The sequence below is a fragment of the Pituophis catenifer genome, unplaced genomic scaffold (genome assembly GCF_029215685.1).
Source record: "Pituophis catenifer annectens isolate HBS135680 unplaced genomic scaffold, rPitCat1.0.hap2 SCAF_12, whole genome shotgun sequence".
In the NCBI taxonomy this organism is placed as follows: Eukaryota; Metazoa; Chordata; class Lepidosauria; order Squamata; family Colubridae; genus Pituophis; species Pituophis catenifer.
In genome coordinates this window covers 16,107,313-16,395,670 of record NW_027256892.1, presented here as the reverse complement: position 1 = coordinate 16,395,670, position 288,358 = coordinate 16,107,313, and the positions used below count along the sequence as shown (strand labels likewise).

Sequence of the window (288,358 nt, the reverse complement as noted above, 5' to 3'; positions counted from 1 at the left end):
TTGGAATGAGGGGGGGAATTGCCTGGTTGTCGAGACATCATTTTTCCTGATATAAATCCTCACTGTTAAAAGCTTTTTCCAATTGCAACCTTGGTTGTAGGCTGCCAGGTAGAACCAAAGTGGAATAGCATACTTGAGTCTGAGAGAGTTTGGTCTTCTCCTCTTCTCTTGTTACAAGCAGAGGAAAATCAAACCAGGCAGATTTTTTTTTTTAAAAAAAAACAGGGAGTATGAAACTGACTCGAAGGATTAAGAACTGCTGATAATATTGCCTGTAAAAGCTGCTAAAAAAACCAACAACTCTTGAGCTGAACCCGTGGAGGATGGGCTAAGACAAGAATTCCAGCCAATGGGAATACAGCTTAAACCCAAACCCTGCAGAGCATCTGAATCACAAATCGCAGAATTGAGGGTTTTTTTCCCCCCTCATTTGAATTGCAGTTGAGCTAAGATGAAATGAAATCAGCTGGGCTGCCCAAGGGAGACACAACATCATAGATACTAGACAGCGTAGTGCCAGCGCTGGATTGGCAGAATTGTAATGTGTGTTGGAACAGTCAGATAATGTCTATAAAGGGTTACCGCATTGAAAAGAGGTAGCCATGGAGGAGAACTTCTGCTTTGCTTCCAGAAGATCTCTAATTCTATCCTTGGATTTTCCATCTTTCCAAAGATCTCAATTGGAGGGATAATGCTGTCCAACTGAGATGTCAAAAATTTCTTGTATCCATTTCTTGATTGTATATGCACAATACTGGAAAAATCCAGAAACCCCTATAGATGACATTATAATAATAATTAAAAAAAATCTGGAATGTGCAGAAATAGGTTAACCCTAAAAATCAAAGGAAAAGAAGACTCGGAATATTTTATAACATGGGAACTATTCTATAAATAAGTGACAGTTACTGAGGTTAGAGGAGTGGATTTATGTGAAATATGGATTATATGAGAAAGAAAAACTGATGAGTAAATATTTGGATGGTTATATAATCAATACTATAATGGAGGATAGTATATTTTTCAATAACGATTGATATTATTGCATATATGTTTAAATAAAATAAATAAATAAATAAATAAATAATTTTATTTCTATACCGCCTTTCTCCCAAAGGACTCAGGGCGGTGTACAGCCGATTAAAAACACAAAGACAAACATCAGTTAAAAAATAATTAAAATTATTACATAATTTTGGCTCAGATTTAAAACCCCAAAATTTAAAACCCAATTTAAAAATCATTACATTGATAGCCCGGCCTGGCGGAACAGCAGGTCTTGAGGGCACAGCGAAATACACGGAGGTCGGAGATCTTACGCATTTCCGGGGGCAGTTCATTCCACAGGGCAGGGGCTCCCACAGAGAAGGCCCTCCCCCTGGGCGTCGCCAGCCGACATAACTTGGCTGATGGCAAGTTATTTATATATGATTATAATGATTATTTATTTATTTATTATTTATTTATTTATTTATTTATTTATTTATTTATTTATTTATTTATTTAATTGGATTTTTATACCGCCCTACTCCCAAAGGACTCAGGACGGTGAACAGCCACAGAATAAAACACATCATTATGATGATGATGTTTATATGTTAACATTTTGGACAACTAGAAATGGAATATGTGATATAAAACAATAAAAAATATTTAACAATAAAAAAAACCTCTTGCTGGTCAAATGGAAACACTTCTTGGGCAAGAGAGATCCATCAACTCTCAACTGAAGGCCCCACAGCAGGGGTGAAATCCAGTAGGTTCTGACAGGTTCTGGAGAACTGGTAGCGGAAAATTTGAGTAGTTCGGAGAACTGGCAAATACCACCTCTGGCTTGCCCCAGAGTGGGGTGGGAAGGGAGATTTTGCAGTATCCTTCCCCTGGAGTGGGGAGGGAATGGAGATTTTGCAGTATCCTTCCCCTGCAATGCCCAAAAGTTTTGAATTTCACCACTGCCCCAAAGTGCTTTTTCAAGAGGCAACTGGACTTTTTTTTTTTTTAAATTTGATTTATATGCCGCCCTTCTCCGGAGACTCAGGGCGGCTTACAATGCGTTAAGCAATAGCCTTCATCCTTTTTGTATATTTTATACAAAGTCAGCTTATTGCCCTCACAGCTGGGTCCTCAATTTACCTACCTTAGAAAGGATGGAAGGCTGAGTCGACCTTGAGCCTTGGCGAGATTCGAACCTGCAGTAATTGCAGGCAGCTGTTCTTAATAATAGGGTGCTTTAGACCACTGTACTACCAAGGCACTTTCTTGGTTTTTCCTTTCACTTCTCATTCAAGAAGCTTCTTCAATTCTGACTGAATGGTGGAGAATGGAAAGATTTATATTATATTAGATCAGATGACTGCAAGGTATATACATTCCTCCATCCTCCATCAATCAGCCAGAACTGAAAAAGATTCTTGGATGAGAAGTGAAATGTCTTCAAGGAAAATCCAATAAAGCCCAGTTGCCTCTTGAAAAAGCACCTTTGGGACAACCATGACCTGGATGACTAGTGAATCTCCATAGGCTTTCAACTGAAGCTTTATATGAGCCAATAGCAGAAATAAATTGGGCTACCCATTAAAAGATGCAGGATTACAAACGGAATGGGGGACATGGCAAAGCAATGCACGTTGGGTTAGCATGCAAGCAGATCAGAATCCAGAAACAATAGAAGCTAAACATTATAGCCTCAAACAACAGTTGCAGTAAACAAATGCCAACTTGCATTGTTTTGTCATGGCCTCATCCAATTTGTAATTCCCTAGCTTGTGGTCCTGACCTCCCGTGCCGGACTCTATTTCCTGTCCCTGACTGCTATAGCTTCATTTATCTGGATTGGCCACCCATGACCTCTTGGGGAAATAGAGGCAACCTCAAGCATCATTCCCTCCGGCAGGAGGGCAGGAGAACAAAGTGGACTGGAGATAAAATCATTCTTTTAATCCTAGAACCATTTCCCCCCAACTCAGCCCAACTCCTTCCCACTGCCGTTTATCCACCCAGATCACAAACATTTGGGTAATGATGTGATGCCTCCTCAAAGTCATTGAGGTTGGCATTGTTTAGGATCCTGTCCCATTAGGCATTCTTCTTTCTTCATGTATGGAATTGAATGCCAGATTTGGGAGATTTAACCTATCCAATCAAGCTGGAGAAAAATGTCCCAAAAGGTGCTTTCTTTGTTTTCCCTTGAAGACGTTTCACTTCTGATCCAAGAACTTTCTTCCGTTCTGACTGAATGGTGGAAGATGAAAAGGATTTATATTCCTTGCAGTCATCTGGTCTAAAATAATATACAGTAAATCCTTCCATCCTCCACCATTCAGTCAGAGCTGACAAAAGTTCTCGGATGAGAAGCAAAACACCTTCAAGGAAAAACAAAGAAACTTCAGTTGCCTTTTGAACAAGCACTTTTGGGACAACCATGACCTGGATGACTGAGGATCTCCATAGACCAGGGATCAGCAACCTGCAGCTCTGGAGCCGCATGTGGCTCTTTCACCCCCTCTGCTGTGGCTCCCTATCACTCAAAATATGCATTACAACCACCAATGTGCGACACCCACCAGCACACGATTTATTAAGCTTTTCAACCCCCAGTAGGCCAACCATGGATAAACCCAAGAAAAGTTTCAGAAGAAAACAGAACTTTTAATTAATTAATTATTAATTAGCATAATTAACTAGCATAATTAATATGCTAGTTTTGTGGCTGCTCAAAAAATAATAACCAGGCACGGGAAGGGTTTTGTGGCTCCCGGTGTTTTCTTTTCTGTGGGAAATGGGTCCAAATGGCTCTTTGAGTGTTTAAGGTTGCAGACCCCTGCCATAGACACTGGGGAAAATGGGTTGGAATATACAGAAGAGACAGAACAACAGAGAGCAAAAGCAGATCTACACTCTCTGAGTATAGATAGATACTTGGGTTCCATCCTGCGACCTCTAAACAAGTTTTAAGGTCAGTTTTGGGGAATTCAGGTGTTATTGGCCTCAATATTTGATGGAGTTCTTTCCACCTGGATTTCTTTCTCCATGGCCTAATGCAGTGATGGCGAACCTTTTCGGGACCGAGTGCCCAAACCAAAACGTGCATATATGTGCAGGCACTGGAGCACCAGAAATCCCAAGATCAACTGGCTGACACGTGCATGCCTGTTTTTTCACCATTTTCAGGCCATTTTCTGGGCCGTTTTTGGGCCGTTTTTGGGCCGTTTTCCAGGCCATTTTCAGGCTGGTTTTCAGGCTGTTTTGGGGCCATTTTCTGGGTCATTTTCAGACTGGTTTTCCAGCTGTTTTTGGGTCGTTTTTTGGGGCCAAAAAGTGGCCTGAAAACAGCCCGGAAAAGGCCCAGAAAGGACCTGAAAAACAGCCTCATTTTTGGTCATTTTAAGGCCGTTTTCTGAACTGCCCACGAAGACCAGCTAGCCAGCTCACACATGCATGCTGTAAATGTGGGAGGTCTCACAAAGATCGATGGTTCATTGAGGGCGCTTCCAAGAAAAGGTAGCACGCAAGGATGCAATCAAGTTAAATCTTTATTTAGAAATAAAGTAGATAAAATGAGTTCCCTGGCATGGAGGCATCCATGCCTGGATTGAGCCCATGGATCAGTCTCGTAAGAAGCTAGAACAAGAGCCAAAGAGCAGCCCCTGTGCAGGGGTTCTTATAGGGGCCCTTGGCCCCTCCCTTACCAAGGTGTGTGAGGGGGCCTGAGGGCCATTAACTCTCCCCAATGGGGCTGCAGGGACCGGAGCCCCTTGACCCACCAGTGGAATCAAAGGTGCCTCTTTGCTCCCATCTGGTGGCCTTTTAAGAAACTGCCATGGCTGGCACAAAACACCTAACAGTAAACCAGAAGAGCAGGTGGAAATGGCATGCATGCCATAGATTCGCCATCACGGGCCTAATGCATCTTAAAAACCTGTTCTTCCTGATTCTGAACTCATGATAGAAACCCTTTTGGTGATGGCTAGTCCGCATTTATGAAACATCCTCTCTAGGAAATTCTTACGTCGCCAGTGCTGCTTTCTGTCCATTTGTGTTCTCCAAATATACCTTTCCACACTGAGTGGCCATACACCAGTAGTGGGTTTCACTTACCTTCGGTATCGGTTCGGAACTGCGAGTGCGTGTGCGTTCGGTGCTTCTGCACATGCGCAGAGCGTCCATGATGACGTCTGGACAGGTGGGCAGAGCTCCTGCTGCCGCTGCTACGGGTTCGCCCAAACTGGGGAGAACCGGTAAAAGCCCACCACTGCCATGCACGTGTCCAGTTATTTGAGAGGAGATGTGATGCTTTCATTAAAACAACATTCCTTCTATTTTCGAAGGGAAGATGGGAATAAGTATGCCAAGGCTGCGCTGGAGCCTTATTCAAGAAAGATAGACAACAAAATTCACAAGGCTACAAGTTCTCAACTCTTCTTTTGTCAGTCAATGGATGACACCTCTGTGTAACTTGGAAAAAAAAAATCACAAAGTTCATATACCTCTGCAAGTTTATGTGTCTGCTTGTGCACATGTGGGAAAGGGGATGAGGCTAAATATTTCCAGATTCTGGAAATGAAATACCGTGCACCAGGGAGAAAAGAAAATGCAATAAGAATCCTTTGGAGATTCTCTCTCTCTCCCTCCCTCTCTCCCTCCCTCTCTCTGTCTCTCTCTCTGTCCTGCTCTCTCCCACCCTCCCTCCCCCTTGCTCCCTCCCTCCTTCCCCCTTCTGTCTCTCGCCCTTGCTCTGTCTCGCTCTCTCCCACCCTCCCTCCTTCCCCCTCTCTCATTCTCCCTCCCTCCCTCCCTCCCTCCGTCTGTCTCTCTCTTTCTCTCTCTCTCTCTCACGCACACCTTGTGGCATCATTGGGCAGCTGCTGTAGTCACACAACATGCTTTATCTATTTCTTAACATAATTGATGGCCCAGTTTTCCATAGTAAGAGTCTCACCACCATTTAAATGTTCCTCTATGCCTTTGGAAGGATCTAACTCAGGGGTGAAATTCAGCAGGTTCTGACAGGTTCTGGAGAGCCGGAAGCGGAAATTTTGAGTAGTTTGGAGAACCGGCAAATGCCACCTCTGGCTGGCCCCAGAGTGGGGTGGGAATGGAGATTTTGCAATATCTTTCCCTCAGGAGTGGGGAGGGAATGGGGATTTTGCAGTATCCTTCCCCTGGAGTGTGGTGGGAATGGAGATTTTGCAATATCCTTCCCTCAGGAGTGGGGAGGGAATGGAGATTTTGCAGTATCCTTCCCTCAGGAGTGGGGAGAGAATGGAGATTTTTCAGTATCCTTCCCTCAGGAGTGGGGAGAGAATGGAGATTTTTCAGTATCCTTCCCCTGCCATGCCCACCAAGCCACACCACGCCCACCAAACCACACCCACAGAACCAGTAGTAAAAAAATTTGGATTTCACCACTGATCTAACTAAAATATTGTAGAGTAATAAAATTAGAAGCTGCCTTGTACATAGCCAGACTATGTAATTGTCTACATCAAGGATACCACCATTGATCTATGGGTTTACATCATGATTGGGCAAGCTTTCATCGGCCAGATATCATACATTAACCTTGACAGTAAAGATTCTGGTATGTGGATCTAAGATCTTCCAGTTCCCCAAATTTAGAGTTTGCTTTTCTTTTGATTCGCTTTAGAATGTGCTAGCCTATTTTACGCCAAAGTTTCTTACTTCACAGTAGCAGGAAATGACAACACCAATTTTTAGTCTATACAATCCTGTCCAGAGAATAAACGACACAATTTGCCAATCTTAGAGAAAAAGATTAGAGAATTATGGCTATGTTTTGCCTATTTATATCCTTTTATTTGTGCCAAATTTTTTTTCATGTGTCCATGTCTTTGTCTATACTGTTACTTGTTTCCTTGTACTTTTTTTTAAAAAGATATTTTATTAGTTTTAAAAGTAAAACAATGGGCATTGCTCAACATCTCTGGTTTCTAACATTTGCGTCAAATTCAAGTTAATAAGTAATATATTCCTTAATCTATATACAAATTTACATATCTCCTATTTCATTATATATCAGGTATACAGTATTTTACTTCCTAAACAGCTATACATATATTTAATAAACCTATACACAAATTCAATATACCTTGGCATATTGACATACATTGATATATACATTTCCAGACATTCGTTATCCCTTGTTTTTGGCATTCTTCCTCTTATCTAACCAATTATAAAATTTATTCCAGACTTCGTAGTATTTTGATTCACTCTTTTGTTTCCTTGTACTTGTTGACAAATAAATAAATATAAAATAAAATAAAATAAAAATTAGTGCAATATGTGAATCAGGTCATTGCAAGGCCTTTCACTAGGTTTTAGGATCATAATTTTTCAGTTCTTTAAGAGGACCGTGCGAGTTGGGAACATAAAGCGTCTTGAAAGTTACGGCTGTGTCCTTGATAAATCCTTCAAGGCTTCCCTAGCAATTCAGATTTGATTTTAATTGGTCTGGCTGCATATTATAAACATCTGGAGGCAGAGTCCAATGTTCATATCATTCTGTAGCACCAGAGCCATGGAGATGAGGGAAGGAGGGGGGGGGGGAAGGAACTCTTTTTATAGCACTTTTTTTTTATCCAAAGAATCCAGATGTAGCAGAATCCTTCCTGCTCAACAGCTGCCGTCTGATAGGTCTTGTGGCCAACAGCTTGGAGAGCTGAGCTGTGTGGCTTTGCTTCGTCTGTCTGGGAAACATCAAAGCTAATGCAAGAGAGCAAATCATGATTACATATGAAGCAGTAGCATCTTGAAAGAGGTTGGAAGGACTCAAGACTATAATGGATTCTTGCTTTGGCTGGTTGTTACTGATAAGTCCATATTGCAAAGGAGACCCATAGATAAGTGGCAGAGAACTCGCTTTTTTGGGAAGGATGCTATAGGTTGAAGCCCTAACATTGAATTTAAAACAACAACAACAACAACAACAAATATCTGAAAACTTGCAGAGCTATTAGCACTCCCTTAGATGCACCAGATTGTCCTAAACGGATAATGTTTGGTAAGTCAACTCCTTAAAATGCTTTGGAAACATTGCTTATTTAGAAAGCTAACGTGAATAGAAGGAGCCATAGCTTGCTTCACACCCTCACCAAAAAGATTATCTGTATACAGGACACAGACTTGAGTAAAAAAAAAAAATAAATCCAGACTTTCGATAATACCAGGGCTACATTAAACCGCAGGAAAGGAAATGTGGCAAGGAATCTTTTCAAAGGGTTAAGAAGATGGATTATGATTGTGGAGTCATGAATCAAACACCTTCAACCCAATGTCCCAGAAGATTGGGAGTTCTAGTTCTGTCTTAGGCATGAAAGCCCAACGCACCATCTCCTGGTGATTGGCCCAAACCCACCCAGCCAAGTTTCATGTCTAAGATGGGACTAGAACTCACAGTCTCCTGGTGATTGGCCCAAAGTCATTCAACAGGCTTTCATGTCTAAGGCGGGACTAGCACTCACAGTCTCCTAGTGATTGGCCCAAAGTCATTCAGCTGGTTTTCATGCCTAAGGCAGGGCTAGAACTCACAGTCCCCTGGTGATTGGCCCAAAGTCATTCAGTTGGCTTTCATACCTAAGACAGGACTAGAACTCACAGTCTCCTGGTGATTGGCCCAAAGTCACTCAGCAGGCTTTCATACCTAAGACAGGACTAGAACTCACAGTCCCCTGATGATTGGCCCAAAGTTACTCAGCAGGCTTTCATACCTAAGACAGGACTAGAACTCACAGTCTCCTGGTGATTGGCCCAAAGTCACTCAGCAGGCTTTCATGCCTAAAACAGGACTAGAACTCACCCTCTCCCAGTTTCTAGCCTTTTGTCTTCACCAGTAGACCAAACTGACTCTCTACTTCGAAAAACACACATAACACCATACATTAGACATAATTTTAAAAAGTATCTATGTATTTACACTGAAAAGATTAATGGCTGCTAGAGGTTATTGAGTAAGCCAAGATCTGTTTTAATTTGGTGAGCTGGCTCAAATCTGTGATCCACTGGGAGGGATTGCTTTGTAGTTGTGTGCACGCCTAGGTAAAAACAACCCCTCCCCCAAAAAAACACCTCTGAATCAACATGAAGGCCCTCCATTGAAGTCGATGCCTCAAACTGATTGAATGATTCAGTTCAAAGGGAAGATTTGATCAAATAAAGTTCACTTGGTTGGGTTAACTCAACACGTCAAAAGAAAACAAATCACATTGTTAGCACAATGTGTAAATTGCTTAATCCTTCTAATAGAAAAGTAACACTTGTTTGCTGTTTTAGATCTGGCTCAGCTATGTCTCATGAGGCAGCTTCATGCAGCAGGACAAGCCCTAATATGTTTATTTTGGGCTTAGCCTACTTGAAGAACTCCGGTTTGTTGTGGTTTATTCAGAAAAGTATGGCTTAAGGTAAAAGTAAGGGTTCCCCTTGCACATACGTGCTGGTCGTTCCCGACTCTAGGGGGTGGTGCTCATCTCCGTTTGAAAGCCGAAGAGCCAGAGCTGTCTGAAGACATCTCCGTGGTCATGTGGTCGGCATGACTAAATGCCAAAGGCGCACGGAACGCTGTTACCTTCCCACCAAAGGTGGTCCCTATTTTTCTACTTGCATTTTTTACGTCCTTTTGAACTGCTAGGTTGGCACAAGCTGGGACAAGTAATGGGAGCTCACCCCGTTACGCAGCACTAGGGATTCGAACCGCTGAACTGCCAACCTTTTGCATCTTAGCCACTGAGCCACCGTGTCCCTAGCAAGTATGGCTTAAACATGCACAATACGTTGACAATTGTAAGGAAGAATGATGGATTATGTCCCTATATTTTAGATAGCTTATCAAACTCATCTGGCTTCATCAAGTGAATGCAGTACTAACAAGGCTTTCTTAGTTTGTATTCTGGTCTTCTAGCTTTATGGTTAGAAAGGTGATAAAAATATACTGAAAAATAACCAAAATTGTCTTTTTCCTGCAGGCATTTTTTTTTATCATTAAAAAGAACACACACCAGAACCTATGTTCTACTTTTTAAGGTGTCTTCACTCTGAGAGGTCCTTGGTGCTCTCTGAGCTTGGTTGTTTTCCTGCAAACATTTCATTACCAAATTGGGTAACATCATCAGTGGGAGGAGGAGGAAGGGGTCCTCAGTGCTCTCTGAGTTTGGTTGTTTTCTTGCAGCTGTTTCATTATCCAAACTAGCACTGGTGATATTACCTAGCTTGGTAATGAAACTTCTGCAGGAAAGCACCCAGGGCCCCTCGTTTCAAGCCTGAGCTGCAAATATTCTCCTTTATTGGCATTCCTCACTCTTTATGCATAAAACTACAGTGACTAATAAACTGTGCATTGCACTTGTACTGTATATAAAGAAAATTACTCTAGCAGAAAACACATTTTCCATTATCCAAAATTACATATCAAGGTTCCCTTTATTTCATGAAGAAATCATTTTAATGTGTAAATCCAGAAAACACCAATTCATTTTTGCCATTTTCAACAACAACAAATCCATAAAAGGACGCCTGTCAAATGTCTTATTTGTCAATAGCCCAAATCCACCAGTCAAAAGGCAAGGTGCACAAAATGTACTGAGGCTACCTTACCACAGAAACCACACAATACTAAAATTTGATTTGGATAATTGGCTGTGTGAAGTCAGCCACACTTGACCGGATAAAACACAAGAGTTTTGCGTGGCATAGAGCAATGATTTAATTAATTATGGTTAATTGAACAGACCACAGTGGGTTGTTGACCCAATATCCTAATTGATAAATCATGGGTGTAAAACACAGCGGTTAGCTTCACACAACACACAAATAAATCCAGAGCAGGGGTTAGAATGCAGTACTACAGGCTACTTCTGCTGACTGCCTGCAATTTGGCAGTTCGAAGCTCACCAGGCTCAAGGTTGACTCAGCCTTCCATTCTTCCGAGGTGGGTAAAAACCCAGATTGTTGGGGGCAATAGGCTGACTCTGTAAACCACTTAGAGAGGGCTGTAAAAGCACTGTGAAGCGGTATATAAGTCTAAGTGTTATTGCTATTCAAATGCACCTGATCCTGGCTGAGTAAACTAAGTGAACCAGAGCTTGGAATGAAAAAAAAAACAAGCCTGAGATTTTTTTTTCATTATTAGAATTCAATACTTAAACATTTCATCCAAGTCACTAGATCACACAACACACTAAATCCTGGTTTATTTTTTTTTAATCATTATGCTATTAAATGATAGCTCTCTATTTACAACGGACTGAACTATTAAATTCGATGCACAGCCACAATTGCTGGATACACACAAATCAAAGCAAGTTGTTACAATTTAATCACGTGCAAAGCCAATAACTCTGTTTTTTTTTTTTCCTGCTGTCAGGGGTGGAAATTAGAAACTGCGTGGATCTACTGCAAATAATCCAGAAAGTTGGTGATGGATCTTAATTTACATCTTCCCTGTATGGAGAAGCTCCCTCTCCCAAATCATTAAATCTAGTCATGTAAACGCATTTCTTTGAACTCTGGTGCTGGAGAAGACTCCTGCGAAGATTCCTGCCAGCCCCTTGGACTGCAAAGCGATCAAACCGGTCAGTCCTAGAGGAGCTCAACCCTGACTGCTGTTTAGAAGGCCAGATCCTGAAGATGAAACTCAAATACTTTGGCCACCTTATGAGAAGGAAGGACTCACTGGAGAAGAGCCTAATGCTGGGAAAGATGGAGGACAAAAGAAGAAGGGGACATCAGAGAACGAGGTGGCTGGATGGAGTCCCTGAAGCAGTAGGCGTGAGCTTCAATGGACTCCAGAGGATGGTGGAGGACAGGAAGGCCTGGAGGAATGTTGTCCATGGGGTTGTGATGGGTTGGACACGACTTCGCAACTAACAACAACAAATGCATTTGCTTTGTTTCATTCAGTTCAATGGGATTATTATTATTTTTTTAAGACTAAACAAAACTTCAAATTGCTGGCTTGGCTTTTGGACAGCCCTACAAAGTCTGAAAAATCTCTTAACTGAAATTATTTTGACAAAACCCTGCAATTCAGGCCTGGATTCCGACTCCCAATATCTTTTTTTCCCCCTCGCTGTCAACAAAGGCAACCAACGATTAGGAAAAAAACTGCTGAAGCTTGCATTTGGCTTTTTCATTCGCCACAAGGGTGAAAAATGAGCTACTTAGAGAAATAGGCATTTGCAAAGGTATCGCTTTCTCACCCAATTTTCAATTCATCAGACTATTTGCCGAGTTTCCCCAAGAAAGGTTTTCAGAAACACCGCCACCTCGTGGCCCTTGAGGAACGCTGTGAAGGCATTGAGGAGAGTTGCAGCATTAATCTGTTGATCTTGGGAAAATGAAAAATTGCAAATTTTGTGGTGGCACCGTGAAAAGCTCTGGCAACAAACCATAAAAAAAGAAATATGTGGATGAATAGAAGAAAAGCCAGCTGATAGACAAAATGGCATCTTCGACGCAATCCTATTGTTTGGAGTGCTCCTATTCAGGACTCCAGCGATCCTGGGTTCAAAATGTGAGCAAGTTGGATTTGGTTAGATGTAGAGAACAAGCTTTGGAAACTCTACGGTCCAGATTACCTGTTGTTCTCTTTTCCAATCATTTTAATGAATCTGGATGAAAGGTGATACATTTCACTGCATCGTATTCAATGCACTGAATCAAATTTTATATCCTTCACCAGTAGAGACAAAAGTTAGTCCTTAAATTTATAAAGCATATAGCAATAGCAATAGCACTTATATACCGCTTCACTGTGTTTTTACAGCCCTCTCTAAGCTGTTTTATAGAGTCAGCCTTTTGCCCCCAACAATCTGGGTCCTCATTTTACTGACCTTGGAAGGATGGAAAGCTGAGTCAACCTTGAGCCCAGTGAGATTTGAACTGCCAAATTGCAGGCAGCCGGCAGTCAGCAGAAGTAGCCTGCAGTACTACATACTAACCACTGCGCCACCGTGGCTCCTATGTCAGTTAAAGCTTAGCTGTTGTCTGGGCTAGTCTCTGAAGTTTTCTTCACAATATTTCAGGAATAGTTTGCCATTGTCTCCATCCTAGGGCCAAGAGAGAAGTACTGGCCCAAAGTCACCCAGCTGGCTTTGTGCCTAAGGCAAGACTAGAACTCACAGTCTCCCACATTCTTGCTTGATGTCTTAAATCACTACACCAGACTGGGTCTCCACCTTTTCAATTAAAAGAACAATTTGAAATATTGTGAATTTTGAAAGTACTCGAGGGTACAGTGTTTGCTCTCCTACCCATTAAACGCAAACTCATAGTCCATTATGCAGCAATTACACAGTCAAGGATAAAGGCTCTGTTTCATGTACCCGCAAACCTAGCCTCACCAGTGACGGACTTTCTAATAAGACATTTGATGACAATCTTAAGTTGCAAGGAGTGCAGGTATCAGTAAAGCCAACAGATTGCATCACACTCACGTTCTTTCAAGATGACAATCTTGAAATCAAGACTGAAATCAGTCTTGAAATCAAGACCTAAAATGGACACCTAACATTAAAAACGTCATCAAAAAAGCTCAACAAAGAATGTTCTTTCTGTGCCAACTCAGGAAGCTCAAACTGCCCAGGGAGCTGCTGATACAGTTCTACAGAGGAATTATTGAGTCTGTCATGTGCACCTCTATAATGTCTGGTTTGGTTCTGCAACCCAACAAGACAGAGACAGACTTCAGAGGATAATTAGAATTGCAGAAAAAACAATTGCTACCAACCTGCCTTCCATGGAGGACCTGTATACTGCACGAGTCAAAAAGAGGGCTGTGAAAATATTTACAGACCCCTCACATCCTGGACATAAATTGTTTCAACTTCTATCCTCAAAATGCTATAGAGCACTGCACATCAGAACAACTAGACACAAGGACAGTTTTCTCCTGAATGCCATCACTCTGCTGAACAAATAATTCCCTCAACACTGTCAAACTATTCACTAAGTCTGCATTATTATTACTATTAATCTTCTTATCGTTCCTATCACCCATCTCCTCCCACTTATGACTGCATGACTGTAACTTTGTTGCTTGTATCCTTACGATTTATATTGATTGCTTCCTAGTAAGATTCGATTGCTTATTTGTACCCTATGACTATCATTAAGTGTTGTACCTTATGATTCTTGACGAAGGTATCTTTTCTTTTTATGTACACTGAGGGCATATGCACCAAAGACAAATTCCTTGGGTGTCCAATCACACTTGGCCAATAAAGAATTCTATTCTATTCATCTTCCTTCAAAGCCAACCAACTGATCTGAGCATGGTTGAGCCAGTCCCTGGCATTCGTTTTCTTTCTTGGTTATGGCAGCTCCACGTGATGCATGGCATTGCATGTACAAAGAACAGCCTCCTGAGCACCAATGGGGAGAGCCTGGTCATTCATCAGAGACAGCCCTCTTTCTCCAAAAACACTGTCTGGTTGCCGTATTGCCTGTTTCTCATCTGCCAGCTGGAGTTCATCCAAGATCCTATCTCCTTCAGACGCTAAGTAAGGAAAATGATTTAGGTGGAAGGAAAATGTAAAGGGAGTTGGGTGTCCACACGCTCTGCTCGCTGACAGTGACTGACTCCATCTGCCCAGGTTCACAACTCCAGCGTCTGTTCTAGAGGGCTTCCCAGATGTGTGGATATAATAAGTAAGGTTGTGTTTGACCTGCACTCGCTGGGAAAGTTATTCCACGGTTAATGGTGAGTAAGCCTAGCAAACAATCTGAGGCAAACTACTGTGAACAGCTTGGGGATGAAGGAAAGTTACTCTTCGCATGGCTAAAAGATATCCCTCTGACGCCATTTCCTGCCACAGAATTTAGAAGTTATATTGAATTTTTTTTTAAAAAAAAAAGAAATGTATATATCGATCAATTATATTTATATAGCTACCCATCTCACAAAGCACGACTCCAGGAAACTTAACAAAGCATTGATACATAATGAAAAGGCTAGGAGAGAGGTCTAGTGATTAAGGCATCAGTTGAAAACCAGGAGATGGTGAGTTCTAGTGCTGCCTAAGGCATGAAAGCTGCCTGAATGACTTTGGACCAATAGCCAAGGAGACAGTGAGTTCTAGTCCAGTCTAGGCATGAAAGCTGGCTGGGTGATCTTGTCCAGTCACTCTTTCACGCCTAAGGTGGGGCTAGAATACACAGGCTCCTGGTGATTGGCTCAAAATCACCCAGCTGGCTTTAAGGCCTAAGATGAAACTAAAACTCACTGTCTCCTGGTTTCTAGCCTGGTGCCTTAACCACTAGACAAAAACTGGCTCTCTGTGGATTAATGTGGAATTTATTTCTAGGTAAAGCGATGAGTAAATAAATGGCCAACATTGTTTACAAATTGTGTTTTAGTCACGCACGAGTGTACGACCATCCATATGACAAGGCATTAAGTTAAAACTGCAAGGCAACTGATCCACAGACACTTAAAAGCACAGAGTCCCCACATAGACGCTGAAAATGCTTAAAAACCACAAACGCTGCTCCACAATATACCCACAAGCACACAACTGTACGGTGGGGTTGCCATGCAGTGAGAAATGTTTGGCTGATAGAAAGACGAAAAGCCAGAGTGGATGAAGCAGGATCCTCTCTTTGGGGTTATACCTTTTCACAGACAGATCAGAAAACGCTAAGCCCTGCGAACAAATTTTGCTGCAGGTTTCCTGTTTGTGCCAGTAATCCATATTAATTAAACTGTCTTTGTGACGGCCACCCGTTTCCCCACCCCACACAGCCTGAAAAGAGAGTTGTAGGGGTGAGCGGTTTCCTCCAGGGGGCACCGTTGTGCTTCCTTAGATGCATGTCTCCAAATAAAGCAGCATTGGAAACCAACTGACAGCTAAATGCAACCTCAACATGTTTCTCTTGTCAGTAAAACGAAAGTCTTTAAAAAAAAAAAACAGCTTCTCTAAAGAAGATTTTGTTCCTAGGAAGTTCTTGTTTGCTACAGTTAAAAAAACCAAACAAAACCAACCAAAACAACAACAACAACAAAGAAAACTGCCATCTTCCCAGGTGCACTTGGAAAAAGTGCAAAGAAGAGCAACTCAGATGATCAAACGCCTGGAGACTAAACCATATGAAGAACAGCTGCAGGATTTGGGTTTGGCTAGTCTAGAGAAAAGAAGGTCTAGGAGGGACATGAGAGCAGTCTTCCAGTATTTGCGGGGCTGCCACAAAGAGGAAGGAGGCCCTCAGAGGTTGTGGGAGCTTCATCACTGGAAGCTTTGAAGAAGAGACTGGACTGCCATCTGTCAGAAATGGTGTAGGATCTACTGCTTGGGCAGGGGGTTGGACTAGATGACCTCTTCTAGAAGATCCCTTCCAACTCTGTTAATCTGAGACAATTTATTTTCCAAAGCACCTGAAGGCAAGACAAGAAACAATGGATGGAAACTGATCAAAGAGAGAAGCAACCTGGAGTTAAAGAGAAACTTCCTAACAGTGAGGACAATTAACCAGTGGAACAGAAGTTGCCTTCAGACGTTGTGGGTGCTCCATCACTGGAGGTTTTTAAGAAGAGACTGGACAGTCACTTGTCTGAAATGGTGTAGGACAGTGATGATGAACCTTTTAGACACTGAGTGCCCAAACTGCGCATGCACGCATGCCCAAACTGAACCCAGACATGTGCAGACATGTATGATTATGAATACAGGATAAGGATATGGATAAATGGGGACAGTAGGACAGGGATGATAGGCACGCTGATTGCGCTTATGCACGCCCCTTACAGACCACTTAGGAATGGGATGAGGTCAACAGTAGACAGTCTAAGGTTAAAGTTTTGGGGGTTTGGGGAAGAAACCACAGAGTCAGGTAGTGCATTCCAGGCATTGACCACTCTGTTGCTGAAGTCACATTTTCTGCAATCGAGTTTGGAGCGGTTTACCTTAGGTTTGTATCTATTGTGTGCTTGTGTATTATTGTGGTTGAAGCTGAAGTAGTTATTGACAGGTAGGATGTTGTAGCAGATAATTTTGTGTACTATGCTTAGGTCAGACCGAAGGCAGTGTAGTTCTAGATTGTCTAATCCCAAAATTTCAAGCCTGGTGGCATAAGGTATTCTGTTGTGAGCAGAAGAGTGGAGGACTCTTCTTGTGAAATACCTCTGGACTCTCTCAATTGTATTAATGTCTGATATACAGTGTGGGTTCCAGGCAGATTAGCTGTATTCGAGAACTGGTCTAGCAAAGGTTTTGTATGCCCTAGTTTTCAGTACAATATTACCGGAGAAGAAGCTTTGCAAGATTAGGTTAACAACTCTTAATGCCTTTTTGGCAATGCTGTTACAGTGAGCTCTGGTGCTTAGATCATTTCTCCCATAATTTCTGATGGCCACTCAGCAGTTGGGGGGAAGGTGAAGGAAACTGAAAAAGGGAGGAGTGATGGGGGGGTGGGCTGGAGAAGAAGAAAGAGGGCATAGCTGAAATTAAAACAAATAATTGCAGATGACTGTTATTGCAGCTTGGCTGGACAACTGTTCAGAGCTGCATCCGCTAGAGAGGAGGACTGGCAGCAAACCGTGTGGCCTCCATACAACAATTAATGGCACCTAAATTGCTCTTTCCTTTGTCTTTTATTTAGCAACTGGGCTCTGCCCAGGAAACCTTGGCTTCCAGTCTTGGAGTGTTTTGACTTTCAGATTGTAAACTCAGTGATTTCTTGGACAAACACAGTCCCATTTGCGTTCCCCCCTCCCTTTTCTGGGAGTACAATGGATGTTTTGAATGTGAGCGAGAGTCCAGGGTTATGTGAAAAATGTCCCTTGAGAACTTCCTCTTAAAGGAGATGCAGCAGAAGCTCAGTGCACATTAACAAAGGATATAAGAACTCCTTCAAATTGTACTTCGTTCCTTTGGTATTCGTGGACTTGTCTAGGTATCTGGGGGAGATTCTGTCATCCAGCTCACAGTTGTCCCAAAGGTGCTTTTGTTTTCAAGAGGCAACTGGACTTTCTGGTTTCTCTTTGAAGACCTTTCGCTTCTCATCCAAGAAGCTTCTTCAACTCTGACTGGATGGTGGGGAGTGGAAGGATTTATATTCCTTGCAGACAGCTGATCATTTGCAATTTTTTTTAGCAGGTCATGGAGGCCACTTGGAGGTTTTTCTGTGTCCTCAGGGTCACCTGAGTAGTGCAAACAGGTATGGAGTCTTCTTGGAACTGTTGAAAGGACTGTGTTGTAGACTGGAGATAGATGATGTCATATCCCTCCCTCTCTGTTGAGAGAGGGCTGTTCAATTTTGACATTGATGGCCTCTTTGACCTCTCTTTCAAACCAATGGCCCTCTCTATCCAAAATGTGGACTTTTACTATCTTCAGAAGAGTGGCCTTTGTCTTTTAAATGCAGATGGACTGCTGAATGTGTCCTGTTTTTCTTTTCTCTCTAGAAGAATGCAAATGACCAGCTGTCTTCAAGGAGTATAAATCCTTCCATTCCCCACCATCCAGTCAGAGCTGAAGAAGCTTCTTGGATGAGAAGTGAAATGTCTTCAAAGAGAAACCAGAAAATCCAGTTGCCACTTGAAATAAAAAACCCTCTTTGGGACTTGTCTATGTAATTTTGTTGGTAGAAATCAAGAACTTCTTTTCAGTCCAGCTCGCAGTTCTAGAGTCCCCTGGAGACATCTTAACCAAGGAGTAACCCACAAAATGCCCCTAACTTTGTAGTCAAGGCTAGGAAAACCATGTTAGATCACCCTCAAATTCATGATGGAACCATGTTCAAAAGTCTACATTCACCAGGGGTCTTCTTATATGACATATGTGTTGCAGGGGTGATGATGGGATCTCTAATTCAGCATGATATTAGTTTGGAAAAGGTTGACACGGGTTTGATACCTAGGGATATGTCAAGCAAATGCAATTCTTTATGACTTTTTATAAGAAACAGTCCTTGCTTTTTGATCCTAAGTCATTCAATCATGAAAGCTACAACTAACTCAGTCTTGATAAGATAAAGGTAAAGGTTCCCCTCACACATGTGTGCTAGTCGTTCCCGACTCTAGGGGGCGGTGCTCATCTCTGTTTCAAAGCCGAAGAGCCAGCGCTGTCCGAAGACGTCTCCGTGGTCATGTGGCCGGCATGACTAAAGGCGCACGGAATGCTGTTACCTTCCCACCAAAGGTGGTCCATATTTTTCTACTTACATTTTTTACATGCTTTCGAACTGCTAGGTTGGCAGAAGCTGGGACAAGTAACGGGAGTTCACCCCATTACGATGCACTAGGGACTCGAACTGCTGAACTGCCAACCTTTGGATCGACAAGCTCAGCATCTTAGCCACTGAGCCACCACATCCCTTGATAGCTAGTCTTGATAGTTAAGCCATAATTGGTTGGCTTCTTTTACAATAGAAAGTCTTAAATTATGATTTACAAATTACAGGCTGGATTCACACAATCTGTTAAGCAAAAACCAAACAGGCCACCTACAGAGTAGTATGAAATGTGAAAGTCACGTTGAGTCTTTGCAGACCAGATAAGATGGCTTGGATGCATACACTGAACTAAGCTTTTGGCTGTAGTCACAGGAACTGTTAAGCCACAGAGCAATCTGGGTTTTTGTTTTGTTTTGGCTTAGCAGGATACATGAACCCTAACTTTTACACTGTAATTTGTAAACCATGATTTATGGCTTTGCGTCATGTAACATGAAGCCAGTCAGAGATGATTGGCAAGTGGGTGGCAACATAAATGGAATGGGTGGATGGGTAAATTCTAACTTAGTCAACTAATCTGTTTAAATAAACCATGGTTTAATGGACATGACGTTATTTTGTTTGGTTGGTCGGACTTTTCAATCAGTCAGAATAGTCAAATGTGAATGGGTAGATAGATGATAGATAGCTAGTTAGATAGATAGATCACACAAATGGTTTTTAACCCATGCTAGTTCAGAGACTTTGATTCCTTTCCAAGTATGTCCCACTGCAAGCCTTCTACTTCCTAAATTTAGCTGAGTCTCACACAATAGCTGTATTCCCATCCCATCCTAATAAATCAGACAATGGCATAATACGATGACGTGCTTCACACAATCGCTAGGAAATGATTGTGTTTCCAACAAAAGATTAAACCATAAGTGTCTTCAGAGTCACTTATGTATGAGTGAGTGAGTCACTGATATTCTGTGAGTGGTGGTGGAGTAAACGATCATGATTGAAACCCTGTGATTGTTCCAGGACACAAGTATGAAAAATGGGGCGTTTGACACTGTGACATGCGTGTCACTATATTTTTTTCACCATTGTGGTTTCTGCCAAACTGCCTATGAACAGAACCACAAACTACTCAATCCTATTTTAACTTAGTTTATAGTCTGGTGTAAACCCACAGATACATTTAATAGAAAAAAAAACACATTATAAACCTGAGTTGGTTAGATGGATAACAAAAAGGCAGAGCCTTCTCAAGCCACTTGTCCTCCTGTTACAGGAGGAGGAGGGTAAGTCACAAGTTGTTTGAGGATAGCATGAACAGATAAAGTCTCCCTTTCAGCTGGATAAACTTGATGGGCCTCCGGAAGAGAAAGCTTCCGGTGTAATGTGCTTGAAGGAGAAACCAGCCAAAAGGCTGTGGGGTAGAGAGGAGCTGGTGATTAAGGAGCTAGATAGGGTGAAGAAAAAAGGTAAGAACTCTTAGATAACACTCCCCCCGTCCCGAAGGCCTGACTTTCATTGATAAAAACCTTCATGAGGTAAAACACGAAGCACAGCCTCCTGCTTCCTCACAATGTCATGACTTGGAGATATTAATGCTTCTATCTTTGGAATGGCCAGACTGCTGAAAAACATATCAGGGAGAGAAAGAATGGGGAAGGATATTAAAACAGCAGTGAGCGTGAGTTGACAACTTTAGGAGAAACACAGGATGAGAAAGCAGGTGTTCTCCTACAGATCCCAGACTTAGCCATCTTCTAAGGATACGTGTTCAGGGAAGGATTTGTTGAGTCTATAAACTGACTTTCCATTTTCTACTCTAAAAGACACAAGGATGATCTTGCTGCAATTGATCTTCAGGTCTCCTTCCCAGTATTTCTGCTCCCTTGACTTTTAGCTATGCCTATTTTTTTTTTAAATGGACAGTAGAATGCCAACGATATGGTATAAAACTCTATAATACACACAGAAAGAAAGAAAAACAGTGTTGTCTATTGTGCATTGTTGTGTTTTATATATAGCCTATAGCAGGGGTCTCCAACCTTGGCAACTTTAAGACTTGTGGACTTCAACTCCCAGAGTTCCTCAGCCAGCTTTGCTCTGGGAGTTGAAGTCCACAAGTCTTAAAGTTGCCAAGGTTATTACCCCTGGCCTATAGAGTAACTCTTCTATTTTGGAATTTGTGTTACTTACAGAAGCAATGCAATGAATGTTTGACACTGATCTGTAATTGAAATACCGTAACTGCAATCAAGTTTGTGGATTGATTAGAAATAGATAACATATTTTTTTTTTAAAAAAAAGCCAACTTGGGAAATATTTTTAATAGGCACGTTAAAGGCTTATTTAAATTAAAGGTAAGTTTCTGAGTTTTGAAATGCTATGTGCCCAAGAGGAGTAACAACATCAGAAGGGAGGAAAACAAAACAGTTGAAAAGGTGCAGGTGGTAAGATTGGCCCCAGATCAAAAGAAGCAATGGGTGGAAACTAATCAAGGAGAGAAGCAACTTAGAACTAAGGAGAAATTTCCTGATAGTTAGAACAATTAATCAGTGGAACAACTTGCCTGCAGAAATTGTGAATGCTCCAACACTGGAAGTTTTTAAGAAGAGGTTGGATAACCATTTGTCTGAAGTGGTGTAGGGTTTCCTGCCTAGGCAGGGGGTTGGACTAGAAGACCTCCTAGGTCCCTTCCAACTCTGTTATTCTATTCTATTCTATTCTATTCTATTCTGTTCTGTTCTGTTCTGTTCTGTTCTATTCTATTCTATTCTATTCTATTCTATTCTATTCTATTCTATTCTATTCTATTCTATTCTATTCTATTCTATTCTATTCTATTCTAAGATGGAAAAACTGTTTTGGTTCCCACCAACCCACCATCATACCCTTTACAGATGACTGGATCATCATAGTTATCACAGACTACTTACATGGGTTGTTTAATTGCATGTAGTCTTCAGGTTCTTCTCTGTTTTTAAGGTTAAAGTTGGATCAAAAACACACCTGTGGCTTTTTCCACTTGCATACTGTAGATCAAAGGTCTCCAACCTTGGCAACTTTAAGATTTGTGGACTTCATCCAGCTTTGCTGGATGAGGAATTCTGGGAGTTGAAGTCCACAAGTCTTAAAGTTGCCAAGGTTGGAGACCCCTGCTGTAGATACAAGGAAAATAGCACAGGTGAAATTTTTACCCACCTGTAGATCAAAAAGTAAAATTGTTTCTGCCTTCTGCTACTCAGTGTAGGCCACTGAGAGAACTGGTAAGCAACTGATAAGCAAATAAGTTACTGTTAAATGTATTACTTTAATACAACCAAATATCTAGGTTTGTTCTATTGTCACTAGTTCCAAAATGAATTCCCTTCTCTATTTAGGAAGTCAAGTCTCAGCTTTCTGAGATACACTTTCCGTCATCCTACACTATTGCCGCTGATGGCTAGGCTGATGGGGACCAAAATTAAACAATATAGGAAGGGTCATGTCTGGGTTAGGAGAATGCTTAATGTTGTTCTTTCATGTTCGTGTTCTTAATATTGCTCTTTCATGGATCTGAGCATCTTCATTTATTTTCTTAAAGAACCCATCTTGAAGAAAAAAGTAGCCCTAAAATACACAAACGATGACTCATCAAATCCTGCCACAACGTTTCCTAGACATCTCGATCAAGGCTTAAACTGATTTACTTTCATCAGTTCAGAACTCTTCTGTCTCACCAAGACAGAAAATAAAAATCTCTCCACGGTTATCCAGTGTCTTTGAGCATCCTCTGAACGCCTACCGATATTTTGGCACAGACTATAGGTCAGAATAAAGCTTTTAAAAAAATCTCTGGATTCCAAGAGGTCAACAGGTTTGGGCTAAATGCAATCCTCCTGATGACGAACAGGAAATGAGATTAAATCAGTTTCCATCACAAACCCTGAGGCTGAACGTGCTTGATAAATATCCCAGGGACAGAAGCTGGTGTTTCATCCACTGAGCCATTTATAGTATTCGCTCAGTAGACAATCTTTGATTGGGTTTTCCGAGTTTGAAGTCTTCCCAGCCAGACTGTCACTGCATCCTATGACTTGGCAGGAAATCACAATGTGGAGGGTACTTGTTTCAAGTAGCCAAAAAGGTGTGACCAAAGAATAATCTTTGGAAAAAGGAAGAATGATCCAAGATGGAAAACGTCCCACTGCCCCAAGCATAGACTGGAGCAAACAAAAAGATTGTGCCAATTTTAAAGCAAATGCCTTATTGTTTCCCTTCAGATATTGGCAGAAAGTTAATAAGCTACCCCACTCTTGAATGTCAATGCATTGGAGCTAAGAACAATGCCAGAATATCATTTTTTATTTCTGGAACATTACAGATGAGAACAGGTCCAGTTTTCTCAAGCCAACATTGAGTTCTTTCTCATGACTTGCAATATATATATATGTCTGCTCAAGGTTCTTGGGAATGTAGGGTGTGTTTCACATCAAAATTCACAACAACAGTTATCCTAACGATGTAGATGTGTGGATTTGCCCTCACAGACTGAGACATACAAATTTGCATGTTCTCAAGTCCAATGCTTTTCAGTAGAGTCTCCTTCCATCTACTTTGTCTTAAACTGATGTGATGTAATGACAACAGTACCCATATTTCCCATCCAGCATGTCTGTGATACAATCCAATGTTACTTTCATTTATTATGTAATGGAAAACAAGGAGAAGGCGTTGTGTCTGCTTAAGGAATGGACCTTCATTTATTAATTGGGTTTTGGTCTTCTGTTCTGCTTCTGGTGAGCATTAAACTAGCAAATTATAAAAGTAAAACCTCATGTAAAAAATCAAAACTAACAACTCAATTTAGAAGCAGAATGAATATTAAAATCATCTTAACAATTAAAAGCTTGGTGAAGAGATTTCCAAATCCGTGAGTGAGAACCTTCCTTCCCAAGGGAGCCTGGGAACTTTGAATAAGGAGGTCTTCTCCTATGTGACAGAAATTTAAGACATCTTTAAGAAGGCATGTCCTGCCATTCTTAACAACAGGAAAGCTTTGTAATGGGAGATATAATTCCTTAGACCAGGGGTCAGCAACCTGCGGCTCTGGAGCCATATGTGGCTCTTTCACCCCTCTGCTGCGGCTCCCTGTCACTCAAAATATGCATCACAACTGCCAATGTGCGACACCCGCCGGCATGCGATTTATTGAGCTTTTCAACCCCTGGTAGGCCAACAATGGATAATTCCAAGCAAAGAAAAGTTTCAGAAGAAAACAGAATGTTTAATTCAACTACATAGGCTAGTTTTGTGGCCGCTCAAGAAATAGTCAGGCACGGGAAGGGTTTTGTGGCTCCCGGTGTTTTCTTTTCTGTGGGAAATGGGTCCAAATGGCTCTTTAAGTGTTTAAGGTTGCAGACCCCTGCCTTAGACAGTCAACCCCTAAGTTGTTTATTGCTTTACAGTTCAGTGTCAATCAACACCTTAACCTCTTCCCAATATGTAATTAACAATCTACAAATCTCTTACAGGATCAACGTCATAAGACCCTTCTAAAATGTGATAATGCCAGAATAACACAGTTGGATGGGACCTTGGAGGTTGCTCAAGCAGGAGACACTATACTATTTCAGATAAGTGGTTATCCAACATCTTCTTAAAAACTTCTAGTATTGGAGCACCCACAACTTCTGGAGGCAAGTCATTCCACTGATTAATTGTTCTCATTGCCAGGAAATTTCTCCTTATTTCTAGCCTGGTTCTCTCCTTGAGTAGTTTCTATCCATTGATTCCATCCATATCCATATCCATATCCATATCCATATCCATATCCATATCCATATCCATATCCATATCCATATCCATATCCATATCCATCCATTACTACTGTAATGCTCTCTACATGGGGCTCCCCTTGAGGAGCACCCGGAGGCTCCAACTGGTCCAGAATGCGGCCACGCGGGTGGTTATGGGAGCGACATGGCGCTCCCATGTAACACTTCTCCTGCGCGAGCTGCACTGGCTCCCGGTGGTCTTTCGGGTGCGCTTCAAGGTATTGGTTACCACCTTTAGAGCACTCCATGGCTTAGGACCTGGGTACCTACGAGACCGCCTTCTGCCACCAGTAGCCTCTCACCAGCCAGTACGCTCCCACAGAGAGGGGCTCCTCAGGGTGCTGTCGGTCAAACAGTGTCAACTGGTGGCCCCAAGGGGGAGAGCCTTCTCTGTGGGGGCACCTGCCCTTTGGAACGAGCTCCTCCCGTAGATACGGAGGATCCCGGATTTACACACTTTCCGCCATGCCCTCAAGACTTTTTTATTCCAACAAGCTCGGCTGGCCTAATCTCTTTTTAATTGATTAATTTTAATTTGCTTTTTTAATTTGCTTTTTGTTTTAATTAGTATGGGCCAAATTTGTTTAATATGTTTTAAATTGTTTTTTTTTAAACTTTATATTGTATTTGTTTTATCTTTGGCTGTTCACTGCCCTGAGTCCTTCGGGAGAAGGGCGGTATATAAATCCAAACAAACAAACAAACAAACAAACAAACAAACAAACAAACAAACAAACATCCATAGCAGTTTAGCAGATCAATTTTGCAGCAGCTGCAACTCTTGGACCCTATAGGGTGGATCCCTATTGAGCAAACTGTAGTAGTGAAGTCATCCAGTGGCCAAGCCTTCCAAAGGCATTTATTAATTACATCAGAGACGTTTAGCTTTGGATGACATGACTGAGGCTACCTCCAAAACTATATGGAGCCAAGATAGAACAGTTCCATTACTAGAGTAAGTCTAGTAGATACAATGACTTTTGCCTTCAACTATGTTGAAAATGGCAGTGTAGGAAGGAGGGGAAGGATGAACAAGGTTTTGGATGCCCTGGGCCTTCAAATAAGGTATTTTTCTTTGTGGGTTCAGTTGTACCCCCATGGAATACAATTTATGAAGTGTCCTTGTGTTGCAGGGCATCTAAGGGTAAGTCTGCTTATGTCTGCCCTCTTAGTCTTTGTAACCCTGAACTTAGTCCTTTGAAGTAGCACCATTATTTTAATACATTTATGCCTGCAGGAACCTTTTGAGGATGGCTGCATTATCCCAGTGGTGAAATCCAAACTTTTTTACTACCGGTTCTGTGGGTGTGGCTTGGTGAGCGTGGTGTGGCTTGATTGGCGTGGCTTTGTTAGCATGGCAGGGGAAGGATACCGCAAAATCTCCATTCCCACCCCACTCCAGGGGAAGGATACTGTAAAATCCCCATTCCCACCCCACTCCTGGGGGAAGGATATTGCAAAATCCCCATTCCCACCCCACTCCAGGGGAAGAATACTGCAAAATCCCCATTCCCACCCCACTCCTAGGGGAAGGATATTGCAAAATCCCCATTCCCACCCCACTCCTGGGGGAAGGATATTGCAAAATCCCCATTCCCTCCCCACTCCTGGGGGAAGGATATTGCAAATTCTCACCCCATTTTGGGGCCAGCCAGAGGTGGTATTTGCTGGTTCTCTGAACTGCTCAAAATTTCCGCTACCGGTTCTCCAGAACCTGTCAGAACCTGCTGGATTTCACCCCTGCATTATCCCCACTGCAAAATAATAACATATATTTTTTTTTTTTAAAAAAAAATGGAAACTGAAATAGCACAATTGGCTGGAATGCCCAGATTAAATTTACAGCGGAGGCTTTGTGCTCAAAACGTATCTTCCATGCTATTTGCCTCGCTATTGTCTTTCTATTCTCAAAGGAAAGTCTATTTAATATTGTAACCCACCCCCCACCCCCTTCCACATACTCACACACTTCTAAAATGGGCCATTGTTTGTGCTTTGCTTTGATTTAATGTTTTTTTTTTTCTTTTTTTAAAAAAAGACTTATAGGAAACTGTTCAGCAGATGTTTTACAGTATGAAGTTTCTGGGAGAGAAAAAGTGTCTGGATATTTTTTTTTTTCCATCAGAAAGATCTATATTTAGCCCAGAACTTCCTCTGATTGAAGGCTTCGCGACGGCAAAAGAAATGACAAGGGAATTCGGTGTTTTAATTGTCATCATTATTTATTTATTTTTTGGGGTAATCGTTTAATTGCCATTGTTTTGTTGCTACATGCGTGCGAACACACAAACGCAAGTTGCAAATCCATTCAGAATTCTGGCTGCCTGAGTTAATGAGGCTTATTCCTATGGGAGGAACTGGAAACGGTTGACATGTCATTAAACAGCAATGGCTGGGTTTCGTGGATGCTGAGAACGGGGAGGGGTGAGTTTTAAAGGGTTGTCTTTGCCATTGTTTTGGGGGGGAATTTGGATCAGGCCTCGTTTGCCCACTGACGCATGGCATTGCTAAATAAAAGCCCATGGAGGAAAAATATAAAGTGAACACACACAGAATACATATGCTTCCTTGATATTGTTTCCCCCTAGCTCATTTGAGGGAAAAAAAAAAACAACTTTCTGAATCTAACAGAATTTGAGCCTCTAAAGCATTACAAGAATACAAGGTAAGCATGTCTTTAATTCCCTTATGGGCATACATTGTGTGGCTTACCATAAAGGTGAGCTTAGTAACCTAGACACAACTTGACTGGGAAAAGCATCATTCTCTGAGATATAAACTCCGTGACATTCTTTTTTTAAAAAATAAAATAAAATAAAGTATTTTATATATACAATAAGAAATTACAAACTATTCTAAAAATACGAGTTCCAGGTATATTAGTAAAGAAAGAAGCAGACGTACTGCGAACTCCGGAACGTAAAATTTTAATATTTTAAAAGAATTAAAATTTATTTTCCTAAGCTTTCATCAGCCATCTGCTGACATCGTCAGAGTATTAAACTACCATTACAGAGATTTCTTCCTTTATATGCCATTAATCATTTTGGCCCTTGCGCCACTGGAAAGGCCTATTACACGTGCAAGGGCCAAATTGATTAATGGCATATAAAGGCAGAGATCTCTGTAATGGTAGTTTAATACTCTGATGATGTCAGCAGATGGCTGACGAAAGCTTAGGAAAATAAAATTTTAATTCTTTTAAAATTTTAAGTTCCGGAGTTCGCAGTATGTCTGCTTCTTTCTTTACAATAAGAAATGTATTAAAAGCAATGGTGAGCCAGAGGTGGCATTTGCCGGTTCTCTGAACTACTCAAACTTTCCGCTACCGGTTCTCCAGAACCTGTCAGAACCTGCTGGATTTCACCCCTGATTTAAAGGAAAGATATATATAATAAAGTAAATGTGAAAAGGGAAAAAGAAAGGAAAGGAAAAGAAGAAAAGGAAAAAGGGGACAGAAAAAGGAAAAATAAAGTAAAAGGACAGAAACTATAATCTCTCTCTCTCTCTCTCATTTCCTCTATCTGCCTAGTTACCTATCTCATCTCTTTCTCTCTTCTGATCTTCCTCTCTGCAATTATACAATATATACAGTCAAACCCCTTTTTCTAAGAACACATCATAATTCTCTTGTTTCTATAATCCATTCTGATTCATCATCAGAGTCATGTTCCAAAATTGTTTTCATTTTGATGCAAAGAAGCCCATAAGGAGTTTCCAGTCATTGATGAATCTCATAACGACCCTTCTTCTCATTAAAGAAAGTCAGCAGAAAGACTTATACGAAACTGTGGAAACCAAGAATGGAAAATGCGAATCCACTGCTGAGGTAGATGTCTAGAGACTCAACAATTTTATAAAAGCATCTCTTCTTTTTTGAGAGGTTTCTATCTCTCCAGGGGTGGGCTTCAAAAATTTTAGCAAGGGGTTCTCTGCCTGGTTGCTGGGTGGGTGTGGCCATAGTGGGCATGGCCTAGTCAGCCTTCTGCACCACGGTGGGGGTGGGGGTGGCGTTTTTGCCCTCCCCGGGCTCTGGAGGCTTTCCTTGAGTCTCCAGGACGCCAAAAACAGAAATGGCCCTGTTTCCGGCCTTCCCAAACTTCCGGTAAGCCTGTTTTTCACCTTCCCCGAGGCTCCGCCCACACCCTGCACTTACCTACATCCAAAAAGGGCCATGTGGGGACTCCTGGGATGGGTGTGGCAGGGTGGGCGGGGCAGGGCCAGCCAGGAGTGGGATTTGGGGGTTCTCTGAACTGCATAGAATCTTAGCTAGAGGTCCTCCTGAACCCCTGCGAAACCCCAGTAGCCCATCCCTGTTTCTATCTGTTCAGGTAGTTTTAATTCAGATAAATGCAGAGTTATATCTATGCAGTTCCCATTATTGTGCTTCAGCTATAGACAGCTTTAAGTTTCACCAACCAATCCACGGTGGTGGATCCACAACATTCTTCCAGGTTTCCCTTAATCAGCTTTTCCTGGAAGCTGATCAGCCTAATGGCTCCCATCTACTCTTAATAGGCTTTTTCTTGGTGATCTTTTCAAGACCTTGTTCACCCACGCAGATTCGTGCATTAATGATTGCCGTCCTGCAAATTTATTGGGTTTACAAATAGGATCATCACAAATTTATAGTTCAGGTACATAAACCGAGCTGCCACGAGTGGAACTGGGTGCGAGGAAACTGGCCAGCGATAGACATAAAGTGAACCCCAGCCACAAATGCTGGGTGATGAAGGAAAAAAGGCAATTAGGGTTTATACGTACAGTATGTATGAATTAGCCTTTGCTCTAAGTAGATTCCAACTAACACGACTATACAATTCCCCAAATGATTGTAATTAATCATATCAATGGATAGCTTTTGACTGGCCTTAAATGTACCACTTGGCATCATTAGGAAAATTCTCCACTTTGTTTCCAGAGATGAAATAAAAGCTTTGCATTGCCTCCCCAACCCCCAGCTATTAATGGCTTGTTTCGTTGTCCGAAGACCAAGCAGGAGATGATAGGGGAAAAAAAAACAGGATTTGTGCAATTCCACTCAAAGATTCTCCTCTTTTTAATTGCTTTCTTTAACCAGTCTGAGCTTTTCATTTCAGGGTCAACTAATGGGCCCTTTCTCAAATCTCCTAGGGTGCACATACAGAATAAAAGAGCTGGTTAATAAAAATATGGATAAGGACTTCATTTGGGCACTGTGATGCAGGACACCCAGTTCTTGCTTCGTATGTCCTAACCAGGGGTGAAATCCAGGAGGTTCTGACAGGTTCTGGAGAATCGGTAGTGGAAATTTTGAGCAGTTCAGAGAACCGGCAAATACCACCTCTGGCTGGCCCCAGAGTAGGGTGGGAATGGAGATTTTGCAATATCCTTCCCCCAGGAGTGGGGAGGGAATGGGGCTTTTGCAGTATCCTTCCCCTGCCACGCCCACAAAGCCACGCCCACAGAACCGTTAGTTAAAAAAAATGAATTCCGCCACTAGTCCTAACCAAATTGGACTCTGGATTCTTCTCCTGTATATGATTCCTGATCCTTGCCTGAGAAATTAGTAGTCCCCTCCAGATTCCCCTGATTTTGAGGATGTAAGAGCATTTTAATATTTAATTAGGATGGTAGTTCTCAACTTGTGGTCCGTGGACCCCTGGGGGGCTGTGATGTCATCACAGGTAGGTGGGTGGGTGACTGCAAAGGCTTGAAGAAATGTTATGATTTAAATCTTGAATTAACTCTTGGGCATCCGTGGCCACAAAAGTATTTAAAGAGGGTTTGGGTGAAGACAAGGATAAGAACCACTGAAATAGGAGTTAGCCATGCATTTGGTGAAGCACTACAAAAGAAAAACCAAGGTGTTTGATGATGTGTCAGAAATGCTTAATTTCATGCAGGTAGAAAATGTAGCCGGAGGAAAATCATCATGGTTCGTAGTTTAGGAATCTGATGGCCAAAGGAAATCTTTAAAAATGTATTTATGGCACTTGTTTAACATTTTTTGGGATAAGATCTTTAGTGGTGATAATCCTGTAGGAAACATCTCCACGCTTATTATTAGAATAGAATAACAGAGTTGGAAGGGACCTTGGAGGTCTTCTAGTCCAACCCCCTGCTTAGGCAGGAAACCCTACACCACTTCAGACAAATGGTTGTCTAATCTCTTCTTTAAAACTTCCAGTAGCATTTACAACTTCTGGAGGCAAGTTGTTCCACTGGTTAATTGTTCTCACTGTCAGGAAATTTCTCCTTAGTTCTAAGTTGCTTCTCTCCTTGATTAGTTTCCATCCATTACTTCTTGTCCTGCCTTCAGGTGCTTTGGAGAATAGGTTGACTCCAGAGGTGGGTTGCAGCAGGTTCTGACCAGTTCTGGAGAATCGGTAGCGGAAACTTTGAGTAGTTCAGAGAACTGGTAGTAAAAATTCTGACTGGCCCTGCCCCCATCTATTCTCTGCCTCTCGAGTCCCAGCTGATTGGAAGGAAATGGGGATTTTGCAATAACCTTCCCTTGGATTGGGGAGGGAATGGAGATTTTACAGTATCTTTCCCATGCCACGCTCACCAAGCCACGCCCACCAAGCCATGATATGCCCACCAGGTCCAGTCCCCTAATCATCTTTGTGGCTCTTCTCTGCACTCTTTCTAGAGTTTCCACATCTTTTTTACATTTTGGCGACCAAAACTGAATGCAGGTTTTGATTGAATGGGTTTAAACACCAATGTTTTGTTTTATTTACAGGATTAAAACTAGATTTCATATATTGTACCTGATTTGACTGTGTTGTTGCTGCCATGGAGGTTCAGGCAGTTTTTTTTATTTTAATGGGTTTTTATTAGAGGTGGATTTTTAAAATGTTGTATACTGCCTGGAGTCACCTATATGCCTATATACACCTATATGCATTTGTGTAATAACTATTAATAAATAAGGATCACAGTATCATATGTTCCTGAATTAGATCCTGTCTCAGTAGCTTCCAAGGAATCTGGCCAGCTGCTGGTAGGCTTAACCACCACAGAATGGCAACACAACACACTGTGGAATTCAGGGAAGAGAATTGTGTTATTGCACAGCTAGGCTTTCTGTAAGAAGCAGATGTTACCTGTAAACCAGGGGTGTCAAACTCGATTTCAATTGAGGGCCACATCAGGGTTGTGTTTGACCTTGGAGGGCCAGGTGGGTGTGGCCAGGGTGGGCATGGACGTCACTCATGTCAGGAGCACCTATGGTGGCCTCAGCGCTCTGCCAGCGAAAACGGAGCTTGGCCAAGCTTCATTTTCACTGGCAGAGGACTGCAGGAGGCCGTCACAGCTGAAAACGGAACTTGGGAGAGCCGCAGGAAGCTTTCCCAAACTCCATTTTCACTGGCAGAGGCACCATAGGCTGGTCCTTCACTGTTTCCAGGGTGACCCCACGGTCCAGGTCTAAGCACCCCGCGGGCCAGATCTGGCCCACGGGCCTTGAGTTTGACACCCCTGCTCTAAACTAATTGGTGCCAATTGAGGTGGGTAGGATCAGTCTCCCAAAGTTTAAGTGAACTCAAATGATCAAGTGGGTTATTTAAAAAAAATGTTGAAAAGGTCTGATCTTATTGACCACTGAAATACTAAATGGAATCCCTGAAGCGCTTAATGACCACAATGCTTTGCCTGTTTTCCTAAAGTCTTGGACAAGTACCATGGATTATGACTACTTGACGATTCCTCCTTTGTTGATACTTTCATATCTCAATGACGTTGCTTGTCTGACAACTCTAACCTGGTTCTCGTGAGATAGACCAACTCTTCTTAAATTAGATGCAATACTAACAGCACGGATGTTCCGGTTTATTTTCTGCTTTAGATCTTCTATCCTCATAGGGTATGGAGAACTTGAGGATCATCTGGGCATTCCTAAGGTTGAGCCTAAGTGCCCTTTAGCTGAATAATGCATGGCATTCCAGTGTGAAGATGAAGCTAAGTGACCACAGGGAGCAGATGTCTCAGATGACATGGTATTATCAGGATGGCTCTCTTTAATGCAGACCTTTTTGAGATGGGATTATGACAGCTGCACTTCCACATTCTCTCCGAGCAGTGATTGGTTTCCTCAGCTCACCCAGACAATTTAATTTTCTACTGGAGGTCCACAGCCTTCATATTAATAATGCAAGCCATCATCAACGCATCTCCGTTATGATCAGCTATTACATGGCTCCAGCAGATCATTGAGTTTCCAGGAAGTTTCTCCCCCGCTTCTCTCTCCCCCCACCCTTGGACTGGATTGGAAATACTGCTTTATTGAGAGGTATCCCCAGAGAGTATCATGGATTGTATAAAGTCCTCCCTATGATAAGTAATATCCATCCTTGTGGAATACATGGATGTAGGTTTCCCCATAATTTCATTGAAACAGTTCCGTCAGTCAGGTTGGGCTGAGAGAGATGAGTCCATCTGCATTTGGCATATTTTAGGGCTAAATTGGACAATTCCAGGGGTGAAATGCTCCCGGTTCAGACCAGATCGCCTGATTCGGTAGCGATGGCAGCGGATGGTTTGGAGAACCGGTAGCAAAATTCCCTGCCCCCCCTCCATGCCCAGCTGAGCCGCGCAATCATCAGAGGCTTTTTTTTTTTTTACTTTTAAAAGCATTTCTTCTACAACCTCTTCAGCCGAAGAGGTTGGAAAAAAATGCTTTTAAAAGGCTCTGACGATCCCAGCTGAGTTCCCTGATCGTCAGAGGCTTTTTTTTAAAGCAAATATATATATATAATTAAAAAAATGCTTTTAAAAGTAAAAAAAAAAAGTTGGCCATGCCCACCCAGTCACATTACCTTCACCAAGCCATGCCCACAGATCCAGTAGTAACAAATTTTACATTTCACCACTGGACAATTCTCTCAACTTTAATCAAATATTTGCTACTAGCTCTCATAGGTATGAGAAAACTCATAGGTATTAAGTCAGTGGTGGGATTCAAATTTTTTTACTACCGGTTCTGTGTGCGTGGCTTGGTGGGCGTGACAGGGGAAGGAGACTGTAAAATCTCCATTCCCTCCCCACTCCAGGGGAAGGATACTGCAAAATCCCCATTTCTTCCGGATCAGCTGGGACTCAGGAGGCAGAGAAGAGATGGGGGTGGGGCCAGAACTACTCAAAATTTCTGCTACCGGTTCTCCAGAACTGGTCAGAACCTGCTGAATACCACCTCTGTATTAAGTTCTAGAATTGCCTTCATAGGGTAGATTAGATTTTAATTTTAATTTCAATATGTTTACTTTTTTCTAGGTTCATTGGACTTGGCGCACTGTTTCTAATAAGCCATGATCACTCACTCACTCACATACATACATAGATACATACATATATGCATGCATACATACATACATATTCATATAATTATGATTTCTCTGGGAATAAATGAGTTAGGGTCATGAGTTCAGTAAGTTGAGGTTGTGGCTGTAACAATAGCAAACCAAAACACAGAGATTCTTAAAAGCTCTTATTAAAAGCAATCAGAGGCATTTTGAAACTAGCTGTTGATGAAATTGTCTTCCAGAAATGGTGGCATGGTGTCCAGATTATATACCAAATGTTGGACAAGTAAAAGTCCATTCTTATGTTACTCAGACGCATCAAAGAACAGTTATAGAAGCTTTTGACTTATTTCCTGGATGAAAATAATCTCAAGGGGTGGTGAACATTTTTTTGGTCTGTGGGCATAGCTGGCAAAGGACATCATTTGCTCTATATGGATAAAATATAGCAGTTTTCAGACTTATGGAAGGGAAGCAAGCCCCTTAGCTCAAAATTCTGGATCTAAATGGTGGCACATAGGCAGACAGGTTCATTAAAAGTCCTTATTTCTTTGTTACATCAAGTCTACTGAAAAATTCAGGTCTTCACAAGGTGGGCCATAAGTTTATGAAGGATCACAAAAATCTTCAGTATCACACTTCTGATATGCCGGATGTGTTCGGATAATGTCATTATCAACAATGGTGCAATGATCTTTGACAAGCATTTATATCTACTTGTGCTTCCGGTCACCAAATACCCCCTCTGCGTATGAGAACTTCACTTCAGCTCTCTTATCTTAAAGAAAAGTTTCAGAAGCAACTTTAGGCTGGGTCTATGACTAAATTTGATATGATTTGATTTAAAAGCCATGTAGGATAGTCTAATGCCCAACATTGAATGCTGCAATCCAATTACATGGGGAAAAGTTCTCCATTCCTTTGGTTGTGTTCATGTTATAGGATGCTCTGTATGCCAAATTTATTACTTTATTACTTTATAAGGAACTCAAAGCAGGGAACGTAATGCTCCTTCCTCTTCCTATTTTTCCTACAACACCACCACCAGTGGGATGAGTTGGGCTGAGAGAGCACCTGGCACAAAAATCACCCAGACAGCTGTCATGCTTAAGATGGAACTAGAACTCATGGTCTCCTGATGATTGGCCCTAAGTCATCCTGACAGCTTTCATGCCTGAGGCAGGACTAGAACTCAAAGTCTCCTGGTTGATTGGCCCAAAATCACCTAGCCAGCTTTCATGCCTGAGGTGGAAGTCATAGTATCCTGGTTACCTTTGTGGATATTGAAATGCATGCAGGCTTGTCCTTCCATACATGGAAGAAAGGAGTCCTTTCTAGCTGATATTCAGATGTGCTAAACTTTGAATGTGTCTTTACTTCTTAGGTGTTCCCCAATTTTAATGAGGCCAAAGCAGCAGCTGCTGGGATTCCCAACATATCACCCACCTGAAATATCCAATGATCTCTCTCTCTCTCTCTCTCTCCCTCTTTCTCTGTCTCTCTCTCTCCTTCCCTCCTTTCTTTCTGTCTCTCTCTCTCTCTCCCTCGCTTTCTCTTTCTCTGTCTCTCTCTCCCCCTTCCTCCCTCTTTCTCTCTCTCTCCCCTTCCTCCCTCTTTCTCTCTCTCTTTCTCTCCCTCCCTCCCTCTTTCTTTTTCTGTCTCTCTCTCTCCCCCCTCCCTCTCTCTTTCTCTCTCTCTCCCCCTCCCTCCCTCCTTCTTTCTCTTGCTGTCTCTCTCTCTCCCCCTCCCTCCCTCTTTCTGTCTCTCTCTCTCTCTCTCTCCTCCTCCCTCCCTCTTTCTCTCTCTCTCTCTCTGTCTCTCTCTCTGTGTACTGTATACGTGTGTATATACGTGTGTGTGTGTGTGTCTATATGTGTGGCTGTGGCTGTGTGTGTGAGTGAGAGAGAGAGAGAGAGACAGACAGACAGACAGACAGGCAGACAGACAAACAGACAGTCTACAGCTCTTAATTGCCATTACAAAGATGTCCACCTTTTCTGCATCCTTAACTCTTTAAAAACTTTTAGCCGTCTTCAAAACCACAATTCTGATCCATTTCACCCTCAAGGCATAACTCTCTGTGAAGGCAAACTATTAAAAAGAATTTTGAGCTGGTAGTGATCCTGCAAACAAATGGAAACAAAACAAAACAAAACAAACACCCCCCCACCCCAAGGATGTTGTATTGGAAAGAAGAATTCATTTGGATCAGCTTTTAGCTCATATAGTTGAATTTTGCAAATGGCACGTGGCCAAATTTCCTTGCTGGGCTACTGCTGGGCTGGTGTGCTCTGTCGGAAGGGGGAAGAGGCGGCTTTTTCCAGCTGCCCTTTGACGTTTGTAATGACCACACCCCTCTGGTGATTTGAAGAGCCGCCACTATTAGGAACATTATGGTATTTCCATCCTCTTTAGATTCAGTAAAGAGGAACCCACCAGGTATTTGAAGTGAGTCTTTAGCCAAGCGTGGAAAGAACAGCTTGTGGACAGCGGGATAACTCTTGCATTCTTCTTCCAACTTGTATTTCAGGCAAGTCAACAATTCTTCCTTTTCTAGGACCGTTTTACTGTTGGGCAAATCTTCTTCTTTCATTTGCAGAGGTGGGTAGTAGATAATCTGTACAACTCATGACTTGCTGCTCGCCTTGTTAATTAGTTTCCTTAGCACTGGGAGGAAAACGAAAGACAGATAACTGTAGATCATACCGATGCAGCAGATCACAGGGCTCTGTTTTAATCAGAAGTAATGCAACTTTTAGACTCATATTGGTGATACTTTGTAGGTTGGAAAACAAACAAACAAACAGAAGGGATAGAAGTTAGACACTCGGTGGCATTGTCTAAATATAAATAGCATACTTCCAATATTAGAACAAGAGATTGGCAATGGGTCTTTTTCTGGCAGATGTCTAGAGTTAAGGATTGCCTGTATGTATATTTATTTATTTATTTATTTATTTATTTATTTATTTATTTTTTGCAAAGCTTTAAGATACAGAACTTTAGGATTTGGGATAAAAAGACCGGCTTATGAACAGTAAGAAACTTTTAGGTTTTGTAGCAAGTATTTAGAGGATGTAATTCCTCCCCATTTTCTTTTGCTTCTTCATTGCTTACCATTGCTTCCCTACTGGAAGAATTTACTTTACAGAATTTTCGTTTCCGAACAACAAAAATGAGCAAAGAACAGCAAGAATTTCAAAACCCAAACGGGGAGGGGATGCTTGCCAATGTTGCATGACTCTGAATATAAAGAATAATGTGTGAGGAAGGCCTAAAAATGACATGCGGTATTCGGCGTCCCTTGTAGAAATGACAGGAAATTATTTTTAATTAAATGAAAGCGATATTGATGAGAACTTGTTTTCCTCCTATTGTTATTTGCGAGAAAGGGTTGGGACATTCATTAATGCATGGAGAGCTGTGTCTTTTGTGTAACTTGTAACTAATTCTTCTGGGAAGCCCTGATATCAGTGGGAAATTTCGTTAGGGGCTTTTAGCTTTTTGTAGTATTGTGTAATAGAATAGACGGCATGTGGCTAGTCCTCAAATTCTCAGATGTTAGTTGTCAAAGGGATCTGTGAGATAGTGATACTGATATTAGCTACTAATCAAGGGAGAGAAGCAACCTGGAATTAAGGAGAAACTTCCTAATCCTGAGGATAATCAACCAGTGGAACAACATGCCACCAGAAGCTGTGGGTGCTTCATCAGTGGAGGTTTTAAAGAGATCAGACAACCATTTTTCTAGGAATAGTATAGGGACTCCTGCTTGACTAGAAGACCCCAAGGTCCCTGAGAGACCTTGGAGGGAGACCAAGGGACTCGAGGCTAAAACATATGAAGAACAGTTGTAGGAACTGGGTATGTCTAGTCTGATGAAAAGAAGGACTAGGGGAGACATGGTAGCAGTCTTCCAATATCTTAGGGCTGCCCCAAAGAAGAGGGAGTCAAGCTATTCTCCAAAGCACATAAGGGCAGAACAAGAAGCAATGGGTGGAAACTAATCAAGGAGAGAAGCAACTTAGAACTAAGGAGAAATTTCCTGACAGTGAGAACAATTCAACAGTGGAACAACTTGTCTCCAGAAGTCATAAATGTTCCAATATTGGAAGTTTTTAAGAAGATGTTGGATAACCATTTGTCTTAAGCGGTGTAGGGTTTCCTGCCTAAGCAGGGGGTTGGACTAGAAGACCTCCAAGGTCCCTTCCAACTCTGTTACTCTAGTCTATTCCCTTCCAGCTGTATTCTGAATTGCATTGATATGTTTAGAACCCTAGTTCTGCGTTTGTGAGTCAAATCGCCCTGTACTGCTGAAGTAGGAAATACAGAGCCCATAATATTTGATCCTTCCAGCATGAAAAGAGCAGGGGATAATGGGATCTCTGCTATCAAATTGACACATATGCCTGGGCTGAGAGATGCCTGGTTTTTGAAAGCTTTCACTAGCTTAATGAGTTCCTCACTGAAGTATTGTGTCGTCGGCCCACCCAGGTTTTAAAAACATCTGGAAATCTGGGCTACACCAATGTCTTGAATTGCTTGGAGTATCCCTACGAGAAGAGATATTTCCTGGTTTAAAAGATCCTAAAGCCTTTAGGCTCCGAACAGTGTCACCCTCCTTTCCTAGGTGTGTTACACACAGATTGCTTACGGGTAATTAAGCTTAGAATGATGGCAATCTTATTCACCATTAACAGTGTTAACTCTCTCTTGACTTTTGGGGAAGGCCTGGCACTGTAGATTTGAATTCTGCAGAACCAAAATCAAAATTTCCAAGTCTTTGTGCTGCCTGAATAGCAAAGCCTTAGTAATAGAATAGAATAGAATAGAATAGAATAGAATAGAATAGAATAGAATAGAATAGAATAGAATAGAATAGAATAGAATAGAATAGAATAGGGAAGGGAAGGGAAGGGAAGGGAAGGGAAGGGAAGGGAAGGGAAGGGAAGGGAAGGGAAGGGAAGGGAAGAGAAGAGACCTTGGAGGTCTTCTAGTCCAACCCCCTGCTTAGGCAGGAAACCCTTACACCACCTCAGACAAATGAAGTGTAAATTATCTGATTAGTGCTGTGCCTGTCCTCTGAAGGCTTCCTTGGCCGAGGCTGGTAGTTTAGCTCAGAATGATTGAGTGCGGGCAATCACTTAATGAGCCTCATGGTGTTTTGCAAGATGACTGAAGTCCAAAACCCAAACGTTAGCTTTTCTCCAACCTGCTGAAGTTCCAGAGGTGTTGAACTATACCTTCCACCATCATCCTCAGCCAATGTGTCACTTAATTCCTCGGGAGGGTTGCAGATTAAAGGATGGCTCCATTAACTATTCTACCACAGCTGCTTCTCTTTAATTTCCTTTCCGTCTCAATCATCTTAAGTTGTCCTCTCTGGGCTTGTTCCCTCTCCCCCACCACCACTCTCCAAGCACAACACATAATATGAAGTGGGGATCAGAGGAAGAACGTCAGGATGTCGTCATGCCATGTGCTTGCATTGCAACAGGAGAAGGAAAAGGTGAGATGGAAAAGAAGGCTGTTCAGTTGCCTTCCATTGAACCTTTTTCCTTCTGCCTTGCAATGAGTAAATCTCCCTTCACTCAGTTGCTTGTATCAATTTAATGGACACAATCAAAAATTTTAAATTTCCAACCACGAGTTGATGAATGTCTAATTTCATTCAAAAGACTCATTTTTTTTGACACTTCTGCTTTTGACTGTAGCTTCAGAAATATAGACTAGTTAAAGATTGACTTTTTTTATCTCTCTCTTTGGGTCTCTCTCTTTCTCCTTGAGTCTTCTGTGTAATCAAATGCAATAACATTAATGAGTTTGTTCACATTTTCATATACACCAGATTGAGACTGGACTTGTCTTCTGCAACTTTAAGACTCATCAGGATCTAACAGCCCAGTCAACTTAGCAATATGGTTGCCCTTAGGTTGACCTCACCTCTTGACAGTTTACCAACTGTCCCTACCCTACTGCTGATTGTGATGTTATCCATATCTAATTATGCCTTCGTGAGCCTTGCATCTCCTGTTATCAAAGACAGGATGTGAGATTTTATAGACAGAAACGGACCGTTACTTCTCTTTGAAGAGAATCAGGCCTTCTTTTATAGTGCAGGCAATTCATGCTTGTTATCTGGTGTCCAAACTGAAGGTTGAGATCTTTAAAAACCCACACTCCAAATTAATGGGGCTGGAAAAACTGGATGAATCACGAGAGATATTGAACATAGAACACAAAGTATACAATTGTAGGGAAGAGAAAACAAATTTGTAGGATGTTAAGAGGGAACTGGTGTGAGAACCAAGAAATTGCTGGTTCCTTTTTTTCCCTTGGTGCTTTGAGCACCAGTTATCTGAAAATAATTTTCTTTGGTATTCCTATCTGTAAAAATAAGATAATACAGTAGTGGCCAAAATTGTGGAAACCTTTTGGGAAAAGTGTATTTTCTAAAACTAGCTAATAACACCACTTTTTTTTAGTAGTACCATAAAATTATATATCAATGGAAAGATAATTTAATCAAGAATGTAATACAATAACTTTTATGAAGGATTTGCTATTAGAATAGCAGTTACAGTATAAAGAAGAAAAGTGAAACACGTAGAAAAAACGAGATATACAAAAATTATCCATAGAAACCATAGAACCATAGAAAAAAATAAGATATACAAAAATGATCACCATGTCAGTTAATACTTAGTTGGGTAACCTTTAGCATGAATTACAGCCTTACAACGTCTTCCCATGGAGTGAACCAAGTCTTTTAGTTCTGCAGCTGTTCTAATGTGAAACCAAGATTGAATGATGGCTTCTATTAACTGGGTTTTATTGCTGGGTGGCTTCTGACTAACAAGTTTCTTTAGTCGGCTCCATAGATTTTTTAATTCTGGGCTATTCCCAGGCCATTCCAGCAGTGTAATATGATTTTCTTGAAATGCCAAAAAAAAAAAAAAAAAAAGTGGTGTTATTAGCCATCAAACCTCAAAAATACACTTTTCCCAAAAGGTTTCCACAATTTTGGCCACTACTTTATCTTGGGATTAAAATCACTGTTCTATCTTACTAAAACTCTTTAAAACTAAATGGTGAAAGTAGGCATGCACTGTCCTATGTGTAGGGATTTGCAAAATTATTTTGGCGCAGTTAAAAGTGGGGGCGGGGGGTTATAAAAAAAAATCATGATTTGCTCCTCAGCTATGGTTACTTTTGCAAAGCTACCGGGATTTGCTCGGTGAAACAATTTTGATTGCCCATTCATTTATTCCTTGCTAGATTTTATCCCAAAAATTTCTCCTGGAGCTCATGTGGCATTATATGACATTCCTGTATCTAAGCTTAACTTATGAAATAGTGTCAGTTTTGTTAGGGAGACCAAACCAGGAAGTCAATGCCACAGAAAGACTAAAACAAGTTTTTACTGAGATTGGCTACAATAACAGTATGTTTCAAGCCTGATAGTGCTGTAGTTTCTCCAAACTCTGATACTCCAGGAATCAGGAAGCTACTTCTGAATGCTACCTCATTGTTCGGGACTTTAAAATGTTTCAGCCCTTTTGCCTAGGTGAAGGTTCCTGCATTTCTCTGCAGGTAGGAACAACAGAGAGAGTTAACTTCTATGACTCATGGTGGGCTTAAACGTTGATTGCTCTGTTTTTAATTGAGTACCCTGAATGAGGGGTATCCAACAGGGGTGCTATTCAGCAGGTTCTGACCAGTTCTGGAGAACCAGTAGAGGAAATTTTGAGTAGTTCAGAGAACCGGTAAATAATACCTCTGACTGGCCCCACCCCCATCTATTCTCTGCCTCCCGAGTCCCAGCTGATCAGGAAGAAATGGGGATTTTGCAGTATCTTTCCCCTGGAATGGGGAGGGAATGGAGATTTTTCAGTATCCTTCCCCTGGAGTGGGGAGGGAATGGAGATTTTACAGTAACCTTCCCTTGGATTAGGGAGTGAATGGAGATTTTACAGTATCCTTCCCCTGGAATGGAGATTTTACAGTATCCTTCCCCTGGAATGAAGAGGGAATGAAGATTTTATAGTATCCTTCCCCTGGAATGGGGTGGGAATGGAGATTTTACAGTATCCTTCCCCTGCCACGCCCACCAAGCCACACCCACAGAACCGGTAGTAAAAATTTTTGAAACCCACCACTGGTATCCAACCTTGGCAAGTTTAAGACTTGTGAACTTCAATTCCCAGAATTCTGCAGCCAGTTGGCTAGGGAATTCTGGGAGTTTGAAGTCCATAAGTCTTAAACTTGCCAAGGTTGAGTTTTGCCCTAAATCAATATGATACCGTAATTGCAAATAATGCTGTGTGATTCTTAGAAATAACAACAATAATAAAACCCTGCAGAGGATATTTACTAAAATGGTTGATAGTGCTTTAGAATTCAGTTTTTCAATGGAATTCAGAATTCAGTTTCAATTCAGTTTCAATGGAAAGTGTGAAAGAGCCATGCAAATAACAATTTTAGAGAGGGAATACTCAGAAGGAGGCATTTGCCAATGGGCCACAAATTGTGTTTAGATATCTCGCTATGATTCACCATGTCTACCAATTAGAAATGGTGGTAATGCATCCAGTTTGGCTATGCTTGTCTCCTGTCTTCCTGACAATCAACGAAGGTTTCAGAATGAGCAGATCTTCCGAATCTGACACTTTTGTGTTGTGGTGTGGTGTGTTGTGGTGTGGTGTGGTGTGGTGTGTCAAGCTCAAGCTGTAAAGGGTATATGGCTCTTACATGCCAGGTGTGAATTAGACTCTTGCTGTGAGTCAAACAGGGAACCTTCTTTGCGGGGGCTACAGACTGGATTTCCCAAACAAAACCATCCATTATTTCAGAAAGTACATCAACACAGCAGACCTGTTATTCATAATTTAGTCCATCTATTATTTGTAATGGAATCCATTTTGCAGAGACTTCAGATATTCTCCCTCCAGTTTGGGATTTTGACAAGTTTCTAAACCCCATTGATGCTCATGACATTATTATTGAGAGCCGTGGTAGTGCAGCGATTAGAAGGCAGTATTGCAGGACCAAAAGAATGGTTATAAGTCAAGGACTATCTTATGCCTGAGGGACGTGGTGGCTCAGTGGCTAAGATGCTGAGCTTGTCAATCAAAAGGTCGGCAGTTCAGTGGTTCGAATCCCTAGTGCCACGTAGCAGGATGAGCTCCCGTTACTTGTCCCAGCTTCTGCCAACCTAGCAGTTCGAAAGCAGAAGCTGGGTGGGAAGGTAACAGCGTTCCGTGCGCCTTTGTCCTTGAGTCATGCCAGCCACATGACCACGGAGACATCTTCGGACAGCACTGGCTCTTTGGCTTTGAAACGGAATTGAGCACCGCCCCCTAGAGTTGGGAACGACTAGCACATATGTGCGAGGGGAACCTTTACCTTTTTACCTTATGCCTGCTCTTGAACTTGAAGCCATGGAGAGATATATAAATGTATGAATTAAAGATATTGTGTGGGCCAAGTGACAAAATACTACAGCTAAAATATCTGAGCCTTGCAATCTGTGATTTCCATTTCGTGGCCTACTGTTCCACATTTTCATGGTTGCTTTAATCCAGATGAGAAGTCGCAGATCCTTAATTTAGATGACCATTCCCCCCACCCCACTTTTCCTAGCGGAAGAAATATTGCTTCCAATTTCTTTTAAGGGATGCTGGCACTTGCTCTCCTGCCAGCTGCTTCATATCCCAAGCAACTGAAAGAATTTCTGTAAACATTTGCAATAATGATAATAAATTACTCTCAGCTTCACCCTTGAGCTTCTGCCTTCTTTTCATGGTTTCAGTTTTCAAGACAAATGTACCACTCTACCCCACTCCTGTTTTCTCCCAAGTAAAGCATTTTAGATATGGTATATAGGTGGAAATTATGAAAATAAATTCATATATTCATAAAGACTGCCCAGTAGGTCACTGTCAGGATATTTGTGGTCACCAGTTCCAAGCTCAGTTTAAGCTTGTAGAACCATCTGCAGCTCTATTCAAAACTGCTATCTGTAGCATGATTTAGCCAGGTTGAAATTATCAGAGGCCCAAATAGCTACAAGGATCGAACTTTGCAAACATTTTCCTGCCTTCATTATGACCTTGATGAGCCTGGTTATATTATTAATAAAAAACAACAACAACAATGCTCAACTCTGTAGATCAATCAGATATTCATTTTGAATTTATTTCCATAACAGAAGATTAGGAAAAGCCCCTTTCCCTCCATAATTTATTCGTTAAATTTATATACCACTTATCTCATTTTTGGAGGCAATAGACAACTTAATAATGGTTCCAATGTTATGGAGTTTGAGAAATAGTAGATTCAATGAATAGCTTACAAATTGATTGTCTGAATATATGAGCTAATCTAGTCCTGTTTTAGGTGAGAAAGAGATGGAGGATGGACAAATATAACAATATTACTTTATTTGTTCACTCTGTTTAAAGGATGCCTTACAACCAAAGTTGTCTAGATAGTGTATCAGTGAAAAGAATATATGAATTAATCCAAGCGGTTAAAGGAACGGATCAGATCATAAAAACAAATAAAACCATCAGCCACCCCTAATAAAAAACAAAAGCAACAACCTCAATAAAGATTAAAACGGGGAAGATCTAAATGAGTAGAGTAGAGTAGATAGAGTAGGGTAGAGTAGAGTAGAGTAGAGTAGAATAGAATAGAATAGAATAGAATAGAATAGAATAGAATAGAATAGAATAACAGAGTTGGAAGGGACCTTGGAGGTCTTCTAGTCCAACCCCCTGATTAGGCAGGAAACCTTACACCACTTCAGACAAATGGTTATCCAACATCTTAAAAACTTCCAGTGTTAGAGCATTTACAACTTCTGGAGGCGAGTTGTTCCACTGATTAATTGTTCTGCCAGGAAATTTCTCCTTAGTTCTAAGTTGCTTCTCTCCTTGATGAGTTTCTATCCATTGCTTCTTGACTCCCTCTTCTTTGTGGCAGCCCCGAGATATTGGAACACTGCTATCATGTCTCCCCTAGTCCTTCTTTTCATTAAACTTGACATACCCAGTTCCTGCAACCGTTCTTCATATGTTTTAGTCTCCAATCATTCCCTAATCATCTTTGTTGCTCTTCTCTGCACTCTTTCTAGAGTCTCAACATCTTTTTTACATCGTGGCAACCAAAACTGGATGTAAAAAAGATGTTGAGAATTTGTTGTTACAAAAATGGCTAGTTTCTATTAACATCTCCCTCTTCAAGTTTCTAAATTTCTTGGAAATTAGGGAAAAATGTGACGTATGTATGTATGTATGTATGTATGTATGTATGTATGTAGGTATGTAGGTATGTATGTATGTGTATATAAGTGTGTGTGTGTGTGTGTGTGTGTGTGTGTGTGTGTGTGTGTGTATTCATAAAGTATATACTAGCACATGTTTCTGGAAAGATAGTTGCAGGATTCCTGGAAGCGATATCTGAAGAATGGGAATACCCGTCTTGATTCTCCATGCAGATTCAAGAACTGATTCACACATTCATGGGCATCTGTGCATCAGTTTCTCCAGCGGCTTTTGCAAATTCGGTTCAAAGGGATAAAGATAACACAAAGCACAAAATAGTCCACAAGCTCTTCCACATGTCATTGTTCATTTTCTGTAATTTTTTCAACAAAAACTGAAGACAACCTTCAAATGTCTTACTTTCTATTAGGTATTAGGAAGTGTTGTGTGAGGTTGCTGAGAATGCCATGAATTTTCTTTCCTAAACCTTGTGCATTGTGTGTCTTTGAGAGGCAGCGTAAGATTGGCACTTCTTTTTTTTTTTCATCTGCGGTGGCAATGCCTAATGAGCTAAAAACTTTGGTTAAAGATTTTTGACGACATGGAGAAAGTTGCTCACAAATCTTTAAAATGCAACTCGCAGTACATTAGAAGTGTAATGTAAACAAAAAAAATATTCCATTTGTATTGAAGATGAAGGCATCGGATAGTATTGGATGCTTTATTCTTCTGTTTAATTGTGTTTGATTCTTGAAAACTGCCTGGACAAGTTCCTGCAGTTTTCTTGGCAAGGTTTTCAGAAGTCTCCTTTGGCTGAGACAAAGTGACAGGCTCAAAGTCACCCAGCTGTCATGCCCAGGGTGGGATTAGAACTCACACTCTCCTAGTTTCTAGCCTGATGCCTTAACCACTACACCAAACTCACTTCAAGTTCAGATAACATGAAAAATTGAACTGCAGAATTAACTTGGCAACAAAAATACTCGAGATGTTCTACAATTAAGAATACACACCATTTATTAGTTGTATCAATACAGGTTTTTTTCCTGATAGCTCCCATTTCCAAGATCCTGGAATTTACAGGGACAGAGAGTTCCAGCTGGCTGCAGTGAGAATAGAATAGAATAGAATAAGGACCAGGATTAGGATTAGGATTAGGATTAGGATTAGGATTAGAACAGAACAAAGAATGAATAGAATAGAAATTAGGAAAGAATGAATAGAATATGGAATATGGAATAACAGAGTTGAAAGGGACCTTGGAGGTTTGATTAGATTAGATTAATAGAGTTGGAAGGGACCTTGGAGGTCTTCTAGTCCAACCCCCTGCTCAGGCAGGAAGCCCTATATCATTTCAGACAAATAATTGTCCAATCTCTTCTTAAAAATTTCCAGTGTTGGAGCATTCACAACTTCTGGGGTCAAGTCATTCCACTGATTAATTATTCTAACTGTCAGGAAATTTCTTCTTAGTTCTAGGTTGCTTTCCTTTTTGTCCCATTGTCCCATTCCCACTTGAGTAGACCCTATTTCTAATCTGGCATGCCTCAAAGGTCTGACAATGGGAAATCCATCCATCCAGATGGAAGTTTTTGCTTCTATGGCTTCAAGTAGATCCTCTAGGTAACAATTTAACAAGCTCCTTTTCTCCATTTCTGCAGGCACCCTGGAAACCATGAGTTACTACATGGATACAACTATTGCGAATCAGTCTCATTATCCCCTGCCTCGTCCTCTGATGATGGTAAGGAAATTGTTAGAAATAGCTAGTATACACTAAGTATGCAAAATAAGGTGAGGATGCAATGGCTCAGAGGTTAAAGATACTGAGTTTGTCAGCTGGAGAGCTGAAAAGCCTGGGTTTGAGACCCGAACTCTGTGCATTGGGGTGAGCTCCTGTTACTTGTTCAAGCTCCTGCCCATCTAGTAGTTCAAAAGCATGCAAATGCGAATATATCAATAGGTACCATTTTGGTGTGAAGGTAACGGCATTCCGTATGCCTTTGGTGCCGTAGTGGGTTTCAAATTCCGGCGCTACCAATTCGCTATCAGTAGCACGCAGGCATGTGCATTCACTTTGTGAGTATGTAGTGCTTTTGCGTATGTGCAGAGCATTTTTGATGATGTCTGGGTGGGTGGGCGGAGCCTCCCGCTGCCACCACTACTGGTTCTCCCGAACCGGGGCAAACCAGGAGCAACCCACCACTGTTTTGATGCATAGCAATGCTGGTCACATGACCACAGAAGTGTCTTTGGACAATGCTGGCTCCCTCCCCCGAGAAACAGATGAGCAGTGCCCCCTAGAAATGTACATGAATGACAGGGAAACTTTTACCTTTTTTAATGCAAAAAGTTGAGGCTGCAATGTTATCGTCTTTATTTTATTGCATTGAAAAGAGCTGGAAGCTAATGTCCCCCCCCCTTTTTTTTCCCCCTTTACCCTAAACTTCTCTTTTCACCTTTCCTGCTTTCCCAGTATCTTTATTTTCCCTTCTGTTTTATATTTTGATGCGTTTAGTAAAATTATATATATGAAAATAAAGCCATCAGGAGCTTGCTCAAACGAGTTTGAGAATAGGAGGTTGACCAGCTATGGAGCAGTGGCAAGAAGGAAACAGTTGTGCCTGGGAGGAGCAAGTGCATAAATGGAGCCAGGCCGTCAGAAAGCAGAGGGGAAGGGAAGGAAGTTCCCCTTCCTGTTATCCCAAAGTATTAGCAGGCTCAGCAGATACGCTGTCAGTGAGATATGTTCCCTCCTGTCTAAGCAATGAACCTTTGTCACAAAAGAAACATCTCTGCTGGCATTGCATTTCCTCTGAACGCAGTTAATTTGGGGAGGGTTTCTTAGTAAAGCAGGGTCTGTTCAGGCTGCTGTCAGAGAAGGTAGCAGCCATTGGCATCGGACTCCCCAAAGGTGCTTTTTCAAAAGGCAACTGGGCTTTGGATGTCCTTGAAGATGTCCTTCACTGGACAAAAATACATACGTGGTTGGAGAAGATGCTAGAACAACACCTTGACCTGAAACCTGAAATATTTCTGTTGGGGATTTTACCAGAAACTTATCGTAAAGAATATATATATTTGATTATCCACGTAATAACTGCAGCTAGGATTGTATTTGCACAAAACTGGAAAAGTGAAGAGATTCCTACAGATGAGAATGTGATTAGGAAAATATTAGAATTGTGCAGAAATGAATAGGTTAACACTTGCAAGTAAAGAGAGGGAACAAACTGAATATTATAATGTATTGGAACTATTTTACCGATGGCTAGAGAATAAATATGAAAGTTGGAAATAAAAGTAGATTAGTGGAATATAGAAATAAGTTAAGAAGAGAATGGTTACATTATTAGACATGCAAGGTATATCAATATTACCGTAAGTTTAGATAAACAATGAATATGGCTGTAAATTTTAATTGTTATTGCACACAGCATTTGTACCCAGATGACACACTGTTTAATGGAAGATGGATTGTTTGTATTAAAATAAAATAAATTTAAAAAAAAAACAAGAAGATTTCGCTTCTCATCCAAGAAGCTTCTTCAGTTCTGACAGAATGATGGAGAATGGAAAGGGTGGGGAGATGTTATATTCCTTGCAGTCATCTGGTTGTTAGCACTCTCTCTGAGAGTTGTTGAGGCCGCTTGGAGATTTATCGATGCCCTCAGGCTCACCTGAATAGTGCAAGTGAGTGTGGAAACTTCTTGGAACTGCTTGTGTTTTAAACAGGAGATAGGTGGTGTCATAATGGTCTCCCTCTGTTGAAAGAGTGCTGTTCAGTTTTAATATAGATCAGAAGTCTCCAACCTTGGCAACTTTAAGCCTGGCGGACTTCAACTCCCAGAATTCCACAGCCAGCTTTCTGGGAATTGAAGTCTGCCAGGCTTAAAGTTGCCAAGGTTGGAGACCCCTGATATAGATGGTGTCAGGTTTCGATGTCATCTCAAATAAAATAAATTGCATTTCCAAACAAATAGTCTTTGAAGAAAACTTTCATTTTATTAAGCACGACAACCTGTCCCCGATTGTGGCGTAGCCAACAATGACTTCCTGACCCCAAACCTTCCCTTTCCGTTCCCCAATTCTCTGCGTCTCATTGGCCCTCTTCCAACTCACTCTCCCCATATCTACTACTTCAGCTCCCAGGAATGTCCTCCCTCCCATCTCATCTCCTAGGGGATATTATCTTCAGGGAAAATAAGTAGGTGAGAAGTCAAGCCTCCTCTTGCCAGCTGCCCCCTCTTCTCCTTCTTATGTCAGCACTAGAGTAAATGCAGGTTGAAGGGCTGACAGATGGCCTCTTTGACCCCTCTTTCAAATCAGCAGTCCTCTCTGTCCAGAATGTAGTCTGAGAATCTCCATAGACATTGGCATGGGGCATTTCATAGGAAGTTAATTTATTATTGACTATGATTCATGCATCTCACTGAGACATCCTGTTGCTTAATTTCATTTAGTTTAGGATAAAAACACAGCCATTGCCACCTTGTAAAGCAAGGGGAATTCATAACGAAGTAAATCGAATCAATGGTGCCTCATTGAATAAACCAAAGAAATTTCAGTTTAGGATTACCATGTTTTCCCAAAAATAAGACCCTGTCTTATATTTTTTTGAACCCCAAAATAAGCACTTGGCCTTATTTTTGGGGAGGTCTTATTATTTTGGGGCCCATGGAGCAAGATGGGGCTCCTCTTGCCGTCTTACCTGATTTCCAGCTCTGTGTTTAAATATTTTTGGGGAGGGCTTATTTTCAGGGGGGAGGCTTATTTTAGCGCATGCGCTCAAAAGCCCAATTGGGCTTATTATCAGGGGATGTCTTATTTTCAGGGAAACAGGGTATGTCTGTGCCCAGTCAGTCTTTGAAATGGTTGCAATCCTGAATCAGGTTTTTGGCAGACCCAGGGATTCCTTATTAAATAATATCACATTCAAACTCACAATACCGTAAGCCAGCCGACATGTTCAAATGAGACACACCATCTTCTCTGAAATGACGGTTGTGTGAAGCAAATCTTCAGAGATGCCCCTCTGACAGGGGTCGGTTCTACTTAACTTTACTACCGGTTCGCAACGGGATCGCACATTTGCAGATCGCCGATGATGACATCCAGGGCGGTGGACGGAGCCTCCAGCCGGTTTTACTACCGGTTCTTGCGAACCTGTCCAAACCGGGGGCAACCCACCACTGCCCCTCTGATGCAGTTTTTCTCAATCTTGGCAATGTTAAAATATGTGGACTTCAATTCTCAGAATTCCCCAATCAGTTGTGTGTGTGTGTGGAGGGAGGGGTTGTCTTATTAAAGCTGTTAATGTAATTTCTTAGTATCTTGAGGGGGTCACCCCTCACCCCAGAGTAATTTTATATTATTTAATGGTGCATTTTAGGCTAAATAATTTTAGACTAAAGTAATGGTGCATTTCTGACAGAGCAGGGAATGGGTGTTTTTTTTTAAAGAAAAAAAATGGACATTATTAAAAGTTTCTGCTTCATTTGTGGGATTTCCTGCTTCTTCTGTTGGCTTCAAGGTTTCTGCTTTAAAAATCCTTCCCTGATGGTTCCACTGCCCCAAAACATCTTAAAGTTCTACTGTTTCCTTTAATAAACGTCAAATTTGGGCTGCTTGAAATCAAAATGGCAGGTGCAATCCTATACACAGCCCAGATTGTCACAAAGATGCAGCCTCAGACATAGGGTGAGGTAGCCTAGAGGTTAAGATGCTGGTCTTGTTGCCTGGAAGGTTGGAAGTTCGAGACCCAAGTGTGACAGAGCAAACTCCCGTTGCTTATCCGAGCTCCTGCTCACCTAGCCATTTGAAAGCATGCAAATGCAAATAGATAAATAGGGTACCACTTGGGTGGGAAAGTAACAGCATTCCATGGACCTCTGCATGGAGTCATGCTGGCCGCATGACCATGATGTGTCTCAAGACAACACTGGTTCTCTCAGCGAAGAAACAGAGATGAGCACCCTAGAGTCAAATACAACCAGACAGGGGAAATTTTGACCTTGCTGTCTCAGGCAACCCTTCTGAGACATCCATGTTTTTATGGGACCTATTGGTGGCCTCTGAAGCCTCCTGATCAGTGGTGAAATCCAAATTTATTTTACTACCGGTTCTGTGGGCGTGGTTTGGTGGGCGTGGTGTGGTGTGGCTTGGTGGGCATGGCTTGGTGGGCATGGCAGGGAAAGGATACTGCAAAATCTCCATTCCCATCCCATTCTGGGGCCAGCCAGAGGAGGTATTTGCTGGTTCTCCGAACTGCTCAAAATTTCCGTTACTGGTTCTCCAGAACCTGTCAGAAGCTGCTGGATTTCACCCCTGCTCTGATCCTTCACCTTTCCGAAGATACAAACTATGACATTCTTCTTGCATTGTCCCTGTATGAAATTGCATGGATTGGATCATAATAATTTACAAACAGGTTCACTTCTACAGGTTGTACTTGCATCGGGCTAACTGGATATAATAATCTGTTGGATAGAAGGAGTTTTCATTTCAGCATGGGTTAATTATAGCTAAGCTTAATAAAAGGTCTGGCAATTTTTTGCTTAGAGGTTCTGAAGACCTGGAGACCTATAGATGGTCAGCATTCCTTTACCCTGGGAATTATGGTAATTGATCCAGAGAAGATAGAAGTTCATAGCTTGTAGCTACTGGGTTTGATCTTAATAACTTCTGAAATCAAAGGAAGATAAGCCTGCATGGACATACTTTTGTAATCATTATCCAGAGTTGAAGTAATAACTTTTGGCATTCTGAACCATGCATTCCTTTGCAGCATCTTTCTTGGGCCATCACTGAGAGAAATTGCTTGATTTTCAGTCACCCATCATGAAAAGTCTGTCTGTCTCTGTCTGTCTGTCTATCTTCATTCTAAAATGAAAAAGAGAAATACAGGGAGTCGTTGACAAAAGAATAGGAATAGGAAAGGAAAGAGTATAGTAGAATAGAGAATAGAGTAGAGAATAGAATAATAGGAGGAATAGGAATAGGAGAGTAGAGAGTAGAGTAGAGAGTAGAGAATAGAGTAGAGAATAGAATAATAGGAGGAATAGGCATAGGAAAGGAAAGCGTAGAGTAGAGAATAGAGTAGAGAATAGAATAGAATAATAGGAGGAATGAGAATAGGAATAGGAAAGAAAAGAGTAGAGTAGAGTAGAGTAGAGTAGAGTAGAGTAGAGTAGAGAGAAGAGAATAGAAGAGAATAATAGGAACAGGAAAGGAAAGGAAAGAGTAGAGAGTAGAGTAGAGAATAGAGTAGAGTAGAGAATAAAGTAGAGAATAGAATAATAGGAGGAATAGGAATAGGAAAGGAAAGAGTAGAGTAGAGAGTAGAGTAGAGAGTAGAGAGCAGAGAGTAGAGTAGACAGTAGAGAGTAAAGTAGAGAACAGAATAATAGGAAGAATAGGAATAGAATTGAATTCTTTATTGACCAAGTATGATTAGACACATGAGGAATTTGTCTCCATTGCATAAGGTGTCACTGTACATACAAGCTATACGTGATAAATCATGATCATGATCATAAAATTCATTCATCATAAATCATAAGATGACAACTGAACCCAACATTTCTGTTGCTAAGCGAAACACTGTTTAAGTGCGTTTTGTCCCATTTTATGACCTTTCTTGGCACAGTTGTTAAGTCAAAATCACTGCACTTCTTAACTGAGTAACACGGTTGTGAAGAGAATCTGTCTTGCCCATCAGAAGGTGGCAAAGGGTGATCACATGACCCTAGGACAGGGGTGGGCAATTGTGGCTCTTTTATAACCTGTAGACTTCAACTCCCAGAATTCCTGAGACCGCCAACCTAGGAGGTGAAATCCACAGGTTGTAAAAGAGCCACAATTGCCCACCCCTGCCCTAGGACACTGCAACTGTCATAAATAGGAACCATTTGTCAAGCATCCGAATTTTTATCATGTGAGCCCAGGGCTGCTGCCACAATTGTAGTTGTGAAAAATGGCCCTAAGTCGCTGTTTGTAACTTTGAATGGTCACTGAATGTGAAGTTGTGACTTGAGGACTACCTGCATGCAGAAAAAAAATGTGCATTTTAGGGAGAAACGCAAAACTGTCAGGAATGAGGGTGACTTGCGCATGGAAAATATGGACATTTAAACTAATAAGTAGAGAATTAATCAGTGGAACAACTTGCCTCCAGAAGTTATAAGTGCTCCAACGCTGGAAGTTTTTAAGAAGAGATTGGACAACCATTGGTCTGAAGTGGTGTAGGGTCTCCTGAATGGAGCAGGGAGTTGGACTAGAACAGGGGTCTCCAACCTTGACAACTTCAAGACTTGTGGACTTCAAGTCATAAAGCATGCGCTGGCTGAGGAATTCTGGGAGTTGAAGTCCACAAGTCATAAAGTTGCCAAGGTTGGAGACCCCGGACGATTTATTTATTTATTTATTTATTTATTTATTTATTTATTTATTTATTTATTTATTTATTTATTTATTTATTTATTTATTGGTTCGATTTATATGCCGCCCTTCTCCGGAGACTCAGGGCGGCTTACAATGCGTTAAGCAATAGCCTTCATACTTTTTTTTTATTATTAAAAAGTTTTACAGAAGGTTTACATGTTTATTGCCCCCCTTCCCTACCACCCCTCCCCCCTCCTCTCCCTTACCCCCCCACCCCTCCCCCCACCCCTTCCCCTTCCCATCTGCCCACCTCCCCCACTCTTCCCAGAACAAATTACAGGGTATATCATTCAACAATCATAATCCATCCTAATCTAAATAATTATAACATTCAGCATCTCCTATTCCTTCAATTCCCTAATTACCCTGCTAACTTAATTACCTAAAAACACGCCAAATATTTACATATTTATTCATAACCTATCTGCAACTTCTTATCCCGGTATTTACTTTGAATATAATCTATCCATTTTCTCCAGTCCCTTAAATATCTTTCATTTGAATGTTCCTTCAAGTACACCGAAATTTTTGCCATCTCCGCTAGGTTTGTTACTTTCAATACTTTTTTTATATACCTGCTTAGTAGGACTTTTGCACCCCCCCAAGCGGTGTTCTTTTTTATACAAAGTCAGCTTCTTGCCCCCACAATCCGGGTCCTCATTTTACCTACCTCGGAAGGATGGAAGGCTGAGTCAACCTTGAGCTAGAAGACCTCCAAGGTCCCTTCTAACTCTGACATTGTGTTATTCCCTACCTGTCTGACTGGGTGGACAGGCTGATACAATGAGGAGAAGATTGTATTAAATGCGTTTGCGTCAGAATTCATCAGACCTTCTAATTTTAATATTCTCCTTTATTAGACCTTCTAATTTTTACTCAGAGTTGTTCAAAGGAGACCGACACTTAGAGGAGACACTGTTCTGTGCCATATTGTGACCAAGTGCCCAGTCACAATTACTCATTCGTGTTTGCATTTCATAGCTTGCAATTAACAAATGTCTTTGTTCGGTAGATGTATTTTAAAGTGACCAGGTCTCTCCGGAGACCTGAAGTGGGTGACTGTAGCTATTGTACCACTCAGTCCTCAATCACACTGAGATTGTTCTACGTGCGGGAATAGGAAGTCTCACATCAAAGCCCTTCCAGTCTATCTGCTTTGTCAATTCCGGTTGGTTGATCTCACACATGATTGACCAAAACTATTATAGGATGAAAGTAGCTGATACTCGGCCCGCAGTTCACTTCCAACCACTATTTTTTTGTGCCTTAAAGTTCATTTTTTATTCCCAAACTTCAAGGATTCCTGTAGGAATTCAACACTGAGACTTTTTAAAATAAACAGCCCATATAAATCTCTGGTCCCTAAGGTAAGAAAGGCAAAACTCTTTGCCATACTTCAGAGGAATTTCAATAAAATAGATACAGATGCTTGGGTTTTTTAATTTAGTATATACCTTGGTGGCGCAGCAGACTAAAGTGCTGTTAAATAGCACCAGCTGCCTGCAATTACTGCAAATTCAAATCTCACCAGGCTGAAGGTTGACTCAGCCTTCCATCCTTTCAAGGTAGATAAAATGAGGACCCGGATTGTGGGGGCAATAAGCTGACTTTGTATAAAAAAGAACACTGTTGGGGGGGGGGGGGCGAAAGCCCTACTAAGCAGGTATATACAAAAGTATGAAGGCTATTGCTTAACGCATTGGAAGCCGCCCTGAGTCTCCGGAGAAGGGCGGCATATAAATCAAACCAATAAATAAATAAATATCCAGACTCAAATCTTATTTGAAGATCAGTGGTGGAATTCAATTTTTTTTACTACTGGTTCTGTGGGCGTGGCTTGGTGGGCGTGGTGTGGCTTGGTGGGTGTGGCTTGGTGGGCGTGGCAGGGGAAGGGTACTGCAAAATCTCCATTCCCACCCTACTCTAGGGCCAACCAGAGGTGATATTTGCCAGTTCTCGGAACTACTCAAAATTTCCGTTACCGGTTCTCCAGAACCTGTCAGAACCTGCTGAATTTCATCCCTGGTGCAGATGGTGTATTTTAGCACTTAGCAATAGCACTTATATACCACTTCACAGTGCTTTACAGCAGTTTACAAAGTCAGCATATTGCCCCCAACAATTTGGGTCCTCATTTTACCCACCTCGGAAGAATGGAAGGCTGAGTCAACCTTGAGCCTGGTGAGATTTGAACTGCCAAATTGCAGGCAGCCGGCAGTCGACAGAAGTAGCCTCCAGTACTGCACTCTAACCACTGTGCCACCATGGCTCATTTTAGGACTCATTCAGCTTTTTGTGATCCTAATGTTGTGCCGGGCGATGCAATTAATCTTGGACAGAAGTTGGAAAGGGTGCGGTCTTCCTTCCTTCACCCATCACGATAGCGTTGATTTGGAGATATTCAGAAAACACACCCCGTAATTAGTCATAATAAAGAATCCGTGTTTTATAAATGAACAGAAGTCGTAACTGCAGCTGTCCCTGCTGTCGGCAAATTAAACAATCCTTCCTCTCCCAAAGTGGACTTCTCCTTCTTAACTCCGTGTTTTACTTTTTGCACAGAGACCTGGAGATGTCGGTTCCTACGAAGACCCCTGGATGAGCTGCGGGTTCCAGTCCAATTGCTACCAGCAGAGGGCGATCTATTCCCTTTGGGATGAGACGGCAATCCAGGAAGTGCCCACCGGTTTAGACTATCACAGCACAGGTAGAAGATAATCCTGTCCGTCTCTTTTTCCCTTTGCTGGCTGGAAAATGTTTCTTTTATGTCCTTCCCTTCTTGCTATGGTATAATGTAATGAGTTACAAATCAGGAAATTTCTGCTACTTCTTGCCTTTACCAGGAACTTGCCAGGAAATGTTAAGCAAGCCACTTTCTCCCAATCTTTCGGTGATATTGAGTAGACAACAATATTGTCCTCCTGTAAAGAGCCATGACTTGTGTTGTACGTCTCAAGAGATGTAAAAATGCACACCGAAGGAGCTACATAAAAGTGCCTTGCATCTACTTGGTTTAATCTATTTATAGCATGTGTATGTGTTTGTTTATTGTTCAAAGCTATTAATAGGTAAAAAAGCCTAACAATAAAAGGTAACAATAAAGGTGGTGCAGCGGACTAAACTGCTGTTAAGTGCTAGCTGCCAGCTGCCTACAATTAGTGCAAGTTCGACTCTCACCAGGCTCAAGGTTGACTCAGCCTTCCCATCTTTCGAGGTAGGTAAATTGAGGACCCGGATTGTGGGGGCAATAAGCCAGCTTTGTATAGAACAACACCGCTTAGGGGGGCCCAAAAGCCCTAATAAGCAGGTATATACAAAAAAGTATGCAGGCTATTGCTATAATGCATTGTAAGCCGCCCTGAGTCTACGGAGAAGGGTGGCATATAAATTGGACAATAAATAAATAAATAAATAAATAAATAAATAAATAAATAAATAAATAAATAAATAAATAAATAAATAAATAAACATACCGAACATATCATCTCTAATACCTAAGTTAGACTTTAGTACATCAGCATGCATTTTATTTTATTTTATTTTATTTTATTATTTTATTTTATTTCATTATTTCTTTTCTTTTCTTTTATATTCTTTTATTTTATTTTATTATTTTATTTTATTTTATTATTTTATTATTTTATTTTATTTTATTATTTATTTTATTTTATTTTATTTTATTTATTTTATTTTATTTTATTATTTTATTTTATTTTATTTTATTTTATTTTATTTATTTTATTTTATTTTATTATTTTATTTTATTTTATTTTATTTTATTTTATTTTATTTTATTTTATTTTATTTTATTATTTTATTTTATTTTATTTTATTTTATTTTATTTTATTTTATCTTACCTGGTCTGCTTCTGCTTGGCTGGAAGACTACCATGGCTTTATTTTTAATTTTTGTTTACTTATTATTAGCCTTCAGTCAATGCCGCCCATCATGGTTGTGAACTAGATGATGAAATTGAAACCAACGGGAAGAAGGCACCTACTTTCATAGTAGTTTTGGGAAAATTGCATGGAAGGGCCCACAGAATCACCATCGATCACGGTGGATGCAAGGGTCTTCTCTAAGTGAAAACGTCAAATATTCGGGGGGGGGGAGGAGGGAAAAATTGGGGCACTGCTTGTTTTGGCCGAGCAATGTTGGCCTTTGATTCCCACAGCCAGATTATTTACATGCAGATAAGATTACGAAGTGCTTTGGTAGGAAGAAAGCGTGACTTAGAACTTCACTGTGCCATAAAACCCAGGCTTTGGATCTCTTTGAAAGAAAGATTGTTTAGATGCAAAGAATTTTGCCTCGGAATCTTATCTCTGTCCTGGAGTTCCAAAGATACTTCTAAAGAGGTATGGTAAGTTCTTCTTCTTGCGGTCAGCCGTGGAATGAAGGAAGAGATGGTCCTTGCATTAAAAACATGCACAAAGATTCTTATTTCTAAATCCTTTGGGACTCCAGCTTTACTAAAAGAAGAGGGTGTGTGGGTATTTATTGCCCCGTTTTGAACTGCTCAGGAACAGCCAAGGAGAACCAGCTGAGATTGAAGAAGCAATGGATAAACTCAGCATATTCACTGCAGGGGTGGGCTCTACTTACCTTTACTACCGGTTCGCGATGGGATCACACGTGCATGCTCGCTTCGCTTGTGCGCGTGCCAAGCTTCTGTGCATGCGCAGATTGTCTATGATGACATCCGGGGCTGTGGGCGGAGCCTCCTGCCAGTTTTACTACCAGTTCTTGCGAACCGGTATGAACTGGGGGCAACCCACCACTGATCCACTGCCTCCTAAGCAAAATCTTGTGGAAATCTTGTGCGTTTGTACAACATCTCTCAACTTATCTCAGTGTTATTATGGAAATTCCATTCCTGGAGGTCTCCATATATGTCCCAAGAGAAAAATAATGCAATGTAATGCAATCATTCAAGAAGTCACTTGCAAAAAAAGACTAAAAGATGTTTTGGAGAGCTTTCCGTAATTGTGTCTCTGGGAAGTAGCTTCCTATATTTCTTAGAATAGAATAACAGGGTTGGAAGGGACCTTGGAGGTCATCTAGTCCAACCCCCTGCTTAGGCAGGAAACCCTACACCACTTCAGACAAATGGTTGTCCAATCTCTTCTTAAAAACTTCCAGTGTTGGAGCATTTACAACTTCTGGAGGCAAGTTGTTCCACTGATTAATTGTTCTAACCTTCAGGAAATTTCTCCTTGATTAGTTTCCACCCATTGCTTCTTGTTCTACCCTCAGGTGCTGTGGAGAATAGTTTGACTCCCTCTTCTTTGTGGCAACCCCTGAGATATTGGAACACTGCTGTCATGTCTCCCCTGGTCCTTCTTTTCATCAAACTAGACATACCCAGTTCCTGCAACTGTTCTTCATATGTTTTAGCTTCCAGTCCCCTAATCATCTTTGTTGTTCTTCTCTGCACTCTTTCTAGAGTCTCCACATCTTTTTTACATTGTGGCGACCAAAACTGGATGCAGTATTCCAAGTGTGGCTTTACCAAGGCATTATAAAGTGGCATTGACACTTCACATGATCGTATAATATATAATTCCTCTCTCTCTCTCTCTCTCTCCAACCAATCCATCCACCCATTCGCCCACCCACCCACCATCAAATCAATCCACAACAGGGAGATTTTCATTGCTGAGCTGAGCTCATTTTATGTGAAAGTCCCAAATTCTAAAAGCCTCAAGCTTTTATATATCCTTTGTACTTTAAGACAGGGGACCCCAACCTGTGGGCCATATGCTAATCACCACTGGGCCCTGTGAGTGGCCGCCTGGTGCATGCACCTCCATGTGCACCCTCGTGTCCCCACTCATGCAAGCGACACTGTAAATATCATGGGCAGTCACGCATGTGCATGTACACCAGTGGTGGGTTGCCCCCGGTTCGGACCGGTTCTATAGAACTGGTAGTAAAAGCAGAGGGAGGCTCCGCCCACTGATCCCGACATCATCAGAATGCTTCTGCGCAGATAACTTGCCTAATGAAAATAGAAGCTTTACGTTGGAGCAAACCGAGTACTGTAGCTTTAAGGGATGGCACCCACTCTGTGTTTTATACAGGGAGTATCTTAGTTTTATGCCCAGCATTTTCCACTTGGGTTGAAAAGCATCTGGGAAACCTCTGGAAGTTAATTTAGACCAGGTGTGTCTAACCTGTATCCCATAGGCCACATGTGGTCCTGCACTGCCCCACAAGATAATAAAAATATAAAAAAGGAGTTTGTTATTTATATACATTACTTATATCATATATTTTGTACGCAGCCCAAAAAAATTCCTCTTCAAACAATAAGTGGCCCAGGCAAGCCAAAAGCTTGGACACAAGGTTGGAATCCATATTGGTAGCCTCCCCATCGTATCTCAAGGATCAAGGCTCAGTGACCGGAAAGAATTGAATGGTTGTAAGTTGAGGATTACCTGTTGGTCATGGAGAAACATCTAGGGTAGGAAAGGGAAATGGATGCTCTTCTGTGCCTTGTTGGACTTGAGTGCCCTTCATGCTGTTCAGCGGGGCCTGTGGTCAAGAATGATGGGTAGTGCAGTCTAGGAGCCCCTGGGAGAACCCATATCAGCTGTTGAAACCAGCCTCTGTCCCTTTGGACAGCCACTTTCCTATTCTGAGTGAAACAAGGACGATCCTGTAGATTTGGAGCGAGATGGAATAAATTTCAAATGTATTGTTAGTGGAAGGTTCTAGGGCAGTGTTTCTCAACCTTGGTAGCTTGAAGATGGGTGGACTCCAACTCCCAGAATCCCCCAGCCAGCGCTGCTGGCTGAGGGATTCTGGGAGTTGAAGTCCACCCATCTTCAAGCTACCAAGGTTGAGTAACACTGTTCTAGGGCTTCTAGAGGTGACAGTGCCCCACTTCCAGGAGTGAGCTTCAAAAATTTTAGTAAGGGGTTCTCTGCTTGGTTGCTGGGTGGGCGTGGCCATGGTGGGCGTGGCCTAGTTGGCCTCCTGCACCACGGCGGGAGGGGGGAGTTTTTGCCCTCCCCAAGCTCTGGAGGCTTTCCTTGAGCCTCCAGGAGGATGAAAACAGCCTCCCCAGGCTCCGGAAACCCTCTGGAGCCGGAACCTCCGGTAGGCCCGTTTTTCACGCTCCCTGAACCTCCATGCACACCCTGCACTTACCTGCATTCAAAATGCGCTGTGTGGGGACTCCTGGGAGGGGACAGGTGGGGTGGGCAAGGCCAGCCAGGAGTGGGATTTGGGGGTTCTCCAAACTGCACAGAATCTTAGCTAGGGGTTCTCCCGAACCCCTGCGAACCCCCAGCAGCCCACCCCTGCCCTCTTCCCCCTTCTGTGACACCCTCTGCCCTCTCCACTTTTGGGACTCTTCTGCCCAGGCTATTTTCCCATTCATGCGCTCTCTCTCTCTCTCTCTCTCTCTCTCTCTCTCTCTCTCTCTCCCTCCCTCCCTCCCCCCCCTCTCTCTTTCTCTCTCCTCCCTAGAGGAAAGTTCTCTTTGTATGCAGTTTCTGGGCCCAATTCCAGATTCTTTCCTTGTAGGAAGGATGTGTCCCTCTTGTGTGTGCGTGTGTGTGCATCAGCGTGCATGTCTGTGTGTGTTTGCAAAGGCCAACATGGCTCAGCAGCCCCAATGGCTTCTCCAGCTGCAGTGCGCTTTCAAAGCCGGGCTTAAAAGAGAATGCTGTGCAATTTTTTTGGCATTCTTTTTATCCTATTTTTAACTGCAGCTTCTTTTTTCCTTTCTCAGCCCCTTCTGTCATCCCTCCCTCCCTCCCTGTCCGTTCCCCCCCACCCCTGCAGCCACCTCCCCCGCACTCTTTCGGAAGAGATGAATGGGACTCCTTTTCTCAAAGAAAGCACATCTGCTGGAGATGGGGAGGGGAGGCTCAGAGGTTTGGAAAAGGAAAACAGCAGGAGAAAGGGGCACAACTACATGGGCACCTCTCAGGCCTTCTCCGTTTCCCTACCAAGGGGCATCGGAAAGATTTACAGAGAGTTGCAGACGGAGGAGTCAAGGCTATGGATGAAATGCAAATTAGAGAGAGAAAGAGGGGGGAGAATGGAGGGAAAGAGGGAGGGAGGGAGAAAGAGAGAGGGAGGGAGGGAAAGGAGAGGTAGGAAGAAAGAGATGTGAGAAGGAGGGAGAAAGAGAAAGGGGAGAGAGAAAGAGCAAGACAGAGAAAGAAGAGAGAGAGGAAGAGTGAGAGAAAAGAGAGAGGAAGAGAAAGAGGGGGAGGGAGGGAGGGAAAGAGGGAGGGAAGGAAAAAGAGAGAGGGTGGGAGAAAGTGGGAGATGGAGAAAGAGATGGAAGGAGAGAGAGAGAGAAAGGAGAGGTAAGAAGAAAGAGATGTGAGAAGGAGGGAGAAAGAGAGAGGGGGAGAGAAAGAGCAAGACAGAGAAAGAGGAGAGAGGAAGAGTGAGAGAAAAGAGAGGAAGAGAAAGAGTGAGAGAAAAAAGAGGGGGAGGGAGGGAGGGAGAAAGAGGGAGGGAGGGAGAAAGAGGGAGGGAGGGAGAAAGTGGCAGATGGAGAAAGAGAGGGAAGGAGAGAGACAAAGGAGAGGTAGTAAGAAAGAGATATGAGAAGGAGGGAGAAAGAGGGGGGAGAGAGAAAAAGAGCAAAACAGAGATAGAGGAGAGAGAGAAAGAATGAGAGAAAAGAGAGAGGAAGAGAGAGAGAGAGGGAGAAAGAGATGAAGCCATGGGAGGCAAGGAAAAACTACCCTTTGACTTGCACATGGCAGTCAAACGAAGTGCTAGGCAATAAAAACTCATTTGTACACTATGGATTATGCAGCTGCCTAGCTTCATTCATAGTCTCTCCCCCTCCCAAAATCTCTCTCTCTTTCTCTATCTGCCTTTTTTCCTGCCTACTGTCCTGTGCCCAAGACCAGCCCGGAGCCATTGGCAGCCGTTGGGTAGGATGCTGCCCAAGAATTCTGCATGAATGACTGAAGTCTTTCTCTCTTGGCTTCTCGTCCTCCCTTGGCTGGGGGGGGGTCTGTGAGTGGAAGGGGGCCTCCCTCACAAAAGCCCCTGTTCAGGCATCTGATTCAGCCTGGAGTCTCTGGCTGCTGCTGGTCTCCACACCCAGTTTCTACCATTGTGTGTGATTTCCCCGTTTGCCCATGTGAATTTACTTGGCCAGTGACCATTGGGGGATATTTCCACCTTCCTACAACCCTTTGAATAGCTCTTGCATTTTGAGATGAGCAAGGGGCGACTGATAAGTAGAAAACCTACTCCCTGCAGTCACTTCTTCCCTAGCAATGGGTTGCAAGAAATGAATGGGTTGCATGGTTTTTTTTTTTTTTTTAAACCGTTTATTTATACAGTAGTGGCCAAAATTGTGGAAACCTTTTGGGAAAAGTGTATTTTTGAGGTTTAATGGCTAATAACACCACTTTTTCTTTTCTTTTTTTTTTTTTTCTTTTCTTTTCTTTTCTTTTCTTTTCTTTTCTTCTTTCTTTTCTTTTTTTTTTTTTTTTGGAGTTTCAAGATAATCCTATTTCACTGCTAGAATGGCCTGGGAATAGCCCAGACCTTAACCCAATTGAAAATCTATGAAGCCGACTAAAGAAACTTGTTAGTCAGAAGCCACCCAGCAATAAAACCCAGTTAATAGAAGCCATCCTTCAATGTTGGTTTCACATTAGAACAGCTGCAGAACTAAAAGACTTGGTTCACTCCATGGGAAGACATTGTAAGGCCGTAATTCATGCTAAAGGTTACCCAACTAAATATTAACTGACATGGTGATAATTTTTGTATATCTCATTTTTTCTATGGTTCTATGGTTCTATGGTTTCTATGGATAATTTTTGTATATCTTGTTTTTTCTACGTGTTTCACTTTTCTTCTTTATACTGTAACTGCTATTCTAATAGCAAACCCTCATAAAAGTTATTGCATTACGTTCTTGATTAAATTATCTTTCCATTGATATATAATTTTATGGTACTATTTCAAAAAAAAGTGGTGTTATTAGCTAGTTTTAGAAAATACACTTTTCCCAAAAGGTTTCCACAATTTTGGCCACTGCTGTATATTTTCACATTACATACGTAAGTGCTTAATGAACAGCGTATTGTCTGGATCAATTTATTTATATATAATAATATTTTTCCACTCCCAATTTCTCCTATCCAACCATTTATAAAACAAGTCTCATGTTCGAAAATATTCTGTATCTTCTTTTTCTTTTATTTTTAGTGTCAATCTGTCTATTTCTGCACAATCTAATTTTTTTTTAAATTACATCATCCAGGTTGCATGGATTTCTTAAGGGGGCATCTCAGCCCCCCATTCCAAGATGTTTGGAAAAGCTCTTATTCACAGTAGGATGTAGGTAGTGCTCAATTTATGACCATTGTTGGGACCAAAAATTCCATTGCTAAGCAAAGCAGTTGTTAAGGGAGTTACAACCAATTTGACAAACTTTTGCCATTATTGCTCCATGAGTAATGGAGCAAATCTGGCATCCCAGGATTCCCATGTATTTTACCAGCCCATTTTGCTATACGAATTCATGGAGACCTAATCCTAAACCTAAGTGAATTTGCCCCCCAATGGGATTTTACCAAGAAACGTAGATAAGGCAGGCTCAAAAAGTCAGCACCCTCTTAAGCATACTTGTGCGCTTGAAATCCATTGGCAATGTCAATTTTGCTCTCTGAATTCACGGAGACCTAACCAAGGGTGAAATCCAGCAGGTTCTGACATGTTCTGGAGAACCGGTAGCGGAAATTTTGAGTAGTTTGGAGAACCAGTAGCGGAAATTTTGAGTAGTTCGGAGAATTGACAAATACGACCTCTGGCTGGCCCCAGAGTGAGGTGGGAATGGAGATTTTGCAGTATCCTTCCCCTGGAGTGGGGAGGGAATGGAGATTTTGCAGTATTCTTCCCCTGCCACTCCCATCAAGCCACGCCCACCAAGCCACACCACATCATGTCCACCAAGCCATGCCCACAGAACCTGCAGTAAAAAAAATTGGATTTCACCACTGGCCTAACCCTAAATGGATTTGCCTCCCCACAATGGGATTTTCCCATGTATTTTCCCAGGAAACATAGATAAGGAGCCTTGATAGTACAGTGGAGGAGCCTTGATAGTACAGTGGTCTAAGCACCCTGTTATTAACACAGCTGCCTGCAATTACTGCTGGTTCGAATCTCTCCAAGGCTCAAGGTTGACTCAGCCTTCCATCCTTTCTAAGGTAGGTGAAATGAGGACCCAGTTTGTGGGGGCAATAAGCTGACTTTGTATAAATATACAAAAGTATGAAGGCTATTGCTTAGCACATTGTAAGCCGCCCTGAGTCTCCGGAGAAGGGCAGCATATAAATCAAATAAAAATAAATAAATAAATAAAATAAGGCAGGCACGAAAAGTCGGTGGCGTCCTAAGCATAGCCATGCGCTCCGAATCCGTTGGCAATCTTCATTTTGCTCTCCAAATTCATGGAGACCTAACCCTAACCCTAAGTGGATTTTCCCCATAAAATGGGATATAACATAGCAGGACTGTGCAAAGATTCCATTTGAAACAAATTTAATTGAACCTTATTCCATAGGTCTTGTACACAGTGATAGATATGATTGGGGATGATATAATACTCTTTGAAGTTACACTTTTACATCATTCTTTCAAAAATATTGGATTTGGAGTAAGGATAGACCAAATAAAAATGGAGCAAGTCCAACTCTTGCCAGGCCTGGGATGAGTTAATCCCCCAAAAGTTACTCAGAGACAGTTGTCTGGAAGCAATAAGCACATTCATATCTTGCGCGCTGATTCAGCTTTTAAAAATGCATCTTTTTATTTAGCCTGCTATTTGGGATATGCGTGCAATGTGCTAAATTTTAGTTTGTGTCCATCGCGATCTGTACCTATTGACCGATAATTACTGTCCAATACATATCCTGCCAGTTGTCAGAATTTAACAATGGTTGTTGCATGCCGGCTGTGGATGAAGATATAAACCATGGTTTGTCTAAGCAAATTCAGCTGTAAGAAGCAGGCAGTAACTCCTGTATTGTGGGAATAACGTTGCTCATTCAAGCTTGCTTGTCCTTTTAGGAAAAAAAAAAAAACTTGGTAGGCCGAAAAAGGACTTCCTCTCGGGTTTTATCATGAATGGGAATGACTTGATCTGTGTGTTTGGTGCCAAACTAGTGGAAAATGTGTGTGTGTGAGAGAGAGAGGGGGGGGAAGAGAGAGAGAGAGAGAGAGAGAGAGAGAGAGAGAGAAGGGTGGGAATGTTGGAGGGGGCTGAAACCCTGAAAATAACTCAGGCTTTCCTCCCTGCACCCCCCCCCCCTCTACTTTTTTGGCAGCCTGGAACCATTCTCTTGCCAGATGTTCATTGTGTTTATAGCTGCTGGAGAGGAGACCAAACTTTCTCATTACTATTTCTCTCTGTCCTTCCCCCTTTCTCCCTCTCTTAACCTGAAGCCAGGGAGTTCAGCTTAGAGGATGCAGCTGGAGAAGGGCTGATTTGGGCAAAGGGGGAAAAAAAAGTGAATGAAACAGTTGGAGGGGAAAGACAGAGAGAGAGAGAGAGAGAGGCGGAGAGGGAGGGCTGTGCTTCCCCCCTCCCCCGCCATCCCATTCAGCTAATCCTTCCACCACACCCACTCTCAGCAAAGTCTTTCCAAATACACGTGTAAGGGATACGCACGCACACACGCAGAGGAGGGGAAGAAAAAAGGAAAAGAAAAACACAAGCAGATTTTTTTAAAAAAATTTCAGAAAGTAAACATTCAGGCCATGGGGGTCTGGAGGTTATGGGAAAGGAGGAAACTATCGACTAATCAGGCAGGCACACACTTCCCTTCCTGAAATAAACCAGAAAGCTTTGCTTTACACAGGAGTCCTCCGAGGTTAACCCTGGATTTGCCAACAAAGCTGCATGCGACGGCTGGGAGGAGAGAGAAGGCAGAAACTCCGATCTGCTGGTTGTCAGTTGTCATAACCAGTGGCCCTTTCCCCACACACAAGCCCTGCGCTCAAATGTCTTGATAGCAAGCAAGCTCTACTGCCTCATGACTTCCTACCTGGATTGCAGGTAGATGAAGTTTCTGGGACATTGAATACGAAAAGTGCAACAGTTGCTGGTAAATCAAGAAGGCTTGTGATAATTCTTGAGATCTTCATGGAGGATGGATGGATGGGGAGGAAGGAAATGAGGGAGCGAGGGAGAAGGAGGAAAGAAGGGAAGGAAGGAAGGAGGAAGGAAGGAAGGAAGGAAGGAAGGAAGGAAGGAAGGAAGGAAGGAAGGAAGGAAGGAAAGAAATTAGAGAGCGAGGGAGAAGAAGGAAGAAAAAAAGAAGGAAGGAAATGAGGGAGCAAGGGAGAAGGAGGAAGGAAGGAAGGAAGGAAGGAAGGAAGGAAGGAAGGAAGGAAGGAAGAGCTGAGGTGGTGCAGTGGTTAGAGTGCAGTACTGCAGCTACTTCAGCTGACTGCTAGTTCAGCAGATCAGCGGATCAAATCTCACCGGCTCAAGGTTGACTCAGCCTTCCATCCTGAGGTGGGTAAAATGAGGACCCAGATTGTTGGGGGCAATATGCTATTTAGTATGCTGTCTTTGGTGTAAGCCGCCCAGAGTCCTCGGAGAGTGGGCAGCATAGAAATATGACAAAGAAAGAAAGAAAGAAAGAAAGAAAGAAAGAAAGAAAGAAAGAAAGAAAGAAAGAAAGAAAGAAAGAAAGAAAGAAAGAAAGAAAGAAATTAGGGAGTGAGGGAGAAGAAGGAAGGAAGGAAGGAAGGAAGGAAGGGAATTTGGGAGTTTCTGTTCGTTGAGCAAGGCTCTGTACAATAACAAAATGCATATGTGAAAGTTTCTAACAGAATACCGTGTTTCCCTGAAAATAAGACCCTGTCTTATACTTTTTGAACACCGAAATAGGCGCTTGGCCTTATTTTCAGGGAGGTCTTATTATTTTGGGGCGCGTAGAGCAAGACGGGGCTCCCCTTGCCATCTTACCTGATTTCCAGATCTGTCTCCCTAACCCTAACTAGAGGAAATGGCGGGGACCAGTTGCGCATACGCTTAAATATTTTCAGGGAGGGCTTATTTTCGGGGAGGGGTTATTTTGGAGGGGTTATTTTAGTGCATGCGCTCAAAAGCCCGATTGGGCTTATTATCAGGGGATGTCTTATTTTCAGGGAAACATGGTAGCTTATGTCTTTGGTACAAATATATTTCCAATATTACAAAAGAGATACTGGTAAGAATCATTCCATTCTGCTTGATTCCTCTTTATCAGTGTTCATTTGTAGTGGTTTCAATCTCCTTTCTACCCTAATGCACATTTTTTTTTAAAGCACAACATCCCACATTTTTTAAACATTTCTTTTCACTGTGCATCACTTTTTAACGTTTGTTGCAACCAACCCTACATTTTTTTGTCTGCATCTTGCTTTAAAAAAAAAAAAAAGAATAACTTTTCAGCGTATCTTTGTCTGCAAATGAAATTGGGAGACTGGCAAATTAATCCTTTTGAGTTTTGTTTAAAAAAAACAAACTACAGTCGTAGAAAAATTTTCAGAGAGCCTCCTTACAGATCCACATCTTTCTTGTAGGATTTTTTTTTTTTTAAGAGTCTTTTTCAGGCTAGGTCAATTGTGATGAATTTCCCAAGGAATTAAGCAACATTTAGATCTTGCAGCTGCTACATCTGAGTTCGAAGGACATCCCACAATTGTGGTCAGGCTGAGAAAGTAGGGAAAAAGGTTTTCATTATTTGAAAGTGAATGAGGTGGGCCTTGGGTTGCTCTGCCATGGGACAGTCATAGGATGAATTTTATTACTGGAACCATTTATGCGAGCCTTCAAAAGACTTTTAAAACCATGTGGTTTTCTTCCTCTTTCAAAAAATTGTATTCTGGGGGATTTAAAAAAAATATGTTTGGAACAATTTCTGCATAAGCAGTCGAGAGTAAGGGACAAGCTTTTCTAAAAAGCATTCATTATTAATCCCATAACAAGGCAACTAACAGGGATTGGCCAGGGGTGAAATCCAAATTTTTTCCCTATCGGTTCTGTGGGCGTGGCTTGGTGGGCATGGCAGGGGAAGGATATTGCAAAATCTCAATTTCCTCCTCTCCTGGGGGAAGGATATTGCAAAATCTCCATTCCCACCCCACTCTGGGGCCAGCCACAGGTGGTATTTGCCGGTTCTCTAAACTATTCAAAATTTCCGCTACCGGTTCTCCAGAACCTGTTAGAACCTGCTGGATTTCACCCCTGGATTGGGTGCATCCTAGATTATGCTATAAAACGAAGTAATTCCATGCCAAATCTATATCAGAATCCTTTGGAATGGGCAAAAAAATTCCTTGGGAAATGCCCAGAAGCTCTTCAGAAAAGGAGTTGAAGGGAAAGCAATATTGTATCTCTATATAGCATAAAAAACGGATGCAATGGTTCAGTGGCTAAGATGCTGAGCTTGTTGATCAGAAAACTCAACAGTTCAGCGGTTCGAATCCCTAGTGCCGCGTAACGGGGTGAGCTCCCGTTACTTCTCCCAGCTTCTGTCAATTTAGCAGTTCGAAAGCATGTAAAAAATGCAAGTAGAAAAATAGGGACCACCTTTGGTGGGAAGGTAACAGCGTTCTGTGCGTCTTTGGCATTGAATCATGCTGGCCACATGACCACGGAGACGTCTTCGGACAGCGCTGGCTCTTCGGCTTTGAAACGGAGATGAGCACCGCCCCCTAGACTAGCACATAGCGAGGAGAACCTTTACTTTACCTTTTTATACAGCATAAATAAAAATATGCATGTTGATGACTACATCTATATCTTTATCTGGTCTAGTTAGCTAGTTATCTCTGCCCAGAAGCTTAGTTGGAACAGCTTTGGGTTTTGGGGGTGGTTTTTGCTTTCAGTGGATACTTCTTGGTTCAAATTCTAGCTGTAGGAAAAATTGGTAAGTATGTGTTTGTGTGTGTATTCTTGATGTACTTCACCAAATGATTAGATTGATTACATTAGATTAACAGAGTTGGAAGGGACCTTGTAGGTCATCTAGTCTACCCCCCACCCAAGCAGGAGATCCTACACCATTTCTGATAGATGGCAGTGCAGCCTCTTCTTGAAAGTCTCCAGGGATGAAGCTCCCACAACTTCTGAAGGAAACTTCTGTTCCATCGGTTGATTGCTCCCACTGTCAGAAAATGTTTCCTTATTTCCAGGTTGAATCTCTCCTTGATCAGTTTCCATCCATTATTTCTTTTCTGGCCTTCGGTGCCTTGAAAAATAGCTTGACCCCTTCCTCTCTGATGATCCCAGCTAAGTTGCCTGATCGGCAAAGGCTTTTTCTCTTTTAAATGCCTCTGACGATCCAAGCTGAGTTGCCTGATCGGCAGAGGCATTTAAAAGAAAAAAAGCCTCTGTCGATCAGGCAACTCAGCTGGAATCGTCAGAGCCTTTTAAAAGCATTTTTTACAACCTCTTCGCCAAAGAGGTTGTAGAAAAAATGGTTTTAACAGTAAATATTTTTTTTAAAAAAATTGGCCATGCCCACCCAGTCACATTACCCCCCCCCCCAAGCCACACCCACAGAACCGGTAGTAACAAATTTTAGATTTCACCACTACTCCAGTCCCCTAATCATCCTGGTTGCTTTTCTCGGCACTTTTTCTAGAGTCTCCACACCAGTGTAGTGACCAAAACTGGATGCAGTACTCTAGGTGTGGTCTTACTAAGGCTTTACAGAGTGGCGTTAGTACCTCCCTAGATCTTGATTGTATCCCTCTGTTAATGCAGTTTAGGATTGCATTGGCTTTTTTGGCTGCCTCTGCACACTGCTGGCTCATATTTAGCTGGTTGTCCACTAAGACACCAAGATCCCTCTCACAGTTACTGCTATTAAGCCTGGTTTCAAGCCTGGTAAAGAAGCTCTCCTATTTTCACTTCTTTTAAAGTTGAAAACAATATGGTGCTTTTTGCCAACATCCTACCCAGAAGTAGCATCCAGCCAGTTCAGACCAGTTCGCTTGAACTGGTAGCGGAAATTGTGGGTGGGCCCGCCTGGTTGGGCCTGCTTAACCACTCCAGCTCTATGCCATCCTATTTAGGCACATTTATGAGGCCGGGCGCTTGCGTGGAAGGCAGGCACACGCGCAAACCAGTAGTAACATAATCTGAAACCCACCGCTGAATTCCTACCTTCTTCCTATTGTATTATGACACAGTCCTTCCAGGAAAAACTGAAAGAGATACAACATGTTGTAAATAGCTCAGTGCTCTTGCGATTGCCACATTGTCAATGCATCAAGTAAGTTCAGCCTAAACTTATTTCGGAATCAAAAGCTCAGCAGTAGAAGATTCTTATTAAGTTGGAGCTGATTTTACCTGATCTTCATATCAATAGTTGCCTTGCAAGGCAGACCATAAGTAGTTTTTTCAAACTGGCCTTTCCAACTGGGAAGCGAATGTTTCCTCTCCCAGTTCCTCCTGCCTGTCACTTCATTAACGTTTCAGATGTTTATAAATAAGACGATCTGGTTAGCTTTTAGTCTAGGTCTCCTGGGAAGCCTCCCCATAAAACACTTAAGAAGTTTAGGAAAACGTTGCTCTGTAATAAATTCCACTATTCTTATTTTTTTTTTCTCTCCTGAGTTCTGTTAACCAGTTGATTATGGAATTTATAGAATTTGTTTCCATAACAATCTCAGGATAAATATTTGCAAATAACCCCAAGAAGAATGCAATGACTGCCCAACTCTCTTTGCTAACTCATACATTTGTGGGGAAAAAACCCAAAAACTTTATCCATCCAAGCTGAAGAAGCTGATTCTGAACTACAGACTGCCGTTGTAAGTATTTAGGTTGTGTATTACTATTTTTTCTCATCTGATTGCTTCTATGTAGAGGAATTGGAATATAGCTTTGGGGTAGGAGCAAGCGTAGGCTGCTGGGGTTCGTGAGAACCTCTAGCTAAGATTCTGTGCAGTTCGGAGAACCCCCAAATCCCACTCCTGGCTGGCCCCGCTCACCCACCCCTCCCTCCCCCTCCCAAGAGTCCCCACGCAGCCTGTTTTGGATGCAGGTAAGTGCAGAACGCACATGGAGGCTCAGGGAGGGTGAAAAACAGGCCTAACGGAAGTTCAGGAAGGCCTATTTCCAGCCTCCAGAGGGTCTCTGGAGCCTGGGGAAGCCATTTTCACCGTCCCGGAGGCTCGAGGAAAGCCTCCGGAGCCTGGGGAGGGCAAGAACACACCCCTGCCATGGTGCAGGAGGCCAACTAGGCCACACCCACCATGGCCACGCCCACCCAGCAACCAGGCAGAGAACCCCTTGCTAAAATTTTTGAAGCCTACCCCTGGGTAGGAGTTGACCTTGTGCGTGCTGATCGCAAAATTGCCAATCGTAGTTTAATTGGGAGTGTATAGTTAGTTGATGTGGTGGTATATATCATATGTTAAACTATATTGGAGGGGCCAGTCTTCACTCCTTCCCAATGTTTCCTTTCTTTCAATTGTAGGTCTAACCTTTATAACGGATACACCAGTGTCCAATTCCATACTCTGACCACTAGGGGCAGCATGATCTACTTGATCGAACAAGAGTTTAAGTCTTAATGTATTTTGACAAGGGTAAGCCTATTAGAGGTTTAGCAAATAAATCATATTAGCTTTATGACTGTAACTATGGACCTTTAGGATTTCTGCCTTGTCTGCAGGAAATCCTAGTTTTCTGTTGACTCTGGTGAAAACTCAATCTTTCTGCCACCTCTCACTTGGAGATCATCAAGTTGATGATGTTGTAAGGCAGTTAATTGCATGCAGAAACTGTGTCAAACTCCCTTTCTAATACATTGGCTGTTGTATTTCTACAAGTCAGATTTATCTATTTATAATTATTGGGTGCCTCTTTCTTCCTCCATCCTTTGACGTCCTCTGTGGAATAATTTTTGGATTATTTCTTCCGTGATAAGGTTTGTTGGTCAGCTCAAAATACCATTAAAAAAAAAAATAGAGAGAAGCAATTGTCAAAATGCATGGGGGTCATAGGCCAGAGCTGCAGAGAAAAGGCAGATTAAACTGTCAACAAGGCTGGCAATTGATGACTTTTGACCTGACTCCATGTCAGGCCTTCTATCACACACACACACTCACAGTTTCTTCACTGCACACACTGAAACTGAGCTGAAAAGGTATATTATAAATGAAGCTCAGAGTTACTTGATTGATGATAATGTGATATGTTCATCACCAATGGCTTAATCTGTTGCTCCAAAAGTCCACAATATCAGCAAGGCAGAGAGGAAAACACCTAGATTATTTATTTAGGAGGCCTGGTGGTGCAGTAATTAAAGTACAATTTTGAAGGCAAACTCTGCCCCAGCCATGAGTTTGATCCTGATGGGGCTTGCTCAGCCTTCCATCCTTCCAAGGTTGGTAAAAGGAGGATCCAGATTGTTGGGGGCAATGTGCAAATAATGCTTTCAATTGTAAACCATCCATTCGGCTGTAAAGTAGTAAGAGGCAGTTTGTAAGCCTAAAAGTTTGAGGAGCCTTGGTGGCGCAGCAGACTAAAGCACTGTTAAGTAGCACCATCTGCCTGCAATTACTGCAAGTTCAAATCTCACCAGGCTCAAGGTTGACTCAGCCTTCCATCCTTCCGAGGTAGGTAAAATGAGGACCCGGATTGTGGAGGCAATAAACTGACTTTGTATAAAAAAGACCACTTAGGGGGGGCTGAAAGCCCTACTAAGCAGGTATATACAAAAGTATGAAGGCTATTGCTTAACGCATTGTAAGCCGCCCTGAGTCTCCGGAGAAGACTCCGGAGCATATAAATCGAACCAATAAATAATAAATAAATAAAACACTATTGCTATTTATTTATTTCAATTTCTATGGCCACTCATGTCAACTTTGTTGTTTTGTTGTCCATTCACTAAGCAGTGAATGGACAACAAAACAACAAATAACAGGAACCATCATCATTTAACGACTCCATAATCCCTTGCAGAGTGGAGTCTGGGCAACTGAATGGAGTTGAGTGTTTACTGGCCAGATGCCCTTCCTGTCACCAATGCGGAGCTTTGTTCAGCGGATATATTCTCATTGTGCCCAGAGAGAGAAATATCTGCCTCTACCTAGGATCGAACTCACAGCCTCCTGATTGTGAGGCAAAACAAATAACAGGAATACCACAAGTAAAAACCATCATAGCAATCAACACAACCATCCATAGCTCCATTGTATTATTAATCTTTTGCCACCCATGTCCAGTGACATAACCAAGTCTTCAAAACCATCCCAAAGGTCACCAGGGTCAGGGCTGATCTAATCTAATCTCTCGAGAGATGATGTCCCCCCAAAAAGGGTGCCATAACAAAAAGGTTTCTCTTCCCGGGCCCTCCCAGATGGTACTCTTTTTAGGTACTCTGTCCTAGATTTTAATTCACAAATCCTATTTAAAAATGCTACAATAACCCCCAAACCTACCTACCCTTCTTTTCTAATCTCTTGAATTGTTTTGCTTGGATGTACATATCATTCCAAACTGTGCAATCAGATTAACCAAACACAATTGCTGTAGGCATGTAATATGCTACACCCAAGCAAATAACTTTTGTTGCTTAGTTCTCCCACCCAACGGTAGTGGGGTGGAAAAGGGTGAAACCTTGATGAAATGCCTTTTGGAACACCTTGTCTCTCATGATAAGAACTCCTCCCAATTGCTTTTAGAAGACCTTAAAATGTTCTTATTCTTCAGAACAAATGCTGATAGCACTGGGCTACCCTAACTAGCAAACTTAGACTGCTGATGGGTTTTCAGTGTTTCATTGTACTGCACTCTAAATTGTCTTGAGTCCTTTGAGGAATGGGCAATGTACAAATAATTTTAAAATAACAACATAATTATTAAAGCCAATTGTGATGGCCTAGTTCTTGCAACATGCTAAGATAACTGCTAGGTTTCCTATGTTGTGATCCAGGCTCAAGTAGTTAGTATTAAATACAAACCAGGGGTGAAATGCTCCCGGTTCGGACCGGATCGTCCGATCCGGTAGTAATGGCGGTGGGTGGTTCGGAGAACTGGTAGCAAACATCCCTGCCCCGCCCCCATGCCCAGCTGAGCTGCGCAATCATCAGAGGCTGTTTTTTTTACTTTTAAAAGCATTTTTTCTACAACCTCTTCGGCTGAAAAAATACTTTTAAAAGTTAAAAAAAAAAAGCCTCTGATGATTGTGCGGCTCAGTTGGGATCGTCAGAGGCTTTTAAAAGCATTTTTTCTACAACTTCTTTGGCCGAAGAGGTTGTAGAAAAAATGCTTTTAAAAGCCTCTGACAATCCCATCTGAGTTGCCTGATCGTCAGAGGCTTCTAAAAGCATTTTTTTCTGCAACCTTTTCAGCTGAAGAGGTTGTAGAAAAAATGCTTTTAAAAGTAAAAAAAAAAAAAAGTTGGCCACTCCCACCCAGTCACATTAAACCCCCCGAAGCCACGCCCATGGTAGTAACAAACTTTAGATTTCACCCCTTGATACAAACAGTTTGAAAACAAACAGACTTTATTAGAACAGCTGAGAATTAACTCATTCTCAGCGTAGTCCAAACTAAATTAAAGCAAATTCTTCAAAACACCATTCCTCAGTTTATCACCGACCTTGGGATAATTAGGCAAACTGCCAAAGGCTTTTCCTGGCAAAAGTTCAGAAGCAGAAGATGCCAACAAGAAATGAATACAGTGAAACAAGAACCAATTCTCTCAACATTGTTTTCCGGCAAAGAGGCCAAGAGCCATCATTGCTGGTCTTTTAAGCCTTATGGGAGAGGCCAATCATCTCTTGGCCCTACTCCTGAGTTGTCCTCTCTGCTTTATCTGCTCCTGCCTTCTGGCAGCTCTTCTCATACATGCACTAGGAACAGGCTCCTCCTGTTCCTCTGCCTCTCTACTGTCAGCCTCTGGAAGCTCCGAAGTCCGCACATCACTCCCCAATGGCCCTGGCCCCATCTCTGCCTCTGACGCAGAGTCCTCATCCGGGCCTTCCCCAGCCTCCAGGACTGGCCTATGTTCTTCCTCAGCCTCATCGCTGTCCGACTCCGCTGCCAGCTCCGCAGGCTGCTGGCAGACCACAACATCCTACAACATAATAAACCATCTTCAAACCTGAAATGAATGACATTTTGTTCCCAATTTATAATATCAAACATCTCACAGATGGTTTTAACTGGTTTTCCTGCATTTTGCAGAGAATCTGTATGGTCCTTACCAATTTTTCAGAATGAGGGGAGGTACTGCTCTCTATTTACTATTTCTTCTCTTTCATCATTTTTGCCCAACAAGATTTATTGAATGAATGAATGAATGAATGAATGAATGAATGAATGAGTGTAGGCAGGCAGCCAGGCATGAATGAATTAATGAATGGGTTTATTAATGGTTGTGAATAAGGAATGGGGAGGAAATTTGTTCCGTCTGAATTTTCACACAAATTTGCCCCATTGCTGAAAATTTCATATTTCTCTACCAAAATCTCTTTTTTCCCACAGACTGTCAGAATAGGGTGATGTATTTACAACCCAAGGCGTATGTTGGTGAATCAGAAAAATGTATATATCAAAGTTTGCAAAACAGGCACATTGGGGAAAGCTTCATAGACCTATTAAAATGCATTTATTTGAAAATAAAACCCCCAAACATTAATGTGTTAGTTGCCGTATGAGTATTTCTGGATGCTAGAATGAAAGAGGAAACAAGGTTGACTCAAATTTGTAGGTTGAGGAAGAAACGAGAAAGAATACATAAATGAAATTTATGAATAGGTAAAGGTAAAGGTTCCCCTCGCACATATGTGCTAGTCATTCCTGACCTAGGGGGCGATGCTCATCTCCATTTCAAAGCCAAAGAGCCAGCACTGTCCGAAGATGTCTCCATGGTCATGTGGCCAGCATGACTAAATGCCAAAGGTGCACGGAACGCTGTTCCCTTCCCACCAAAGGTGGTCCCTATTTTTCTACTTGCATTTTTTACGTGCTTTCAAACTACTAGGTTGGCAGAAGCTGGGACAACTAACGGGAGCTCACCCCGTTACGCAGCACTAAAGATTTGGACCACTGAACTGGTGACCTTTCAATCAACAAGCTCAGCATCTTAGCCACTGAGCCACCGTGTCCCTAAATTTATGCATGAAATACATAAATGAAATTTCAGAGGCTTGCTCATTACTCTTTGGAGGGATAAGCTCTGATGGGGAAACTGAAAGTATTGCTGCAATGGTAAATAAAAACTGAAAGCATAAAGCTTTGGATCCACATTCAGGAGACTCCAGAAGCTACATTTTGCAATTTGAAAACAACTGGCAATGAAAATAGAGGAACCATTGGTGTGATTCCATCTGGATTGAGATATTTTCCTGGGGGATGGAGAGAGAGAAAGAGAGAGAGAGAGTTAATCAGGCGATCAGCCTGGGGAGAGAAGCGTGTTATTTAATTAGTTTTACAATGCCTTGACTTGGAGGCACATGGTGCTTCTAATCGAAGTGGATAGATGTTCTCTTCGCTGGCTAATTGTTCAGAAATAGCAGGCCTTTTGTTCAACCTCCGCATGGGGTATGTGATCTTTCTCTGCCTACGGGCTGCCCCTGTGTTTATAATTTTAGATGGATCTATTCAGGCTTGCTCTCTTAGCATATATATATATATATAAAGCAGAACAAGAGCTGCATTGTTGGGTGGCCAAGATCACAATCCAAGAAAACCACCCCAAGAAACCCAAACACGTGTAGAGGCAGACTGCTCAGCTGTTAGTTCCCTTGGAGAGCAGATCTACCAAATTGAGGCCAGTGGAAATGGCAAATTTTCCAACACCAAATGCAGCAAAGGAGCTCATAGAACGAGGACTCGGAAGTGTAGCTCGTGAGAGTCACAACCCTCTCTCTCTCTCTCTCCCTCCCTCCCTCCCTCCCCCCTCCTCCCCCTCTTTCTCATTTTTAGTGCAGCGATGAAACACTTAGCATACAAAAAGTCCATGTTGAATTAAGGACAGCAAATATTACTGAACACTAGAATTCTAAAAGTCAGGTGACTCGGAGTTCTAGTCCTGTTTTAAGCATGAAAGCCAGTTGGGTAACTTTGGGCCAATCACTAGGCGGCTGTGAGTTCTTTACTTTACTTTACTTTTATTTGATTTATATACTGCCCTACTCCCGAAGGACTCAGGGCGGTGCACAGCCAACAATAAAACACATACATACAAAATTAATGTGCAGAATAAAATCAAATTAAATAGTTTTGGCCTAGACAGATTAAAACCCCAATCAATTTAAAACAAATTTAAACATTTGAATATATAAAATACTAAAAATATTAAAAATTAAAAATTTTTTAAAAAGAGGGAGCAAATTAGGCCAGGCCCGCCTGGTGAAATAAAAAGGTCTTTAGAGTGAGGCGGAAGGTGCGCAGATCCAGGATCTTCCGTATCTCCGGGGGGAGCTCGTTCCAGACAGTAGGTGCCCCCACAGAGAAGGCTCTCTCCCCCGGGGGCCGCCAGTTGACATTGTTTGGCCGACGGCACCCTGAGGAGCCCCTCTCTATGGGCTAGTTCTAGGCAAGAAAGCTGGCTGGGTGACTTTGGGCCAATCACCAGGAGATGGTGAATTCTAATCCTGCTTTAGGCATGAAAAGTTGGCTGGGTGACTTTGGGCCAATCACTCTCTCCCAGCCCAACTCAGCTCACAAGTGGGTAAAATAGCAGGAGGAAGGCATATTGCATATGTTCACTGCCTTGAATTATTTATAAAAATAATTTTTGTTGTTGTTAGTTGCAAAGTTGTGTCCGACCCATCGCAATCCCATGGACAACGTTCCTCCAGGCCTTCCTGTCCTCTACCATCCTCTGGAGTCCATTTAAGATCACGCTGATATAAGGCACAATATAAATAAAAAAATATTGTTCTGGGCTGCCAAAAACCTTATAGGGCTTCTGTGTGAAAATGAATCATTTTCCTGTTTCTTGGGTGATAGCTATAGAGTGCAAGTCTATATTCCCAGGGTCTCTTTTTTTTCTCTTTTGCCACTATGCAATCCCAGTTTTGCCAGTTATGGCTGAGTGGTTATTCTTTTTTTCTTTAGCTTCTGAGATCATTCTTGGTAGTTCCTACTGACTCTGGCAGGTTTTTTTTTTTTTTTTTCCTGCTGGAAGCAAAATTTTGACTGAGATTTGTGAAACTGTCCCGGTCACCTTGGATCAATGTCGTATTTTCCAAATTACGTTTCTATGGCACATTCCATTTCTGCATTACCTAGAAACATACATTTGCTGTGTATTTCTCCCGATATTTGAATTTGGTGTACACGTTATCTAGCTAAATTTGTTTTTGGAGAGCAGCTTCCTCTCTCCTACCAAGTTTTTGTGGATGCTTTCCCTGAATTTATGCATTTTTTCTTTTCTTTTCACTTTTTGTTAATATGCATATTTGGGATGGCTTGTTGGAGTTCACATTATGGAAAAGTTAGAATTCAGAACACCTTGACATTTGACAGGGAAGATTTGCATAACTGCTGAGATGGAACAAAATAATGTTCCCTCCTTAGTCTTAACTGAATTGAATTGAATTGCTCTCTGTTTGAGTTTTGGTGGGCAGAACAGAGCAACAAAGATGATTAGGGGACTGGAGGCTAAAACATATGAAGAACAGTTGCAGGAACTGGGTATATCTAGTTTGATGAAAAGGAGGACTAGGGAAGACATGATAGCAGTGTTCCAATATCTCAGGGGCTGCCACCAAGAGGAAGGGGTCAAGCTATTCTCCAAAGCATCTGAGGGCAAGACAAGAAGCAATAGGTGGAAACTAATCCAGGAGAGAAGCAACCTAGAACTAAGGAGAATTTCCTGACAGTTAGAACAATTAATTACTGGAACAACTCGCCTCCAGAAGTTGTAAATGCTCCAACAATGGAAGTTTTTAAGAAGATGTTGGATAACCATTTGTCTGAAGTGGTATAGGGTTTCCTGCCTAAGCAGGGGGTTGGACTAGAAGACCTCCAAGGTCCCTTCCAACTCTGTTATTCTATTCTATTCTATTCTATTCTATTCTATTCTATTCTATTCTATTCTATTCTATTCTATTCTATTCTATTCTATTCTATTCTATTCTATTCTATTCTATTCCATTCCACTCCTCTCCACTCCACTCTCCACTCCACTCTACTCTAATGAAAAGATGATTTCTGCCATTATTAAGGCAGATGTTGCCTATAAGATTTTGATGATTCTAATTACAAAACAGTTTTGATGTTTACCATGACTTATACTACAAAGGCATATATATATATATATATATATATATATATATATATATATATATATATATATATATGTATATATATATATATATATATATATATATATGTATATATATATATATATATATATATATATATATGTATATATATATATATATCTTTTTAAAGAAATGGAACATAATCAGAGACGTTCCATGTCATCTTGGAATTCACTGAGATGCTCAACTATAATTCAGAAACTCTTACCTTTGATCCCACAAGCTTTGGAACCAGATTTGGGTGTCTCTGAAATACTTTCACAGCTTTACAAAGATGGGGTAGGGTGAGGGCTGCAACTTCCAGAAAATTGTAGCTATTCTCCCCAGATTCCACACCTCTATGCTGCCTGCGATATTGAGTTAATCGTTGCTTTGTTTCTGCTTGGAGATGTGCATTTTGAAGCCAGCTTCCATAGCTGCAAAATTATGCTTTTCTAAAAAAAGAGAAAGTACTTCCTGAAGATGGAGGATCTTCCAGATTCAGTGAGATTGGAGAAGCATCCTACTTAATTCCTGAGCAGAGAACCTTCCAGAAATAAGTCATAGCTATTGAAGAGTCAGATATGATACTAGGGTACAACTTAATCCATGTAATTCAAACCAGGGTTATCACCAATCCGTGGCCATTCAGAAATTCAAGGAGGTCACATAATGTGGTAGCCTACAGAACACAAGAAACAGCCAGTTAGTTAGGTGATTGATAGCTAATTCATAGCTATCTATTTTGAGTGGTAGAACCTATTCAAGGTTTTAGGCAGGATATTTACTATACTTAAAGAGTTGTTTGGGACTTTTATCCCAGACAATGCAGGAACTCAGTCAGCATGTGAAAACCCATCTTTGAACTATATGAGACAATTATCCAGAGAGCTTTTGACTATTTTGTGTGTACATGTTTTACATTTAGGAATGGAGAACTTGAGTTTTCCAACAATGTTGGTTCAAAGAATTAATTCAAAGAGTAATAATCACTAATTTCAACTGAATCTTCCAATTGAGTCTCCAAATTGAGCCTGTGAATCAAATCAAACTGGGTGCTTCTAAATCAATTTGACAATTTAATGGATGTTTGTGCATACAAGAAGATTGTTTTCCAGATCAAATTGAAGGTTCAGTTGGGATCAAGGGTGTTTTGCACCCTTCTGATTTCCAGATGTTTCAACAGCTGAAGACTTAGTCAATATGGCCAGTGGTAGGAGATGATGAAGCTTGTGGCCAAATCAGACTTGGAGAACAACAAGGACCTCATTCTTGGGTTAAGCAGATCATTGTTAGTCTTTGTTGATGGAATCCACAAAACATATGGTAATTCCCACAGTAGTCTGTGAAACATTTATCTTAGTTATCAAGGGAATCAGACTTCTTAATGCCAACTGCATGTATTAATGCGTGGGAGAAATATAGAAGAATATTAATTGTTGGTTATGATTTGTTTTCCTGGTGGGTATGAATCAAATTTTAAGAAATATTTTTTTTAAAAAAAAAATCTTAATCCAAGTATGTTTAAACATTGAAATCTATAGTTAATGAATGTATCAAATTAATTAAAATAAAAGTGTGCAATTTTCTTTAGGATTGGACATCATTTGGACTTTGACAGTTTCTGGAACATTAAACATTTGTTGAGTATTATACATTTTTTTGTGCCTGGATGATACACACACATACAAATTATGCACGTTTGATGTAGTGAAGGTGAAGGTGAAGGTGCTGGCCTGGAAACCAGGAGACAGTGAGTTCTAGTCTTGTCTTCAGTGTGAAAACCAGCCAGGTGACTCACCAGGAGATGGTGAGTTCTAGTCCCGCCTTAGGCATGAAAGCTGGCTGGGTGACTTTGGACCAATCACCAGGAGATGGTGAGTTCTAGTCCCACCTTAGGCATGAAAGCTATCTGGGTAACTTTGGGCTAATCACGAGGAGATGGTGAATTCCAGTCCTGCCTTAGGCATGAAAGCTGGCTGGGTGACTTTGGGCCAGTCACTCTCTCTCTCAGCCCAATCCACCTCATAGTATTGTTGTTGTGAGGAAAATAGAAGGAGGAAGGAGTTTTAGGGACATTCATTATCTTGAGTTCCTTATAAAATAATAATAAAGGCAGGATAAAAATCTAAGATAGTCTCAACTTTCTACTCAGGCAGGCAGGCAGGCCTGAGGTAAAAGTGAAATAACTGCTCCATCTCATGAATAATCAGCCAAGAAATGGTGCCCTTTAGAAGGAAAACTAAACCCCATCCCTACTGTACAAAATGTACTGAGGAGCACATTAAGGAGAGGCTACCTGCATCCCAGGCTCCTGTTAAAGCTTCCAGCGTCTGGCTTGAGAAGAAGGCAAATGTTTAGTTCAGGTGCAGGGGCTCAGAAGCTGAACAAACAAAGCCAAAGCAAGAGTTTTGTCCAATTTGCCGGGTTTTGTCCGCTGAGAAAATCATGGAAACGTCACCTCCTCGGTGTTGATCTTTGCTCCATCCTATCCCTTCGGCTTCTCGTTTGCTTTCCCTTCGGGTTCGCTGCCTGTGCTTGTTGGACGTTATTTCCGTGGGAAACAGCTTCTGGGGAGTGGGGGGGGGGGACGGGACAACGACTGGGGCTGTCTGTTCAGCTGTTGGAGAGGCAGGGGGTTGGAAGCCTCGGTTCTCGGTTCTGTTCCAGGCGTTTGTGGTTTGCTGGGGAGGAAAATGTGCATCCTGGATGGCCTGTGTTACTGAGCACTGCAGCAAACCAGGGGGATGATCAGGTCTGTTTTTTTACACTCCAGGGACCAAAGCTGCATTTGGACAGCATTGTCATTACAGCATAAAGGCCGCAGGTGGCTACACAACTCCTCTCTCTCTCTCTCTCTCTCTCTCTCTCTCTCTCTCTCTCTCTCTCTCTCTCTCTCTCTGTATTGATCACAGAGCACATTCTCTGCTGTGGCTCTCTGGTCTGTGCAAATACTTGCTGAGGCCTTTGAAAGGCAAGATAATTGGCTTCTGAAAATTGAATCACATCTGTCTTTCTGAGCTTGCAACATGATCAGTCTTCCCTATGCACAGCTGCTTCTTTTACACTTATTTATTATAAAAGGCAAGAACTAGTGTTTGGGGCCTACTGTATGTACAGGAGTTAGAAGAGGGAAGGGAAGAGGAAGGGAAGGAAGGAAGGAGATGGGAATGAGAAGGAAGGAAGGAAGGAAGGAAGGAAGGAAGGAAGGAAGGAGATGGGAATGAGAAGGAGGGAGGCAGGGAAGGAAGGAAGGAAAGGAAGGAAGGAAGGAAGGGAGGGAGGGAGGGAGGGAGGGAGGAAAGACAGGCAGGGAAGGAAGGAAGGAAGGAAGGAAGGAAGGAAGGAAGGAAGGAAGGAAGGAAGGAAGGACAATTCGTGTGTTGAAGTAGTTAAACTGCAGGACTAAGAGCAGAGACCCAGGTTCTAATCCCCTTAGGCATAGAAGGTAGTTAAGTGACTTTGGTCTGGTCACTCCTTCACAGCCCAAGAGAAATGAGATCAAGGAATTGGACTTAAGGCAGAGACACCCAGGTTCTAGTCTTCACTTAGGCACATAATAGGCAGAGGGACTGTTCTAGTCACTCTTTCAAACCTAGACTGAAAAGTAACAAAAAAATAAAATGTATATGTATCAACCCATACTGGACTAACAAAGTAAATTAGAGTCTATTACCTTGAACAGAGAGGTCTTCTTCCTACAGTGAATTGAATCAGTCTATCATTGTCTGTCTGTCTGTCTGTCTGTCTATCTATATCATATCTATCCATCTACCTACCTACCTACCCACCCATCCATCCATCCATCCACCCATCCATCCATCTATATCATATCTATCTACCTATCTACCTACCTACCTATCCATCCATCTATATCATATCTACCTACCTACCTACCTACCTATCCATCCATCTATATCATATCTACCTACCTACCTACCTACCTATATCATATCTACCTACCTATCTACCTATCTACCTACCTACCTATCATCTATCTATCTATCTATCTATCTATCTATCTATCTATCTATCTATCTATCTTTCTGCCTACCTACTACCTATGCACACGCATACACATGTGCGTGGGTATAAGTTAACAATCTTGTACCCAGATTCCTTATTTTATTTATTTTCTCTATTTGTATGCTCTGCAATCCCAAAGACTTTGGTGGCTTACAAAAATAGAACAATAAGAGAAAAAAAACCTGAACCCATCAGTTGAAACCACAGTAAAACAGTGATTCATCTTGAGATGGTCCCAGAAAATAATGTTCCGTACGTATTTGAATCAGACTGCCCACTTTTCTTTCCCAAGAGCTTTATTCTTATGGGCAGAAGAGGTGAATCAGAAACCTGAAGGGAAGGAGAAGTTTGGGTTGGGGACTCGGGGGTTATCCCCTGATGTGCCCCCTCCCTCCAGAAATAGCAGGGGAGAATGTCACGTCTTATCACTGCAATATGAAACCACCTACTGTACATCTTTGTTGCATTAGTAGTTCCTAAATGAATCTCCATCCATCTTTCAAATATATTTGCATGCTGAACAAGCTCATAGTAACAGAAGGAGTTGGTAAATTTTATTCTGTAGTACCAGCCTGGAAAACATCACAGGTTGTACAACACAATGAAAATAATGGCCATCTAGAACAGGGGTCTCCAATCTTGGCAACTTTAAGACTTGTGGACTTCAACTCCCCTGTTGAGAGTTGAAGTCCACAAGTCTTAAAGTTGCCAAGGTTGGAGACCCCTGATCTAGAGATAAGGTCAACTTGATCACAGGCCCAGGATCAAATAATCTTACTTTTTCATAACAAAATCCCCCGATGATGATGATGTGTTTTCTTTTGTGTTGCAGTGATCTAATCCGAAGTTCATCTATTTATTTATTTGGCCAAAGAACAGATCATTTTCAACAAGGAGTTTCAATTAAACCAAGATTGAAGTGTAGCAGTCGCCTCTCTAGCAGATTTTTGTACCTGGGTGCAATATCATAAAGCTTGCTTAAAAATGGAGAGGATTTGTATGTGATGGTGAAATACTCTCTTCATCTCACACACAAATACCCTTGCAGACAGTGGTGGGTTTCAAAATTTTTTACTACCAGTTCTGTGGGTGTGGCTTGGTGGGCATGGCGTGGCTTGGTAGGCATGGCAGGGGAAGAATACTGTAAAATCTCCATTCCCTCCCCACTCCAGGGGAAGGTTACTGCAAAATCCCCATTTCCTCCCGATCAGCTGAGACTCAGGAGGCAGTGAATAGATGGGGGCAGGGCCAGTCAGAATTTTTACAACTGGTTCTTCAAACTACTCAAAATTTCTGCTACCGGTTCTCCAGAACTGGTCAGAACCTGCTGAAACCCACCTCTGGTGCCATTGTTGGAATTGATCAGGCATTATTGTGGCTGCTGTCGCTGATGCTTTTTGTTGTACATTTTCCATCCCTCTGAAACCACCCTGAGCTTTCCACCACTTTCCTTTCCTGGGAAAATTCCATGGCAGGAGTTTCGCTCTGATATTTTCCTTTAATAAAAGGGTGGAACCCCTGGATGGCTGCAGATGACCAGAAAAATGATGGGTGTAATAAAATAAAAATGTCCACACCTTTCCTTCATCTCGCACGACAATGTAGGAACTGATGAGTATGTCACCCAAATTACTTCCTTCTCCCAGCAAAGTTCGAAAGACAAATCCTTTTTCATCACAGAGAATGTTAACTGGTAGGAAAAAAGTAGAGGAGGATTGTTCTACCTCTCTAAAGTCCCATCTAACGGCATGTGCCTAAAACACATTTATGCATCGTTCTGTATGTTAAGGTGTACCCAGACTTAAGATTTTCATCCTGAGATGGTGGGTGAACATGGCATATAAACTTAGAACCAGAGTAAATTTGTCCTGTAAGGGTCAATGAGCATAGATTCTGCAGTTTGGCAGTCCGAATCTCACCAGGCTCAAGGTTGACTCAGCCTTTCATCCTTCTAAGGTGGACAAAATGAGGACCCAGATTGTTGGGGGCAATAGGCTGACTGTAATCTGCATAGAGAGGGCTGCAAAGCACTGTAAAGCAGTATGTAAGTCTAAGTGCTATTGCCAAGTGCTAAAGAAGGAAGGGATAAAGTGGAAAGGGAAGGAAGGAAGGAAGGAAGGAAGGAAGGAAGGAAGGGAGGGAGGGAGGGCCGTGGTGGTTCAGTGGTTAGAGGGCAGTACTGCAGGCTATGTCTGCTGACTGCTGGCTGACTGAAGTTTGGCAGTTCGAATCTCACCAGGCTCAAGGTTGCCTCAGCCTTCCATCCTTCCGAAGTGGGTAAAATGAGGATCCAGATTGCTGGGGCCATAGGCTGACTCTGTAAACCGCTTAGAGAGGGCTGGAAAGCCCTGTGAAGTGGTATATAAGTCTAAGTGCTATTGCCATTTTCCTCCCTCTCTCCCTCTCTTCCCAGTGGTTAGAATGCAGTATTGCAGACTAAATCTGCCCACTGCCAGGAGTTCGATCCTGACCAGCCTAAGGTTGACTCATCCTTCCATCCTTCCAAGATCAGTAAAATGAGGACCAGATCGTTTGGGGGCAATATGTTGACTCTGTAAACCACTTAAGAGAGGGCTGTAAAGCACTGCAAAGTGGTATATAAGTCTAAGGGCTATTGCTATTCTATATTTTTGTGTGGCATTAGTTGTGGTGTCCTACAGTTGAACCCCTGAAAGGACTCATTGAAAAACTCTACATTGACCTGATTTCCAATGATCACCTGAAATTTTGCTTAAAATTATCAGTCTGGGATTATTCATTCTTATACTGTTGCAGTCTAAAAAGGCTAAAGAGAAATTTGTGCGTAACAGGCCGCAGAATTCATTTTTTTAAAAAAAAAAACCCAAACTTTGCAGTGCAATGAACAATAGTGAGATGTTGTTGACAAGAGAACGACAGCTAGCAGATTGCTTAATGACATCCATGCTGCTTATTTTTTCTGTAAGAGGTGACAGTAAATGGGTGTCTGTGAGTCATACTCTCCTTTCTGTGAATTGCCGTTTGTGGTTTGGTACTTTAAAAAAGAAAACTTATCTAAGTGGCAATAAAATATTTACGTCTAAACCAAGGCTTTTTGGTTATAGAGCTATGCGTATTATGTGTTGCTATGATACAGATCTCACCACTGTTGTAACTTTGGTGTTAATGTTGGTGAACTGGGTAACATTGTGTAGGAAGGCTTCTCAGTTGTCAGCAGAAAATTTGATATACCAGGATAAGTGGTTATGGATAGATAGGAGAAAGCAGCAGTCATGATCTACAGCAGGGACGCCCAACCTTGATAGCTTTAAGATTAACAGATTAGCAGAGTAACAGTGTTGGAAGGGACCTTATAGGTCATCTAGTCCAACCCCCCACCCAAGTAGTAGACCCTACACCATTTCTGATAGATGGCAGTGCAGCCTCTTCTTGAAAGCCTCCAGGGATGAAGCTCCCACAACTTCCAAAGACAACTTCTGTTCCACTGGTTGATTGTTCTCACTGTCAGAAAATTTCTAGGTTGAATCTCTCCTTGATCAGTTTCCATCCATTATTCCTTTTCTGGCCTTCTGGTGCTTTGGAAAATAGCTTGACCCCCTCCTCTCTGGGGCAGCCCCTCAAATATTGGAAGACTGCTATCATGTCTCCTTCTCCTGGTCCTTCTCTTCACTAGACTAGCCATGCTGAGTTCTTGCAACTGTTCATTGTATGTTTTATAGCCTCCAGTCCCCTAATCAACTTGGATGATTAGATTTGTGGACTTCAACTCCCAGAGTTTCCCAGCTAGCCAGCCATTCTGGGAGCTAAAATGCACAAGTCTTAAAGTTGCCAAGGGTTGGACACTCCTAATCTAAAGGTTCAACTTTGGCTTGTCTTTTTAACAAAAATATTGATTTTGGATACAACCTCAAGCTTAAATAACCCAGAATAGGAAGATAGAAGGAGAACGTTACTCTGGGGAAATCAAACCATATTCATGTGCACCCTAAAATCCATCCATCTATTCATTCTGCCTACTGAATTGATTGTTGATTTTCCGGGTCATTTTACAAGGCACTTTCATGGGAGAAAGAACAAAAAAAAAATGCAATTATTGTTAACCGAAGATGTACAGATCTTACAACCCAGACTCCTTTCTAGGACACTGTCTATTTCTCCAAATCTCTTCATCAAGGAAAGTATATTAATAAAAGGGAGTAGGGGAAAGAAACAAGACATTCTCAATGTTAGGTCAAGATTTTTTTTTTTTAATTAGCCCAATGTCTCAGTAGATATCTGAATGAAAGATGTGGAACAAAGGACCTTCACCATTGCTAATTAGAAATGTTCTCCACCTATTCTTGAGTACCAACATGACATTTATTGTCCCTTTTGTCAAGGCTTTGATTGTTTCTGTTCCCAAGTCACCTGATTTCTTGCTCCACCCCAGTGACAAATCCAACCAGATGTTGGGGTTGACTTTCAACAATAAGAATAAGGGGAGGGAGATTTGCCATAGTGCAGCTAAAGATGACTTAAGTTTGTCTCACTCATGGGATGAATTTAAGATGAAGGCAATGGCAATGTCATGGTAGTACAGCAGCTAGTGGGGGGGGGGGGCTCATCATACTATGTTTAGGTACACGATGCTTCCTACAGCCAACTTTGGTGAGATGATAGCTAGCTAACTAGATAGACAGATAGACAAACAAAGTAGGGAAAGACCTAAAGGAGAGATTGTAGATTTGAATGAGTTGATCACTGATATATTTTATTTTTGGATAGAGAAGTATATGAAGCTTGGTTTACATGCTGAATAACATTCAATAGCTCTTTCTAACCCTTAGAAACCCTTCCTTTCCTTCCTTCCTTCCTTCCTTCCTTCTCCCTCCCTCCTTTCTTTTTCTTTCTTTCTTTCTTTTCTTTCTTTTCTTTCTTTTCTTTCTTTCTTTCTTTTTCTTTCTTTCTTTCTTCTCTCCCTTTCTTTTCTTTCTTTCCTTCCTTCTTTCTTTCTTTCCTTCCTTCTTTTCTTTCCCTTCCTTCCTTTCTTTCTCTCTCTTTCCTTCCTTCCTTCCTTCCTTTCCTTTCCCTTCCCTCTTTCTTCTTTCTTTCTTTTTTCTTTCTTTCTTTCTTTCTTTCTTTCTTTCTTTCTTTCTTTCTTTCTTTCTTTCTTTCTTTCCTTCCTTCCTCCCTCCCTCCCTCCCTCCCTCCCTCGCCCCCCTCTCTCTCTCTCTCTTTCTCTCTCCTTCTTCATGTATCAGAGCAGAAAAGCCAAAGGGCAGGGGTCCCCGCCTACACTTTTTCCCCTTTCATTGTTTTTCTGACCTAAATCTACTGAAAGGCTTGTTAATTTCGGGGGAGAGGGAAAATATGACTACACAGATAAAAAATGCAATCAGGCAGGTCTCAGGTTTTGCTCTTATGTCCTATCAATTACTTCCTGAAACTACCAGGACAGATATTAAAATGCCATTTTCACAAGAAAGGGTGTTTATGCTTACAGATGCTGCATCCTCATATATATATATATTTAATATTGGTGATAGGGTTTAAAGACTTAGACTTAAAGGTTGAACAACTGCCCCCTCCTTTCCAACTAAGCCATTTCTAAATCCCCACCAGTAGAGAAGTAGACAAGTCGAAGTAGAGAAGAAGACACCAGTAGACAAGCGTTTTGTCTTGGACTTCAAAAATTAGGACACTTGAGTAAATGCAAGCTGAGAATCTCCTCTCAGTTCACCATTCCCTGCCTTAATAACTCTTATGTACCTCAAAATGCCACACAAAGTAAAGAGAATATTCACTCACTTTACAAGAACTTGCTACTTTTTAAACCCTGTGATTAACATGGGAAAGTGGCTCTCAGAAAGACTGCCTAGCAGATGGTCCCTCCTATTTTTTTTCCCATGGCAACCTTATTAGATAGATTAGATTGAAAGGAACTGCCCAAGGACTAAAGCTGTGTTTTTTCACTCAACTCAGCTCTGATAGCACGTACACGCACAATAGCATTTCCCTCTCTCCATAACTCTTATAGTATTATATGCTTATAAGTAAGCATATTGCTTCTAATTGAGGTTACAGGCTTACTCTGTTGTGTGAACCCAAAGGGTCACCACTGTGGACTCTCATAAACTGTAATCACACTGTAATCTCAACTAAGTATAGGCTCAGTTTCAGCAGGGAGCAATTTTAGGTCTGTAGAACATGGTAAGTGTGTAAATTCAATTAGACTTATGCTTGCTAACGGGTAAAACTGTGGCTTTATTTACACTCGCTGGTCAAAATTTGAACCTGGAGCTTTGTAATTAGATTGACAGCTGTATTTAAATCATTCCAGCCCCATTCAAACAATCTAGTATCCAGCATCTTCAGATATGTCCCATCCAGTGGTGAAATGTAAAATTTGTTGCTACCGGTTCTGTGGGCATGGCTTGGTGGTGGAGGTGGAGTCATGTGACTGGGTGGGGTGTGGCCAACTTGTTTTTTTTTTTTTTTACTTTTTTAAAGCATTTTTTTACCATTGGTTCGGGAGAATAGGTAGTAAAAAAATGCTTTAAAAAAGTTAAAAAAAAAGTTCCGACGATCACAGCTGTGCCGCACGATCTTCGGAACCTGTGTTTTTACTTTTTTAAAGCATTGTTTTACTACTTATTTGCTGGAACTGGTAGTAAAAAAATGCTTTAAAAAAGTAAAAAAAAGTTCTGACGATTGCACGGCACAGCTGTGCTGCACAATCGCTGGAACCTTTTTTAAAACCTTTTTAAAGTATTTTTTTTTACTACCAATTGGCCCAAACTGGTAGACTTTATCACTACTGGTTTGCTCAAACTGGAGCGGACCAGTAGCATTTCACCCCTGGTCCCATCCCCCTTCTGATACACAATGAAACAACATTTTTTTTAAAAAAAAATCACATTTCACCCGCAGTAATATAATGACATGCATTGAAATAACTGTAAATGAAGAACTTTAATCACTAGATTTTGGAATGAATGTTTACTCTTGATTGAAGATGCTAACAATAAAAAATGGAGATCTTCCTATTGACCGACCAACAAAATTCCATATGAGATCATTATAATTGTTATACCAATTGTGATTGGGGCTCTCAGAGCAATACTTAAAGGCTTCCCCAATAACTGGAACTATTGAATTTATTAGGCCCCAAAACCCTAATTTTACAAACAAACAAACAAGAGCCTTGGTGGTGCAGTGGACTAAGTGCTGTTATATAGCACTTAGCAGCCAGCTGCCTGCAATTAGTGCAAGTTCAAATCTCCCCAGGCTCAAGGTTGACTCAGCCTTCCATCCTTCCGAGGTAGGTAAATTGAGGACCCGGATTGTGGGGGCAATAAGCTGACTTTGTAGAAACACCACTTATGGGGGGGGCGGGCAAAAGCCCTAATAGCAGGTATATACAAAAGAATGAAGGCTACTGCTATAAGTGCATTGTAAACCGCCCTGAGTCTTCGGAGAAGGGCGACATATAAATTGAACTAAATATATTTATTTAAATAAATAAATAATAAAAACCCCAACCCATCCTGCTTGGGACTGGTTACATTCTTAGATGCTATCATCATAATTCTTAGATCCTTGGTTTAGGGCTTGAATTATTATATTCAAGTCTTAAAAGTGTGAGAATCTAACTGTAGTTTAATCCCCCACGCTACTAATAATAGCAATGCAAAGGGACAATTTCAAAACTGCATAGAGCAACTATTCTTTTTAACTATTATTTTTCTATAAGTAGTAATAAGGGTTTCTTTTGTCTTTCTCATTGTGTCCTTCCAAGACAGGGATGCGGTGGCTCAGTGGCTAAGACACTGAGCTTGTCGATCAAAAGGTCGGCAGTTCAGCGGTTCGAATCCCTAATGCCGCGTAATGGGGTGAGCTCCCGTTACTTGTCCCTGCTTCTCTCAACCTAGCAGTTTGAAAGCACGTAAAAATGCAAGTAGAAAAATAGGGACCACATTTGGTGGGAAGGTAACAGCATTCCGTGTGCCTTTAGCATTGAGTCATGCCGGCTACATGACCACAGAGATGTCTTCGGACAGCGCTGGCTCTTTGGCTTTGAAATGGAGATGAGCACCGCCCCCTAGAGTTGGGAACAACTAGCACATATGTGCGAGGGGAACCTTTACCTTTACCTTTTCTTTCTCATTGCATCCTTCCAAGATATATTATACTTAAATAATTAGGCATATTATACCTGGCTTTCTAAGTGATCATGGCATACAGAAAATTCTTCGTTTCCTTATGTAAAGAGTGGATTTGCACACTCTAGAAATGGTACAGCAAGGTGACATTTAAAAACCCAGAAATCATGAGCACCTATTTTATCCCATTTTATTCACAAAACAGCCTCACCAAGATAAGCTAGAGATTAAGGCAGCCTCTAAAAAGATAATAAAATGCATTTTCCATCGTAAAATAAACTCTGAGGCTGATCAGTGTTTGGTCCACGAACCTGGTAAATGCTGCTTTAAATCCCATGATGGGATGGGGGGGGGGAAATAAAAAAAAATGGCTTGAAAAGGACCCAGTTTGTGGGGGCAATAAACTGACTTTGTATAAATATACAAAAGTATGAAGGTTATTGCTTAACACATTGTAAGCCGCCCTGAGTCTCTGGAGAAGGGCGGCATATAAATCAATTTTTTTTTAAAAAAAGTGTCTTAAATAGTAAAAGCGATCACAGATACATTGGCCTAAGGCAGAGAGGGGCAAATCCAGAATCCATAGCTTGGGAAAACTTTTTAATCCCAAAATAGCATGAAAGGGACGGGCAAGCTTCCAAGTTCTGCAGAACTCATCATCAAAAAGAGAAGACACAATAGAGGCAGGAGAATTTCAAATCCGGAGGCTGCAAATTCAGACCTACACTTGCTGCTGCTTTTCTCTCTCTTCCTTGCGGGGGATAATTTTTTTCAGTAGAGGGATAGTGATGGTGGCAGCATCCATGCCACCACGAAGAGCTCCAGGAGGTAGTTGATTTTTTATTTTGCATTTTGCTGGGTACCAATCAAGCCCCCCCCCCCTTCACAGCGATGGGTTTTAAATAAACCGAGTGGCTTAAAAGCCTCTCTTCAAAAACTTTTTGCGGTTTGTATAGTTAGCTGAGCTGCTCCGAGATCTGGGTGGAAAGTTGTCAGGAGACTAATTGCACTTCCTTGTGTGTTTGTGTGTGCGTGCAAAGGACAGTTGGACCTGGGAGGGGGGGGCGGCGGCAGGTTTTAGTAACAAGGGGGGCGAGCTTGTTTACCTGAGAAAGGGAAGCTGAACTCAACATTTCACAACCTTGGAAGATGAGCTAGCCAGCTCGGCTCCACCACCACTTTCACATGGTAATTTAGGAAAATTATACCTCCTCCAACTTTTTTTTTTTTAAAAAAAACCTAGGGAAAACGTAGGTGAAATCAATGGCACACACGGGGGTCGACCGGCCTTTGGGGGGTTCAAAAGAAGGGACTCCCCACATTTCTGAGAGACCCTAAAACGGGCAGAAGGAACCTCCGGAGGCTCATAATTCAGAACTCGATGTAACAGTAATAAGAGTTGGAAGGGGACCTTGGAGGTCATCTAGTCCACCCCCTCCTGCTCAACGCAGGAGACCCATACTAGGGATTCGAACCGCCGGCCTGAACTCGGTTTATTCCGTCCGTCCGTCCGGATGGCGATTAAAACTCTTCGCGGGATACAGATGTCGCCTTCAACATCTGGACCCGGGGTAGACTTTAACCCCGGATCGATGAAGACTTTGGAGCGTCCCAAAAGGTGAAGTCTTTTGTCTTAGGGTCCCAATGAATTGACACACACTCACACTCGCACCCAAGCACACTCGCTTTGGTCTTCCTCCCCACCCCTCCCCTCCCCTCCCCTCCCCACCCCTCTCCGGACCGAGGAGAAAACCAGGGGAAGAAAGGGCGCCACGTGGAGGAGCATCGCTGCGCCCTGTTTTCTAACCGGGGGGGGGGCGGGCGCGGGGAGGACGGAGAGCGGGACCCAGCGGCAGCTGGGTTGGTCCCAGCCAGCCGTTTGGGGCGGAGGAAGCCTTTCCCACCCAGCCTCCCCCCCTCCCCGGCCGCTGTCCCCGAGCGGAGGCCGCCTCCCTCCCTCCCTCTTTCGCCGCAGCCCAATTCCTCGCTACTGGGCGAGGAGGAGGAGGAGGAGGAGGAGAGGGGGGAGAAGAGACGCTCGAGGAGAGAAACGCCCTAGCAAGACGAAAGGGAACGCGGAAGGGAGCGAGAGCCGCGGCCGGAGCCCATCAGGGCCGCGCTGAAGAGCCCGGGCGAGCGAGCGAGCGAGCGAAGGAAAGCAAGCGGGTACCGCAAAAGAAAGTCAACCCAGCCGGCCAGCCAGTCTTCTCCGGCCGACTTGGCGCTCGGGAGAAGCGCCTCGCCGTCCAAGGAGGGGGGAGCCCAGGCTTTCCCTTCCTCCGCCGAGGTCCCACTGCCCCCTTTCCCCTCGCCCGGCTTCCAGGCTCCCCCCCTTTTTTTCCCACCATGAAGGCGGCGGGCGACCCGAAGCCCACCTTGACCATCATCAAAGCCGAGAAGGTGGAGGTGGATCTCTTTCCATCCCCCGGTGAGTCAAGTCAGCCGCTCGCATCGCCTGCCCGGGCTCTACCTTTCAAGCCGTGGCCAATTCTTTTTCTTTCTTTCTTTCTTTCTTTCTTTCTTTCTTTCTTTCTTTCTTTCTTTCTTTCTTTCTTTCTTTCTTTCTTTCTTTCTTTCTTTCTTTCCTTCTTCTTCTTCTTCTTCTTCTTCTTCTTCTTCTTCTTCTTCTTCTTCTTCTTCTTCTTCTTCTTCTTCTTCTCCTCCTCCTCCTCCTCCTCCTCCTCCTCCTCCTCCTCCTCTTTCTCTTCCTCCTCCTCCTCCTTTTCCTTCTCCTTCTTCCTCCTCTTCCTCTTCCTCCTTCTCCTCCTTCTTCTTCCTTTTTTTAAAAAAATTTGATTTATATGCCACCCTTCTCCGGAGACTCAGGGCGGCTTACAATGCGTTAAAGCAATAGCCTTCATACTTTTGTATATATTTATACAAAGTCAGTTTATTGCCCCCATAATCTGGGTCCTCATTTTACGTAGAAAGGATGGAAGGCTGAGTCAACCTTGAGCCTGGTGAGATTTGAACTTGCAGTAATTGCAGGCAGATGATGTTAATAACAGTGCTTTAGTCTGCTGCGCCACCAGGGCTCTTCTCCTTCTCTTTCTCCTTCTCCTTCTTCTTTCGTTTTTGCTACCTTTGGTTCAGAAACTCTCCTTTTCTTTCCTGACTATCAGCGGCTCTGGGAACCCCCCAATCCCCGCTCTCTCTCTCTCTCTCTCTCCCTTTCCTCCACTCCTTGGGGAGGATGCTTGCTTCAGTCCTGGATCCTTTTCGCTTCTTGACAAGGGAAAGGGTCCATCTTGGTCCTCAGCTTTGAACTGTATTTGTAAATTCATGGGGTTTGGGGGGAAGGAAAGGAGGAGAAGAAAAAGAAGGATGATGGAGAGAGATTGAAATGTCCTGCAGGCATCACCGCGGTTGTGTCAAATCTGCTTTCTGACGCTTCTCAACCCACCTCGGCTCCTTGCTACTAGGTCAAAGAGGAGGTGATGGGGGGGTCTCAATTGGGTGGGGTGTGGGTCGGGGGATCCAACGACCTCCTGCCTCCAGAAACCTGGAGTGTGTGTAAGATAATATCTGCGCCTCTTATTGACAATTGTACCCTATTCTCCAGACCTTGTGTTCTCTCTCTGGCCTCCATCATGATTGATTGATTGATCGATCGATTGATCTCTCCCTGTTTCCTCTCCTTCCCTCCCCCCATGTTTCTGTCTGTGCGGAGGTGTAATACAATTCAGGCATGTGGTTTGAAGAAACTTAATAGATCTGGCCCGGGGTGTTTGTGTGGGCTTAAAAGGAAGCTGATTTATACTGCAAAGAGATCTTTGCTGAAAAGTTGCCGATTGGACTTCCTCTACCATAAACTCAAGGTGCCAGGAGGAGCTCCTTTTCAAGGGGAAAACCAGGGGAAAACCAGGGGAAGGATGCAAGAAGATATCTCATTTTAATAACTGATTAGATTTAATAATTCAGAGGCTTTCGTTGAACTCTATTGTCCATTGAGTTGTGAGCATATTAAAAGAAGGTGAATCAGGATTTAGATTCTCATTAAAAAACCCCATGAATTGCATTGATACCATGTTTCCCTGAAAATAAGACCGGGTCTTATATTATTTTTTGCTCCAAAAGATGCATCCAAAAGATGCATTAAGACCTTATTTTGGGGGTCTTATTTTGGGGGAAATACGGTACTAAATGCAGCATGTGGCTGACAATCTTAACTGGAGCTTATTTTGTGGGGTAGGCCTTATATTACAAGCATCCTAAAAAAATCATGCTAGGACTTATTTTCCGGTGGGGTCTTATTTTCGGGGAAACAGGGTAGTGTATGGAGATTCTCAACCCTCCAGGTCATGGTTGTCCCAAAAGTGCTTTTCAAAAGACAACTGGGCTTTTTTTTTTCTTTGAGGAAGAGGTTTCCCTTTTCATCCAAGAAGCTTCTTCAGTTCTGATGTTTTTTCAGTTCAGAACTGAAGAAGCCTCTTGGATGAGAAGGGAAACGCTTTCAGAGAAAAAAAAACACATACACCAAAGTTCACTTGTCTTTTGAAAAACACCTTTGGGACATGGATAGTGTATAGAATGCAGGAGGAGTCTACTCAAAAGTAACTCATTTGAATCCAGTAGAACTGACTTCCTCCAGTTGGGTTGCAGCTTGGGCACCCTTAAGTCAGCGATTTCTTTTTGGCCCTTCTAAATAGGGCAAGCTCTTGTTTTTGCCAGAAAAAGATGAAGCTGTAATGCGTGAGGTATCTAGAGAATGTGGATCCTTCCAGAGATTTAAGGGAGATCTAGGGATGAGAAAATTCTGATTCAACTTTCTTGACCTTTTTCACGTAACATTTCTACATACGCCTCTAAAAAAAAAGAGCCTTCCTAAATTTACTCCCCTTTCTAAGTGGGCCTTTACCCAAGCCAAAAAAAAAAAATGTTTTGTTTGCCTTGGGAAGAAAATAAGTTAATGATTAGATCTTATTTGGGTAGTTTTCCCCCTTTAAGATATAAATGCTTAACACCCTTGGAGGGTTTCAGCCAGTTTTTCTTTTTTCTGTGGTCAAGTAAATATCTCTGCTATTCCCCCCCCCAATCATTATGGCAGAATACTGTTCCTAGATTGTTTGTAACTCCCACCCCCAGCCTCAAAGGCTGGGAAAACTATGATGAAAGAGAAGGGAGGGGAAGAGAGAGAGGAGAGAGTCCAGCCCTTGATGCTATCTTGTGGAGATGATTTCAGGAGCATGTTGCTATGCTACTGGGACCATCAATAACTTTAAAGGCTCACGTTAATGCTAAGCCCAATCTTGGTGCATTACTGGGAAGATCTGCATTCTTTTAACCTTAGGTGACTTTGCAAGCTCTGAAGGTTAAGGGCTCTGCTACTGTACTGGATTCCTAGAAAGAAAACAGTGTTTAGAGTTTCCTTGATCAAGGAAAAGGCTAAGCCCAGCTACATTCCCCTGGTGAGGAAAGGATTAAACCTCAGCATTCAAAGGTTGAATGTCTTCTTCTTCTTCTTCTTCTTCTTCTTCTTCTTCTTCTTCTTCTTCTTCTTCTTCTTCTTCTTCTTCTTCTTCTTCTTCTTCTTCTTCTTCTTCTTCTTCTTCTTCTTCTTCTTCTTCTTCTTCTTCTTCTTCTTCTTCTTCTCCTCCTCCTCCTCCTCCTCCTCCTCCTCCTCCTCCTTCTTCCTTCTTCTCCTCCTCCTCCTCCTCTCCTCCTCCTCCTCCTCATCCTCCTCCTCCTCCTCCTCCTCCTCCTCCTCTTCCCCTTCTCCTCCTCCTCCTCCTCCTCCTCCTCCTCCTCCTCCTCCTCCTCCTTCTTCTTCTTCTTCTTCTTCTTCCTCCTTTTCCTCTTCCTCTTCCTCCTTTTCCTCTTCTTCTTCTTCCTCCTTCTCCTCCTCTTCTTCTTCTTCTTCCTCTTCCTCCTTTTCCTCTTCTTCTTCTTCCTCCTTCTCCTCCTCTTCTTCTTCTTCTTCCTCTTCCTCTTCTTCCTCCCCCTCCCCTCCCCCTTCCTCTCTTGAATTTTAAAGCAACCACTGTTTAATGGACTGTTTAATGTCCTAGCAAATTGGGGGTGGATGGGTAGGGTGAAACAAGTGATAATTGGAAGTCATAACAGGATTTGTACCACCATTGGTTCATCAGAACTAATCCTTTCATACGCCCCACTATTCAGTCAGAACTGATGAAGCTTCTTGGATGAAAGGGGAAACCTCTTCATCCTCAAGGGGGGAAAAAACATTTCTTCCTCAAGAAAAAAAAATAAGTCCAATTGCCTTCTGGGAAAAAAAAACACAGCACATTTGAGGCTACCAAGACATTGCTTTCCAGTCAATGAATTTGCAACATAATTTTGCAAATGCGGATGCTTATAAGGCATTGTAAAAATAGATGTTCCTTAAAAAGAAAGGAACAGCACCACCAAATACACAAATGCAATTGTTACCTTGAATTGGAAGGTATTAAATATCTTGTGAATCTATAGAATGTTCTTAAATGAAGAATAGAAGAATGTTGAATTGTAAAAGGGCAACAACTGTTTTCCAAAGGAGACATTCTTTGGTTTTTTATATGTTGATTATAAGGTTATGGAGTATTAAAAACAGAAATAAACCAAAAGCTGCTTTTGCATAAGATTAACAGATAAATGAATTAGGAAGACTTCAGTTCAGACCTTGCCATCATCTAGTTAGCAATGTCTGAAAACTCTGACACAATATATACATCTTTAATAACTATTTAGTAATTATTAAACCCATCCTTGTAAATAAGTCTCCAGATTTTAGCATTTGCAAGGATCTTTACTAGCTTGCTTACCTACACGTAACTGTGTTAGTCATTTGTGGCATATTAACTGCTTGGAAAAGGTGAGTGAAGAAGAGGAAAATTCTAAAAAAAGAAAAAAGAAAAGATTATTTCAGTTTTCAAAAGCATACTGACTTCTTCACCTGAAAAGGATGAAATGCATCAGTCTGTTGGCAAACAGGGAATAGACCCCTTCAGTAGAATCTCTCTCTGAGTTCCTGGTAGTCTTGCCTTGATCAGAAGATTCAACTGAAGACAAATGGCTACGGAACAGTGATAAGTATGAGCGTTTTGCGTAGTAGGCCTAACTGTTGGGTTGTTAGTGAGTATCCTGTGAGCTAAGATAGTAGACTTTAATCAGATGAACCCAATATCTAGTCTTTTTTTAAAAAATATTTTTTTATTATTTTTTTCTTTAAAAGCAAAAACAAAAAAGAAAAGTTTCTATTTTACAACAGTTCCGTATCAGTGTATATCCACAGTTTATGTTCCCCCACCCCTACACATTCACATATTAATTTTTGTGGTTCCCTTATTCCTTATATATTGTATATACTACTCCTTACTTATTATACATACTATTATATCTATATATTACTTTACATCAGGGGTGAAATCCAGCAGGTTCTGACAGATTCTGGAGAACCAGTAGAAGAAATTTCGAGCAGTTCGGAGAACCGGCAAATACCACCTCTGACTGGCCCCAAAGTGGGGTGGGAATGGGGATTTTGCAATATCCTTCCCCTGGAGTGGGGTGGAAATGGAGATTTTGCAGTATCCTTCCCCTGCCACGCCCACCAAGCCACACCACGCCCATAGAACTGGTAGTAAAAAAAATTTGGATTTCACCACTGCTTTACATACATTGTATATTTAATCTCTAGTCTTAAAATGTCTCTTAGTGACCCTCTAAGTATTGTCACTGAAATATAACTTTTAACGGGAAAGAAGTGATTGAATGCACGGATAATTATATCCATTGGCATAGCAATACAAAGATTTCTTGGTTTGACTCTGATGACTCTCAGTTGTGACTCAACAGATATTAATACCTGTTGGACGCTAATATTAATATCTGTTGGGATAGCAATACAGAGATTCTCTTGGTTGTGGCTCTGATGTGGAATCCTGCAGATTCCCTTTTAAACAGGTCTGTCTAAATATATCGAACCTGTACAGGTTGCAATTCCCTAATTTAAAATTCAGCCCGGGCAGGGTTCAAAGCTTCCCCTCTCTTAGGTCTCCCATTTATAAGTGCAAAAAAATGAGAATAAATGGATGAGCTCTTAAACAAAAAAAGCACAATAAATAGTTAACAGGCTACATTCATCCGGATAGATTACCCATTGTGCCTGTATATTGTGTGACTTGCAAGTTGTTTAAAATGGGTGGGAAAAACATGCCTGGTTGCTTTTTTTAATTTATTTATTTGCACGGGCTTTGCGATTCAAGGCTTAGTTTCATCTCCTTTTCACGGATAAGTTTATAAAATATAAACTATATTTTATTGTTTGATACGATGCGATGCTTGCTGTCTGCTCTGCCTATATATTGTTCTGGGTGAGCAGTGGAGTCCTTGGTGCTCTCTGAGCTTGGTTGTTTGGCTACAAACTTTTGATTATCTACCTAGGTTCATCATCTGTGCTAGAAGGGAATGGAGTTTGGGGGGGGGGGAGAAGGAGTGGGGGGGAGGAGAACGATGGTGTCCTTGGTGCTTTCTGAGTTTGGTTATTTGCCTGCAGAAGTTTCATTACCCAACTAAGTAACATCATCAGTGTGAGTCTTTGTTAGCAGCCTAAGGTACAAGAAGGACAAAGTACAAACTCAATAAACAACAATACTTTCGGAGATTGTCCTCCAGCTAAGCTGGGTGTATGTATGTAAAGCACTTTCCAAATATGACCTTGGAATGTTCCAATGTATCTGCTCCCCCCTGATTGTCCCAAAGGCGCTTCATCAAAAGACAACTGGACTTCGTTTTTCCTTGAAAAAAGTGTTGCTTCTCATCCAAGAAGTTTCTTCAGTCAGAACTGAAGAAGCTTTTTGGATGAGAAGCGAAACGTCTTCAAGGAAAAACAAAGTTCAGTTGCCTTTTGATGAAGAAAGAGCCTGTAATACAGTGGACTTAAGCACTGTTATTAACATCTGCTGCTTGCAATTACTGCAAGTTCAAATCTGACCAGGCTCAAGGTTGCCTCAGCCTTCCATCCTTTCAAAGGTAGGTGAAATGAGGACCCAGATTGTGGGGGCAATAAGCTGACTTTGTATAAATATACAAAAGTATGAAGGCTATTGCTTAATGCATTGTAAGCCGCCCTGAGTCTCCGGAGAAGGGCAGCATATAAATTAAAGCAAAAAGCAAAAGCAAAAAGCACCTTTGGGACAGCCATGACCTAGATGTCTGAGAATCTCCACAGATAATGTCCCCCTGGGAATACCTGGGAATATCTGGGAATCATAATTCTTAACACTTAATTTTACACCCTTTTCTCACATTCATCTACTCATTTTCTCCCTGTCCGAGGCAGAGTACAGGCACCCCAAAACTAATTGTTTAGTGTGGTGCAGCCCTTCTCATTTCTTCTTGAAATTAACCAGAAACTCACCCTCGAGATCTTCATGTGTTTTTCCTAGGAACCTCCTGAGGGGGAAAAAAAAATAAAGATCTGTCTACATATAAAAACTAGGGAAGTTTCATATATTGTTGTGCCCATGGTAACTCAATTTGCGCACTCCTGACCTCAGCAGTCTTAATTTAAGAGAAGAAGAGCCGTTTCATTGTTCCAGTTAAGCAAGAGGGAACCAGGAGCTCTTTCTCCATCTATTGCCAGTGACCTGATGAACTCAAACTAGATCTCAATCTATTTTCTGCTTCCCTCCCCTCTGTAGCACAGCTCCTGGCTCTGAGAAGTTTTAAATTCCTGCTCATAAGGGAGTTGGTGGGTTGGTGCATCTTGCTGGCGAAGTCTTATGAACTGGAAGCAGAAGGCAACCTCTTGAAAAACCTGTGGGAATTAGATTTTTTGCTTTATCAGACCGTGCTATCTGTTTAAACTTTAACTTCTAACCTAGGCTGAATTATCAGTTTGGTGAGGGAAGAATTGGAAAACAATTACTTAAATAATGGGTTCTGGGAATCTCGGAATCCATATGTAAATGGGTAAAGGATTATTTCTCCTTCACGTTTCCATGTCTTTTGATTATTTGAGGAGCCCATTGCTCTTTCTTCCCTTAAAATCGGTTTCTTTCCAGCATGTTAACAAGCCAGTGGTGGGATTCAAGTAATTTAACAACTGGTTCTCTGCCCTAATGATTTCTTCCAACAACCAGTTTGCCAAACTGCTCAGAAAGTTAACAACCAATTCTCCCAAACTGGTGCAAACTGGCTGAATCCCACCACTGTAACAAGCCCATTAAAACCTAAATCTGATTTTTTCTGCCCGTTGGAAGATTCCAGGCATTTTCAAGTTGGCCCAAAGTTCCAATAATTGACTTCGTAAACTAAGGAAGGATTTCCTACTGACTTGAGTTTCAGTGACTTCTGTTTTGGGGACTGCAATCCTGGTGGGAGCCAAGGAGAGAGAGAGAAGGGTTGTTAATTAGCTAGCTTTCTTCCCTCCCCCGGTTCACTCACTTCAGAAAGAATGTTTTAATGAATGTCCCGATTACTGTTGAGCAGGCAAAGCTGGGGCAGGGCCATAACTCAGGGGCAGGGTGTAAATTTTGCATGCAGAAGTTCTCAAGTTCATTCCTGGACAGTTCACGCTGAGCCATGGGAAAGAAAAAAAAATACTTTTTGACCTATCATGGCGGGGAAAAAAAATAAGGTAGATGAGCCAATAGCACATACTTGCTGTACGTTGATTTCTTTAACCATGATTTGTTGAGTGCATCACAACTGGCTGGATCTTGCATATGAAGGCATATACCATGGCTTAGAAACCACAGTGGTTGGCCATATACAAAACATCAAAGCTATATCATTGTGGCTTGATCATGACTTACTCTTAAGCAGAGAAGTCCTCACCTAATGACCATTTGAAGTCAGGGTGGACTCTACAAAAGCTACTTATACCTGGTTCCATATTGCTGCAGGCACATACATACCATGGTTAAATGACTGCATTTCATGGTTGTGGAGTGGTTAAAATGCAGTATTGCAGACTAACACACTGCTGACTGACAGGAGTTCGATCCTGACCACCTCAAGGTTGACTCAGCCTTCCATCCTTCTGAGGTTGGTAAAATGAGGATCCAGATTGTTGGGGGCAAGACGCTGACTCTGTAAACCGCTTAGAGAGGGCTGTAAAACACTATGAAGTGCTATATAAGTCTTAAGTGCTATCGCTATTGCTATTCTGGGCACTTGGCAACTGGCTCACCTTGATGGCCAGTTGCAGAATTCTGCAGTCCCATAGTGATGATTTACAATGTTTTTGATGGTTTTTGACCTTTTTCATTGGTTTCCGACAAAAACCGCCCGTAGGAATACATTGATTGGCTTAACGATTATGGCTTTTACTCAATAACCGTTACATTCATTTAATGACCATGGCATCTACTGTTGCAAAAAAGTTGTAAAATCTGCTCTGGTCATGGGTGCCTTGACTTATGGCTGTTAGACTTATGACAGAAATTCCAGGCTCCATTACGGTCCTAAGTCGAAGACTATCTCTACTCTAAAGAGATAGAGTCCGTTTCCAAGGCAAAACCACTGATGTTTACTAAACACTGACATTATTTATGATGAGTTTGGCTTCTGAGAAATGGGTGTTTCAATACTGAACATGTCAGTCATTTTACAAAAATAACCATAATGCTAATTCAGTTTCCAAACTGTCCACTTTATCCTTATCTGAAAGTTCTCCCACATTTGGTCACTGGGGTTTTTGCACACAATCCTAGACCAGAAGGAAACTACTAATAGGTGTTATTTCTTTCAGCCTTACAAATGCCCTCCCCTTATATTCAACAATTTATGAAAACATTAGTGGTGAATTAGGACTATTTAAAGGCTCTGGAAGTTGTTGGCAAGGTTTAAAGTTGAGAAAAGACAACTGGTGATGTCTTTGAGCAGGTTTTCCTGGAGGTAGATATTTCATATGAGAAATGCCTTTATCAAATAAAAGCTACCGTTTGCAAAATGACAGTTCTGGTTTCATGGGTGGAAGATTGATGGCCTCGGTATCAATCAATAGAATAGTAGGTTAGCAAAATGTTGATTTCCATGCGACATGAAGAAAAGTTAGTAACTTGATCAGAGAATTGGAGAATGAGCTGTTTACTCCATTTAGATGAGCTTCCCTTTAAGAGACCCAATGCTACAAGCTATATCTTTTATGCAAAAATGTTCCATTTTTTTATATGTTATCGATTTCATCATGTCAGTATTGGGGAAACACCATTGCAAAGTTCCTACAGGATTTGGGGAATTGTCCCAGAGTGGATGAGTTCACATGTTTTGCTAAATTGTGGATTAATTTGACCATGGTTTGTTTAATCAGCCCTAGTCTCTTATGGCTAAGTCATAAATCAGGGATCTCCAAACTTGCCAACTTTAAGTCTTGTGGACTTCAACTCCCAGCATTCCTCAGCCAGCAAAACTCAACTAGCAAAGCTGGCTGAGAAATTCTGGGAGTTGAAGTCCACAAGTCTTAAAGTTGCCAAGTTTGGAGACCTTTGTCATAAATCATAATATACAAACCAGAAAGACGGTTTATATTCTTGCTGGTCTAAAACCAAGTCAACAGTTTTACAGTTGAATGAAATAATTCTTAAAGCATGGTTGAGCTCAAATGGCCTTCGCGTAATACTTCATATCTTGAAGTAAACCAGATCGACCACATTATGCATGAGCTAATACTAATAGTCATACCTCTTGCTACCCCAGGAGTTTTATCCACGGTGTGTTTGAAAAAGGCAGGGTGGCCCACACATCACATCCATCAAACTTAATATGGGTTAATTCACTGGCTGCATTTGCAAGAACCAAAAACTGGGTAGCCATATTTTAGCTTAAAATGTGTGAAAGCGGCCTGCAAAGCTAGTTGTATGAACATAGACAAATTAAATTAGTGATGCATGATCAACTTAACCACAAGTAAGCATATACGTACTGCAGAGGTGAGACGAGTTTTATTTCTTCGCTTTTTTTCTGGTCAAATTTGCAGCCCGGTTTGATTTTTCTCCCGAAAGTGATTATAATTTTTCCTTAAAAAAAAAAAGCTGTTAACCATAGTTTCTTCTGTTGGTGAAGAAGCAGCTTCTTTTTTTTTTAGTAGAAAGTAGCCAGAGAGATCTCCTAGAACTTAATCCTACTCTCCCTTAACCATACTTCCAAATTGGATTCCCAATTTAAAAACAACCACGATGGAAAAATACACATCCTTGCATGCCGGGACTAGTTTGGGTCTTGGAGAAATCAGATCAGGTTTACATTTCCTATTCTTGGAAGACCTCCACAAGAAGTCTTTCCCTGATCTGTAGAAGGTTAAAAAAGAGAAGCTTGGGTGCTAAAAGTTGCATTTACAGTAGAGCCGTCCTTTTGTTTAGGCAGCTCAAGGGATAACCTAGAGCAGGGGTATCAAACTCAAGGCCCATGGATGCTTAAATCTGTCCCATAAGGCCGCCCTGGAAACAGCAAAGGACCAGCCCATGGTGCCTCTGCTAATGAAAACAGAGCCCAGAAAGGAGGAAGGGAAAGAGGAAAGACAAAGAAAAAGAAGGAAAGTTGGGAAGAGAGCAAAGAAGGAAAAATAAGGAAAGAGGGGAAGGAAGAAAAAAGGAGAATGAAGAGGGAAGGAAAAAGAAGAAAGGAAGGAAGGAAATTATAATGAGAGGGAGGGAGGGTCTCAGAGAAGTCCTTCCTTACCACTTGGCCTTCACAGGTGCCCCCCAACACAAGTGACATCGAGCTGGTCATTCCCACCCTGGCCACCCCTACCCAGCCAATGCCCCCCCCAGCCCTCCCAAGGTCAAACACAACCCTCAGTGAAATTGAATTTGACACCCCTGGCCTAGAGCAGTGAAGTTGTATTCCTTGATGTGTCCAAAGTTAGGAAAATGCCTTATTTGACTCTGCTGGCATGTCACATCCTTCACAAATCAAATAGAAGCCATTCTCTATCTCCCCCATCATCTAGGCCAGGGTTCCACAACCCCTGGACCATAGACCGGTAGGGGTCTGGTGAGCAAGTGAGCAAAGCTTCATCTGCATGTGTGCGGAATCTAGATTGTGTACAAAACCATTTCCCCTCTGGTCTCGTGAAAGACAGTTTTTCTTCCAAAACCGGTCTACGCCACCATGAAGAGTGGCACTTGATGGCTGGGCCAAGGCTGAGCCTGAAATAAAGACCTGGGCCTTGATTTCAGGCCTAGTGCCACTGCTGCCACTCACAAAGGCCAGCTGGTGTCGTTCCCTAAGGCGCAAAACCCTTGAGGCATGGCGCAATTGCCCTCTTGGTCCAGCACTTCCCAGGATCTAGCACCGTGATAGAGAATCTATGGCCACAGATGGCACGCAGAGCCATATTGGTGGGCACCCGAGCTCATCTACGGCCAGCTGATTTTCAGGCCTTCCGGGCCCACCGGAAGTCAGGAAACACACTGTTTCTGGCCTCCGGAGGGCCTCTGGGGGGGGGGAAGGCCGTTTTTGCCCTCCCCAGGCACCTAGAAAGGCTCTGGAGCCTGGGGAGAGTGAAAAACGGGCCTACTGGGCCCACTGTGCCATCGTGTGCCAAAAGACGGGGGAGTGCAGGGGGTCATGCGTGCATGCGCGGGTGGCTGGGCACATAGAATTATGGGTGTGGACACGCGCATGCGCAACCCCCTCCCCATACACCCCGCTTTTGGCACACGATGGCAAAAAGGTTAGTCGTCACTGGTCTAGCATGTGCCACTTCCTTCTGGCAGTGTTGTCTTTCTAGTGACAGACCCCTGTGGCCTATTAGAATAGTTGTTCCTGAATATTGGCGCTGTGTCATCGCCTGCACCAACTGATCCCAGGATGACTTGTAAATCAAGGCTTGTAGCAATAGCATAGCCATAGCATTTAGACTTATATACCGCTTCACAGTGCTTTACAGCCCTCTCTAAGCAGAGAATCAGCACATGGCCCTCAACAATCTGGGCCCTCATTTTACCAAACCTCAGAAGGATGGAAGGCTGAGTCAACTTTGAGCCTAGTGAGATTCGAACTGCCAAATTGCAGTCAGCCGGCACTCAGCAGAAGTAGCCTGCAGTACAGTGGTGGTATTTAGCCGGTTCTATTCGGTTCGGGCAAACCGATAGCGGCGGCAGCGGGAGGCTCTGCCTATCCGCCCAGATGTCATCATGTCCCATTTTTGACACTCTGTGCATGCGTGGAAGGACCTGCGCATGCACGGAGGTGGCGTGTGCAAGTGAAGCACGCATGCTCACATTTGCGAACCGGTAGTGAAGGTAAGTGAATACCACCCCTGCTGTAGTACTGCACCCATCATTGTGCCATATATATTATATATTAATATATGAATCTTAATATATGAAGATATCTTCATATATGAATCTAGCCATGAGTGGCTTAGTCAGTAAGCTATAAATAATTTTGCTTGACTTCATCAATGAGTCTGCTCTCATGACCTATCTGGAATATTTACTTCCTTTAAACTTTGAGGCTTTTTTTTTAAAATGTAGATTTGATTCATAGGTTGCATTATTTGGTTTTGGTGCAGCACGATGTACGAACTCATCCAAGTGTAGCTTGTTCAATAAACCACAATTAGGTTAAACACTTGTGACCAGGGGTGGGTTCTAAAAATTTTTATTACCAATTCTGTGGGCGTGCCCAACTTTTTTTTTTTTTTACTTTTAAAAGCATTTTTTCTACAACCTTAAGAGGTTGCAGGAAAAAAAAATGTTTTTAAAAGCCTCCGATGATCCCAGCTGAGGTGCGTGATAATCAGAGGCTTTTTTTTTTACTTTTAAAAGCATTTTTTCAGCCGAAGAGGTTGTAGAAAAAATGCTTTTAAAAGTAAAAAAAAAAAAGCCTCTGATGAGGTGGGCGGGATAAGTGAGCGGCAACTGGGCTGGGGACCGGTTCAGGGGTGTGGCCAGCCAATATTATTACAGGTTCTCCGAATTACTACAAAATTTTATTACCGGTTCTTGCGAACCGGTGCGAACCGGGAGCAACCCAACACTGCTTGTGACCTCTCGACAAGCAAGCCAGCAGAATGTTAAGATGTGAACGGAGAGGACCTAATCTTAATAGTGCTCTCATTAAGTCAGCACGTTTTGGTCTTCAGGGACCTCAGGCCCAGGAAAAGGCATTAAAGAAGAAAAATACGTTCACAAACATTTTTAAAAAATTCCGTTAAAGAAGAAAGAACCAAGTTTGAGATTCAATCTTGCCAAGACCGTAAATAGCATCAGCTTAGCCGGCTTCCTTCTGATTTACTTGGCTAGTTTACTAGATAAAATCTAGGGTGGGGTGGGAGAAACAGCAGAAAAACCTTAATTTCTGCAAGGGCCACCGAAGGCCTCGTGATGACTTTTCCTGCCCTCAATGTTTGTGTTGCTCCGTTTTTAGATTTGCAACACGTTTTCCTGGAATCGTTGCTGAGTTTGCCATCTTGTAGGGTAATCAAGCTCTGATTCTCCTGGATAACAATTAGAAAGATGGAGAGGGGTGGGATTTTCTTGCTTTGCTAGCCAAGGAAAAGAAAGGTTGTTTTAGGAGAATGGGTTATTTGTTTTTAAACGTCATTAATTCCATGGCACTGCTTTTATTGCCCCCTTTCCATAACTTTCCCACCTGAAAATGGCCGGAAAACTATGAAGTTTCAGCAATTCCAAGGATTGTGTATGGATTGTTCATTTCCAATCTCAAAAAAGGGATGCCTGGCCATTGGGATCAGTTATGGAAGGAAATCTTATTCTCTATTTAAGATTTACAATTTAGCTTTATGAGCCATGGTGGTGCAGTGGTTAGAGTGCAGTACTGCAGGCTACTTCTGCTGCCTGCCAGCTGCCTGCAATTTGGCAGTTCAAATCTTGTCAGGCTCAAGGTTGACTTGGCCTTCCATCCTTCTGAGGTCAGTAAAATGAGGACCCAGATTGTTGGGGGCAATAGGCTGACTCTGTAAACCGCTTAGAGAGGGCTGGAAAGCGCTGTGAAGCGGTATATAAATCTAAGTGCTATTACTCTTTTCTCCTTCCTTCCTTCCTTCCCTCCCTCCCTCCCTCCCTCCCTCCCTCCATCCATCCATCCATTGTACATTGTGGTTAGAATGAAGTATTGCAAGCTAACTCTGCTGGCTGCCAGCAGTTCAATTCCGATCGGCTTAAGGTTGAACTCAGCCTTCCCTCCTTCTGAGGTGGGTAAAATGAGGACCCAGATTGTTGGGGGCAAATATGCTGACTCTGTAAACCGCTTAGAGAGGGCTGGAAAGCGCTGTGAAGCGGTATATAAGTCTTAAGTGCTATTGCTATTTATTCCTATATACAGTAGCAAACAAGGTGCTCAGGGTAAAAGAAGCACTTTGCATGTGTCTGAAGGTATAGGTAGTCCTTGACTACATTTAGTGATTGTTCAAAGTTACACACATTACAACTTCAACCCTAACACTCAGCATCCCCATGGTCACGGGATTAAAATTCAGACACTTGGCAACTAGTTCATATTTATGACGGTGCCAATGGGGAAGTCAGATTCAACACAAATTTTGGGCTCAGTTGTGGCCATAATTCAAAAGACTATATTTCTGATCCATTTGGGTTTTTTTTCAAAGGCTGGGGCTGTAGCATTACAAGGAATCATCCAAGTATTTCCCCCCCTCTCTATGCCAGTGGTACACAATGCTTTCTGTTTATTTAATTAGAACAGTAGGCATCACAAGGAAATTCCTGTTATTTTTTTTTTTTTAAAGCATTACAAGGGTTTCTCGGAATGAACTACAGTATATAGTTCTCCCGTTTTGTATACAGGAGAATCCTTTCCAACAAGATTGACATCATAGCGTAGATGGAAAACACTAGACATTGTTGTAAAGTAGCCTCAACAGTTATGGCAGCCTATCAAATAGATAGGGACGCACGCGGTGGCTCAGTGGCTAAGATGCTAAGCTTGTCGATCGAAAGGTCGGCAGTTCAGTTCGAATCCCTACCGCTGCATAACAGGGTGAGCTCCCGTTACTTGTCCCAGCTTCTGCCAACCTAGCAGTTCGAAAGCACGTAAAAAAGGCAAGTAGAAAAATAGGGACCACCTTTGGTGGGAAGGTAACAGCGTTCCGTGTGCCTTTGGTGTTGAGTCATGCCGGCCACATGACCACGGAGACGTCTTTGGACAGCGCTGGCTCTTCGGCTTAGAAACGGAGATGAGCACCGCCCCCTAGAGTCAGGAATGACTAGCACATATGTGCAAGGGGAACCTTTACCTTTACCTTTATCAAATAGAAGAATTCATCATGTTCCATTAGCTCAAGTAAATTGGAAAGGTTTAAACTGTGTTTTTTTTTTTAAGATCAACTCATCTGCTGGCTTTGACTCCATCTGATGATGGGGCCATGACACAGAAGGTCCTGTCCACCTGTTTGCCACTCTCAAAGAAAGAAAATCTGATTTATTTATTTTTTTCCTTTTTCTCTTCTAAATGAATCCCATTATTGACTATCCTCTAAGGGTTATGTCTATGGATATTCTTAGTCATCCAAGTCAAGGTTGTCCCAAAGGTGCTTTTTTCAAGAGGCAACTGGACTTTGTTTTTCCTTGAAGACATTTCGCTTCTCAGCCAAGAAGCTTCTTCCGTTCTGACTCTGAAGTGAAGTGAAACGTCTTCCAAGAAAAACAAAAGTCCAGTTGCCTTTTGAAAAAAGCACCTTTGGGACTTCAAGAGTTATGATCCTCTAACCCACTATGTCAGGGGTCTGCAACCTTAAATATTCAAAGAGCCATTTGGACCCGTTTCCCACAGAAAAGAAAACACCGGGAGCCACAAAACCTGGGTGGGCGTGGCCAACTCTATGTCACTCACTTCCACCAGTCACATGATGACCTAGCCACGCCTACCCAACCAGTCATTAGGGCAGAGAACTAGTTGTTAAAAAACACCGGGAACCACAAAATCCTTTTGACATCTCTCTCTCCTCCCCCTCCCTCTCTCTCTGTATCTCTCTATGTCTCTCTCTCTCTTCCTCTCTCTCTGTATGTCTCTGTCTCTGCCTTGGCTGCTTCTCCATCCCCCACCGTCGCCCTTACCTTCTCAGGCCAGGCGAGGAGTGACTGGGAGGGGAGGGCGAGGGGTGGGGCCAGGCAGTGGTGGGATCAACTGACAGGGAGACACAGCAGAGGGCCCAAAGAGCCACCTGCGGCTCCAGAGCCGCAGGTTGCTGACCCCTGCACTATGTCAATGGTGTCCTTTCTCCCCATTGGATCCTTGCAGAGGGGAAAAAAAGTTTCATTTTATGTGGCTCGGTGTGATGACAGAAGAAAGACAGCGAGCCATTTGGTCCCCAAAAGTGTCATTTTCCACGGGAAATGTCAGCATTATGATCTTTGTCAGACCTTTTCCTTTATTTCCATCTCCATCCTTCAGTGTGAAAAGCAGTCTAGAATCCCAGCCAAACTCTTTGAGGAAATTTGCAAATCAAGGCAAATCTCCCTGGAATCGCCGATCTGCCATTTGCTTATCAAAAGGACCATCCTTATCTGAGGAAGCATTGTCAGTCTTTTTGATCTTCAAACGCAGCAGCCAGCGGTACCTACAAGGAACTTTTAAGTGCAGCAGGATCATTAAAAATCTGCCTTGTTTTTTTCCTGCGAGGTACAGAATTTACAAGTTGAATGAAAATATATATATATATATATGGACGTTTCTGTAATTGCAACCCCCCCACTTGGAACAGCTACATTTTCTTGAACTGTTGAGAGAACATTGCTTGGATTGTGCTGGAAAATAATTTAAATATGTTGTGAAGATTCATATGGTGGCAGTTATCTTCTGACAAAATTATCCTGTACTTCTTCCATACTCAGAATATTGGTTTGTTTGATTTTAGCTTAATTTGTTTATTGGTTTTTTTTAAAAAAAAAATACCCCGCCCATCTACCTCACAGAAGGTAAATGCATTCTGTGGGCCTACCCATTGTGCTTTACAAATCATGGTTTATGGCTTAGATTGATCTATGAGCCCGCTTTATGTGGTTTATTCAACAGATCGTGGTTAAAACTATCTGACATAATTTGATTGATGAGCACAATCTCTGACAGTCAGGGGTGGGTTCTACTTACCTTTACTACCGGTTTGCAATGGGATCACACGCACGTGCTTGCTTCGCTCGCTCGCGTGCCGAGCTTCTGCGCATGTGCAAATCATCTATGATGACATCCGGGTGGATGGGCGGAGCTTCCCCCTGGTTTTACTACCAGTTCGCAAGAACCGCACTGAACCGGGGGGCAACCCACCACTGCTGACAGTGCTATATTACTGGGGAAAAATAAAAATTTTAACATCAGCATCATTCTCATCTATAAAGCTTCTTTGACTTTGGATTTCCTGCATGAGCTGGAGTTGGTCTAGATCAGGGGTCTCCAACCTTGGCAACTTTAAGACTTGTGGACTTCAACTCCCAGAATTCCTCAGCCAGCTTTGGAAAGCTGGCTGAGGAATTCTGGGAGTTGAAGTCCACAAGTCTTAAAGTTGCCAAGGTTGGAGACCCCTAGTCTAGATACCCTCTTGAGATCCATTCACACTGTATGATTTTTTTTTAAAGTGTGCTGAGAAGAAATGGTGGCACCAGCCAACCTACTTCTATTAAAGCCACAGCATTTCTGCTGAAATTGGAAGGTAGCGACCCGACGTGAGATTGAGTTTCTGTGGCTGCTAACATCTTGAGAAGATCTGCTTTCGTTTAAGAAGAAACATAAAAAAAAAAAAAGTTTATAACTGAACTTTTGGAACTGTATGGGCAACATCTGCTCTTGACTCAACACACTTTCAACAATAGAGGCAGTTTTGCATGCAAAACAGGTAGATATTTGAATCTGTGGTTTTATCTCCTGCAGCTTGCTCTACGGTACTTGAAGAAAGTTGTTAAATGCACAGGAGTTTCTGTTTCTATGCTCTGAGCCACTGTAACTTGTGGTCCGCTTGGGTGGATAATGTGATTTCTGCAAATCAAGTGGCTTATAAATAGATACAGATTAACAGAGTTGGAAGGGACCTTATAGATCAGTGATGGTTAACCTTTTCTGGACCGAGTGTCCAAAGCGCGCACGCCCAAACCCCCCAAATGCAATGCGCCTGCGGCCCCTGTGCATGTGCCCATCCCTGCGCATGCACCCGCAGCCCCGGCACATGCCCTAACTCCTGCGCATGCATGGCAGACACCCGACAACCAGCTGGCCGGCGGGAGGCATGCTCGCATGCATGGCAGACCTGAACTGGGGTGACGGCTCACCATCACGGTTATAGATCTTCTAGTCCAACCTTCTGCCCAGCAGACCCCACACCATTTTTGACAGATGGCATCCAATCTCTTCTTGAAATCTTCCAGTGATGAAGCTCCCACAACTTCTGAAGGCAACTTTTGTTCCATCGGTTGATTGTTCTCACTGTCAGAAAATTCCTCCTTATTTCCAGGTTGAATCTCTCCTTGATCAGTTTCCATCCATTATTCCTTGTCTGGCCTTCAGGTGCTTTGGAAAATAGGTTGGCCCCTTCCTCTTTGTGGCAGCCCCTCAAATATTGGACCCCTGCTCTCATGTCTCCCTTGGTCGTTCTGTGCAAGATTCAGCCAGGCCCTCTCTCTCACACCACCACAGGCTCGCCAATGTATTAATCCCTGTTCTGGTGACACGCCACCCTGGATTTCACTACCTTTCGGAGTTGTCTGATGAACTAAGTAGGAGACCTTATTAGATTAAGCCCATTGCAACTCATGCGTTAATTACATGTATTAAATTATGTGTATTTAATACACATGTGTATTAAATTATGTGTATTTAATACACACGTGTATTAAATTTCCCCAAATTTAACATGGACATAACTAGCAGGGAGGGATACTTTGATGTATGGGTTAATATATCAGGTTAACGGCAAGGTGGTTGTGAGTTCTAGACCCGTCTGATGCACAAAGTTAGCTGGATGACTTTGGGCCAGTCATGTTCTTTCAACTTCAGGAAGAAGGGGCCAGCAAGTTGTATTTGAAAATGTGGCCCTAAAAACTGAAAGGACTTTTCCAAGCATTTGCCAGGAGTCAAAACTGACTTGAAGGCGCAAATTTCCAAATGTATAACTAGTGGGATATTTGTGGTGGGTAGGACTCTTTTTGGACCCAGGGGATCCATTCTAACATCTGGGGAGTGCCACCTATGGCAGCTTGATCTACTCCAGTGGACATCTTTGAGATTTTAATGACAATCTATCTTCTCAGCTTCTGTCTGATATTTTTATTTGGAGACACCAAATAAATACTTGCAAAGGATTTCTCTGAGCAGTTGTTCTTCCTAAAGATTTCTAATCAAGCAGCACCTTTCATATTATAAGATAAAGTTGAACATATTGTATGTCCAAACTTTGCTCTCTGTATGAGTATGAAACACCTGGATCCAGAGGTTTCAGTGGAAGCATGTCTTTCTGATGATGCTCTTAGCAATTGACAATTGTCGCAAACTGCTCTGTAATGACTGTAATTGCTGGGTCTTGCAACTGACCATGGTTTCATTTGCTGTATGTTATCTAGGGCTTTCCAATGTAGTATTTGTTGACTTTTGTTTGAAGCGTTTGTAGCCTGCTATATAGATTAAAAAAAACAAAAAACTTCTGAACAATTAACACAAAGGTATTAAAAAAAACAAGATAGTCTTCTATTTGAAAGGTATAAAAGAAAAAAAAAAAAGACCAATGAAAGAAGAAAATAAACAGGCCACTATTCTTACCAAAGGAGGGCGTAGTGGCTCAGTGGCTAAGATGCTGAGCTTGTTGATTGAAAGGTCGGCAGTTCAGTGGTTCGAATCCATAGTACCGTGTAACGGGGTGAGCTCCCATTCCTTGTCCCAGCTTCTGCCAATCTAGCAGTTCGAAAGCACGTAAAAAAGGCAAGTAGAAAAATAGGGACCACCTTTGGTGGGAAGGTAACAGCGTTCCGTGCGCCTTTGGCGTTTAGTCATGCGGCCACATGACCACGGAGACATCTTTGGACAGTGCTGGCTCTTCGGCTTTGAAATGGAGATGAGCACTGCCCCCTAGAGTCAGGAATGATTAGTACATATGTGCGAGGGGAACCTTTACCTTTACCTATTTTTGGCAAAATAATTTTGAGAACCAACAAGTAGAATGGTAATAGAAACAAACCTTCAAAGAATAAATTGTTTCACTATTTTCCCAGAACTCAAAACCTACAAGATAAAATAATCAATAATATTGCTAGTTAAAAGACCGATATCTAGTTTGATTTGATAATAGCTTCAGGACTTGTGAAGGCTATATGCTGCAGTGTAGCCTTTTAGATTCACTAAATGCTTAGTAACTTCACTCTTGTTTGGAGACAGAAGAATTCAACCTGCAATTCCATTCTCATAGATTTTTGCATAAATAATTTCTGAGCAAACCTGTCGAAGATTGTGTGGTTAGGGAATATATATGTTTTATATATAAGAAACTAAACCATTCAATCCCTCCAGAGTTAGGCAGATATCCACGCAAAGTTTCGGCATCTTAGTAACATATGGGGCCATCATTAGTTCCTTAGTAGAAGAGAATCATGTTTAATCTTCGTTAGTTTGTTTTGTATTTTTTTTTAAACAAAGCTGATTCTTGCTTGGTTACTTTTTATCTTGTTTATTGTATCCTCTCTGAGCAGATATCAAGTTAAATTGGTCTGTCGTGCAAATCAAGTGATTTCTCCCAGCTTTGGCATTTGACCATGCTTGCATCCTTAGTCCAAATATTGTGAGCTAAATAATAAATATTTATGATGTTGTTTCCCAGATTTTTTCCAGGTGTGCCAAATACTTGGCAAGGGATGCAGTTAACCACATCAAGCTTAGTTAGGCTTGATTGCAGATAAAGGATGATATTGGGCCACCCTCTTTAAGTTTTTCCTATCCATGGTTAACAGTTTAGGTATGAATAAAGAAGATTAAGAAAGTTAATTTACTCTGGTCTAAGAGGGTTTTTGTTGTTGTTATTTTCAGTTATTTCTCCCTTCGAATAGAATTCTTTATTAGCCAAGTGTGATTGGACACACAAGGAATTTATCTCTGGTGTGTAAGCTCTCAGTGTACATTCAAGCAACAAGGGATGAATTGTGATCATAATCGCATTTTCTCCTTATTTATGCTTTTCCGGTTATGGTTGCCTACATTGTGTTAGTCCCTGCTCAGGTAGTTTTTCAAATAGCTTCAGGTTTGTTTGTTTTTTTGCCAATCAGATTCCTCATAAAACAAACCATCTAGATTTGTGTTTTGTATCTCATTGAGAATTTTGTTCTCAGCTGGGCCATGGACACGATGCTTCACAGATGCAAACCAAATTCAGAACTCTATCCCCTAAGTGTGCTGCCCCCAGATAAGCAATGAGACTCTTAATCTCATAAAATGGACGGCCTGTCAGTTCATTGTTAATCAGATATGTTTCATTAATATCATCCCATTCTCTAAACTTTTGGCAGTTCAAATGAAAGATAGCCAGTGTTCCTTTGTGCTGGAGTTTAAGCCTTCACATGATTTGAACAGTTCTTTTCTTCTGAAGACACACTTTTCCTTAACTTGGACTATGAGACAATATGATCAGTTGTAATCATGTTATCACTGTTATTTAACTTTTGTTATCTATGATCTATCTAACCAATCTGTGGTTTGTTTGACTTCGCATAATGTACCCTATTTTCCCCAAAATAAGACATCCCCTGATAATAAGCCCAATCGGGCTTTTGAGTGCATGGCAATAAGGCCAAGCGCTTATTTCAAGGTTCAAAAAAATATAAGACAGGGTCTTATTTTCAGGGAAACATGGTAAGCATCTTGATATATATGATCTGTAAATCTTGGCTTCTGACTTAGTGAGTTGGGTGAACCCTGGTTTAAAAAGAGTATTGAGTCCTATATACCGCTTCTACACTTATTTTCTGCCTAGAGGAAGTTCTTGACGTATGACTGGTTGCTTAGCAACCATTCGAAGTTATGACTGACTCAAAAAAGGGGATTTACAATCCAGATTTGAAGTTCTGATGGTCCCCTCTGTGTTCATGTGATTGAACTTGAGGTGCTCTGAAACATGGCTGCATTTAAGTCCGTATCCTACAGTCACATGACCACATTTTATAACGGTCTTGCAAAAAAACGGACCTTCCAGTTTTCCACAAAATCACATCCTTGGGAATTATTGGTCTGCTTAATGACTGTGGCATTGGCTATACAACCACTGCATTTCAGGGGTGAAATCCAGCAGGTTCTGACAGGTTCTGGAGAACCGGTAGTGGAAATTTTGAGTAGTTCAGAGAACTGGCAAATACCACCTCTGGCTGGTCCCACAGTGGGGTGGGAATGGAGATTTTGCAATATCCTTCTCCCAGGAGTGGGGAGGGAATGGGGATTTTGCAGTATTTATTTATTTATTTTATTTATTTAATTTGATTTATATGTATCCTTCCCCTGCCACGCCCACCAAGCCACGCCCACAGAACCGGTAGTAAAAAAATTTGGATTTCACCACTGCCGCATTTGCTTAGTAACTATTGAAAAACGTTTGTAAAATTGATGACACGACTAACCGATTTTTACGACCACTGTGACATATGATTACAATGGTCAGGCTCCATGACAGTCATACAACGAGGACTATGGTTGGGCTAGGCTAGTTTAACCATGGATTGGATATTACATTTTTCTCATATGAATCGGATCCAGATTTCATCCCAGTTGCTAACTTTAAGTGAGTTCTTATTTGGAAAAAACATTAGGCAGTATTGCTGCAACCCCTTTAACTAGAGAAGTGTATGCAAATACAGATGTAACATAGAGTGGTAGCGTGTATAATCAAAACTATTTTAGAAGTTGGTGGTCCCTCTGTGAACAATTATAATGAAAAACAGAAAGTGGAGGATTAAATCTGTTTTCTTTAAGTTACACTGATTTTTTTTTAAATGTATCTGCAGCGATTAACAGAATAAAAGTAAATCCTAGCCTTTAGAAACATGTTCGTTTCTAAACAATCCAGGTTTCTAAACAAATGAAATGAAAATGTAACAAATTACAGGATAGTGGCAGATAGGAAAGCTTTGATTAAAAGTTTGAAGCTGTTCAGAACCCTAAATTGGGGGTTTTTGTTTTTGTTTTTTTTGTTTTTGGTTTTTTTTTTTTTTTTAGAGAAATCTATAGATTACCATCCAAATCTCCAAACCGAATATTCAGATCAAAGTGGGAGACCCCAACGAAATGCATTCCACAATTCAGAATAATTTGTGTGTGTGCACAAGGCTACTTTCTCCCAAACCAATTCAGAAAACTGAATTGTTCTTGTGTTCAGACAGTGACCCAGCCTTGACTGATAATACAAATGAGATGTGAGCCAATTTGAAACTTCAAAAGACAGAAAGGTTCTTATTTCTGACTAGCCTATCACATAGGCAGATTGTGAGGACAAAGAGAAGAGTAAATTATGTATATAATTACTAAGACTGATGGAGAAAGGCTGTCAAATAACTAATAATAGTAGTAATTAAAATACTTGGCTCATATGGAGACACACAGTCAGAATTCGAAGTGGGAATGGAGTAAAAATCAAGAAAACTTTTATGTTTTCTCCCCCATAGCTTCTCCAGTTGTGGTGATTAAATTCCAGTCTTTGAAGCTAATCCTGGTCCTCTATTTGAATATTGAATTATATGCTTTGGGAGAGCATACATTTTCTGTCTCTCACACTGTTCATTTCTGTTTCATTTTTATGTCTGAAAAACTTTGTGTGTGTGTGTGCGGGGGGAGGAAAGATCTTGTTTAATTTTTTGGTGTCTACTGTGCAACACAAAACACAGAAGTTGATTCCGGTGTGATCTTCTTGCTCAGGAAGGAAAGATCGATCTGGTAGATTTATTTGGTGAGCTTGTAGAATATTCACTCCAGACTAGCATGTTCCTCGGTGAAGGAATTTGTGTATAACCAAAGATCTTCTCTAATGTTGTAAATTTGTAGTGACAACAATTAATCAATTGAACAGCTGGCTTCCCAAAGTTGTGGATGCTCCATTACTGGAGGTTTTTTTTTTTGTTAAAAAAACAAGATTGGACAACCATTTATTCGGGATGGTATAAGGACTCCTGTCTTAGTAGAGGTTTGGTCCCTTCAGCCTTTATTCTGAACCTTCTTAAGGTAAAAGTAAAGGTTTCCCTCGCACATATGTGCTAGTCATTCCTGACTCTAGGCTCATCTCCATTTCAAAGCTGAAGAGCCAGCACTGTCCGAAGACATCTCCGTGGTGATGTGGCCGGCATGACTAAACGCCAAAGGCGCACGGAACGCTGTTATCTTCCCACCAAAGGTGGTCCCTATTTTTCTACTTGCATTTTTTTTTTACGTGCTTTTGAACTGCTAGGTTGGCAGAAGCTGGGACAAGTAATGGGAGCTCACCCCATTACATGGCACTAGGGATTCGAACCGCTGAACTGCTGACCTTTCAATTGACAAGCTCAGTATCTTAGCTACTGAGCCACCATGTCCCTACTTCTTACCCTACTGTAATTTTCTCTAAACTGCTGCCTTTTAGATGTATTGATCTTTAGTTCTCCCCATAATGTCTCAAACGTGTTTTTCAAAAGGCAACTGAACTTTCTTTGTTTTTCCTTGAAGATGTTTTGCTTCTCATCCAAGAAGCTTCTTCAAAACTGAAGAAAAAACAAAGGAAGTTCAGTTGCCTTTTTAAAAAGCACCTTTGTGTCAACCATGACCTGGATGACTGAGAATCTCATAGACATTCTCCTTATAATCTCACAGCTAAAGACTCTGTTGGCGAAGATTATGGAACATGGCTCTTTAAGGCTACAGCTTCATCTTTCCTTAGAGATAGTGCGGTGGATTAGGCCCAGAAAAGATAAGGAATACCAATAAGCAAAAGAATTTAAGAGATTAGAGTAATAAAGCTTCCTGGAACAAAATTAGCATGGCAAAGGTGAACATTGCCTCACCAATCCTTTAAAGAGAGGGTCTCTTTTCTTTGAGAGTGTCATGGACGGAAATCGCCCTATCAGTTTTGTTTACTTGGATTTTCAAAAAGTCTTTGACAAAGTGCCTTATCGTGATTTTATGAATTACTATGTGGTTAAGAAAGAAGAAAGCATGGTATTAAAAATTAATGGGGATTTTTCTTTTAACCTAGAGAGGTCGGAGACTAAGAAGTGAAGTCCATCAAGGATCTGGGTTGGGATCAATGGTTTGAAACTTCTTCACAACTAGTCTTGATGTAAACTGACAATGAGCTGGCTGAATTTACAGATGATACCGAGTTATTCCAGATGATAAATACCCAAAATATTTCTAAAAGCCAATAAAGAAGAATATTTGTAGCTCAGGGCTGAAATGAGGGTTTTAACAGATTAACAGAGTTGGAAGGGACCTTATAGGTCCCCACCCAAGCAGGAAACCCTACACCATTTCTAACAAATGGCAGTCCAGTCTCTTCTTGAAAGTCTCAAGTGATGAAGCTCCCACAACTTCCGAAGGCAACTTCTCTTCCATTGGTTGATTGTTTTCACTGTCAGAAAAATTCTCATTTCTAGGTGGAATCTCTCCTTGTTCAGTTTCCATCCATTATTCCTTGTCTGGCCTTCGGGTGGTTTGGAAAATAGCTTGACCCCCCTCCTTTCTGTGGAAGCCCCTTAAATATTGGAACACTGCTATCATGTCTCCCCTGGTCCTTCTCTTCACTAGATTAGCCCTGCCCAGTTCTTGCAACCATTCATCGTATGTTTTACGATTAGTCCCCTAATCATCCTGGTTGTTCTCCTCTGCACTTTTTCTAGAGTCTCATTGGTACTCACTGAACCTGGTTGTTTTCTTGCAGACATATTGTTACCCAAACTATCATCATTAGTACTGATGATATAACCTAGTTTGGGTAATGAAATGTCTGGCTCAGAGGGTATCAAGGAACCCTTATTTCTGGAAGCTCTGTAAAGATCTCTAATTTGGGACAATTGTCAATCAAATGTTCGGGGTTGAGCAGTCATTAACTAACTACAAAAAAGACATGGGAATCATAGTGGGTAGGTCAATGAAGGTGTAACTTAATGATCAGCAGATCTGAAAAAGACAAATTCCATGCTAGGAAAGAGATCGGAAATCAAAATGCCAAAATAGTAACGTTCATGTACAAATCTTATTGCATGTCCCTATTGAAATTATATAAAACTAAAATGTTTGGAATACCTTATCTTGGGGCGGGGAAAAAGCCAATGGGAGTCATAATAAAGGAAAATAAAACCATGCCTAGCAGGGAGAAAATAAACGGAGAGAGTTGTTTCTGCCTGTTCTCAAAGCATTAGGACCCCTGGCTATCCAGTGAAAGGATTAGAAAGAGGTTTAGAAATTAGTTATTTGTGTAGTATAGAATCACTTGTGGAATCCATGACCAGAAGGCATGGGGATGGCCACTAACTTGGCTGGTTTTAAAAGTGGGGGTGTATGGATAAATATTAAATATTAACGGATAGGGTGTTCTTTCAGACAAAGAAATCCTGGGACTAAGCAATTTGGTGGGAAAAAGTAGTCTCAGCAGGAGCTTACATGGTCCAGTTCTCACAGGATGAACTGAACCTACAGAATTCCTATCCTAACTGGGAATTGTAGCAGCTGTAATCTGTACAAAGTTGGAGAACACCCACTTGGGAAAGAGAAAGCTAAATTATAGGACTGAATACACAAACGGCACCAAGCCACACATTATTAATTAAGTCCCGGTTGGCTGTGCTCGAATTTGTTTTGATGTTTATCTTGTAATGTGGAGTTTTATAATTGTTGTTTTTATCTTTCGTTTTATTGTTGTATGTTGCTCAGAATGGCTTTTATGTGTGTGAGATGGACAGCTGTACAATTTTTTAAATAATAATAATAATAATTTATTTATTTATTTATTAGTCATATTTCTATGCCGCCCACTCTCCGAGGACTCTGGGCGGCTTACACCAAAGACAGTATACTAAATAGCATATTGCCCCCAACAATCTGGGTCCTCATTTTACCCACCTCGGAAGGATGGAAGGCTGAGTCAACTTGAGCCGGTGAGATTTGATCTGCTGATCTGCTGAACTAGCAGTCAGCTGAAATAGCTGCAGTACTGCACTCTAACCACTGCGCCACCTCGGCTAATAATAATAATAATAATAATAATAATAATAATAATAATAATAATAATAATAACAACAACAACAACAACAACAACAATAACAATAGCAACAACAACAACAACAACAACTTTATTGTAATTGTACGTGTATACAAAGTATAAATCGCATAAATAAATAAATAAATAAATAAATAAATAAATAAATAAATAAATAAATAAATACCCATACAACGAAATTCACTTAACACCCAAAGACAGGTCCAACACACATAACAATCCCCAAACACCCCCCCACCCATCACAAATTCCCCACTCCTAAACCACCCAAGCATCCACATAGCAGACCAAGTAATGCTGTCCAACAACTCACTGATGGTGGCCCTTTAGTTCATTGCTGAGTGCAATTATAGCTCTGGAATAAAAACTATTCAGAAAATGTGTGGTCCGAGTTTTAATTGTAGAAGGCAAATTTGATTAATAAGTAAAGGAATGAATGAATCATCATCATCATCATCATCATCATCATCATCATCATCATTTAACAACCCCATAATCCCTTGCGGGGTAGAGTCTGGGCAACTGAATGGAGCTAGCAGTGCGTTTACTGGTCAGATGCCCTTCCTAACGCCAATGCAATGAATGAATGAATGAATGAATGAATGAATGAATGAATGAATGAGTGCAAAACCATTGACTGCCTCTCCCGAGTTACATCTACCAGGCCTGCAAGAGTGGGAAAGCAGGGTATGTTTTAGATCCCATCTATTAAGTAAATATATGTGATGGGACCAGGGGTGGGTTCTACTTAACTTTACTACTGGTTTGCTACAGGGCCGTGCGCGTGTGCTCACTTCGCTCGCTTGCGTGTGTGCTCTTCTGTGCATGCACAGAAGCATTCTGATGACGTCGGGGTCGGTGGGTGGAGCCTCCCGCCAGTTTTACTACCGGTTCTATAGAACCGGTGTTAACGGGGGCAACCCCCCACTGGATGGGATCTAGAAGAAAGCCCTGCTCTTCAGTGGTCCCTTTGAAACATCATTCTCCCATAAATAAGATTGGCTACTTTTCTGGGAGGTCCTGAAGATGTGGTTTTGTCAGGGAACCTGGAGACACCAGGTTAAATCAAAGGTGATATTTGATTTGCTTTTGTTTGTTTTTCTTTGTCGTTGCCTTGGGGGGGAGGGGATTTCTAAGGATTTTATAGTGTTGATTTTTTTAATGTGCAGCCCAGACTTAGCATATGTGAGTTGGGCGGTCATATAAATCTATAAATAATACATAAATAAATCAATGTGTGATCACTTAAAACCCAAGCCAAGGTATGGGTGGTTTGCAATCTGTGAACCTTATGTAGGAAACAGATTAAAGTCGAGAGAGGGAAGAACCAGTTTGGTACAGTGGTGAAGGTGCTGATTTAGGAAACCAGGAGATTGTGAGTTCTAGTCCTGCCTTAGGCACAAAAACTGGTTGGGTGACTTTCGGCCAATCACCAGGAGACTCGTGAGTTTTAGCCCCACCCTCAGCATGAAAGTTTGGACCAGTCACTGTCTTTTAGCCCAACCCACTTCCTGGATTGTTGTTGTGGGGGAAAAAGAGAAGGAAAGAACAATATGTATGTTCACCACTTTGAGTTAATAAAATAATATTAATAATGAAGTAATAAAAGGCAGGATAAAAATCAAATAACTAAATAAATAATAAACACACTATATCAGGTCAATCCCAAGACAGTTTACTTGATTGATTAGCCCTTGGGCCCTATCAAAGTGCAGAGTTCCAGACACAAATTATTACTAAAATCTGATAAAAACAATTTAAAATGGAATTGGATAAAATGCAATTTGAAATGAAATTGGAATAATGTACGAAATTGGAACGAAGTAATTATAAAAGGCGGGCTAAAAATCAAATAACTAAATAAATAATAAACACACTATATCAGGCTTAATATGAGTCAAGGTGGCACAGTGGTTAGAGTGCAGTACTGCAGGCTACTTCAGCTGACTGCTAGCTGCAATTCGGAAGTTCAAATCTCACCGGGCTCAAGGTTGACTCAGCCTTCCATCCTTCCAAGGTGGGTAAAATGAGGACCCAGATTGTTAGGAGCAATAGGCTGACTCTGTAAACCACTTAGAGTGGGCTGTTAAAACATATTAAAGCAATTTATAAATCCAAAACGCTATTGCTTCCGTCCATCCATCCATCCATTCATGATGCACAGTAGTTAGAATGGGGTGTTGCAGGCTAATTCTGCCAACTGCCAGCAGTTCAATTCTCACCCGCTCAAGGTTGACTCAGCCTTCCATCCTTCTGAGGTGGGTAAAATGCGGACCCAAATTGTTGGGGGGACAATAGGCTGACTCTGTAAACCGCTTAGAGAGGATTGTAAAGCACCGTAAAGCGGTATATAAATCTAAGTGCTATTGCTATTAATGGCTGTTTTAGTGGAAAAGCCTCAGCTTGGAAGCCTTTCCTTCCCACTCTTTGTCATAAGCATAATGATGGTGGTAGAGACGAGGGGGCCAATCTGTGTTCAATGGAGAAATGTAGGTTACAAGTTCACCAGAGTGCCTGCTTAAACAGCATGGGAAAGTTTGTAAAATTTAAGCTTTCTAAATATATTCATTTCACGCGGAATTTTAAAGACGCTGTCCTTATGGGATTCCAGAGGCATCTGACTTGGTCAGCAATGCTACGATCCTGGCAAGCCCCCCCTCTCTCTTCATGTCTGTGTCTTTTCCTGCCTTCCTTGCAATTCCTTTCTGGGGCCTGAGGCCCACTTGCTTAAAACCATTGCTCTCCATCTAGTCCAGGGGTCACCAACCTTTAGGACCTCAGGGACCACTAAATTCATAATTTTAAATCCTGCGGACCACTAATATGGTCTGCCTAATGACTGGCTGGGTGGGCGTGACTAGGTGGTCATGTGACTGGGTGGGCGTGGCCAACTCAATGTCACTCACATTGAGGGGTGCCTCGCCAGCCTCTAGTCACCCCTCCCTTCCCAGCTACTCCTTGCCTCCCCTCCCGGGCTCCTTAGGGCCCCAACAGGAAGCAGTTGTTGGAGCTAAGCAGCCACCACGAGAAAGAGTTGGCAAAACAGCTCAGTTCAAATTGGATCTGACCAAGAAGGAGGCTCAGCAGAAGCACCTCACTGAGGACTACGAGCATGGGCTTTCCAAGCAGAGGGAAGACCCATGGGAGTGCAAGGCCAGGTACCAGTGCCTGGAGGCTCACAGGGCTGAGATGGTCAGCCAGTTCCAGGCCATGATGTAGTCCCACTCCGGCTCTTTGCCACCAGTGGTGATTCCCCCCAGCCTTTGCCTAAAAGCCCTGTACCAGGAGGCTGGAGCAGACCCCAAGTCGGAATTTCTGCCCCATTCTGACCCACACAAAAAGACCCTGAAGGGGGAGACTCTGCAGCAACACAAATGTTCATTGCACATATCTGTCCCAGGGCCTGTAGTTTGAGGACCCCTGATTTAGTGCAGTATAAAAAATGCAAATAATTTTTCTGTGGACCACCAAAAATTTTCTCACGGCCCACCAGTGGTCCACGGCCCACCAGTTGCTGACCGCTGATCTAGTCTTCATCTTTTCGATGAAGCATCGGTGGGCTTGAGAATTCAAGCATCCCCTCCCCTTTTCGCACAGGTGTAGCTGCACGCCACATGTGGGCGAATGCATGTTTACTAGCCGGCTGACTCAGTCTGCGCGCATTTTGTCAAGCCGAGTCCAAGCCTTCTCCTGCTCTGACTGCATGCACAAGGCACGCAGGACTCATTGGAAGGCGCTCTCCGCCTGCCTTTCATCTCCTCCTTCCCTCCCTCCCCCCCCACTCTTCCTACTCCAGCTCCACTCCCCATGTCAGTTTACTTACTCATCTGGCGGGCTGGGCCCGCTGGCCTCTTGAATCAGTTTGCATCAGCCAGCAGGAGCCAGGCGGGGGAAATTCTAAGGAGGGAGGAAAAAAAATCTCATGACATCTCTTGGAAGGGAAAAAAAAAAAAAGACTGTTCTCAAAAGAGAGATTTTCCTTGCGGTCATGAAGACAGCCCCTCTCCCCTCCTCTCCTTTCCACCGTGTGTTTGCTTTCGTCAGACCTCTTTACGAGGTGCTTAGTTTCCCAACCGCTGGGAGACTGAAGCCAGCCAAGGCGGCTGGGAGAACTCCTAAGCCCAGACTTTCTCCTGTTTAGTAGAGTTTGCAAACTGTGGAACCGGTGACCCAAAGACTAACAGTGCAGATTGGCAGGGCCGGACGGGGAGTTGAGGTTTGTTTTCTTTCTCCTCTTCTCTGCTTTGAGGAGGAGGAGGGTGTGTGTGTGTGCAGAGGAGAATGAAAGGGAAACCCGTCTCCATCTCACACTGCATCCCAAAACAATGTGGGATTGCTCACAATCCACTGTGTAGTGACCACCTGGCTTGTTTGAGCACTGTTGAGAGGTAGCTTGGCGGGTGGGGGCTTGCAAAGATTTCCCCTCCCCCCAAAGTAGAACAAGAATAAAGTTTTTCCTCTGCATTCCCAGCAGTGCTTCTGGATCGATGGTCTGGCAACAGCCTAGGCAACTCAAGCAGAACAGCCCTTGGGTTAAAAAAAAATGTTTTTCCCGAATAAGTAATGCAACATCTGAAAAATTTGGGTGCCTATGTGTCTGTCTGTCTGTCTGTCTGTCTGTCTGTCTGTCTGTCTGTCTGTCTACCTCCATCCATCCATCCATCTATCTATCTACCTATCTATCATATATCATATCTATCAATCATATATATATCTATATCATATATCATTATCTATCATCTATCTATCTATCTATCTATCTATCTATCTATCTATCTATCTTTCACCCACCCATCCACCATCCATCCATCCATTTATCTATCTGTCTGTCTGTCTTTCTACCTACCTACCTCCATCCATCCATCCATCCATCTACCTATCATATATCATATCTATCTATCAATCATACCTATATCATATATCATCTGTCTATCTATCTATCTATCTATCTATCTATCTATCTATCTATCTATCATCCATCCACCCACCCATCCACCATCCATCCATCCATCCATCCATTTATCTATCTGTCTGTCTATCTGTCTGTCTTTCTACCTACCTACCTACCTCCATCCATCCATTTATTTATTTATTTATTTATTTATTTATTTATTTATTTATTTATTTATTTATTTATTTATTTATTTATTTATTTATTATTTCGATTTCAAAATCCATCCATCCATCTATCTACCTATCATATATCATATCTATCTATCAATCAATCATATATCTATATCTATATCATATATCATTATCTGTCTGTCTGTCTATCTATCTATCTATCTATCTATCTATCTATCTATCTATCTATCTATCTATCATCCACCCACCCACCTATCTATCTATCTATCTATCTATCTATCTATCTATCTATCCATCATTCTCTAATCTCAACTCTATTTCCATGGTCTGTTCAAGTAGCTTTCACCTTTCCTTCCTATGCCCCTTGTTTTCTCCTTGTTTTCTCTTCTGTTTCCCTTTTTGTTTTAAATGTTGGTTTATTTTCCCTTTCTCATTCCTTGCATATCCATTTTTTCTTTTAACTCGCTTGCAAGGAGAGAGGAAAGTGCCAGCTCCTCCCCTATGGACTTGGAAGTCATGAATCACATAGTCTGTAGAAGGGTTTTGCCCAGTCTGGTGCTTTCCAAGTCTGTAGGGACTGTGAATGTCAGAATTCCAGTCAAGCATCGATCATACAGATCAGCCGGGATGATTGGCCTTTAAACTGAATTAAAGGCTCCAGGTAATAAAAAAAAATACCACTTATTGTTGACAGTTCATTTTCAAATGGGGATTAGCTTCTGACATTTTTGGACTTAAATGTTCCCTGCAAAGCAGAAAGCTATGGGTGTTTTTAAATTAAGGTTGGAGCAACTCAGGTTTAGACTCCCACTCAGTTATGAAAGTTTTTGAGTACCTTGGAACAATCAGTTTATCTGGCTTGAAGTGACCTCAGAGAGCTGTTGTGAAAGAGTGGCAACTGCAGTTATGAAAGCTGCTTAAAAGTCCACCTAGGCCAGAGGTCTTCAAACTTGGCCGCTTTAAGACTTGTGGACTTCAACTCCCAGAATTCTTCAGCCAGCTGGCTGGAGAATTCTGGGAGTTGAAGTCCACAAGTCTTAAAGCGGCCAAATTTGGGGACCCCTGACCTAGGCATACAGTAGTGGCCAAAATTGTGGAAACCTTTTGGGAAAAGTGTATTTTCTAAAACTAGCTTTTTTTTGGAGCAGTACCATAAAATTATTTATCAATGGAAAGATAATTTAATCAAGAATGTAATGCAATAACTTTTATGAAGGCTTTGCTATTAGAATAACAGTTACAGTATAAAGAAAAAAAGTGAAACACGTAGAAAAACGAGATATACAAAAATTATCCATAGAAACCATAGAACCATAGAAAAAATTAGATATACAAAAATCATCACCATGTCAGTTAATACTTAGTTGGGTAACCTTTAGCATGAATTACGGCCTTACAACGTCTTCCCATGGAGTGAACCAAGTCTTTTAGTTCTGCAGCTGTTATAAAGTGAAACCAAGATTGAATGATGGCTTCTATTAACTGGATTTTATTGCTGGGTCACTTCAGACTAACAAGTTTCTTTAGTCAGCTCCATAGAATTTCAATTGGGTTAAGGTCTGGGCTATTCCTCAAAAATACACTTTTCCCAAAAGTTTTCCACAATTTTGGCCACAACTGTAGAATAATTTTCTTCACCCTATTCTTTCACTTTTCTACTCTCTGCTGAGATTCTTTCCATGATTGGAATAAATGCATGTATAGATGTGTAAGCAAATATCCTGGTTTTAATTGTGAATGAGCCTTCCTGGCAGTGCCTACTTATATTGTGCTCATAATCACATTCTCCTGGCTTCTAGACAGGGAAGAACCGATGGTGGTGACAACTAGATTCTTTCTCTGGGAGGGTAACTGCTGAATGTCCATGCCAAAGAATGCCTGTGATCCATGTCATCTTGTCCTAAGCATGAGAAAGCCTACTGCTTGCCATGTGGTTCCCATGTGTTTGGCAAAGGGCAACAGTGGACTTTGCTCAAGGCCAGTCACTTAAATAAGGGAGCAAAGAGAGATGGGAAGACCTTGGCTTCCAGTCAAACCAGTGCTAGGAATTTCCTCTTAGGACGGGTGAATGAATGATTTGAGAATTTGATAGCAAGAGGAGCAAGGACTTCATTTAGAAGTGGGTAGGTCCAATTTTCCTGGGCTCCAAGATCACCGCAGATGGGGACTACAGCCAAGAAATTAAAAGATGCTTGCTCCTGGGGATGAAAGCCATGGCAAAGCTAGACAGCATGCTAAAAAGCAGAGACATCACCCTGCCAACAAAAGTGTGCATAGTCAAGGCTATGGTTTTCCCAATTGCAATGTATGGCTGTGAAAGTTGGACCATAAAAAAAGGCTGAGTGCCAAAGAACCTTTGAACTCTGGTGCTGGAGGAGATTCCTGCGAGTCCCTTGGACTGCAAGGCGATCAAACCGGTCAGTCCTAGAGGAGATCAACCCTGACTGCTCTTTAGAAGGCCAGATCCTGAAGAGGAAACTCAAACCCTTTGGCCACCTAATAAGAAGGAAGGACTCACTGGAGAAGAGCCTAATGCTGGGAAAGATTGAGGGCAAAAGAAGAAGGGGACGGCAGAGAACGAGGTGGCTGGATGGAGTCACTGAAGCAGTAGCTTAAATGGACTCCAGAGCAGGGGTGAAATTTACTTCCCTACCGGTTCGCCAATATGTGTGTGCTGCGTGCACGCTCGCTCCACTTGTGCGCCCTGTCATCTGTGCATGTGCAAAGCCGCCTGCTCATGCGCAGAGGCTTAAAATGTCACAAAAAAGTGACGTCATGATGTCTGCACGGGTGGGCGGAACCTCCTGCAGCTGCCACTACCGTTTCACATGAACCGGAGAGAACCAGCTGGATTTCACCCCTACTCCAGAGGATGGTAGAGGACAGGAAGACCTGGAGGAAGGTTGTCCATGGCGTTGCGATTGGTTGGACACGATTTCGCAACTAACAACAGCAACAAGGTCCAATGTAGACTTCTGTCCCTTCTATTGTTAGTCAATAAAGGGCTTGGACACTGAGAACATCGGGAATTTTGAGAGCAGGTTGATGAAACGAATGCAATGGGAAGAGCTTTCCTATTCCCTGGAAGGTTGTTGCGAAATGTGTGACTGGTCACACTCATTAACCACAAACTGGGTGAGGTTCTTCCTTGTCATTCTCTCTAACCTTAACCATCCTCTCCTCCTTTTCATTTCATTCTTTATATATATGGTGGATTTTTAACTGGTAAGAATATCCAAAGAGTTACGTGGTACCTGGAGCTATAAATAAAAATGATGCTCGGGGCTGGCACTTTGTTTTGAATCTAAAAATCAAACAGATGGCATTATATCTTACTATATGTGAACCATCTCTATTAGTAAGGGAGAGAAATTCTGATTAGTGTAAAAAACACTTGAGTGGGTCAAAGTCAGTGGTGGGTTACTTCCGCTTTGGTCCGGTTCTTGCAAACTGGTAGTAACAATGTTGGAAGGCTCCACCCACCCGGCTGGATGTCATCACGGACAATCTGCGCATGCACGCGTGCGTGTACTCCCGTTGCGAACCAGTAGTGGAGATAAGTAGAACCCATCTCTGGTCAAACTGTATGAATATCTTCACCTAGTTTGTTAGTAATTTTGTCCATGGCTTAGTATCATACCTAAAATGACTCATTGAACTGAAATATGAATTGGTTTATCTTTCTTATCTTCTGGGTAAATGTATTGTGCAAGTTTGTTTGCACAATATATTTACCCACCAATACCTCTATTTTCCTTGTCAAATCCTTCCATTCTACTGTTAATTATGTAGGTATGTACACAGATATAGGTATAGCATATCTATAAGCTATATGTAGGTACTGTTAATGTAGGTATGTACATAGGTATGTTTATAGCATATCTATAAGCTATATGTAGGTACTGTTAATATAGATATATACATATGTATCGGGAAATGCTCCTGGTTCGGACCGGATCGCCAGATCCGGTAGCGATGGCGGCAGGTGGTTCGGAGAACTGGTAGCAAAAATCCCTGCGTGCCCCCCCCCCCACACCATGCCCAGCTGAGCCGCACGATCATCAGAGGTTTTTTTTTTACTTTTAAAAGCATTTTTTCTACAACCTCTTCCAACAAAAAAATGCTTTTAAAAGTACTCAGCTGGGATCGTCAGAGGCTTTTCAAAGTATTTTTTTCTGCAACCTCTTGGCCGAAGAGGTGGTAAAAAAAAATGCTTTGAAAAGTCTCTGACGATCCCAGCTGAGTTGCCTGAGCAGCAGAGAGGCTTTTCAAAGCATTTTTTAAAAAGCCTCTCTGACGATCCCAGCTGAGTTGCCTGATCGGCAGAGGCTTTTCAAAGCATTAGAAAAAATGCTTTGAAAAGTTAAAAAAAAAAAAGTTGGCCCCGCCCACCCAGTCACATTACACCCCCCCACCAAGCCACGCCCACAGAACTGGTAGTAACAAATTTTACATTTCACCCCAATATGTATGTTTATAGCATATCTATAAGCTATATATAGGCACTGTTAATGTAGATATATACATATGCATGTTTATAGCATATCTATAAATTATATGTATGTACTGTTAATGTAGGTATATGCATTTGAATGTTTATAGCATATTTTTAAATTTTATTTATTTATTTTTTTATTTTTATATGCCGCCCTTCTCTGGAGACTCAGGGCGGCTTACAATGCATTAAGCAATAGCCTTCATACTTTTGTATATTTTATACAAAGTCAGTTTATTGCCCCCACAAACTGGGTCCTCATTTTACCCACCTTAGAAAGGATGGAAGGCTGAGTCGACCTTGAGCCTGGTGAGAATTGAACTCGCAGTAATTGCAGGCAGCTGGATGTTAAATGCTGCCTTAGTAGGAGGCATTAGCCTCCTACGCCACTCAGGCTCCTATATCTATATGTTTGTTCTGTACATGTAGACTTTGGAGAGCAGGCAACATAATTCCATTTTTAATGTATGCCAGAGTCCCACAGGAAAAAAAAAATGACAATAAAGATTATCTTATCTTAATAAGAATGTGCAAGGGTATGTTTCAGCATTGGGAATATGACAGTATTCTAATTTAAGAATTAGGAACTAATCTACAATATGTTAACATCAAGTTTTGTACTGCTGGCTTCTTGATAACTAATTAAGAACCCGGTCTTTTTTTCTTTGTATCTCCTTTGGACATGCAAAGCTTGGCCTCTTCCATTTTTCTGTAACCACCAAGTGGTTACAGATGCCAGATGAGCTGGTGTTCTGGCAGAGATAAACCCTTTGGGTGGTTTCTGGCTACCACAGCACAAGTTGGAGAGCTGCAGTTCCCAAGCTGCTATGGACCTTCCTGTTAGTCTAACCATCTGGGAGGCCCCATTCCTGCAGTGGTTTCTCCAGTCGTTCCCCAGTGAAACAATTCAGCCTTAAAAAAAAAATAAAAAAAAATTAAAGGAATCATGGAATCACTTCTGGGATTTTCCCAAGAGACAATATTCATCTGACAGTTTGAAAGCCTTCTCTTCTAAAAAGACGGTTGGGTAATCTAACATGTCCTATTTCTTTCTTGAGTCCTGTTGACATTTATCCTTCTCCTTTCATTCTGCCCTTGGAATCTGTTAACAAGTTTAGCTGATCATTCCTTCTTCCTTTTCAGTTTATTCTTTGGAGGAAGGATTATAGCTATTTGGCAAAGTTTAGAGAGAGGATTAGAAGAAGTTATCTTATGGGAAGTCGGGTGGAGGTATAGCAGGGAGACAGTGGAAGTTTGAAGTTTATACCAAGAATTACTTGATACGTAAGTACCAGGAATTTCCAGAAAATCTGCCCACCCTTAAAACAGCTTGAAAAAGTAGCGACAGCTTTAAGTAAATTTGGCAAATGCCATTGACTGTGTTAGTGGTAAGAAAAGTCACAGATATTTAGCATTGATCCTCCTTAAACAATTACTACCAACCTGCCTTCCATTGAGGACCTGTATACTGCATGAGTCAAAAAGAGAGCTGTGAAAATATTTACAGACCCCTTGCATCCTGGACATAAACTGTTTCAACTCCTACCCTCAAAATGATGCTATAGAGCACTGCACACCAGAACAACTAGACACAAGGACAGTTTTTTCCCGAACGCCATCACTCTGCTAAACAAATAATTCCCTCAACACTATCAAACTAGTTACTAAGTTTGAATTACTATTAATCTTCTCATCGTTCCTATCACCCATCTCCTCCCACTTATGACTGTATGACTGTAACCTTGTTGCTGGTATCCTTAAGATTTATATTGACTTTTCTTAATATGATTTGATTGCTTATTTGTTTCCTATGACTATCATTAAGTGTTGTACCTTATGATTCTTGATGAATGTATCTTTTCTTTTTATGTATACCGAGAGCATAAGCACCAAGACAAATTCCTTGTGTGTCCAATCACACTTGGCCAATAAATAATTCTATTCTATTCTATTCTATTCTATTCTATTCTATTCTATTCTATTCTATTCTATTCTATTCTATTCTATTCTATTCTATTCTACTCCTTCCCACAGTTATGGTTTGATGCACAGGGTTTGCTACTGGCTTACTGAAACAAACAAAAAGCCTGGTTTACACTGACAAAATAAACCATCTTGTGATTTTTTTTTCAGTTTTGACTTTGGAGATATAAAGCCAGCCAGTGTGGTTTCAACCATGATTTAGGCTTCACAAGTGAAGCAGGCAATGTTGCCTTTCATATACTGTATCAAATCACAGATTGTTTAAGGGAAGGGAAGGCTGAATCCACTTGTCAACTGCAAAAATGTTAGGAGGATACCTTTCTGTTAGAAGAAAGGAAACATGTTTTTTTTTAATGCAAACTGCTTTGTACCTTAATAGATTAATCTGGAGCTCCTAAAGATGTTTACTTGAATATTATTGAGCCAATCTTCAGAGATAATGCTATTATTTATTTATTTAAAAAGAATCCTAATGTATAGTAGTGACCAAAATTGTGGATACCTTTTGGGAAAAGTGTATTTTCTAAAACTAGGTAATAACACCACTTTTTTGGGAGGAGAGTAGTACCACAAAATTATATATCAATGGAAAGATAATTTAGTCAAGAATGTAATGCAATAACTTTTATGAAGGATTTGCTATTGGAATAGCAGTTACGGTATAAAGAAGAAAAGTGAAACGAGATATACAAAAATGATCACCATGTCAGTTAACATTTAGTTGGGTAACCTTTAGCATGAATTACGGCCTTACAACGTCTTCCCAGGGAGTGAACCAAGTCTTTTAGTTCTACAGCTGTTCTAATGTGAAACCAAGATTGAAGGATTGCTTCTATTAACTGGGTTTTATTGCTGGGTCGCTTCTGACTAACAAGTTTCTTTAGTCGGCACCATAGATTTTCAATTGGGTTAAGGTCTGGACTATTCCCAGGCCATTCCAGCAGTGGAATAGGATTATCTTGAAACTCCCCCCAAAAAAGTGGTGTTATTAGCCATCAAACCTCAAAAATACAATTTTCCCAAAAGTTTTCCACAAGTTTGGCCACTACTGTATAGAGAATATGTATTTCAAAATGGAAGGAATGTTATTGCCTAGGGTTTGTTTTTCCTATCGTTCTTGTTATATGAGCATGGTTATAGAGAAGTGTTTAATCATGAGTGATACTATCCTTCTGTATTTTTCCACAGTGTTGTTTATTAATAATATTGTTGTTTATTATTAATATTATTTATTAATAATAGTGTTAGGATATTGGCTTAATTTTTTTCAATAGACACCCAGGTGAAAGACGCTAAGAGGAACATAAAGGCTTGATCATACTTCTGTTGAATTAATGGGCCATCGACACTAGTTTTCAAATCAATTAGCTGAAATCAGATCCCTGAACAGGGATCCTTATGCAGATAGATATATTCAAATTGCTTCCAAACAGCATGGAAATTGAAAGTGAAACACTGCCCAGATTCATCACTTGATTCAACCTCCCCCCAGAGATACGCACATTACCAGACCTCCGGACTTTTCATCGGTCCCTGAAAACGTATTTATTTCACCTAGCCAGGCTGGCTTGATCCCACTGTTTTGGTTAAATTGAATTGATTTTAATTGGGTTGTTTTAAATTGTGGTCAAAAATATTTAACTATTTTTAAACTGTTTTTAAATTTTGTATGTTCTGTTTTATTCTGGCTGTTCACCGCCCTGAGTCCTGCTGGAGAAGGGCGGTATACAAATTAAAACAAACAAACAAACAAACAAACAAACAAATAAATAAATAAATTTGCTGTTGCTAAACAATAATCTGTTTTTGTAGCTCTGGAGCAAAAACATGAATTCAAATCCCAAAGTTCCCCTCTGCTGCAGCGCAGGTGAAAAATGAGCTGCCCTTCGCTACTTTCCATAATGGTGGGTTTCTAAGTGCATGACTCATATTTTTAGAAGAACATCATGGCTGCAATAGGAACACCAAATGAACGAGGATGTTCATGCAGTGGTGGGATTCAAATAATTTAACAACCGGTTCTCTGCCCTAATGATTTCTTCCAACAACCAGTTCACCAAACTGCTCAGAAAGTTAACAACTGGCTCTCCCGAAGTGGTGCGAACTGGCTGAATCCCACCACTGCATTCATGGCAATTTACACATGTGAAATTGTAGTACAACTGTCAGTTATTAGATCTTACATTAAGCCATAAAGTACTTCATTCTGGTTTAGCATTTTGTGGAGAACCAGCCAGTGTGGCTTCTACACCAGGATGGTGTGCTGTGCAAACCCAGACACTTGTGGATTATTTATCACACCTTGCTGAAAGAAGCAATATCTTAGACAACCCAATGTGCCACAATGAAGCTACTTGTGAATAGCTTTAGCTACCCCTTCTCCTTTTCAGCTTAACCACAGGATTGTTTTGAACACTGAACGAAGAGAGTGAAATACAGGTTCATATAGAAAATAACACTTGGTTGAAACAATGGGGGTGATGTACTGGAGTAACCCAAAGCTGAGTAAATGAGTTATATGGGCCTAGCTGGGCACAATTAACTCTGTTTGCAATTGAAACAGATTGCAATGTTGTCTGGATATATATGCTCTATCACAAGAGGTTTCCAATAAAAGATTGGACAACCTTTTGTCCGGAAAGGAATAACAACTCCTCTCTTGGTTAGGGGGTTGGATTAGAAGACCTCCAATATCCCTTCCAACCAGGGGTGAAATCCAGCAGATTCTGACAGGTTCTGGAAAACCGGTAGTGGAAATTTTCAGCAGTTCGGAGAGCCGGCAAATACCACCTCTGACTGGCCCCAGGAATGGGGAGGGAATGGGGATTTTGCAGTATCCTTCCCCTGGAGTAGGGTGAGAATGGAGATTTTGTGGTATCCTTCCCCTGCCATGCCCACCAAGCCACGCCCACAGAACTGGTAGTAAAAAAAATTGGATTTCACTACTTCTTCCAACCATATTGTTACGATTCTATGAATGCTGTACATGGTTACATAAAATGTCACCTGTTGTGTGTATTTAAATGGCCACTCAAGGCGCGCAGAAGTGGATGTAGTAGGGAAAGGTAGCAAGCTTCAACCAGGGACAATCGAATGGCGCAAAGGCAACCCTTGACAGTTCTGTGGGGTATGTGCATAAATGCACCCATTTCTTTTCTTTTCTTTTTTAAATGAACATCTGGATGCTCCTCCACCTCCCTTACTCCCACCTCCCTCTTCTAACTGTGTGAATGCTGAGAGAGCCTTAATTGAAACAGGCCCATATTGGCTCTTGTTTCCTGCGTGGGAGTGAGAGTCAGGCCTTTGTGAAAACAGTTCAAAAGTGCAGACAAATTTCAGCGAATCCTGCCTAAATAAATGGGATGAGGGGCTCAGCTAGGTTGATTTGCTCAAATGTTTTCTCTCCCTCCTTACCATCTTCACCCCTAACCACAGATCTTAACGGATAATATTTTTCACCTGGACGATATTTTTCCGAGGTGAGGCAATATGCTTCTGGTTGGAGGCTTTCACTGTGGTAAATCCCCACAGAAGAGCTCTCTCTCTCCCTCTCTCCCTCTCTCTCTCTCTCTCTCTCCCTCCCTCCCTCCCTCCCTCCCTCTCTTTTTCTCTCTCTCTCTCTCATTTTGAATCAGCCCATGTCCCTCATGGAGGGATATAGAAGATGAGGGACCCTCAAGGTCAGGAGTATTCAACCTTGGCAACTCTAAGACTTGTGGACTTCAACTCCTAGTTGAAGCTTCATCCCTGGAAGTTTTCAAGAAGAGACTGGACTGCCATCTGTCAGAAATGGGGTAGGGTCTCCTGCTTGGGTGGACTAGATGACCTACAAGGTCCCTTCCAACTCTGTTAATCTGTAACCCTAGAATTCCGCTGACAGCATGCCAGTCTTCAGGATCAAATGGAAGGTCTGCTCTTAGAGACCCAAGCATTGTTTGCAATTGTTAGCCAGTCTCATATGCAGCTGATCTAGGCTAATTTAACTTCTCTCTAGGACAGTGTTTCCCAACCTTAGCTATTTTCAAATGTGTGGACTTCAACCATCCATATATTATTAATAATTCATGAAGTTATGAACCACAGTCTCTGGAACATGAAAAACCCAAACCAAGCAAAACCATTTTATGGCTTAACTTGATATGTGAATCTAACCATAGAGTTCTTTGCTTCAGTTCTCCATGCTATGTTGTATCAGGTCTTTTTCTGTGATGGCTTAAGAGTTAGTAGATATGGCTACAGGGAGCGAAGTGTTGGCAAGAGTGACATTTTGCTTCTCTTGAAGTCGATAGTAAGCTTGACCCCTGACCTTAGTGGTTATCCATCAGATCTTCAGACAGGAAGGGAAGCAGAAGAGGTGCCCAGGTCAGTCAACTCCTGTTGTGACCAGCCTCAACTGGACATCAATTTTGGACTTGCTACTGTGTAAGGTACTCCAGAGGAACAAAAGGGCACAATAGATTTTTTTCATGAGGAACAACTAGAATTGGGATTTGCATTTTATATAAGACAAGATGGAGAGGAATGTCTCCACTTATTACTGTCGCATGAGCTTTCGATGTTGCTTAAAATTGCCATGATTTGGGTTCTAATACTGTTGTAAAGCAGTGGGGATGAAAATACGATTCTCCACAACTGAACAGCAACTTAGCAATCATAGTCAAAATGGAACAGATATGAGGAATGCTCAGTCATAAACAATGTTGGAAATTTATCGTTGAGAGAGTTTTGAACTTGCCCAAACCACATGGAGAATAGCAGGGTCCCTGCCTCATTTTAAAATTGATGATGTTGCTGTTGGACTTTTTAATTTGCTTGTAATTTATTTGCATATGCAAACTGAACAGGGCTATTTTATTACCTTATTATTACCTATTCTAGGTACATAAAAATACCTATTTCACAAGGGAATTCTTAACATACAAGGATATTAAGTTGGTTAAAAAAAAGGAAAAGCAATGTTTTGTTTGACAAAAGAAAACTTTGAGAGCTTTTTCTGTTTTAATATGGTCTTCAAAACATAGGTCATAAGTTTGTAACAGATTTATGGAATATGCTCATACCTTATATTTATTGTGTGATTCTAATCATCATGGCTTTCAGGGCGCAGTCTGATTTACTTACTAACATAGGTGAATAAACTATAATCTTAGGACACTAATTGGATACTAATTGGTATATATATTATACCCTAATACCGTGATGGCGAACCTATGGCATACGTGCTGCAGGTGGCACGCGGAGCCATATCTGTGGGCACGCGAGCGTTGCCCTAGCTCAGCTCCAGCACGCATGTGCACGCATGCCAGCTGATTTTCAGGCCTTCTGGGCCCACCGGAAGTCAGGAAAGGCCATTTTTGCCCTCCCCAAGCTTCAAGAAAGCCTCTGGAGACTTGGGAGGGCGGGAAAACGAGCCTACCAGGCCCACTGTGCCATCGCGTGCCAAAAGCAAGGGGAGTGCGGGGAGTTGCGTGCGCATGCAGGGGGGGGCGTCGGGGTGGGGGGGCATTGAGTGTGGGCACGCATGCATGCGACACCCCCCCTCCCCGCTTTTGGCACGCAACAACAAAAAGGTTAGCCATCCCTGCCCTAGTATATTACACATTGTGTGAATCCAATCATTTTTATTTTATCCAAAACATGATGAAACAAATCATGATTTCATGTAATGAGATAACTATTTGATTCTTACGTTAATTATTTAAGGTTTCATTTGAGGTGTCTCTTATTATAATATCAGACTTGACTAAACCTATACTAAATTCTGGTAATTCTGTTAAATGTGGCCTAGAAATAGTTAGTTGTGTTTCTTCAGTTAAGCGAGCCTTCGTTTTCGTCTTTGAAGTCAAAATCCGTGGGGTTATGTGTGCTGGTTCTCCCTATTGCAAAATATCATTATAACTGCTAGCTCTGTTTTGTTGATCATGAGTGAAATTTGAACTGTTTGGACAGCAATCTGGGCTGGAGATAGTATCTGTTCAGGGAGACCTGGTGCTGGAATCTTGCTAAAGAGAGAGCAATTCATGTGTTACTGAACTTGGATTAGGACTGGGTGCTGCAAGATCTTGTCATCCTGAACAAAACAAGTATCAATTTAAAATGAACATTACTTCCATTTAGTTTGTCTGTCTGTCTAGTCCAGTCCAGTCCAGTTTAGTCTAGCCTAGCGAGAGCCAATTTGATCTAGTGTTTGAAGACAGTAGGCTAGAAATCAGGAGAATGTGACTTCTAGTCCTGCTTTAGGCATGAATGCCAACTGTGTGACTTTGGGCCAATCACCAGGAAAGGTTGAGTTCTAGTCCTGCCTTAGGCATGAAAGCCAGTTGGATGAATTTGTGGGGCCAGGCACTCGCTCTCAATCAACCTCATAGAATTATTGTTGTGGGGAAAATAAGAGGAGAAAAAGTATATTGGACATGTTCGTTTACAAAAACATTAAAGATGGACTAGTTGTCTGTCTGTCTGTCTTTCTGTCTGTGTATTTATCTACATACCTTATCTATCTATCTATCCATCCATCCATCCATCCATCCATCTATCTATATCTGTCGGTCAGTCGGTTGGTCAGTCAGTCAGTCAGTCAGCCTGTCTGTCTGTCTGTCTGTCTATCTGTCTAGCTATCAAACTATCAAGCTATCTCTATCTATCTATCTATCTATCTATCTATCTATCTATCTATCTATCTATCTATCTAGTCTGTCTGTGTATTTATCTACATACCTTATCTATCTATCTATCTATCTATCTATCTATCTATCTATCTATCCATCCATCCATCCATCCATCCATCCATCCATCCATCCATCCATCTATCTATCTATATCTGTCGGTCGGTCGGTCAGTCAGTCAGTCAGTCAGTCAGTCTGTCTCTGTCTGTCTCTGTCTGTCTATCTGTCTAGCTATCAAGCTATCTATATATCTTTATCTATCTATCTATCTATCTATCTATCTATCTATCTATCTATCTATCTATCTATCTATCTATCTAGTCTGTCTATCTATCTATCTATCTATCTATCTATCTATCTATCTATCTATCTATCTATCGATCTACCTATCCACACAAGTTTAAAGGAAGACACCAGTCCTGCCTCTTTAAGGCTGCAATCCCACTGAAATAAAGTTTATTTCTCAGTGAGCATAGCTAACGTTTTTAAGGCATTGTATGCCGTTACATGTTGACTTGCAGAATAGATTATGCAACTGAATCCAAGACATGTTTACTAGGACTGAACGTCACTTACCCTTACTTTGTTTGCAAATTCTCATCTTAATTGATTGCTTGATGTTCAGAAAGGCAGATCTCATTTTAGAAATTAAACATTTGGCAAGAATAGCTTTATTTCTTTTAATAGATGCTGGTTGGGCAAAGGAAATGTAAAAAAAAAAAAAAAGCTTCCTAGCACTTGAGCTGAAATAAGCTTGGAGAAAACATTTGAGAAGAGCGTAATTAAAATCCTGGAAGTAAAGAGAAACTCTTAGCAATGACAACTTGAAACAAAATGTTTATAAAGGTTAGAAAAATATTTAACAAAATTATTTTAGGAAAATATATAGCCTTTTTTTTTTTTTATGTGAGACACATCATACTGAACCAGAGACTTTATAATAGATATCAAGGAAAGAGATAGGAATAATTAGGAAGACTGACATTTTATATTGAATTTACAGTATAGATATCCAATGTCCTTTGTAGTATAATAACATACGTGTTTATCCCTGATCCAAATACTATGCTAAGTCAAAATGTGGTTTGGATGGTTTAGATTTATGTAACGCAGTCAATTATGGTTTACTCACAAATCCTCAATTAAGCCATAACTTAGCTTCCAGCCAGTCAGGAAGTTACACTGTAACTGTGTGTAGCAAGCAAATTTTGCAGTATCGAACAAATTAGATATCGCGGCTTAGCGCAATGTATGAAGTAGGCCATTGTGTGCAAAGCCAACGATTGGTGGTTTGTAAACTATGGCTTATGGCTTTGGTAGTATGCATGAACTACAGCATTTATGCTTGCGTAACTCATGGTAACCCAGCCAAGTTCATCTATGCCAGTGGTGGGATTAAATTTTTTTTACTACCAGTTCTGTGGGCGTGGCATGGCTAGGTGGGCGTGGCAGGGGAAGGAAACTGTAAAATCTCCATTCCCTCCCCACTCCAGGGGAAGGTTACTGCAAAATCCCCATTTCCTCCCAATCAGCTAGGACTCGGGAGGCAGAGAATAAATGGGAGCGGGGCCAGTCAGAGGTGGTATTTACCTCCGAACTACTCAAAATTTCCGCTACCGGTTCTCCAGAATTGGTCAGAACCTGCTGAATACCACCTCTGATCTATGCCATTTGAATGTTGTTTGTCAGTGCTGCTATCCAAGTGATGCTCTGTGAAGAGTAACTGAATGGGCCTTGGTTTAAAGGAATGTGAAACACACTGCCCTGCAGGCCTGCTCCTGGTGTGTTTCTCAAGGTCTGCTGTGCACATGTGCTTCTTTTTGTATTTGAAGTTGGCCAACAGCAAAACAAGTGTCAGGACTGGCTTCTCCCATCTCTCAAAGCTGTGCCTGAATCACTCTCCCATAGCCAGAGAACAGCCCAGCTGCCCTCTGACCAAGCTGCAAAGGTGATTGAGCTGTTGCTGGGTGGTCGGTTTTTTTGGGTTTTTTTTTGTAACCCACCAAGCATGCTAAACCCATCATTAAAACACAACAAGCTGCTTAAAAATAGGGGGAGAGTGTGCAGGACACTTTCCCTTGGTGTTATCTCTTGAGCAGAAGATGGATGGCAGAGTTGGCTCAGCAGTGTGTTTATTTCTCCAGAGCTTTGCTAATAAAATCCTCTAAATATCCCAATGACATTTTTAAACAGTGTTTGGAATCTGTTGCTCGTTGTCCAATAGCTTGGCTTATAGTTTCCCATTGCATTTGCTCCTAAATATCCCACCAGAAACGGCCCTTGTGAGTTCTGCAGAAAGATAACAAGCAAAACTGTGTATCTTAGTAGACTATCAAACAAAATATCATAAACATTGATAGGGAAAAAAATCCCTTCCTATCTACGTGATACTCTCGGTCCCCATCCTACCCCCTTACTTTAAATAAGGATTTAATTGCTGTAAAAATGTGTAGACATATACACTAGTTGGGTGAACTTATTGTGATAAATGGAGTTTGCCTTATCATAATTCCCAGGGTATACAGTAGTGGCCAAAATGTGGAAACCTTTTGGGAAAATTGTATTTTTGAGGTTTGATGGTTAATAACACCACTTTTTCTTTTCTTTTCTTTTCTTTTCTTTTCTTTTCTTTTCTTTTCTTTTCTTTTCTTTTCTTTTCTTTTCTTTTCTTTTCTTTTCTTTTCTTTCTTTTTTTTTTTTTGGAGTTTCAAGATAATCCTATTCCACTGCTGGAATGGCCTGGGAATAGCCCAGACCTTAACCCAATTGAAAATCTATGAAGCCGGCTAAAGAAACTTGTTAGTCAGAAGTGACCCAGCAATAAAACCCAGTTAATAGAAGTAATCATTCAATCTTGGTTTCACATGATAACAGCTGCAGAACTAAAAGACTTGGTTCACTCCATGGGAAGACCTTGTAAAGCCGTAATTTATGCTAAAGGTTACCCAACTAAGTATTAACTGACGTGGTGATATTTTTTTGTATATCTCATTCTTTCTACCTTTTTCACTTTTCTTTATACTGTAGCAAATCCTTCATAAAAGTTATTGCATTACATTCTTGATTAAATTATCTCCATTGATAAATAATCTTATGGTACTACTACTCCAAAAGAAAGTGGTGTTATTAGCTGGTTTTAGAAAATACACTTTTTCCAAAAGGTTGCCACAATTTTGGCCACTACTGTATTTTTTATTGTGCAAGTGGACTGTTTTAATTTGGCAAGATTTCTTTCTATAGGTAGGCAACCATAAAGAAAACTGCTTAGAAGAATCTCAATCTGTCTGTCTTGGTTTTGGTGCTTGACAAAGGGAGACTTAATACCTACTATTCAATTCTATATATCTTTACAAAATCAAATCCAGAGAGCAGCAACTCAAAAACGGTCTCATACAATCCACTTCCATTGGCTGTTCATAGAATATTATTTTCTTGTTTGCTGGTGAACTTAGATTGACCCATTGAGTAGTATTCTAGCCAGGAAGAAGATAGTGGACATCTATTGACATCGGTCCTATGATTTCAGTTCCCTTGATCCTTCCACCATCCATATCATTGGTATCCACTGATGTCCCCGTTTCTCATCTTTGTCTTCTAGATATGGAATGTGCAGATGTGCCTTTGTTAACTCCAAGCAGCAAAGAAATGATGTCTCAGGCATTAAAAGCCACATTCAGTGGTTTCACAAAAGAGCAGCAACGACTGGGAATACCCAAAGGTAGGTCACAAGTGCTGATTGGTGCCAACGTGCTACAAGATTGTGTGGTTTCAAAACAGGTGCAAGTTGAATGGGCTTGTGGAATGTATTCTGGAGCCCCTCCTATGTCATTCAGCTTTCATTTAGTATATAGAAAGCAATTTGAACATTGCACAGCATTTGGGACATAAGAGTAACAGTTCTATCATATGTGGATATGTTGCAGTTCCCAGGGCATAGAGTTCCTCAGGTGTTTATTTATTTATTTATTTATTGGTTCGATTTATATGCCGCCCTTCTCCAGAGACTCAGGGCGGCTTACAATGCGTTAAGCAATAGCCTTCATACTTTTTTGTATATACCTGCTTAGTAGGGCTTTCGGGGGGCCCTTTTTTATACAAAGTCAGCTTATTGCGCCCACAAACCGGGTCCTCATTTTACCTACCTCGAAAGGATGGAAGGCTGAGTCAACCTTGAGCCTGGTGAGATTCGAACTTGCAGTAATTGCAGGCAGCTGGTGCTAATTAACAGCACTTTAGTCTGCTGCGCCACCAAGGCTCTGTTGTCTCCGTAGTCTTCCACAATCTTGAGACTCACATGTCTACGGAGATTCTCAGTCATCCAGGTCATGGTTGTCCCAAAGGTGCTTTTTCAAGAGGCAACTGGACTTACTTGTTTTTCTTTGAAGACATTTTGCTTCTCATCCAAGAGAGCTGAAGGAGCTTCTTGAATGAGAAGCGAAACATCTTCAAAGAAAAACTTGAGATTCATAGTTTCTTTGCTCTGATACTTAAATAAGTGACATTCACCTTGATGGTGGAAACAGCTGACAGCCTTTTTCTTATATGTTACTATATTTTTTAAAGGGCGGTTGGTATATTATTAAGAAGGGAGTACTGTTTGATACTGAGAAGCTGACATAGGCAGTTCTCAATTTACAACCATAATGGAGTCTGCCACATCAAGGTCATAACTTGTCATCCTTTAGGCCACCCATGTGACTGACCCAATTTTACAACTTGTTTTGAAGTGGTGATTGAGCAACCTTGTGGAATGACCACCACGGTCATTAAGCAAACATCCTGGTTGTTAAATAATCTAATGGTTCACAATAGGTTGATCTTGCAAAAAAAAAAAAAAAATGAAGTAAATACTAGTTTTCAGCAAAACCATCCCAAAACCCAGTCATGCAACTGTGGGACACTGCAAAGGGCAGTAAATGTGGGCTGGTTGCCAAGTGCCTAACATGTGGTCACATGACTGCAGGGGGAGCAGCTATTGTAACTTTGGAACTGGGTTGTAAGTATCCATGGGGAGGTCTGTTGTACCTTTTTTTACAGATTTATCGATTAACAGTGTTGGAAGGGACCTTATAGGTCATCTAGTCCAACCCCCCACTCAAGCAGGAGACCTTACACCATTTCTGACAAATGGCAGTCCAATCTTTTCTTGAAAGTCTCAAGTGATGAAGCTCCCACCACTTCCAAAGGCAACTTCTGTTCCATGGGTTGATTGCTCTCACTGTCAGAAAATTTCTCCTCATTTCTAGGTTGAATCTCTCCTTGATCAGTTTCCATCCATTATTCCTTGTCTGGCCCTCAGGTGCTTTGGAAAACAGCTTAACCTCCTCCTCTCTGTGGCAGCCTCTCAAATATTGGAAGACGGCTATCATGTCTCCCCTTCTCTTCACTAGCCATCCCCAGTTCCTGCAACCATTCTTCATATGTTTTAGCCTCCGGTCCCCTAATCATCGTGGTTGCTCTCCTCTGCACTTTTTCTAGAGTCTCAACATCTTTTTTATAGTGTGGTGACCAAAACTGGATGCAGTACTCTAGGTGTGGTCTTACTAAGTGATAGAGTGGTATTAGTACTTCACTTGATCTTGATTGTATGCCTCTGTTAATGCAATTTAGTATTGCATTGGCTTTTTTGGCTGCCGCTGCACAGTGCTGAATCATTTTTAGCTGGTTGTCCACTAAGACTCCAAGATTCCTCTCACAGTCACTGATATTAAGCCTGGTTCCCCCAGTTTATGTGTGTTCTGATATGCTAAGCAACCAGTTATAAGTTGCTTAGCATACCTGTAAACTGAGCAAAATCGCAATTAATATGTCATGGCGATGGTTTCCAATATCTAATCATCTAAAGAACTTCTGAATAATATCCAGCTTTTTGCCAACTTGGATAAAAACTACTGGAGAACACTTATCAAACCAGAAGAGGTCTCTTGGCCAGTTCTGCCAGCGTCTTGGGAAAGGCTTACATCTCACTGGATTATCAACAGTGGAGAGAGTACAGTATGATTTTTCACTGAGAGAGATACAAGGACCAATAATTCAGGCTAGCAGAGGTCTTACAGACTTCCCCAATAGAATGCTGTAAACCCAGAGGTGAAATCCAGCAGATTCTGACAGGTTCTGGAGAACCAGTAGCGGAAGTTTTGAGTAGAACCAGCAAATACCACCTCTGGCTGGCCCCAGAGTGTTGTGGGAATGGAGATTTTGCAATATCCTTCCCCTGGAGTGGTGTGGGAATGGAGATTTTGCAATATCCTTCCCCTGGAGTGGGGAGGGAATGGGGATTTTGCAGTATCCTTCCCCTGCCGCACCCACCAAGCCACGCCCACAGAACCGGTAGTAAAAAAAAATGGATTTCACCACTGTGTAAACCGCATCAAAAAGCCGCTCCCGGTAACTTTCTATCTGTGATTTCTTCATGCAGATCCTCACCAATGGACAGAAACTCATGTACGGGACTGGATTATGTGGGCCATGAATGAATTCAGTCTGAAGGATGTGGACTTCCAGAAGTTCTGCATGAACGGAGCTGCCCTGTGTGCTCTAGGCAAGGACTGCTTCCTTGAATTAGCACCAGACTTTGTAGGAGACATTCTTTGGGAACATCTGGAGATGTTGCAGAAAGGTAATATATGATGATCACCAATAACGAGTTGGGTTGCTTTGATCAGGACTGTACAGGAAGACTACACAAGTTCATGGGAGTTCCTGAATATCCCCCTGCAAAAATCAATGTTTCTGGCTCTGCATGACTTTAATTTATTGTACGAATGAAGGCAAATACATGTGTTTAATTTTATCATGTTTAGTTGTTCCTCAGAGATATATAAGTATAAGGTATTCCTATTGAATATTTTGGCAGAGTCCGGTTACAATGAAAGGCTCCAAAGCAGCTTGCCCTTGCCCATAAATTTTTAAAGATAGTTTAATCTTTATCTATATTTTGGGAATATAGGAAATTGCTTTAAGAGAGATTCTATTTATTTAGGAACTCTCTACATAATGTGTGCCCAACTTGCAACCCGTAGGCCGCATGTGGCCCTGGACCAGGGGTGGGATCTACTTACCTTTACTACAGGTTCACAATGGGTGCATGCTCAGAAGCTTCTGCGCATGTGCAGAAGCGTTCTGATGACGTCAGAGTCGGTGGGCAGAGCCTCCTACCAGTTCTATAGAACTGGTGCGAACCGGGGGGCAACCCACCACTGACCTGGGCAGCTAGTAATGTGGCCTACAAGATAATAAACTCTCTTTAGTTTTCTATATCTTTGATTATTTATATACATTAACTGTATTATATATTTTATATGTGGTCCAAGACAATTCCTCTTCATTCAGTGCAGCCCAGGCAAGCCAAAAAAAGATGGACAACCATAGTCTACATTATGGGTTGATTAATGCAGGGTCTATGGATTCCAGAGTAGTGTCAAATCCCAAAGAGATACCTTTCATCCCCTCCCTAGGATATCCTCATGCTGGCTCCCCAGAGAATTCTGGGACTTGAAGTCCATGCATCTTAAAGTTGCTGAGATTGAGAAACAATGGACTAGGGCAGTGACGGCTAACCTTTTCGACACCAAATGCCGAAACTGGAGCATGTGCCGGAGCGCCGGAAGAGAGCAGCTGGCCGGTGTGCATGCGCGCGGCAGCCAGCTGCTCTTCCGGATTCCGTCGCACGCATGCGTGCCAGCCAGCTGCTCTCTTCTGGGTTCCTGCATGTGTGCCAGACAGCTGGTCGACCAGCTGGCCAGCGTGCATGCACATGCCGGCGCCTGGAACAGCAGCTGGTGATGGCACACGTGCCCACAGAGAGGGCTCTGCGTGCCATCTCTGGCATGCGTATCATAGGTTTGCCAACACGGGACTAGGGCATAAGTTCAACTCTGCAAGAGTGTACATTACCAGAGGGGGTTATCAGGTTGCTGGCTTAGTCTGCATATTCTAGACCAGCGGTGTCAAACTCCATTTCATTGAGGGCTGCATCAAGGTTGTGTCTGACCTCGGAGGGATGGGGTATGTGGCCGGGGGTGGCTATGACCAGTGTGGGCATGGCCCGGGACGGGCATGATCAATGTGGGCATGACCGGTGGCATGACACAGGACTCGTGTCGGGGGCACCTGTCATGGCTAACTGCTAAGGCAGGATTTCCCTGAGACCCTCCCTCACTCTCATTATAACCTATCTTCCTTCCTTCCTTCCTTCCTTCCTTCCTTCCTTCCTTCCTTCCTTCCTTCCTTCCTTCCTTCCTTCCTTCCTTCCTTTTCTTCTTTCTCTGTCCCTCTTCTTTCTCCTTTCTTCTTCCTTCCCCTCTTTCCTTATTTTTCCTTCCTTGCTCTCTTCCTATCTGCCCATTTTTTTCTTTGTTTTTTCTCTTTCCCTTTCTCCTTTCCTGTCCCTTCTTGCATGCTCAAATGCTAAAGGGGAAACCTTTCTCCATTCGCTTTGCCAAAAAAAGCAGCTTGGGGAGGGGGCGCATGGCCTCCCCGAGCTCCATTTTTGCTGGCAGAGGCACCGCAGGCCTGTCCTTTACTGTTTCTAGGCTGGCCCCATGGTCTAATGATCTAAGCACCCCATCCGGCCCACGGACCTTGAGTTTGACACCCCTGTCCCAGACCCAAATGCTGTTGCAAAATTATACCTTTCTCCCACCTGCACTGTTCTGCCCCAGCTCTGGATTCCCAAGGATTGTGACACACACCAATGGTCCTTATCAAAGTTATAACGTACCAAGAATAAACAAAGTCTGGCAAAGGTTGGCAACCAGCCCAGAAAACAAGATACGATAAGACATTCACTCTTCAAAAATGCTCTGTAATAATTACACATTGTTTCCAGCAAGAAATTACTAACTTCGTGCGACTTAAATAGGCTAAGGGAGTGGCCAATTATCCTCAAACCTTACTCTCGAGGAGACCTCCTCCTGAGTAGCCACTCCTGCCTTTTGGCAGCCCTGCGTGCTCAAGCATTGAGGAGAGGCTCCTCCACTTCGCTCTCTCCACTTGAAGGAGCCTCTGGAGGTTCTGAAGGCCCTGGCTGAGTCTCTGCCTCTGGCACCACATCCTCTTCAGCCTCCTCGCTGTCCGATGCGAGCGCCGGCTGCGCAGGGTGCTGGCGTGACCCCACACCAGCCTCCTCATCGTCGGGATCAGCCACGATCCGCGCAGGCCGCTGGCGGGCCACAACACTAGCAAAGTCTTTTTAGTAACTTTTCCATCTATGTGCTGATGCATTTAAGAAGCGGAGTTCTACACAAACAAGGGAACAACACTACAGCCACAGATAGGAAGTGTTTCTGTGCCATGGGTGGGATTTTTCCAGCCTGTGTATAGTTCACCAGCATTCAGTCCTTTGCCAAATAACTGTGAAATCTTATTCTTCTTGGAGCCTGTGGGGGAAAGATGCTAAGGAACCAAGTTCACTGCCAGGCTACACACAGTTTATAAGGGCAAAGCTGTGTTTCTGACACCTCCTTTTTCCAAAAATAATGGGAAAGCATCAGCTATTCCTGGACTCCCCTGGATAAGCTTTACTAAGGAACAGAGTGGCATTCAGTCTTGCATAATAAAGTGAAACCAATTGTAAATAAAGGGCACCCACTAAGATGTTTGCAAACCATTTTGGAGGCTTCTGTAATAGGTAGAGGCAGGTGTTTATTATTCCATTTTGGGAGGCAAGTGTGGGCTGGGACAGTTTTGTCTGTTCCATGAAATCCACTAAAAAGGTAGGGGATGTTGCCACCTTCTGTGGCTTTCTAAAGATAAACATGCCACCATGCTTGAATGGGCAGCCTCTCATTTCTCTTGTTGGTGGCATATAGTTGCAGCTCTTTTCTTCTCCTTTTTTCATTTCCAACAAGTTTCAGTGTGAGAGTTGAGTAACCGAACAAGCTACACGCAGAGCATAGAAATTTAAGTTTCCGTGTGTGTTGTTGTGCTGTATACACTGGCATTATCATGGCATACCTAATGCAAATGATAGACCAGGAATCTAGTTTAATGATTTGGTTTACCAAAATCCCAGGTAACTTCTGATGGGATGGGAAAAATTCCTTAGATTGAAACTCCTTAAGAATCAATGAATAATGTTGTTGTTAGTTGCGAAGTCATGTCCGACCCATCGCGACCCCATGGACAACGTTCCTCCAGGCCTTCCTGTCCTCTACCATCCCCCGGAGTCCATTTAATCTCATGCTGACTGCTTCAGTGACTTCATCCAGCCACCTCGTTCTCGGTTGTCCCCTTCTTTTTTTGCCCTCAATCATTCCCAGCATTAGGCTCTTCTCCAGTGAGTCCTTCCTTCTCATTTGGTGGCCAAAATATTTGAGTTTCATCTTCAGGATCTGGCCTTCTAAAGAGCAGTCAGGGTTGATCTCCTCTAGGACTGACTTGTATGAATGTAGAGATTACTAAATTGAACTGGAATAACTGATGTCCCCAAATAGTATGTCAACCTCTTCAGTCAGTAAAACGAGGACCCAGATTGTTGGGGACAATAGGCTGACTCTGTAAACCACTTAGAGAGGGCTGTAAAGCACTATGAAGCAGTATATAAGTCTAAGTGCTATTGTTCAATACAAGGCAATGCATGTTATTGCTTTGCTACTCATTTTTATTGTTTACCTGCATGGGAATAAGTGAGGGGTTCCTTAGAATTGAACAATATTCTAGGAAACAACTTTAGTTGATGAGTTTGATGGGCATGAAAACAACACCCAAATTAGCCAGTGGTTTTTTTTAAAGCTGGAGATATTGGCAAAAGTTGATTAAGGTTGAGTTCTAGAAAATAAGGACCCTTTGCTAAACAAGGACCTTAAAACATATGCAGCAAAACTTTGTTTTAATGGATTATTTGGAGGAAGACTATCTCCATAGTCTGAGAAATAGAACAAGCGCATTATTGTGGCGATATATTATCTGTATCATTATGCAACTAATAGAATTTTGCATACAGACATTAGGGAAATAATGCAAGTTAAATCATTTGTACAAACATGTCCTTACATAAATGGTAGTGGAATTTGGTTTGTTGTATGCAAAGTCCATTTACTGAGGTCCAAAAATTGAGCATTTGCTAGGTATCTTCAAAACAGCTAGTTTTGACTGGTTTTTAACAATGGCTGAAACAGGTTGAAAAACAGTGTTCCCTTTCCATTTCTATTTGTAAAACTGGAAAGAATAGAATAGAATAGAATAGAATAGAATAGAATAGAATAGAATAGAATAGAATAGAATAGAATAGAATAGAATAGAATTTTTCTTTGGCCAAGTGTGATTGGACACACAAGGAATTTGTCTTTGGTGCATACGCTCTCAGTGTACATAAAAAGACAAGATACATTCGTCAAGAATCATAAGGTACAATACTTAATGATAGTCATAGGGAACAAATAAGCCATCAAATCATATTAGGAAATAATCAATATCAATATAAATCGTAAGGATACAAGCAACAAAGTTACAGTGATGCAGTTGTAAGTGGGAGGAGATGGGTGATAGGAATGGTGAGAAGACTAATAGTAATAGTAATGCAGACTTAGTAGTTTGACAGTGTTGAGGGAATTATTTGTGTAGCAGAGTGATGGCGTTCAGGAAAAAACTGTTCTTGTGTCTTGTGTCTAGTTGTTCTGGTGTGCAGTGCTCTATAGCATCATTTTGAGAGTAGGAAGAGAACATTTCACTGAGTAAGCCGTCGTCAGAGCCATCTTGAAGGAGAAGTCATCATGGATCTAATGCTATTATCTATGTCTAGTAAGATGAAGATTGCCTAAAGCAGAGGTGCCCGACCTTGGCAACTTTAAGACTTGTGGACTTCAACTACCAGAATTTCCCAGCCAACCATGCTTAAAGTTGCCAAGGTTGGACACTCCAAGTATAAAGCATGACCGTTGGGTAAATTTCCATGAAGGTGTTAAGATTAAAGGAAGCCCTTTCTCCTCCTTAGTCATCTTTCAGTCCTATATTCCCACATGCAATGACTAGTTTTGACTCACGAAGTGAGGATCCTATTTATTTTTGCTGATTCTGGACAGAAGCCAGCCAGAGAATAGTCTACATCCATTCAAAAAGAATTTAGTTTTGACCTCCCCTTCTGCTGGGGGGGATGGGGAAGAGGTCTAAACAAAACTAAGACTTGTGTGAGCTGAGTTGTGGGAGCTTTGCCCTTTTCCATCCTCCTGAACAGATCTGCCAAGCTCCTGGATAGATAGCCACAGGGAAGGGAACAGGTCAGGTTATAGTTCTAAAGAAGGCACCAACTTTGTAGCCAACGAGAGGGCACTGTTGACTGTGAGGAACAAGGGTTTACAGTAGTGGCCAAAATTGTGGAAACCTTTTGGGAAAAGTGTATTTTCTAAAACTAGGTAATAATACCACTTTTTTGGGGGGCAGTAGTAGTATCATAAAATTATATATCAATGGAAAGATAATTTAATCAAGAATGTAATGCAATAACTTTTATGAAGGATTTGCTATTAGAATAGTAGTTACAGTATAAAGAAAAGTAAAAGAGGTAGAAAGAAAGAGATATACAAAAATTATCACCACATCAGTTAATCCTTAGTTGGGTAACTTTTAGCATGAATTACGGCCTTACAACGTCTTCCCATGGAGTGAACCAAGTCTTTTAGTTCTGCAGCTGTTATCATGTGAAACCAAGATTGAATGATGGCTTCTATTAACTGGGTTTTATTGCTGGGTCGCTTCTGACTAACAAATTTCTTTAGTCGGCTCCATAGATTTTCAATTGGGTTAAAGTCTGGGCTATTCCCAGGCCATTCCAGCAGTGGAATAGGATTATCCTGAAACTCCCCCAAATAAGTGATGTTATTAGCCATCAAACCTCAAAAATACACTTTTCCCAAAAGGTTTCCACAATTTTGGCCACTACTGTATTTTAGGGCATGGGGAATGGAAAGGGATTAATTTTGAGTATTCTGAAACATGTTTGTGAAGAAGACTTTGCCTGATGCCTTTTCTGTCTTCGTTAGACAGCCTGTGGGAGGTGAGTCACCTCTGGCTGAAATGTTTCTAAATACCTAAGTATGTTGGAAATACCTAAGTGTGTTGGGAAGCCTGCTCGTAAAAGTAATCAGGACAGGGCAGAAGGTTTGACCCTGGCCATCTTGATTACTTTGACCATGCAATTCTTCATGTTTGCTTTGGCAAAAGTTTTTGAAGCTATGGTGCTAGGACACGCTGCTCAGTACAATCTGGCCTGGTCAAGCTGATATTGAGCACAGGAGCTTCCTTCTGTGGTTGAACAGTTCATGGACCACGTAGACCCCTGAGATGCTTTTCTAGGTAAAGGTTCCCCTCGTACATATGTGCTAGTCGTTCCCGACTCTAGAGGGCATGCTCATCTCTGTTTCAAAGATGAAGAACCAGCACTGTCCAAAGACATCTCTGTGGTCATGTGGCCGGCATGACTAAACGCGAAAGGCTCACGGAAGGCTGTTCCCTTCCCACCAAAGGTGGTCCCTATTTTTCTACTTGCATTTTTTACATGCTTTCGAACTGCTACGTTGGCAGAAGCTGGGACAAGTAACGGGAGCTCACCCCATTACGCGGCACTAGGGATTCAAACTGCTGAACTGCCGACCTTTTGATCGACAAGCTCAGCGTCTTAGCCACTGAGCCACCACATCCTTATAGAGATGCTTTTCTAGATTCCCCGCATTCCTCAAGATCCTCCTGATGAATAACAGAATTTTGTTATTCTGTTTGTTTTGCTAACAAATTACATGGACAGAAGTAAGCAGCGGGGTACCCCTAGGTTCTGTCTTAGGCTCGGTACTCTTCAATAGCTTCATAAATGATTTAGATGAGGGAATAGAAAGGGAACTTATCAAATCTGCAGACGACATTTTTTCCCTCTGTGAAATTTGTTAGCAAACAACTGAATAATGATGACATGATTTCCTGCATAGGAGCATGATGCGTCCCTTATTCACATTTTTTTGAACAATAGTCAAATTAAACCAAAATCAATGAAAAAATATTCAGCGATTTTGCAATATGACTAGATCGTGCCAAATGGCATACTCATGAGATGTTAGCTGCCAGCCACAAGCAGCTTTCCTAGTCTGATAAAAAATTGAGGGAAAATCCTATTACACAACTATAAGTCATTGTAACTGTATCAACAACATTTGTTTAATAGAACTTAAGGAGGACAATTCTTGTGTTGAGCTTCCATTAGCCAGCTTGGCCTATGGTTGGTGGTGATGGGAACTGTCCTCAAGCTATATGGATTGCACCAGTTTGCTATCATTGCAGTCAGTACCTTCAAGATGTTTAAAACACTAGATGTCACCTAGGAAAAGTCTTGGAAATCATATACAAATTTGAATACAGATGTTCATGTCATGGAAAGCCATGCTTTTACATGTGCACCACTGGACTCCACAGTGATTCATGCCTTTATGGTCTACGTATTGCCTTTCCATAACAGATTTCTTGGTAATTACCACTTCTAATGTTCAACATAGCGTTTCCATACATTTTTCTTCGTGGGCCCATTTTGACATGTTCATCACCACGTTGTGTGATGACTTTGCATTAGTCAGTTTCTCAGCTTCACCTACCTATATATATTGTTGTTAGTTGTATTGTTGTTGAATAATTGAGATATTCCCTTTCATTTATTTGCTATAGAAGAGATCAAGCCATATCCAGCAAATGGAATAAATACTGCCTATCCAGAATCTCACTATACATCCGACTACTTCATTAGTAAGTCCAATTCTTCTTTCTTTCTTTCTTTCTTTCTTTCTTTCTTTCTTTCTTTCTTTCTTTCTTTCTTTCTTTCTTTCTTTCTTTCTTTCTTTCTTTCTTTCTTCCTCCCTTCCTTCCTTCCTTCCTTCCTTCCTTCCTTCCTTCCTTCCTTCCTTCCTTCCTTCCTTCCTTCCTTCTTTCCTTCTACAAGAAGGTAAATTAACATGTGTAGAATATTGGGCTCTAAACAAATCTAAAAATGTGTTCTGTTAACTTAGAACAAATATTGGAATGCGTGACCTAGTATACCTCTTCCCAATTACATCTGACTGTAACATCAGATCCAGCAGAAAGAGAATGTTGTAGGATCTTTGGCAAATCTAGACAGTGGCCTTTTCTGCTGAGGTGCTCAGATAGGTCCCTAAAACCCTGGATCACCACTTCATGCCATTTTTCTCCTTGCAGGTTATGGCATTGAGCATGCTCAGTGTGTGCCTCCATCAGAGTTTTCTGAGCCCAGCTTCATCACAGAGTCCTACCAGACTCTCCATCCAATCAGCTCTGAGGAGCTCCTATCTCTCAAATATGAGAATGAATACCCATCAGTCATTCTTCGCGACCCAGTGCAGATGGACTCCTTGCAGACAGACTACTTCACCATCAAACAGGAAGTCGTAACACCGGATAACATGTGCATGGGGCGTGCCAGCCGAGGTAGTGTAGACAAATAGATAATAAAGGCCCCTCTATTTGGGCCATTGTGGGTGCTTCTGTTCCATTCCTGGTACTGCCAAAAAGCTTCTTCAGATCATGGTTGCATTCTGCTGGTGAGGCTTTAATCAGCTCTGTTGTTGCGGTGGTTAGAATGCAGTATTTTTTTTTTTAATTTGATTTATATGCCGCCCTTCTCCGGAGACTCAGGACGGCTTACAATGCGCTAAGCAATAGCCTTCATTCTTTTGTATATTTATACAAAGTCAGTTTATTGCCCCCACAACTGGGTCCTCAATTTACCTACCTTAGAAAGGATGGAAGGCTGAGTCAACCTTGAGCCTTGGCGAGATTCGAACCTGCAGTAATTGCAGGCAGCTGGTCTTAATAACCAGCTTAATAACAGGGTGCCTTAGACCACTGTAGTACCAAGGCTCTTATTAGTATTGCAGGCTAACTCTGCCCACAGTCTGGAATTCGATCTATGGTGACGCAGTGGTTAGAATGCAGTATTGCAGGCTAATTCTGCTGACTGACTGACAGAGTTCGATTCCCACCAGCTCAAGGTTGACACAGCCTTTCATCTTTCTGAGGTCGGTAAAATGAGGACCCAGACTGTTGGGGGCAATATGCTGACTCTGTAAACCTCTTAGAAAAGGCCGTAAAGCACTGTGAAGCAGTATATAAGTCTAAGTGCTATTGCTATTGATTCAGACTTCTATCCTTCCAAGGTCGATAAAATGAGGATCCAGATTGTTAGAGGCAATATGCTGACATTGTAAACCACCCATTTAAAGCATGACAGGACGGTATATGAATTGAAGTACTACTGCTATTGCTATTGCTGGTAACTTTTTCTAAATGGTGGGTAAATTTGGTATAGTATGCCTAAGTGATCTTACTGGGGACGTGTTCTACCCTAATCTTCCCCAGCTACTGACTCTGGAAGTCATAGTCCTAGACATCTTGAGAAATCTGGAACTGGCAAGGGCTATTGAAGAAATTTCATGCAATGGCCATAAGATAATAGTCACCCTGTCAAGGTGGACTGCATTGTGTCAAAACTCACGGGGGAAGATGTCTGTTGTAACTCCTCCCTCAAATGGGGACATCAGGCTTATTTGCAAATAGGGATGAATGACTTTGGTTTCAAACATGTATATATCTATAAATCCATTCTCATCACCACCATACTTTTAATATATACCTCAGACTTATGTCAGCTTTTCTTATTCAATAATAAATTGAATTTGACCTCGTTCTTGGTCTCAGTTCTGATTCCCAGATACCCATGCCCAGTGGTGAAATCCAATTTTTTTACTACCGGTTCTGTGGGCATGGCTTGGTGGGTATGGTGTGGCTTGGTGGGCGTGGCAGGGGAAAGATACTGCAAAATCCCCATTCCCTCCCCACTCCTGGGAGAAGGATATTGCAAAATGTCCATCCCCACCCCACTCTGGGGCCAGCCAGAAGTGGTGTTTGCCGGTTCTCCGAACTGCTCAAAATTTCTGCTACCGGTTCTCCAGAACCTGCTAGATTTCACCCCTGCCCGTGCCTACGGTTGAGATGGTTTTATTTTTTTTCCATAGCACAAAAACCAACAAACCAATGAACAAACCATATTGTTGTCCAAACACTATACTGGCTGGGATTTTATATCACTAAAAGCTATGATTTAACCAAGGTTTTTGGAATGTTGCTACGGTTAGTTGAGATCACACTGAACACAAGCCACAGTAGCTAAGCTCACCTATCAACAATGTTTTAAAAAGTTTAAATGATTTCTGGAAACATCCATATACTTTTCTTGGCAACTATTTGGAAGTGGTTTGCCTTCTAGGATTTATTTTTTAATTTTCCAGCGTAGCCTACACCCTTGTTTTCCCATCCAAGTATTATCCTGGTCTAACTGACCTTGTTCAGCTCTTTTGAGATCAGCCAAGGTTAACAGGATACAGTTCCCTCATTGGGCACATCAACCGACTAAATAAATAATGTGATTTGTTTGTTTGCTTAACAAATTTATCCCTCCTTTGGGATCACTTTGCAGGTTTATGAATAAATAAATAGCACTATTTTGGCAAGGTGATATATCTCCTTTGACTGATGGACACTTTTTCCTATGCTATGCTACGCAAGATTTTTCAACTAGAAATTCTACCAACGGAATTGCTGAAGAGTTGTTTGTTTTCTTAAGCCATGCATTTGCTTTTGAGTGTTCTAAAGATACAATATGAGAAATGCATCACACACCTTCCAAATTCTAGACTTTAGAGACCTCTATACTTTGTTTCTCTGAAGCAAGTGATTCCTATCATTATCTAAATTCTTACTAGATATATTTTGGGGGCGGGTGGATAGGGAGGTACATACTGGAGAGGATATGAAGGTCAAATCAAAACATGGCAAATATGCCAGTTCAAAGCTTTCTCTCCACCCCTGAGAGTTATTCTGTGGGCTTTATTTGCCACCATCTCTGCCAATGAATTCCCCCCCCCCTTGGGTCTTACACAATCCCAGCAGCTGTTTTCGGACTGGTTTTGGTAATTATTGAACTCAGATGATCCTATTACGCTCTTAAGGTTGTCAGTAAATCTGAAATGGTTGAGCAATAGCCATAGAGTGGGATTCCAGAGAAAAAGCAGTGTAAGATCTTATTTGTTTTGTTTTATTTGTTTCACTTTTGAACCTGTGTGCTTTGGTAGGAATTCAGATTTTTAGCTGAAGTAAGAGTGATTAATCTGGGCACAGTTGCCTGAGTTGACATATTGGACTTCTGGTGAACTGATCTCTAAGAAGCCAAGAATAAACAACCCTAATGCTTGCCAGGACTAAGGTAACATCTAATGGTCATTAGGAGGAAGAAGAAGAAGCAACAATGCACAACCTTTCCTTGTTTGTAAAAGGGGGCTCTATATATGCAGCTGAAATCTCAAAGTGTTATATATATATGCCCTGTTTCAGGGGTGAAATGCTCCTGGTTTGGACCGGATTGCCCGATCCGGTAGCGATGGAGGCGGGTAGTTCGGAGAACCAGTAGCAAACATCCCTGCTCCCGCCCCCATGCCCAGCGGAGCCGCGCAGTTATCAGAGGCTTTTTAAAAAAAATTTAAAAGCATTTTTTCTACAACCTCTTCAGCCGAAAAAATGCTTTTAAAAATTAAAAAAAAAAGCCTCTGATGATCAGGCAACTCAGCTGGGATCGTCAGAGGCTTTTAAAACCATTTTTTCTACAACCTCTTCAGCCAAAGAGGTTGTAGAAAAAATGTTTTTAAAAGTAAAGAAAAAAAAAATGTTGGTCACACCCACCCAGTCACATTACCCACCACCACTAAGCCATGCCCACAGAACCAGTAGTAACAAATTTTACATTTCACCACTGCCCTGTTTCCCCCAAAATAAGACATCCCCTGATAATAAATCCAATTGGGCTTTTGAGCACATGGCAATAAGGCCAAGCACTTATTTCAGGGTTCAAAAAAATATAAGTCAGGGTCTTATTTTCAAGAAAACACGGTGTGTGTGTGTGTGTGTGTGTGTGTGTGTGTGTGTGTGTGTATAAAATAAAAGATGATACTTGTCACATTTGGCGAAGTTTCTTGATAGATAGCACAAGTGGTAATCTGTATGCTTGGTGGTTTCCTTATAGCAGGTCAGGTGGTTTCTCCATCTAACTCAGTAATCTGCTTGAAGACGTCATTCCTTCTCTTTGCAACATGTTGCTGTTAGATGGAGAAATTGGAGATCGAACTACAGATTGAATGTGAGATTGAAGTACTTTTGGTTGATAAACTCTGCCTTGTTTGTAAAGACTCTGCTCCTATCAAGCTCCAAAAACCAAGAAACACACACACACAAAGTTACTTCTAAGAAGTTTCCTTTAATGTTCCTCATCTAGAAGCAGAAAGCCTCCCCAACTATAGCAAGCTACTTGCATCATTAGAGATACACTCTGAGAACTTCTACGTAGCAGCAGACTCAGAGGTGGGATTCAGCTGGTTCTGACCAGGTTGGGCAAACCGATAGCTCCGACGATCAGCTGAGAGCGAACTGGTTCGCTCCGACGTTCAGATGGGCTCGTGTTATAACCTACCTATATTTCTTTTGTTTTAAGCCCAGCTGATAGGCGTGGCAGAACAGATTGCCATGCCTCAGCTGTTTTACTCACTCTGGATTCAGTAGAAGGTAACTTTTGATTGTAATGTGCATGCGCGAAAGTGCGAGTTTGCACGCACAACGAACAGGTTGTTACAACTGGTGAATCCCACCACTGAGCAGACTGGACCCTCTTTCTCCCAACCAAACTATTTAAACTTACTGTCTCTGTCCTCTGGGATTGAGACTATGTTCCACCACCACTCCAGAGCTGTAGTCCAGGCTGTTTCCCTCCTTAGGACCCAGTGAAAGTCCCTTCTCAGATTTAGCAATATCCTTAACTGAGTAGGAAAAAAAGTACATTTCAGAGAAAAGGTCATGCAAATGTTCAAAGCATGGAGACAATGTTCAGGCAATTAGAGGCATAGATCCAGCCCTGTGAACATTGATTTCACAACAGTCCCGCTATGAATTCTTCAAAAGATGAACTGATATTGCTTACACCCAGTGGTGGGATTCAACCGGTGTAACAACCGGTTCGCTGAGTGCGCGTGCAGTTCATTTGAAAACAGCTCTAAAACCTACCTTCTACTGCAGCCCCAGTGAGTAAAACAGCTGAGGCACAGCAATCCGCTCTGCCGCGCCTATCAGCTGGGCTTCAAACAAAGGAAATATAGGTCAGTATAGCGCAGGGACAGGCAGGCGGACCCAGCTGATCATCGGAATGAACCAGTTTGCTCTCAGCTGATTGTCGGAGCTACTGGTTCCCCCGAACTGGTCCGAACCGGCTGAATCCCACCCCTGCTTACACCAAGAAGTGCAAGTGTCAGATGGACACAATGCCTAAAGAAGGGAATATGAGATCCATCCTCATTTCATGGCAGCTTCAGCTTAAGCCTTTGCCTTACAGCTGTTTTGGACACCACCCAAGATCCATCCAAGATGGCATAGTGCCCTTCTAAACCCCATCATGCCAACTTCAGGGCAGATCTACACCTGAACATATTCATGCCTGGCTCCTTTTCAGCACTAAGGCTTCAACAAAGTCCTTCATGGTGGAGCTGCAGGACAGAAACTGTGCAACTTCTTTTTGTCTGAGAACTACATTAAGCTCTTGAAGGACAGGCTGGTGGCTGTGCTGCCAGAAAGAAGGGGGAAATGATGCAGTTGAAGCAGCAACATGAATTAAGCCAAAACAATATTTTATTAAGGATGGTTAAAATGCCTGCCATGCTTTATAATGACTTTTTCTTTCTATCACATAAAAATATGATATTGAAGTCAACGTTGAGGATCTGGAGGTAGTCAGGCAGGTTATTTGTGGCCTGGGCCTTTTTCTTCCTCCTTATGAAGGCATCTCAATCACTGGTTGAAGGTGAACTTCATTTTCTTCTTGCCTTGCAGGTAAACTTGGGGGCCAAGATTCTTTTGAGAGTATAGAGAGTTATGACAGTTGTGACCGTCTGGCGCAGTCCTGGAGCAGCCAGTCATCCTTCCAGAGTCTACAGCGCGTCCCTTCCTATGATAGCTTTGATTCGGAGGACTATCCTGTCCCTCTACCCAACCACAAGCCCAAAGGCACTTTCAAGGACTATGTTCGAGACCGAACTGACATGAACAAGGACAAACCTGTCATTCCTGCTGCTGCCCTGGCTGGTTACACAGGTAAGATGCTGGAGAAATGTAGATGATCGAAGCAGTTTTTTTCTCATGGCTGTGTTCACTCACATGACATGCTCAATTAGATCAGTCATGGATCTGGCGGTTTGCATTAGTGCAATTGGCGAAGTAATGGTTACTTAAAAATTTGTTTAGTATTTCTTTAGAAAAGAGGGAGATTCAGAATATTCTACAATCTCAGTGCTTTTTGGTTAGTTTATAATTCATCTTATTCTACAAACCAACAGACTAATTTGTTCACCAGGTTCATTGTGTTATACAACCACGACCCGTGAGCAGGGGTGGGTTCTAAATTTTTTTACTACCGGTTCTGTGGGCGTGGCTTATTTTGTGGGCATGGCTTGTCGAGGGTAATGTGACTGGGTGGGCGTGGCTAACTTTTATATATATATATATATATATATATATATATATATATATATATATATATATATATATATATACTTTTAAAAGCATTTTTTCTACAACCTTAAGAGGTTGCAGAAAAAATGCTTTTAGAAGCCTCTGTCGATCAGGCAACTCAGCTGGGATCGCCAGAGGCTTTTAAAGGCATTTTTTTTTCTACAATCTCTTCGGCTGAAGAGGTTGTAGAAAAAATGCTTTTAAAAGCCTCTGATGATCCCAGCTGAGTTGCCTGATCATCAGAGGCTTTTTTTTTTTTTAACTTTTAAAAGCATTTTTTCGGCCAAAGGGGTTGTAGAAAAAATGCTTTTAAAAGTAAAAAAAAAAAAGCCTCTGATGAGGTGGGTGGGATAAGCGAGTGGTGACCGGGCCGGGGACCAGTTCGGGGGCGTGGCCAGCCAGTGTTATTACCAGTTCTCTGAACTACTACACATTTTACTACCAGTTCTTGCGAACCGGTGCAAACCGGGAGCAATCCACCACTGCCTGTGTGTCATTCTCATTGGCAGGACAGTAACAATAACACCTCACTGAATCTAGGTTACAAATACATTGGGCGTACCTACATAAATATGTTAAGCCCAAGTAAATAACACCCTTTTATGATATACCATGATAGCTTGGTTCATAAATATACTAAGACAATGACTAGATTCTCACAACACACAAACCACAGATTTGCAGTCCCACATAGTCTAATCTAGCATTTGTACTTTCTGACTTTCTGCATATTCCTGGCATTTTAAAGCCTTTTACACACATCACATTAGGGATGCTTACAAGCCTATTAAGACTGGGTATCCTTAGCTTCATGCCACTGATGGAATGAAGAAAGAAATATACGCCTTGCAGAGGCCAAACAGCCCAGAGTTAACAATTAAGATGTATCTCTTTCAAGCTTGTACCTTAAACAGTGAGACATTTGAGACCATACCTGAATGTAATTCTTTCGATTTGCAGAGGGTTTTTTTTTATATATATATATATAGGGCTGATAATTTTTTGTGAGTGTGTGCGCATGTATGTGGTGCCTCTGGGGAAGATGGAAGATAATTTTAGGAGCTATATGCAAGAGGAAGTGGTTAGTCATTTTAGTTCTGAGCTATGAAGTGTATCTGTGGGTTGTAGAAGCAGTAGGTGTAGGTGAAGAACAGAAAGTAGGATGTTGATTGAGGTTGAATGGAGAGAGGCTCCATTTAGCCATGATTGTGGGGTAGATATGAAATGAATCGAAGTCCATTGAACTGCTTCAGATGTCAGGATAATGCAAGGATGCATGTTCATGTTCACTTTCTGTTGAGTGGAAATACGCCACTCAACAGACTAATGAGTTGAATAAGTCCAAATCCAGTCTAAATATCTGGCTGACTGCGCAATTAACCATAATAAATAATTGTTTAGACTAGATTTGGTATTATCCATCTATCAAGTCCTTCCCAAGGAACTGAGATAGGCAGATGTTTGATACTGGGGAAAGTATTGTTACAGGATGTAAGCTGTTCCAAGTAAAGCTGCCTTATGTAATTGACTGATGGTGATTTTGCCAATGCTAATGGTGTTCAAGGGGTGCTAGTATAGTATTATACTATACTATTAGATAGTATTAGTACTATCTTTGGTTTCTTTGCCACAGTTCTGTTTTCATTTCTAGGCAAGCACCCCCTCAAATTCACCATTGTTGATTTTAAAAAAACCAAAAAGTCTAGGTAGTGGATATAGTGGCCTACAGACAGCAGAACAGAAGAGAAAGAACTGGAGAAAAATCACAAAATACAATGTCCTGCAAATAGTTCCACCTTGGAACTATTTACAGGACAGTATCATCAAATCAAATTCTTGACTTGATGATACTAGTTCCGACTTGATGGTCTTCTGTGGATCATATTATTGTTGATTTTGCTTCCTGTTCAGAAACTGTTATACATTATTAGATCATTAGTGTTGTGGGAAACAAGAAGGCAGCAGTGGCCATGACTCCTGGAAAATCATAAGGATGAAAGGATGAAAGGATAAAGCAAGAGTTCATATAAAAGCGAGAACTGTAAGCTAAGAGTTCTTGGGTTCACTTGCCTATTAGTTCAGGAGGTGACCTTAGCTAAGTGGTGTTTTTCTCTTTGATTCTCTTATATTCTTTCACTATAATAGGGAAATGAATATCGTAATGCCAGCTTTTCTCATAAAAACATCATAAAATGGCCAAACGGACTTCGGTATCATGTAATGAGCTTCAGAAATACTGACTTCATCATTGCAAAGCCCCTCCATTTGATGGGAATTTAAGATGGCATTGTGTTTATCTCTGCAGTAAATTGAAAAACAGATCAACAGTCTTGTAGATTTGACTTTGTTGATAGTTTCACTGACATCAAGATTATTTGTGCGGTTCGTAATCGCCAGTGAGGAAACAACCCACTGACGATAACAACTTTGCTGAGAAGGTAATGCTTTTGGTAGAAACCCAATTTGGCTTTTGATGTTTTCTCAAGTTGGCAACGAAGGTGCAATCTTTTCAAGCGCCGCTATCTATGCTCCACATCTTAACCGATTTTGGTAAATTGTCAGGGCTCCTCAGAAGTGTTGCAGTATTCCCCACCCTATCTTACTTCACACACCCATATATTTATGACTAGAGCTGATCAAAAAGTTTGTAAAAGTTCATCTGTCAGATCTTCTTAATCAGGCAACTATATATGTTGGTGGCTTGGACAGACTTTGAAACATCACCTTCCTAACACACCTGTCTTTTGTTAAATTAGTTCTAGACCATCTATAGAAGCAGATGTTTTCCCGTAGTTCTATATTCAGTGCTACCTAGATAGTAACAAGAGATACAAGAGGGTAAGAAAGATACTGAGTTCTGTAGGGTTGTGTGAAATTAGCCACTGCATATGTAAATGTTGGTTTATGACTTGTTTGATCATTAAATAATAATTTATGGCTTTCTTGAAGCCAGCCAATTGAGGTTACCCAAATTATGGTTAAACAAGGCATAACATGGCACAATATGTAAACTCAACCATTACAGAAGGCACAACCAAAATCCAAACCAAATTCCTGTTGGGTCAAACTAGGTTTTTCCTAGCTTGCAGATTACACAATGAAAAGGTGATTTCCAAAATTGACAATAACAATAACTGCAGCATAATAACAATAAAAAAAATATCTCAGGAAGATGGCAAACCAGATCTCTTACAGGCCCCCAGATCTCTTCTTTCTGAGCTACCCTGTATATTATCAAGTAATTTGGAAAGGATAAAGGATTATGGTTTATAGAAAGAAGTGATGAAAATTCACTGTTATCAGCAAACGTTCCCATTCTCAAATACTACATTTCTGGATTCCCCCCTCCCCCCACCCCCAGCAGGATTACTGATTGATCAGATTACCCGATCCACAACAAATATGTATGGGTCAAATTCACAATTCATCCCAGCTGTAACATAGTGTTCAGAAAGCTGTAAACAGCAGTGACCACCTCTACTATTTGTGTGAATCCTTGCCAGATGCAAGGCCTGGGTTGGCCAACTATGCAACCAAGATTTATGGTGTGAACCACAATGGCAGGGTTCAAACAATGTATTAAACTGCAAAAATTGATTGGACAAATACAGAGGCTGGGTAAATGCAATACACTGAGCCAAAAGGAAATGAACGCATATTGGTTTTGTATGTTGTGCAGATTAGACCAAGCAGGGGTAAGACCTGTTCTGACAAAGACCAACCTAATCTGGAAGTTATATCTGGAATATCACAAGTCAGTTTTGGTTTTGGATTGTACTTTTGGGAACCATCAAACTAATACAGAATGGCATCATCCAAGGGGAAATCAAAAACCTTGGATTGATAAATGTCACACATGCCTATTGTACTTCTTAAAAGTTCTAGTATGAGAGTGTCTTTAAACTGTTGGAGAAGTACAACAAGTAGATCAGTTTTGGTTCAGTTACTCTAGTGACACCTGCTAGACATTTGCAAATGAGAACAAAATTAGCTGTTAGCATTCATGGTTGGCCAGTGTTGCGATTGTTCAGAAAAATCTTTGAAGAGACAAATGTGTAAAAAAGTAATGGTATTAATTTTCAGTGTTATTTCACATCCCTTTACTTTTCCTCACTTTCATAATGACTATAAAATCCCAAGGGAGGGATATGCCCTTCTCTCACTCTTTCTCCCATTCTGTTTAGTTTGGAGTAATTTTCTAGAAGGTTGCAAGGAAGCCTTCTCCTGTTGAACATATATGTAGGTGCTCTAGACCAGGGGTGAAATCCAAAATTTTTTCCTACCAGTTCTGTGGGCATGGCTTGGTGGGCATGGCAGGGGAAGGATATTGCAAAATCTCCATTCCCATCCCACTCTGGGGCCAGCCAGAGGTGGTATTTGCCAGTTCTCTGAACTACTCAAAATTTCTGCTACCGGTTCTCCAGAACCTGTTAGAACCTGATGGATTTCACCCCTGCTCTAGACCTAGGAGACCATTCAGAGGTACTCTCTAGAACAGGGGTCTCCAACCTTGGCAACTTTAAGACTGGCGGACTTCAACTCCCAGAATTCCCCAGCCAATTCTGGGAGTTGAAGTCCTCCAGGCTTAAAGTTGCCAAGATTGGAGACCTCTGCTCTAAAACAGGAGTGTCAAACTCGATTTCATTGAGGGCCACATCAGGGTTGTGTTTGACCTCAGGTGGGGAGGGGCATGTGGCCAGGGTGGGTGTGGCCAGCTCGACATCACTGGCTTTGTTTTCGCTGGCAGAGGGCTGCAGGAGGCCATCGCAGCTGAAAATGGAGCCCAGGCGGGACGTGGGCAGGCGGATGTGCATGGCCTCCCCGGGCTCTGTTTTCGTTGGCAGAAGGCCATCACGGCCAAAAATACTCCATTTTTGCTGACAGAGGCACTGCAGGCTGCTCCTTTGTTGTTTCCAGGGTGGCCACGTGGGCCAAATTAAGCACCCTTGAAGGGCCTTGAATTTGACACACTTGCTCTAGATATTACTTTAAACTCCCTCCTTCCCCAATGAGACGTCCACAGAATTTTCTTAAAGCCAAGCTAATTTCAGAACAAGAATGGGAAATTTCAGAGGGGCATTTATCCGCAAACAGCCCACTCATTTGGGACGAGAAGGACTTTCTCTGGATGATTTCATCAGCTTTGGCTGATTTTTAAAGGGAGTTTTTTTTTTCTCTTTCCAGACAGTGGCTGATGGGCCATAAATTATTAACATGTAGGTATGTTTGGGTAGGCTAATCATTTACTTAGTCATGTTTCTGCATAGTTGCTTCAGATCCCCTCATTCATCTCCCTTTTGCTGACAGTTTCATGTGGAATACTGTTCCTTAGCCTTTTGTCACATAGGAACCACAAACCGTGTTTATGTAGAAAAGTGCTGCTCTTGCCTTTAAAAAAAAAACAACAGCAGCAACAATAAAAATTGCTCTGCTTTGCAAATGACCACTTTCAGAAGCACTATGACATGTTACAGCTAAATAAAACCATAAGCATGCAATTTAACAAATCTTTTTCTAAAGTAGCTGAAGACAGCGGTTGTGTAATAAGTGTGGAAACAGTCTATAGAATTAGAAGCTGTTAGTGCTCTAACAGCTTCTTCTTCTTCTTCTTCTTCTTCTTCTTCTTCTTCTTCTTCTTCTTCTTCTTCTTCTTCTTCTTCTTCTTCTTCTTCTTCTTCTTCGTCTCCTCCTCCTTCTCCTTCTCCTTCTCCTTCTCCTTCTCCTTCTCCTCCTCCTCCTCCTCCTCCTCCTCCTCCTCCTCCTCCTCCTCCTCCTCCTCCTCCTCCTCTTTCCTCCTTCCTGGTTCTGACTGTGAAGGACTGTGACAGATTATGGATAGAAAAATAGCAGAATATAGGACTTCAGTAGTTTATGCATGGTAAACTCTGCAGATGACTGCCTTTTCTCAAAAGCAAGCAGGATTACTACATTCATAACATCATACAGCAAAGGGATGCTTATGTCATTGACTCTAATCTCTTGAGCCCAGGATAAAGAATCTCTGATAGATGGCTCTCCTGTCTCTGCCTGAACACATGCAGTGAAGGGGAGCTTATCATCTCCTTTACTTCTTGATTCCAATGTTGAACTGCTTTAACCTTTAAGGGGGTTTTCCTAGCACTCAACTGAACCCACAGCTCAATGCACCAATGCCTTCTGTAGTAGAAGGCAGTAGAGGCAAGGCATGTTCTTCCTTTAGTCAAAGGTGTAACTTCTAAGAAAGTTTGGGACAGGGAACTACAGTTTTATAGTGACCTTTGTTCAAATAATGCCCGAACAAAGATATACAGATGTTTTGGATTCAATTCTGGAATTCCCGACTAAACTGCTCCTTTTGGCTAACACATCTGGAGATGACAAGTTGGAGAAAGTGTTGTGACCTAGGCTCATTTAGTCATTACAGGACACAATTTAGTCTTAAACAAACCTATTTTATTATAACAGCTGGGAATTACTTCATTCCCAGCTTAGTCCAAATTAATTCCAAAACAAGTCCTTCAGAAAAAGTCATTCGGGCTTATCACAAACCTTTATCTTCATTGGCACCCTACCAAAGGCCTTTCTTGGCAAAGCCCCACAAAGTTCAGAAACAAGAAAACACTAAATCTGTTTTCCGACTGGAAAACAGATTTAGCAACGTTGCTTTCCTACAAAGAGCCCAAGAGCCTTTGCTGGGCTAACAGGAGGGGCCAATCATCTCCTGGCTTTACTCCTGAGTCATCCCTTTTGTTTTAGCTGTTCTTGCCTTCTGGCAGCTCTGCGCATGCATGCACTAGGAACAAGCTCCTCCTGTTCCTATGCCTCTCTGCTGTTTGACTCTGGAGGCTCCGGAGTTTGCACATCACTCCCAGATGACCCTGGCCCCATCTCTGCCTCTGACGCAGAGCCCCCGTCCGGGCCTTCCGCATGGTCCTCCCCAGCCTCATCCAGGACTGGTCCATGGTCCTCCCCAGCGTCCTCACTGTCTGACTCCACTGCTAGCTCCGCAGGCTGCTGGCAGACCACAACAGAAAGTTACCATCGAGTGATATCAGAAATCTAAAAAAAAAAAATATTCCCAGAAAGTCCCAACAAGGCCGCTGGTTTACCAGGAACAAAATACGGTTGCGCTCATAATAGCCAGCAGAATCTTCTGAGACCAAACTGCAAATATGTCACTGATTATGTATTCAACTTCCCAAAGGGACTTTCCTCAAACAGGGTTCCCAGTGTAGTCACCACTTCACAATCCACTGGATGTCTCATATTTTCATGGTGATGCTAGGCTAGGATTCCTAATGTGTAACAATCCCCCATTGGCTGTTCTTGAAGAGTTTCCTTCACCACGATTGAAGGCAAGACAAGGGCGTCCATTGTGAATTGCATTTAGCATGTGAGCCACCTCTGACTGCCTCTATTCTTAGTCCACCCTATTTCTATAGTACAAAGGTCAGCAGACATTGGGGAGAGAAACTCCCGGAACGTTCTTCCTCTTCCTTGTGATGAGCGGAAGGGTTTGCTTCTTGCAAGCCATTCCCAAATTGAACAGGCTTGGTGGATTCTGTTTGGGGCTGAGAAGAGCCTTTTTTTAAAATTGAATTTCAAAAGGTTACGCCACAAAAGGCAGATTGTTATTTGTGCCCAGAATGCCAACATCAGATGATTTCTCTGTTTCATAATATATAGAATCCGTATGTCTAAATAAAGCCTCACAAAGACACTTTTGAGTTAGCAAGCACATTGCAGACTCTACAAAAATTAAATCAAGAGGCGAGGTCTTTACGGGCCTCGGATACCAACTTTGTTTAGTCTGGCTAGTAAACAATGAAAATCCTTAATACATTTCAACTTCACTTAGACTCATTTAAACAAAGCGTAACGCAACAATCCCTAGTGCCGCGTAACGGGGTGAGCTCCCGTTACTTGTCCCAGCTTCTGCCAACCTAGCAGTTCGGAAGCAGGTAAAAAATGCAAGTAGAAAAATAAGGAACACCTTTGGTGGGAAGGTAACAGCGTTCTGTGCATCTTTGGCATTTAGTCATGCCAGCCACATGACCACGGAGATGTCTTCGGACAGCGCTGGCTCTTCAGCTTTGAAACGGAGATGAGCACTGCCCCCTAGAGTCGGGAACAACAAGCACATATGTGCGAGGGGAAATTTTACCTTTTAATGCAACAAGAATGTGTTTGACCTCTTAATGGTAGACAGTAGATATTTAAGCAGAGGTTAAATAGCCATAATTCAAGTAGATTAAATAATTTCTGGGCATCCAATTGATGGAATCACATGCCAGTTTTAAATCTTACTCCTTACATTTGTGTTGCGATGTCTACATTTTCCTCGATAGTCCTCTTGCTTTAAAATCACCAGAGAAACCCAAAACTAACTTTTTAAAAAGAAAACTCAGGATGATTCTTGTCTATGCAGTGATGTTTATGTTCTATCCCGCTTCCGCTTTGGATCTGTGACGTCCTCCTATTTGTGTACATCATGTGCTTTTTGGGGAGTTTTTTTTCTGTGGAGCAGGAGACAGATGTGGTCCTATTTAAAGTCCAATAATCCCATCAGAGTTTGGCTTCTGTTCTGGGTTCATCTGGCACACAGTTGAAGGAACAGAGAGCTTTATCAAACTCTTGTCTCTTTAGAGACAGACTTCATACTGTGCCGGACCATGTAGAAACTGGTTCCCCTAGGCTTGGCAAGGTGTACTACAGAAAATTAGCACTATTTATGTTGCCAGAAGGGACGCGGTGGCTCAGTGGCTAAGATGCTAAGCTTGTCGATCAGAAAACTCAACAGTTCAGCAGTTCAAATCTCTAGTGCTGCATAACGGGGTGAGCTCGTTAGTTGTCCCAGCTTCTGCCAACCTAGCAGTTCGAAAGCACGTAAAAAATGTAAGTAGAAAAATAGGGACCACCTTTGGTGGGAAGGAAACAGTATTTTGTGCGCCTTTGACATTTAGTCATGCCAGCCACACGACCACGGAGACGTCTTTAGACAGGGCTGGCTCTTCGGCTTTGAAATGGAGATGAGCACCGCCCCCTAGAGTCAGGAACGACTAGCACAGATGTATGAGGGGAACCTTTACCTTTACCTTTATGTTGCCAGAGCTAAGGAAACTCTGGGTGTAGGAGAAGGAGTGGCAGAACCTGGGGGTGGAGTTAAAGGAGGAATCAGCCTAGATTTCCTACATAGCCACAAGTACGCCAAGTCCAACTCCCTTGAATTCCTGTTGACCCTTATCTTTCACCAAGCAGTTGCCTAACCATTAGTTGAAAAGATTGTTGTGCTTAGGGATGAGTAGCAATAAATCAGTTTAATTGGCCCTTCATATGTGGACCTGGTCTTTCCTGCTAGACATTAGACAAGATGATCTATGCATTCTCGCACATTCTTAGGTGCTCCATTTGTTAGTTTCTGACTATGTAGTTTTCCTCCCCATGTTATTTCTCATTTTCCCCCCTCTTCTTAGTTGTTAAGATATACAGCATAGTTTCCATCTAAGCCATGTAGGAGAATGAAAAGCCAGATACTATTGTGCCACCTCAATGTCTGTGAATTTCTAAGCATTCCTTCTTTTGATCTATGCCTGTAAATTTAATAAACGAGTACTCCAGTACTTCAGCTCAGGAGAGCTGGGAATATTTCCACACTAGCAAGAGACATATTTTTTGGGCAGCAGCTTCACCAAACATCGGTAAACACGGCAGAAGGAAACTGAAATTGAAAAGGAATGACTGAGTTGGCCTTAAATATAATTGTGTTGAGTGTCTGAACAGGGACACCGAACAGTGTAGAAAAATAATGAAACAGTGCATCACATCTGACAACCTAGAGAGGAAACCACTGTTGTATAAAAGAGAGAGTTTTAAATGTCAGATCTACTCTAAGTATTGCTGAAATACTATTTAAAGAAGAGGTGAACAACTTGGACTTCCCTTCTAAAGCCTGGGTTGGACCCCAGAGCCTGCCAAAAGTAGTAGCTCAGCTTTTTTAAAGGGCCAGGAGGGGAAATTCATTTAAGATATGGGAGTACCTATACTTAATTAGGCTGCAATCCAAATCAGACCAAAACCAGCTTTGAATAGAGTTGTAGATCTCTGTGTTAAGAAGTGACTCTGGAAAAAGTGCAGAGGAGAGCAACCAGGATGATTAGGGGACTGGAGGCTAAAACATATGAAGAACAGTTACAGGAACTGGGCATGGCTAGCCTAGTGAAGAGAAGAGAAGGACCATGGGAGACAGGATAGCAGTCTTCCAATATTTGAGGGGCTGCCACAGAGAGGAGGGAGTCAAGTTTTCCAAGGCATTTGAAGGCCAGACAAGGAATAATGGATGGAAACCGATCAAGGAAAGATTCAAACTGGAAATAAGGAGAAATTTTCTGACAGTGAGAGCAATCAACCAGTGGAACAGAAATTGCCTTCAGAAGTTGTGGGAGCTTCATCACTGGAAGCTTTCAAGAAGAGACTGGATTACCATTTGTCAGAAATGGTGTATGGTCTCCTGTTTGGGCAGGGGGTTGGACTAGATGACCTACAAGGTCCCTTCCAACTCTGTTAATCTGTAAAAGATAGTTTTTCCAATATAGGCAGTTATAATTTCCTAGGGAGTTGGGCGGCATAGAAATGTGACTAATAAATAAATTCATATAAGTGGCTAAAGGCAGGTTCCTGTGCATGCATATTAGAGGAAATCAGAAACATGTCAACACATTTTTATTTATTTACCAAATTTCTAGACTGCCCATCTCGCTCACAGAGCTTCTTTTTGGCCAATAACGAACTTTCTGGCTTTAGAACTTAAATGCTGCTCACATAACACCAATATTTTCAGTCTAAGAACAAAAGAAGATAGGGAGTCTTTAGTCTTAGTCTTTATTTGATTTATATACCGCCCTACTCCCGAAGGACTCAGGGCGGTGAACAGCCAAACAATAAAATACATAAATACAAAATTTAAAAAACAGAATAAAACCGAATTAAACAAATTTGACCCAGACAGATTTAAAACACCCCAATCATTTAAAAACAGATTAAAATTTACGTATTAAAAGAGAAAAAGGGGGAAAAGATTAGGCCAGGCCCGCCTGGTGGAATAAAAAGGTATTGAGAGCACGGCGGGAGGTGCGCAGATCCGGGATCCTCCGTATCTCCGGGGGGAGCTCATTCCAGATAGTAGGTGCCCCCACAGAGAAGGGTCTCCCCCTGGGGGCCGCCAGTCGACATTGTTTGGCCGACGGCACCTGGAGGAACCCCTCTCTATGAGAGCATACCAGCCGGTGGGAGGCTATTGGTGGTAGTAGGCGGTCCCGTAAGTAACCAGATCCTAAGCCATGGAGCGCTCTAAAGGTGGTAACCAAAACCTTGAAGTGCACCCGGAAGACCACCGGGAGCCAGTGCAGCTCGCGCAGGAGAGGTGTTACATGGGAACGCCATGTCGCTCCCATTACCACCCGCACGGCCGCACTCTGCGCCAGTTGGAGCCTCCGGGTGCTCCTCAAGGGGAGCCCCATGTAGACAGCGTTACAATAGTCCAGGTGGGAAGTGACAAGGGCATGAGTGACCGTGCGTAAGGAGTCCCGATCCAGAAAGGGACACAACTGGTGAATCAGGCGAACCTGATGAAAAGGTTCAGTTAAAGGAATAATTGTTGCTGTTATTTATTTATTTAAAACTATGCAGAGGCAGCCCAACTCCAAACAATTCTGGGAGGCTTTCTGTATAAATGACTGAAAAAGAAATGGATCATAAACATCCAGAAGGCAAGTTCCCTATTATCAACAACTAATCAAATTGTGTGTATTTATTTATTTAATTTACAACTCACAGTTACACAGCCATTCATTTTATAGAACGTGACCCTGGGCTGCATGCAATAATAATAATAATAAAAAAATATCCATACCTTCATACCTACAACTGTATTTGTGTTTTGTATTAAGCCATTTCTGGTTTTGATTTACCTTGAACTCCACTGCTGTGATTCGTAAAACATGGTTTAATGTGCTGTGTAAATGTAACCCATCTTTAGCAAACTGTTTGTTAGCCTGTTGTGTAAACTCCTGCCTATTTAGAATATAATAGAATAACAGAGTTGGAAGGGACCTTGGAGGTCTTCTAGTCCAACCCCTGCTTAGGCAGGAAACCTTACACCACTTGAGACAAATGGTTATCCAACATCGTCTTAAAAACTTCCAGTGTTGGAGCATTCACAACTTCTGGAGGCAAGTTGTTCCACTGGTTAATTGTTCTCACTGTCAGGAAATTTCTCCTTAGTTCTAGGTTGCTTCTCTCCTTGATTAGTTTCCACCCATTGCTTCTTGTCCTACCCTCAGGTGCTTTGGAGAATAGCTTGATTCCCTCTTCTTTGTGGCAGCCCCTGAGATATTGGAACACTGCTATCCTGTCTCCTTTAGTCCTTTTTTTCATTAAACTAGACATACCCAATTCCTGCAGCCATTCTTCATATGTTTTAGCCTCCAGTCTCCTAATCATCTTTGTTACTCTTCTCTGCACTCTTTCTAGAGTCTCAACATCTTTTTTTACATCACGGCAACCAAAACTAAATGCAGTATTCCAAGTGTGGCCTTACCAAGGCATTTAGGATGGAGTCTGTAGTATCTTTGTTAGCATCATCCAAAATGGCACTGAAGAAAGTTCAAGGTTTTAATTTCTTCAAAATTGAAAGTGAAGAAGATGGGGGCGGGAGGGGTGGAGTCTAAAAACAAATTATATCTCCTGCCAGACTTCCCTTGCTTGGAGCCTAATCTGACTTTTTTTTCCAAGAAGAAGGGAACTATTAAAGCACCAAGTGATTTAATAGGAAGATTTGTCTCCCTCCACCTATGTTCAAATTCCCCTGTTCCACACACCCACAATATCAGGGCTGCCTCTCCTTATATTAATAGCCACCAACTGGCTCCAAGTTTGTTTGGGTTCCCCCCCTCCTCCTTAACTCAGTGAGATTGTGCAGTTTGTTCCTGCATGAACATGCCTTGGAAGGAGGCCAGTAATTTTCATACCTGCCTCCTTTTTTATCACTTCTTGGTAAACACAGCCAGGAACAAAAAGTCAAGGTCAGGAGAGGCAGCAGGCAAGACACGGAGGAAGGAGCCTGATGGAGGTCAGGTTATGGTCAGGAGTCTTTTGGCAGGTGGGAGGGAACAGCTACTCCTCCCTTGGCAACCGATGCCAAAATCCTGTCTAGGTAACTAAGACGTAAACTCTAAACTGGCAGACAAACATCCCATTGATTTTCCCATTCAGCAGCTGCAATTCCAGCAGGATCCAACTCCTTTGTTGAGGCTCAAGCTTGAAAGACATCCTGTGAACCCACTAGGCATGTACAGCATGGGAATATTATCACAAGCCTTGTGACAGCTCTCAGGAACCCATTATAGCTGAGTTAAAATAAGTGAGCTGTTATCTGTGAGACAAGTTAGGACAAGGGGATTTGTCAGAATTTGGACTTTCTTATGAGAGATGTGGACAGTCTCCTCAACTTGCCAGAATAGGTTCTGCTATTACCAGCGAGGTTAGCAAAAATGTTTAAAAAACATGTCCGCTAAATGTTGGAAATGTAATCAAATACCGGGCACATATTATCACATGTGGTAGATGTGCCCAAAAGAAAAAAGAAAAAAAAATCTGGATCAAAGTGCGTACCTGGTTTGAAAAAATGTTAAAACAGCATATAGATTATAAGCCAGAGCTATTTTTGTTAGGCATAATACCAGAGAAATATGATAAAGGGAATGTATATTTAATATTGCATGTTTTGACAGCAGCAAGAATTGTATTTGTACAATACTGGAAAAACGAGGAAACACCTACAGAAGAAAATATATATTTTTTTAAAAAAATAGTAGACTGTGCAGAAATGGATAGATTAACACTGAAGATAAAAGAAAAAGGAGACACAGAGTATTTTCGAACTTGGGACTTGTTCTATCAATGGTTGGATAATAGAGGTAGAAATTAGGAACCTGAAAAGCATTACTATGTAAGCAAACTGATTCAGGCAGTACTCTGTTCCCTAAGCACTTATTGTATGTAAAGAGAAAATAAATAATTTAATTTTTAAAAAAAAGAACAAGTTCTGCTATTGATGTTTGTTTGTTTGATTGATTCAATTTGTATAGCCACTCAATCTCAAACCCATGACTCTGGCTGGCAAACAATCATATAAAAAAAAACAGTTAAAACAGGACGCCAAAAGAAACTAAATACAAACAGCAGTCAAGATTACAATTATTATAATCTGTCAGTTTCATCATATCTAAAAAGCTGGTTTTTCACACACTTGGTTCCCAGGCCTGGTCACATAGCCAGGTCTTTATTTATTTATTTTATTTATTAAATTTTTATACCGCCCTTCTCCCGAAGGACTCAGGGCGGTGAACAGCCAGGGTTAAAATACATGCAGTATAAAAATTAAAATAATTTAAAAATAATTAAATCCAATTTGGCTTTCCAATTTTAAAACCCCTTACCCATAAAAATTAATCAATTAAAATTTTAAGCCAGCCCAGCTCGCTGAAACAAGAAAGTCTTCAGAGCCCGGCAGAAAGTACGGAGGTCTGGGATCATTAGTATCCCTGGGGGTAGCTCATTCCAGAGGGCGGGTGCCCCCACAGAGACATTGCTTGACTGATGGCACCTGAGGAGACCCTCTCTGTGGGAGCGTATTGGCTGGTGGGAGGTTATTGGTGGCAGAAGGTGGTCTCGTAGATATCCAGGCCCTAAGCCATTTAAAACCTTCTGAAAGGCCAACATAGTCTGGATCATCCTAATCTCAGGAGGGAGGGTGTTCCAGAGGCAAGCATTATGGCAAGAAAGGGCATCTCCTGGTCCTTGCCAGCTGACATTCCTTGGTTGATGGGAACCAGATGCCCATCTGGCTGGAACAGATTAGACAGGTAGAAAGAACTGGAAGAAGATGGTCCCTCAGATAACCTGGTCCCAAGCCATGAAGGCACCTTGCAAGGTGGGCCTTGTTTGGAGAAAAGCAGGTCTCCAAGGAGCTTCAGAGAACCTCTTTACTTAGATATCTGATGACAGGAGGAACCTTTTTGAAGATAAGCATAGCCATAGCATCAGTGGTGGAATTCAATTTTTTTTTACTACCAGTTCTGTGGGCGTGGCTTGGTGGGTGTGGCTTGGTGGGCATGGCAGGGGAAGGATATTGCAAAGTCTCCATTCCCACCCCACTCTGGGGCCAGCCAGAGGTGGTATTTGCCAGTTCTCTGAACTGCTCAAAATTTCCGCTACCGGTTCTCCAGAACCTGTCAGAACCTGCTGAATAGCACCCCTGCATAGCATCTATCATCCTGTCTTTCAGGCTTCTAATGAAGATATAACTTTACCAAGGCCTTTCTTGTGTGAATGTTCCACCTCACTTTCTGCCTACCAGTTTAGAGCACATGTTTGAATACTAACTCTTTCTAATTTATTGCAGTGTTATTCTTGGATTTTAATAATAACATTTTGCCTTCCCTTCACCAGTTTGATTTCAGGGAAGGAGAGTAAAATACATGCTAAATAAATAAACAGTGAAACAGCTCTAACCTGAATGTGGTTTCCTCGTTTCTAATTTCTTCCTGGGGACAACATTTCATTTATGGGTTTCATTTCTGGGATACTTATTTGTTTTTTTCTCCCTGTTCCTCTGTCATCTTAGGTAGTGGACCTATTCAGTTATGGCAATTCTTGCTGGAACTTCTGACAGACAAGTCCTGCCAGTCCTTCATTAGCTGGACAGGTGATGGCTGGGAATTTAAACTTTCTGATCCTGATGAGGTAAGTATAAATTTACTCTGGACTGTACATGTGAAAGTCTTAAGTCAAATTCTTTTTTTTTTAATATAGTTTTTAATTGAATACATTTTAACAAGATAAAAACAGTGCAAACATTTAAAAAGAAACAAAATAAGAGGATAGGATGGGATGGGAAGGGAAGGGAAGGGAAGGGAAGGGAAGGAAAGGAAAGGAAAGGAAAGGAAAGGAAAGGAAAGGAAAGGAAAGGAAAGGAAAGGGGAAAGGAGAAATGAAATGAAAGGAAATGAAAATGGAAAGAAAAGAGGGGAAAGGGGAAATGAAATGAAAATGGAAAGAAAAGAGGGGAAAGGGGAAAGGAAAGGAAAGGAAAGGAAAATGGAAAGAAAAGGGGAAAGGAGAAATGAAATGAAATGAAATGAAATGAAATGAAATGAAATGAAATGAAAATGGAAAGAAAAGAGGGGAAAGGGGAAAGGGGAAATGAAAGGAAAAGAAAGGAAAGAAAAGGAAAGGAAAGGAAAGGAAAGGAAAGGAAAGGAAAGGAAAATGGAAAGAAAAGAGGGGAAAGGAAAGGAAAGGAAAGGAAAGGAAAGGAAAGGAAAGGAAAGGAAAGGAAAGGAAAGGAAAATGGAAAGAAAAGGAGAAAGGAGAAATGAAATGAAATGAAAATGGAAAGAAAAGAGGGGAAAGGGGAAAGGAAAGGAAAGGAAAATGGAAAGAAGAGGAGAGGAAAGGGAAAGGGAAAGGGAAAGGAAAGGAAAGGAAAGGAAAGGAAAGGAAAGGAAAGGAAAGGAAAGGAAAGGAAAGGAAAGGAAAGGAAAGGAAAGGAAAGGAAAGGAAAGGAAAGGAAAGGAAAGGAAAGGAAAGAAGGAAAGGAAAGGAAAATGGAAAGAAAAGAGTGGAGATAGCCTCCCACCGACCAGTACGCTCCCAGAGAGAGGGACTCCTCAGGGTGCCGTCAGCCAGGCAATGTCGGCTGGCGACCCCCAGGGGGAGGGCCTTCTCTGTGGCAGCTCCTGCCCTCTGGAACAATTTGCCTCCGGAAATACGAAGGATATCGGATCTCCGGGTCTTTCGCCGTGCCCTAAAAACTTTTCTTTTCCATCAAGCAGGGCTGGCGTGAACCCCCTCCCCCCTTTTTAGTCTTTTTTTAGTTTTTTAGTTTTTAAATTGTCATTGGGTTTTAATTGAATTGTTTTAAATTGGGCCAGTTATGTAATTCTTTTAACAATTTTAAATTTTGTATCGGCATGTGTTTTAATTCTGGCTGTTCACTGCTCTGAGTCTACTAGGAGAAGGGCGGTATACAAATTGAAAAAAAATAAAAGAAAAGAAAAGAAATAAAGAAATGAAATGAAATGAAAATGGAAAGAAAAGAGGGGAAAGGGGAAAGGAAAGGACGGAGGGAGGGAGAGAGAAAAGAAAGAAAGAAATTATAAAGCAATCTTTTTGACAGTAGTTATAGATACATTTATATTTTACCCTCCCTCTCAAAGGTTACCATAACTTACCATATGACCCTTTGTTTCAGCCAGGAAACACTTTCTATCTGTCCTTTTTCCTACGTCAGTGGCCTTCCCAGCATGGCTAACTTCCTATCCGCCCTCTGCGGCTGTCCCCCTCCTTTTGTAGCGACCTTCCCAGCATGGCTGATTTCCTGTCTGTTTCCCACACCTTTCCCCCTCTTCCTATAGTAACGTGTTGAGTACTAAACAAAGGCCAAGTACTGGGACAACATTTTCATGTCCAAATGCACTGACTCCAAATTTGAGAGTTTTGAAGCAATCAAAGTTCTGAGATACCACTGTAATTTTTTTCTTCCATAAGCTCCCATTTCTAATCGTCAACCCCATAAATCACAAATTTATTTTTGCCCCCCTTTTCAGCAAAAAGCCTATAAAGGATTTCCAAACCTTAATAAATGTAATCGTTGAACTTTCTCTATGCAAACAAGTTAATTTTGCCACCTCTGCTGGCTCCATCTTCACCAATCATTCCTCCCTTATGGTTATATCAGAGTCTTTCCATTTTTATGCATATAATAGTCTCATCACAGGGATCATATATAAAAATAATCATCTGTTGCTCTTTTCTAGTTATCTATCCATTAATCCCAATAAGCAAATTTCTGCTTTGAGCTAAATCTTAGTCTTTAAAATTTATTTTATCCGTGTATGTATTTGAACCCAAAAATGTTCTGCCTTTTCTACAAGTCTGCCAGGCATATTAAAATGGCACTTTGTGTTGCTCACATTTTCAAAGTAAACTTGAAATACCTTTACAAATCATGGCTAATTTTTCTGGTGTCAAGTTCTTAATTTTTATTAAGGAATTTTTGTAGGAGATGACCAGGTTGAGCCCGGGGGTGGGGTAAAATGCATCATCAGTCATGCGTCCTTTCATGCCCACAAGAAATCGAACTCCAATCTACCTTGAATTCCTTTTTATTCTTAACTTCTGCTCATTTCCATTGACCACTACCATGTTTTCCCGAAAATAAGACCCTGTCTTATATTTTTTTGAACCCCGAAATAAGCGCTTGGCCTTATTTTCGGGGAGGTCATAATATTTTGGGGTGCGTGGAGGAAACCAGAGGAAATGGCGGGGACCAGCTGCATATATGTTTAAATATTTTCGGGGAGGTCTTATTTTCAGGGGGTGCTTATTTTAGGGCATGTGTTCAAAAGCCCGATTGGACTTATTATCAGGGGATGTCTTATTTTTGGGGAAACAGGGTAGTAGTTCAGCTTCCTATAGAGAGCTTCAACATGCAATAATTTTAAATACTCATTTGAACTGCTTAATCTCCTGATTTCCATAGCGCTTGACAATTTCATGAATTAAATTTTATGGGTTCCCATTCTCCAGGTGGCAAGGAGATGGGGCAAGAGGAAAAACAAGCCAAAAATGAACTATGAGAAGCTGAGCCGCGGATTGCGTTACTACTACGACAAGAACATCATCCATAAGACCGCAGGGAAACGTTACGTGTATCGTTTTGTATGTGATCTACAAAGTTTGTTGGGTTACACTCCGGAAGAGCTCCATGCCATGTTGGATGTGAAGCCAGATGCTGACGAGTGAATGGATCCATTTTACCAAAATTGAACAATCTGCAGAACATAAAGGACTTTTATTTCTTTCTTACCCCCAATCGTTATTTTCCTTAAGAAAAAAAAGAAAGAAAAAAAGCATAATTTTTCATTGGCCGTACTTAAGAAGGGGTAGGATTTTAAGCTTTTGAATGAAACTGTGACTTAGGTTGGCTGGGAGGAGGAAGAACGAAGTTTCCAATTCACATCTTCTTGGAGTTGTGTTTGCAGCTGGGATTTTAGAAGTCAGGAAAATGAGCACCATTTTGTTACATCTATTTAATGAATTCATATCATTCCCCTTTCTTCCCGGTTTTAAAAACTGACAATCGGTGTGTTTGTAAGACAGTGCTGTCTTTAACTGATGGAGAACAGTCTTAAGTGGCAAACCGTCCTGTTTTACAGGGAAAAATATATCTAAATAATCAAGTACTGTGATCTCAGATAATTTTTGCATTTCATAAAACAGGTCCCTGTTCTTCTGTTTGTCGGGGGGGGGGGGCAAAAAATCCACCTCTTTTTTTTTTTAAGAAAATGTTTAAAAGAAATTGTATTTTATTAAATTTTGTGCCAGTATTTTTTAAAATAGTCTTAAGCTCTATTCAGTATTGAAAAAAAAAAATCACGTGTTTATTTGTTTTGCCAGCTGCGGATTTTTATTGCCATTGAGCAAAAATGAAATATGTCTACATAGAACTCCACTAGAAATGAGCAGATGGAATAGACTGGTAGAAAACCAAGATACAAGTGTAGGCTAAGAATGGGGAACTCTAGGTGAATGGATATTTTGCTTGAATGCTAGATTTCCTGCACTTTATTCTCTTATGTCAATAGATCTGTGCCTCTGCTTGTGCATTTTCAATCATGCCAGTTTTGTACCGAGATTTTATTTAGTTTTTTGTCTGCATGTAATGAGTACATGCTTATCTAGGATACTTTAAAGAACAGTCTTATTCCACTGATCAGGTAGCATCTTTTCAAGCTAACAGATTTTATTCAAAGATTTATGCTTTTTATTGTGTCCATCTAGAAAAATGCTACCCACTCTGTCTGATTTTTGCCTACCATAAATTAACATGGCTCTCTTTCTACAATTATTCCATTGTTTGAAAAGTAGGATGGTTGATTCCCTTGTCATGGGGACATTTCAATTGTCCATCTGTTACGGCTTGTTTCTGCTTCTTTTCACAGGTATCAGTTGCTATGAATGTTTCATTAGTGCCTTGTAATAGGACCAAATCACTGAATTGATTTTCAGATTGAGCTGGAAAACCCCCGTATTCAGTGTGATTTTCTGAATCAAGCTGAATCACTGAATCGGATCAGATTTACAATTAGAATCAGATTAGAGTCAATCATATTCTATAACAATCTGCAACGGAGTATTTTATAAGAAAAGGTTCAATAATCTCTAGGTATTCAGAAGCTCTTTTGAGATAATACGAGCACGTCAAAATATATGGGTTTCTGCCTTCTGATCAATGTGTCTACACGCATAAGGATGAGAATTAAGAGTAGGTAGGGAAGACGTTATGGGTCTTATCTAATTTGGCAGATACTTTTGTTTTCATTGAATAGATAGAAAATAAATCAGGGCCACTAAGCATGTTCCCAAGTTACAATATATATGCTCATTTTCTTCATGCTATGTGTTGTCCAAAAATAATCGGGCTTGGTGTTAACCGGTAGGTGCAGTTTAAGATGGGTTCCAACTCTACAGTTCCATCATCCTGATTTGGATACACGGAAAGAATGCAAAAGCTGATTGTTATCCCCTCAAATACCCGAATTCTAAATATTTACTATCTCAAGAAGAAAAACAACCCGTATTTTAAAATGCATCTTTAAAATATTTGAAAAGATGCTATTCATAGATGACCTTTTCCTGCTAGCTTTTGCTGTTTGTTTGTTTTGAGTATCTTTCAAGAGGAGGGCAGGTTGAAGTTCAATGGCTTAACTTCTTTTCCTTTCTTCACTGTGAATTAGAATATATTTTATGGTGGAGAGGGTCATAGAATATTTAGATATTCTATGAATTTGTATCCCCTCTTTCTGCCCCGTCTTGAATCATCTGCAGATTTAAAAATATAACTCTATTCCTTGACTCATTTGTAAAGCAATCGAAAAGCCTTTACAAAAACTGAAATTAAGGGAAAGGAACCTTATATTTCTAGAGGTCTGGATCCTAAATCTTCACTCCCCTGAGTACAGCCATGCCTACATCTGTATACCTGCTTTGCGAGACCAGTGGCTGTATCAGCCTTACAGCTTTTGGATCACATTAATCATTTGTGGTGTTGTACACCGATGAAATATAATGTATGAAAGACTCTGCAAAAGAACAAACGAGGAGAGCCAACATTTGCAAACCGGAGAACAGTAATATGATCTTCACTCCCCCTCACCCCTCCCAAAAAAACACCCCAAACTGTAATAGAAATGAATCATTTCAGTCATGCAAAATTGAAAGTGGGACAACTTTGAGTTGCTTGAAATGTCAGTGGAATTTGACATAGAGCAGATCTGAGACCCTGCTATGTAACCTGTAGGAATAACAGAGTTGGAAGGGACCTTGGAGGTCTTCTAGTCCAACCCCCTGCTTAGGCAGGAAACCCTATACCACTTCAGACAAATGGTTATTCAACATCTTCTTAAAAACTTCCAGTGTTGGAGCATTCACAACTTCTGGATGCAAGTTGTTCCACTGATTAATTGTTCTCACTGTTAGAAAATTCCTCCTTAGTTCTAATTGCTTCTCTCCTTGATTAGTTTCCACCTATTGCTTCTTGTCCTGCCCTCAGGTGTTTTGGAGAATAGTTTGACTCCCTCTTCTTTGTGGCAGCCCCTGAGACATTGGAACACTGCTATCATATCTCCCCTAGTCCTTCTTTTCATTTCATCATAGGTTAAGAGTACAAGAAATAGGAACAAATAAAGTTGTTAAGAAAAACAAACGAATTCACTGTAGGAAGACCCGTTCCTCTAATTGAATTGTCCCTGATAGACCAGATTCAATCTGTTTTTCAAAGGCATTGCTACCTGATACGATAAAAAGGTAGTCTGTTTTGAGTTTAATTTGAGTCTCAAACGGGTTCATGAACAAATTCACGTCATTTTCTTGGCAACGATATGAAAGTGGTTTGCTTTATTTTCCAGGATATGTGTCTTTGTGTGGGTGTTTTCAGCTTTTCAGACTAGCCTACACCTTTGGCTGTTCCAGAAATTCTCCCATCAAAGTCCTGGATGGGACTGACTCTATTTAGCTTTTTCATAACCAGTGGAGCGCAATTTAGATCCCTTTCAAATAAAGCTTTTGTAGCAGTGAGGCATAACCTGGGTGCCCAGTATCACAGTTTGTCCCCCAAATCTTGAACATGGCCCTTCAAAGAACCTCCAAAGTTGCATCTAAATTTATTTATGTTTAATATGACAGAAGGGGTCGAACAAAATATGACAGAAAGGGTCGAACAAAAGAGCCATTGTCTTCAAAGTATTTAAATTAATTTTAATTAAAAGTCCACATGAAATAAATTTTAGTTTTTCTACTGATACCATCTGTTTCTTGATGCTGGTACTATCATCTCCTTGCATACAGAATAACAGGATTGGAAGAGGCCTTGGACTTCTTCTAGTCGCCCCCCCTGCTTAAGCAGGAGATCTTATACCATTTCAGACAAATGGTTGTCCAATCTCTTCTTAAAAGCCTCCAGTGTGTGAGCATCCACAACTTCTGCCGGCAAGTTGTTCCACTGATTAATGGTTCTCACTGTCAGGAAATTTCTCCTTAGTTCTAGGTTACTTCTCTCCTTGACTAGTTTCCATCCATTGTTTCTTGTTCTGCCTTCAGGTGCTTTGGAGAATAGATTGACCCCCTCTTCTTTGGGGCAGCCCTTTCTAACTGGCCACAAAAGACAAGTGTGTCCTTCAGTCTGAAACAGGTCATGAATCTTAGAGCTATAGAATGGAGAAGTGAATCTTGTAGTCAAGCTACATGTCCAATTACATCCCAAGCAGCCATGTTCCTTAGCAATGCGGACAGTTGTAATTCAATCCATGTGGAGGGTTGCAGTTCCATCACAGATAAATGCTTTCTTGAACAGGTAGTCCTTGACTTGTACCATTCGTTTAGTGACTGTTTGTAGTTACAACAGCACTGAAAATGTGACTTATGACTGATCCTCGCACTTATGACCATTGCAGCATCCACAAGGTCATGATCAGACTTCAAGCACTTGGCTACTGGCATACATTTACAACAATTGCAGCGTCCCAGTGTCATGTGGTCACCATTGGCAGCTTTCCCAGCTGGCTTCCAAGAAACAAAGTCAATGGGGAAAGCTGGATTTGCTTAATGACCACATGTTTCACTTAACAACTGGAATTAATAACCATTGCAAAAAGGTCATCAAATTGGATGCAGCTCACTTAACATTGCCTTGCATTGATCCCAATTATGGTTATAAGTCGAGGACTACCTGTAGAGCTGGGAATAGACTTTGCTGCAGTGAAGATTCATGTAAAATATCCTTTCAGAGTTGATTCCTGCAGCAAGCCTATTTCGCCTTTTTATAGAAGTCAAATGAAAGCACAGTGAGTAAATTATCTGCTTTGAACTCTGCATTGGCGACAGGAAGGGCATCCAGCCAGTAAACAATCAGCTCCATTCCGTTGCCCCAACCCCACCCCAATGTAAGGGATACGGGGTCATTAAAAGACACACACACAAAAATAGAAGTCAAATAAAACAGACACATTGCTTCTTTTGGCAAATGCTTTGAATCCTTGCAAAAAAATTCTAGCAGCTGGAAGAGGGTACTGGAGATATGTTACTGAATTGTAGGGACCTTTTCTAGTTCAATGAACTGCTGACTAAAAAGTTCAAAACAATTCAAAGCGCCCCAAAAAAGGATTACCTCCAAGCTTAGAGAATCGTGTGGCCTCCATGACACAAAGAAACCTTGCTCACACAAAGCACAACTGGCCTGCACAGGCCTACTTTCTGATATGATTTTATATTAACCAGGCAATCATCAAGTGAGGCTGTTTGAAGCCATGAATGTACCATAAAGCCTTTTGCAGTTTCCTCAAGGGCTGTCACTCATCAATATTCCTGAATGTATTTTCACTCCATCTCAAAGACTACCAGTAGAGAGGCTGTGAATTGGAGTTAAGAAGATTAGCAGTGATAGACTTGCTTGCTTTTTTTGATACCTTTTCGCTAGACTTCGATCACTTGTTAAAGTCTATCTGGGCTGCCTCTTTTATTATGCCTCTAACTGCATGTTATAGAATTGCTAAAGGTGTTGAGAATATTGTTAATGTAGCTCTATCCCAGAGTTCTGCAACCTTAAACACTCAAAGAGCCATTTGGACCCGTTTCCCACAGAAAAGAAAAAAACGGGAGCCATAAAACCCTTCCCGTGCCTAACTATTTCTTGAGCGGCCACAAAACTAGCATATGTAGTTGAATTCTGTTTTCTTCTGAAATTTTTATTTTCTTGGATTTATCCATGGTTGGCCTACCGCGGGTTGAAAAGCTCAATAAATCACCTGCCGGTGGGTGTCGCACATTGGCAGTTGTGACACATATTTTGAGTGACGGAGCTGCAGAAGAGGGGTGAAAGAGCCACATGCGGCTCCAGAGCCACAGGTTGGTGACCCCTGCTCTATCCAGATCTGCAAATGCTCGAAACAAAAAAAACAAACAAACTCTTGGTAATTCCACCATTCTCAGTCTTCTGGTATTGATTACCTCAAGTATCCAAAGTCTGTGTAGATAACTAGGTTGTGACTAGTGGGATAACATCCATAAACTTAGGACTGGCTGAACATTCTTGGTATGGTTTAGAGGAAGATAAGCGTGGAATTTCTGGGAAAGATATGGAAAGAAGATTTTTAGCCAGGAACACTGATAGCGGTTATTCTTGCAACGAAGGAAATGAAATCTGGACTAAGGGCTCAGTTAGATTTGATTCCAGTGGAGTGAAATGAGGATATGAGTAGAAAATGAGAAAGAAGGATTAGTGGATGTGGAAAAGAATGGTATTCCTAAAACCTGACATCTTTGATTACCTTGTTGTCATCTTTGGTATTTGGGGGATTTAACCCTAAACCAAGAGATAAAGACTAGACTCTAAGATATTAGTGTGTATGTGTAGAAAACAACTTGTATTGTAAGTGAAGTCACTGTATCACAAATTATCATTGCCACCCTCTGAAAATAGACAATTAATATGAGACATCTGACTGAGGGTAATTCCATTGTTGTTGTTTTAAATTAGATTTAGAACAGCAAATTCATTTGACATGCTGTTCAAATGGCTGTATCCTTTGAATTATGCATAAAAAAATCATGTAATAGAAGCAACCTTTTTCTAGGCTGATAGACCCAGATGTACTGAAATTTTAAGTTTCATAATTCCATTAATTGGCATGTTAGTTGCAGTTCCAATAATTATGGTTCCAGCACCATACATGGACTAAATTGTTTTAGAAAATTTAACAACTAGAGTTGAATTTGTATGTTTGTTTTAGAGTTCTGAATGCATTGTGCAAAAAACGGGATACTCAGAACAAATATCTTGAAGCAATATTAATGGCAGCAAAATATACAATGGTCAAGATTTTTTTTCTGGGGATATGTTCCCATTTTTTAAAAAAAATAAATTAAGTCAGGTATTTATAAGGAAAAATGAAACAAAAGTCATAGTGATACTTCTTAATATTCCTACGATGTAATCCTTTGCCTGTTGATTCAGGAGTAAACCCTGCCAACATCAAAGGAAATTTGGCCAGGGAAAATGTGTATAATACTGAAGTTTTAGGACATTAATTCAGAGTAGTTTTCTCCAAGTTGTGTCTTCCATTTGTGTAGAAATCTGTAGGAGTTTACATTTGATCAGGAAGGATGGTTTAGACCAGTAGTGGGTTCCACTTACCTCCGCTAGCGGTTCGGAACTGTGAGCGCGCACGCACACGGCGCTTCTGCACATGTGCAGAATCTTTTGCCCATGCGCAAAGCATCCATGATGATGTCTGGGCAGCTGGGCGGAGCCTTCCACCACCGCCACTACCGGTTCGTGCGAACCGGTAGAAACCCACCACTGGTTTAGACCAACTGAAGATAAGACTATTTTTATACTGTTGGGTTTATACCTTTTTGGATTAAGCATCAGCAAGTACTTGTGATTTTGACACGAAGCATAGCATCTCTACTCAAGTATATTTAGGAAAGTCTTTATGGTTTAGAACTGGTTGATTTTTAACCTTCTGATAGCCCTGCTTTATATCCTATCAAACTCGACACATTCATTAAAGATAAAAAAAAAACAGACTTGTACTTTTTTATTCAATCATTGGCCTAGTATCTGTGATGGAGAGTTTAACAGGAAAGTCAGTGGCTGTTAATTAGAACTGAGTCATCATTCCTAAGTAGACGGCACAAAATATTCCAGAAAGTTGAGTGTTTCCAGTTAAAAGGTTTCAAACGGCAGACTTGGAGATGATCTCGGTCCAGTGAGATCTTCCTACACGGATTATCTTTTAGAAGCAGGAAGGATTTGGGTGGTCATTGGTGTAATTTAGATTTGGGTAACTTCATAAAGATAAAAAAATCAGCTCCAAGCCAATTTGGATTGTGTAGCTCACAAACAACTCCACTGTGTTACCTTGTTTGCAAAGCTGGTTTTGCCATTGGCTTCTTTTGTGGTTTGGAGCGGTTGATTCTTTCAACATCCATTTTGAATGGCCTGTCCTCAACTCTTGGTCCTTGTTGCTTGGTCTACTTAGTGTTGACTGGAAAAAAAAATTGCACCTACAACTTTCTGGCGATCTTCCCAACATTTGGGATCAAAATCGGATTTAATCTGTCCAGTGTTCACAACAGATATATTCTCAGGGATCTTGAAAGGGCAACGGAGAGCCAGCCATGCTGCATGACAGCCCTGGTAGCGTTCTTCCCTTATCAGTGTTTGTACCTAACTTTCTGCCATCTACCTTTCAATTGCAGTGACAGACAGGCAGTATCATTTTTTGTATTCTCCTTGCACTAGCAGAGATACTTCACTCAGCTCTGGGAACTAGATAAGGAAGGAAGGTGTAAAGTTAATGGGTATTGACAATTGAAAGCTCTTGTCAAAAGGGGCTCAGGCCTCATTCACACATTACATGTTTGGCTTACTTTTAAAACAACAACAAGGGCGTCTGCTTTACCACAGAATGTGTGAAAGAGTTGTACAAAAAGCCAATTCAGCATAGATTACAGTTACTGCAGAACTGCCAGTTGATTTTTTTTCAGTTACGTTTCTGATGGGGTCTCTATAGATGGAATGAACTAGCGTCGCCATTCCAAAGATGTCTGAAGTAAATGATGCTTGATGTATGCATATCTATTATGACAGAAATATCTCCAGGAATTAACTGCCTCAGTGAACTTTTTTAAAATAAATAAATAAATAAATATTGTGTTCCTTATTTTTTTTTTTTGTCAATGTTTTATATCTGTTTTTGTTTTTTAAGCTGATAAGTTTAGGAAAAGAAGAAAAGATTGTTATATTATGCTCTTCAACTATTTTCCAACTTGTATTTTCATATAATTTATATTTTATAGAAGTGAAACAAAAAATGCCTTAAAAGCAAAACATTTTTGTTTTTTGTTTTTTGTTTTGTTTATAAAGGAGAAAAAGCAGGTGCTTTTTAGGAGGGAAAAAAAAAAAGAAATGAAAGAAAACCAAACTCAGCTGAGGTAGCTTAGAGATGTAGCGTTATCTGTGTTTTTTAAGAAATTCAAAATCGCAACCTCTCCCACACTGAAGACTTAATAGGGAGTGGAAGAGATTTTGTTTTGATTGCTGATGCTGGCACATCATTCTTCTGGAGAGTTTTTATATACTGTAGCCTTATTTCTGATTGTATTCAAAATTAAAATATTGCAAAGACATGCCTTGTTTACTTTTGTCTATTTATGTGTTTGTTTGTTTGTTTGTTTATGTCCTGCCTTTATTATTTTCATAAATAACTCAAGGCAGTGAATTTAATTTAATTTAATTAATTAAATTTATATGCTGCCCCTCTCCGAAGACTCAGACATATCCAACACATTATCCTCCTTCTATTTTCCCCACAATAACAGCCCTGTGAGGTGAGTGGGGCTGAGAGAGAGAATGACTAACGGAAAGTCATTCCATTTTATTCCTAAGGCAGGACTAGATCTAGAACGCTCAGTCTCCTGGTGATTGGTCATCCAGATGCTTTTCATGCCTAAGGCGGGACTAGAACTCATACCTTTCTGGTGATTGGCCCAAAATCACCCAGTCCGATATCATGCCTAAGGCGGGACTAAAACTCACTATCTCATAGTTTCTAACCTAGTGTCTTAACCACTAGATCAAACTGGCTCTCTAAGTTTGATTGGAGACCAAAATATAGTGCTCAGGGAGTGGGGGATGGTAGCTCATGAGAAATACCTGTTCTGCATCCCAAATTTACTTTCAATCATCTCCAGCTAGGAGTAGCTTCTGTCTGAATCTCTGCAGAGGTCTCCAAATAAATACTGCTCTAACTGTTAAATGGACCAAAAATATAGCAGCTTTCTGGGCTTCGCTATATCTACTTAAAACTCTTTCCAGACATTCTGAGAATAAATTAAATATGGAAATGGGGTAGAAGTAGAATTGCAACATGTTGTCATGCAAAATATATACTAATTTTTGGGACTTTAGATTGGAGTCTTTTTTTTTTTCAGTCCGCAAGAGAAACCTTGGATTAAAATGTTGGCCTCCTGAATCAAAAGACTCTATTCTCCCATGGAACGGAAATATAGTTTAGTTAGGTTGGCTTTCTAGGAATCGTGCAGAAGGTTCATATCCAGGAAAGCTAAGGAAAAATTCCTGACCTTGATCTGGATAAACTAGTAGATCCATTGATTCTGTATCCGGGAAATTACTTGTCCAAAGAGACACACTAATCTCCTGCAGACATAAAAACAACAAAAAATCAAACTAATTGTAATGGGATATGTACAGTAGTGGCCAAAATTGTGGAAACCTTTTGGGAAAAGTATTTTTGAGGTTTGATGGCTAATAGCACCACTTTTTTTGGAGTTTCAAGATAATCCTATTCCACTGCTGGGATGGCCTGGGAATAGTCCAGACCTTAACCCAATTGAAAATCTATGGAGCCGACTAAAGAAACTTGTTAGTCAGAAGTGACCCAGCAATAAAACCCAGTTAATAGAAGCCATCATTCAATCTTGGTTTCACCTTATAACAGCTGCAGAACTAAAAGACTTGGTTCACGCCATGGGAAGATGCTGTAAGGCCATAATTCATGGTAAAGGTTACCCAACTAAGTATTAACTGACGTGATAATTTTTGTATCTTGTTTTTTACTACGTGTTTCACTTTTCTTCTTTATACTGTAACTGCTATTCTAATAGCAAATCCTTCATAAAAGTTATCGCATTACATTCTTGATTAAATTATCTTTCCATTGATATATAATTTTATGGTACTAATCCAAAAAAAAAAGTGGTGTTATTTGCTAGTTTTAGAAAACACACTTTTCGCAAAAGGTTTCCACAATTTTGGCCACTACTGTATATGGTTTGGTCTTGTTAGAAGTCATAAGAATCATGATTTGTTCCTAAGATTAATCAAGGCATTGCGAGAAGAATGGGAACTATTCTGTTCTCCTTGCTAATCAGAGGAACCAAGAGATTTTGCACAATCAGAATGAGCAGGAATTCTGGCTGGCTAGTGGGTCTTACCCTGTGAGAATGTCTGTCATTTGGGAATCTCTAGACATGAGAATCCAAGGATTATCTCTCCTTTGGCTTGTTAACAGACTCCTCACACGTATCCCAACTCCTTCAAGGAGTTTGGACATGACAGCTATACCTGATAAGATAGCAAAGGATAATCAGGTTTTCAGCAGCCACTTCTGAAGCTCCAGGGCCAATGAAGATAGTCTAGGATCTGGTTTGTGTTTACTCCTCATCTTGACTCGTTTGGACCAGCTTTATCTCACACTTAGCTCACCCACCTGGTGGGCTCCTGGATGCATTACTTTAGACAGGAAAACAATTGAATCAAAGAACTGGCGAATTGCATACTATTCAATCTCTTTTGGATGAATGGTCCCTTCTGATTAATTCTGAACCTTTCTTTAATTCTTTTGAACCTTTCTGCTTCAAAAGCCTGACTCCATTTTCCTTACCAATTCAGTGATTCAAATGGAATTGACTTGAGAATCTAGACTGAATGTCAAAAAGGATTTCCTAAATGTTTCAAAGGTGTTTTTTTTCCAAAAGGCAATTAGACTTTCTTTGTTTTTCCTTGAAGACATTTCACTTCTCATCCAAGAAGCTTCATTGGAAGCTTCTTGAATGAGAAGCAAAACATCTTCAAAGGAAAACAAAGAAAGTCCAGAGTTGCTTTTTGGAAAAAAAAAAACTTTTAAGACATCAATGACCTGGATGACTGAGAATAGACAGATTGCCTAAATCAGGGGTATCAAACTCAAGGCCCAGGGGCCGGATCTGGCCCGCAGAGTGCTTAGATCTGGCCTGCAGGGCCACCTTGGAAACAGCAAAGGACCAGCCTATGGTGCCTCTGCCAGCAAAAATGGAGCTTGCGAGGGCTGCGGGCGGCCCTCCTGAGCTCTGTTTTCGCTGGCAAAGGGTTTCAGGAGGCCGTCACAGCTGAAAATAGAGCTCTGGAGCCTGTTTTCACTGGCAGAGAGCTCAGTCCACCACAGGCACCCCCAACACGAGTGATATTGAGCTGGCCATGCCCACCCCGGCCTCCCGAGGTCAAACACAACCCTGATGCGGCCCTCAATGAAATCGAGCTTGACGTCCCTGGCCTAAATGATTGCCTCTTCAAATTAAAAGTCTCAGATCAATATCTGCCCCGGACATCTTCTTCAATTATGTTAGCAGGACCACAGCAAAGGAACCTCATTGCTGCATTAGTCTGGTCCAGAGACACACAGCAGATGGACTTTTATTTATTTATTTCTCTTGCAATCAAAAGCTCTTTACTAAGTCATAAAACCAGCTACTCGCTGCATGTCAGCTTTGGAAAGGGCCAAAATCAGAATCCGCCTAGTGGAATCGGGCCTGACTTCTTCTGCAGCTGCAGGTGACTCCAACAACTGGTTGGCTGGCTGGCTGGCTGGTGGAAGATGCCAACTGTTGCTTTCAGAGTCAGCACTTTCCACTGCCTGCTCTGTTTTCTTTCCACCCAGGGTTTCGCCTGCTGGGCGAAGGCTTCTGAACAGCATCCAACAGAAACTTTCCAGTCTTCCTCCTCCCCCTCCTGTCCCTTTCATCCTCCGGCCTACACTTTGCAAAGAAATGAGTCCTGTATTAAAGCCACAATGGGGGTATTCTGCCAGGCAGTTCCTTTCAGTTGAACTGACAACTGCTTGTTGTAACAAAGGCCTGGCTGCAGCATCCAGGCTCAACTTTTTCTCCTGTTCGAGCTTCAGCGGAAGAAGAATGCCACAGGGAAAATGCAAGGGCAAAGCTGCTAGAAATATTGAGGGATTTTTTTATTTACTGGACGTGGGTTGGTAGAGAGAGCCTTGGAGCTCCAGGAAGTACTTGAGAGACCCAGCGTTGCAGTATCATGGGGCTTGTGAGCTGCAGACTTGACTAAGTCACAACTGCAAGGCCAAGGTTAGCTTGGGGAAAGCAACACCCAAGGCAAGGGTGAAATGCTACCGGTTCCTCCGAACTGGTATTTCCAATGATCAGCTGTGCCGCACGGTTTAGCTTTGCTAGAAAGCAGGAAATCCTGCTTTCTAGCAAAGCTAAATCACACGGCTGATCCCCCTCCTCACTGTTTTACTTACCTTCCCAAGCCTCCTTTTGGCGCGTACTGCACATGTGTATGTGCGCAGTGTGCATTTGGCACACACTGCATGTGCGCACACAGTGTGCGTTTGGCCCGCAGCATGCATGCACGGCCAGCAAACCGGTAGCAAACCGGTTCAGATTTCACCACAGAACCAAGGGTTCTATCAATTGTAAAGTGTGGGAGAATAGGGTGACAGTCCTTCTCCAAAATCTCTCGCATAATGGAAACAAGTGACTGAGACAAAGGCATTGGCCTCTTGTCATTGTCAACTCCAGAAGATGTATGGCAGGTCTATCAGATCTGAACTTCAAAAATGTGGATTAAGAGAACAGTTTTATGAACTGTTCAGTGCAATCTTGTGGTCACCCAGGATTTTACAGAACTGGTATCCTTCAACCCCAAAAGTGCATTAAATATGAAAAATCATGATGAGGGGTGTGTCAGAGATGGTATTACCATAATTTTCCCCAGCATGGTGCCACAGATAGCAATAGCACTTAGACTTATATACCACTTCACAATGCTTTACAGCCCTGTCTAAGAGGTTTACAGAGTCAGCATATTGCCCCCAACAATCTGGGTCTTCATTTTACCCACCTCGGAAGGATGAAAGGCAGAGTCAACCTTGAGCCTGGTGAGATTTGAACTGTCAAATTGCAGGCAGCCGGCAGTCAGCAGAAGTAGCCTGCAGTACTGCACTCTAACCACTGTGCCACCGTGGCTCTTCAATGAGTTAGAAGGAAATATGTAAAAAGACATTGATGCACAAAGTTACAGATGTAACAACCAACTTGAAAATTGGGCTCATGTATCTTGAGGAAACAACTACTATTAGGTTAAAAAGAGAACCAATAATTCCACCCCCCCTCATCCATAATCAATAACGATCATTCTCAGTAGGTTCATTGTGTTATCTTATATTCAGAAACCTTCTTCTTCTTGACTATGATTACCTCAATTCAGTTACTGTGGAGCAATTGATAGATGATGGATCTCCATGAATGTTACTCTCCCTAACATGCTACTGATACACGAATAGCCTTTGATTTCCTAGCATAGATTTGTACTTGCTTGCATGTTATCTTCATGGTAACTTTAGGGCAAATCATCAACAAGCTTTCTTAGCCAGGAAAATGAATTTTTTAGAACAATATTATTTTTCTCCCCTAAGCTTTCAGTGCTTAGCCGAAAGGGTGATGCTGGTGTAGGAGACTCACAAGTTTGGGATTGCAATCTGACCTAGATCGATGTTAGAGTTTTCTGCAGCCCAGAATTTTTCTGGCAGAAGCTCTCGTTTCTCTAGGCGAAGAGCCAGACTGAGCATTCTTGAGTTCTTGATACGAGCATCATCACCTCTTGGAAGAGACTTCGGGAATTGAGATGTAGCCCTCCCTCTCCATTTTTGCCCAGCCATAAATATTTTAGTGATAAGTCCAAAGCAGGTGATGAAGAGAAGACACACACAAGAGCATTTAGGGACGTTGTTCCATGCTCTTCAAGGGTGGCTGAGTAAGATGTACTGTACATAAAGAGATGAATGTCATGGAAATCATGATTCATCAAATACAGTGGTGGAACCCCCGCTCTCATGCCAGGCGTTTAACATCAGAAGCACTGTGTCTTCACAAAGGCAGTGACCGTAAATGCACTCATTCATAAGTACAGCCCAATAAGCAAAAATGTGAATTGGCTCTAAGAGGTCCATGAAATTGTGGGATGCTGATATTCATACGGGACTGATGCCTGGATTTTCCTTCAGGCTACCTCTTTTTATGACATTCTCTCCTCAGTTCAAAAATAAAGCTTTGTGACTTGGGTTGGACTGTTTTCCAGCTTTTTCTTTCCTATGGAAAGTCCTATCCTTGGACTTTTTAAATTTTAATTTTAATTTTCATTCATAACCTGGGATGTAGAAGAAAAGACAAAACAATCAATGATGGTGAACTTCTGGCTGAATTATACAAATGAATAAGGAGAGGAGGACTTGGATGGGATCAGGAACCAAATCGCATTATATTATTTCAGAGTTCAAGGCAGTCTAAGAAATAGCAGCTCAGAGGTTTGGGGGCACCTTGAGTTCTTCTTCTTCTTCTTCTTCTTCTTCTTCTTCTTCTTCTTCTTCTTCTTCTTCTTCTTCTTCTTCTTCTTCTTCTTCTTCTTCTTCTTCTTCTTTTTCTCCTCCTCCTCCTCCTCCTCCTCCTCCTCCTCCTCCTCCTCCTCCTCCTCCTCCTCCTCCTCCTCCTCCTCCTCCTCCTCCTCCTCCTCCTTCTGTCATATCCATCATTGGACATTGGTGATCATGTTGGTGATCCTATTTTTATCAAGAGTAGCAAGAAAATGTGCTGCTGAGCTTTGTCCAAGCCAGTCCCTTAAATTTTAAAGCCATGATGTTCTTCTTCTGCCTGGACCTCATTTGCCTTCAATCTTTCCTTGGAGAATTAAGTGAAGTATGCCGTATTTTTCAGGGTGCTGCATCACATGTCCAAAATATTCTAACTTTTGCTTTTTTATGGTTTTGTCTGGGTAGGACTTTAAGTCCTAAAAGTTTTATTATGACCCAAGCTTTTAAAGTCTAGATTGGATAGGTCAAAAGTTACTGTGAAGTAGAAATACATTTATGTTCAAGCGACACAAAATGTAGAATAATAGTCCAGCTCTATTATTATTATAAAAAATCCTGATGGTTTCTTAATTCAAAAATGGCTACCCAAAGACTAGTGATGAAGACATTGAATTGTCCACTCAATGGTATATGAAGAGTGCCATTTTGGCTTTCAAATCACTGCCAAATAATTATTTTGAAAAGTCTTCAACTGATAATAATTTTTTTCATATAATTTAAAAAGACCAGGCAATAATTACAGCAAACTTTTGTTCTTGAAAGTATTCAAGATTATGATACAAAGAGAATGAGAAGCAGGAGCTATCTTAGAGCATTTATTCTAGTTTGGAAACAGAAAGTTGTCTTCTACTCAGATTTATTTCAACTACACTGGTTAGATGTTGTTTTCATCAGTTGTAGGCTACCACTTTTTTTTTTTTAAACCTCTGTATTAAAGGAAAATTGAGCAGGAATAAATGAGAGTCATGAGGGTGAGATTTCATTGCCTACAATAGTGGCCAAAATTGTGGAAACCTTTTGGGAAAAGTGTATTTTCTAAAACTAGCTAATAACACCACTTTTGGGGGGGAATATTACCATAATATTATATATCAATTGAAAGATAATTTAATCAAGAATGCAATGCAATAACTTTTATGAAGGATATGCTATTAGAGTAGCAGTTACAGTTTAAAGAAAAAAGTGGAACATGTACAAAAAACAAGATTTACAAAACCATATCAGTTAATACTTAGTTGGGTAACCTTTAGCATGAATTATGGTCTTACAACGTCTTCCCATGGAGTGAACCAAATCTTTTAGTTCTGCAGCTGTTATAACGTGAAGCCAAGATTGAATGATTGCTTCTATTAACTAGGTTTTATTGCTGGGTCGCTTCTGACTAACTGACACGGTAGTTGCTAGCTTGGCAAAAAAAAAAAAATGAACTCAGACAATGGTTTGGTCAATCAGCTGAAGAAAACTATGGTTTAGGGCAAAGTGTTAAACCTGTCTGTGTGAGTCTAGCCTGTTGTTGCTTATTCAATCCAGCCAGAGTTTTTCATTGTGATTTGAACATATTTCTCTCACCAGCAAATACAATGGCAGCCAACCTTCAAAAGGAAGGTTAAGAAAGAAGCTACTTTGATGTTGCTATTCCATTGACTGGAGTAAAAGGAAGCAGCTGCAGTTAGAATTAGGAAACAGGAAAACACCATGAATTAGTCTTTTCCCTCTACCATGAAACTTTCCCTTGTTATATTTGTACAATATTCAAACTCGATCTATTTACTTATCTAGCAATTATTTCATCCTGGCTTAGTATCCATTTTAATGTTCCCCAAAGATTAGTCCGTGGAGAGCTGGAATGGATCTTTTACATTACTCCTTTTATGAAGATCCTTCCACTTTATCATTTAAGCATCTATTCTGCTGGTCTTTTGGTTAAAGAGACTGAAATGGTGTGTGTATATATACCACACATACACACCCCTTTTGACAGAATAACTAGGTTCTGTACCGTAGTTCTTGCTCCATGTGTTGTCCGCTAGAAGAGTTCAGCATCTTTGTAACATTGGGACATACTTGGAATGTTCTGACTTTTAATAGGAGCATCTGTTTGCTTGAATGTCGACATGAAGGGGTATGATTCTTGACAAATGTATCTTTTCTTTTATGTACTCCAAGAGCGTATGCACCAAGACAAATTCCTTGTGTGTCCAATCACACTTGGTCAATAAAGAATTCTATTCTATTCTATTCTATTCTATTCTATTCTATTCTATTCTATTCTATTCTATTCTATTCTATTCTATTCTATTTATCTCTGACCTCCTGATTGCAATAGATTTTATTAGCAATGATCTTCACCGCTACACCCCGCCGCAGGGAGGCGGAGCCGGTAAGATGGTTCCGCCCCAGGCGCCTGATGGAACCTGACAGGTTCCAGATGGAGCTTGGGCCATTCCCTGAGGCTCTGGCACACGCCTCGACTGGAGACCTAGTGGCTGCCTGGGATAGGGCGGCCGCTGGAGCTCTGGACCGGGTCGTGCCTTTGCGGCCTCTGACCCAGCGCCGATCTCATTTAGCTCCTTGGTTCACTGAGGAGCTGAGGGAGTTGAAGCGCTGGAAAAGACGCCTAGAGAGCAGTTGGAGGGCCAGTCTTTCTGAATCTGACCAGACACTGGTAAGATCTCATATTAGGAATTACCTAGTGGCGATAAAAGCAGCGAAATGTAGCTATTTTGCTGCTCTTATTGCGTCATCAGATAATCGCCCGGCCGCCCTGTTTAGGGTGACCCGCTCCCTGCTCCACCAGGAAGCGCAGGAGGACCCCTTGGAGGGTAGAGCCGAGGATTTTGTTCAGTATCTGTATGACAAAATCACTCAGATTCGGGAAGATCTGGACTCCGACTGGGTAGTCTCAGGGGGAGGGACGGGGGCAGGTCTTGAGAATGTTATCTGGGATGAGTTTGATCCTGTGACCCCTGAGGACGTGGACAGGATTCTGGGTAGACTGAATGCGACCACTTGTTTATTGGACCCGTGTCCCTCCTGGTTAGTGCTGGCTTCTCAGGAGGTGACACGAGGCTGGTTCCAGGGGATTATAAATGCTTCGTTGGGTGAGGGTGTCTTTCCTGCCACCTTGAAAGAGGCGGTGGTGAGGCCTCTCCTCAAGAAGCCTTCCCTGGACCCGGCAATGTTGGTAAATTATCGTCCGGTCTCCAACCTTCGTTTTGTGGCGAAGGTTGTTGAGAGTGTGGTTGCGCAACAGCTCCCCCAGCACCTGGATGAAACGACGTATCTGGATCCGTTCCAGTCGGGCTTCAGGCCTAGATACAGCACGGAAACGGCATTGGTCGCGTTGGTTGATGATCTCTGGAGGGCTCGGGACAGGGGGTGCTCCTCTGTCCTGGTCCTGTTAGATCTCTCAGCGGCTTTTGATACCATCGACCATGGTATCATGCTGCACTGGTTGGAAGAGTTAGGGGTGGGAGGCACTGTGTTGCGGTGGTTCTCCTCCTTTCTCTCTGACCGGTCGCAGTCTGTGTTGACAGGGGGACAGAGGTCAACCCCGAGGCCCCTCATATGTGGGGTGCCGCAAGGGTCGGTCCTCTCGCCTCTCCTGTTCAACATTTATGTGAAGCCGCTGGGCGAGATCATCCGTGGTTTCAGGGTGGAGTACCATCAGTACGCTGACAACACCCAGCTGTACATCTCCACCCCGGATCACCCCAACGATGCCCTTGAAGTGATGTCCCGGTGCCTGGAGGCCATACGGATCTGGATGGGGAGGAACAGGCTCAGGCTCAACCCATCCAAGACCGAGTGGCTGTGGTTTCCGACGTCCCGATATAGTCAGTTGATGCCATCACTGACTATTGGGGGCGAATCATTGGCCCCCACAGAGAGGGCTCGCAACTTGGGCGTCCTCCTGGATTCACGGCTGTCTTTAGAAGAGCACTTGACGGCCGTGACCGGGAGGATTTTTCATCAGGTTCGCCTGATTCGCCAGTTGCGTCCCTTTCTGGATCGGGACTCGTTACGCACGGTCACTCATGCCCTCGTCACCTCCCGCCTGGACTATTGTAATGCTCTCTACATGGGGCTCCCCTTGAGGAGCACCCGGAGGCTCCAACTGGCGCAGAGTGCGGCCGCGCGGGTGGTAATGGGAGCGACATGGCGCTCCCATGTGACACCTCTCCTGCGCGAGCTGCACTGGCTCCCGGTGGTCTTCCGGGTGCGCTTCAAGGTTTTGGTTACCACCTTTAAAGCGCTCCATGGCTTAGGACCTGGTTATCTACGGGACCGCCTACTACCACCAATAGCCTCCCACCGGCCAGTACGCTCTCATAGAGAGGGACTCCTCCGGCTGCCGTCAGCCAAACAATGTCGGCTGGCGACCCCTAGGGGGAGAGCCTTCTCTGTGGGGGCACCTACCATCTGGAATGGGCTCCCCCCAGAGATTCGGAGGATCCCGGATCTGCGCACCTTCCGCCGTGCTGTGAAGACCTTTTTATTCCATCAGGCGGGCTTGGCCTAATCTCTTCCCTTTTTAAATATGTAAATTTTAATCTGTTTTTAAATTATTGGGGTGTTTTAATTTGTCTGGGCCAAAATGATTTAATTTGATTTTATCTGGTTTTTTAAATTTTTTGTATCTATGTTATTTTATTGTTTGGCTGTTCACCGCCCTGAGTCCTTCGGGAGTAGGGCGGTATACAAATCAAATAAAACAATAAAACAAACAAACAGTTTCTGTTCACTGCTTCTCCCATTGTTCCGTTTCATAGCTCATGGTATGCATCTTCCATGAATCTAGAACAGGAATGTGCCCAACCTTGGCAACTTTAAGACCTGTGGACTTCAACTCCCAGAATCCCCCAGCCAGCCATTGAACTGTGGCCCACAAGTCTTTGTCAGGGTGGCAATTAATCCCATTCTGCTTTTGGATAATTGCACCTTGATTAGAGAATGGATCGAGGTTTTTCCCTTGGAGTATACTTTAAGAAAATAAACCCGAAGATATATTTTCTAAGAAAAATTCATTTATTTGTTATAAAGAAAATAAAACATCTTACTAGCTAATTAATTACATCTTGGCAAAGCTTTCCCGGCCACCTCTACTGGCCGGAGAACAAAGAAAGATTTAGAGGAAAGTGAAAGAATGTGGACATGCGCAGTCAGCTTAGAGATAAGAACTTGGCAAGCTACGGTAAATCTGAAAGTCCAAAAATAAAAGCTCATCTGGTAAATACAAAAAACGCAGTGACAGTTTTAAAGTTGAAAAGGTTGGAAACTCTTGATGTAGAGCTACAGTAATGGCCAAAATTGTGGAAACTTTTTAGGAAAAGTGTATTTTCTAAAACTAGCTAATAACAGCACTTTTTTTTTTGAGTAGTACCATAAAATTATATATCAATGGAAAGATAATTTAATCAAGAATGTAATGCAAAAACTTTTATGAAGGATTTGCTATGAGAATAGCAGTTACAGTATAAAGAAGAAAAGTGAAACACATAGAAAAAAATGAGATATACAAAAATGATCACCATAGAAAAAACAAGATATACAAAAATTATCACTACATCAGTTAATACTTAGTTGGGTAACCTTTAGCATGAATTACAGCCTTACAATGTCTTCCCTTGGAGTGAACCAAGTCTTTTGGTTCTGCAACTGTTATAATGTGAAACCAAGATTGAATGATTGCTTCTATTAACTGGATTTTATTGCTGGGTCACTTCTGACTAACAAGTTTCTTTAGACAGCTCCTTAGATTTTCAATTGGGTTAAGGTCTGGGCTTTTCCCAAGCCATTTCAGTAGTGGAATATGGTTATCTTGAAACTCCCCCCAAAAGTGGTGTTATTAGCCATCAAACCTCAAAAATACACTTTTCCCAAAAGGTTTCCACAATTTTGGCCACTACTGTATGTCCAATGTTGGGGAACTGGTCATGGAATAGAATTCATTGCCCTTGTTCTTTGACTTTTTCTCTACTCTGGATTCTTTTTTCCCCCTCTCTCCCCCTTTCGGGATTATTTATAGGAATTTCCCAGGCTCTTCCTTCACCATTCCTGAACTTTGTACTCGTTTGTTCTCGTGACTCTTTCAGTCAGCCCCTTCAGCTGCCTAATTATTTATGTAGTTTACAAGCTCCTTCAGTCAGGCTCATTTCCCCCCCCCCCCTTCATCATGAGGAATTACAGGCAACACATTTTCTATTATATTTTTGAGCGGCTGGAGTTCTTTGGTTAAAAAATATATATCAGAAGGCTGTAAGAAGAAGGGCAAACACCATTCTAAACAAATATGGAGGGAAGCCAGATATTTTTTTTTGTCCCAAAGCATCTACCAACCTCTAATGAAGGGATTAAAGCAAATAGTTCTTAGAGGATATATGTACCATGCTACCATTTCCTTTTCAGCTGCATTATAGCTACTACAGTTACAGATATATGTACCACCAACTAAACCAGCTTTGGTCTGGAGGTTGGTGAGACCAAGGAAGTGAATTGCATCCTTAAAATTTTATAGAAGAATCCAGGTAGGATCCAACTACAGTCCCTATAGTACAAGGAAGTGGTGTGTTGCCCCCAGTTCGGACCAGTTCTATAGAACCAGTAGTAAAACTGGAGGGAGGCTCCACCCACTGACCCGGACATCATCAGAAGCGATCTGCACATGCGCAGAAGATTGTGCATGCAAGCGAAGCGAGCCCCCGAACGTGGGTACGATGCGAACCAGTAGTAAAGGTAAGTAGAACCCACCCCTAGTACAGGGGTGTCAAACTCGTGACGACATGATGTCGTCACGTGATGTATCACAACTTCCCCCCCTTCGCTAAAACAGGGGTGGGCGTGGCCAGAGTGTGACGTATCTGGCCCACAGGCAGCGGGTTTGACACCCTTGCTACAGTGTACCAAACGGGAGGCCTAGGAGCAGATGACACATTGGATTTCTTGTGCATGGACACCAGGTATCACCTAACACCAATCTCAGTTTGCCAATAAGCAATATTTGAATCATAGCAGTGGTGAAATTCAATTTTTTTTTACTACCGGTTCTGTGGGCGTGGCTTGGTGGGTATGGTCTGGCTTGGTGGGCATGGCTTGGTGGGCATGGCAAGGGAAGGATACTGCAAAATCTCCATTCCCACTCCACTCCAGGGGAAGGATACTGCAAAATCTCCATTCCCACCCCACACCAGGGGAAGAATACTACAAAATCTCCATTCCCTCCCCACTCCAGGGGGAAGAATATTGCAAAATCTCCATTCCCACCCCACTCTGGGGCCAGCCAGAGGTGAAATTTGCCGGTTCTCCGAACTACTCAAAATGTCCACTACCGTGTTCTCCAGAACCTGTCAGAACCTGCTGAATAGCACCCCTGAATCATAGTTCCAACCAGCAAACAGTTCCTTTGTTTTTCAACTCTGAACCTTTGGATATGTCAAATCTAAATTGAAAGGACAAGACAGAGAAATTTGGGATTAACCAGAGTCCCTGAGACCCATCATGTAACATAATCTTTCCCAACCTGACTCCCCTCCAGATGTGAGGACTTCAGTTGCTACAGGTCACAGGGATGGTCCTGCTGTCTATGGTTACGTTGACGGTGCACACATCTGGAGTGCATCTGGGTTAGGAAAGACCACGGCATGTTTATACATATGTACAGAAATATCATGGACATAGTAGCACTGTTCTTAATATATTTATTCTAACTTTCTTCTGGAAACTCAGTACAGGTAGTCTTTGCTTAACAACTAATCACTTAGCAACTGTTCAAAGTTATGGCAGATCTTCCCAGATCTACTTATGATCTGTTTTTGAAATTCTCATGGCTGTATCCTCCTCTAAAATCACATGATCACATTTTGGGCACTTGCCTTTAATGAACATGGTATTCCTTTAATGAATGCTGCAAAAAGATCATAGGTTTAATTGAATTTTAAATTTAGGATTCTTCTTTGTTGCTTTAATGTTTTATAGTGCATTTTAATTGAATGCCTGTAAGCCCCCTAGAGTCATTTCTGGCAAAATGGACAGTTTAATAAATAAATAAAATTGGTGACTTGCAATCATAATTCCAGGCTTAATTATGGTTGTTAAGTCAAGGACTAACAGAACATAACGGTACTGATACTCCCTCTTTCTAGTATTCTACACAGCAAGAACTGTCTGAGGTAGAGAGATAGAGAGTAGCCACCAATAGTCCAATGTCTTAATTACTATGCCTTTGTAGCTCTCAAAGTAATTCAGAAGAGCTATGCCTCCTGATGGAGCACTGTGGTGTGTTCCTTTACTGACCAATCAGGGGTGGGTTCTAATTTTTTTTTACTATCGGTTCTGTGGGTGTGGCTTATTTTGTGGGCGTGGCTTGATGGTCATGTGACAATTATTTAGGATTTAGCAGAGGTACTGGTCTACCAGGCTTTTAACTGCTTGCAGATCTACCCATTTGTTTTTGGAGGCACCGGTCTACTCATTTGTTTTTGGAGGCACCGGTCTACCACCATACTGTCTTTTAACACTGATTAGCTGTAGGGCGGCCCTTTGAAGCCCCGTGGCAAGAGTTTAAACATTTTTTTTCCTTCTAGCCGATCAGCTGGGACTTGGGAGGCAGTGAATAGATTGGGGGTGGGGCCAAATAAAAGGTAAGAATAATGTAGGAGGCGGGGGCAGGAGGGCCCAGCTCCTGAACAAAGAGAACCGGTTCGGTGACGTCATATCGTCACAGCTACCGGCTCGGCCGAACCGGGAGGAACCCACCACTGTGACCAATGCACTTGGCTAGTACCTGTATTTCTTAAACTCAAGCGGCTTCCAGATATTCCAAATCCTATTCTATTCTATTCTATTCTATTCTATTCTATTCTATTCTATTCTATTCTATTCTATTCTATTCTATTCTATTCTATTCCATTCCATTCCATTCCATTCTATCTGTTGCCTTAACTTTCAGAATTCCCCAGCCAGCTCCGTTGAGAATTCTGTGAGTGAAGACCACACATATGGAAGTTGATGTGATTGGAAAAATATTACGCTCAATTGTTGCAGGAGGAAAACAGGCCACCACACTACAGGAAGGAAAGAGAAAATGGCACCTTATCTTTTCCCTCGAGTTAATGTGCACCGTATCCAAATTAAACCGAAGAGGTAGAAAAATCTCACCCACGGCTGGTAGAAAGCCGGTAATAATTTATTATCCTTTTATAAACAAAAAGCTGCTGCCTGAGGCAACTGCCTCACATTGCTTAAATGCAACAATCCTATCTACCATCATATCCATTTGATGTCCGGCAAGCTGGCAGGAAGCCCTACTGGCATATGAGAAGATCAGAAAGGATGAACGGGTGAATTCTAGGAGGTGTGTTCTCCAGCTTTTAAACTTTGCTCAGAGCCCAAAGAGGTGGGAATTCTAAGCCACCAGGTTGTTCTTGTACACGGTCAGTCAAAAATTGCCTGCAGCCCTGCAGAAGACTTAAGTCTCTGAGGCTCACAGGTAATCTACAGGGCACGTAACAGCTCTCTGCCCATACTGAGTGCAGAAACCCTGGCAAGATCCTCAGCTTGGCCCTCTGAGCAAACATTTAGAACATCTGGTTCCAATCGTCCTGCCAGCTTTTACAGCTTTCTGGCCTCCCCTTCTTCTTCTGGGTCTGGTTAAACGGAAAGATTTTGTCGGTGCAAAGTTCTTGGTAAATCAGGAGGAGGAATGCCATCGCGTTCTCTATCACTCCAGGCTCATTTTTCATAAGCAAGCTCCAAAAACAAACAGAGAGCAGTGGCCAATTTGCTGCTACCTTCAGCAAAAAAATACACGTTTCCTGCTTTGCTTTATATCCGGGGTGTCAAACTCGATTTCATTAAGGGCCACCTCAGGGTTTTTTTTTTTTGTTTATTTTTTTAAAATTTGATTTATATGCCGCCCTTCTCCGGAGACTCAGGGCGGCTTACAATGCGTTAAGCAATAGCCTTCATACTTTTGTATATTTTATACAAAGTCAGCTTATTGCCCCCACAAACTGGGTCCTCAATTTACCTACCTTAGAAAGGATGGAAGGCTGAGTCAACCTTGAGCCTGGCGAGATTCGATCTTACTTTAATTGCAGACAGCTGGTGTTAAATTACAGTGCTTCTGTCTGTTGAGCTAAACCAGGCTCAACAGGGTTGTGTTTGACATTGGGGAGCTGGGTTGGACATGGCCAGGATGGGTCAGTTTCACGTCACTCATGTCGGGGGCACCTGTGGTGGCCCGAGTGCTATGCCAGCAAAAATGGGCTCCCGAGCTCCATTTTCATTGGCAGAGAATTGCAGGAGACCATGGTAGCCAAAAACAGAGCCCGGGAGCCCATTTTTGCTAGCAGAAGCACCACAGGCCGGTTCTTTGCTATTTCCAGGGTGGCTCTGCTGGCCAGATCTAAATACCCCTGCTTTATATGGTCATTGACAAATTAACTGGCATGGTAAGCTTTTTCACTGTTCCCTCCAGAAGCTCCTATTTTCAGCCTGGGTGGACCCACAGATCTACATCCAATCCAAGTCCCGCAGACAGAAATAGGTTCTGGGTAGCTAGCCTGAGACCCGAAAGGTAGGCTGAGATCAAACAAACCCAAAGGAAGAGGTAAGCGGAATTCATTGACAGCTGTGTGGTCAGTTCGTTTTTCTTTTCAGCTGTGTGAAGAGGAAGAGCGCAATGTGCTGGGAGCAGCAATAACCGTGCTTTAAAAAAGCCCTGTCGACAAGGAATTTCTATCAGCTCGGGAGGAAGAATGACTGCCTTTGTCGTACCCTGAGATGAAGCGGGAATGGGGATTTTAATAGAGCAATGCCCTGGGCTGTTGGCTTGAATCAGGCTAGTAATTGAGAAAGTAACATCAGTTCCAGGGAATAGTTTTTTGGGGGGTGGGTGACTTTAGGCAATAGAAAGCTTAATGCCTCCTTCCTCTAAAAGTAAGATGGACAAGGTCTCCCTGAGTTTACTTCTTCTGGCTTTCGTGTTTTATTTTCGGAGCACTTGAGAATTTCTAAGGGGCTGCCCCAAAGAAAAGGGGGTCAACCTATTTTCCAAAGCACCTGAAGGCAGGACAAGAAGCAACAGATGGAAACTAATCAAGGAGAGAACCAATCTAGTACTTCAGAGCAGGGGTGGGATTCAGCCAGTTCGGACCAGTTTGGGCATACTGGTAGCTCTGACGGTCAGCTGAGAGCGAACCGCTTTGCTCCGATGATCAGGTGGGCCCGCCTGTCTGCCTCTGCGCACTTTATCCTCTCAGCTGATTCACGCAACAGAACGGATTGCTGCACCTCAGCTGTGTTAGTCCCCAGAAGTAACGCAGAAGTTTAGTTTAGTCAAAACTGCACACACAAGCACAGCGCACGTCAAGCGCAGGTGTGCGTGAAACACGCAATCACCGAACCGGTTGTTAAACCGGCAGGATCCCACCACTGCTTCAGAGGTGCAAGGAAATACATCTGAACACACAGAGAAAAAACATAGATAAATAAAATGCAACTATACCGAGCCCAGTTTAGCCTAATTTGTTGTGTGAGCTCAACCAACGGGTGTCTTTAAAACTGCTCAAATAATTTAGATGTTGCTGCACTAAGGACAGGAATAGGATGTGTCCTTTTTGCTCTGAGCTCAGAGGCCATGTTTAGTTTGAGGGGAAAGTAAGGAGAAGTTTGCCCTTGCTTAACCTGAAAAGTACCTTCAGTGATAAATAGGGCAAATGGAGAAAAGACGGCGGAGGTGGGTAAAGGCCCAGCTGCCTCCATCAATTGTCCTCCAGATGTGTTCATTCTTATTATGGTCAGCAGACATAAACATACCTGCTTTTTTTGATGTAAATGGAACATTGAGGCTGGTATCGCTGTTGTGTATGCATAGAGGACTTCAGACGAGATGTTAGATAGACATGTCCACAAACTGCTTACATTAAGATAAGATGCAACAGGTGGATGAAATAAATTAGGATAGTAAGTGTGGTTGGGGGGGGGGGTAAAATTCACAGCAGAATTCCACCAACCTTCAATAGGAGGAAAACTCCAAGCATTAGGGAATCAACAAGCTAACCACTGAAACTCCAGAACTGCTCCGTTTGGCATGCTAAATATGTATGTTAATGATTTTTACAAGTCCTAATCAATAGGCACCCCATTTGTAGCTAGTTTTTCTTCAGTTAGACACCCTGCTTAAAAGACCCATGGCCAGATTATAGACAAATCAGCCTGTAGGACAATAGAAAAAAAATGTTATTTATTTATTTATTTATTTAATTAAATTTTTATACCGCCCTTCTCCCAGAGGACTCAGGGCGATGTACAGCCAGAGATAAAACCCACAACAATATAAAAGTTAAAAGACGAATTAAAAGTATTAAATAATTTGGCCGAAAAAGCTAAAATAAAGACAACCCATTAAAATAGCATTAGGCCAGCCCTGCTTGGTGAAACAATAGCGTTTTGAGGGCGCGGCGAAAGGTGCGAAGGTCGGGAATCCTACGAATTTAAGGAATGTACCTTCACTGCTGTAAAAATAATATCTGCGTTCAGAAAGTCAATCATAATTCCATAAACTAGAGTGAGTGCCATGCTGAATATTTCACCAAGGGCCCTCTTTCTGTTTCTTACCGATGAACGAATTCCAGATTTCATTAAACCAGGTTTCTCATTAAATCTCAGCCATGGAATTTGGTATATTAACCTGGATTATTAATTACCATTAAATCATAAATCTCAGATATTCAGTAGAGTGCTTCATAGGCAAGCTGGAGGACTCAAGAGATTTGAAAATATTTTGTGCAAACAGTATTCACTGGCACTAGATATCAATATCCTGCTCTTCTACAGACATGCTTTGGTGCAGAACTGAAGGTTGAAATCAGAATTCATTAGAGTCAACTCTGAATTTTTCCCAAGATTTAGGCTTTGCAGTATGCTTTTGAATCTATATACATATCTCCAACTTTTAATTTCTCGCAGCTATAGCAAATTCACTTGTAATTTGTTTTTGAAATGTACAATTTTTTTTATTGAAAGAAAATTGTAGGCCTTATTGATCACGCTTTGCTACAAGGGGTTGCATTGTAAGACGTTTGAGCTTGCCAAGAGACTTCACATGGTTTCTGAGGCCTCTAGAGAGAACGAATGTGTAACAGAAGGCATCAAAAGTCATGGGAGGTCAAATAAGGCAGCATTCTGGATTGTAGAAGATGGGGGCTATGTTGCCTCAGGAAGCAGCTTTGAAGGAGTGGTTCCTTCACCATAAAGCATGAGCAAAGTGAAATAGCCCTTTGAAGCCTTACACAACTTTAGTCAGCTGTAAGATATACAACCTGTTTGGCCATGAAACAATTTACATAAGTCTTATCACAAGTGGGGAAAAATAAACTGAGGATCAGAACCAACCAACTACTGCTTCTATTTTTTTTTTAATTATTTATAGTTTTTTCTTTGCAAACATAAGTGTTTAGTGAACAGTGTATTGTCTGGGTCAATTTGCTTTATACACAATACAATTATTATTAACAATAATAATAATACTGTTTAGGTATAGATAGTAATACTCTTTCAACTTCTAACATTTACATGGACATGGTCATTATAGTGTATTATATTGTGTAGCAGTATACATAATATTTTCCCAATTTCCAATTTCTACCTCTATTTTCTAATCCTTACTAAAGCAAATCCGATATTGTTTTTAATGTTTTAATTTTTAATGTTTTTATATATGGTTTTTAAATGCACTGTAATCTGCCTTGAGTCTTCGGAGAAAGGCGGCATACAAGTTGAACAAACAAACAAACAAACAAACAAACAAATAAATAAATAAAAGAGGTATTCTGTATTTATCCATCATCTCTTGCCCTTTTTATTATTTCAACTCTTATTGACTTTTTGACAAATCTCCTATGCTTCTCTCTCGTCAACACTAACTACTGCTTCTAACTGCAGGATAAAAATATTACAGAAGTTCTCTATAGAATTTAGAGAAATCATGAAACGTTTACTAGCCCCTGGCTGATGAAATCAGTGTGTCATGAGAAAGGGAAGGAATCTATAGTACAAGCCAATGTAAAAGTATTTATCACAGACTAGCTGGATCCCTGTGCTTCGCTACAAAACTATGTGATCAGGCTTGATAAATCGACACTTAGAGCTTGAATCCTCCCCTATCCTATCCCCTTCTCTCCCTCAGCCTTGCCCCACAGAAATGTCTTCTATCCTATCCCTTTCTCTCCCTCAGGCTTGGCCCCATAGATCCTCTCCTATCTCCTTCTCTCCCTCAGGCTTGCCCCATAGAAGCCTCTCCTCTTCCCTTCTCTGCCTCAGCCTTACCCCACAGAAACATCTCCTATCCTATCTCCTTCTCTCCCTCAGGCTTTTTAGCCCCTTCTCTCCATGAGGCTTGCCCCACAGAAGCCTGTCCTATGCTATCCCATTCTCTCCAGAGTTATTTTCAAGTTGGGAGGGGGAGTAGAACGTCTAACTAATTAGCATCAGAGCGTGTTAATAATAATATACGGAATACTAATGCTCTGATGGTCATTTCAAAAAATCCTTTCTTAGTGAGCACCTAGAAGCCAAGAGGAACATACGTGGCAAATTTCAAGGTTGTAGGCTTTACAGTTCTGGAGATTTCGTGATTAATGCGTGAGTGGTTTTCGCTTTTATATATATAGATAAGTCATGATCAATAAGGCCTCAAATGAATCTCCAAAGTATCAGTGATATCTACCTTCCTTCTTTGAAAGAGTAAACATTTGCTTCTCTCTTAAGAACATGTACGTGAGAAGTAATCATAAAGAGTGGCTCTTGTCCACCACAGAAACCAGCAGCAATCTTTCAGAATTCTTTATTTGGTCAGACTGTGAAATAAGAGTTCGTCAGCATTTATTTTCTTTTTTTTTTCCCCAAGAAACCAATAACCTTTTATGTCAACTTGCCTCTGTGTAACCCTCCTTACTCAGGACTTTGGGCGCCTAAATTCTGAACATGTTGGGTCTTTGCTTACTCATTTATCCAAAAGTATCCTAATGTAATTATACAGACTTGAGTTCCCAGAGCAGCAACTCTTTTCAAAATCTTTCAGAATTTCACCAGGCACCATGGGAGGTCCTTCTTCTGGCAAATCAAAGGAGGTGGCTGCCAAGAATAACTCTGTCTAGATGGTGGATATTTAGTTGTCCACTCCCAAGCTTCTCGGTCCTCTCCACGCCCACCTAACATGCCCTTCTCCTTTTTGAGTAGAGGACAATCAGCTGAGGTCCCCTCAATGAATTCCGAGAATTGCCTGAAATGAATTATGGAGTCATTTCACTGGTGCAAAATGTCTGCCTTAATTGAAATGTCAATGTACTGTCCCTTCCACCCCCACATAAACACACACACACACACACACACACACTGGGAGGAGAGAACCTAGCCTTGGGAAACAAAGAACTGTGGGAAGTGCATTTTTCTTCTTTTTTCCTTATCTCTGGGGGGGAGTGGGGACACCAAAAGGACGACTTTGGCAGTCAATTTCATCTGTGCAAAATTTGGTCATGGTGTCAGTTAAGGAATAAAAAGAAGAAGACCTGTACTTGTAAAAGTACTTTCGAAAATGTCAAGTGCCAACCTAAAAGGATGAAGTTATTTGAGTTGTGAAGCCCTCTTCGGTTTCAAATACCCAAATATAAATGCCAGCATTTATGCTCAGCCACAGAAGGCTGTGAAAAATTAATATACTGCATTTTGCTGCATATTTTCAATTCTTCAAACAACATGGAGGGCAAGGGTGTCTTGCAAAAAAATAATAGGCCAGAGAGGAGTGCACACTTTTATTTGGCTATAGACTGATTAATGGAGAATCCCAAGCTGGCCTGGAAAAACCAAATTGATTCATGAGTTGTCTTTGCAAAGCCTGAACACAAATCTTGCTGTTCGGCTGGCCGAGAGCACAGAGCAGAGATATCAAATGAAACAGCAGGCCTAGACATGCTGGGAGGAAGCAGATGAGAAACTTCTCATGTCACCAATCATCTCCAAAGCTATGGGAGCCCAAGACTCAGCCTCAGACAGTGAAATAAAACATTTCTCCCATCTGGGTGGTGATATGTGTGCATAGGGAATAATGAGGCAGGGAAAAATAAGTATGTGTATGCATGAAAAAAGGAAGAGGAGGAGGAAGAGGAGGAGGAAGAAGAAGAAGAGGAGGGGAAGAGGAGGAGGAGGAGGAGGAGGAGGTAGAGGAAGAGGAGGAAGAGGAGGGGAAAGAGGCAAAGGGAGAGGAGGGAGAGGAGGAGGAGGAAGAGAAAGAAAAAGAAGAAGGAGAGGAGGAGGAGAAAGAGGAAGAGGAAGAGGAGGGAGAGGGAGAGGAGGAAGAAGAGGAAGAGTGGGAGAAAGAGGCAGAGGAAGAGGAGGGAGAGGGACAGGAGGAAGAGAAAGAGGAAGAGAAGGAGGATGAGGAGGAAGAGGCAGAGGAGGGAGAGGGAGAGGAAGAGGAGAAAGAGGCAGAGGAAGAGGAGGAAGAGTGGGAGGAGGAGGAAGAGGAGGAAGAGGAGGGAAAGGGGGAGGGGGGAGGAGGCCAATGGAAAGGTGCAAGGAAGAAACTCATGATTCATTGACTTCATAACCCAAATCATAATGGCTGGCCATTGTTCCACTTTGCCAAATATTCATTGCCTTCCTCTGCCCAGTTTATTTCAATCTGTTTCCAGGGTTGACTTACGGTACTTTATCTCTTGAGGCTTACTTTAAAGCCCAAGATTAATCTAAGTAAGGACGTATTTTTGAGATAGATCAGAGATACGAGACAGCAAAAACTCGACTGCCCTCTCCTTCCCCTCCCTTTTTAACTTAGCTATGAGGAAGTTATAAAAATTGTTCGCTTGGATTTTTGGTTGGTTAGATCAGTCTAATGTCTGAACTCTGAACTATGGCCATTATCTTGATATAATGCACCATTCCTATTTTTACTGACATTTAATGTCATTGTTTTATGATTGTGCTGGCATTGCTATCATATTGTCTACCTGTAAACTGCTGGGAGTAATATGCGTATGCTATGAGGTAAATTTAATAATAGGCAAGCAAGAAACTATGTCTATTTCTTAACTAGGAATGCATGGAATCTCAGAAATCTGCTGTGTTCTATTGTCTCCATTAGCAGGGCAGTTTTCCAGGGATTTTTCTTTCTCTTTTGCATGAAAAGATAAAATAAAATAGAAAAATTTGGTAGATCAAAGAGGAACTGACAAGGATTGCTCATAAAAACAAAGAAAAAAATAAATGGCCAAGGGATGTCTCTCAGCTTTATTTAACCTTTGCAACCCTAAAACAGAATAAGTGTGGTCTTATTAGGGCATTATAGAGTGGGAAGGGTCTTCTAGTCCAATCCCCTGCTCAGGCAGGAAACCCTATATCAGGGTTGTCCTCAAACTTTTTAAACAGGGGGCCAATTCACGGTCCCTCAGACTGTTGGAGTTCTGGACTTGCTGGGTGAGCATGGCTAGGTGGTCATGTGACTGGGTGGGCATGGCCAATTTAGCAGTCCAAATAATACACACAAATTAAACTTTAATTTGTTATGCTCCTGGGGGTGGAAAGCAGGTTAGTGAAGGGATGTGGCTTCCTTTGGGTATGTATGAGGGATTTCTGTTTTTATGTGTGTGTCTCCCTCACACCCCCTCTCTCTCCTCCCCTCTCTCTGGAGGCCAGGAAGGCCAAAAATGGGCCCGTTTTTGGCCTCCCAAGGCTTCCACGCATCCCATTTTTGGCCTCCCCGGCCTCCAGAAGGCAGGTGGGGTCTGGCAGGTAGGTGGGGCGATGTGGGCAGGGCAGCCTGGTGGTTCCACATTAATGGCTTCGGCAGGCCATATCTGGCCCGCAGGCTGTAGTTTGATGACCCCTGCCCTATATAATTTCAGACAAAAGGTTGTCCAATCCCTTCTTTAAATCCTCCAGTGCTGGAGCACCCAGAACTTCTGGAGGCAATTCATTCCACTGATTAATTGTTCTGACTGTCAGGAAATTTCTGCTGAGTTCTACATTGTTTCTCTCCTTGATTAGTTTCCATCCATTGCTTCTTGTCCTGCCTTCAGGTGCTTTGGAGAATAGCTTGACTCCTTCTTCATTGTGGCAGCCCCTGAGATATTGGAAGACTGCTGTCATATCTCCACTAGTCTTTCTTTTCATTAAACTAGCCATACCCAATTCCAGCAATCATTCTTCTCCAGTCCTCTAATCGTCTTTGTTGCTTTTCTCTGCAGTCTTTCTAAAGTCTCAACATCTTTTTCATATTGTAGCACCAAAACTGAATGCAGGATTCCAAGTGTAGTCTTACCGAGGCATTATAAAGTGGTACTAACACTTCATGGCATCTTGATTCTGACCCTCTGTTAATGAGTTATGCATCCCCCATAGTTCCTGGAAGGACTACACAATCATATTGAGTTGCTTAATTAGTTGGTTGGTCTATAAAGTGTCTAAGAAGGTGAAAATCCTCTGTGGAAACAGTGTCAGCGTATTGTACTGTAGCATGCTAAACTTTTTAAAGTCTACAAAGGCGGAAGAGATCTTCTGCTGAACTTCCAAAAAATAGTGCGCACCACAGCAATTCTTTACTTCATTTTAAGGAAAAAATATTACCCAGAATATATATTTATTTTATTTATTTTATTTATTAGTCATATTTCTATGCCACCCACTCTCCGAGGACTCTGGGCGGCTTACACCAAAGACAGTATACTTTAGCATATTGCCCCCTAACAATCTGGGTCCTCATTTTACCCACCTCGGAAGGATGGAAGGCTGAGTCAACCTTGAGCCGGTGAGATTTGATCCGCTGATCTGCTGAACTAGCGGTCAGCTGAAGTAGCTGCAGTACTGCACTCTAACCACTGCGCCATCTCGGCTCTTTTTATATATATTTTGCATGGCTGGTATTTATCATCCCATCAAAGCTTCCTTTGGCAGCAAAATCCCCAAATCTGCTACCAGTGAATTTGTGTGGGCCTCCTCATTATTAAATATATATTTTTTAAGAAGACCACAACAAGACATTGTGCAGACAGTTTATTTCAACAAACAACAGCAACTGCAGCAAACTTGCGGTGGCTTTGATCAGTTGCAGTTTTGCAGCTCTTTCCATATGCAACTCATTTTAGCTGAGAAGTCAGCAATCCTCTTGAACAGATCAAGAATTGATTGTTACGTTTTGCGGATGATGTTCTCCTCACCTGCAAGAAACTCAGGTATCATCATCCTTGAGCCTGATACTCCAACAAGAAGATTATATATAGAATAGAATCAGGGGTAGGTTCTACTTACCTTTACTACCAGTTTGCAACGGAATCGCGCACGCGCATGAACAAAGCTCACACACATTCCTTACTTCTGCACATGCGCAGATCGCCGATGATTACATCCGGGGCAGTGGGCGGAGCCTCCTGCCGGTTTTATTACCAGTTCTTGTGAACTGGTCCGAACCGGGGGGCAACCCACCACTGAATGGAATGGAATGGAATGGAATGGAATTCTTTATTGGCCAAGTGTGATTGGACACACAAGGAATTTGTCTTTGGTGCATAAGCTCTCAGTATACATAAAAAAACAAGATACATTCATCAAGAATCATGAGGTACAACACTTAGTGATAGTCATAGGATACAAATAAGCAATCAAATCATACTAGGAAACAATATCAATATAAATTGTAAGGATACAAGCAACAAATTAACAGTCATGCAGTCATAAGTGGGAAGAGATGGGTGATAGGGACAATCAGAAGATTGATAGTAATAGTAATGCAGCCTAATGTGAATAGTTTGAACGTGCTGAGGGAATTATTTGTTTAGCAGAGTGATGGCGTTCGGGAAAAAATGGTTTTTGTGTCTAGTTGTCTTGGTGTATATAATGTATATCAGAGGTGGGTTTCAGCAGGTTCTGACCAGTTCTGGAGAACCGATAGTGGAAATTTTGAGTAGTTTGGAGAACTGGTAGTAAAAATTCTTACTGGCCCCACCCACATGTATTCTCTGCCTCCTGAGTCCCAGCTGATTGGGAGGAAATGGGGATTTTGCAGTATCCTTCCTCTGGAGTGAGGTGGGAATGGAGATTTCACAGTATCCTTCCCCTGCCATGCTCACCAAGCCATGCCACACCCATCAAGCCACGCCCACAGAACCAGTAGTAAATTTTTTTTGAAACCCACCACTGATGTATATAATGGGATGGCAGCAGGAAAGAATAGTCAACAGAAGCAGAGACTGTCAACAAAATGGTCAACTGAAGTTCTGCCTTTTTTATATGCATCACACATAAAATCACATTGCGGTGGCTGCCATCTTGGTGTTCTTGACTACACCCTGTGAACAGGGAGAGAATAACAAACCGAAGCAACAGTGGCAGCCATTCCTTCCAAAGCATCCAATTTCTGCTTGTTTTCCTGACAGTTTTCCTGGCAAAGTTTGCTCTCACCCTCCTGGTGGGGGGACTTCAACATCTCGCCCTGTAATTTGAACCTCCTGCCCTCACCTTTTCACCAGCTCCTCAGCCTCTTTTTTGAATCAGAGTGGGTACTCAAAGTCGTACAACCCTAACCAGCAAGTAAACGCCTGAGAGCCAAAACAACAGCCGCTGGCATTAATCATCAGTAATAGAAACCAGAACTGGCTCTCAGTCCCGGCTGAGTCAACGCAAGTTTTTTTTCTTTTTTTTTTTTTTAACATTTTGGAAAATATACACACAGGCCGGGAAGGGGCCATGAAAGAAATTCCAGGCAGGCTGTTTTTTAAAGAGAGGGATTTTTTTAAAAAAAATGCACTGGAAAAACATAAAGAGAACAAAAATAGAAACACAAGCCATCTTAAAAACAAAAAATGTGACTTTTTCCAATCAGTTACTCCCAAACCAAGACTGACAGTCTGAATAGGTAACCTTCTGAAGGGCATTAGAAATAGCCCAGGATAGAACTAGAGATTTAAGGTAAAGGTTCCCCTCACACATATGTGATTCCCAACTCTAGGGGGCGGTGCTCATCTCCGTTTCTAAGCTGAAGAGCCAGCGCTGCCCGAAGACGTCTCTGTGGTCATGTGGCTGGCGTGACTCAACACCAAAGGCGCACGGAACGCTGTTACCTTCCCACCAAAGGTGGTCCCTATTTTTCTACTTGCATTTTTTATGTGCTTTCGAACTGCTAGGTTGGCAGAAGCTGGAACAAGTAACGGGAGCTCATCCCGTTATACAGCACTAGGGATTCGAACCGCTGAACTGCCGACCTTTCGATCGACAAGCTCAGAGTCTTAGCCACTGAGCCACCATGTCCCACACTAGAGATTTAGAAGAAAGCAACTTTTTCAAAAACCATATCTTCACAACCAACAACTCTATTTATCTTTGTTTGTTTACAGCTCTCCTGTCCAATCTGAGGGAGAGTCTAAAAATAGGTGTAACGCAAAGTAACAAGAACAATAAAATGTCAAAGATAACATGAAATATTAACCCAGAGCAATTAAAAGAAAGTTTCCTAGATAAAAGGCAGCTGCAGAGACTGATAATATGAGAAAAAGATAGTTCTCCCAGCCATTCCCAAAAGGGCTCGGAGGGTGGGGTGGGGTGAGGGAGAGCAATTTTCATAGTGTAGTATTTATTAATAGGGTAGTTATTTATTGGGTATCAGAAATAAAAATGCATTGTGAAGATTAGTTTTTCGTTAAATTTGGATATGCTAATTTAAAGATATATGCAAATTTAGAACTTCTGTACTCTTCACAATTTGACTGGAAAGGAAATTGCACTGCTGAAATTCAGGCACAAAGAATGTTTTTTGGTAAAGACTCAGAATATCCACTAACTTTGAGTGGACTTTCGCTCCTACCAAACACTAGTCCAAAATCAAAACAAATCAAATCAAATAAGGGGATGCCACAAAGAAGAGGGAGTCAACTATTCTCTAAACCAGGGGTCAGCAACCTGGGGCTCTGGAGCCGCATGTGGCTCTTTCACCCCTCTGCTGTTGCTCCCTGTCATTCAAAATATGCGTCACAACCGGCAATGTGTGACACCTGCCAGCACATGATTTATTGAACTTTTCAACTCCCGGTAGGCCAACCATGGATAAATCCAAGAAAAGAAAAGTTTCAGAAGAAAAACAGAATGTTTAATTCAACTACATATGCTAGTTTTGTGGCCGCTCAAGAAATAGTTAGGCATGGGAAGGGTTTTGTGGCTCCCGGTGTTTTCTTTTCTGTGGGAAACAGGTCCAAATGGCTCTTTGAGTGTTTAAGGTTGCAGACCCCTGCTCTAAACCATCTGAAAGCAGGAGAAGAAGCAATAGATGGAAACTAACCAAGGAGAGAAGCTACCTAGAACTAAGGAGGAATTTCCTGACAGTGAGAACGATTAATCAGTGGAATGACTTGTCTCCAGAAGTTGTGGTTGCTCCAACACTGGAGTTTTTTAAGAAGAGATTGGACAACCATTTGTCTAAAATAGTATAGGGTTTCCTGCTTGAGTAGGGGGTTGGAGTAGAAGACCTCCAAGGTCCCTTCCAACTGTATTATTTGATTATCTAAATCAAATAAAATCAAACCACTTTATTACAATCATCAGGCTAGAAAAAAACACAAGTCCAATAAGCTTGCACAACTTCAGTCTTCCAAATAATAGTTTTTAAAAATGTATAAGTTATGTGATAGCTCAGTTCCTAAATTGGAAGAAAACCGGTCAGCCATTCATTCAGCATATATGGTAGCTTTTTAAAATAAAAGTAAACCGAAGTGAAATATTGCCTTTTTTTTTTTCAAAATATACAGGACAGTTATACATTAGAGCAGTGTTTTTCAACCTTGGCAACTTTAAGATGTGTGGACTTCAACTCCCAGAATTTCCCGGCCAGGAATCCTGGGGAGTTAAAGTCTGGGGAATTCTGGATATTGAAGTCGATGCATCTTAAAGTTGCCAAAGTTGAGAAACACTGCATTAGAGTTAAGAAAGAAATCATATCATGGTTGCTGTTAACATTTCCAGCTATTCTTGCAATCACCGTTTTCCCTGGGGTGTTGTTCCATTCCAGATCTTTCCCTAAAGAGAGTCCATGGGTTTTTTGCAAGAGCAATTCTACTCTGTTTCTCTTTCTTCCCAAAGGACCTTCCTGCTAAAAATAATTTGAATTTGGAGGTGTCTTGGCAGCAAGACAAAAGAGAAGCAGAAGCGACTGTCGGTAGAACATCTGATGATGTGCCTGAGGAATCCTTCGGTTTATTTCAGCTGGGCTAGCACTGATGGTGACCTTGATTAAAAATTGTCATCCCTCTGGGTGAATGAGAATAGGAATGAGAATTGTGGGAACACTGGCTCTGAAGTGGATGACAGGTTGCCCTAAAATACTGCTTTTTTTTCCTCTAGATTAGGCAATCAGGCTGTCCCAGTGTTTCTCAACCCCTCAACTTGGAGAGCTTCAAATGAGGGACTGAGAACCCATAACATGTGGACCTCTATTCCCTCAACTGAAGGGACTGAGATCCCTCCAAATGGGGACTTCAACTCCCAGAATTCCCCAGCCAGCATGGCTAGCTGGAGAATTCTGGTAACCGAAGTCTACATGTCTTAAAGTTTGCTAAGGTTGAGGAAATATACTAATATACAACTTTTCTACAGCTACAAATTACTAATACTGAATCTTAAAAGACTATTTGGGTTCTAGCTAATATGTGGCCTGGATCAGTGGTGAAATCTTTCCCAGTTTGCTACCGATTCACTGCCCACGCATGTGCAGTATGCACCAACCACATGCTGCGTGCATGCGCAGTTGGCACCAAATGCATACTGCGTGTGCATGCATACACAATACGCATTAAACATGTGCGCACATGCACAGTAAGCACCAAACATGCACGTGCATGCATAGTATGCACCAAACACATGCTCCGCGTAGAAAAAAGTGACTTGGGAAGGTAAGTAGAATAGTGAGGGGGGGGGAACAGCTGTGCTGCACGATTTAGATTCACTAGAAGGCAGGATGTCCTGCTTTCTAGCAATTTTAAATCGCACGGCACAGCTGATCATTGGAAATACCGGTTCGGACCAACCGGTAGCTTTTTTTTTATTACCGGTTCGCTGGACCAGTAGCTTTTATCACTTCAGGTTCGCCCGAACTGGTGCGAACCGGTAGGATTTCACCACTGGATTCTTTTTTTGGAAGCAGCCTCACAGAAAGCTGCTTGCCTTTTCCCTCTACCACCTTAAGCATAAAAATCTGAACCCCGAGGTTTAAATGGTTAAGGATCATGTTTCATGCACACTACCTTATCTGCTAATGGGCCCGATAAACCCCATTAATGCTTTGGTCGTATGAAGTCTGAAGGCTGGCAAGGCTGAAGCAGCAATGTGACACGGAGAAGGAATTATTAACCTTCCGGAAAGAGTAATCAGGAGGAGAAAGGGCCAAGGTTTTCCATGAGAATGCCTCTCCTCCTCTTTCCCATCATGGCCTCTCAATTTGAGCCCTTCCCAGGAGGCAAGGCTTACGACCGATAGTTCTGTTTTCCCCACTTTCTGTCACAGGAATTTTTTTTTTTTTATGAATGGCAATAGAGGAATGCAGCTGAAGTGGGTGGAGGCTGTTTCTTATTCAGGAGGGGAAATCTTCTACAGGGAGTTCCCAGGAATTCTTCTAGAGCCGGTTTGATATTATAAAAATAAATTAAGACATTTGCAGTGTTGACTCCAGTTAGATTAACAGAGTTGGAAGGGACCTTGTAGGTCATCTAGCCCAACCCCCCGCCAAGGAAGGAGACCCTACACCATTTCCAATAAATGGCAGTTCAATATCTTCTTGAAAGCTTCCAGTAATGAAGCTCCTAGAACTTCCGAAGGCAACTTCTGTTCCATTGGTTGATTGTTCTCACTGTCATAAAAATTCTCCTTATTTCCAGGTTGAATCTCTTTGATCAGTTTCCATCCATTATTATTCTTTGTCTGGCCTTTGGGTGCCTTGGAAAATAGCTTGACCCCCCCTCCCTCTCTGTGGCAGCCCCTCAAATATTGGAACACTGCTATCATGTCTTCCCTGGTCCTTCTCTTCAGTTTTGATTGGGTTTTTATTTTATTTTATTGGGGAGGGGGGAATCCTTGGGCAACAGAACTCCATTGTCTTCATAGGTCCATCTCTTCTTTGCCATTGTTACCATCTAACCCATGCTACAATGACTACTGGCCAATAGGAAGCACTATGTGATCAGGATCAAGCATAGGTAGGCTTCATATGCTCAAACCCTTTAAAGAGGAGAGCCACTGTAGCAAATACCTAAACTCTTGATCATCATATGTGCAAACATCCAAAAAGAACCAAGGTCTGAGTAGTAGTTCCTTGTAGAAGTATGGTTCTAAACCAGGGCCAACGCAATTATTACCTGAAGTGCAGCAGATTTTGATGGACAACCACAATCTTCGTCAGTTTTTGGGCTGTCTTTCAAGGGAGCTGGAGATGCTTCATTAAGCAATTTGTCTTGAGGTTCCTTGGTGTCTCTGCTATAGCACGATAGGACATTATCCCATCAGCAGTTTAGAAGTAGGATGTCATGGTCACTTCAGCCACTTTTTGCAAGAGAACAGAAGGGAAGAAATATCATCTTCAGCTTTCACTCAATCAGCAAAATATTTTGGACTAGTCCTGGCTTGTCCAAGATATGAGTCAACTGTCACAGATCTAATCATTTAGATCTGTGTACAGCAGTGGTGGGTTTCAAAAATTTTTGCTACCAGTTCTGTGGGTGTGGCTTGGTGGGCGTGGCTTGGTGGGCATGGCAAGGGAAGGATACTGTAAAATCTCCATTCCCTCCCAATCAGCTGGGACTTGGGAGGCAGAGAATTTTTACTACCGGTTCTGTAGGCATGGCTTGATGGGCTTGGTGTGGCTTGGTGGGCATGGCTTGGTGGGCGTGGCAGGGGAAAAATACTGCAAAATCTCCATTCCCATCCCACTCCAGGGGAAGGATACTGCAAAAACCCCATTCCCTCCCCACTCCTGGGGAAATGATATTGCAAAACCTCCATGCCCACCCCACTCCAGGGGAAGGATACTGCATAATCCCCATTCCCTCCCCACTCCAGGGGTGAGATATTGCAAAATCTCCATTCCCACCCCATTCTGGGGCCAGCCAGAGGTGAAATTTGCCGATTCTCTGAACTGCTCAAAATCTCCGCTACCGGTTCTCCAGAACTGATCAGAACTGGCTAAAACCCACCTCTGGTGTACCAGAAAGTTTTATAGTGAGGATCTTGGAAATTCAATTTGTGAATCTAAATTGAAACTGATGGATTAACCCAGAGCAAAGGAAGACTTGTGCTTGTTCCAATTTGTTGTTGTTGCTCTAATTAAGAAAACACCAAACTTTTGCAAATTTCTTCATAAATGGCATAGAAGAAGAAGCAACTGCTGAATTAGAGTAGCATGTCATGGCCTTCTTCTGGTGGATATTTGATCGTTAGCAGCCCCAGGCAATGTAGGCACAAAATTCTGGGAATCGCTAGATCTCTTGAACTTGGCCAGGATGGATGGTTAACAATACGCCCCCTCATCCCATACACACATATATATTTGTGTAGGAAATTGTAAAAATGTGCACGTTCCATTATAGTTAAGTAAATATAAAGAAACGTGCATATTTCCATTGTCCAGGTCCAATAGAAATCAGAGCAGAGAAGAACCCAACCCCCCCCCCCTCCTCTCTCCATCCCACTCACAGAGAAGTCCTAGATGAAGGCCACGGCTACCAAGACATTCCTGCCTCCAATTCTTCCGCACAAATTAAGTTGATTTCTGTGGGAGTGCAGCTGCTCTCATGACTTTTTGCTTCTGCTTCTCTCAAAGCAACTTCGCCCGCCCCCACACTGATCCTCCTTTCCCTGTGTGTGTGTTTTTTTAAAAAACGGTTCTCCAGAGGGACCATCCCATAGGGAACGGGCTTTCTCTATCTTTTTTGGGGGGGGGATTCTGGATGTGAGACAAGCCTATCGGGGTCCAAATGAAATGATTTTTTTTTGCAACAGGACAGTGATGATCACAATTTTCCCTCCCCTTCTCCTTTTTTTTTTTTTAAACAGAAGACTCTGTGGAGGGAAGGGAGGAAAGAGAAAGGAACTGGAAAAATACATTTCTTGCCCAGATAGTTGTTGTGTAACCTGCCCCCCTCCCCTGGTCTCTTCTATCTTAGCCTATTATCACAGCCGCAAGAGAGACTTAGATAGCATCTTTTCAGCTTTCAAATTTATTATACCCCAACGACTCATAAGTCACCGAAGGGTTAGATTTTCAGCCTTGCCCTTTGGGGAGCAAGCCACTCTCTTTTCTTGATGCCAACCTAAATTTTTTGGGTTTGATCTCTTTCGAAGTTTCTCCCTCTTCATTCCTCCTATGGTTATTGGCGGCGTTAATATGCGTGAACAAACAGAGGAATGTTACTTTCCTATCTGGTCATCTTCTCACCCATTTGGTTAAGACGTCGAAAAGAGCTTCTGTTTTTAACAATTCACCAAGAAGATGGACATTTAAATTATAGACATTCAGCTCTCATTTCACTTGACTGTAACTGCCAACAGCCCATACTTTTTTCCCTGAGCCATTGAATCTGCAATGCTTTAACTTTAGAAGGCCTTGGAATCTGTCTGATGTAGTGGTTTTATAAACTTAATAAAGTAGTATTGTTATTCTTGCTGCTGTTGTTGTAAAGCTGTTTGATGCTCCAAAGTGATATATATTTGCTAGGATTTACCTGGAGGAATCTCTAACTAAATACAAAGGGTTGTTTTAAACAGGAATCTATGTAAAAAAAAAAAAATCTGGTTACCATGTAATACAATATATACATGAACAAGGTCTCTGTAAGGTCACCTCATGTCACCTTGATGAGATCCTTCAAGTCAGTGGTGGGTTCCTCCTGGTTCGGCCCGGTTCTCCTGAGCTGGTAGCGGTGACGATATGATATCACCGAACCGGTTCTGGCACCCCTGCCCCCCTCAAGCCCCCCACCCACCCCTGCGCACCCCCCCACCCCTCGCGTTATTCTTACCTTTTATTTGGCTCCACCCCCAATCTATTGCTGCCTCCTGAGTCCCAGCTGATGGCTAGAGGGAAAAAAAAACTGTTTAAACTCTTGCCACAGGGCTTCAAAGGGCCGCCCTACAGCTGATCAGTGGTAAAAGAAAACAAATGAGTAGAACAGTGCCTGCAAAAATACATGAGTAGATCAGTGCCTGCAAAAACAAATGAGTAGATCGGTACAGCTCTGCAAGCAGTTAAAAGCCTGGTAGACCAGTACCTAAATCCTAAATAATTGTCACATGACCATCAAGCCACACCCACAAAATAAACCATGCCCACAGAACCGGTAGTAAAAAAATTTAGAACCCACCCCTGCTTCAGGTCATACTTGTGATTCTTGTTGAGTTGCAGAGGTAATGTGATTTGAAGAGTCCTTGGTGCTCTCTGAGCTTCATTGTTTTCTTGCAGGTGTTTCATTACCCAAACTAGGTAACATCATCAGTGCTAGAAGGGAGTGGGGATTGTGGAATGGAGAAGGAGGGGGGGAGGAGGAGGAGGAGGAGGAGGAGGAGGAGGAGGAGGAGGAGGAGGAGGAGGAGGAGGAGGAGGAGGAGGAGGAGGAGAATTGTGGCGTCCTTAGTGCTCTCTGAGCTGGCTTGTTTTCTTATAGGCATTTCATTATCCAAAGTAGGTAACATCCTAGTTACCTGGTGAAATTACCTAGTTTAGGTGATTAAACATCTGCAAGAAAACAGACAAGCTCAGGGAGCACCAAATACTCCTCATTTCAACCCCCAGGTACAAATATTCTCCTTTATTGGTAATGTGACTTGCCTAACCAAGGCACTTCACATCACATTGGGGACTCTTTCGGTTCTTAATCTGAAAAATGGTTTCTGTACACGTGAAGGATATGTGCAGTATCTATCCAGAAGTCTCCTCCAGCTACTTGAAGTGGCAGGAAAAATTCCATGAACAACGTGAGACAAAACTAGTTGGCAACCCTTTAGAAATGAAGTATGAGCTTTTCTATATAAATAAAATAAAATAAAATAAAAACCCTAGCATTTGAATGATGACCGATCTCATTTGGTTCTCAAGACATGAAATGAGATTGGCTGTCATCCCAATGTAGCTGAAGAAATTTCTTCTGAATTTTCTAAGAAGGTCCTGAATTGTTCAAAACCGAAGACATTTTGCCAATTTGGCCAGCCCATTCCAATTGCCCATCCTGCCATTCCATCTTAAGATGTTTTGGAGGAGCTGCATTCTCTGCTGGGTGGTTCCTTTAGGGTAGACTCCCACTGGCTTCTGCCATGCTAGGAGCTTCTGTTTAACATCTGTTATTAGTTCTGTAGTAGCCTCTGGGGTCACTGTTTCTGCCTGGGCAATTCTCCTTTTGACCTTCTTCATTTGCAAAGGTCAGGACAGAGCAGTACCTTTCTCCTGGCCTGTGATTCCAGCCACAAGAGATAACTTGGATTCCCCTTCTTTTCATAGGTTTATTTCACACGCTGGTACCCAAACTGGTTTCAAACTACCTTCCTCCACTTTACTGAGAGGCAATTTATGTAGCTTACATTGTAATCATGTGACCTTTGTTCTCTCATCCTGGGCACCCCCCCCCTTTTTTTTTTTAACTATTACCATCTGGCAGACGGTACAGGTTAAGAAAAACAAGGACAAATAGGTTGAAAAACAGCTTCTAACCCAGAGCAATAACCATATTGAATTCTACGGTATAGTGCAATATCTGGTTTTCAATTTCAATTATATAGAATGTAAAGAATGTATGTTTGTGTTTTTATTTTTATAGTTATAATGTACACTGAAGACGGCATTTAATTTCGTTGTACCATGTGCAATGACAATAAATGAAATGAAATGAAATGAATCTCAACTCAACTCAACCCAACCCAACCCAACCCAACTCAACTCAACTCAACTCAACTCAACTCAACTCAACCCAACTCTCCACTCAACCAAGTCAAATCTGCCTATCTGGGAGAAGGATTCTCTTCTTTGGAAGCAAATCTCTAGCTCACTTAGTAGATGACATGAAAGAAAGAAAGAAAGACCTATATGTTTGAAAGTATAATCCATTAAATGATGCTTCTGGTTGAATATTTAATTGTATGCCATCCAGAGTCACTCTATGAGTGAAATGAGTGGTCTCCAAATTTGATAAATAAATATTCTCTGCTCGTACATTTCAAATAGATCACAAATGTGGAAGCCATGGCTTCAGGGGTATTTTCCCCAAACATTGGATGCATAAAACCAAACCGAATCAAATCAAATTTTTATTATAGTCATAGAGTAGCATGATCTTGGAAGCATTTCCTAGGATAACAAGCCACTGATGCCAAATTACAATTTTAGCACAACATAAAAAAAAAAAAACAGATATTCTTTGCATCGGAAGACAATGCTTAAAAAAAATTAGTTAGTTGGTTAACTTTTTATCCCGTTCTCACCATCTTATTGTCTAGACCCAATAGGTTTTAGGTTTGTTGTTACCAGTATGCCCATCAAAGATTGGATGTGTCATTCAATGTGAAAACGTTTAACAGCTAACAGGATCCTTTTTGAATTTGTTAAATCTTTTTTTAGAATCAACCAATGGGATGACCTTTGCTCCCACTGACGAAGTTTAGAGCCAGGGTGTCCATTTTACAAACTGTGGACTCAACTCCCAGAATTCCCCAGTCAGCCAGATCCAGATTGCTGATGATGAGCAAAAACCTTAAGTCAAGTGTTATGAAAGCCATATATCTAGGGGATTTGTACATATTTGCTTTGTGTTCTATTCTCACCCCAATGAATGTATTAGTTTTATGAATTGGAGAGAGCTGTTTCATAAATTAATTTGTTATAGGAGCCATGGTGGCACAGTGGTTAATGTGCAGTACTGCAGGCTACTTCTGCTGACTGCCGGCTGACTACAATTTGACAGTTCGAATCTCACCAGGCTCAGGGTTGACTCAGCCTTCCATCCTTCTGAGGTGGGTAAAATGAGGACCCAAATTATTGGGGACAATGTGCTGACTCTGTCAACTGCTTAGAGAGGGCTGCAAAGCACTGTAAAGCGGTATATAAGTCTAAGTGTTATTGCTACTGGGTCAGAGGACATGGTATTGCACAGCTTCAGAATCCTTGCCGACATCTTTTAGATGCCTAATGTAAACCAGCTAGATGGTCCACTACAACATGGACACCAAGTAAGTCCTACACCAGTGAACGTGAAATTTTATAGTTAATATCTCTCACAATCCCATGATGCCCATCATCTCAGTAACATCTGGAGGCTCTGACTTATAAAGGGTATGACACATCCTTCAGAACTGACAATTCCTTTCAGTGAATTTTATGAAAGGAAGAAGAGGCATCACTTTCAAATCAGAAGCATGGTTTTAATTTTCCCTTTAGATTCAGAAAGCAGCAAAGGAGACGAGGACAGAAGATTTATGGTTACCACATCTCCTCCGCATGCACAGCTTGTAGCATTTATCAGGTGTTGGGCATGTGGTGGCTCTTGGGAAGTACCAAAGCATGATCAAAAGCAGTGCACAAACTTTGTCCTCCCTTTCTTTCAACATGTTCAGTCCCACAGTGTGATCTAAAAATGGACACATTAACCTTTCCGGTTCAAAGTGGAGATTCATTTTGGGATTTTATTGCCTGAAGACCTTGAAATAAGCTTCCTTGTTTTTTTGTGTGCCAGGCCTAATTCTCTTCTTCTTTGATGTCTCCCACCCCTGTCTTTCTGGCCTTAGGAGACTTAGAACATCACATGACTACTTCATTATATGCGTCCTTGATCCAGATTTCAATTACGTTATAAAGGATATGCAAAGTTGCCAACTCTGCGTGGACTTTATAGAGTTTGCTTTGAGCTCTTCAGTTAAATAAAGCAATCAAAAGTTATTCATGGATGCCTCCGGTAAAATCTTAACAGGTCCAGGATTTTTGAGACCCCACTGCAGTTGTCCAGGTTTCTTTTGCAGTTCATGCTCATATATTTTTATGGTAAGAAATGGTGATTTAAACATTTGCTTGTAGGCTATCTTGAGCACTCCAGATGTTCAGAATATACATACCTTTTAAAAAATGAAGAAATACTAACGGTTGAGTATAGCAATAGCAATAGCACTTAGATTTATATACCACTTTATACAATGCTTTACAGTCCTCTCTAAGCAGTTTACAGAGTCAGGATATTGCCCTCAACAATTTGGGTCCTCATTTTACCCACCTCGGAAGGATGTGAGTCTGAGTCAACCTTGAGCCTGGTGAGATTTGAACTGCCAAATTGCAGTCAGCTGGCAGTCAGCAGAAGTTGCCTGCAGTACTGCACTCTAACCACTGTGCCACCATGGCTCACATATAGTTATATATATTATATATAGAGAGAGTATAGTTATAAATAAAACCAGGGACAAGAAAGTTCAACTATTCTTCTACAATTGCACTTTCAAGGCAGTTTTGTTAAACATCTTCACTTGCAAGAAATGGCTCTCACCATGGTCAAGGTAAACATGGGTGAGAGCAGAACCAAGGGCAAGTTGCAAAATAATTGCAAATGGAGGGTAGGAGGGGGACTGTCCATGGTGCTTGAAATCCACTGGATTATGATGATTCTTTTACTGCTTCAAAATCTAGAAGACTATTCTGCAGTGGATATAATATCAGAAACAATTAGTTCCAAATGACACTTAACACTAGTGGACAAAATTGTGGAAACCTTTTGGGAAAAGTGTATTTTCTAAAACTAGCTAATAACACCACTTTTTTTGGGGGGGGAGTAGTACCTATACAATTATATATCAATGGAAAGATAATTCAATCAAGAATGTAATGCAATAACTTTTATGAAGGATTTGCTATTAGAATAGCAGTTACAATATAAAGAAGAAAAGTGAAACATGTAGAAAAAAATGAGATATACAAAAATTATCACCCTGTCAGTTAATACTTAGTTGGGTAACCTTTAGCATGAATTACCACCTTACAATGTCTTCCCATGGAGTGAACCAAGTCTTTTAGTTCTGCAACTATTATCATGTGAAACCAAGATTGATTGTTTGCTTCTATTAACTGGGTTTTATTGCTGGATCACTTCTGACTAACAGGTTTCTTTAGTCGGCTCCATAGATTTTCTATTGGGTTAAGGTCTGGGCTATTCCCAGGCCATTCCAGCAGTGGAATATGATAATCTTAAAACTCAAAAAAAGGTGGTGTTATTAGCCATCAAACCTCAAAAATACACTTTTCCCAAAAGGTTTCCACAATTTTAGCCACTACTGTATAAAGCTACATTATATGCAGAGGTGGTATTCAGCAGGTTCTGACCAGTTCTGGAGAACCGGTAGCGGAAATTTTGAGTAGTTCGGGGAACTGGTAAATACCACCTCTGACTGGCCCTGTCCCCATCTAGTCTCTGCCTCCCGAGTCCCAGCTGATTGGAAGGAAATGAGGATTTTGCAGTAATCTTCTCCTGGAGTGGGGAGGGAATGGAGATTTTACAGATGCCACACCCACCAAGCCACGCCCACCAAGCCATGCCATGCCCATGAAGCCACGCCCACAGAACCAGTAATAAAATTTTTGAATCCTACCACTGATTACATGGGCAAGAAGAAACTAAGCAAAGCAAAGGCCATGGCATCACAGCAACATCTCTGAAGAAAATGTTGAGATGTTTCTTCCATGTCAGCCCAAATTTCTTATTCCACCTCTCAAACGAGATTTCATGCCATTTAACCTTGACTCTGGCAAGCCCCCCTAATACAACGAACTGTGTAGTTAAATCCTATATAAAATAGGTCATGTATTCCTTACCATTCAACTTTGCATGGTCCCCACCTAAACAGATGTAGTTCCTAACAGAAACACCTGTTGGGTAAAAACTGTCATTTTCAGAAAAAAGAAACAGCTGTAGGAATTGGAGCGAATGAATGAGGAAGCATTATGGATGCATGTTACTCCAAATGGCTTCATCTCTCATTTGAAGCCCTTCCTCTTTTTTCTTTTCTTCTCTTTTCCCCCAAGATTTATAATATTATCTTGCTCTGTTCCTTCACCCTTTCTATATATAGAAACTCTATGCTGCTTTGATGGGCTTCCAGTATAGATCCACATGCTCCCATTTATTCATGCTTTTAATTCTCTTAAATATTTATAAAGGTTTCAAGAGCAGATTTTTTTTTAAAAAAAGCTCTTAGATAGAGAGCCAGATTTAAAAAAAGAAAAAGAAAAAAGAAGAAGGAAGATAGGAAGAAGGAATGGGTTGCTTCAGTTCTCTGCCAAGCAATCTGGCATCAATCAAATTTACTGGAAACAGGGTATGTAAAGAAAAAGGGGAACCGATAACCTTTAATTTCTCTGGTCATCATTCAAGGTTATTAATAACTTATTGGCATTGACAGGCCCTGATGTCTCCCAGCTGTATTGGAGTTCTTTGGCTGAAGATAAATTATATGCCCTGCTCCATAACATGTGGGTTAACAAGAGATGGTTGTAAGTTTGAATTAAAATGCTGATTCTTGCCAAATATATGTGCACATATAGAAAAAAAAAAATCAGGATTTCCCTGAAAGGTAAATTACTACTTGTCTTACTACTTCTTTCTTGAAGGTGAACAGCTATCAGGTGTGAAAGATCAGGTCCACACATGAAGGCCCAATTGATTGATTTATTGTTAAAAAGTCTAGCACCACAATCTTTTTAAGTAATGGCTACCAGCTGCTTGGAGTTAGATAAGGGTCACTGGAATTCAAGGAGGGAGGGGGTTGGACTTATTTCACTTATGAGTATGTAGAGATTCTAGGCTGATCCCTATTTTAACTCCACCTCCACGTTTTGCCACTCCAGACTGAGACTGGAAACACAAAGGGTCAACTCTTGATTCACCTATGAAGCTCAAGGAGGAGGGAGAGATAAAAAGAAGTGAGCTCCCTTGAGCTCCAAGAAGAAACAAAAAACAGTTATGCAGAGTAAGACCAAAGCAAAAAAACATTGAGTCTGTCATCTGCACCTTTGTAACTGTCTGGTTTGGTTCTGCAACCCAACAAGACAGACACAGACTTCAGAGGATAATTAGAACTGCAGAAAAAAACTATGGCTACCAACCTGCCTTCCATGGAGGACCTATATACTGCACGAGTCAAAAAGAGGGCTGTGAAAATATTTACAGACCCCTCGCATCCTGGACATAAATTGTTTCAACTCCTACCCTAAAAAATGGCATTATAGAGAATCGCACACCAGAACAACTAAACACAAGAACAGTTTTTTCCTGAACGCCATCACTCTGCTAAACAAATAATTCCCTCAACACTGTCAAACTATTCACTAAGTCTGCATTACTATTACTATTAATCTTCTCATCGTTCTCATCACCCATCTCCTCCCACTTATGACTGCATGACTGTAACTTTGTTGCTTGTATCCTTACGATTTATATTGATTGTTTCCTAGTATGATTCAATTGCTTATTTGTACCCTCTGACTATCATTAAGTGTTGTACCTTATGATTCTTGACAAATGTATTTTTTTTAGGCACACTGAGAGCATATGCACCAAAGGCAAATTCCTTGTGTGTCCAATCACACTTGGCCAATAAAGAATTCTAGTCTAATCTAATCAATGATCACCCCAACATCTAGTTAGTATAGAATATAATGAGGCTAATGCATCTTCTGGATTCATTTCTTGAGAACTCAAAAATATTATTTTTTAGATCTCATTGAATGGCTTTTCAAAAGATCCCCTCTCCGAAAATGTTGAGAACTGCACTCCGGCTAATTCACAGATGTCATTTCTATCTTGGCAAGCTGGCTTGCATTTCTTGGGTTTTGTGACTCAAAGCTGCAAAGCCAGCTTCTGAAGAAAAGCTGTGGGTGGCTGTTTGGCCATTGACGCAGTTGGGAAGTGTAAAATGACAGATTCCTGTGTCTGCGGGTGCCCTTGTAGGTAAAAGCAGCTGTGTATGCATTTATGTACGCTCATAACCCTATAGGTATTTCTCAAGGCAGATCCTTAGTTAAGATAGTTTACATTATGAGAAAATAGCTGTGCTTGATCAAAAACAAAACCACATAAAAAAAGCCCCAAAACAGATCATCAACAACCATTAAAAGTCTTAGTAAAAAAACAACCAAAATGACCTAGTTCATTTTGTAGAACTCAGGGAGTGTGTTCAAAAGGGGAAAGTTTGGTGAGAATAAGTTATGGATTTATTTATTTAAAATATTTATATGATCACCCATCTCCTGTATGTAACAGAATTCCGGACAGTTCACAGCAGCAGCAAACAAAAATAACAAAACGCACAAGAAATAAAGCCAGGTTACACAACCAAACATTCTATAATATTTCTATGCCAAATACATAGGTAAAAACCATAAAAAGGTGAAAGTTAGAATATTTTGGACATGTGATGCGACACCCAGAAATATACAGCATCCTTCACTCAATCCTCCTGGGAAGGCAAATGAGGTCCAGGTAGGAGAAGAACACCATGGCTTCAAAATCTAAGGGACTGGTTTAGACAAAATTCAGCAACACTTTTTCGTGCGGCTGTTGACAAAAATAGGATTGCCAACATGATCGCCAGCCTCTGATGATGGATATGGCACAAGAAGAAGAAGAAATATATAGGTACCAGCAGGGGTGAAATGTAAAATTTGTTACTACCGGTTCTGTGGGCGTGGCTTGGTGGTCAGGGATAATGTGACTGGGTGGGCATGGCCAACTTTTTTTTTTTTAACTTTTCAAAGCATTTTTTCTACAACCTCTTCGGCCGAAGAGGTTGCAAAAAAATGCTTTGAAAAGCCTCTGCCGATCAGGCAACTCAGCTGGGATCATCAGAGGCTATTCAAAGCATTTTTTTTACCACCTCTTCGGCCGAAGAGGTTGCAGAAAAAAATGCTTTGAAAAGCCTCTGACGATCCCAGCTGAGCCGCACGATCATCAGAGGCTTTTTTTTTTTACGTTTAAAAGCATTTTTTCATCAGAAGAGGTTGTAGAAAAAATGCTTTGAAAAGTAAAAAAAAAAGCCTCTGATGATCGTGCAGCTCAGTTCTCCAAACCACCCGCAGCCATCGCTACCAGATCGGGCGAACCGGTCTGAACCGGGAGCATTTCACTCCTGGGTACCAGGCTGATCTCCCACCAAAGTCTGGAGGGAAAAGCCAAGTCTCAATGAACTTCGGGAAGGCTGGGAGGGGAGGAAAATGGCCCTCCAGATTTATAGGAATTCCTCTAGAAAAGACTCATTCCTGCATTCCATCAAATGACATTGTTTAACAGAGGGATTTGGAGCATGCCCACTCTATCAGATCTGGTGGGATGGGCAGATACCTTCAGGGAGGGGCAGTCCTTCAAATAATCTAGCCCCAACTCATTTAGGGTTTCAAAGGGGATAACCAGCACCTTGAATTGTGCCTAGAAAGAAACTGGCAACTGGTGAGTACTTGCTCAGTTACTCACAGGCGACCCATATCCCATTCCTCTTGACTTAAGATTCTGTGCCAATTGCGGTCAAGCCAAATTAAAGATATACAAATCACAGAACAACTCAGAACCAGATTATCTTTAAAGAAGCTTTCCAATTGTTTCTGTTCCTGGGGAATTCTTTGGGAATGACCTATTTCTCTCTGTTCTACATCTTTCAGAGAGCCACTCCTTGATGATCTAGAGATGGGTCTTCTCCATGGTGGCTTATATACTGTAGAATGATTTATTCTCAGTGGTGTGCTAGAGTGAAGAACATCGGGTGTCCTTTAAAATCCCATCTTTTTATTTCAACCCTTTCCTAAAATAGGTGTAGTAGATCTAGACTGCAAATATCCAGATGTGTCAAATTTGCCGGATCTCTTTTTTCCCACCTATTGTTCATTCACGTGTTTGCTGCCTGGATCTGGTTTCCTCTACAGTAATAGCCAAAATTGTGGAAACCTTTTGGGAAAAGTGTAGTTTTGAGGTTTGATGGCTAATAACACCACTTCTTTTTGGAGTTTCAAGATAATCCTATTACACTGCTGGAATGGCCTGGGAATAGACCAGACCTTAACCCAATTGAAAATCTGTGGAGCCGACTAAACAAACTTGTTAGTCAGAAGCGACCCAACAATCAAACCCAGTTAATAGAAGCAATCCTTCAATGTTGGTTTCACATGATAATAGTTGCAGAACTAAAAGGCTTCGTTTACTCCATGGGAAGACGTTGTAAGGCCATAATTTATGCTAAAGGTTATCCAATTAAGTAATAACTGACATGGTGATAATTTTTGTATATCTCATTTTTTCTACGTGTTTCACTTTTCTTCTTTATACTGTAACTGCTATTCTAATAGCAAATCCTTCAAATGCATTATTGCATTACATTCTTGATTAAATTATCTTCCCATTGATATATAATTTTATGGTATTACTTCCCCCAAAAATGGTGTTATTAGCTAGTTTTAAAAAATACACTTTTCCCAAAAGTTTTCCACAATTTTGGCTACTATTGTACCTAGCATTTTGATGGATTGTTTTTACTTTCTTTCCATCACACCTTTTATTTTGTTCTTGACTTAATTTTATGGTTAAATGCTTCAGGATTACAATATCCATAAGAGGTGGTACTGAAATAATTCTAATGAACATAGCAATTACAAAAATGCTTTTCTGCAGACTTCAGAAATATATTTAGATGTCATTATTTCTCTGCTTATTAATAATGGTATTTGAGTAGAAGGAAACATAGTACTTGAGTCCTAAATATAATTTTACCTTATTCTCCTGAATTCATTACATAATTAATAATTATTAACTCAAAATTTAGCAATAGTACTTTGTTTCTTCCTATCCACCCATTATTAATCATTAATTGTGAACTTGATCCCATGTGAAACGTATTTTCATTACTAAAAAAGAAAAGAAACATTGAGGTGGAAATTTTAATCTCTTAATGCTGTCTTTTACAATTTTGAAACAATCCTCGTCTTAAGAACGTCATGATGGCTGTTTGAATCAGGGGATAAATTTCTTTTTTAAAGTCACCCTCAGCAGAAAAAGAGCTCCGATTCTCATCATTTTTTTCACCCCTCTCATTCTTTCCCCCCCCCTCTGTATTCTATTTTTACTGAGATCTGTAGGCCTCAAAAAGCCGAATATGGATTAGGAAACATCTGGAAATGCATTTGCATCAGCTGCCCTAGCGAGATAAAGAATACGTGTCAACGGACAACCCAAGAGGCCACAGGCCTTCAAACATCTGAAGGCTCCAGGTGGAGCTTCAGCTTATGGTTTTCTATCAGCAATTTGGGGGAAAAAAAACAAACATTTCATTTTGCAAGTCACTGGGGGGGCTACTGGCCTCTCCCAGCTGGCTCAGGTTTGACGTAATCCTATTGTTCACCAGCCTGATGTTTGTGGGGGAGGATGTAGTTAGATATTCTGACCCTATATAGAGATGAATTGGGTACAACAATGGAGAGCCCCATCTGGACCGGGTTCTAGAGGGAGTCTAGCCAATACAGGGGTTGACTAATGAACTGCACTGAAGGGGGTGGGAGGATGACTTCCTGCCATTTGCCAAATGACCGTTGTGCCTAGAGTGTGGAAAAAAATAGATTGATGGAAAGAGTTTTGTACAATATATGCAAAATCATGCTGCTTTCTTTTCAGGGAGGGAGGGAGAGAGAGAGAGAGAGAGAGAGACAGAGAGAGAGAGACAGACAGACAGACAGACAGGAAGAGAAAGAGAGAGAAAGAGAGAAAAAGAGATAGACAGACAGAGAAAGAGAGACAGAGACAGAGAAAAAGAGAGATAGAGACAGAGAGAGACAGAAAGAGAGACACACAGAGAGAAATAGAGAGAGAGAGAGAGACAGAGAGACAGGGAGAGAGAGATAGGGGGAAGTGCATTTTTATTTTCATTTATTTATTAAATTTATATGCCACCCCTCTTGCTATCAAGTGACTCTGGAAGGCTTGCAATATAAAATGTAATATAAAAACATAATATAAAACGATAAGAACATTAAAACAATTGAAAACTTTCAACGTTAAGAATGAAAACTTTAAAATCAACCAAGACGAGTGGGTTCTAAATTTTTTTACTACCGGTTCTGTGGACGTGGCTTATTTTGTGGGTGTGACTTGATGGTCATGTGACAATTATTTAGGATTTAGCAGAGGTACTGGTCTACCAGGCTTTTAACTGCTTGCAGAGCTGTACCGATCTACCGGCTCGGGAGAACCGGGCCAAACCGGGAGGAACCCACCACTGAACCAAGAGTTTGATAAAAAGGGACTAATGCATACATGAAAAGGAGGTGGGATCTTCTAATTCACTAATCACTTCTAAAGTAGGATGTCCCAGTTGGCAGAGCCAGGTTTTCAAACCCTTTTGGAGGACTGAGAGGGTAGAGTAGATCTCAGCTGGAGGAAGTAGCACAATGTTCCAAAGGATGGGAGCTGTGGCAGAAAAGCTCTTATCCTGAACCCCACCAGCCAAAAATTCTTTGGCTGATGAATTCCAGTAGCATACCCCTTCTGCTGGAGCAAATGGATAACCAGTTCCATTGGGGTGAGGCTTTTCCTTCAATATATTACCACTAAGTTGTATTTAGTTAGCTATGGAATAGCTTAGAGCAGCTTCAGTAATTTGGTACCTTCTAGAAGTGTTGAATTAAATGCCCACAGGCAGAAACATTTGGCATGTCCTATGCTGTGGTTCAGTGGCTAAGATGCTGAGCTTGTCAATCGAAAGGTCGGCAGTTCGGCGATTCGAATCTCTAGTGCTGTGTAACGGGGTGAGCTCCCAGCTTCTGCCAACCTAGCAGTTCAAAAGCATGTAAAAAATGCAAGTAGAAAAAATAGGGACCACCTTTGGTGGGAAGGTAACAGCGTCCTGTGTGCCTTTGGTGTTTAGTCATGCCAGCCACATGACCACGGAGACGTCTTCAGACAGCGCGCTGGCTCTTTGGCTTTGAAACAGAGATGAGCACTGCCCCCTAGAGTCAGGAACGACTAGCCCATATGTGAAAGGGGAACCTTTACCTATGTTATGGGAGAAAATCTCTGCTGAAGTTGACTTGATGTATGATGTATAAATGCTCTATTTTTATGGCCTTGCTTGTTTTTAGTTTCATCCCAAAGCTTGATCATCAACATGCTAATGGTGTTCCATCTAAGCATTAGCGGGCTGAGATATTTAGAAAAGCTACCTGCATCTTCATTCCTGGAAATTTGTTTCCACACCCTTGTTGACACTGTCAACCTTGTTGATTCACCTTCCCAAGTCATAAAGAATCCAAAAGTTTCGTTTTTTTTTTTTTTTTTTGAAGGACAGAAGAGTAAAATTTGCCTTGTCGCTGTTGTGGATCTCTGATCTGCAGGTCATGCTTTGGAGTTCTCCATCATTTCCTTATTTAACCAAGCACTGGTTTAGCAAAGATTCAACGGAGGAGGTGAAGGATGAAGAGGAAGAGAAGGAAGGGGCTAAGGAGAGGTTGGAGAACAATGTGTTGATAATGCCAAGTTCAGAAAAAAGATTGCATGTAGTTAAACATGGCTTGAAGAAAGCAGGACCATGTGGATTGCTGAATTGGAGAGAGGAGAAAGAATTATCCAGCTCGTGAAGAAAGCCAGAAGGTATTTAACATGGAGGAACTGTTATCAAGGGTAAAGCCAAACATGCTTCTCATCTGGATTTAAAAACTAAGCCAGGGTTGTGCCTGCTTATGCAAAGAGGAAGGGAGATGATCTTGGCAGAAATATGCAAGAACCATTACATAAACAAAGACAGCTGAAATGTTTTTGGGAAGCAAAATTGTATTTGGAAAGGGTCATCCCTGATTCGCTGGGATAGAAGAAGGAAGAGGAGTAAAGCACAATCAGGCTTGCAAGAATCTGTTGTTAATAAAGTATGCTCTAAATACTTTTTGTGAATAAGCTCATCCACAACATCTTTGAAAGTTTCCCCCCCTCCACAATTGTTTTACCTGTGGGTAGCCCATTTTTCATGGTAGATGTAGGAAATGACCAGACTAAGCCTAAAGGTGTGGTCAAATATGTCATCAGTCCCTTTGTGCCCACAAGAGATCTCAGTCACACCAGAGGTGGGTTTCAGCAGGTTTTGACCAGTTCTGGAGAACCGGTAGCGGTAATTTTGAGTAGTTCGGAGAACCAACCGGTAGTAAAAATTCTGACTGGCCCCGCCTCCATCTATTCTCTGCCTCCAAGGTCCCAGCTGATCGGGAGGAAATGGGGATTTTGCAGTATCCTTCCCCTAGAGTGTGGTGGGAATGGAGATTTTACAGTATCCTTCCCCTGCCACGCCAACCAAGCCATGCCCACCAAGCCACACCCACAGAACCGATAGTAAATTTTTTAAAAACCCACCATTGAGTCAGGCCCACCTTGAATTCCATTCAGTCTTATGGTCTGTAGAGATTCTCAGTCATTCAGGTCATGGTTGTCCCAAAGGTGCTTTTTCAGGAGGGAAATGGACTTTCTGGTTTTGTCTTTCCATTCCTCACCATCCAAGAAGCTTCTTGAAACGTCTTCAAAGAAAAAAACAACAAGAAAGTCCAGTTGCCTCCTGAAAAAGCACCTTTGGGACAATCATGACCTGGAAGACTGAGAATCTCTACAGACCTTTAGCTATACAATTTGGGATGAAGGACCCTTGGAATGGTGTGGGAGTAGGAATGGATTTCCAGAGGAAAAAAATTGCAGACTACAGGAACCAGGAGCACCACTCAGGTGACCCTGAGGACAAGGACCCTCTAAAAGGATGCAAATGACCAGCTGTCTGCAAGGAGTATAAATCCTTCCATTCCCCACCATCCAGTCAGAGCTGAAGAAGAAAGTCCAGTTGCCTCCTGAAAAAGCACCTTTGGGACATTCAGTCTTATCTACCACTAATTTGCCTTGGCCATTAGTTGTTCATATTCTAGAGGTACCATCAGTGGTGGGTTCCTCGTGGTTCGGCCCGGTTCAGCCGAGCCGGTAGCGGTGACGATATGACATCACCGAACTGGTTCTGCTGCCCCCCCGCGCCCTTCCCCCCCTGCATTATTCTTACCTTTTATTTGGCCCCACTCCCAATCTATTGCTGCCTCCTGAGCCCCAGCTGATCGGCTAGAGGGAAAAAAAACTGTTTAAACTCTTGCAGTGGGGCTTCAAAGGGCTGCCCTACAGCTGATCAGTGTTAAAAGAAAACAAATGAGTAGATTGGTGCCTGCAAAAACAAATGGGTAGACCAGTGCCTCAAAAAACAAATTAGTAGACCGGTACAGCTCTGCAAGCAGTTAAAAGCCTGGTAGACCAGTACCTCTGCTAAATCCTAAAGAATTGTCACATGACCATCAAGCCACACCCACAAAATAAGCCACACCCACAGAACCGATAGTAAAAAAAAAATTAGAACCCACCCCTGGGTACCATCAAATAAACTTGCATTCATTTTGGACCTAACCCTGGCTCCCAATTTCTTGCGTCTGACAATTTAGGCTAAAAATTCAAGAGTCTGCTTATCTGTAGATGGAGTTATCAGTGAGTATATATGGGATATACAGGTACTTTAAAGGATTATTAGGGTATACCTTCACGGATCAGTCTTTCTTTGAATAAATAAAATCCAACTTTCGGGGTGTAGAATTCTCAGCGTATTGGTGAGTATATATGGTAGTTCCAGTTTTTCAGGGAAGTTGATTTTCATGTCTTGCCTAACTAGTGGAGCTGGGAACGTAGTACTTTGATGGGAAGCCTCCAGGGAGTGAAAGAAATGTAAACTAGACAGGGAAATATATATATAAAAAAAACTTGGAAGAAAGCAGGAACTACCATTCTATTGTTGCCAGGAAAACATCTTAGATGAGCTCAAATCAAAGGAGACTTTTTATAAGCAAGTAGTTTCTAATTTAGTGCCTTGCTGATTGACTGGAGAACAACTCCCATCATTTCTCTTATCCATATGGGTTTTGTAGTTGGAGACCTTGAATGCCATCCATTTAGAATGCTATTGACTTAGTGTTCAGTTGAGTGTTCAATTCAATGCTACATCTACATCTACATCTCAGCAAATTGCCCCTGACTCGCTCTACCCCATAGGACAATTTTTAAGCCCACATTATGCTTACGCTGCCGAGGTGGTGACAGTGATTAGAGTGCAGTACTGCAGGCTACTTCAGCTGACTGCTAGCTGCAGTTCGGCAGTTCAAATCTTATCGGCTCAAGGTTGACTCAGCCTCCCATCCTTCTGAGGTGGGTAAAATGAGGACCCAGATTGTTGGGGGCAATAGGCTGACTCTGTAAACTGCTTAGAGACAGCTGCAAAGCATTGTAAAGCAGTATATAAGTGTAAGTGCTATTGTTAAGTGCTAAAGAAGGAAGGGAGAAAGTGGGAAGGAAGGAAGGAAGGAAGGAAGGAAGGAAGGAAGGAAGGAAGGAAGGAAGGAAGGAAGGAAGGGCCAGGTTGGCGCAGTGGTTAGATTGCAATACTGCAGGCTACTTTTGCTGACTGCCGGCTGCCTGCAGTTCGAGTCTCACTGGCTCAAGGTTGACTCAGCCTTCGTTCCTTCCGAGGTGGGTAAAATGAGGACCCAAATTGTTGGGGGCAAATATGCTGACTCTGTAAATCGCTTAGAGGGGGCTGTAAGAATGAATGAAGCAGTATATAAGTCTAAGTGCTATTGCTACTGGATGCCTGCATTTCTGTACCTTTTTTGGTGCCTTACTGTACCAAAGTTGAAAAGTTCCTCTAGCTATTGAGAAAACATTGAGAGGTTCCCAAAGGCAAATACAAAACAATGAGAGCGGTAAATATAAAAAGAGGTTAAAGGTTGCCAGTGACAATTCATTGTTCCTTTAGGAAGCTTTTATGGAATCTACCAAGGAGTGGCCTTCATAAGCCCCACCCAGACCTCTGTAAACAGGAAGTAGAGGAAGTGAGGAGTCAAGCCTGGACAGAGTCAGAGACTGTTGCTTGGCAGGATGCAAAGCACACGTTGTGACGGCTCAGCACACAGTAATCCAGTGGGGGGAAATGAGTTTTTATAAATATACCAGGGTCAGGGACAGGCGTTTGGCAAACAATAGGGGAAGCAAAGGTAGTGGGGGTGATGAAAAAGGACAATCGAATCTGATGACAACTGGATTTGGCCATGGAAGGAACTTGAGCGATTTATTTCACATCCTTGTGACTTTAGGAGGCATTTCGAAAAGGGTATCTGGAGAGACCAGCAAATCAATCAAGCGATTTCTCCCATCCTATTCATCCAGAGAAGGGATTCGGTAGCTCAGTGGCTAAGACGCTGAGCTTGTCGATCGAAAGGTTCGGCAGTTCAGTGGTTTGAATTCCTAGTGCTGCGTAACGGGGTGAGCTCCCGTTACTTGTCTCAGCTTTTGCCAACCTAGCCGTTTGAAAGCACGTAAAAAAATGCAAGTAGAAAAATAGGGACCACTTTGGTGGGAAGGTAACAGTGTTCCGTGCACCTTTGGCATTGAGTCATGCCAGCCACATGACCACAGAGACGTCTTCGGACAGCACTGGCTCTTCGACTTTGAAACGGAGATGAGCACTGCCCCCTAGAGTTGGGAAGAACTAGCACTTATGTGTGAGGGGAACCTTTACCTTTACCTTTATTCACCCAGAAGCTCTCATCCACTATAGACACAGCAGGATTTATCAAAGTGATACCCATTGGGTTTTACCAAGCGTATGTAGATGTATGTGCAGATGTAAATGAGATGTGGAGGGTTTGAGCTTTCTCGAGGGACTTTGTTCATCGGAAACAAACAATTAAAGGAAGGCGTGGCCAGATCAACCTTGTCCCGCTGTTTTATTACTTTTATACTATTAATCAAGCTGCATACCTCAACACGGGATCTCTGACTGTATAGATGCCATGGAATGTTCCATTTTCCCAAAGTTCATTTTAGACAGAACAGGAAAGGTGAAAATGATGATTGCTCTCCTGCCACCTACAGAGGAAAGGACTTTGTTACTGGGGCAGGGAGAAGAGGCACCCATCCTGTGCTGCCAAAATAATATGCTGAATGTCTTTTAGGTTCAAAAAGGTTGGGTCAGGGCAGGCCATCCGAAGGAGGAACCCGAGGTTTCAGATGTAAAAATAGGAATCCTTGAGTCCACAATCGGTTAGAGTTGTTTTGAAATGGCAGTTTGCCCATTGTGCACAAATTCTGAAGTTCTCCTTCGGTGGCGTCAAAGGAAACAAATGTGACGCAGGCAGATAAATATTTTTTAAAAAGGGGGATTATATATTACCTACACTTGGTCAGAGTGATTTGTACTCAAAAGGTCATGAATGATAGAGTAAAATCATAAGAAGAGTTGGCTACTCATATATTCTTCTTGGTTGGGTAAATAGGATCAAATCACAGACCTTCCAATGAAAAATCGCAAGAATCATCATTTTGTAACTTTTTGAAAGACAGGGTTTCCGTGTATTTATCACAGCAAATCTAGGTTTTCTCCATTTGACACCTTCTTAATATTTTACTGCTCCTTACTGTCTTTGAAAAAAGGGATGCAGTGGCTCAGTGGCTAAGATGCTGAGCTTGTCGATCGAAAGGTTGGCAGTTCAGCGGTTCGAATCCCTAGTGCCACGTAATGAGGTGAGCTCCTGTTACTTGTCCCAGCTTCTGCCAACCTAGCAGTTCGAAAGCACGTAAAAAATGCAAGTAGAAAAATAGGGACCACCTTTGGTGGGAAGGTAACAGCGTTCTGTGTGCCTTTGGTGTTGAGTCATGCCAGCCATGGAGCCTCCACATGACCATGGAGACGTCTTCGGACAGCGCTGGTTCTTCGGCTTTGAAACGGAGAGTCGGGAATGACTAGCACATATGTGCAAGGGGAAACTTTACCTTTACCTTTACTGTCTTTGAATGTTGTTTCTCTTGGCTGGAGCTAATGAGAATTGTATTAGAATACAATATAGAAGTATATATCACTATAGAGATATAGAAGCTGCCTGGTTGATACGGACTTAAATATCCAGAAATATTGTTTTCTTGGTATCTTACTACCTTCTTTTTCAAAAAGTCCCAAAGTCAATTTCTGTTCATTTTTTTTTTATTTTTGCAGAAAAAAAACCCACATGAAAATAAAACATCTGAAATGAATATGGCCTTTCCTGCATTATAACTCTGGTGACATGTTTTCATATTTGTCAGATTGTGTTTAGAAGGTGAAACCTGACACTAACATTCAGAATTTAATTGAATTATTTGATTAAATGAACTCATGAAAGAGTAGGCAGTTTGCTAAATACTTTTACTAGACATCTGTCAGGTATCTCCAGGTATTGTAGAGCAACTGTTGGAGCTTGTCATTCATGCTGCAGGGTATTTAACATTCTTTAGAATTGGAAGATAAATAATCAACATTTATTATGTTTGCTGAATAAAATAAAAGGAAATCTGTAGGGAGAAATGAAGATGTACATGTTCTAGTGTATTGCACCAAGAGCATCAATTTGAATTTATGACTTTTTAAAATAACTTATTTGTTCAGTTATGACTGATATCACAGCCCCTCTTTGAGAAAGATTGATGATTTAGAAATATGAAATATAAGTAAGTAAGTAGCAATAGCATTTAGATGCAGTTTACAGAGGCAGCCTATTGTCCCCAACAATCTGGGTCCTCATTTTACCCACCTCAGAAGGATGGGAGACTGAGTCAATCTTGAGACTGGTGAGATTCGAACTGCCAAATTGCAGGCAGCCGGCAGTTAGCAGAAGTAGCCTGCGTTCTAACCATTGCGCCACCAGGTAAGTAAGTACTGTATTTTTCGGAGTATAAGATGCTCCGGACTATAAAACGCAGGTACCTTTTTTGGGAAGGAAAACAAGAAAAAAAATCTCTTTCTCCCAGCAATTTGCCTCCTTGCAGCAAACAGCAAACAGCCTGTTTCATTTTCATTTCTGGCACAGCCTGAGTAGCACAAGAAAAAAATTTTTGTCTCTGCCTCCCAGCAATTTGCCTCCTTGCAGCAAACAGTCCGTTTCAATTTCAGCTTCAGCACAGCCTAATTAGCACAAGCAGCTGATTGTCAGTTGGATCGGCCTCCCAAAGATCAGCTGTTTCAGGCTGCAGGGATTGCCATAGCCTACTGCTATCTCCGTGTGCCCCATTTTCTGGGGGGGGGGGGTCTGGTGGGTGGGCGGGGCTACATTCAGTGTATAAGACGCACCCAAATTTTCACCCTCTTTTATGGGGTGAAAAAGTGCATCTTATACTCCAAAAAATATGGTAAATAGATATCTGTTTCCATTGCTTTTGAAGCAGCATTGTGGATGTATCATTTATTGGCTTCCAATGATTGCTAAAACTTCCCCCAAGATGAAGATTCAAAAGACTTCAAATGAAGTCTCAAAGGATTTCAAACCATATAAGGTTTGTGTGGGATCCATGAGAAACTTCTAAGTCTTACTTCCCAAGGTCACATAATACTGTATACCACAGCGTTTTCCCAGTTGTCATTGTTCTCAGGACATTAGAATAGGCACATTTACATCTAGTTTGCACAGGAAAGGTGCCTTTATAAATTCAGTCCGGTTGGAGTCCTCCAGAATGTTCTGTATTTAGTAGAACAGACATGCATGGGAAGAAACAAGCCTATTATGAAGATCTAGAGACAGATGCTTATAGTCCAAACAAATAAATATTATTATTTTTCAGGAAAATGTATGCATTTCCTGAAAGCCTGCATCTTTGAGCTTTCTGTCTTTGAGTGGGAGAAAGGGGAAGAATAGTTATTTTCTGTTCTTCCTGTAGCAAGAACAAACAAAGGAAGAGTAACATCCTTATAATCAGAGGAAGGCAGATCAATGGCAAGGAAAGCAATGAAGATGGAACTCTCGTGATCAATAGAATTAATGTGCAAAGAAAGAATACTGCTGACCCCAACAGTTTCTACAGGAAAGGTGTGAGCCTGGATGGAAACTTCTTACTCTGAAGCTCCCTTCTCATTTCTACTAAACACCTCCTTTTATTTTTATTTTATTTTTTCATTTGTCAAGAACATATTAGGTAATATATATAAATATAAGCATGAATTGAATACATAAAATAGATACAAATAGAGGAAACATTAGGACAGGGATGGTAGGCATGCTGGTGCTCTTATGCACGCCCCTTACAGACCTCTTAGGAATGGGGTGAGAACAGTAGACAATCTAAGGTTAAAGTTTTGGGGGTTTGGGGAAGAAACCACAGAGTCAGGTAGTGCATTCCAGGCATTGACCACTCTGTTGCTGAAGTCATATTTTCTGCAATCGAGTTGGAGTGGTTCACTTTAAGTTTGCATCTGTTGTGTGCTTGTGTATTGTGGTTGAAGCTGAAGTAGTCATTGACAGGTAGGACATTATAGCAGATAATTTTATGAGCTACGCTTAGGTCATAACGAAGGCGGCGTATTTCTAAGTTTTCTAAGCCTAGAATTTCAAGTCTGGTTGCATAAGGTATTTTGTTGCGAGCAGAGGAGTGGAGGACTCTTCTTGTGAAATATTTCTGGACACGTTCAATTGTATTAATGTCCGATATGTAGTGTGGGTTCCAGACAGATAAGCTGTATTCGAGAATTGGTCTAGCAAATGTTTTGTATGCTCTGGTTAGTAGTGTGATATTATTGGAGAAGAAGCTATGCAAGATTAGGTTTACAACTCTTAATGCCTTTTTGGCGATGTTGTTACAGTGGGCTTTGGTTTACTGCCCTCCTTCACTGAAGAGATTGTAGAAAAAATGGTTTTTTAAAAAATTGGCCACGCCCACCCAGTCACATTACCCCACCACCACCAAGACACACCCACAGAACCGGTAGTAACAAATTTTACATTTCATCACTGGTCAAGACTATGGTTTTCCCAGTTGCAATACATCCTATGTAGGGTTGTGAAAGTTGGACCATAAGGAAGGCTGAGCCCCAAAGAATTGAGGCCTTTGAACTCTGGTGCTGGAGAAGACTCCTGCGAGTCCCTTGGACTGCAAGGCGATCAAACTGGTCACTCCTAGAGGAGATCAACCTTGACTGCTCTTTAGAAGGCCAGATCCTGAAGAGGAAAGTCAAATACTTAGGCCACCTAAAGAGAAAGAAAGACTCACTGGAGAAGAGCCTAATGCTGGGAAAGATTGATGGCAAAAGAAGAACGGGATGGCAGAGAATGAGGTGGCTGGATGGAGTCACCAAAGCAGTCAGTGTGAGCTTCAATGGACTCCAGAGGATGGTAGAGGACAGGAAGGCCTGGAGGAACGTTGTCCATGGGGGTCGCGATGGATCGGACATGACTTCGCAACTAACAACAATGTGTAAGAAAAACAAAACTTTCCACTGGAGTCTAGTTCTATTGCAACTTAATTCTTCTGAGAACTGAGGAAGACATCAATGAGAAGGGCCAATTGTCTTTCTGTTGTATGATATCTCCATTAAAATAAAATAAATTGGAAGTCAAGTCTTCTTGTTCTAAACCCAGGATCCGTTCCCCTGATTTGAAAGCAAGGGATTATACTGAAATCTTTACCAAGCTAGAAATTCAAATCATTCTTCTGCTTGGAGAGAACAATCCAAGCCATTTCTTATTGCTACAGAAACCATAAACCGTCTACAGTGGTTTGATGTACATTTTACAAAAGTCAGCAGCTCTTTAATTTCACCACTCACCTTTTACTGGCTGGGATAGTTGGAGCAACACGACCTCGGATGTACTGAGTGACGTTCTGTGTTTGCTGGACACTGTTATTTTTGGATTGTGTTACCAGTCCCCCCAGATGGAAAATCTCTACTCCCCAGGGAACAATAAAGAAGGGAAAAGAAAGGTCACAGCCTCCTTTCTAAATTTCTCAAAGGCAGAACTATTCATGAGGTATACAAAGCTTAGGGAGAAAGGGGAGGTAGGCTTGCAACAGGGCAGGCCAACGTGTTTATTTTGCAACTGCTCCCCCTCAAATATTGCAACATAGCCTCAGTCCAGATATGCTAAATATTTCTTTTCGTGACCCTGCAGAGAAATTTGGAGAAAGTATTGCCTGCTTAATTTAGATGCTGTAGACTTTATTGCTTTAATAGATGCAAATTCACGTAGATGCTTTGCAAAGAGGCGATTTGAGGTTCTGAATTGGTTCTAACTAAAGGAATATATAGAGAGAGAGACATGATGGTTCAGTGGCTAACACACTGAGCTTGTCGATCGAGAGATCAGCAGTTCAGCAGTTCGAATCTCTAGTGCCGCGTTCCTTGTCCCAGCTTCAGCCAACCTAGCAGTTCGAAAGCACATAAAAAATGCAAGTAGAAAAAATAGGGACCACCTTTGGTGGGAAGGTAACAGTGTTCCATGCGCCTTTGGCATTTAGTCATGCCGGCCACATGACCACGGAGACGTCTTCCGACAGCGCTGGCTCTTCGGCTTTGAAACGGAGATGAGCACCACCCCCTAGAGTCAGGAACGACTAGTACATATGTGCGAGGGGAACTTTTACCTTTACATAATGGAATATAGGAAATGGACTTGTAGGGTAAGAAGCTATCAAAAGCTCAACTTCTTTATAACAGCATCTCCCAACTCTTATTTTTATTCATTTCCATTTTCCTTCTGGGCTCAACCCATAGCATCATCCAGAGGGAATTGAACCCTTTCCTGTTCAGTTCACTTTCTTTGGAGAAGACCAGTGGTGGGTTGCCCCCGGTTCACACCGGTTCTATAGAACTGGTAGTAAAACCAGCGGGAGGCTCCACCCACTGACCCCGACGTCATCAGAACACTTCTGCGCATGCGCAGAAGAGCGCGCACGTGGCCCTGTTACAAACTGGTAGTAAAGGTAAGTAGAACCCACCCCTGGAGAAGACAGGTGAACAACTGCAACAACGAGTAGGGAGAGCAAGAAGGACATGTGGGTGTGGAGATGGGGCTGAGATGTGTTATGGGATGTAGGTCTTGGCAAATGCCATCTTCTACTAGTATTACAATTCTATGGGGCAAATCTTCCTTCCTTCTGTAAGCATCCAAAGAGGTTCAGCAGAAAGCAAGGCCTTGGATTCCGTTCCACTGTTCAGTGAAGAAGACTTATTGTATCAATTATTTCTTCACACTCTAGAACATTTGGGAGAACCTCCATATCGGAATTAAATTGCAGCTGGTTTCATAAGGCGTAAAGTTGTTACCATATCCTGAACGCATTTGATGGAAGTGATTTTTCACGGAGACAAATAAAGCTCTGGAAAGAACGTGCAGTTTCTTCTGCAGAAGATTCTCTAATTAAGTTAGGGGATCATGCCTTGGTGACCAAAAGAATTTCATATATCAAAAGTAAATCTGACGTAGAATTTAATTCAACTGGAAATCATTTTTGCATCATTACTTCCAGAATTTGGGCTTCCTTTAACACAAGAGCTTAATATTTTAACGTTCAGTATTAATTTTCACTTCTTGGACATCAATTGCTCTAATTCCTTATCTTAGTTTATTATTTATACAGCATTAATTATTGTCATAATTAACAATAATTTGGAGAGTTTAAAACGTTAAAATATATGCAAATATGCAATGCTAACTGATGAAATATTGAAAATTCTTATCTATCGAATGTAGTCTGTCTTATTTCTATGATGCTTGTAAATTCCCTATTCCCATGATGGTGAACCTATGGCACATGTGCCACAGGTGGCATGTGTAGTCATATCAGTGGGCATGCGAGTTTAGCTCCGGTGTGCATGCGTGCACCAGCCAGCTGATTTTTGGGCCTTTTGGGCCCACCAGAAGTAGGGAAACAGGCTGTTTCCTGCCTCTAGAGGGCCTGGGGGGTAGTGGGGAAGGCCTGTTTTTCTCTCTCACCTGGCTCTAGAGCCTCTTTATGAGTCTGCGGAGGGCGAAAATGGCCTTCCCCACCCCCACAGAGATCCTCCAGACCCCAGAAATGGCCTGTTTTCCAACTTCCGGTTGGACAGGAAGTGACTTTTTTGCTGCCCACAGCCTCCAGTGCCTCTCTAGAAGTCTCTGGAGACTGGGGACAGCAAAAAAAGTCACTTCCTGTCCAACCGGAAGTTGGGAAACAGGCCATTTCTGGCCTCCGAAGGGCCTCCGGGAGGGGGAAGGCCGTTTTCGCCCTCCCCAGACTCATAAAGAGGCTCTAGAGCCAGGTGAGAGAGAAAAACGGGCCTACTGGGCCATCTTGTGCTGGGAGGGGGGGGTTTGCATGCGCAAGCGTGGGTGCGGGAAGCATAGAATTATGAGTGTGGACATGTGTGTGACCCCCCCCCCCATCCCCCCTCCTGGCACGCGATGGCAAAAAGGTTAGCCATCACTGTCCTATTCATTCATATTGTTTTTAATTTTGTCTTTTTTGCCTTTTCCCCCCTTTCTCATATAATAATAATAATAATAATAATAATAATAATAATAATAATAATAATAATAATAATAATACGGACTGATTACAAATAATGGCATGATCAATTAACAACAATGGTGCATTGGAATATTTGCAAAAGAATGTTACCTGCTTGCCAACAAGAACTGGTGGGACTATGAGATAGACAAAGTCATAGAAAATGAATAAGCTAAAGTGCTCTGGGATTTTAGAATCCAAACAGACAATAATAATATCTCAAAAGACAAAAAAGTCTAAATAGAAGACAGCAGAACAGAAGAGAAAGAACTGAAGAAAATCACAACATAAAAAGACCTGCAAATAGTAATAGAATGACTATGGCAAAAGAGAGCTAAGATAATATCAATAGTAATAGGCCCTTTGGGTGAAGTCCCAAAGCAATTGGAGCACCACTTGAACAGCATCACTGTTGAGAAAATCTTCATCAGTCAATAGTAATATTTACAGTAGTGGCCAAAATTGTGGAAACCTTTTGGGAAAAGTGTATTTTCTAAAACTAGCTAATAACACCACTTTTTTGGGGGGGGAGTAGTACCATAAAATTATATATCAATGGAAAGATAATTTAATCAAGAATGTAATGCAATAACTTTTATGAAGGCTTTGCTATGAGAATAGCAGTTACAGTATAAAGAAGAAAAGTGAAACATGTAGAAAAACACGAGATATACAAAAATGTTCACCATGGAAAAAACGAGATATACGAAAATCATCACCACATCAGTGAATATTTAGTTGGATAACCTTTAGCATGAATTACAGCCTTACAACATCTTCCATTGGAGTGAACCAAGTATTTTAATTCTGCAGCTGTTATAATGTGGAACCAAGATTGAATGTTGGCTTCTATTAACTGGGTTTTATTGTTGGGTTGCTTCTGACTAACAAGTTTCTTTAGTTGGCTCCATAGATTTTCAATTGGGTTAAGATCTGGGCTATTCCCAAACCATTCCAGCAGTGGAATAGGATTATCTTGAAACAAAAAAAAAAAAAAAAAGGTGTTATTAGTCATCAAACCTCAAAAATACACTTTTCCCAAAAGGTTTCCACAATTTTGGCCACTACTGTAGATTATTCCAAAACTGTTGTCTTTGATTCCTTATTGGTATAGTTTAACTCTTCATATGTCCAGTATTGTAGAGATGTCATATGATATCCATGTCAATGAGATTTCAGTCATCATAAAAGAATATGATTGTAGGTGAACTCTGCAAAATTAGCCACAATTGGATCTATGCAAATTTGTCCCACTGACATATGTCATATAAAGTCACTTCATTGTAATTTAACAAACTGAAATCTGCAAAATGCAATCTGTTATTACATTTGGGACAGCAAATAGTGAGGCCTTAAAAATGATGTGACTGTAGATTTTTTTTGCTTTGTTTTCTTAAAGCATGAAATGACCAACTCTGCATTCTGTCAAAGCAGGGAGCTTAACTGTTCTTCTCGGGAGATTTTCAACAGTCGACAATTCAGAATGTAATGTGGTGGGTCATCACGTGACTATAAACCAAAGGAAAATAATGTCAAAATATACAACAATATTAAGTGTCTCCCCATTATGACATTTACTTATAATAAAATAAATAAAAGATTTTCTATGACTAGTGTAGAATGTTCTCAAGGCATTAGTTATTGCATCATAAAATATCAGGTCCCACCCCCCAAAGCATAATATTCCAAAGAAGGGAAATAAATAGAAAAGCCATAAAGAAAAACAAATGCAGTCCTAGATAAAGTACTCGTATTCTTTCTTTCTTTCTTTCTTTCTTTCTTTCTTTCTTTCTTTCTTTCTTTCTTTCTTTCTTTCTTTCTTTCTTTCTTTTAAAAAAAGAAAATGCTTGGTGTTGCACCAAGTATATTTCCTTGGAAAGCATTTCCAGGCAGGTTCTCATAAGAAAAGGGCCTGGGTGATAAAACACCAGATTAATCTTTGCAATAAAGAGATTTAAAGAAGGATCCTCAGTGTTAATTGATTAATTGTCAGGCTCACATCCCATCTTAACCTCACATGGTATGGAGTAGATTAAGTTGCAAAAAAGGTAAGCATCGTAAAATCAGGTCAAACAATACTTGGATCTGCATTTCTCTGATCTAAATTCTAATCCAGTGGTGGCAAACCTTTTACTTACCGAGTACCGAACAGGTACATGCTTCATGTGCATCACATGTGCATGTGCCATCCGCGCTAACATGTGGCTTCTTTCTCATGTGCTTCACGCACAACCACACCATCTGTGCATGTGCGCAGGTATCATGCGGCTCCCCCTATGTGCTGCATGTGCAACTGCACCATTTGTGCATGTGTGTGGTTTTCGTGCGTGCAAAGCACACGCACGAACACCCTCTATGCATGCACATGCTGCATGCAAAAATGCACAGGAGAGCTCCCCTGAATTGCAGCATGCGCACCGGAGACCCGAACACCAGGTGCGGTGCGCACACATGCGCAGCTGCAGGTGAGTTGGGTGCAGGGGTGAAATGCTCCCTGTTTGGATTGGATCGCCCGATCCGGTAGCGATGGCGGTGGGTGGTTCGGGGAACTGGTAGCAAAAATCCCTGCACTCCCCCCCCCCCATGCCCAGCTGAGCCACACGGTCATCAGACTCTGATGATCGTTTCCCTCTGCGGTCCTCTCCCAGGTGACAGGGCTTCATCACCACCTCTTTTCTTCACACACATACACACACTTCCCTGTTGCACTATGGCTGCACAGGAGACCTTTCCGGCACGGCGCATTTCCAGGATGTTGGGAGACCCCAAGCAAGCTCTGACCCCCACCACTGCCATTGCTGCCCACCTTCGCCAGGCCCGGTCGCGCCACACAGAGCCCATTATGCTTTCCCTTCAGCCTAGGGCACTGCACGGGTGGATGCAGCCCCAGCCAAGGCCGCCCTGACTGAGCGATCAGTGCGCCTCCACAGCAACAGGTGTGCCGGGGCCACCTTGCCAGCCTTCATTGCCTCCATGCACTGCGTGTGGAAGGGGCCATTGCCACCGCTCTTGCTACCATCCTATCCCGCCTGGCTGCAGAGTGCAGACGTCCGCCTGCCCGAAGCAACCCCGCCGCCGTTCGCTTTCGTTTCATGGCAGGAGAAGAGTGGAGAATGGGGCAAGAGAAGGCTTCAATGTTTGCTTGGATGGCGGAGGGAAACTCAAAGCATTGGGGGCTTCAGAAGGGCAGAATGTCCTTCAAAATGTGCAGCTCCTGGCTCTAACAGTGAGTGACATCAAGTTGGCCACACCACCAGGTCACATGACCATCAAGCCACGCCCATCAAGCCACGCCCACAGAACTGGTAGCAAACATTTTTACATTTCACCCCTGGTTAGGTGACAGCTCACGTGCCCAGAAAGATGGCTTTGCGTGCTACCTTGGGCGCGTGCCATAGGTTCGCCATCACGGATCTAATTTCTTTGCTATGATGGTTTATTTAGACAAACAGAAAATCCTTTTCAAATAATTTTTCCACAGTAGCTTCACGTATCATTTCATTATGAAAATGCACTCCCACATACTAATTGGGTCCTCCTAACTCTCAGACATCAAAAGCACCTTTTGGTATTTATGATTCAGTAATACTTTAAAAAAAGAGAGATTTTTTGGGGGGAAAAAAATCATATTTTTATTGGAAATCATATACACACTCACTCACATACAGTGTTGATTATGTAGCTCTATAAAAGTAGTTGCATTTACCTCTACTACTTTTTTCTTAAATTGCTGCTTAGCCAATACTCTGCTAAGGTACCTGTCTTACAACACAATGCTTTTCATTTTTCAGAACTGAAATATTACGATCCAAAGGGCAGACGTTAAAGTGGTTCCCACTGATATTGTTGCCAGGCCATCAGTATTTAAAATGGGGGATTGTTTATAAAATGAGCGTATGGATTTACTGTAGAAGGACACTGCTCTAAACCAATATTTAGTCTAAAACACTTCATTAGGTCACTTCTCATGCCTGCAAGCTTGTTTCCACCAGTTAATAACTCCATTGTAGTGGTCTATTAGAATTATGGCTAGGACATGTTTATCATAAAGACAGACATTGGGTGAAGCAGGTTGGGAATGGGCTAGAACAGGGATCAGCAACCTGCGGCTCTGGAGCCGCATGTGGCTCTTTCACCCCTCTACTATGGCTCCCTGTCACTCAAAATGTGTGTCACAACCGCCAATGTGCGACACGTGATTTATTGAGCTTTTCAACCCCCAGTAAGCCAATCATGGATAAATCCAAGAAAAGAAAAGTTTCAGAAGAAAACATAATGTTTAATTCAACTACATATGCCAGTTTTGTGGCCACTCAAGAAACAGTCAGGCACGGGAAGGGTTTTGTGGCTCCCGGTGTTTTCTTTTCTGTGGGAAATGGGTCCAAATGGCTCTTTGAGTGTTTAAGGTTGCAGACCCCTGGGCTAGAAGGACAGATTGTACAAAAGGTTATCAGTGGATAATGTGATTGTAGTTTGTAGAAGAAGAGTAGCTTAATTTAGCATTGTTATTATTTCTTTTAAATATTCACTTTTTCTGGCATTAACTTCAAGCATGGTTCCATCTGTCAGACTTCTAGAGGAGAGGCAGGAGAAAATAGGATACAGTATGATTTCCAATTCAACTCAACTCATCAGTTTGTTCAGTGGTTATGATGCATAAATCAGATCATTCTGAATCCAATAGGGCAGGTTAGTAGTGACTAAAATATTCCACTGATTTAAGTTTCAGTGGCTGCATTCTAAGCGTGGTCAAGTCTGAATCTGATTCAGTGGATTAGCCTTGTGCTGATTATCAACAGTTGCCAGGTAAAATAAGAATTACAATAGCAACAGCCCCAACAAAAATAATATATTAAGCCCGTGTTGTAAAGCATCTTCTGTGTCATTCAACTATTCAATGCTTGGATAGAATGAAGAGAAAGAAAATGCATCAAGAGTTAGTATCATCTATATATGCTATAGGGCACTGCACACCAGAACAACTAGACACAAGGACAGTTTCTCCTCTCGAATGCCATCACTCTGCTAAACAAATAATTTCCACAACACTGTCAAATAATTTACTAAGACTGTATTACTATTATTCTTCTCTTTCTTACTAGTATCTATCTCTTCCCACTTATGACTATAACCATGTTGTTTCTATCTTTCAAATTATATTGTTTTTATTTGTTTCCCAGTACGATTTGATAGCTTATTAGTAACCTTGACTATCACTAAATGTTGTATCTTTTTATTCTCAATGAATGCATTTTATTCTCCTTATGTACACTGAGAGCTTATGCACCAAAGACAAATTCCTTGTGTGTCCAATCACACTTGGCCAATAAAGAATTCAACTCAACTCTACTCTACTCTACTCTACTCTACTCTACTCTACTCTACTCTACTCTACTCTACTCTACTCTACTCTACTCTATTCTATCCCTAAATCATTGTTGGTCTAAAATTGAAGTGAGATCAAAATGCTTTCTCCAATTTTGCCCCTCTTATAACCATTGTGTAGATGTCTTCATGTCAGAAGCAGAATGGACAGGGTGTGTGTGTCTGTTTTGTGGTCCCTGTTATGCAAATATATTTGCTATGTGTGGGGCAGAGGAGAAGTAGAATTCATGTCAGCATAAGCATTTGTGCCACTCAAGTCATCGCAGAATGGAGGTCAGGAGAGAGCTTGGGGTTCTGTTTATTGGCAGGCCTGCAACCTCTCCTGTTTATGACCCTCGTGAGACCTAGGCATGGAAACAGGATTTGAAATGTAATGCTAACAATAACACACGAAAGGCAGCTGTGACAGGGTCATTTTCATCCTACACACTGCAGCTGGCTTCCAAGAATGGGAAAGCAGAAAAGAAGAAACTGGGGTGCACAAGGGAGGCCCATGGTGCATTCAATGTCAGGTAGAACCTTAAAGATGTGTGAGTTGTCCAAGGCTCAGTGGAAGAGGTGAGATGAAAGTAAGAAGGCTCCCCTGCCAAGACTCTGTATTTTGGGCACTATGCTATCTGCTGGTGGAGGGTTACATTAAGCTTCTTATTATCAGGGATACACCAACTCAGGCCCCTGAAAAATGCCAGGGATGGAAGCTAGACTGAGAAGTTGAAAATATATTTTCCTGGGGAAGGGAGACAATTGTTTTCATATGTCAACCAAGAAGCTTGGAAGAACATATCTGGAAAATGACCAGAACTAACTAACTATCTTTCTTTCTTTCTTTCTTTCTTTCTTTCTTTCTTTCTTTCTTTCTTTCTTTCTTTCTTTCTTTCTTTCTTTCTTTCTTTCTTTCTTTCTTTCTTTCCTTCCTTCCTTCCTTCCTTCCTTCCTTCCTTCCTTCCTTCTTTCGTTATTTGTCGAGCATGTACAAGATAGCAGGTATAGGTATAAACATAAACAAAGTAAGTAAGTACAGATAAATGGGGACAGTGGGACAGGGACGGTAGGCATGCTGGTGCGCTTATGCACGCCCCCTTTACGAACCTCTTAGGAATGGGGTGAGGTCCACGGTAAATAGTTTGAGGTTGAAGTTGTGAGGGTTTGAGGATGTAACAACAGAGTCGGGTAGAGCATTCCAGGCATTGACCACTCTGTTGCTGAAGTCGTATTTTCTGTAATCGAGTTTGGAGCAGTTTTCCTTGAGTTTGTATCAATTGTTTGCCCATGTATTATTGTGGTTGAAGCTGAAGAAGTCGTTGAGAGGTATGACGTTGTAGCAGACAATTTTGTGTACTATGCTTAGATCAACTGCAGGCGGCGCAGTTCCAGATTGTCCAAGCCCAGAATTTCAAGTCTGGTGGCATAAGGGCTTCTATTGTGAGTAGTGGAGTACTCTTCTCATGAAATACCTCTGGACCTGCTCAATCGTGTTAATGTCCAATATACAGTGTGGCTTCCCGGGGGATGAGCTGTATTCAAGAATTGGTCTGGCAAAGGTTTTGTATGCCCTAGTTAGCAATACAATGTTACCAGAGAAGAAGCTTCGCAAGAAGACTTGAACCCAACTACTAGTTTGTATCAGGCAGCATTTATACACAGTTAAAAACAACCATGAAGGCTGCCAAAGAAGATCCCATTGATAAGTATTGTTAAGTGATGACAGTCACAAGGTCAGAACTGCAGTAGTTTCCACCTGAACAGAGATGATTAGCACAGGGCTGGTCTAGCAGTTCTTGTGCCTGCAGTGCTGCCTTTTGCTATTCATGAAGAAGAAATATGGGGCCTCTTTCTTTGGTTTAAGAAACAAACACTCATGCTAAAGGGATGGGAAATGAAGGCTCCCTCCAGTTAAACAGGGGTGGGCTTCAAAAATTTTAGCAAGGGGTTTTGTGCCCGGTTGCTGGGTGGGCATAGCCATGGTGAGCATGGCCAAGTCAGCCTCCTGCACCATAGTGGGAGGGGGGCGTTTTTGCCCTCCCTGGGCTCCAGAGGTTTTTCTTGAGCCTCCGGGAGGGCGAAAACGGCCTCTTCAGACTCCAGAGGCCCTCTGGAGGCTGGAAATGGTAGGCCCATTTTTCGCCCTCCCTGAGCCTCTGCACACGCCCTGCACTTACCTGCCTCCAAAACAGGCCGTGTGGGGACTCCTGGAAGGGGCGGGATGGGCGGGACCAGTCAAGAGTGGGATTTGGGGGTTCTGCAAACTGCACAGAATCTTAGCTAGAGGTTCTCTAGAACTCCTGCGAACCCCCAGCGGCCCACCCCTGCAACTCATAGTCATAACTGAGTTGGGCTTTTGTTTTGTTTTTGCAACAATATGGAAGCAGTTTGGCATTGTCTTCTTCTGGAATCTTTCTTCTCCTGGTTTATTCAACACCTCCTAATCTAGCATACAGTTTTGGGATGTTGTGGTGCCCTCCCATTGCCAGTGTAACAGATCACTAGGGTAATCTGACTCTTAATTGTGAAGAATCTCCTCCTCTCTATGTGATACGTAATGTTTAAATCAGAAATGTGTGCTTACTTGCAGTTAAATGGCAAATTGGTCTTTGATTGAGATTACAGGTAGCCCAGCTATTGATGTTAAATCTGGGCAATAAAATTACAGTAATTGCGGGGAGGAGGGGGACACTAAAAAAAAAACCAATTAGAATTCTGGACTGACAGCATTGAAATAATTGTGGTATCCTCTTTTTAAAAGGGAAGGGAGCAGTGGTGGGTTGCCCCCGGTTCAGACCGGTTCGTAAGAACTGGTAGTAAAATCGGCGGGAGGCCCCGCTCACTGCCCCGGATGTCATCATCAGTGATCTGCACATGCGCAGAAGCAAGGCGTGCACACAAGCGAAGTGAGCAAGCGGGTGCGATCCCATTGTGAATCGGTAGTAAAGGTAAGTAGAACCCACCCCTGGAAGGAAGGGAGGGAGGGAGGGAGGGAGGGAGGGAAGGAAGGAAGGAAGGAAGGAAGGAAGGAAGGAAGGAAGGAAGGAAGGAAGGAAGGAAGGAAGGAAGGAAGGAAGGGGGATTGCATTTCCAATATTCATTTATACTTACTTATCTCTTCTCTAGAGAGATACTGTGTTCTACTTGTGTATTATGCATTTGCTTAAAGGTTTACCGCTTCAATCCTGTACATTCCCACTTGGGAATCAATTGCAAGTTTATAAATAAATAAAGTTTCTTGTTTGAAACACATCTGCTGCCTACAGGTGCAATCCAATTTCCTACGTGGGAATACGTTTTGATTAAACTGGAGATGTTTGTTTCTGAGTGTACATCCGTGCATTTGGGCTGTAAATATTGCTTCAATCCCTTTTTCTTGATTGACTAAAAATAGCATCACAAACTCCTACAATGATTAAAGAACTGCACTTTAAACAACAGGAACTGAAGTCAGGTCACATGCTTTCCAGGCTACATTCTTGGATTCACGTCTACAACTTCAGTAGATTTTTCATTCTCTGTGCCATCCTTTAAATATTTTGTGTCATGCACTACATTAGGGTTATGCATTAACTTAATAAGTGCCTATCACAAGAGAAACTTTTGGTCTGTTCCCTTGGCCGAAGTGTGTTTCATGAGGTTGGACTCCCTCTTGTGGATCTGAAATACAAGACAGAAATAAAATATTCCAGGAAGGTACCAAGAGTTGGAGAAGGAAAGTGGATTTTCATTCTTTTATATCATGGGCAGCCAAAATATGATTACCGTATTTTTCGGAGTATAAAATGCTCCGGATTATAAGACGCACCTACCTTTTTTGGTGAGGAAAACAAGAAAAAGAAATCTGCCTCTGCCTCCCAGCAATTTTGCCTCGTTGCAGCAAACAGCAAACAGCCTGCTTTACTTTCATTTTCGCTTTCAGCATAGCTTGATTAGCACAAGAAAAAAAAAATTTGCTCCCAGCAATTTACTTCCTTGCAGCAAGCAGCAGAGACCCGCGCAGCAATAGGCACTGGCAATCCCTGCAGCCTGAAACAGCTGAGGGTCGGGAGGCTGAGCCAACCTATGATCAACTTGTGCTAATTAGGCTGTGCTGAAGCTGAAACGGGCTGTTTCTTCTTGCTGCTTGCTGCAAGGAGTAAATTGCTGGGAGGCAGAGGCCAAAGGGTGGGGGCCAGTCGGTGGGCGCGACTACATTCGGTGTATAAGATGCACCTAAATTTTCACCCCCTTTTAGGGGAGGAAAAGGTGCATCTTATACTCCGAAAAATATGGTAGATGTTGTAGTACACAACTCTCATCATTGCTCACCATTGGTCTTCTCTTTACAGTTGCTTGGAGTTCAGCAATACTGCCCAATCCTATTTTAAAGAAGTAGAAATATTCACTTAAATGGGTTTAATCAGTAGGACGCATAATGATTGTTGATATTAAAATTCTGATTCTTCTGCCAGTTTGGTTCAAGAAGAAACAATAGCAGAAGATCGCTGACATTTGAATAGGTAGGACCGAGACAAAGGAAAATGTGATTTAATTTATTTTACATCTAAATGCAATTTCATGTTAATTAGGTTAATATGAGTTTAATAATATGAAATCTGATGTAGTCATTTCTCCCTTTTTTCATTTTCATAACTCAGCTTGATACCAGCACCTAACTGGCCTCAGAAAGTAACTGGGATTGGCCCTAGTTAGAACTTCGACTAGAAATCAGAAAGAGAAAATAAAAAATGGCACAGATATAATTTTGTCTAAACTGAGAAGTTGGGGGGAAAAAAGGGTTCCAGGGGGAAAAAAAAGGCAAACCATTTCGAACATGCAGTCACTAGGAGTCAAACTTAGCTAGAGGGAGATGTTGTCCTTTAAAAAAAAAAGAAGATAATTTGGGAGACAAGCCATGCATGAAGGACTCAGGTGGAGTACCTGAGAGTTACCAAAAAACTGGTACAAGTATCTATCAAAGTACATCAGTCAGGCTACACTTGGAGTACTACGTTTTCTCCTGGTCACCATGGTACAAAAAAGATGCTGAAGTCCTATAACCATGACGGTGAACCAATGGCACATGTGCCACACATGGCATGCAGAGGCCTCTCTCTGGGCATGCCAACCATTGCCCAGCCCAGCTTCCCTGTGCATGCGTGCGCGCCTCCCGCTGACCAGCTGGTCTTTGGATCTCTGCCCCACATGCGCAGGGCCTTTCCCAATCTCTGCAGCTTCTCTCCCAGCGTGCGCTAGGTTTCTCTTGCATGTTTGCTGCCCGTGCCTTCCCCGATCTCCACAGGTTCCACCAGGGGTGAAATCCAGCAGGTTCTGACAGGTTCTGGAGAACCGGTAGTGGAAAATTTGAGCAGTTTGGAGAACCAATAGCGGAGAGTTTGAGTAGTTTGGAGAACTGGCAAATACCACCTCTGGCTGGCCCCAGAGTGGGGTGGGAATGGACATTTTGCAATATCCTTCCCCCAGGAGTGGGGAGGGAATGGGGATTTTGTGGTATCCTCCCCCTGCCATGCCCACCAAGCCACACCCACCAAGCCACACCATGCCCACCAAGCCATGCCCACAGAACCAGTAGTAAAAAAATTTGGATTTCACCACTGGGTTCCACCCTCCTCAGGTGCCTCTCCATGGCAGAAATGCAGGAAAAAGCTAGGGCACGATGGGGGGAGAAATTGAGGAGATCGGGGAAGGCATGGGAGGCAAAAATGCAGGAGAAAGGTAGTGCGCACTGGGGGGAGAAACTGAGGAGATTGGGGAAGGCACGGGTGGCAGAAATGCAGGAGAACCAATCTGAAAGCCAAAACGGGGGCCAGGGAGACCGGGGTGCATGCGCCAGAGGGAGCATGCATGGGGAACGCATGTGCATGTGCGGGCCAGGGTGCATGCACGGGAGGGTGCTTGCATTGCAATTTGGGGATTGGGGCACGCACATGTGCATTCGCACGGTTCCGCGCTTTGGGCATTCGGCACCAAAAAGGTTAACCATCACTGTCTTATAAAGAGGGCAGAGAAGAACAACAATGATGATAGAAGGTCTGGAGGCTAAACCATACAATGAACATACAAAGTAAGAACTATGTCTAGTCTAATGAAGAGGATGACTAGGGCTGACATAATAGCAACCTTCTGGTACTTGAGGAGTTGTCACGGAGAGGAAGGAGTTGTCAGCCTGTTTTCCAAAGCACCTGAAGGCAGGACAAGAAGTAATGGGTGGAAAATGTTCAAAGATCCACCCTAGAATTAAGCAGCAAGTTCCTGATACTGAGAACAATTAATCAGTGGAATAGCTTGTCTTCAGAAAATGTGGGTGCTCCATCCCTGGAGATTTTTGAGAAGAGATTGATCAACCATTTGTCTGGAATGATATAAGATCTCCTACTCAAGCAGGAGGTTGGACTAAAAGACCTCCAAGATGCCTTCCAGTCCTTTTATTCTATGTTCTATATTCTACCTTGGTTATAAAGAATAGAATAGAATAGAATAGAATAGAATAGAATAGAATAGAATAGAATAGAATAGAATAGAATAGAATAGAATAGAATAGAACAGAACAGAACAGAACAGAACAGAATAGAATAGAATTCTTTATTGGCCAAGTGTGATTGGACACAAGAAGGAATTTGTCTTCATGCATAAGCTCTCAGTGTACATAAAAAGAAAAGATAAATTTGTCAAGAATCATAAGGTACAACACTTAATGATAGTCATAGGGTACAAATAAGCCATCAAATCATACTGGGAAACAATCAATATCAATATAAATCGTAAGGATATAGGCAACAAAGTTACAGTCATGCTGTCATAAGTGGGAGGAGATGGGTGATAGGAACGGTGAGAAGACTAATAGTAATACTAATGCAGACTTAGTGAATAATTTGACAATGTTGAGAATAGAAGAATAAAAACTTTATTACGGTCATCAACCAGCAATAGACATACAAGAAATTAAAAATAATACTGACATTTTTTGACAGTGTTGAGGGAATTAGTTGTTAAGCAGAGTGATGGCATTTGGAGGATTTTTCATCAGGTTCGCCTGATTCGCCAGTTGCGTCCCTTTCTGGATCGGGACTCGTTATGCACGGTCACTCATGCCCTTGTCACTTCCCACCTGGACTATTGTAACGCTCTCTACATGGGGCTCCCCTTGAGGAGCACCCGGAGGCTCCAACTGGCGCAGAGTGCGGCCGCGCGGGTGGTAATGGGAGTGACACGGCTTTCCCATGTAACACCCCTCCTGCGCAAGCTGCACTGGCTCCCGGTGGTCTTCCGGGTGCGCTTCAAGGTTTTGGTTACCACCTTTAAAGCGCTCCATGGCTTAGGACTCGGGTACTTGCGGGACCGCCTACTACCACCAATAGCCTCCCACCGGCCGGTACGCTCCCATAGAGAGGGGCTCCTCTGGGTGCCGTCGGCCAAACAATGCCGACTGGCAGCCCCCAGGGGGAGAGCCTTCTCTGTGGGGGCACCTACTATCTGGAACGAGCTCCCCCCAGAGATACGGAGGATCCCGGATCTGCGCACTTTCCGCCGCACTTTAAAGACCTTATTATTTCACCAGGTGGGCCTGGCCTAATTTTCTTCCTCTTTTACAAAAGATTTTTAATTTTTAAATATCTTTTAGTTTTTTATACATTCAATTTTAAAATTGGTTTTAAATAGTTTGGGGTTTTAATTTGTCGGGGCCAAAATTATTTAATTTGATTTTAATTCTACTTTTAAATTTTGTATGTATGTGTTTTATTGTTTGGCTGTGCACCGCTCTGAGTCCTTCGGGAGTAGGGCGGTATAGAAATCAAATCAAATCAAATCAAATCAAATCAAATCAAATCAAATCAAATCAAATCAAATCAAATCAATCAATCAATAAATAAATAAATAAATAAATAAATAAATAAATAAATAAATAAATAAATAAATTTGGGAAAAAATGTTCTTGTGTCTATTTGTTTTGGTGTGCAGCATCGTTTTGAGGGTAGGAGTTGAAACAGTTTATGTCAGGATGCGAGATCTCTTGAAGAGGACAAAGTGCGAAGGATGGGGCTATGATTTTGACTTGCTTTTCCATAAGAATGGCTGTAATCATAATGTTCTGTGGGATTCAGAAATGGAAAGACTGAATGTCCATAGGGGCTCTCAGCATGGGAAATGATTGAAAATGCAGAAAGAGATTCAATTCAAATACTGTACATACTTATATATGTGAGAAATATTTGCTCACACCCTCATTCTGTATGTGTGTGTGTGTGTGTGTGTGTGTTTGTATTTGTGTACATACATAGAAACACAGAGAACTCATGGAGCAAATGTTTAAAATAATTGTACCTTCCTGTTCCACTCTTTTCAAAAGAATATCTCTTGATCTCATGGCACTTGACATCTCAGTTAGCAGATGTTTCTCACTAAACAATTTCGAGGAACGGGACTGAGTTCCAGGAATTGTGATGAGTGGTGAAATCTGACATGCACATTAACTCCAGATTGCCAGATGCATCTTCCAGAAGTCAGGGAGTACTCTAAAGGATTCAATAGAAGAGGCTGGAACGAGGCGCTGCCCCCAATCTTCGTAGTAGGAAACGGAATCGTAACAAACCTTCCATTGTTGAGGAGTACCTCTTAAACCAAAGAGGAACAAGAAATATAATTGGATGGTGGTTCCATATTCTTGTTCCTGTAATCTTCTGTCATTCAGGCAGGCTGCAGTTGCTGGTGGTTATCGTAGGGCAATGACACAGGATATAGTAGACTGTGAGGACCACTTTGGTTTCATTTTAAAGAACATGCTGAATGTCCATTCCATTCCATTCCAATTTATTTATTTAGTTTAGAAAATTTATATTGCCACCTACTCGCCATGGCAAATCAAAGCAGTTTTGTTGTTGTTGTTAGTTGTAAAGTCATGTTCAACCCATCGCAACCCCATGGACAACATTCCTCCAGGCCTTCCTGTCTTCTACCATCCTCTGGAGTCCATTTAAGATCATGCCTACTGCTTCAGGGACTCCATCCAGCCACCTCATTCTCTGTTGTCCCATTCTTCTTTTGCGCTCCATCTTTCCCAGCATTAGGCTCTTCTCCAGTGAGTCCTTCCTTCTCATTAGGTGGCCAAAGTATTTGAGTTTCCTCTTCAGGATCTGGCCTTCTAAAGAGCAGTCAGGGTTGATCTCCTCTAGGACTGACCGGTTTGATCGCCTTGCAGTCCAAGGGACTCGCAGGAGTCTTCTCCAGCACCAGAGTTCAAAGGCCTCAATTCTTTGGGGCTCAGCCTTCCTTATGGTCCAACTTTCACAGCCATCCATTGCAACTGGGAAAACCATAGCCTTGACTATACACACTTTTGTTGGCAGGATGATGTCTCTGCTTTTTAGTAAGCTGTCTAGATTTGCCATAGCTTCCCTCCCCAGGCAAGGTGGCTTACACACATATAAAACATCATATAAAAATAATAAAAGAAAATAATAGAAAAATAAAAATAATAATCAATTAATAATATAATACCCTCCCATCCAACCTCACCCCAGTGACAACACATATTTATACAAGCCATTTAATGGGCTCCATCCCGCTCTGGGTTCCCCAGGCCCGCTGGCAGAACCAGGTCTTCAGGGCCTTCTGGAAGAGTGTTAGAGTAGGGGCAATCTAATTTCTGGCGGGATGATGTTCCAGAGAGAGGGAGCCACCAAGGAGAAGGCCCTTCTTCTGGATCCCACCAGGTGTATCTCCCTAGGGGATGGGACTCGCCACATTCCTTGCCTCCCCGCTCTAGTGGGTTGGGTAGATGTGACCGGGAAGAGACGGTCCCTCAGGTAACCTGGACCAGTGGTGGTTTATTTATTTATTTGTTTATTGGTTCAATTTATATACTGCCCTTCTCCGGAGACTCAGGGTGGCTTACAATACGTTAAACAATAGCCTTCATACTTTTGTATATATCTGCTTAGTAGGGCTTTCGCACTCCCTCAAGTGATGTTCTTTTTTATACAAAGTCAGCTTATTGCCCCCACAATCTGGGTCCTCATTTTACCTACCTCAGAAGGATGGAAGGCTGAGTCAACCTTGAGCCTGGTGAGATTCGAACTTGCAGTAATTGCAGGCAGCTGGCAGCTAAGTGCTATTTAACAGTTTGCCCCTGGTTCAGACCGGTTTGCAAGAACCAGTAGTAAAACTGGCAGGAGGCTTCGCCCACTGACCCGGATATCATCAGGAAGCTTCTGCGCATGTGTGCGGCCCCATTGCAAACCAATAGTAAAGGTAAGTAGAACCCATCCCTGAGCTGGACCCAAGCCATGAAGGGCTTTAAAGGTGACAACCAGCACTCAGAAGTGCTGAAGTTCTGAACTGCACTCAGAAGCAAATTGGCAACCAATGCAGTTCCCGCAGGAGAGGTGAAACATGTGCACACTGAGGTCTACACAAAACCAAGCGGCCGCTGCATTTTGCACCAACTGAAGCTTCCGGATGCTCTTCAGGGTGAGCCCCATGTAAAGTGTGTTGCAACAGTCAAGACAGGAGGTGACTAGGGCATGAGATTATGTTGCATCCTTACTGAGCGATAACACTTCATGGCTTCCATTAACAATGACTCAAGGGTATGTCTCTGGCCATAGGAACAAGGAAGCAGTTTCAGCTGTGTTAAGGTTATCTCAGCATTTGATTTGTTTGTATAGTATTATCTGGCTGGGGTTTTGTTTTGTTTTTGCTTACTGGGACTAAGATTTGGTATTCTGGTTTTCATCCCTGGCCTATTGAATGAAATACAAATGTTCTGTAGGAAATGGTCATCTGATAAAGCAGTGCACACTTCAGAAATGATGCATTTATACTCGGAGCCTAGGAAAAAAAGGACCAGCTGCTTTAATGAACCCCAGAGAGGTGCTATGTTCACATCCATGTGAAAAAAACCCTTCTGCCAAATCGTTTGTGAATCATACACAGTCATTAAATTTGAGCTGCTTTCGATTATAGATCTGAACAGTCCAATTTGAGTTTGAGGGTTTGCTTTTTTTTGCTGTTGATGTTGCATCACAGATGGAAGTTGGAATCAGACAAATGTCTTATATATCCTATGAAAGTGTCTTAGTTCACATTATATTAGACATCAAGTTGAGAAAAGTCTTTCAGCATTAATTAATTAACTCTCTAGTTCAAGAGATCATGTATTGAGCTCTGGGCCAGATTATAAAGAAGAACCTCTGATTATGAGTTATGGTCCCCCTGAAAATTAATATTTATCCATAGTAGATGACAGCATATAGCCTAGGCGTGTCTTATCTGCTGCAATAATTGCAACAACCACTAGCCAGCAGCAAAGAGTTGGGACTTTCTATATCTCTTTGCTTCCATCAAGTTGTCATGAAGATTATTGCTGTCCACATATGGTAGTATGAATTCCACTGATTTTGGGTGAACTGTTGTTTTTTTAATTGAAGAATTGGACCTAGTTTGCACTGGAAGTCCTGCAGTTGTAGGGTAGCCTGGGATGCTGTGACATTATTTCACAAGAAGGCAACAGTGAACTTCTTCCATATTATCCCCAATGAGACAACATGGATTTGTCCAACTTGTTCAACTAGAAGGAGGCTTAATCCTTTTTTTTACTTCTTCCTCCTTCTCACCTTGATTTGTCTTCTGCCCATTGCTAGGAAGGATGTTGTTTTTGGTAGGGTTGGAAGTGAAACCTGTTTTCATGGAGACTTCATAATCAAAAACCCTCTTCAGTAAAACCTCAGAAGGTAGAAACAAAGCAATTCAATACTTGGAGAGGTGGATGACTTTCTGAGTACATTAATCCAGACATAATAGAATAGAATTTTTTATTGGCCAAGTGTGATTGGACACACAAGGAATTTGTCTTGGTGCATATGCTCTCAGTGTACATAAAAGAAAAGATACATTTATCAAGAATCGTAAGGTACAACACTTAATGATAGTCATAGGGTACAAATAAGCAATCAAATCATATTAGGAAACAGTCAATATAAATCGTAAGGATACCAGCAACAAAGTTACAGTCATAAGTGGGAGGAGATGAGTGATGGGAACGATGAGAAGATTAATAGTAGTGCAGCCTTAGTGAATAGTTTGACAGTGTTGAGGGAATTATTCGTTTAGCAGAGTGATAGTGTTTGGGGAAAAACTGTTCTTGTGTCTAGTTCAATGGTGGGTTGCCCCCGGTTTGGAGTGGTTCACAAGAACCGGTAGTAAAACTGGCCGGAGGCCCCACCCACCACCCTGGATGTCATCATCGGTGATCTGCGCATGCACAGAAGCAATCCCATTGCGAACCAGTAGTAAAGGTAAGTAGAACTCATCCCTGGTCTAGTTGTTCTGGTGTGCAGTGCTCTATTGCGTCGTTTTGAGGGTAGGAGTTGAAACAGTTTATGTCCAGGATGCGAGGGGCCTGTGAATATTCTTATCTACATAATTAAGATAATGTACATTATCTAAATAATCCTATCTACACGCAACTTTGCTTAAGGCATCAATTATATCTCTTAAGAACCATGGTACTTTTCAACCCTCTGGGTCCTGATTATGCCTACTTTTGGAGTGAATACCTCAGCATATCACAAAAAACCTGGCACATGGGACAATCTTTGCATTCTCCATTCTGATCTAGGCATATCTTGAACTTGGAGGCAAAAAATTAAAAATAAACCTGCACATTAAAAAAATTAGAAACTTTCGATTCAGTCAAACTCCCTAGGTTTCGGAGAAGATGTATACTCTGGTTGAGAATTATTTTTCACTTAGCTCTGTTGAGAGAGGTCTTATCTGCTGAAAAAATCTTTTACGATGGGCCAGATTGTATCTGAGTTATTTGTCATATCGGTGTAAACTCCCGTGTTCTCTTGTACAGCAGCTTCATTTCCGCCTTTGTGGGCTCCACCCTGGATCTGCCCAAAAGAGTGCCATGAAAGGATCGCTTAGAAGTAAGGGCTAAAGTACTGCTTTCTATCATTATGGGGCTCTTAATGCAGCCTCTTTGTGACATTAGAATTTTCTGTTGCTGTTTCATCCTATGATTTCCACTCAGGGGTGGGCTTCAAAAATTTTAGCAAGGGGTTCTCTGCCTGGTTGCTAGGTGGGCGTGGCCATAGTGGGCGTGGTCTAGTCAGCCTCCTGAATTGACTAGGGTTCGGAGGGGGGGGGATGTTTTTGCCCACCCCGGGCTCCGGAGGTTTTCCTTGAGCCTCCGGGAGAGCAAAAATGGCCTCCCCAGGTTCTCAGGGCCCTCTGGAGGCAAGAAACAGGCCTTCCCAAACTCCCAGTAGGCCTGTTTTTCACCCTCCCCGAGCCTCCGTGCACGCTCTGCACTTACCAGCATCCAAAACGGGCCACGTGGGGTAAGGTGACCAGACGTCCCGCTTTTGGCGGGACAGTCCCGATTTTTAGCAATTTGTCCCGCGTCCCGTGGCGTTTCAAAAAAGTCCCGATTTTTCATTCTGCCTCTTGAGCCCCAGCTGATGGCTAGAAGAAAAAAAAACTGTTTAAACTCTTGCCCGGGGCTTCAAAGGGCCGCCCTACAGGCAATCAGTGTAAAGAGTTCCTGAAGCAAGTTTTTTTCCCCCCTAGCTAAGCTGCAAAACCGAAACCGAAACCAGGGTCTTTGGTGCAACGTGACAAAATGAGGCAGAGAGAGATTTATTTTTATTTTTATTTTTCCTCCCCAAAAAAGGTAGGTGAAAAACTGCAAACAATGGGAAATTTAGGAGGAGAGTTCAAGATTTTAAAACACAAAAGAAAAAAAAGCTGTATTTAACTAGGGAATTGTAATAATTGAGATACTATTAATTGTATATTGTGTTGAAAGCAGAAATGGTTAAGTTGTGGTTTGGAGGAATATATGGGGGAAATTATTTGGTTTATTATTATTGGTAAATATAATTAATTGATTTGTAAGAAATTGGATTGCATGGAAATAATTGGAATATTCATGTTCATATTGATTACTATACAAAAAAGATAGTTTTATAACTAATTGATTTATATTAAAATGTTGAATTTGTATTAAACAACTGTATTACATAATTACATAATTAAACAACGTGAGGATGGATATAAAAATAGATGACAATGGGAAGGGGTATAATATAGAATAGAAGGGAAAAATTGAATTTGATTAAGATTAGAGATGAGGATGAAGGGTAATATTGGTTTTTTTAAAAAATAGATGAATAAATATGGCAAAAAGGAAATATAGAAATTGTAAATTTAATTGAAATGACTAAATGCTGTTTAAATTTGTGAACCAGCCAAATATTCTGTTCAAAGAAAATACATTGTATGTTTGTATGTGTGTTTCTAATTATTGCTATTTATTCATATTTGTTCTCTTTTATTCTTTAAAGTTTAACAATTCATTCTTTATCTTAATATCTTTATATTTGCTTGGGGTTGGCTTTCTTCCCTTTCATCTTTTTTATTGTACAGCAATCTTTCTCCTCAAACCTACCACCTCTCTCTTTTCTTTCCTTCTTACTTTCTCTTCCCCCCACCCTCTTTTTCTCCTCCCTACTTCCTCTTTCTTTCTCCTTCTCCTCCTCTCTTCCTCCCTCTCTTACCCTCACTCCTACTCTAATTTCCATTCCTTCATCCCTCTCTATTGCTGTAATCCTTTAATGCATATGGACTACTCAGAGGGCTGAAAAAGTTATTTTTGACTGGTCCTCACACTTTTGACCAGTCCTCGAACTTACGACTGTCCTCACATTTTACATTTTTGCCCTATCTTGTCACCTTGTTGAAGAGAAGCAGTTGTGAAATGAGTGACATGGTTGTTAAGAATGCTGCACGGGCATAAATGTGAGGATGGTCATAAGTGTGAGGACCAGTCAAAAGTGTGAGGACCTGTCAGAAATGACTTTTCAGCCCTCTGAGTAGTCCCTATACACATAGCCATGGCCACCCGGTCACATGACCAGGTAGCCATGCCCACCCAGTCACATGGCCTCCAAGCCACGCCCACACAATAAGCCACGGCCACACAATAAGCCACGCCCACAATGGTGTCCTTCTTACCAATGTTAAAATCTGTTCACCTTACCCTATAGACATAGCCATGGCCACCCGGTCACATGACCAGCTACCCACGCCCACCCAGTCACATGACCAGCTAGCCATGCCCACAAAATAAGCCACGCCCACAATGTCCCTCTTTACCAATGTTAAAATCTGGTCACCTTAACGTGGGGACTCCTCGGAGGGGCGGAGCAGGGTGGGCAGGGCCAGCCAGGAGTGGGATTTGGGGGTTCTTCGAACTGCGCAGAATCTTAGCTACAGGTTCTCCCGAACCCCTGCGAACCCCCAGCAGTCCACCCCTGTTTCCACTGCAGTTCCACATTTTTATATGTGTCCTCTTTTCAAGCTAGATATTCCTTCATTCTATGTTTTAATTTGCTACTTAAACACGGGGTTTTGCGTGTCTTAATTCAATTTTACTTCAACTCAGTTTCTCACTCCATCAAGGACTTTCCATAAGGCTTCCCAAAAAGTGATTGGAGGAATTCACAGAGTACCAGAAGAAGGCTGCAATATGCCAAATGAACATTAGATGGCAGCAAACAGATCCAAGACGTCTTTCTTTAATCCTACTTAATGGTTCATCCCAACTTTTTTTTTTAACTTTTGTACCTTTTTAGATTTTATACTTAGATTTTCACCTCAAAGGCAGAGATTTCCAGTTGTTTTATTATGTAAATTTCACCTCGAGCTTTTAGGGCAGAAGGGAAAAGTCTAAAGCAGGGGTGTCAAATTCGATTTCATTGAGGGCCGCACAGGGGTGAAATGCTCCCGGTTCGGACTGGATCGCCCGATCCGGTAGCAATGGCGGCAGGTGGTTTGGAGAACTGGTAGCAAAAATCCCTGCCCCCCCCATGCCCAGCTGAGCCACTCGATCATCAGAGGCTTTTTTTTTTAACTTTTAAAAGCATTTTTTCTACAACTTCTTCCACCGAAAAAATGCTTTTAAAAGTAAAAAAAAAAAGCCTCTGATGATCGAGTGGCTCGATCATCAGAGGCTTTTCAAAGCATTTTTTTATGCAACCTCTTCCAGAGGTGGTTGAAAAAATGCTTTGAAAAGCCTCTGCTGATGAGGCAACACAGCTGGGATTGTCAGAGCCTTTTCAAAGCATTTTTTTTAACCAGCTCTTCCGCTGAAGAGGTTGCAGAAAAAAATGCTTTGAAAAGTCTCTCTGCCGATCAGGCAACTCAGCTGGGATCGTCAGAGAGACTTTTAAAGCATTTTTTTCTGCAACCTCTTCAGCAGAAGAGGTGGTTAAAAAAAATGCTTTGAAAAGGCTCTGACGATCCCAGCTGTGTTTCCTGATCGGCAGAGGCTTTTCAAAGCATTTTTTTGCATTTGCAGAAAAAATGCTTTGAAATGTAAAAAAAAAAAAAAAATGACCACGCCCACCCAGCCACATTACCCCACCACCACCACCACCAAACCACGCCCACAGAACCGGTAGTAACAAATTTTACATTTCACTCCTGGGGCTGCATCAGGGTTGTGTTTGACTTCGGGAGGGCCAGCTCAATGCCACTTGTGTCAGGAGTGCCTGTGGTGGCCCGAGCACTCTGCCAGCAAAAATGGACTCGTAAGCTCCATTTTCAGCCTCCTGTGGCCCTCATGAGCTCCATTTTCACTGGCAGAGGCACTGCAGGCCAGGCCTTCACTGTTTCCAGGGTGGCCCTATGGGCCAGATCCAGGGGTGGGTTCTAAATTTTTTTACTACTGGTTCTGTGGGCGTGGCTTATTTTGTGGGTGTGTCTTGGAGGTCATGTGACTAGGTGGGCGTGGCTAGCTGGTCAGAGTCATTTCTGGAAGGTCCTCACACTTACGACCAGTCCTCGCACTTACGACCCGTCTCATTTGTTTGCTTTTAACACTGATCAGCTGTAGGACGGCCCTTTGAAGCCCCGCGGCAAGAGTTTAAACAGTTTTTTCCCCTCTAGTCATCAGCTGGGACTCAGGAGGCAGCAATAGATTGGGGGTGGGACCAAATAAAAGTTAAGAATAACGTGGGAGGGCGGGGGGGGGGGGAGAACCGGTTTGGTGACGTCATATCATCACCACTACCGGCTCAGCCAAACCGGACCGAACTGGGAGGAACCCACCACTGGCCAGATCTAAGCACCCTGCAGGCTGGATCTGGCCCCCGGGCCTTGAGTTTAACACCCCTGGTCTAAAGCTTTATTAACTTGGTCAATCAATCAAATGCCATTCATTTCATGTCATGGTTTGGATAATGGTTGAGCCACCACTGAATCCTGGCAGTCTGAAGAGTGCAGAGTGACAACCAATCACCCATAGCATGGGAACATTTGACAGAATTTGCTGAAAAGTGAACCGGTATAACATTCTTTTAAGGAAATGTTTTCCTAATTCTCCACCCCCACATCGTTTGAAACCTGGCAAATTAGTTCTTGAAGAGGTCAATTATGAAAAATGATAACCATAATTATAGCTTGGGTTCCAAAATAAGAAGCAAATGTGGAATTTGTGTGATAAAGTTCAGAACAGAGGGGAAAAATCTACAAATCTTTCCACAGCCTCCTCTGTTAATCACAGCAGTTAATCTTATTTTGGGTTTCCCTTACCAGCCTTGAAATAAAGATGAATTAGGTGTATCAAGATGCTTACCTGATTAGTTAGTTAATCCTCTGATTGCTCCTTTTCCAAGATCAGCTTGGCAGGAATCTCCAATGTTTATGAATAGTGGGCTATGAGGCTAGACCTGAAGGAGAATTATACTTGAAGCAAGGGGACATTGATGGCATGTAAAAGAAATATTTAAGTGCATGTATAGTTCCCCAAACTCTTTAACACTTTAAAGCTCCTTATTTCCTCTGATTCCAAGGTTTGTATGGTAAGTGTCATTGCTTATATTGCCAGTAAAGCATCAATCTAGCATAGCGACAAGGCTGAGGAGTAGAAGGAGCACTTAATAAAAATGTTTGGACGGTAGAAGACAATGGAAAATCCTAGAATAAGGCAGGGGTGAAATCCAGAAGGTTCTGACAGGTTCTGGAGAACTGGTAGCGGAAATTTTGAGTAGTTCGGAGAACCGGCAAATACCGCCTCTGGCTGGCCCCAGAGTGGGATGGGAATGGAAAATCTGCAATATCCTTCCCCCAGGAGTGGGGAGGGAATGGAGATTTTGCAATATCCTTCCCCCAGGAGTGGGGAGGGAATGGAGATTTTGTAGTATCCTTCCCCTGCCATGCTCACCAAGCCATGCCCACCAAGCCACGCCCACAGAACCGGTAGTAAAAAAAATGGATTTCACCACTGGAATAAGGGTATAAGTCTGGAACAGTTAATGGCCATGAAATGAGTATTAAAAAGAGAGAAATATAATAAGGAAGAGATGAACTATCATTACCTAGAAATAAGATGAAATTTTCTGACAGGGAGAGCAATCAACCCATGGAACAGAGGTTCCCTTCAGAAGTTGTGGGAGCTTCATCAATGGAAGCTTTCAGGAAGAAACTGGATTGCCATCTGTCAAAAATGGTGTAAGATCTGTAGGGTGGGGGGTTGGACTAGATGACCTAACAGGTCCCTTCCAAGTCTGTTATTTTCTTATTCTGAAACCAATGAGGTGGACATTGGCCACTTAAATTATACATATATATCTTTGTTTTATCTAGAACTTCTGAATGTGGAAATTAATTAGCAGCTTGGGTTCAAAATGTATTTGACATCTAAGTTTTAAAATCAGTACTTATCAGTACTTATATAGAGTAATACATATGACCTTTGAGGACCGACCAAGAAACATCCATCAATTTCTGAGTGGAAGCACCTGCAATGGTGCTGAAAATATACCTGATCTCACTGTTGGTTGGTATTTACTTCCGGTTTTCTGAAAAACTGCACCATAGCAAACTATAGGTTTATTTAACAACTATGGTGTTCACTTAACAACCGCCCCCAAAAGGTTGTAAAATCAGATTGATTTAACACATGATTGACTCATTTTACTACTGTCATAACTTATGACTGTGATGGGTTGGCTCCATTATGGTCATAACACGAGGACTACCTATACCAGGGGTCGGCAACCTTAAACACTCAAAGAGCCACAAAGGTCCTAACCAGAAGCCCCCCATTCAATTCTGGAGCTGACCGGAAGTCCCCCACCATAGAGTTTTCTCCTAGCACAGCATCCTTTTTCATCTACCTGTCCTAACCGAAAACCCTATCAATTGTGAAGCCGATCAGCGACAGGGAGCCACAGCAGAGGGATGAAAGAGTCACATGCGGCTCCAGAGCTGTGGGTTACTGACCCCCGACCTATACGGATCCCTCTATCCTGATGAACTCTGCTAGGCTTCTATGGAGCAACATCAGCGATCACAGCTAGGTCCAGATGCAGGTGTACCATTGAGTGGTTCTAAGATATTTTCAGAGATATAGCTTTAGATATAGCAGAAAGAAAAGTTTACTTTCCCGTTCCTTAGGAGGCAGTATTATGCAATGACCCCAGTAATCCCTCTGAAAAACTTAGCACCATTATGACAACTTTAGGATCACAATCAGGGCTTTAATATGACTTAACATAAACTCATATTTAATTATTTTCAACATCACTCCATGCTATGACATCAGAACGTAAATACATCTTTCTGATGCATGTGTACAACAGGCCTAAAGGTAAAGGTTCCCCTCGTACATATGTGCTAATCGTTCCTGACTCTAGGGGCCAGTGCTCATCTTTGTTTCTAAGCCAAAGAGCCAGCGCTGTCCAAAGATGTCTCTGTGGTCATGTGGCCAGCATGGCTAAACGCCAAAGGCACATGGAACACTGTTACCTTCCCACCAAAGGTGGTCCCTATTTTTCTACTTGCATTTTTTACATGCTTTCGAATTGCTAGTCTGGCAGAAGCTGGGACAAGTAACAGGAGCTCACCCCGTTATGCGGCACTAGGGATTTGAACCGCTGAACTGCTGACCTTTCAATTGATAAGCTCAGCGTCTTAGCCACTGAGCCACCACGTCCCATACAACAGGCCTAAGTCCCATTTAATTTAGGGAAATTTACATTTAGGTCAGGGGTCAGCAACCTATAGCTCTGGAGCCGCATGTGGCTCTTTCATCCCTCTGCTGTGGCTCCTTGTCACCAGTTGGCTCCACAGTTGATAGGGCTTTCGGTTAGGACAGGTAGAGGAAAAAGCAGACTGTGCTAGGAGGAGACTCTATGGTGGGGGACCTGGACTTCTGGTTTGCAGAGAAAAAAGGACGCCGCGCTAGGAGGAGACATTATGGTGTGGGAACTGGACTTCCGGTTGGCTCCAGAATTGAACGGGTGCCTTCCAGTTAGGACCTTTGTGGCTCTTTGAGTGTTTAAGGTTGCCGACCCCTGATTTAGGTAACTATGAACTAAGATGACACTAACATACTAGATTGACTGAAGTTCTTTCAAAACATAGCACATTAGTTGTGGGCTGAATCTACTACATCTAAATTTGATATTTTCTGAGTCTGAGAGAAAAAAAAGTCTTACACATAGATTAATTCTCCTTGTTCCTCAATATTTCATCCACATTCAAGCTCTCTCTCCAGGTAAACAATGAACATATTTTTAAATAAACCTCACCCAGATGTTTTTTCCCAACTTCTCTTTCCCCCTTCCCAACTGCAAATCTGTTTTTGGTTACGAATTTATCGCATTTCTTCCTAATATGTAAGTTAGTTGTTAAGTCCTGCACCAGAGATGAATGAATTACTTGGTGCAAGTCACATGGTAGGAAGTCCCTCAACCTCATAAGGCTACAACTCCGAGTCCTCCTAACTCACCTCGGTGAAAAAAGGTGATCCCTTCTACATCTGCTTTGAATAAACATGTTCTCTTAACCAATTTCGGGAAATGAGATCATTAAAAACGTTTTTACACTACTCTTCTGTTACTTGTTTCCAAGGATCTTACCCAATGACTCCAACACGAAATGCAGTTGAATCAGAGTTTCTTTATTAATCAGATGTTTCTGTTACAGGTAAATGTCTAGAAGTACATCTGGATCCCTGGACCACACCTTATATACCTGGGAGGCGGGGCCAAGGTAAGGAGGGATCAGGGGAAGGTCTAGGTGGATGGATGGGGTTAACCCTTACTCTGCCATGGGGAAGCAACGTTAGGCATTTATATGTAACATCTTCATTTAAGGGTAGCTAAGAGTAAGCATCCATCATGTCCTCCATTTAAATCGGGGGAGAAAATCTAGACTTTATTTTATTTTTGTTTAATTTAAATAAATTAAATTAAGTTATTTAGTTAACACAGCACATTTTATTCCAGCTGATGTGCCTCATTGTTTTTTTAGACGCGACAAAGGGGTACCCTTAGATCAGGGGTCAGCTACTTGCGGCTCTGGAGCCGCATGTGGCTCTTTCACCTCTCTGCTGCAGCTCCCTGTTACTCAAAATATGTATCATAACCACCAATGTGTGACACCTGCCGGCACGTGATTTATTGAGCTTTTCAACCCCCGGTAGGCCAACCATGGATAAATCCAAGAAAAGAAAAGTTTCAGAAGAAAACAGAACATTTAATTCAACTACATATGCTAGTTTTGTGGCCGCTCAAGAAATAGTCAGGCACGGGAAAGGTTTTGTGGCTCCCGGTGTTTTCTTTTCTGTGGGAAATGATTCCAAATGGCTCTTTGAGTGTTTAAGGTTGCAGATCCCTGCCTTAGATGGTATCATGGCAGATGTTCTTAATAAGGATGGGTAGGCCCATGATAGTTTCTTTCTGCTCATAGATAAGAACAGAATAATGGAGTTAGAAGGGACCTTGGAGGTGTTCAAGTTCAAGCAATAGACCCTATACCATTCTGGAGAAATGGCTGTCCAGTGTCTTCTTGAAAACCTCCCGTGTTGAAGCACCCACAACTTCTGGAGGCAAGCTATTCCACTGGTTAATTGTTCTAACTGTCAGGAAATTTCTCCTTAGTTCTACGTTGCTTCTCTCCTTGATGAGTTTCCATCCATTATTCCTTATCCTGCCTTCTTTGCTTTGGAGAATAGCTTGATTCCATCTTCTTTGTGGCTATTGGAGCACTGCTATCATGTCACCTGTAGACCTTCTTTTCGCTAGATAAGACATACCCAATTCCTGCAACTGTTCTTCATACATTTTACTTCCAGCATCTCTAATCAACTTTGTTGCTTTTTCTTATCATTTCCTTGCTTTGTCTTTCTTGTCATTTATTGCTTTTTTTCAATATTCAATACTATAACTTAGTTTCATCTGTGATTGAAGTGGGCTCTAACTACAGTATAAGATGATAAATAAGCAAGTACCCAAATAAATTAGCCTAAATCCAGAGCTGATGACTGCAAAAGGAGGATTCTCACTACTCAAAACCCAATGAACCAGAAACAGAAACTTCAAAGGAACCACTCCGTTTCCCATCCTGCATACCCTTTGAGTGTGAGTGGAAGCCTGGCTCACAAGGGAGGCGAAAAGTGCTGATAGATTGGTAACGTGTCAAGCAAGGGGGAACATCTGCCACCCAAGTCACCAGGACAAAATGTTGTATTGGTGAAACTACTTACAGTAGTGGCCAAAATTGTGGAAACCTTTTGAGAAAAGTGTATTTTTGAGGTTTGATGATTAATAACACCACTTTTTTTTTTTTTTTTGGAGTTTCAAGACAATCCTATTCCACTGCTGGAATGGCCTGGGAATAGCCCAGACCTTCACCCAATTGAAAATCTGTGGAGTTGACTGAAGAAACTTGTTAGTCAGAAGCGACCCAGCAATAAACCCCAGTTAATAGAAGCCATCATTCAATCTTGGTTTCACATTAGAACAGCTGCAGAACTAAAAGACTTGGTTCACTCCATGGGAAGATGTTGTAAGGCCGTAATTCATGCTAAAGGTTACCTAACTAAGTATTAACTGACAGGGTGATCATTTTTGTACATCTCATTTTTTTCTATGTGTTCCACTTTTCTTCTTTATACTGTAACTGCTATTCTAATAGCAAACCCTTCGTAAAAGTTATTGCATTACATTCTTGATTAAATTATCTTTCCATTGATGTATAATGTTATGGTACTACTCCAAAAAAAAAAAAAAAGAAAGTGGTGTTATTAGCTAGTTTTAGAAAATACATGTTAGGATATGGTTTGAGCATAACAAGTTGTCCAGGCAATATATGTGTTCTGTGACTTTAATATGAATATGTATTGTGTGACTTTAAAGTTTTCCTGCTGATTCATTGTAATGCTGAGTCACGCTGTAATTAGTTGTGAACGTATTTAAGAAAGGTATTGTAACGTATTCAGTTGATGATAAGCTACCATTGTGTGTGGAGTTGCAACCATTGTGCTATCATCGGTTGGATGGATCTGCTACCATCGTGGTTTGTGAACCAGAGTGAGTTTGTTATTCTAACCAACTACTGTTTGTGTGGTAAGAACTGGACTGATTTAACTGGAAAAGACTTGGATTGATTTAAAGACTATGAGATTGTTTTTTCACTATAAAGTAAACTTTTGATAAACCAGTTTGCACATTTCTTATTCATTGCTCTCAGCAACGTTTCTCTGTGCTCTATACTCTGCTGGTTTGTAACACAACAACAATATCCTTAACAATACACTTTTCCCAAAAGGTTTCCACAATTTTGGCCACTATTATATAATAATAAAAAAAAACATAGGTGTTTCTCCTTGGGGGGCCTGTGGACTTTCAAACGTGGTCCCTTTAAAATGCCCCACCCGATGACAAATATTCTGAGTAATACGGAGAAAAAGTTATACATGCCTTCTTCCATCCCCCCCGCTGTTCCACTAATGTTTTGAGATTTCCCTCTAGCAGCTGTTTCCGATTACCCGTATGGGATGACAAGGTGCAGGCTTAGAGAACAAGCCTCCTTTGGCAGGTAATTTTGACAAGGCCCAGAGAGTTAGAGTGGGGTGACTCTGATGGGTTTCCGGTCCTGTTATCAGACCCCTTGTATTCCTTCTAAGCCAGACGGATCCTCCGCCATCTCTAGATCAAGTCCATTTCTCAGACACAGCAGAGAGGGGAGGTGGGAGCAGACAGATAGCTCTGTCTGGGGCATTTCTTCAGGTGAAAATTGGTGGTGGATAAATTGCAGAAGGGCTCTTTCTCCCCTTCCCCTCCTTCTCTTCATCCCATTTGCGTAGGAGGTTAACAGATACTGGAAGCATTTTTTTTTTTTAATGTTGGCAAAAGAAAGTCCATCGTGCTTCCAGGCTGGCCAATGTTTTACCGACAAAACTAGGAGCTCATTTGGGACTTTCCTGTCTTCCGAGACAATAACCGTTGCCCGTTCCCACCCACACCTTCTCTTCCTATACATGCCTGCAGGATCTGCCTTGCTGGCTTAATTTATTCTTGCAAGTTGCAAGCAATCATGAGTTATGTTTGTTTGGGTTTGAGGAGAGATTTGTTTGAAAGAAACAAAACCACAGTTTCCCACGAGAGATTATCGATACTAATTTGACCTCAGCAATCGCGGCAGGATATGAAAAGAGACGTCTAAGCCCAATGGCATCATAAAGGGTGTGTGAGTATGTGTGGGTGTGGGTATATATCTATGCACAGACAAACACACACACTTCAATTTTTGGAGAAACTTGATTGTCCCTCACTGAGCACTGTCTGAACCACTCCTTTCATCTGTTTGTCTATCTACCATGTTTTCCCAAAAATAAGTCCCTGTCTTATACTTTTTTGAACCCTGAAATAAGTGCTTGGCCATATTGCCATGTGCTCAAAAGCCCGATTGGGCTTATTATCAGGGAATGTGTTATTTTGGGGGATTTATTTATTTAGCGTATGGTTGGTCACACACACTATTTTGGGGAAAACATGGTATCTATCTATCTATCTATCTATCTATCTATCTATCTATCTATCTATCTATCTATATCTATCTACTCACCCACCCTCCCAAATCTCTCTCCTTTTCTCTCTTTCTGCAGAGACAATCAAGTGCAAAGCTATATTCTGAAGCACGGAAGATAAAATAAATTGACGCTGTTGGCCAACCATCAAGATTTTCTGAAGCATCCCTCCACTTCGAGGGTGTTCTGCAGGGACACACTCCTGGACCATTGCAAGAGGACAAATTAGTACTAAACGATAGCCAAGAAACAATAGTGCTCAATATAATTAAAAATGGCCCTTGGGAAAGACGTGAGAGATAAGAAGGAATGGCAATAGGGGCCTTTTGTCATAGGTTACCTGAACACTGATGCTACTCTGTGAGCTATGCCCAGCATGATGATATTATGGTATTTATGTGCCTCTAGGCAAGTGCATTTACAGAGACAAGGTTTATCCCGTTTCCAGTGAGCAATTAGACGAGAGAGGGAGAGAGAGAGAGAAAAAGAGAGAGAGAGAGAGAGGGAGGGAGGGAGGGAGGGAGGGAGGGAGGGAGGGAGGGAGGGAGGGAGATGGATGAACCTTGAACAGGGACAGCTCTGATAACTCATTTGACATTTCTCAAAATGCAAAAATAGAGGAAATACTGGAAGAATTGGCAGAAAGTGGAATTAGAAGAATGAGCAGAAAATAGAAATGCAGTTGGGATTGTAGTTCATGTTAAGTAAGGCAACCATTTAAATATCAGCTTCTCCAGTAAAATGTACATCAGGGGTGTATTTTCCCCCAAATGTGTGGTTTATATACTTCTTGAATATATATATAGTTTGCATTCCTTTCTTTTTTTTCCCTCTGTGAAAATTTGAAGTACCGTTTAGGCTTGTTCGGGAAGGGTTAACTTTTTTTTTTAATGGGCTCTTTATGGTGATTCCAAAAGAAAACAGAGATTACCATCTCATCCAGCTTGGAGTATTGAATTCCAGGTGAACCATCAGAAAAGGAGCTTTTTACACTGAACTCTCTTTGTGTGGCTTGCCTTGACCTGCTGGTGATCTGAAGAATTTTCATATGCATGCAGCAACATGGGAATTTTGCTGAGTATCAGATTTAATCAAGGGACTGCTCTAAAAGATTCCATTCCCCCCTCCCTCAAGGTGAGATGTTACCCAATTCTTGATAAGCAATTCAAAGGAAAGAGTTGGAAGTTCCAAAACTAAATTTCGTATGCAGGAGAAGTATTATTATCTAATAATATAAGATAAAGGTTCCCCTCGCATATATGTGCTAGTCGTTCCCGACTCTTGGAGGCAGTGCTCATCTCCGTTTCAAAGCTGAAGAGCCAGCACTGTCTGAAGGCATCTCCATGGTCATGTTGCTGGCATGACTAAACGCCAAAGGAGCACGGAACACTGTTACCTTGCCACCAAAGATGGTCCTATTTTTCTACTTGCATTTTTTACGTGCTTTCGAACTGCTAGGTTGGCAGAAGCTGGGACAAATAATGAGAGCTCATCCCTTTACGCGGCACTAGGGATTTGAACCGCTGAACTGCCGACCTTTCAATCGACAAGCTCAGTGTCTTAGCCACTGAGCCACTGTGTCCCTGCAAATAGTTACTTTACAAACAGCCAATTTGGTTTAGTGATGAAGGCACCATCCTAGGAACCAGGAGACTGAGAGTTCTAGTCCTGCCTTAGGCATGAAAGCTGACTGGGTGACTTTGGGCCAATCACCAATAGACTTGAATTCTTACCCCAGACTCAAAGGAATGCAGCCTGTATGGAATCCAATGTGACTCAAGACGACCTAATTTCCTAAACAAATCTTGGTTTTCATAATTCTCGAAACAACTTCAGCTGGACTGAGTCATTGAATGATGGCAACTGTTGCATCATAGAAATTTCAGAAACTCTACTTCAGTAGTCAGTGTTTTTGAGATCACCTAGCCAATGGAGTTGCTTCTTTAACCTCCAAGGTACCAACCTCCTATCATTTCTCTGAAATGAATATGGGTTGTTGGTTTTTTTTTTTTTTGGCATACATCTCAGTTCTTAGATCTCAGATCTTAGATTTCATATCTGTACTTATGTAGAAACTAGGAGAAAGCACAAGAATATCAAGCAATTCATTAATTAAAGACACCAAATTTCAGCAGTGGGTGGAGGCTATATCGGAGAATTCAAGATAATATTCATCATCGTCACACGGAGATGATGGCAATATATAAATATTTTGCTAGAAACCTTACATTTCACTGTTAGGGTAGGAATTATGCCAAACAGTAGTTGAAAATAGGAACTCCTCCAAATTACATTTATTGAGAAAGGATCACAGCTACTTATGGAATCAAGAGGTGGAGAAACGTAGAAAGAAAGAGAGAGTTTGATTTGAATGTCATCTTTACAGGCTTGGCATTAGTTAAACTGTGTGTGTGGTGGACTGGACTGTGTAGGTGGGCTGGTTAAAAAACTCAAGATGATGGTCGTGGCAGCATAAGTAAAGCCACATCCCTCTGTACATGCCTTCAATGTCAATGCACATAACAATAGGTAGGGCTTTAGTGGACCCCTATCTTGATTTTTCCAATACACATATACCAGGGGTGAAATCTAGCAGGTTCTGACAGGTTCTGGAGAACCGGTAGCGGAAATTTTGAGTAGTTTAGAGAACCGGCAAATACCACCTCTGGCTGGTCCCAGAGTGGGGTGGGAATGGGGATTTTGCAGTATCCTTCCCCTGGAGTGGGGTGGGAATGGAGATTTTGCAGTATCCTTCCTCTGCCACGCTCACCAAGCCACGCCCACCAAGCCACACCACATCACGCCCACCAAGCCACGCCCACAGAACCAGTAGTAAAAAAAATTGAATTTCACCACTGATATACACACAGAGTGATTGTACGTATGTACGTATGTATGTGTGTATGTATGTACCTTGTTTCCCCCAAAATAAGACATCTCCTGATAATAAGCCCAGTCGGGCTTTTGAGCGCATGTGCTAAAATAAGCCCTCCCTGAAAATATTTAAATGCATGCGCAGCCAATCCCTGCCATTTCCTCCACGTGCCCCAAAATAATAAGACCTCCCCAAGAATAAGGCCAAGCGCTTATTTCGGGGTTTAAAAAATATAAGACAGGGTCTTATTTACGGGGAAACAGGGTATGTATGTATGAACAAAAATCAAGTGGTCAGGAGACATTGGTGAGCTTAAGACTGGTTCCCTGGGATACTTTGCAGGTCGCTTATCCATGGACATCTGTCTTCCAAACTGTTCTCCTTCAACTTTGGTTCCATGCTCTTCCCACTGTGGTTGCCCTCCAAGCAAAGCCCCATGTGTTGATAAAGATGAAGTCAGACAAGTCATAACCCAATGTTTATGGTAGTATTAGCATTGTGGTGACCCAGAAAAATGCAGTGTTTACGCAGTATCTTTTACACAGCTTCCCTGGCCCTGTGATTGATAGCGGCTCTGGTCTGGCCACCAGACATTTGGAAATCATTAGCAGTGTCACAGATGGAGCCTGCTTGGAGAATCTTTACTTTCCCTTTTTCTTTTCAGGGGTTTATTATTTTATTATGAGAAAGCCCGGCCCACTGGGGGAAAGTTGTTTCCAAGCATTTGATGGAAAGGAACTATCCAAGGACTCACCTATGATGCCTCTCATTTGACCCGATACTAGTAGCGGGTAGAGAGTTCTGGCGATTTTCCAGGTTTCACAAATGAGCCATTTCAAGATAATCATGTTAATCCAGCCCATTTGAGCATCACAGTGGGGTTGCCAACACTGGGACTTATGTTTTGGAACCAATAAATAGTTTAAGCCATTTTCCCCCACATAAATAAGGCAAAGGGTATTGAAATCCAGGCTGGTGGCTTTGGTCACACACACAACGTCTCTGGAAACCTACATTCTTTCCGAGCCACAGGCTGCAGCCAAGACTAACAGCTAGTGGGAAAATTATAAATAAACATGCTGTAGCGCAAGATTCTCAACCTGGTTAGAAACGACTGAGAAAATCCACATGGCCTCTGAGTCAGAGGGAATTGATCTAAAGTGTTATCCCCGAGACTGAGAAATCTTTCAGGGAGGAAGAGGGAGACCATGACAGAATGGGAGAGAGGCATTAGCCTGAGAAAATCCCAGATAATTTATCAGCATTCATGTCCCCCAAGTGATTTTGAACACAATGTGCTGAGGCTAAAGGCTGCAAAACAGAAGCCTGGATATCAAAACAGGAGCCTGGATCAGATCTTCCTTCTAAATACGCTTTGATTACAAGGGATTGATTATTTTACTGGATACAATAATAGGGCGGGGGGAGAGGGAGAAAGAGAGACAGAGACAGAGACCGAGGGAGAGAGTCAGAGGGAGAGAGAGAGACAGGGAGAGGGAGAGGGAAAAGGAGAGAGAGGGGAGGGAGGGAGAGGGAGAGAAAGAGAAAAAAAAAGAGAGAAAGAGAGAGAGAGAGGCAGAGAACATTTATTTTTAAGGGTGTGCCTGGAAATCACAGGATCAAAAGCAAGATCTCATTTTTGAAAGGCTGTTCTCACAGTGGATTTGTAGATCCCTGTGCAGAATTCCTGTAATTTGACTTTTTAACACAAACATGTACTACTACACATTCAGGTTTATCTGCTTATATGTACTATTACGCAGTCAGGTTAAGCTGAGTTTGCCTATATACTCTATTAGTTTTCTGAGTTGTAGCAAGTATTACATGCCTCCCATTAGAATAGCATTTCTGTATGATTCGGCCCAACTTTTTTTCAGACTACTACACAAACTTGTATACAGTAGTTAATGTTTTGAATACTTGATTCATTGCAATGAATGATACAGTTAATATGGAAGGAATAACAGAATAACAGAGTTGGAAGGGACTGTTCTGTCCCCCTTCCTCACACAGGCAAACGTAACACCAAGCCAATATTTTATTAGGTAAACAGATTAGAATTCTTGGCAGACCAAGGTTTTGGCAGCAAACTGCTGAATGCCTGCCAAGACCGTTTTCACTCCCATAAAGCAGAAGAGGACTTATCTTCAGTCCGTTCCAGGAGCAACAAAGTATCCACGAGACAAGAGTTTAGTCAATGTTCAGTCCAAAATATATCCAAGCCGAATTTCAGAGATCACGATGTGACTTTCAGGGTTTAACTTTCTCCGTCACAAAGCCTGAAGAGCAAACCCACCCACTTTTATTCCTGGTGGGGCGTGGCTCCATGACTCAGCTCAATCTCTGGCCCTCCCATGCCTCTTCCATTGCTGCACCCGCTTCTCCCTCCGACGCTGCCTGGGATCAAGCCAGGATTCATCATCCTCGCTCCCTATCAATGGGTGCTCCGATATGCCTTCCTCCTGGCACCTCCCAGGCTGTTCCTCCTGGCCTTCGGATGGAACCTGAGCCATTGCCAGAAAGGAGGGTCCTGGAGAGGGAGGCCTTGTCAGTTCCTCCCCATCACCTTCTGAGTCCTCTTCCTCTGTTAGGACAGGCTCTGGAGTTGGGGTCACAACAGGGACCTTGGAGGTCTCCTAGTCCAACCCTCTGCTCAAGCATGAAACCTTATATAGAGCATAGAATTCTTTATATAGAATTCTTTTATTGGCCAAGTGTGACTGGACACACAAGGAATTTGTCTTCAGTGCATATGCTCTCAGTGTACATAAAAAATACATTCATCAAGAATCATAAGATACAACACTTAGTCATAATGGGGTGAGCTCCCGTTATTTGTCCCAGTTTCTGTCAATCTAGCAGTTCGAAAGCACGTAAAAAATATGCAAGTAGAAAAAATAGGGACCACCTTTGGTGGGAAGGTAACAGCGTTCCATGCGCCTTTTGCATTGAGTCATGCCAGCCACATGACCACAGAGACGTCTTCGAACAGCGCTGGCTCTTTGGCTTTGAAACGGAGATGAGCACTGCCCTCTAGAGTCAGGAACGACTAGGACATATGTGTGAGGGGAACCTTTACCTTTACCTTACTGGTAGGAACTGGGGGAGAATATACTAGTACAATGAATTTCTAGTATGGAGACAGGTACAGAGGACAGAATGGCCATTCCTTAGAATGCAGAATTAAAAATAAAAGGAACATGAAGCTTAAAGCAGGGGTGAAATCCAGCAGGTTCTGATAAGTTCTGGAGAACCAGTAGAGGAAATTTTGAGCAGTTCGGAGAAATGGCAACTACCACCTCTGGCTGGCCCCAGAGTGGGGTGGGAATGGAGATTTTGCAATATCCTTCTCCCAGAAGTGGGGAGGGAATGGGGATTTTGCAATATCCTTCCCTTGGAGTGGGGTGGGAATGGAGATTTTGCAATATCCTTCTCCCAGAAGTGGGGAGGGAATGGGGATTTTGCAATATCCTTCCCTTGGAGTGGGGTGGGAATGGAGATTTTGCAGTATCCTTCCCCTGCCACGCCCATCAAGCCATGCCCACCAAGCCATGCAGAACCGGTAGTAAGAAAAATTGGATTTCACCACTGGCTTAAAGGCATAGGACACCCTGTCTTGCCGAATACCAATCACAATGGCCCAATCATAAAAGTAGTTCTGGAAAACATTAGTGTTCTGGCACAACACAATAGCTTTGCCTCCCAAATTATTAGAGAAGTCATCGGAATTGACACACTTCCAAATAGAAAGGGTATCAAGTGTCTTCTGCTTGGTGGTTAGCAATTGACTGTGGGCATTTTGCACTAATTAGCACAGGCAGCCTGTGACGCCCTGAAATCTGTTGCCAGGTTCAGTTTCAGATTTGAAACTGAAGAAGCCAGAAGAAGTGTGGCTAGCAAAACGTCAGCAGATATTCACTGTCGCACCCAGAAGTCATTTCACCAATAAGTAGCAGCTGTGGAAACCTCTTTTCTACGCTATGAAATTGGAAAGTCTGACGACAAAAAGCCACATCATCTGGAAATGCCTTAAGTTAGATGCACTTGATTTCTGTTGAACTCTCTGGAACTGAAGTCATGACTAACTGGTTCCACTGATCCCAAAGGGTCCTCAACTGATCTAGTTTAGTTTGGATCTACTCCATGGTTTATTATTTTTTTTTCACCAGTACCTGGGCCATTTCAGGATATATATTTTTTAAAGCAGCCTCTAGCACAGTGATGGCTAACCTTTTTGCCATCACGTGCCAAAAGCGGAAGGGAGCCTGAGGTGGGGGTGGGGTGTCACATGCAAGCGTGCCCACACCCACAATTCTATTTATTTATTTTTATTTATTTTATTAAATTTTTATACTGCCCTTCTCCCGAAGGATTCAGGGTGGTGTACAGCCAAAAATAAAACCCACAACTATATGAAAGTTAAAAGACAATTTAAAAAGAGCCTTGATAGTACAGTGGTTTAGTGCACCCTGTTATTAACACAGCTGCCTGCAATTTCTGCTGGTTCGAATCTCTCCAAGGCTCAAGGTTGACTCAGCCTTCCATCCTTTCTAAGGAGGTGAAATGAGGACCCAGTTTGTGGGGGCAATAAGCTGACTTTGTATAAAATATACAAAAGAATGAAGGCTATTGCTTAGCGCATTGTAAGCCGCCCTGAGTCTCCGGAGAAGGGCGGCATATAAATCAAATTAAAAAATAAATAAATAAATAATTTGGCCAAAAGACCTAAAATAGAAACCACCCATTAAAATAGCATTTAGGCCAGCCGTGCTCGGTGAAACAATAGCATTTTGAGGGCGCAGCGAAAGGTGCGAAGGTCGGGATCCTACAAATCTCTGGGGGCAGCTCATTCCAGAGGGCAGGTGCCCCCACAGAGAAGGCTCTCCCCCTGGGGGTCACCAGTCAATATTGTTTGACTGACGGCACCCTGAGGAGTCCCTCTCTGTGGGAGCGTACTGGTCGATGGGAGGCTATCGGTGGCAGAAGGCGGTCTCGTAAGTACCCGGGTCCTAAGCCATGGAGCGCTTTAAAGATGGCAACCAATACCTTGAATCACACCCGGAAGACCACCGGGAGCCAGTGCAGCTCGCGCAGGAGCGGTGTTACATGGGAGCGTCAAGTCGCTCCCATAATCACCCGCGCAACTGCATTCTGAACCAGCTGGAGCCTCCAGGTGCTCTTCAAGGGGAGCCCCATGTAGAGAGCGTTACAGTAGTCCAGACGGGAGTTTACGAGGGCATGAGTGACTGTGCGCAAGGATCCCGGTCCAGAAAGGGACGCAACTGGTAGATCAGGCAAACCTGATAAAAAGACCCCCTGGCCACAGCCATCAAATGGTCTTCTCTATGCCCCCACCCCCTGCACATGTGTGTGCGGCCCCCCTGCTTTTGGCACACAATGGCACAGTGGGCCCAATAGGCCCGTTTTTCACCCTTTCCAGGCTCCAGAGCCTTTCTAGGAGCCTGGAGAGAGCGAAAAACGGGCTCCCCCCCCACCCACAGAGGCCCTCCAGAGGCCAGAAACAGCCTGTTTCCCAACTTCCGGTGGGCCCAGAAGGCCTGAAGATCAGCTGGCTGGCACGCGCATGTGTGCCAGAGCTAAACTCGCTTGCCCACCGATATGGCTCCA

At 41.9% G+C, this 288,358-nt stretch overlaps 1 protein-coding gene across 4 annotated transcripts; it reads left to right on the top strand.

Annotated features, from left to right (window-relative positions):
- The first annotated feature begins 47,206 nt into the window (after nucleotides 1-47,206).
- Nucleotides 47,207-181,532, top strand: ETS1 (ETS proto-oncogene 1, transcription factor). Of its 4 annotated transcripts, XM_070952253.1 has the most exons (9): nucleotides 47,207-47,290; nucleotides 56,551-56,695; nucleotides 144,357-144,476; nucleotides 147,177-147,377; nucleotides 155,405-155,482; nucleotides 155,930-156,178; nucleotides 161,675-161,935; nucleotides 178,014-178,132; nucleotides 180,980-181,532. In XM_070952253.1, exons 1-9 carry the CDS (start codon nucleotides 47,222-47,224, stop codon nucleotides 181,193-181,195), a joined length of 1,458 nt encoding a protein of 485 aa, XP_070808354.1. In that variant the 5' UTR covers nucleotides 47,207-47,221; the 3' UTR covers nucleotides 181,196-181,532. The 4 variants fall into 4 exon arrangements, with proteins under 4 accessions (XP_070808354.1, XP_070808352.1, XP_070808353.1 ...); XM_070952251.1 differs by lacking the exons at nucleotides 47,207-47,290; nucleotides 56,551-56,695 and adding an exon at nucleotides 94,756-94,837; XM_070952252.1 differs by lacking the exons at nucleotides 47,207-47,290; nucleotides 56,551-56,695; nucleotides 161,675-161,935 and adding an exon at nucleotides 94,756-94,837.
- The last annotated feature ends 106,826 nt before the right edge of the window (nucleotides 181,533-288,358 follow it).

Coding starts and splice junctions, on each gene's coding strand:
- ETS1 (XM_070952253.1), top strand. CDS start 47,222: ATGAGTTACTACATGGATACAACTATTGCGAATCAGTCTCATTATCCC. Junction 56,696..144,356: donor TTTAGACTATCACAGCACAG/GTAGAAGATAAT, acceptor TTTGTCTTCTAG/ATATGGAATGTGCAGATGTG. Junction 147,378..155,404: donor TCTGGAGATGTTGCAGAAAG/GTAATATATGAT, acceptor TATTTGCTATAG/AAGAGATCAAGCCATATCCA.